Genomic DNA, 234,795 nt, shown 5'->3' with positions numbered 1-234,795 from the left:
AACAATGTGATGTTAGTACAGCAATCTCTCCTGCCGTTCTATTGTGTTCTGACAGGGGGATGGCCCCCCTGCCAGAACACTGCAGTCTGCGCTCTCAGCCGTTGGCTGAGCGTGCTGATTGGGGGCCGGCCGGCAGCCCTTTTTCGGTCATGGGCCTTTTGACAGAAGCCGCCTTCTGTCGGACTGGTTACCATACACACGGGCTGACGTTGTCAGATGGTTTCTATTGAACATTTGGCCCATGTGTACTAGGCTTTATATTTTTCAAAATTTTACAAAAATTATGTAATTTTGAGGAATTCGGGGACCTGCCTAAACTTTTCAATCATCCAAACAAATGGCCACTGCTCCCACCTATAACTGGCCTTTGCAGCAAAGAGCACTGGAAGGGTACACATGTCAAACAAAACCAAAGAAATTTCCAAGCTCAACTTGCCGACCAGCCTGCCACCAACCGAATTATCCTGTCTAACAATATGTGTTAAAAACAGGGGCTTCGTTTGCAAATACATGCGTAAGCTACAGAGCCCCGTCAAGGCACCCCATTCTCTGTAGTCCTAACTCTAAATTTTGAGAGCCTCCACAGTGGAAGCCCATGCATTATAATGGATAGTCAGAGGGCAGGTGAGCCTGGAGGGAGCCCAACTCTCCTTAAATGTACAGGGGCGCACTGTTCACCCAGCACATAGCACTATGGCAGCAAAGGTGTCCAGGGTGTTACCTCACCAGTATTCCAACAGTACAAACAAATGACCACTACCCTCACCTATAACTGGCCTTTGCAACAAGGAGCACTGGAAGGGTGACACATGTCAAACAAAAACAAGAAAATCAATCATCCAGTGAGGCAAGCCTTTATACTACTTAATTTGTCAACTCTAAATTTTATTTATTGTACAGTAAAAACTAGGATTGTGAGCATAATTAATTCCAGAAACTTGTAATGTGTCTGGTGGTGACTCTAAATGGTGTACATTGAAATAACTTCTGATTTACCACATTTTTACCAAAATTATATTTTTTGAGAATTTCGAGGACCTACCTAAACTATCCAGTCAATCTGTATCCTGTATTCTTATACTACATAGTTGTTAGACCTAAAGGAAATTGTACAGGCAGATTGTAACGTGTGGTAACCCTTAAAAAAAAAAAAAAAAAAAAAAACAAGCATTGATTGTAGATTTTACAAAATTGCAACATTTTGGTAAAATTTGGATACTTTGGGTAGATCTTTGAATTCCTCAAATCAATTTGTATCCAAATACGGCAAGCCCTACTGCAATGTTAGATATAAAGGAGATTTTACAGACTGACTGTAACGTGTGTGGTGACCCTAAAAAACAAGCAGTGCAATTACCTCTAGCAGTGTTTTCGTTTGTCCCAACCCTGCAACTGCCACATTTACAGGGCAGCTTGGTGTGTGTATACATGTGATAATAAATGTATGTAAAATAAAAAAGAAATATTACTGTTACATGGATTAAGTGCATTTACAGGATAGATCTTTTTCATGATAGTGGTCCTATAAGTTTTGCTGTCACTCAGCATGACATGGGGGGGACGGCCCTAGACCCTCTGTATAAGATTGGTTCAGGTCCTGTGCTGCATATCTGATGCTCTGAAATTGCATGAGATACAAATTTTAATTGATTGTATTTATTTGTTCAGTACTTTTTTTTTTTTTTTTTTTTTTTTTTAACTTTTCCTGCCTACCTACAAATTGGGATTCTTCTTTAAATATTGTAAAAAAATAAAAATAAAAAAAAAAGAAAGTTGGAAAGTTGCTTTAAAAAAATCAGTTATTGGGTGTATTATAATTATTTCTTTAATAAAAATTGTGTTAAAAAAATAAAACTGCATTGTTCGTTCTTCTTCTTTTTTTTTTTTTTATTTTTTTTTTTTTTCATTCAAAGGAAATATGGAGGTTGCCAATGCTAGTGCCTGCTTCCTAAAATGCTAGTTGCCTGGCTGTTATGCTAATCCTCAAAGGCTTGAGTCACTGACCTGGAAAGAGTATGTAGAGGAGGGGCTTCTGCCTCTTCTCTGATTTGGTAAACTGCAGACTTGTACCAGGTCCACTGAATCAGAAAATGCTGAGGACAACTGGTACAACAGCCGGGCCACTAGCCTTTTCAGAAGCAGGTCCACTCAACCACAAACATACTTTTGCAAGACATAACAGCCAAAAAATTAGCAACTTCCACTGCCAGTCAGAGGTGAACTGTGTACCAAAAAAAGAAACAGGGAATTCAGTTTTGGGTGAACAGTGCTTGCAAACAAGCCTTTTATGCTGCGTACACACGACCAGACTTTCTGGCAGAAAAGGTCCGACGGTCTTCCCAACGGACTTTCGATGGAGTTACGACTGACTTCCAAATGAACAGACTTGCCCACACACAAACAGACTAAAGTCAGTTCGAAAGTCCATTCGTTTTGAACGTGATGACGTACTACGGGACTAGAAAAGGAAGTTCAATAGCCAGTAGCCAATAGCTGCCCTTGCGTCGTATTTGGTCCGTCGGACCAGCATACAGACTAACTGTTTTCCCGATAGGAATTGAGTCCATCAGGGTAGGTATTATTGGTCACTCCACCAGGGTAGGCAAGGAGATAGGCAGACGGCTGGCTGGGACTTGAGCCAAGGCAGAAGAACATGCAAGCGGAGCTGAAGAAATGGTCCCTCCGCTCTGACCAGCATATGATCATCAGAAAGGGGCAATGATAATGGAACAAATACACCCCCCTAAGCTAGTAGGTGTGGTGGAGCGGGGGAGTGTAATTCTGATTTTTTTTTTTTTTTTTTTTTTATTCTGCACTGACTGGCTTTAAAATTTCCCCAACCCCTGTTCAAATCAAATCCGGGGACAGACTTGATCCGGGGACAGTGTCCTCAATCCGGGGATTGTCCCCGGAAACCGGGGATGTCTGATCACCCTATCCCGAGACCCTCCATGGGAAAGTTAGATTAGCTTGTTGAGAGTTCCACTCCTGCTCTGGTCTATAGGAAGGGCAAGGGGCTATATTTTGGACACTGTAGTATCCCAATCAAGAGGGCTTACAGGCTCCATAGTAGACGCAGGAACTGGCTAATCAACTCAACGCCAGGAGACGCATACATTCTAGACAAGTTAGACTTGAAGAATTAACATTATGCCATTTAAATCCAACAATACATCTATAAATACTGTAACTAAAAGAAGACACACACCAACCCATGTACTCAAAATGACAAGCAAGCAAAACCACATCAGCAAAAAAGCTTTAGACAGAAGAGAACATTCAAAACAGAAAAAGTCAGGACTGTAAATTACTATTTCGGAAACCAACACAAAAACCTTCCAGCTATGAAGACACTGTAACCATGATTTTTTTTTTTTTTTTAATTAAGAAGTTTATTTAGCAAGCATAAATAATAAACAGAACACAAAAAAACAGATATGTTCCAACAGAAAAGAATTACATCCATTGGAAACAATAATCATTTCACCAAAAACAAACCAGCAGCACATAAATATAAATATATTGACACACATAAAGGAGACAACATGGTTAAAGAAGTCTACATAATTTCAGTAACCCCTCAGCTCAGGCGTAGCAGTTCTGTCATTATAAGGAACAAGGGGGGTTATTAGGGCCAGTTAACCCAGAATTCTATCAATATTCCAAAAAATTGGGGATAACCCAGGGACTGCTAGCCAGTCTCCCCACAACTTCTCAAATTTTCCAGGACATCCTCTATGTTGAAAAATAGCTCTATTAATATCAACCTTTTGAAAGTCATTTAGATCAAGGTCATCCAGTATGGCTAAAATACAGTAGTTGGAGGGGTGGTAGTGTAAAAGACTTTAACAAAGGTTTACAATATCTTTGCCCAATGCCGGTGGAGCTTAGGGCAACACCATAGCAAATATATGAGATTGCCCTGCGTCATGGTGCATTTTGCACAAAGAAGGGACTGCAGAGCGCATATACAGTATAGCATGAGTGGTGTAAAATGGTCACGTAGAATGATATATAACCTGCGATAACCACTGGGTAGAATTTTGAGAGCAAGTTAACACAGACTCCAAAGCGTTATCCTACTGATCGTCATCTTGATTGCCTATGTCTTGTACCCAATTCTCTCACTGTAACCAAGTTAATTAAAGTGGTTGTAAACCCTTACAAACCACTTTGACCTCCAGGTAAGCCTAGATTAAGGCTTACCTGTAGGTCCAAGAAATATCTCCTAAACCTATATGGTTTAGGAGATATTTACCTGAAGACAGCCACCGCTGTCTACGGCGCATGCACCGCAGACAGCGACGCGCAGGCGCACTGGGTAAGCTGCAGATCGCTGCGATATGCCGCGAGTGTCGGCTCCCGTGAGCATGCGCGGGAGTGACGTCATCGCTGCTCCGGCGAATCACAGCGCCGGAGCAGCGAGACCCACGGAGACCCACCAAGAAGATGGACGCTCGGAACTACAGGGGACAGCGGTGACTTCGCTGGCTCCTGTGTCAGGTAAGTGACACCTAATGGACTACTACCCGATGCATAGTAGTCCATTATGCTTTACCTTTGTAGGGAATCAAAGAGGAAGTAAACCCATCAGGGTTTACTTCCTCTTTAAGGACAACTTTGCCCTACTTTCAGATGGGAACCTCCTGGTGTGGAAACTGGGAGGGCAAAGCAATAGATCGACCACTGCCCTGAGATGGTACCTAGGCGGACCTACCTGTGCATCTGGTTCCCAATGAGAGGGAAGGATTATCCAAGGCGTGTACCAATTTGGTTGGCCAGCTGCACAAATGCAAACATTTTACAATATATCTATAAACTAAAATATTAAAATATTACATTCTTGTTCAATACTTTTTATAAAACAATACATTCATACGCTATTATTAAAATAGTGCTGTTGAGACACAACCTCTGATATTTCATACAATACACTTTGGCTTAACACAATATGGATGGACATAAAGCAGGAAAGTAGAACTTGTTACATAACTGTAGTCTGATTTGTGACAGAGGGGCCAGATTGTCGCTTATGTATTTGTCTCTGCTACAGAAATTACTTAAAGAATAAGTAAAATAAATAAACGCACATCTTTTGCTGGTAAAAAAAAATCTGCATTTTTTTAAAAATTTTATTGGGCACCTGTGTAAAGCATTGCAACTGCGGTCAGCAGATATTGGGTGCAATACAGGGCTCTTGCAGACTGTAAGTGTAAGCTGTCTGCTTGTACCTTGTACGAGCAGACAGTTAAGATGGCCATACACCTTTAGATTATCTGCAGATTTTCTATGGTTAGATGGAAAAAGTGGGAGATTCCTTTATCCACAACGTTTAGAGAACATGGAGAAATCTGTTGCACTTTTTCCATCTAACCATAGAAAATCTGCAGATAATCTATAGATGTATGGCCAGTTTTACACACTGACAAGAAGCATCACCTTGGTAGTTCATTAAAGTGGACCTTCCATTCATTGGAATCCTCCCCCCCTCCGGCGCCACGATCGGCACCTTTCAGGGGGGAGGGGGGTGCAGTTACCTGGATAATCCAGGTAACTGCACCCACTTCCGGGATAGCTCTCTGTGGAAAGGGGCGTAGATCTACGCCCCTTTCCAAAAGTCCCCCGCTGCCTGCTGGGAAACACACAGATCCCAGAGGCAGCGGGTCCATCCTTATTGCGCAGCGCGATTCGCGCATGCGCAGTAGGGAACCGGGAAATGAAGCCGAAAGGCTCCACTTCCTGATTCCCATACCCAAGATGGCGGCGGCAGCACCCGAGTGACGATCGAGAGATCGGCTTCGGGTGCCGACATCGCGGGCGCGCTGGGCGGGTAAGTGTCCTTATTTTAAAAGTCAGCAGCTGCTGTATTTGTAGCTGCTGGCTTTTAAAAAAAAAAACGGCGGACTCTCGCTTTAACCACTTTCAGACCGGACCAATTTGCTGGTCAAAGACCAGACCACTTTTTGCGATTCGGCACTGCGTCGGTTTAACTGACAATTGCGCGGTCATGCGACGTGGCTCCCAAACAAAATTAACGTCCTTTTTTTCCCACAAATAGAGCTTTCTTTTGGTGGTATTTGATCACCCCTGCGGTTTTTATTTTTTGCGCTATAAACAAAAATAGAGCGACAATTTTGAAAAAACGCATTATTTTTTACTTTTTGTTATAATAAATATCCCCCAAAAATATATAAAAAAAATTTTTTTTCCCACAGTTTAGGCCGATACGTATTCTTCTACATATTTTTGGTAAAAAAAATCGCAATAAGCGATTATTGATTGGTTTGAGCAAAAGTTATCGCGTTTACAAAATAGGGATAGTTTTATAGCATTTTTATTAATAATTTTTTATTATTATTTTTTTTACTAGTAATGGTGGCGATCAGCAATTTTTATTGTGACTGCGACATTGTGGGGGACCCATCGGACATTTTTGACTCATTTTTGGGACCATTGTCATTTATACAGTAATCACTGCTATATAAATGCAGTGATTCCTGTGTAAATGACACTGGCAGTGAAGGGGTTAACCAGTGGGTGGCAGTGTAGGAGTTAAGTGTTCCTAGGGGTGTGTTACTAACTGTGGGGGGGTTGGGCTTTCATTTAGTGAACACTGATCTCTGCTCCAATCACATGGAGCAGAGATCAGCGTCACTAGTTGCTAGGCAGAATGGAGAAATGCTGTTTACTCTGCATTTCCTCCATTCGGCCGCTCCGTGAGACGATCGCGGGGATGCCCGCGGCGATCGAGTCCGCGGGTCCCGCGACCGGACTCACAGGGGTCCCGACCAGCGCGGGAGCGCGCCGCCGCCGACGCGCTCCCGATGGCAGGGCGGCATTGAATATTGGACGTACCTGTACTCCAATATGCCTGCCCGTGCCATTCTGTCGACGTACATCGTCGTGCGCTGGTCGGGAAGTGGTTAAGAACTACAAGCTGACAGCTGCAAAGGCTGTTCTTACTTGTAGTTTTCCATGCACAGATCTCTGTCAATTCATGACGCAGCCAGGTGGTGATGGTGTTTAGTCCATCCCTGGTGATGTCACATGCCTCAGCTGGTATGGCATGTAACCCCATAATAGATGGGGATATATATAGGAAAGAAAAAGTCTCCTTTATGTTTTGGAATGATCGATATCCTTTCCATGGGTGAAAGGGCCCTCTAGGTGAAGCCAACTTTCAAATATCAGTGAGTTTGCAATTTAGTAATTATGAAGGCCGTCATAAATTCCTGCTATAATAAATAGATTAGACCTCATGCCCATGGACATTTTTACAGCTGCTTTTATGTGCGTTTTTTGCAGCTTAAAAATGCCTCTCCGTGTTAGCCTATGACCTCATGCCCACCATGGCGTTTTTGAGCTGTAAAAAAAACCCAGGACTAGTGTGTTCTGAGGCTACAGCGCTAGAGCTGTAAAAATGTGAGAGGCCAGCAAAAGGTGTTAAACGCAAATTAACGAGCCTTAACGCTGTGTTAAGCCTCATCCGGAGTTTCTGTCTATTCAAAATCAATGATTCCCTATGGGAGCCCATTAATTTGAATAGAAGTCACACCAGAAGTTGGATCAAGATGATCCGACTTGCGGTGCGACTTGTGTGCCGAGAATCTTGAAGGGGGAACCCTGCCAAAAAGTTAAAAAAATATTCTGCGTGAGGTTCCCTCCCCCAAGATGATACCATACCCTTCGGTCTGGTATGGATCTTAAGGGGAAGCCGAACGCCCAAAAAAATGGCATGGGGGTCCCCCCAAGATCCATACCAGACCCTTATCCAGACCCTTATCCGAGCACGCAGCCCGGCAGGTCAGGAAAGGGGGTGGGGCGAGCGAGCGCCCTCCCCCCTCCTGAACCGTACCAGGCCACATACTCTCAACATGGGGGGTAGGTGCATTGGGGCATGTAATAAGCCTCTCTTCATATACTAGGGATACACTTGATCTTTTGAAGAAGATTGAGGGTATGGTGATCCCTCCCGATGCCCTCCTCATGACTTTAGATGTGGAAGCTCTATATTCCAGCATCCCTCACGAGAAGGGCGTTGGGACGGTACGCACCTTCCTATACGAAGAACCACAGTCTAGATGGAAATACAATGAATTCATTTTAACCCTTCTCAATTTAGTTCTGACACATAACTGGTTTAGTTTCAATGGGTCCCACTACCTCCAGGTGCAGGGTGTCGCTATGGGTAGGTGCTATGCGCCGGCCTATGCGAACCTGTACCGGGGGGTGGGAACGTGACATATTCTCAGATGAATCCCTTTCTGATTTTACTGATCATGTGATGTCATGGATGCGTTACATTGATGACATTTTCATAATCTGGACAGGAACAATTACAATGCTGACTAAATTCATTAAAGTAACTAACATCAATACATATAATTTGAAGTTCACTCTTAACACAGACTCTGAAAAAATTACCTTCTTAGATTTGGAAATCTTTAAGGATAAGAATAACTGCTTGGCCACTAAATTGTTCCGTAAAGAAACTGCAGGGAACACCCTACTCCATGCAGTGAGCGCCCATCCTGCACCTTTAGTGAGGAATATTCCCTATGCACAATATGTCAGACTACACAGAAACTGCACTCACGATAAGGACTTCTATAGGGAAGCTTGCCTTCTTCATACACGATTGCTAGCTAGAGGCTATAGCAAATCCCTATTGCGAAAGGCCTATAACAGAGCCTGTAGAGAACCTAGAAACACTTTATTATATTCTAAGAAAAACCATAGCTGTGAAATAAAAACTGATTTGAGACTCGTTACGCGTTTTTCATCCCAACATGAAGAGGTTCGCAACATCCTTACAAATCACTGGCATATCCTACACCAAGACTCCATAATTAAAAAACATATAGGAGCAAAACCCTGTCTAACATTTAGACGAACCACCTCACTACGGGACTGCCTGGTATCTAGTTTTTATTCGACAAACATACAAGACACAAGGAGATGCAATGGACTATACAAATGTGGGAATTGCGATTTCTGCCCCTGGATTAGACAGGGTGCAGAAATCACACTTCCTAATGGAGAGTTCTTCCATCTAAATTTCAGAGCAGATTGCAAAACGCAGGGTGTAGTATATCTAATGATCTGCACTTGCGGAGCCTTTTATGTCGGAAAGACTATTAGATGTCTATGGCAACGCATCAAAGACCATGTTTATGTATCATCTAATGGAAAAATGCTAACGACGATCAGTAGACATATTGATCTATGCCATGCGTTTGATGCAACCTATGTCACGTTCAGTGTCCTGGAGACTATACCAAAAGACCCACGTGGGGGTAATTGGGACAAGCGCATTTTACAAAGAGAGACTGTATGGATCGAGAGACTTAATGCCACTCAAAATCCAGGCCTGAACGAGACCCAATCACATAAACCATTTCTCTAAATTTTCTTTAAATAACAAAAAACTTTATTTTATTTTTTTTCTCTTTGATCGTTTGCCAGACCTCCTGATACCACTGTGGATATTAGGATATCTAGATACTGTCCTCTAATCTTAAGTAGCTGTATACGGCATCGGGGTTCATTTAAAATATATATAGCGTACATGTGATTCAAATCTATGTTTTAATATTACTATTTTTAAATGTTGTGCCCCCAACTACGGGAATGATGTTGCATTGTGTTTTTGTTTTTTTTTGTTTTTTTTGTGTGTGTTGACTTTTGGACCGATTTGATTGCAGTATGCGGCCACATGAGCGCCACCCATAGTGACCCTGCACCTGGTGTTTTGGGGTCTGTGGGTTGGCGCTGCCCCACGGGGGAAGTCGGTGTGTACCCACTCTCCCTTGGGGTTCGCCTCGGGTTGCTGGACTCGGTCTACCCACCGGCGGGGAGGTGGTTGTGTGGTGTCCCCTTCCTATTCGGCGTGGTTGTTTGGTTAAGGGGCGGGACATGTGATCCGCCCCCTTCCAGCATGCGCGCCGACTGCGAGGACCTTGCACTTCCTGTCCGCTGCATTTTGGCTGACCGGGGCCACCCGAGGGGGCGTGGTCGGGCTGGTGAATGTCACTTCCGCTGATCGCGGAGTGACATCACTACCGGGACGGCTGTGCATAAGTTGGACGCGTGGAGCCGGCGTCCTACCTCCTGACCAGGCGAAATACTATAGGGGTTACAAGGTTCCCCTCCTTACTTGGGACTACCTGGGAGAGGCCGCCTTCAATTCACCTGTTTGAAGAGACTATAGGAATTGGCCATTTAAACTTAAAAGGTGATATAACAACACACTAACTTTTTTCTTTGTTTTCTTACTATGCTGCTATGAACACATGTTGAGCACATTTATATTGTGCACTATTCCCTTTTTTCTTTTTCAATTATCATTTATCAATTATGCCTTGTACACTTCATAATATGCACTAACTAAATGTACTCGTTACTGAATATAAAAAGTCCCAATTAAATGATGGATAATCTGTTGAACCAGTTTTTTGCAATCTCACATTGCTTTACTTATTTTTTAACCACTTAACGACCGCCGCATGCCATTGTACGTCATCACAATGGCATGTACAGGCACAAGCACGTACATGTACGTGCTCGCCTTCCGGCGGGTGGGGGGTCCGATCGGACCCCCTCCCGCTGGATGCGGCGGTCCGTTTCGCTTCAGGAGCGATCTGGGATGAGGGGATGGCCGTTGGTTTCTGGCTCCTGGCGAATGAGAAGTTTCCTCCCACTGTGTATTGTATACACAGGCAGGGAGGAAGTGATGTCATTCTCCTCGGAGCGGTCTTTTTGACCGGACTACGAGGAGAAGACTAAAAGTAAGTGCACCAAACACTACACTGACACTAACTAACACACAGGCACACAAACCCCCCCCCGATCACCCCCCCCGATCGCCCCCCTCCCCCCCCCAGTCACAGTGTCACTGATTGCAGTGATCATTTATTTACTGATCACTGCATTCAGTGTCAGTTGTAAAAGTAAAAACTGTCAGGGCAGTTAGTGTTAGGTCCAGGGTAGCCCCCTACCACCCCCCAATAAAGGTTTAACCCCCTGATTTCCCCTAATTAACCCTTTCACCCCCTTTTGCCAGTGTCACTAAGCGATCATTTTTCTGATCGCTGCATTAGTGTCGCTAGTGTCGCTAGGTAGCTAGTTCTTTTTTTAGGTTCACCGCCAGGTTTTTATAGCGCTAGGTACCCCGATATACTACCAAATAATGGTTTTAACCCCCTGATTGCCCCTAGTTAACCCTTTCACCCCCTTTTGCCAGTGTCACTAAGCGATCATTTTTCTGATCGCTGCATTAGTGTCGCTAGTGTCGCTAGGTAGCTAGTTATTTTTTTAGGTTCACCGCCAGGTTTTTATAGCGCTAGGTACCCCCATATACTACCCAATAATGGTTTTAACCCCCTGATTGCCCCTAGTTAACCCTTTCACCAGCGATCACAGTATAAGTGTCACTGGTGACGCTGGTTAGCCAGTTAGTTATTTAGGTTCCCCGTCAGGTTTTTATATAGCGCCAGGGACCCCCATATACTACCTAATAAAAATTTGAACCCCCTGATTGCCCCTAGTTAACCCTTTCACCAGTGATCACCGTATACGTGTTACGGGTGACTCTGCTTAGTTAGTTTGCTTTTTATAGCATCAGGGCACCCACCATTTATTACCCAATAAAGGTTTAACCCCCTGATCACCCGGCGGGCGATATCAATTAGGTTTTAGGGTCAGGGTCTGCGTCGCCCCAGGCAGCGCTAGGTTAGTGCCAGTACCGCTAACACCCACGCGCAAAGCATACACCTCCCGTAGTGGTATAGAATCTGAACAGATCAATATCTGATCTGATCAGATCTATACTAGCGTCCCCAGCAGTTTAGGGTTCCAAAAAAAACGCATTGTTAGCGGGATCAGCCCAGATACCTGCTAGCACCTGCATTTTGCCCCTCCGCCCAGCCCACCCAAGTGCAGTATCGATCGATCACTGTCACTTACAAAACACTAAACACATAACTACAGCAATCGCAGAGTCAGGCCTGATCCCTGCGATCGCTAACAGTTTTTTTTGGTAGCGTTTTATATTTAAATCCGGAAGGCAGTGCTTGGTTTTCGGGGTCCAGTACGTGGCTAGGCTCCCAAAAAGTCCCCCACATGTGGTATCCCCGTACTCGGGAGAAGCAGCAGAATTTATTTTGGGGTGTAATTTGACTTATGCCCATAGCATGTGTGAGCAATATATCATTTAGTGACAACTTTGTGCAAAAAAAAAAAATTGTAATATTCCTGCTTGTGGCAAAATATAAAATATTTCATGGACTCAACATGCCTCTCAGTAAATAGCTTGGGGTGTCTACTTTCCAAAATGGGGTAATTTGGGGGGGTTTTGTGTTTATTTGGCATTTTATGGCCTTCGAAACTGTGATAGGTAGTGAGGAGTGAAATCCAAAATTTGCACCCTTATGCCGCGTACACACGATCAAACAAGCGGGTGGAAAAGTCCGGCAAACTCAAGTCCGCCGGACAATCCCCCCGTGTGTAGCCTCCAGCATACTTTTTTGACCCGAAAGTACGGCGTACTTAGAAAGTAGTTTTACACTCCAATCTTACCGCCGGACTCGCATTTCGGCGGACAATCCGGCCGTGTGTGTGCCAGTCCGCCGTACTTTTGAAATGAGCGGACTTTTCCCGCCCGGAGAAAAGTCCGCTCATTTCGAGCGGGTCTCCAGGTAGGCGGGGCCAGCGAAGGATACGTTGCTGGCCCCGCCGCCTGGTATGGACTTAAAGGGGAACCCCAACGCTGAAAAAAATCCGCGTGGGGGTCCCCCCAGGTCCACATCAGACCCTTGTCCGAGCACGCTACCCGGCCGGCCAGGAAAGGGGGGGACGAGCGAGCGCCCCCCCTCCTGAGCCGTACCAGGCCGCGTGCCCTCAACATGGGGGTGCCTTGGGGAAGGGGGGGCCGCGCGGCCCCCCCACCCCAAAGCACCTTGTCCCCATGTTGATGAGGACAAGGGCCTCTTTCCGACAACCCTGGCCGTTGGTTGTCGGGGTCTGCGGGCGGGGGGCTTATCGGAATCCAGGAGCCCCCTTTAATAAGGGGGCCCCCGGATACCGGCCCCCCACCCTATGTGAATGAGTATGGGGTACAATGTACCCCTACCCATTCACCTGTAAAATAAAGTACAAAAAAACACAACACACAAGATAAAATAGTTTATTGCACAGCTCCGGGGGTCTTCTCCCGGACTCCTCTGCTATCTTCTTGTAGCTCTTTTACTAGCGGCGGAGCCCGGCTTTCTTCCTCGCCGCCAGCCTCTTCTTCCGACTTTGGGGGTCTTGTCCCCCTCTTCGGTTCTTCTGCCGGGCCACCGCGCCTTCTTCTAGCTCTTTTACAGGCGGTGGCCCGGTCTTCTGTCGCCGCCGCCACCTTCCGTTCTTCTGTTCTTCTGTTCTTCTTCTTCTTCAGATGTTGCCTCGCCGAGTCCTCCGCTCACAATGACAGGGACCGGGCACGCGACGACTTATATAGGGACAAGGGGAGGGGTCTTCGGTTGATGTCACATGGGTTGATGTCACATGGTGACAGTCCCAGCATCCTCCGGGACTGTGACATCGTAAGGGGGCGGGGTCACCATGTGACAACAACCCATGTGACATCAACCGAAGACCCCGCCCCTTGTTCCTATATAAGTCACCGTGTGCCCGGTCCCCATCATTGTGAGCGGAGGACTCGGCGAGGCAACATCTGAAGAAGAAGAAGAAGAAGAACAGAAGAACAGAAGAACGGAAGGCGGCGGCGGCGACAGAAGACCGGGCCACCGCCTGTAAAAGAGCTAGAAGAAGGCGCGGTGGCCCGGCAGAAGAACCGTAGAGGGGGACAAGACCCCCGAAGTCGGAAGAAGAGGCCGGCGGCGAGGAAGAAAGCCGGGCTCCTCCGCTAGTAAAAGAGCTACAAGAAGATAGCGGAGGAGTCCGGCGAGAAGACCCCCCGAAGACGGAAGACCCTCGGAGCTGTGCAATAAACTATTTTATCTTGTGTGTTGTGTTTTTTTTGTACTTTATTTTACAGGTGAATGGGTAGGGGTACATTGTACCCCATACTCATTCACATAGGGTGGGGGGCCTGTATCCGTGGGCCCCCTTATTAAAGGGGGCTCCCGGATTCCGATAAGCCCCCCGCCCGCAGACCCCGACAACCAACGGCCAGGATTGTCGGGAAGAGGCCCTTGTCCTCATCAACATGGGGACAAGGTGCTTTGGGGTGGGGGGGCCGCGCGGCCCCCCTCCCCAAGGCACCCCCCATGTTGAGGGCACGCGGCCTGGTACGGCTCAGGAGGGGGGGGGCGCTCGCTCGTCCCCCCCTTTCCTGGCCGGCCGGGTAGCGTGCTCGGACAAGGGTCTGATGTGGACCTGGGGGGACCCCCATGCCGATTTTTTTCGGCGTTGGGGTTCCCCTTTAAGTCCATACCAGGCGGCGGGGCCAGCGACGTATCCTTCCCGGGCCCCGCCTACCTGGAGACGCGCTCGAAATGAGCGGACTTTCCTCCACGTGTGTGGGCGAGTCCATTCATTTCAAAAGTAGGGCGGATAGTACGGCGGACTTAGTACGCCGTATTAGTCCGCTGAAAAAGTGCCGCGTGTGGGCAAGTAGCCCGTTCGGAAAGTCCGACGGACAGTCTTGCGGGAAGTCCGCCAGACTAAGTACGTCGGACAGACGGCTACGTGTGTACGCGGCTTTAGAAACCCTGAAGGCAGTGATTGGTTTTCGGGGTGCCGTACGCAGCTAGACTCCCAAAAAGTCCCACATATGTGGTATCCCCGTACTCAGGAGAAGCAGCAGAATATATTTTGGGGTGCAATTCCACATATAACTATGGCATGTGTGAGCAATATATCATTTAGTGACAACTTTTTGTAAACTTTTTTTTTTTTTTGTGTCATTATTCAATCACTTGGGACAAAAAAAAATATTCAATGGGCTCAACATGCCCCTCAGCAATTTCCTTGGGGTGTCTACTTTCCAAAATGGGGTCATTTGGGGGGGGTTTTGTGTTATTTTGGCATTTTATGGCCTTCGAAACTGTGATAGGTAGTGAGGAGTGAAATCGAAAATTTGCACCCTTAGAAATCCTGAAGGCAGTGATTGGTTTTCGGGGTGCCGTACACGGCTAGACTCCCAAAAAGTCCCACATATGTGGTATCCCCGTACTCAGGAGAAGCAGAAGAATATATTTTGGGGTGCAATTCCACATATAACTATGGCATGTGTGAGCAATATATCATTTAGTGACAACTTTTTGTGTGTCATTATTCAATCACTTGGGACAAAAAAAAATATTCAATGGGCTCAACATGCCTCTCAGCAATTTCCTTGGGGTGTCTACTTTCCAAAATGGGGTCATTTGGGGGGGGGGGGGGGTTGTACTGCCCTGCCATTTTAGCACCTCAAGAAATGAGATAGGCAGTCATAAATTAAAAGCTGTGTAAATTCCAGAAAATGTACTCTAGTTTGTAGACGCTATAACTTTTGCGCAAAACCAAAAAATATACGCTTATTGACATTTTTTTTTACTAAAGACATGTGGCTGAATACATTTTGCCCTAAATGTATGACTAAAATTGAGTTTATTCGATTTTTCTTATAACAAAAAGTAGAAAATATCTTTTTTTCTCAAAATTTTCGGTCTTTTTCCATTTATATCGCAAAAAAATAAAAATCGCAGAGGCAATCAAATACCACTAAAAGAAAGCTCTATTTGTGGGAAGAAAAGGACGCAAATTTCGTTTGGGTACAACATTGCATGACCGCGCAATTACCAGTTAAAGCAGTGCAGTGCAAAATTGTAAAAAGACCTCTGGTCCTTAGGCTGTTAATTGGTCCGGGGCTGAAGTGGTTAACACATTATATTCCTTTACACAATGTTGAATACATATTCGTCCCCTATATTAAATTAAGATATATTAAATTTTCTTATTTTTACAAACACCCTAAAAAATATTTTATTTGATTTTGTTTATGCGGAATACGGGGCAATATAACCCCCTCCTGTTTTTGGCCGCCTCACACTACAAAGTACCTGAAGCCTTTATGCTAACCGCAGGCTCTTATTTAGATCAAAGTGTGGTGTCGAAGTGAAAATCGTTTTTTATCTACTTGGAAAAATATTTTCCTCGCATTTCTCTTCTCCCTCCTGCATATTTCTCTTGGGGTGCACCCATGAAGAAACGTAAGTAAATCTATTAAAATATTGACACTCTATGCACGAAAATTAAATGTCACACCCATTCCCATATTGCTTCAAGTAATGAGAGTCCTCACAACACATACTCCCCATCCATCCCCTCTTTTTTCTTTTGTCTCCCTCCCCCCTTTTCTTTTTTTTTATTTTTTTTTATTTTATTACACTCATATATTTTTTATTGCTTAATTTAACAGATTGTATAAATATATGTGAAATACTTTATGATTTTGATCTGATTGATATATTTTCTGTATTGTAGAAAATTGTTAAAGCTCCTGAGGAAGCGTTGCCAAAAAAAGCGAAACATGTAGAGCGCCAGAACATATGTGAGATCTAGTTCTGTAACTGATACCCTGTCTAGTGTATTTCCTGTTTTATCTTAGAATATTAATGTACAACTTGTCACCCTTTGGGTATATATAATTAATGGAAATGAATATGGATATTGTCTAGATTGTACTAACATAGACAGGATACAAAGCAGTACTTGATATGTTTTTATTTTCCCTTTTTCCTTTCTTTTAATTTTTAGTTTTTGTTTTATAAATAAATATTTTTGAATATATCTTTTTTCTTATTTTTTTTTTTCATATATATTAAATTTTGCCTAAAAAGTCCAATAGAACCAACACTTTTCCTTGAGGTCTTTTGTGTGAAGGTTTTTTTTTCTCTTCCCCCTTCCCCTTTCCCTTACAATTTTTAATTGAAGCTATGATGAGGACGTGGCAATTGGTTTTTTGACCTTGGAGTGTATCCACAGAAACCACCCTGTGATAGATACACATTTCTATTTAGGGGCCAGATTGTCGCTTATGTATTTGCCTCTGCTACAGAAATTACTTAAAGGATAAGTAAAATAAATTAATGCACATCTTTTGCTGGTAAAAAAAATCTGCATTTCTTTTTTTTAAATTATTGGGCACCTGTGTAAAGCATTGCACCTGCGGTCAGCAGATAGTGGGTGCAATATAGGGCTCTTGCAGACTGTAAGTGTAAGCTGTCTGCTTGTACCTTGTACGAGCAGACAATTAAGCTGGCCATACACCTATAGATTATCTGCAGATTTTCTATGTTTAGATGGAAAAAGTGGGAGATTCCTCCATCCACAAAGTTTAGAGAACATGGAGAAATCTGTTGCACTTTTTCCATCTAACCATAGAAAATCTGCAAATAATCTATAGGTGTATGGCCAGTTTTACACACTGGCAAGAAGCATCAAAGAAGTACCTAGAGTAGCAACAGCGCCCTGGTAGTTCATTAAGAACTACAAGCTGACAGCTGCAAAGGCTGTTCTTACTTGTAGTTTTCCATGCACAGATCTCTGTCAATTTATGACGCAGCCAGGTGGTGTTGGTGTTTAGTCCATCCCTGGTGATGTCACATGCCTCAGCTGGTATGGCATGTAACCCCATAATAGATGGGGATATATATAGGAAAGAAAAAGTCTCCTTTATGTCTTGGAATGATCGATATCCTTTCCATGGGTGAAAGGGCCCTCTAGGTGAAGCCAACTTTTAAATATCAGTGAGTTTGCAATTTAGTAATTATGAAGGCCGTCATAAATTCCTGCTATAATAAATAGATTAGACCTCATGCCCATGGACGTTTTTACAGCTGCTTTTATGAGCGTTTTTTGCAGTTTAAAAATGCCTCTCCGTGTTAGCCTATGACCTCATGCCCACCATGGCGTTTTTGAGCTGTAAAAAAAACCCAGGACTAGTGTGTTCCGAGGCTCCAGCGCTAGAGCTGTAAAAATGTGAGAGGCCAGCAAAAGGTGTTAAATGCAAATTAACGAGCCTAAGTGCTCATGCACACGGACGTTTTAAAAAACTGGCTGCAAAGCTAGCTCCGCCGCCTGGAAAAATCGGCGTTTTTTAGCGTTAAGTAGCGTTTTTAAACAAACACATCTCTTGGCGATAGCACTCAGAAAACAAAGAAAATATGGTGCGCGTTTGTGCGCGTTTTCCCGCGATTCGCGTTTTTACAGCTCTAGCTCCGCGCCAGGGAACGCACTGGTCCTGGGTTTTTTTTACAGCTTAAAAACGCCTATGCCATTTGCAGCTAAAAAACGCCTAGGTGGGCATGAAGCCATAGACTAACATGGACAGGCCTTTTTAAGCTGCAAAAAACGCTCAAAAAAGTGGCTGTAAAAACGTCCGTGTGCATGAGGCCTTAACGCTGTGTTAAGCCTCGTCCGGAGTTTCTGTCTATTCAAAATCAAAAATTCCCTATGGGAGCCCATTGATTTGAATAGAAGTCACACCAGAAGTTGGATCAAGATGATCTGACTTGTGGTGCAACTTGTGTGCCGAGAATCTTGAAGGGGGAACCCTGCCAAAAAGTTAAAAAAATATTCTGCGTGAGGTTCCCTCCCCCAAGACGATACCATACCCTTTGGTCTGGTATGGATCTTAAGGAGAAGCCACACACCAAAAAAAATGGCGTGGGGGTCGCCCCAAGATCCATACCAGACCCTTATCCGAGCACGTAGCCCAGCAGGTCAGGAAAGGGGGTGGGGACGAGCGAGCGCCCTCCCCCCTCCTGAACCGTACCAGGCCACATGCTCTCAACATGGGGGGGTGGGTGCATTGGGGTAGGGGGGCCCTGCACCCCCCACCCCAAAGCACCTTTCCCCATGTTGATGAGGGCAAGGGCCCCTTCCCGACAACCCTGGCCGTTGGTTGTTGGGGTCTGCAGGCGGGGGGCTTATTGGAATCTGGGAGCCCTCTTTAATAAGGGGGCCCCCAGATCCAGGAACCCCACCCTATGTGAATGAGTATGGGGTACATCGTCTGCTGGGGTCTTCTGCTCTTTTGCCCACTCTTTTGCTAGCTCTTGCCCGGTCTTCTCTGTTGTCTTCTTCCCTCTGCTCTTCGTCCGAGGTTACGTAGTTACATAGTTAGTCAGGTTGAAAAAAGACACAAGTCCATCTAGTTCAACCTTAAAAACAATAAATAAATCAAAAATATCGTACAATCCAATATACCCAATTTTATGCCCACAGTTGATCCAGAGGAAGGCAAAAAAAAAAAACAGCAGAGCATGATCCAATTTGCTACAGCAGGGGAAAAAAATTCCTTCCTGATCCCCCAAGAGGCAATCGGATTCTACTTGGATCAACTTTACCTATAAATGTTAGTACCCAGTTATATTCTGTACATTCAGGAAAGTATCCAGGCCTTTCTTGAAGCAATCTACTGAGCAGGCCAGAACCACCTCTGCAGGGAGTCTATTCCACATTTTCACAGCTCTTACTGTGAAGAAACCTTTCCGTATTTGAAGATGAAATCTCTTTTCCTCTAGACGTAAAGAGTGCCCCCGTGTCTTCTGGGTTGACCGTACAGAGAATAACTCAACACCAAGTTCACTATATGGACCCCTTATATATTTGAACATGTTGATCATATCCCCCCTTAATCTCCTCTTCTCAAGAGTGAATAAATTCAGTTCCTCTAATCTTTCCTCATAGCTGAGCTCCTCCATACCTCTTATCAGTTTGGTTGCCCTTCTCTGCACTTTCTCCAGTTCCCCGGTATCCTTTTTGAGAACTGGTGCCCAAAACTGAACTGCATATTCCAGGTGAGGTCTTACTAATGATTTGAACAGGGGCAAAATTATATCTCTCTCTCTCTGGAGTCCACACCTCTCTTAATACAAGAAAGGGCTTTGCTCGCTTTGGAAACAGCAGCTTGGCATTGCATGTTATTATTGAGCTTATGATCTACCAAAACCCCCAGATCCTTCTCCACCACGGATTCCCCTCAGTTGTGCTCCCCCTAGCATGTATGATGCATGCATATTCTTAGCCCCCAAGTGCATAACTTTACATTTATCAACATTAAACCTCATCTGCCACATAGTCACCCAATTAGACAGAGCATTGAGGTCGGCTTGTAAATTGGAGATATCCTGTAAGGACGTTATTTCACTGCATAGCTTGGTGTCATCTGCAAAGACAGAAATGTTACTTTTGATCCCAGACCAATATCATTTATAAAGATAGTAAAAAGTAAGGGTCCCAGCACTGAACCTTGGGGTACACCACTGATAACCTTAGACCATTCAGAGTAAGAATCATTAACCACTACTCTCTGAATTCTGTCTTTTAGCCAGTTTTCTATCCATTTACAAATTGATCTTTCCAAGCCTAGACTTTATCTTACACATGAGCCGTGTGGGGAACTGTATCGAACGCTTTTGCAAAATCCAAGTATACCACTCCACCGCCACCACTCTGTCCAAGGTTTTACTTACCACCTCATGAAAAGAAATCAGGTTTGTCTGACAACTTCTGTCTTTCATGAATCCATGCTGTCTGTTGCTTAAAGTGTTTTTTTCCAGTAAGAATTTGTCTATGTGGTCTTTTATTAATCTCTTCAGTATCTTCCCAGCTATAGAAGTTAAACTAACGGGTCTATAGTTACTTGGTAAAGACTTTGATCCCTTTTTAAATATAGGCACCACATTGGCCCTGCGCCAATCCAGTGGTACTATTCCCGTCATTAACGAGTCCCTAAAAATTAGATACAATGGCTCTGAAATTACAGAGCTCAATTCTTTTAGGATCCGTGGGTGGATGCCATCAGGGCCAGGTGCTTTATCCACCTTTATTCTGTCTAAATATTTCTGGACCATATCGCTTTTGAGCCATTGTGGATCATTAGGGGCTGTGTCACTACCACCCCCATTATGGACATGAGCTCCCCCATGCTCTTTTGTATACACAGAGCTGAAGAAAGTATTTAATACTTGTCCTACTATCTTTTGCAATCTGTTGTTGACACATGCTCTCTCCCGCTGTAATGGCGTGTGCGCGGTGCTCAATGACTTATATTGACACTGGGCGTGGTCACCGGGTGATTTCATCCGGTGACCCTGCCCCTTATGACATCACCATCCCATCATGCCCCAGGCCGTTTTTTTCCTGACGTCTGTACTAGCATTACAGCCAATTTTTTAAAATGTCCATGGGCATGTAGACTAACATTTATACTTGTTTTTTTTGTTTGTCAGCTCTAGTCAGCTCTCAGTCCAAGATATTCTTTGGACCAGGGTGATACATCATCACTATGGGTAATGTTTGATCAGCCAGGATGCCCCTTATGTCTGTAGCACTGACCCCCGAGGGAGCTGCTGGTTTTATTGGGCTTACCGTTACCTTCTTGACCTCGTCTCCGTCTAGGGGTTTCTCATGGTAGATGAACCAAAGGAATGTAGAAACTGACACACTGAATCTCCTTTTGGGTTATTTCTTTGAAAATTTTGCAAAGTCTCTCAATTTAGGGTAGAGGGTTAGGAAGGAAGCTCAGGTACTTTTGGACTGCAAGAATAGAAAGTCTCTTATAGAAGAAATCCAGAGAATTACCTTTTCACAGCTGGATTCTCACAACTCCTGGATAGACCTCCTCTCACTAGGCCTAGCAGCTGGTAGGGTGTTAAGTAAAGCAAAATCTCTGCCACAGACTTAGATGTAGAATACTTGAGAAAAAGTCTCTGCCACAGACTTAGATGTAACTGTAGACAAATTTAAAGAGCTACCATACAGTACCAGTATCTCTCAGCCGGTCTGGCGATACCATATGAGTGTAGATCCATGAAGTGTCCTTCAACTGAGCCTCCAGGCTCCTTCAGAGAAAACAGCATTGTGCGTGGCCTTCTCCTGAAGAGTCCTCCCCTGAATGCTCCTCCAGTTGCTGGTCCTCTCCTTAGCTGAGACAGCACCAGACCACCTTTGAATCATTAGGCCCCAATATCCATTCAGGCCTGTCCCTGCAGTTGCTTCGCCTCGGGCTAGCCAGCCCTGAGACTTGGAATTGCATGGATCCGCACCCCAGGCCAGGAGGGCCATGGGGGCTGGTCAGGAGGACCAGGACCAAACAGACAGAAAATATCTTCTGGACCGGAAACCCCGAAACACGTGATGTCAGTACCTTAAATACCCTCTCCCAGAATGCACAGCAGGATAAACACTACCACTGGGCTGGTTCAGAGAGAAAGAAGGGCATCCAATACACCCAGCCAAACTGCATTCTCATACTTGCCGGCAGTGACAGCCACACCTGCGGCCAAGGAGAAATCAATCCAGCTAGACTGGTACTGAAACCATAATTTAGCAAAATTAGCCCTAAAACCTAACTGTGGTTTCAGGAACATTAATTTTCAAAAACAAATAGCAAGTGCTCGTCGGGAGCCGGCGCTACATGTCTATAATTTAAGGCAGCTGTTCTCAACCAGGGTTCCCCCAGGGTTTCTTTAGATGTGGCTAGGAGTTTCTTGAGCTGTGGATAATTGACCTCCCATGGGATGCTGTGTCACAAATCCAGGTCCAGTGTCAGAAGCATGACTGTAAGGGTGGAAATTTCACCACCACTAGGGATGAGCTTCGAGTTTGAGTCGAACTGATGTTCGACTCGAACATTGCCTGTTCGCCTGTTCAGCGAACAGTGAACAATTTGGGCTGTTCGCAGCAAATTCGAAAAGCCGGAACACCCTATACAAGTCTATGGGAGAAATCTAAAGTGCTAATTTTAAAGGGTAATATGCAGGTTACTGTCCTAAAAAGTGTTTGGGGACCTGGGTCCTGCCCCAGGGGACATGGATCAATGCAAAAAAAAGTTTAAAAAAAAGTTTTTTCAGGAGCAGTGATTTTAATAATGATTAAAGTGAAACAATAAAAGTGTAATATTCCTTTAAATTTCGTAGCTGGGGGGTATCTATAGTATGCCTGTGAAGGGGCGCATGTTTCCCGTGCTTAGAACTGTCCCTGCACAAAGTGTTATTTGTGCAGGAGAAAAAGTCTTTTAAAATCACTTGCGGCTAAATTGTCGGGTCCCGGTAATACAGAGAACACTCAATGAGTGTTCTCTGTATTAGCCGACAATTCATTTATTCATTGATAAAAAATAAAAAAAAAGCGTGGGGGTTCCCCTAAATTCAATTACCAGGCCCTTCAGGTCTGACATGGATATTAAGGGGAACCCCGTGTCAAATTTAAAAAAAAATTGACGTGGGGGTCCCCCTAAATATCCATACCAGACCCTTCAGGTCTGATATGGATATTAAGGGGAACCCCGCATCAAATTAAAAAAAAAATTGACGTGGGGGTCCCCCTAAAAATCCATATCAGACCCTTTATCCGAGCACGCAACCTGGCAGGCCGCAGGAAAAGAGGGGGGACGAGAGAGCGGCCCCCCCTCCCTCCTGAACCGTACCAGGCCACATACCCTCAACATTGGGAGTATGCTCATTATGCCTTTTCCTTTGAAGGTGTTAAAAAATAAATAAAAAATTTGCGGGTTTACTACCGCTTTAAAATACTTTTTTTCCTGCACAAATGACACGTTCTAAGCACCAGAAACAAGCGCCCCTTCAGAGGCATACTATAGATACCCCCCTGCTCCTGAAAAAACTGCCGTTTTTAAAACTTTTTTTTGCATTGATCCATGTCCCCTGGGGCAGGACCCAGGTCCCCAAACACTTTTTAGGACAGTAACTTGCATATTACCCTTTAAAATGAGCACTTTAGATTGTGAACGTTCGAGTCCCATAGACTTTAATAGGGTTCTAAAGTTCACACGAAGTTTAGGTCTGTTCACAGGTTCTGGTGCGAACCGAACAGGGGGGTGTTCGGCTCATCCCTACCCCCCACTATAAGGGGAGCATTCTTCTCACTGACCACCACCAATGTGAGGGGCATTCTCTCAATGACCACTAATTTTAGCAGGGGTTCACTGAGACCTGAAAAGTGTTGCTAATGTTCCTTTGGGCTAAAAAGGTTGAATGAATGAAATACTTGTATAGCGCACAATGCGAACTGAATCGCCTCTAGGTAAAAAGGTTGAAAAAAGATGCACTAATGTATTACTGAGATGTTTTTTACAAACCTGTGATACCAATTATTTGTATAAATTGCTTGTTTATAGACCCTTAGTAAATACAAGTTATTATGCAAGTATATTTAAAACATATGTGGTAACTTTCTTGAATGGCAGGTGATGAACCCGTGTGAGAAACTTCAATCAGAGAACCTCACTGCTGGCAGGTAAAAGTTGAAATATTACCTTCAAAAGCATGTATTGTAACCCAGAATACGTGATTTACACTATATTACCAAAAGTATTGGGACACCTGCCTTTACACGCACATGAATTTTAATTGCATCCCAGTCCTAGTCCATAGGGTTCAGTATTGAGTTGGCCCACCCTTTGCAGCAATAATATCTTCAACTCTTCTGGGAAGGCTGTCCACAAGGTTTAGGAGTGTGTCTATGGGAATGTTTGACCATTCCTCCAGAAGAGCATTTGTGAGGTCAGGCACTGATGTTGGAAAGAAGGCCTGGCTCACAGTCTGCACCCTTATTTATGTCTTTATGTACCTTGCTTTGTACACTGGTGTGCAGTCATGTTACAACAGGAAGGAGCCATCCCCAAACTGTTCCCACAAATTTGGGAGCATGAAATTGTCCAAAATGTCTTTGTATGCTGACGCCTTAAGAGTTCCCTTTACTGGAACTAAGGGGCCAAACCCAACACCTGAAAAACAACCCCACACCATAATCCCCATCTTCTAAATGATTTTGACCTGTGCACAAAGCAAAGTCCATAAAGACATGGATGAGTGAGTTTGGGGTGGAGGAACTTGACTGGCCTGCACAGTCCTGACCTCAACCCGATAGAACAGGGATATGCAATTAGCGGAACTCCAGCTGTTGCAAAACTATAAGTCCCATCATGCCTCTGGGTGTCATGCTTGTGGCTGTCAGAGTCTTGCTGTGCCTCTTGGGACTTGTAGTTCTGCAACAGCTGGAGGTCCGCTAATTGCATATCCCTGCGATAGAACATCTTTGGGATGAATTAGAGTGGAGACTGTGAGCCAGGCCTTCTTGTCCACATCAATGCCTGACCTCACGAATGCCCTTCTGGAAGAATGGTCAAACATTCACATAGACACACTCCTAAACCTTGTGGACGGCCTTCCCAGAAGAGTTGAAGCTGTTATAGCTGCAAAGGGTCAGGCAACTCAATATTGAACCCTACGGACAAAGACTGGGATGCCATTAAAGTTCATGTGAGTGTAAAGGCAGGTGCCCCAATACTTTTGGTAATATAGAGTACATATATATGTACAGTATGTGTGTGTGGCCATGTATCTGCGTATAGGCATACGCACATCATGTCGGGTGATCTGAATTGTGGCCTTGACTGTCAGCAAGGTTTTTCGAAACAATGTCAGAGTGAGTCTGTCCTCATTAACATATAATGCAAGAAGCCCAATGTCTAATCCTTTAACCCTTTGTTCAAGGGTTTAACACAGTGTTCAAATCTAATTACAAATGATAATGAAGATCTGCCTGCACGGTACAGACGGGGTTAATTATGGCAATTAATTCTCCGCAGCCACCTCATAAACTAAGACAAACTAGTGTGATTTTTTTGCTTGCCGAGGGGCACAGAACAGAACATCTATAAAAGGTACGGTGCAATATTTATTTTTATACGTTATGGGACAAGTAAAAAATATAAAGTCGGTCTGATACCTATTTGGCTGCAAAAGTGGAAATATACTTTAAGATAGGGACATGTATGTTACAATTGATCTATGATGGATGGTCCAGTTTTACTGACCATGTAAATCTTAGGACTGGATGAGCAGAAAGACAAATCATTTGGCAGGTAAAACAGCTGCCACATAAGCTGCCATATATGTATTGCATCTGATTTCATCTGTACATTTACTGTAGCTGTTTAGCCTGAAGTTTAATTTTAATACAGTGCCTTGCGAAAGTATTCGCCCCCCCTTGACCTTTTCAACCTTTTGCCACATTTCAGGCTTCAAACATAAAGATATAAAAATTTTATTTTTTGTGAGGAATCACCAACAAGTGGGACACAATTGTGAAGTGGAACGAAATCTATTGGATTTTTGAAACTTTTTTAACTAATAAAAAAATGAAAAGTGGGGCGTGCAAAATGATTCGGCCCCCTTGCGTTAATACTTTGTAGAGCCACCTTTTGCTGCGATTACAGCTGCAAGTCGCTTGGGGTATGTCTCTATCAGTTTTGCACATCGAGAGACTGAAATTCTTGCCCATTCTTCCTTGCAAAACAGCTCGAGCTCAGTGAGGTTGGATGGAGAGCGTTTGTGAACAGCAGTTTTCAGCTCTTTCCACAGATTCTCGATTGGATTCAGGTCTGGACTTTGACTTGGCCATTCTAACACCTGGATACGTTTATTTGTGAACCATTCCTTTGTAGATTTTGCTGTATGTTTGGGATCATTGTCTTGTTGGAAGATAAATCTCCGTCCCAGTTTCAGGTCTTTTGCAGACTCCAACAGGTTTTCATCCAGAATGGTCCTGTATTTGGCTGCATCCATCTTCCCCTCAATTTTAACCATCTTCCCTGTCCCTGCTGAAGAAAAGCAGGCCCAAACCATGATGCTGCCACAACCATGTTTGACAGTGGGGATGGTGTGTTGAGGGTGATGAGCTGTGTTGCTTTTACGCCAAACATATCGTTTTGCATTGTGGGCAAAAAGTTCGATTTTGGTTTCATCTGAGCAGAGCACCTTCTTCCACATGTTTGGTGTGTCTCCCAGGTGGCTTGTGGCAAACTTTAGACGAGACTTTTTATGGATATCTTTGAGAAATGGCTTTCTTCTTGCCACTCTTCCATAAAGGCCAGATTTGTGCAGTGTACGACTGATTGTTGTCCTATGGACAGTCTCTCCCACCTCAGCTGTAGTTCTCTGCAGTTCATCCAGAGTGATCATGGGCCTCTTGGCTGCATCTCTGATCAGTCTTCTCCTTGTCTGAGCTGAAAGTTTAGAGGGGCGGCCAGGTCTTGGTAGATTTGCAGTGGTCTGATACTCCTTCCATTTCAAAATGATCACTTGCACAGTGCTCCTTGGGATGTTTAAAGCTTGGGAAATCTTTTTGTATCCAAATCCGGCTTTAAACTTCTCCACAACAGTATTACGGACCTGCCTGGTGTGTTCCTTGGTCTTCATGATGCTCTCTGCGCTTTCAACAGAGCCCTGAGACTATCACAGAGCAGGTGCATTTATACAGAGACTTGATTACACACAGGTGGATTCTATTTATCACCATCAGTCATTTAGGACAACATTGGATCATTCAGAGATCCTCGCTGAACTTCTGGAGTGAGTTTACTGCACTGAAAGTAAAGGGGCCGAATAATTTTGCACGCACCACTTTTCAGTTGTTTATTTGCTAAAAAAGTTTAAAATATCCAATAGATTTCGTTCCACTTCACAATTGTGTCCCACTTGTTGGTGATTCTTCACAAAAAATAAAAATTTTATATCTTTATGTTTGAAGCCTGAAATGTGGCAAAAGGTTGAAAAGTTCAAGGGGGCCGAATACTTTCACAAGGCACTGTATATGGCTACATTGTCACGGAAGCATTTCTAGTGATCCTCATAGCATGAGCTATGATGAGATGTACTTCATGCTTTACATTCTCCGCATGTTCAGCAACTGGTGGAAATTCCCCCGCACTATATAATCACAAGATGTGAGGCTGTTTTTGTAAAGAGAGAAGATGCAATAAACCAGAATTTCCACGAAGATCACCAGTAAATTTCCATAATACAAGCCTATCTCCTTCTTATAATTTTTTTCCTAAAGCAAACCCATCAAATTTGGGTGGGGGGCGTAAAGGGATATATAACAAGATATTTCTATTTTTTCCTTTTATTAATTCAAAAAATTCATCAAAGATTCCAATGCATTTAAGAGGTCTTAGCCCCTGTACACATGGTCGGATATTCCGATGGACAATGTCCGATAGGACCGTGTTTTCGGGTAATCCGACCGTGTGTGGGCTCCATCGGACTGTTTCTGTCGGAAAATATCCGATGGACCAAGTTTTATAGCTTGGCTATAAAATTTTCCGACAACATGATCCGATCGCGTCAGTTCCGATCATGTGTAGCCTACTCCGACGGACAAGGTGCCACGCATGCTCACATTCAAATTCCGACACGGAAGCGCTCGCTCAGGTAAAACTACCACTCATAATCGATATAGCACATTCGTCATGCTGCTATGTTAATAATTCTTTCATGTAGCGCATTCTCTTTTTCTTTACAATGCTACAAGAATGAAGTTGTTTTGATGCTCATATTCACACACACTTCTCCCAAATGTATTTATTTATTCTTTTTACTCATTTCAGCAATACAATATTTTAATTCGTCACATCTACCCAATTTTTTTATTTTTTTTATTTTGTGGTTGTTTTTTTTAATAAGCATCTCTTTTTTTGACAGTTTGCTCATCTTTGTATTTTTTTGGTGTGTTTTGTGTGTCATCTTATCACAACACCATTATTATCTTTTTAATGTATTTTTTTATTTTTTTGTTTGGTGTTGGTGCCCCTTGTTATTCATTTGACTTTGTATTTTTGAAATGTACCTGCCTACTCACAAATAAACTGTCCTTTTTGAAGTAAAACACATAGGTATTTCTTCAACCAATAAAAAAACTTTATTTAGGTGTCAAACAAATAAACAGGAAGTCAACGCTGGAGAAAATGGTCAATTTGGCGAAGCCTTTGGCCCCCAGGGCAGACATGAACTAATTTGAAAATGCAAAATTGGTGGCCTGAGGAGTACATATGTCAGGGAGAGAAGTCCGGTCCAGAAGTCCAAGAGATCAGGAAGAGCAGATGCCATCTATGTCCCCAGGCTGTGGTCCTACAAGAGGCTGCCTCTTCTGTCAGACCAGACTGAACCCAGGCCATCACTCTCTGGTCTTCCTTGGGCACTTCCCTCCAGGCTTCCTTCCAGGCTGTGGCTCGGCTCCTATAGTTGTGACAGGAAGAGGAGGGCGATGGTGGATCTCCCGGCTGCCAATTGTCACAGCCTCCTCCCGGCTGCCACTTGCCACAGCCTCCTCCCAGCTGAGGCCCTTCTTGTGTATGAAAATGGGACATAGTTTTAGTTTTTTGGTCATCAATCACACAATTTTGTGCTCATGACTGTTGCAAATTGAATGTTCCCAAATAGAACAGACTATCATTCTGAGCCCAATCATTTTTGGTCACTACTGTCTATTGAGATATAAACCACTTTGTTAAATCACAACTTGCTAATCAATAATAACATCTAGTTAACATCATTAAATGTACGACAAGAAATATGTTCAACAATGCTATACCTGTCTCAAGCTGGGCCCTTCCACATGTTGTTGCCTGGAAGGCCCAGGTTGGACATTGGAAGCCTCAGCTGGGGGTGAAGGAAGCCTTGAAGGAAGACGGTAGAGTGGTGGCATGGGTTCCCCCTGGTCTGCAAGAAAATGCAGCCTCTCGTAGTACAACATCCTGGGGACATAAATGGCATCTGGATCTCCTGATCTCAGGGAATCCTGGAACTTCTTGTGCTCCCTGAGATATGTACTTCTCAGGGCACCAATTTTGGCCATCACCAAACCAAGCACTTTCACCAGCGCTGCCTTCCTCTTTCTTCGGTCCTTAGAAAGGGGGTTGTTCATCTGCCACAGGCAGGGCAGCTCCCTGAGCATATCAATGATTAGCTTGAGAAAATGGGGTTCCTTGAAGGGATCCATCTTGTCTGCAAGACACAACACAAGACAAACCCTAATAATAATGCCATGCTAACCTCTCCTAATCTTGTCCCAACATAGGCCTATATAGAAGCAGTATAGGATAGTGATGTACCAAGTTAAAATTGTACCTTCGTTTGAACGATCGGTGTTTCAGTTCCTCTTCCTCTACTCACAAATCGTACGTATGACACACGCGCGTTGCGTTTTATCTACAGTGCGCAAGTGTGAAACTCCACCCGCCCCTGATGTTCTTTCTAGACTATTCCCTGCCCCTTCTCTTTCAGCGCAGTGGGGAGAGCACATGGTGGAGACAACGCAGGTGCGCAATCAAAGTTCCACTAATGAGGAGGAGGGCGAGGAAAGCCCGGAGCCTGAAACGTCCCGATCCTGGAGGAGAAGATTTAAGGCCTCAAATATGTCTTTTGGAGACATGTTGGAGATGGTGGATATATTGAAGAGGAACGACTATGATGGCAAGTCTGGACCTTACCCAAACCCATATATCAGAAAGGCCAAGAATATGGCTAAAGTTGTGAAGAGTCTTCAGAAGAATTTTTGGGTACGACGATCCAAGGATCAACTGAGAAAACGCTGGTCAGACCTGAAACTGAGGGAGCACGTTCAGTACAGAAGGATCAAGCGTGTTCTTCAAAAAAGTAAGAAGAGATATTAACCCGGCTAGAAGAATTTTTGGAGTTTAATAAAGATACTGCAGCAAGAGGGGTGATATGGGATGCATTAAAAGCTTATCTTCGGGGAATCCTTATCCAACAAGTCGCGAAAATTAAGGGGAAGTCAAAGAAATGGGAGAATAGAGTAAGAGAGGAGGTAATGGAAGCCGAAAGAGCATATGTGGAAAGTCCTACCCCAGAGAAACAAAATATATGGTTAGAAAAACAACAGGAATATAAAATGGTGATTATGAGGAAAATGGAGAATAAAAGGCTATTTCAGAGCCAGATTGCTTATGGGGAGGGGGAAAGAGTTGGGAGAATGTTGGCGCACTTGGTAAACACCAATTCCCTGTCCTCCTCTGTCCCTGCGATCAGGACAGAAGAAGGAGAAATTATAACACAGGGCGTAGAGATCATAGATACTTTCAGAACATATTATGAGAAACTGTACAGGTCTCGGGGGGCTGCGAAGGACAGGGAAATGGATATATTTTTTGATAGTATTAAAACTCCGTCCCTCACTGAGGAGGAGAGGGGGGTAATGGAAGCCCAATTAACATTAGAGGAAATTCAATCAGCGGTGGCAGAAATGGCTAACCAGAAATCCCCAGGTCCAGACGGTTTACCAGTAGAAATATACAAACATTATGGGAAAGTAATGCTGCCAGAGCTTCTTAAAGTTTTTAACTGGGCAAAAGAAGAAGGGAAGCTTCCAAAATCAATGACCGAAGCAACGATAGTCGTTTTGCATAAGGAGGGGAAAGACCCATTGGATACGAAATCTTATCGACCTATATCCCTCCTTTGTTCTGACGCTAAAATATTAGCTAAAGTGTTGGCACTCAGACTGAATAAAATTATCTCGAGACTCGTGCATCCCGATCAAACGGGATTTATCCCCGGTAGGTCTACTAGCATGAATGTTAGGAGGCTTTACCTAAATCTACAGTTGCCAATGGAAAATGAGGGTAAAAGAGCAATTATGGCGCTAGATGTGGGTAAAGCCTTCGATAGCCTAGAATGGGGATATATATGGCGAACACTGGGCACATTTGGGTTTCGCCCCAAGTTTATTGCTTGGGTACAAACCCTATATAGTGGTCCTAGTGCGCGAATAAGGATTAATGATGAGTACTCAGATAGGTTTTCTCTGGAGAGGGGAACAAGACAGGGGTGCCCATTGTCACCCCTGATTTTTGCTCTTGCTATGGAGCCATTAGCCATCGCAATACGATCAAATATAAATATGGCAGGCTTCCAGAGAAAGAGGAGGGAGGAGAAAATAGCTCTGTACGCAGACGATATCCTCCTCTTCTTGGGGGACACGGAACAGACCCTTAGACAGGGGATGACTATACTTGCCGATTTTGGTAATCTTACTGGATTGGTTATAAATTGGGAAAAGTCAGCCCTAATGCCAGTAGATTCAATAGTGAATCGAAACATGCTGGCAGCCCCGCAGATAGAAGTGGTTGATCAAATAAAATACTTAGGGATACTTATTAAAAGAGACCCTGAAAAATATATTGGTGATAATATACTCCCACTAATAACTAAATTTAGAACTAAGATTGAAATATGGAAGAAGCTCCCACTATCAGTTGCGGGAAGATGTAATCTGATCAAAATGGTGTGGCTGCCCCAGATGCTGTACCTACTGCATAATTCCCCGGTATGGGTTGATAAAAAGTGGTTTAAGAAAATAGAAGAATTATTTAGAGAACTCATATGGAAAGATCGAGTGTCAAGGATTAGCCTCCAGACCTTACAGTTACCAACTAGGAAAGGAGGAATGGCAGTACCTCATCCACGGAGCTATTTTTTAGCAGCTCAATTACAGCATCTGGGGATAAGTAAAGGTAGGATCGGAGGAACAAATAAGGCATTGATGATAGCAGAGTCCCCTCACAATACAATTATGGAAGCTCTGGAGGCAAACTCATTTCAATATAGGATACCGACGATAAAAATGGTTTTAAAAGTCTGGAAGGCAGTAAAGACAATAAAAGGCCTGGGAGGCCTGACTAAACATACCCCATTATGGAACAATTTAAATTTGCCAGAAATGGAACTGATTGGTAGATATAGACCATGGGAGATAAAGGGGATTGATAAACTGGCCCAATTATACGAAGGAAGTATATTGAAAACATTTAATGCATTGAGGGCGGAGTTTGACATACCAAAGCATTCATTCTATAAATATTTGCAGATCCGACATGCGCTGGATAAACAATTTAATAAACAAGGCCCAGTGTGGAATAACTCCCCTTTTTATGACAGATTGAACGCGCAAGAAAAGGCAGGGGGAACTATAGCAGAAATATACCCATATATAACTGAAGGGAATATAGAAAACCCAGAGAAACTTAAATGTAGAGGGAAATGGGAGGAGGAATTTGGGGTATTTTCAGATGAGCAATGGAGGAAGTTATTAGAGGCAGGACACTCTATCTCAATCTCGCCTGCACAGAAGGTTTCTCACTTGATGCTGTTGCATAGATCATACTATACCCCCAAGAGACTGTTTGGCTTCGGGAAAAGAGAGGATGATAAGTGTCCAAGATGTCAAGATACTGGGGACCTAGCGCACATGTTCTGGAGATGTCCCAGACTATTCCGATACTGGTCAGAAATTATCCACACTCTGAATGAAACGTTTGGAGTGGGAGTAGGGAGAGATCCCAGACTATGTGTGCTGGGATTGGCTGAGGGAATAGGGGGCTCATCCTGTACAACTAAAGCAATACTGAGGTGTATGTTTCAGGCAAGAAAGCTTATAGCACAGAGGTGGCAGGCAGAGAGCCCCCCCCTCGGCAAGAGATTGGACAAGGATAATAACAGAAACAATATGGAAGGAGAGGACAGTGTATATAAAAAGAGGAAACTTGAAGGAATTTGAAAAAATATGGAAGCCTTGGATGGACAGGATAGGATATTCAATGTAGGGGGAGGGAGGTGGAGAGAGAGGGGGACGGAGGGAGGGAACATTTTGTTTGTGTTTTTTTTTCCCCCCTTTTTTTTTTTTTTTTGTTTGTTTTGTTTTTTGCTTTTGCCTGAAGGGAAATAATGCTGTGAAGTCAGATAATTGTTAAAATTATGAAGGATTGACTGTACCCTTGACGATCTAATGGTTTCTTTTTTTTTATATATGTTTAAAATTTTGATATAATATGATATAAAGATTGTATTTATGAAGAAAATAAATAAAGAATACTTTAAATTAAAAAAAAAAAAAAAAAAAGTAAGTAGTTGTGTGTTCATATGATTATAATTGCTTGCATACTGCTCCATGTGCTTTGATTTAATGCTGTACAGTTTAAAATGGCCAATTTAAAGTGCCCAGATCCTCATTGGGGAGATAATGGGGTGCAATCGAGATTTAGAAAATATACAGAAAAACATCAATGATGTTCAACAGAAAATGAAGAACATCATTGATGTTTTGGGGAGAGTCTAAAATACCCCAAACTAGCTAGCATATTTTTTTTTATCAAAAAACTTTTCTATTTTTCAAAAAGCCAAATTTGGAAGATGCACACAGTGTGTCAACATGTACTATCTCCCATCATGGGGGATCAATGTATGTGTTTTGTGTTTAGTGTCTGAGATGAAGGGGTTGCACCCCCAAAACATGTACATTGATCCCCCATGATGGGAGATAGCACATGTTGACACACTGTGTGCATCTTCCAAATTTGGATTTTCCAGAGGTGACACCCCATCTGATGAAGGCAATATCAGCACAATTTGTACATACTCATGTCTGATATTGTCTTCACTTTTCAAAGTTGAACTTTGTAAGTTCCTGTGTTCTGTATGTTATGCTTTGATACATGCCTGTTTACACAAAAACGCCAAGTTCTAAAAATGTTACCCAAAATAATGTTTTCTATACACCAAATATGTTGGTTTGTTTGTGCTTTGAGTAAAAAGTGAAATTATCAACAATGTGTGGCTTCCTTTTTCAATGCGCAAAAGCAGTATTTGGAGTAAAGTTGTTGTTTTCTGTAGCAATGGGTGTTATTTACTAAAGGCAAATCCACTTTGCACTCCAAGTTGTCACATCCGGGTAGGGAGGCCGAGATGCTGAGAGGGCTCCCCTTGCGGCCGAGTGCAGTACAACCCTGAAGGTGACACAGGGATGCAGTGCCCACAGTAGCACAGGTTGCCAGGTAGCAGTAGCCGATGATCAGTCTTGGGGCAACTGTGCAAGGAAGTCCAATGGCAGGGTCAAGGCCAGGCCGAGGGTCAACACGGAAGATCAGTCCAGAGGTCAGAACAACAGGTCCCAAGCTGAGAGCCGGAGAGCGGAGGTCAAGCCAAGCCGAGGTCGGATACTGGGAGCAGACAGGGAGCGTCAGATGTAAGCCAGAGGTCGGAGCCAGGAGAATCAACAGAAGCAGGTCAAACGAGCCGGGTCGGTGAACGGGAGATCAGACAGCAGGAATCACGGGTACAGGTACTCAGGAGAAGCTGACGATAATCCAGCGATGAGGCTCTGTCAGGTGAACGTTTAAATAGGCAGGGTGGCTGGGTTACGTCGTGTGCGCGCCGTAGCGTTCGTACGCCTACGACGTGTAATGGAATGCGCTCGTCCTACACCGCGTACTCGCACTCGATCAGACGCAGCTTGGGACGTTCGTCTCGGAACCATATAGCGCCTTCTTGTTTGCTGACGCGCGTTAACGCGATCGTACCGCGCGAGGTTACGCCTATTTCCCTGACACAAGTGCAGTTTCAGTTTCACTTTTGCAGTGCACTTGTAGTGCATAGTGGATGTGCCTTTAGTAAATAACACCCACAGTGATCCCCAATCACGCCATTTTCATGGCCCCATATATTTCTGCCATGGTGCTGAAAATGAGCAATATTTTTGTCAGTAATGCACTAAGGTGTGTGTAGCAGACCCATAACATAATAAGATTATCTGAAGAAGAGACTGCCACCTCATCTTGCTCAGAACTTGGGTTTGCACTGTTGTTAAAAAAGGACCAACAAAAAAAAACAGGAAAAATACCTATGAGACACCTAAAACAAAGCCAAGCAGTAAATGAAAACAAAGATTATTGGAATTTCAAAGAAAAATGTATTAAAATAATGCCTCTCAGACATTGTCTGGCATATCAATGTCCCCCCTACCCACAAAGTACTCCATGTATTGGTTTCTGACCTCGCGGGCGCTTTGGGGGGGCAAGCCAGGACGAGCAGCTTCAAGGGCCGTGAGGTTCACATTTTCCGGCAAGTCTGCATCTGGGCCAACTGAGACCACATAGTTAGCTGAATGTTTTTTTTCAAAAAATTGCGCAGAATGCAGCAGGCAAGCACAATGTGATTTAGTTTATATTCCGCCATGTGGATTGGCATCAAAAATAGGCGGAACCGGCTGGCCAGTATTCCGAAAGTGTTCTTCACAACTCTTCTGGCTCTGGCCAGCCGGAAATTAAACATCCTCTGATCCGAGGTGAGGGTCCTCATCGGGAAAGGCTGCATCAGATGGTTTGATAGAGCAAACGCCTCATCCGCGACGAAAATGAACGGGAGTCCTTCCAGATTCTCTTCTGGAGGTGGCAAGCCCAGACTGCCACTCTGGAGCTGCCAGTAGAATTCCGTCCGTGCGAACACTCCACCATCCGACATCCGGCCATTTTGCCCCACGTCCACATAAAGGAAGTCATAGGTCGCTGACACCACCGCCCACATCACGATACTATTAAACCCCTTGTAATTATAATAGTACAACCCCGAGTTGGGGGGTGGGACGATGCGGACGTGTTTCCCATCAATTGCACCTCCACAATTGGGAAAGTCCCAATGGCTGGCAAAGTGGGAGGCCACAGTCTGCCATTCTTGTGGCTTTGAAGGAAACTGTGGAGTGAAACAAGAAAAAAAATTAGTAATTTGGCACATCAACATTGCAAGCAGATTAGACACAAACATTTTTGGACAATATCAGTATAACATTTTGGGAAATTAGTATTTAAAGCCTAAAGTATAAGGTCCCCTTATCAGATTCATCATCCCCCCCCCCCTCATCTGATGGGCCCTTGCAAAAAATGAGGGGGGGGATGTTTTGGACAGGTAACCCTCTCCACTTCATTGAGAGCTGAATGCATAAATAATGTGTGATACTTTGGCCAGCCCCTCCTTACTTACACTATTGGCAGCCCACCGGACAGGTAAGAAGTGTCATAATACCAAAAAAAAAGGAACAAATGGAAGCACATTTGGACATTCTGCTATTACCTATCAAGATAATAATAGGAGAAAAAAAACTTGAAACTGTAGCATTTGAAAGTATTGAGGCAGGCCCTTGCACTACATGCTTTGGTGAATTCGTCCATAAATCTGACCATAAAAAAGGTAGGCATAGTGTGTATTGGGTTTGGCAAAGTCAGCAGATAGAGGATTGCTATCAGCTGACCTAGCAGTTGGGGGGGAGGGGGGTTCCTAATGAGTTTGGCCCAACCCAAAAAAATGGCACTCTGCATGAATTTAAGCACACACATAACATTTGTACACATTTTAGGGGGTGTTTAGGGGAAAGCAATACTATGGAGCTGACAAAATACATTGCTAAGTGACTAGACCATAGGTTTATGGGCCCAGAAGAGCATGCTGGGGAAGTTAGTGAAGGCAAATATGCATGAAGGACAAAAAAGAACTTGAAAAGCTTCCAGCATAGGGGCACAGCATATCAATTAGAGCATATTGCAATCATGGTAATTAGGGAATGAGGAAAGAAATCCAATACATTAGCAATCATTAAATACATAGAATGTGATGTTAAAGGAGAAAACTTACCTTCATATAGTCCTTCTGCAGGACCTGAATGATGGCAGAACAGGTCTCTGGAATAATGATCCCCAGAGCCTGGGGGGAGATGCCTGTGGAGAGCTTTAGGTCCTGACGGCTTCTCCCTGTCGCCAAGTAGCGCAACGTGGCGATGAGCCTCTGCTCCGGAGTGATGGCTTGCCGCATGCAGGTATCCTGCCTGGTGATATAAGGGGACAGCAAAGCCAGCAGACGGTGAAAAATGGGGTCCGTCATCCGGAGATAATTCCTGAAATCATCAGGATTATTCTCCCGGATCTCACGGAGCAAAGGCATGTGCGAGAACTGGTCACGCTGTCGCAACCAATTCTTGGTCCACAAACGCCTCCTCTCCCTGTTCATGGACCGGGCTTGTGTCAAAGCTAAAAGCCCAACACCAAGCCCCTGCACAGCACAAACTCTACGATGAGTACGTACACGAAACATGGCTTAAAACGGTCGGCTGGTCAGAACGGACAACAGAAAGCACCGATAAACAGCAATGCCAAGCACAAACTGAAGAGCAGTAACGATCTGAAGCACAAATCAGAAAAGTGCGAATCGTCTCTCACCAAACTTCTACTAACATGCGATAAACACGAGATCAGCAGAAGGAGCCCAAAGGGTGCCGGACATGGTGCTGAACTTCCCTTTTCTAGTCCCGTCGTACGCGGCTTACGCCACCGCGTTCTTGCCAACCGGAAATTCCGACAACTTAGTCCGACCGTGTGTATGCAACACCACTTCCGAACCACTTCCGGACTAAATCCGTCGGAATTTATCCGATGGATTTGGTTGCCGGAATGTCCGACCGTGTGTATGGGGGCTAAGTGTATAACTAAACCAACTATCTAAGAACAGAAAATGTAATATATTGCAGCTTACCAGCCCAAATATGCGGTGGCTTTATTTTTTATGCAACCACCACATCTATGATATGCTGCAATATATATAAAAAATTTTCTTGGGTCTAGATACGCTCTAAAATGCCTCCTCCATCAAAGCTACATTAAAATATAAAAAACTGTTCAAGTCAGCCTTTCTCAACCAGGGTTCCATGAAAACCCAGGGTTCCTACAGAGGTTGCCAGGGATTCCTTAAGCAGGTAAGTAACCACTAACACCAATGATCATTTTAGCTATGTGTAAAGGGTGAGGTTATTCCCAACAACTACAAATGTAAGGAGCATTCTCCCCAGTGACCAGCACACTAATGTACTGTAAACCAAAGATATAATAATCATTATTAGGGGTTCCATGAGCTTGGAAAATGATTTCAAGGGTTTCTCCATGTTAGAAAGGTTAACTTTTACTATTTTGGTCTGTATGGTTTATCCTGCTGGTGGGATTATATCGAAGTTCCAACATTCCATCATGTTCAGAATAGGCTCCATACCAATAATAGAATTTATCATGCTTCTCAATTTATTGAGGAATAGATGTTGGCTGGAATATAAAGCCTGGTATATACTGGTCGAAAATATCGGCCGGTTCAACAGAAACTGGCCTACATTCGGCCCGTGTGTTCACCAGCCTGTCCAAACGTTTGGCTTCTCCAGAATAGGCATGCTGGAAGACCAGCATTCGATCAGCATCCAATCAGTGCTGACGGCCAACCGGTGTGTGTTCTGGCGAGGGGGCGGTCCCCCTGTCAGAATGCAATAGCTCAGTGGGGGATCGCTGTATGAACATTGCATAGTTAGTACAGCGAGCTCCTCGTTTTTTTTTTTTCGTCCAGCCCGCTTGGTTAACTTTTGGTCAATCACCTTGGGGGTTTTGGTCAATCACAGGGTCAGGGGTTTAATATCCAAACTCTAGTGCCTCACCCTGGTTAAAAAAAAGTCCTCAAACCACATGGCTGTCGTGAGCAGGCCCCACACAACTCTTTGTTGGTTTCCAGGTAATTCAATTCTATGGGCACATACAGTTTTATATTTTCACATTGCCCAAAATGTGTATTATCAGAAATGTTTAGTTTCATCTCTCTGTGACTAATATTTTGTATTTCATTTGGGATAAAATATAATTCATCTGATCTAATAGAAATTCAAACATTTATGGACAATATGGAGCCTCAATGGGCACCTACCTCTCCCTCCCTTCTGGGCTGTAGTTGAAAAGTCTAGTGAGGTGACATTTGTTCATCGTTATCTGTAATCAAACCTGTTAGAAATGTATTGGCACCTAGGTGCCAATTCCTTCAAACTCTAGGCTCCAGAGCTGTCCATTCAAATTCTAAATTATGACCATTTGCACTATACACTATATTACTAAAAATATTGGGACGCCTGCCTTTACACGCACAAGAAATTTAATTGCATCCCAGTCCTAGTCCATAGGGTTCAATATTGAGATGGCTCACCCTTTGCAGCTATAACATCTTTTACTCTTCTGGGAAGACTGTCCACAAGGTTTAGGAGTGTGTCAATGGGAATGTTTGACCATTCTTCCAGAAGAGCATTTGTTAGGTCAGGCACTGATGTTGAATAGAAGGCCTGGCTCACAGTCTGCACCCTAATTTATGTCTTTATGGACCTTGCTTTGTGCACTGGTGCTCAGTCATGTTGGAACAGGAAGGGGCCATCCCCAAACTGTTCCCGCAAAGTTGGGAGCATGAAATTGTCCAAAATGTCTTGGTATGCTGGCGCCTTAATGCCGCGTACACACGATCGAATTGTCCGGCGTACTTAGTCCGCAGAAACGCATTTCACCAGACAATCCGATCGTATGTGGGCTTCAGCAGACTTTCTCAGCGTAAAGTCCAGCGGACTTAGAAAGTAGTTTTACAGTCCAATCTTTCCGCCGGACTTGGGTTTCAGTGGACAATACGTTCGTCAGTATGCTAATCTGGCGGACTAAGAATGACGCATGCTCAGAAGCAAGTACGAGAAGGAAGCTATTGGCTACTGGCTATTGAGCTTCCTTTTTTTAGTCCCGTCGTACGTGCTGTATGTCATCGCGCTAGCAAATGCCGGACTTTCTGTGTGTCCGTGTGTGGCCAAGTCCGTTCGGTAGAAAGTCCGCCGGACTATCCGCCGGATAGTTTGCCGGACTAAGTATGCCGGACAATTCGATCATGTGTACGTGGCATTTGAGTTCCCTTTACTGGAACTAAAGGGCCAAGCCCGACCCCTGAAAAACTACCCCACACCATAATCCCCATCTACTAAATGATTTTGACCCGTGCACAAAGCAAGGTCCATAAAGACATGGATGGGTGAGTTTGGGGTGGAGGAACTTGACTGGCCTGCACAGAGTCCTGACCTCAACCCATTAAAACAACTTTTGGATGAATTAGAGTGGAGAATGTGAGCCAGGCCTTCTTGTTCAACATCAGTGCCTGACCTCTCAAATGTGCTTCTGGAAGAATGGTCAAACATTCCCATAGACACACTCCTAAACCTTGTGGACAGCCTTCCCAGAAGAGTTGAAGCTGTTATAGCTGCAAAGGGTGAGGCAACTCAATATTGAACCCTACAGAAAAAAGACTGGGATGCCGTTAAAGTTCACGTGAGTGTAAAGGCAGGCGCCCCAATACTTTTTGTAATATAGAGTACATATATATGTACAGTATGTGTGTGTGGCCATGTATCTGCGTATAGGCATACGCACATCAAGTCGGGTGATCTGAATTGTGGCCTTGACTGTCAGCAAGGTTTTTCAAAACAATGTCAGAGTGAGTCTGTCCTCATTAACATATAATGCAAGAAGCCCAATGTCTAATCCTTTAACCCTTTGTTCAAGGGTTTAACACAGTGTTCAAATCTAGTTACAAATGATAATGAAGATCTGCCTGCACGGTACAGATGGGGTTAATTATGGCAATTAATTCTGTGCAGCCACCTCATAAACTAAGACAAACTAGTAGGATTTTTTTTGCTTGCCGAGGGGCCCAGAACAGAACATCTATAAAAGATACGTTGCAATATTTATTTTTATACGTTATGGGACAAGTAAGAAACATAAAGACGGTCTGATACCTATTTGGCTGCAAAAGTGGAAATATACTTTTTTTTTTTTTTGGTGCCGAAACCTGGGACCGAACCGGAAATATACTTTAAGATAGGGACATGCTCAGGGGCAGACTGACAACTCATGGGGCCCCCGGTCAATAGGAGATTATGGGGCACCCAGGCAATCAGAGATTATGGGGCCACACAGTATACAATCACACAGTATGTACATACATGTACACACAGTATACACAGACATGTTTCTATTGGCTGAGAAGGTACTGGAGAGGTGGGGCAGCTATAACCTCAGGATTTTTAGACCAAAAGGATGTCGGTAAGGGACATTTCAGAGACAGATGTAAAAAAAAAACACCGATTTTTACATACTGTCCCTGGTTTTACTGAGGCTGGCAACCCTAATGGGGCCCTCGGGCAGTGCCCGAGTGGCCCAATGGTCAGTCCGCCCCTGGACATGTTACAAGTGATCTATGATGGATGGTCCAGTTTTACTGACCATGTAAATCTTAGGACTGGATGAGCAGAAAGACAAATCAGGTAAAACAGCTGCCACATAAGCTGCCATATACAGTATGTATTGCATCTGATTTCATCTGTACATTTACTGTAGCTGTTTATCCTGAAGTTTAATTTTGATATTTGGCTACATTGTCACGGAAGCATTTCTAGTGATCCTCATAGCATGAGCTATGATGAGATATACTTCATGCTTTACATTCTCCGCATGTTCAGCAACTGGTGGAAATTCCCCCGCACTATATAATAACAACATGTGAGGCTGTTTTTGTAAAGAGAGAAGATGCAATAAACCAGAATTTCCACGAAGATCACCAGTAAATTTCCATAATACAAGCCTATCTCCTTCTTATCATTGTTTTCCTAAAGCAAACCCATCAAATTTGGGTAAGGGGGGGTAAAGGGATATATAACAAGATATTTCAATTTTTTCCTTTTATTAATTCAAAAAATTCATCAAAGATGCCAGTGCATTTAAAAGGGTCTAAGTGTATAACTAAACCAACTATCTAAGAACAGAAAATGTAATATATTGCAGCTTACCAGCCCAAATATGCGGTGGCTTTATTTTTTATGCAACCACCACATCTATGATATGCTGAAATATATATTACATTTTTTCTTGGGTCTAGATACACTCTAAAATGCCTCCTCCATCAAAGCTACATTAAAATATAAAAAACTGTTTAAGTCAGCCTTTCTCAACCAGGGTTCCATGAAAACCCAGGGTTCCTACAGAGGTTGCCAGGGATTCCTTGAGCAATGGGCAATTCCTGTCTCTCAGGTAAGTAACCACTAACACCAATGATCATTTTAGCTATGTGTAAAGGGTGGGGTTATTCCCAACAACTACAAATGTAAGGGGCGCGTACACACGAGAGGATTGTCCGCCCAACTAAGTCCGTCCGACAATCCGACAGACAGTCCGTCCTACTTTCGAATGAACGGACTTGACCACACACGATGAACAGACAGTCCGTCGAAAGCTTGCGCGGTGACGTGTACAGCACGTACGACGGGACTAGAAATACGACGTCCAATACACTGCAATGCAACCTTCGGCCGTGTAAATCCTTTCTGAGCATGCGCCATACTTGGTCCGTCGAACTAGCCTACTCACGAGCGGACTGTCCGCTGAAACCAAGTTTGGACGGACAATATTACGGAAATTCCGAAAGACTTAGTGAGCCAGACTGTCCGCCGAAAAAGTCCGCTGAAGCCCACACATGAGCGGATTGTCCGCTGAAACACGTTTCAGCGGACCAAGTCCGTCAGACAGTCCGCCCGTGTGTACGCGGCCTAAGGAGCATTCTCCCCAGTGACCAGCACACTAATGTACTGTAAACCAAAGATATAATAATCATTAGTAGGGGTTCCATGAGCTTGGAAAATGATTTCAAGGGTTTCTCCATGTTAGAAAGGTTGTTGAAGGCTGTTCTTGCATCCTCGGAAACCAACCAGCATGCTAGCAGATTGTCACAAGAACCCCAAGGTGCCCTGTCTGGACACAGGTAACAACCATAAAACCACACATAATTTAATATCCCCAGGTGGGCAGTGCATAAAAATATGTAGAAGAATAATAATAGACAAAAGACATACAAAGTTTCAGCTATTTGTTATGAAATGAAAGGACAGAACACACAGAAATAAACTTTTACTATTTTGGACTGTATGGTTTATCCTGCTAGTGGGATTATATCGAAGTTCCAACATTCCATCATGTTCAGAATATGCTCCATACCAATAATAGAATTTATCATGCTTCTCAATTTATTGAGGAATAGATGTTGGCTGGAATATAAAGCCTGGTATATACTGGTCGAAAATATCGGCCGGCTCAACAGAAACTGGCCTACATTCGGCCCGTGTGTTCACCAGCCTGTCCAAACGTTTGGCTTCTCCAGAATAGGCACGCTGGAAGACCAGCATTCGATCGGCATCCAATCAGTGCTGGCGGCCAACCGATGTGTGTTCTGGCGAGGGGGCGGTCCCCCTGTCAGAATGCAATAGCTCAGTGGGTGATCGTTGTACGAACATTGCATAGTTAGTACAGCGAGCTCCTCATTTTATTTTTTTTCATTCAGCCTGCTGGGTTAACATTTGGTCAATCACCTTGGGGGTTTTGGTCAATCACAGGGTCAGGGGTTTAATATCCAAACTCTAGTGCCTCACCCTGGTTAAAAAAAAGTCCTCATACCACATGGCTGTCGTGAGCAGGCCCCACACAACTCTTTGTTGGTTTCCAGGTAATTCAATTCTATGGGCACATACAGTTTTATATTTTCACATTGCCCAAAATGTGTATTATCAGAAATGTTTAGTTTCATCTCTCTGTGACTAATATTTTGTATTTCTTTAGGGATAAAATAGAATTCATCTGATCTAATAGAAAGACGAACATTTATGGACAATATGGAGCCTCAATGGACAGATGCCTCTCCCTCCCTGCTGGGCTGTAGTTGAAAAGTCTAGTGAGGTGACATTTGTTCATCGTCATCTGTAGTCAAACCTGTCAGAAATGTATTGGCACCTAGGTGCCAATTCCTTCAAACTCTAGGCTCCAGAGCTGTCCATTCAAATTCTAAATTATGACCATTTGCCTACTACTCTGACCTCTGAATGAAGAGGATATTGTATCTTTAATACAACTGAATTAATATGAGGTGTGACAATCTAATTCCCGAGATGCCCGCGGCATAGCACTATAGCGGTGAGTCACGTATCCATTTGCACTCAAGCGTGTTCTGACATGTTTTAACTTCCACTCGTCTGGGTTCCAGACCAGTCTTTATGGAGTAGTAGAAGAATTAAAACATCCGTGCATTGTGCTGTTGGTGGAAAATGAGTAACAGGAATCTGGATCAGCTTTGAGTGCAAATTGGCAAAAGTGTGAAAGCGTAGCTCTTTTACAAAAGGCTTATAGTGTACATTCTATGAAGAAACACAGTGTTTTTAAATTGTATAGGTAGTTTAAGCAGGGGTGGCAAACTGTCCATGATGATGTAAGACGTGGGCAACCAAAAACGCAAAGTATGGGAGCAAATGTGGGCAGAGTGCGAACTCTCGTACGCTTATGCTAGTGTGTTTTTTTTTTTATCACAAGGGGATAGTTCACTAGGAGTTCATAGAACATGGTACCACGGTCAACCAACATTGTTACTTGAAAATTCTGAAAAGGTTACAGGAATCTTTTTCGGAGGAAAAGACCGGGACTCTAGCCTGCCAAGTGGTTTCTTTACCACGACAATGCTCCTGCACAAACCTTTTTTTCCCTTTCCCATTCCAGGAATTAAATTGCCACAACTTGTAAGGGCATCTACCTGTTAGACGCCTGACATTAAAAAAAGCCATACTATTACCTCACTTCTAAAGGGACACTAAACTTTAGTTTAAAAAAAATTGCAGAGCCATTAAGTAGTTGATGTGTATAGATATTGGGAGAATAAGGATAATGTTTAGTGTCATTTTAATGCTACGGTGTACTTTGGTGCCTTCTAAATTTCCAGAAGCTTCTTCAATGCTGAGGGCATAATGGTGTTACACCCAGTCACCGCAAAAGTTGTTTTAGAAAACTGTCACATTTAATGCATGGCATTACTGGCCCCAGGCGTAAGTTGTTCTACTGACATAGATATAAAAGGAAGAATCTCAAAAATGTACTCAAAGAAATCTAGCGCTCCCAGTCAAGATAATTATTCATGAACAAAACTTTTTGACTGCGCATACTGAGGTGGATTTGGCAGAAGATGAACCATCATCTGACCACGAAAAAGACAACAGAAAATTAAAATAGTTCTAAAGTCAATATATTCTTCCCTGCATTAACTAGTTTACACCCACACTAAAGCCAAAAGACGGCTACAGCGTGGGCCTTAATTGCTGGAAAGGCATCCATGTACATCCTCCCGTGCATGAGCCTTAATCGCAGAGAGGGCGTCCGTGTAAGTCCTCCCGTGCATAAGCTGCCTGCGCGCTCCCTACGGGGGGCACGTGCGGCACGCTCTGCGATTAGCGAGTCTACGAGACTTAGCTGATCATAGATCGGAGTAAGGGGCCAATCCTGACCCCTTACTACGTTGCGTAAACAGAGCGGGTAATTGGCTTTCTTTTTTCTTCATGCTGACAGCGTGAGAAGAAAAAAAAAAAAACTGATCACCGGCATCTGTCAGAGGGAGATCGGTCCCGAACAAAGAGCCACAGCCACCTTATCTGTGCCCACCAGTGCCACCTGCCAGTGCCCACCAGTGCAAAACAGTGCTGCCTATCAGTGCCCACCAGTGCCATCTATCAATGCCCACCAGTGACACCTATTAGTGCCCATCAGTGCCTCATCATCTGTGCTGCCTATCAGTGTCACCTACCAGTGCTCACCAGTGCCACCTACCAGTGCAAAACAGTGCTGCCTATCAGTGCCCACCAGTGCCATCTATCAATGCCCACCAGTGACACCTATTAGTGCCCATCAGTGCCTCATCATCTGTTCTGCCTATCAGTGTCACCTATCAGTGCCACCTATGAGTGCTACCCATCAGTGCCACCTAATAGTGCCCTTCAGTGCCACCTATCAGTGCCGCCCATCAGTGTCTATCAGTGCCCACCAGTGCCACCTCATCAGTGCCCATCAATGCCGCCTTATCAGTCCAGCCTCATCAGCACGCATCAATGAAGGAGAAAAATTACCAGTTTTTTTTTTCTGCAAATTTTTTGGTCTTTTTTTGTTTGTTTAGCAAAAAATAAAAACCCCAGTAGTGATCAACGCCAATAGAAATATCTATTTGTGTGAAAAAAAATTATAAAAATAAAATTTTGGTACAGCGTTGCATGACTGCCCAATTGTCATTCAAAGTGCGACAACGTTGAAAGCTGAAAATTGGCCTGGGCAGGAAGGGGGTTTAAGTGGCAAGTAGGCAAGTGGTTAAGGTAAAAAAAAAAAAAAAAGAAGAAAAAGAAAAATGGTGTGATGAGAGAGCAAGGGGCATGAATGCCAAGCTTAGAAGCGTGCTGGCACAAGTGCCCACTAGACACACAACTTTCTCAGGGGGCACTAGGAGAAGAGAAGGAGCAGAAAGAGGAAGCTGGGGACCCCAGGAGAGGAGATAAGGGGTCACTCTGTGCAATACCATTGCACAGAGCAGATAAGTAGATCTTCTTTTCTATTTTAGGGACAAAAATACCTTTAAACTGAAATGTTGTTTTACATGTTGCAAAGTTGGATCTCCCATAAGTCACCTATAGGCATTAGTTTTAGCACCTACAAATTATTTGGGGCCTACAAAAGATGGTAAAATGTGTAGTGCTCCCCCCAATGGAGCTGCTGAGAATTGGACAGGTTCTTCCTATCTGGTACAGTGGCTATCATTCACCACAGCTCCATAAAACAGTCTAGGGCAGTGATGGCGAACCTTGGCACACCAGATGTTTTGTAGCTACATTTCCCATGATGCTCAACTACACTGCAGAATGCATAGAGCATCATGGGAAATGTAGTTCCAGAGCATCTGGGGTGCCAAGGTTTGCCATCACTGGTCTAGGGGATATCTTTTTAAGATTTATTGCATGCAGAACTTTAACAGGAGAGGGAATAGGGGGAATGGATGCTCCTACTCCTAGGTCAGTTGGCAAAGGACACTTTTCTTTGTAAAGGGAACCGTGATGTACTTCAGAATAGGCAGGGCTGGACTGGGACAAAAATTTGGCCCTGGACTTCATCATAACCAGCCCACTTTAATTTTTGAGTATCCCCACCAGCAGCCCCCTTCACATCAGAATCCCCATCAGAAGCCCCCTTCACATCAGAGTCACCACCAGAAGCCCCCTTCACATCAGAGTCCCCACCAGAAGCCCCCTTCACATCAGAGTCACCACCAGAAGCCCCCTTCACATCAGAGTCCCCACCAGAAGCCCCCTTCACATCAGAGTCCTCATCAGAAGCCCCCTTCACATCCGAGTCCCCATCAGAAGCCCCCTTCACATCAGAGTCCCCATCAGAAGCCCCCTCTACATCAGAATCCCCATCAGAAGCCCCCTTCACATCAGAGTCCCCATCAGCAGCCCCTTCACATCAGAGTCCCCATCAACAGCCCCCTTCACATCAGAGTCCCCATCAGAAGCCCCCTTAACATCAGAGTCCCCATCAGAAGCCCCCTTAACATCAGAGTCCCCATCAGAAGCCCCTTCACCTCAGAGTCCCCTCCAGAAGCCCCCTTCACATCAGAGTCCCCACCAGCAGCCCCTTCACATCAGAGTCCCCATCAGCAGCCCTCTTCACATCAGTCCCCATCAGCAGTCCTCTTCACATCAGAGCCCCAATCAGAAGCCCCTTCACATCAGAGTCCCCACCAGCAGCCCTCTTCACATCAGAGTCCCCACCAGCAGCCCCTTCACATCAGAGTCCCCTCCAGAAGCCCCTTCACATCAGAGTCCCTTACAGAAGCCCCTTCACATCAGAGTCCCTTACAGAAGCCCCTTGACATCAGAGTCCCCATCAGCAGCCCCCTTCACATCAGAGTCCCCATCAGCAGCCCTCTTCACATCAGTCCCCATCAGCAGTCCTCTTCACATCAGAGTCCCCACCAGAAGCCCCCTTCTCATCAGAGTCCCCTACAGAAGCACCCTTCACACCAGTCCCCATCAGAAGCACCCTTCACACCAGAGTCCCCTCCAGAAGCCCCCTTGACATCAGAGTCCCCATCAGCAGCCCCCTTCACATCAGAGTCCCCATCAGCAGCCCTCTTCACATCAGTCCCCATCAGCAGTCCTCTTCACATCAGAGCCCCAATCAGAAGCCCCTTCACATCAGAGTCCCCACCAGCAGCCCTCTTCACATCAGAGTCCCCACCAGCAGCCCCTTCACATCAGAGTCCCCTCCAGAAGCCCCTTCACATCAGAGTCCCTTACAGAAGCCTCCTTCACATCAGTCCCCACCAGAAGCCCCCTTCACATCAGACTCCCCTACAGAAGCCCCCTTCACACCAGTCCCCAGTCCCGGTATAAATCCAAGGGTGATCGGAGATTCGCTGTCCAAGGGCCTCGGCTATGGAATGCTCTACCAATCAACATCCGCCTGGAAGAAAATCACCTGGCTTTTAGGAAAAAACTCAAGACCTTCCTCTTTTAGCAGATGATCAAAGCTCACCACAGCGCCTAGAGGCGATTCAGTTCGCATTGTGCGCTATACAAGTATTTCATTCATTCATTCATTCAGAAGCCCCTTCACATCAGAGTCCCCACCAGATGTCCCCTTCACATCAGAGTCCCCTCCAGAAGCCCACTTCACATCAGAGTCCCCACCAGAAGCCCCCTTCTCATCAGAGTCCCCTACAGAAGCACCCTTCACACCAGTCCCCATCAGAAGAACCCTTCACACCAGAGTCCCCTCCAGAAGCCCCCTTGACATCAGAGTCCCCATCAGCAGCCCCCTTCACATCAGAGTCCCCTCCGGAAGCCCCCTTCACATCAGAGTCCCCTCCAGAAGCTCCCTTCACATCAGAGTCCCCATCAGAAGCCCCTTCACCTCAGAGTCCCCTCCAGAAGCCCCCTTCACATCAGAGTCCCCACCAGCAGCCCCTTCACATCAGAGTCCCCATCAGCAGCCCTCTTCACATCAGTCCCCATCAGCAGTCCTCTTCACATCAGAGCCCCAATCAGAAGCCCCTTCACATCAGAGTCCCCACCAGCAGCCCTCTTCACATCAGAGTCCCCACCAGCAGCCCCTTCACATCAGAGTCCCCTCCAGAAGCCCCTTCACATCAGAGTCCCTTACAGAAGCCCCTTCACATCAGAGTCCCTTACAGAAGCCCCTTGACATCAGAGTCCCCATCAGCAGCCCCCTTCACATCAGAGTCCCCATCAGCAGCCCTCTTCACATCAGTCCCCATCAGCAGTCCTCTTCACATCAGAGTCCCCACCAGAAGCCCCCTTCTCATCAGAGTCCCCTACAGAAGCACCCTTCACACCAGTCCCCATCAGAAGCACCCTTCACACCAGAGTCCCCTCCAGAAGCCCCCTTGACATCAGAGTCCCCATCAGCAGCCCCCTTCACATCAGAGTCCCCATCAGCAGCCCTCTTCACATCAGTCCCCATCAGCAGTCCTCTTCACATCAGAGCCCCAATCAGAAGCCCCTTCACATCAGAGTCCCCACCAGCAGCCCTCTTCACATCAGAGTCCCCACCAGCAGCCCCTTCACATCAGAGTCCCCTCCAGAAGCCCCTTCACATCAGAGTCCCTTACAGAAGCCTCCTTCACATCAGTCCCCACCAGAAGCCCCCTTCACATCAGACTCCCCTACAGAAGCCCCCTTCACACCAGTCCCCAGTCCCGGTATAAATCCAAGGGTGATCGGAGATTCGCTGTCCAAGGGCCTCGGCTATGGAATGCTCTACCAATCAACATCCGCCTGGAAGAAAATCACCTGGCTTTTAGGAAAAAACTCAAGACCTTCCTCTTTTAGCAGATGATCAAAGCTCGCCACAGCGCCTAGAGGCGATTCAGTTCGCATTGTGCGCTATACAAGTATTTCATTCATTCATTCATTCAGAAGCCCCTTCACATCAGAGTCCCCACCAGATGTCCCCTTCACATCAGAGTCCCCTCCAGAAGCCCACTTCACATCAGAGTCCCCACCAGAAGCCCCCTTCTCATCAGAGTCCCCTACAGAAGCACCCTTCACACCAGTCCCCATCAGAAGAACCCTTCACACCAGAGTCCCCTCCAGAAGCCCCCTTGACATCAGAGTCCCCATCAGCAGCCCCCTTCACATCAGAGTCCCCTCCGGAAGCCCCCTTCACATCAGAGTCCCCTCCAGAAGCTCCCTTCACATCAGAGTCCCCATCAGAAAGCCCCTTCACATCAGAGTCCCCATCAGAAGCCCCCTTCACATCAGAGTCCCCTCCAGAAGCCCCCTTCACATCAGAGTCCCCTCCAGAAGCCCCCTTCACATCAGAGTCCCCTCCAGAAGCCCCCTTCACATCAGAGTCCCCATCAGCAGCCCCCTTCACATCAGAGTCCCCATCAGCAGCCCCTTCACATCAGAGTCCCAATCAGAAGCCCCCTTCCCATCAGAGTCCCCATCAGAAGCCCTCTCCAGAAGCCCCCTTCAAATCAGAGTCCCCATCAGAAGCCCCCTTCACATCAGAGTCCCCTGCAGAAGCCCCCTTCATATCAGAGTCCCCACCAGCAGCCCCCTTCACACCAGAGTCCCCATAAGAAGCCCCCTTCACATGAGAGTCCCCATAAGAAGCCCCTTCACCTCAGAGTCCCCATCAGCAGCCCCCTTCACATCAGTCCCCATCAGCAGCCCCCATTACATCAGAGCCCCAATCAGAAGCCCCCTTCACATCAGAGTCCCCACCAGCAGCCCCCTTCACATCAGAGTCCCCACCAGCAGCCCCCTTCACATCAGAGTCCCCTCCAGAAGCCCCTTTACATCAGAGTCCCCTACAGAAGCCTCCTTCACATCAGTCCCCACCAGCAGCCCCTTTCACATCAGACTCCCCTACAGAAGCCCCTTCACATCAGAGTCCCCACCAAAATCCCCTTTCACATCAGACTCCCCTACAGAAGCCCCTTCACATCAGAGTCCCCTACAGAAGCCCCCTTCACATCAGAGTCCCCTACAGAAGCCCCCTTCACACCAGTCCCCATCAGAAGCCCCCTTCACATCAGAGTCCCCACCAGATGTCCCCTTCACATCAGAGTCCCCTCCAGAAGCCCCCTTCACATCAGAGTCTCCTACAGAAGCCCCCTTCACATCAGTCCCCACCAGAAGCTCCCTTCACATCAGAGTCCCCACCAGCAGCACCTTTCACATCAGACTCCCCTACAAAAGCCCCCTTCACACCAGTCCCCATCAGAAGCCTCCTTCACATCAGTCCCCATCAGAAGTGCCCTTCACATCAGAGTCCCCATCAGAAGCCCCCTTCACATCAGAGTCCCCATCAGAAGCCCCCTTCCCATCAGTCCCAATCAGCATCCCCCTTCACATCAGAGTGTCCTCCCTCTCCTCCCCCTCCCACATGTACTCTCAGTTTTGAAGGCAGCTTTTCTTCCTGTCATGTGATAACAAGTGATAGGGGAGAGAGGAAGGAAATTTGGCCGGCTGTCGATCTCCCTCTGCAGGCTGGAAGGAGCATAAAGCCTAATGCTCTCTCCAGCAAGTGACGGAGCTCCTCCTCCTGACAGGAGTGAAATCGCGATCACTCCCTGTCAGAGAAGAGTGGCTCCAGGACTGCACCTGACCGATCCACTGAGCCATCGGCCCACCGGGAATCTCCCGGTAGTCCCGATGGCCAGTCCCTGCCTGATGTCTGCAGTCTATGACCAACTCCTGTAGCTTGTATGCAGTTTCTGGCCATCTCCTGTAGTATATCTGCAGTCTCTGATCATCTCCTGCAGCATGTCTGCAGTCTCTGACCATCTCCTGTAGCATGTCTGTAGTCTCTGACCATCTCCTGTAGCATGTCTGCAGTCTCTGACCATCTCCTGTAGCATGTCTGCAGTCTCTGACCATCTCCTGTAGCATGTCTGCAGTCTCTGACCATCTCCTGTAGCATGTCTGCAGTCTCTGACCATCTCCTGTAGCATGTCTGCAGTCTCTGACCATCTCCTGTAGCATGTGTCTAGCAGCTTTCTATATTATTACCTTCACTGAATATTATATGCAGCCCTTTATTGATATATGGGGCCTCAAGTGCGGCTCCTGACATCACCAAAGTTGACTACCACTGGTCTAGAACTACACCGCACTTTAGTAAACTGAATGCCAACCAGTTAGGATTTACTGTAGTTCTACTTGAAATCATTCCTGACTAAGCCCTAACACAGCATCATATCAAAAATATGTACCTGAAACATACACTGTGCATCTGGAAAGTATTCACAGAGCTCCACTTTTTTTTTGTTATGTTACAGCCTTATTCCAAAATGGATTTTCTGTGGAGAGAGATGAACCTTCCAGAAGAACAACCATCTCTGCAGCACTCCACCAATCAGGCCTGCATGGTAGAGTGACCAAACAGAAGCCACTCCTCAGTAAAAGGCACGTGACAGCCCACCTGGAGTTTGCCAAAAGGCACCTGAAGGACTCTCAGACCATGAGAAACAAAATTCTTTGGTCTGATGAAACAAAGATTAAACTCTTTGGCATGAATGGCAAGTGTCATGTCTGGAGGAAACCAGGCACCGGTTACCACCTGGCAAATACCATACCTACAGTGAAGCATGGTGGTGGCAGCATCATGCTGTGGGGATGTTTTTCAGAGGCAGGAACTGGGAGACTAGTCAGGATCAAGAGAAAGATGAATGCAGCAATATACAGAGACATCCTTGATGAAAACCTGCTCCAGAGCACTCTGGACCTCAGACTGGAGCAAAGGTTCCTCTTTCAACAGGACAACGACCCTAAGCACTAGACATGTGCATTCGTTTTCGTCCGAATGCATTTTTGTCCGAATTTCAGGTATTTTCGTTTTCGTTTTGACAAACAATAACGAAAGCACAGAACCCGAAAAACGAAAGATCCGACATAAATAAATGCTTTATTTTCGTTTTTGTTGTTACAACAGTTCGATATAGAATAGGAGATTCGACGTGACTCTGACAATAACAATCTGTGTCTATAGAACCTGTGGTCAAATGTGCCTAACCTTACCTCTATTAGTCCAAGATTATATAGAGAAAATATTCGACAGAGAAAAAATATTTGACAGAGAGAAAAGATTCTGCAAGTTACTGTTATTGTTTCACTTTAATCATTATTAAAATCACTGCTCCCGAAAAAACGTCAGTTTTTAAAACTTTTTTTTGCATTGATCCATGTCCCCTGGGGCAGGACCCGGGTCCCCAAACACTTTTTAGGACAGTAACTTGCATATTAGCCTTTAAAATTAGCACTTTAGATTTTGAACGTTGGAGTCCCATAGACTTTAATAGGGTTCTAAAGTTCACACGAAGTATGCTATATACTAGCTTCGTCGAATCTCCTTTATACATTCGACAGACACCATAAGCCTTCAAAGACAGATTCGACCGTAATTCATGTGGATTTTCAGACGAATGCAATTTTTGAAGGAAAAACGAAATAAATAAAAACTAATTTCGTGAGTAACTAAATAAAAAAATTATTCTGACGAAAATGAAATTCCGAAACAAAATATTTTACTCTGCACATGTCTACTAAGCACACAGCCAGGATAGCAAAGGAGTGGCTACAGGACAAATCTGTGAATGTCCTTGAGTGGCCCAGCCAGAGCTCAGACTTGAACCCAATTGAACATCTCTGGAGAGATCTGAAAATGGCTGTGCACCAATGCTCCCTATCCAACCTGATGGAGCTTGAGAGGTCTTGCAAAGAGGAATGGGAGAAACTGCCCAAAAATAGGTGTGCCTATTGCGATTGTAGCATCATGCTCAAAAAGACTTGTGGCTGGAACTGGTGCCAAAGCTGTTTCAACAAAGTTTTGCACAAACGTTCTGAATACTTACTGTATGTACATTTAATTTATTTAGTTTTGTTTAATAAATGTGCAAGGATCTCAACAAACTTCTTTCACATTGCCATTATGGGGTATTGTTTGTAGAATTTTGAACAAAATAATTTAATCAATTTTGGAATAAGGCTGTAACATAACAAAATGTGGAAAAAGTGAAGCGTTGTGAATACTTTCTGGATGCACTGTAAACCAGTTTGCTTGGTATTAGTTTGAAGAATTGATTAATATTTCATCAGCAGAAGAAAACCAGATGTCATACCTGACACAGAACAATCACATATCGATCATTACATGTTCCTTCACATAGTTCAGATGTTCTATCAGGAAATGTGCAGCTATTTGGCCTTTGGGGTTTACTCAAAATCAACCACCAATTTCATCAAGGGACAAAAAAAACACCCAAAAAGGAATGAGTGTATAACCTCTATGGGAATTTAAATTGGGCTGCTGGCATTATATTAATAGATAAGAATTTTTTTTTATATTTAAGTATTATTTATTCAACAAAAGAGAAAAAAAAAAACACTAAAAACAAGTAGCATTACACATAAAAAATTGGATGTATACTAGAAGTACATAACATATATACATAGAACAATGAATGACCAGGTCTATTGCAAGAGATGATCTTTACAAAAAGTAACCCAAGGTTTCGAGGTATATATAAACAGTTGACCTCTTCTTCAGGGGTAATTCATGGTCAAATCAAGTAGATCTGTAGTAATAAAAAAATAAAAAAATCACATTACAAGTTCTCATGTCAGTCACGTACATAGATACCCATAGGCAAAATAAAATTTTAATAACTAATCATGTGTACATTTCAATATAATACTCTGACGCAATCATATTTCACATAGCAACAAATGCATATAAATATATACACATTACTAACCATATGTGTAGATGGTGAACTTCATATAACATCCAACAAGAAGGTTGATCTACGCCAGCTCCACCGAGGTCAGAGGGCCCAAGGGATGAGGAGAAATTCAAATATGTAACCAGGACAGGGAGGTTATTGGGGAGAAGACATACACCCCCCTACCCCATGATCTCGTGTTCCTGTCAATCAATCCGGATTCCCAGCCACCATATGGCGTCACAGAGGCCACCACCACACGGGCCCGCCACGCTCCAATTGGGTGTCCAAACTGGCTAGATGGAAACACACATACAAACATGTATCATATAAGTACCTCCCCAGGCATCCCAGGTATCAAGAAAATCTGTGATTACATACAAACTGAGATGAAAAGACCTACCCTCACTGCTGATGCAAGATATATTAGATCACAGGTGTGAATCCTCTCATAGGGACCAGGCTTGAGAAATCCCTCTACAGGGGCAGGGCTCAATTGTCACCACACTGAAAAAGTGTCCTGTACCCAAAATCTGGGGACATAAAATATAGACAGGCAAATGAATGACTCCATCCTAGTGTCACACATGCCTCTAACAGCTACAGCATATTGTATATATGCCCATGTAGCTTACCAGATAATCTCTGTCTGTCCCAAAACCTGTGATCAGCTGCAGTCAGGAGAGAGCACTTGTGATCAGCCTGTTAAATACAGGCGTCACATGGTGCTCTTGATTAGGCCAATTCAGCCCAGCTGTATCTCCTAGATTGAAGAGCCACTGGAGCTAGGCGTATCCCCGCTAAGTATGGTGCCCCCCAGGGAGGCGCGCCCATGCCATGGCGCCCCGCATACAATTTCATCAAGGGTAGCCGTATTATTGCAGCACTTGCAGCAAAACAATAAAATGCGGCCCAGGAGACGTGTAAAAAAAAAAAAAAAAAACGAATAAATCTAAAGTTTAAACAAAATTAAGCAACATAAGAAAAGCACATGTGGTGACATCACAAAAACCTTACTCCAAATATTCTGAGACTAGCAGTCAGAGGGAGCAGTGCCTTAGATCAGTGGCCATCAACTCCTGTCCTCGGGGCCCACTAACAGGCCAGGTTTGCAAGATAACTGAAATACATCACAGGTGATATCATTGATTGCTCACTGATTGCAGTATTCTAGTCTGCATCTCCCCAAGGTAATACATAAAACCTGGCCTGTTAGTGGGCCCTGAGGACAGGGTTGATGACCACTGCCTTAGATGATCTCACAATACAGAGGCTGTAGCAACAGGATGCCTACCATCTATTTTATTTTGAAGAAATTCAAGACAAAAAGGTAAATCTTTTAGGATTAATTTGTTCCCTATAACGTGTGTAGCGCCACCCCCGAAAGAGGGTTTTGAATGTTAGGTTGTGTACACTGCCTCTGAACCCCAGGAACAGCTTCAGTCCCTCTGGCACACCTGGCAAATAAAATTATTCCAAATAAAACAGTGAGTAGACATAAGCTGTAGTGAACACAAAGGTATTTTTACTGGAGGACTTTCTTTGGCATAAAGCAAAACCATAACAATACAATATCGTAATAGTTACATATAGCCCAGGTAGATCAACTGTGCCTTATTGACTGAAGGAATAAGAGCAAGAAAATTCAACATTGTATTCTGGCTACTCTCAGGGAACTCTTTAAAGGCTAAGTTCACCTTTGTTCGCTTATTTCTTTCTAAATTCCAGCTCCCCTATGTACCAATTTAGCATTAATGTACTTATTTTGCAAAAATAAAACAGCTTTCCATTAATTCTACACAGGCTTACATCATGTTCTTCATAGCTGTTTAAACACTGCTCGATTACTTCTGCCTTACTTCCTGGTCAGACTTTAGGTCATGACACAGGAAGGAGTTGATCAGCTGAGGGTAGATGATGCAGGGTGTGTGCTAATGAGATCATCTGGTCAACTCCTTCCTGTGTCATGACCTAAAGTCTGTGCAAAAAATCCAACATATATGACTGGTGTATATTGTTGCTGTGAAACTGGGTTCAGAAATATGCATATACCATCCTTAAACCCTGGTGTATAAGAAAAAGTCCAATACAGTGACAATGTGCTCCTTCAAATTGTTCTGTGCTTCTTGGAAAACAGTGCCCCATAAGAAACGCACTCACCGCTATTATTCACCCCACAAGGAGGTTGTCATGGTTATGCAATAGAGTTGGTCTGCTTACCTGTTCCCATGTGTTCATCTCTAGAGACCAGCCGACCCTCACCTGACTGCTTTTTTAATCCATCCTCTGGAATGACTCCACCCTAGCTCCTATCAGAGAACTCTATATTAACCTGTGCACTGCAGGCCAACCCTGGATGATCAACCATTGTGTATTCCTTTGTGTGTTAGCTTCCTGTTACCTGCCGTGTGCTATTCTGTTGTTCCGTTACCGACTTTGGCGTGTCTTTGACTATCCCTGTTTGCCTGTGATCCTGACCTTTTGGCGTGTCCCTGACTATTCCTGTCTGCTTGTGGCCCCGACCTTGGCTTTGTCCCTCACCATCCCTATACTCCTGCTGCCTACTGTGGGTGTGAGCTGGGGGACCCTGGGGGTCGCGACCTGGAGCCAGTTGCAGCCAAGTCCATCCTCACCACTCGAGGCTCTGGTGAACACCTGCTGGCTCTTAGGCCGCGTACACACGGGCGGACTGTTCGCCCAACCTTGTTCGGCAAACAGTTTCATCAAACAGTCCGCTCAAAATTTGCATGAGCGGACTTGCCCACACACGAGCGGACTGTTTGACGAACAAGGTTGGGCAAACAGTTCGCTCAACTTTTGAAATGAACGGACTCGCCCACGTAAGGCGGAGGCAAATCCGCCCATTTCGAGCGCGTGTACAGGTAGGCGGGGCCCGCGAAGGAGACGTCGCGGGCTCCGCCGCCTGGAATGGGCTTAAAGGGGAACCCCAACGCCGAAAAAAATCGGCGTGGGGGTTCCCCCCAAGTCCACACCAGACCCTTGTCCGAGCACGCTACCCGGCCGGCCAGGAAAGGGGGGAGAGCGAGCGCGCCCCCCCTCCTGAGCCGTACCAGGCCGCGTGCCCTCAACATGGGGGGTGCCTTGGGGAAGGGGGGGCCGCGCGGCCCCCCCACCCCAAAGCACCTTGTCCCCATGTTGATGAGGACAAGGGCCTCTTCCCGACAACCCTGGCCGTTGGTTGTCGGGGTCTGCGGGCGGGGGGCTTATCGGAATCCGGGAGCCCCCTTTAAGAAGGGGGCCCCCGGATACCGGCCCCCCACCCTATGTGAATGAGTATGGGGTACAATGTACCCCTACCCATTCACCTGTGAACTAAAGTACAATAAAAAACACAACACAGAGAAAAAATATTTTATTGCACAGCTCCGGGGGTCTTCTCGCCGGACTCCTCCGCTATGTGTGTGTAGCTCTTTTGCTAGCGGAGGAGTCCGGCTTTCTTCCTCCCCGCCGCCGGCCTCTTCTCCCGACTTCGGGGGTCTTGTCCCCCTCTTCGGTTCTTCTGCCGGGCCACCGCGCCTGGTCCGGTGGCCCGGTCTTCTGTCGCCGTCTTCCGTTCTTCTGTCGCCGCCTTCGGTTCTTCTGCCGGGCCACCGCGCCTTCTTGTAGCTCTTTTACAGGCGGTGGCCCGGTCTTCTGTCGCCGCTGTCGTCGCCGCCGCCGCCGCCTTCCGTTCTTGTTCTTCTTCTTGTTCTTCTTCTTCTTCTCCTGGAGATGTTGACTCGACGATCTCTCCGGCCGGAATGCCAGGGACACGCTCCGCTGCCACTTATATAGTGACAATGGGGCGGTGTCACATGGTATATGTCACATGGGTTGGTCACATGGGTTGATGTCACATGGGGACTATGACATCGTAAGGGGGCGGGGTCACCATGTGACCAACCCATGTGACATATACCATGTGACACCGCCCCATTGTCACTATATAAGTGACCGCACAGCGCGGCTCTGGCATTCCGGCCGGAGAGATCGTCGAGTCAACATCTCCAGGAGAAGAAGAAGAAGAACAAGAAGAAGAACAAGAACGGAAGGCGGCGGCGGCGGCGACGACAGCGGCGACAGAAGACCGGGCCACCGCCTGTAAAAGAGCTACAAGAAGGCGCGGTGGCCCGGCAGAAGAACCGAAGGCGGCGACAGAAGAACGGAAGACGGCGACAGAAGACCGGGCCACCGGACCAGGCGCGGTGGCCCGGCAGAAGAACCGAAGAGGGGGACAAGACCCCCGAAGTCGGGAGAAGAGGCCGGCGGCGGGGAGGAAGAAAGCCGGACTCCTCCGCTAGCAAAAGAGCTACACACACATAGCGGAGGAGTCCGGCGAGAAGACCCCCGAAGACCCCCGGAGCTGTGCAATAAAATATTTTTTCTCTGTGTTGTGTTTTTTATTGTACTTTAGTTCACAGGTGAATGGGTAGGGGTACATTGTACCCCATACTCATTCACATAGGGTGGGGGGCAGGTATCCAGGGGCCCCCTTCTTAAATGGGGCTCCCGGATTCCGATAAGCCCCCCGCCCGCAGACCCCGACAACCAACGGCCAGGGTTGTCGGGAAGAGGCCCTTGTCCTCATCAACATGGGGACAAGGTGCTTTGGGGTGGGGGGGCCGCGCGGCCCCCCCTTCCCCAAGGCACCCCCCATGTTGAGGGCACGCGGCCTGGTACGGCTCAGGAGGGGGGGCGCGCTCGCTCGCCCCCCTTTCCTGGCCGGCCGGGTAGCGTGCTCGGACAAGGGTCTGGTGTGGACTTGGGGGGAACCCCCACGCCGATTTTTTTCGGCGTTGGGGTTCCCCTTTAAGCCCATTCCAGGCGGCGGAGCCCGCGACGTCTCCTTCGCGGGCCCCGCCTACCTGTACACGCGCTCGAAATGGGCGGACTTTCCGAGCGGGAACAGTCCGCTCATTTCGAAAGTACAGCGGACAAGCCCACACACGGGCGGACTGTTCGCTCAAACACAGTTTCAGCGGACAGTTTTTCGGAATTTCCGAAAGACTTTGTCCGTCCAACTGTCCGCTGAAACTGTCCGCTGAAAGCCCACACACGAGCGGACTGTCCGCCCAAACACTGTTCAGCGGACAAGGTTGGGCGAACAGTCCGCCCGTGTGTACGCGGCCTTAGACTCCGCGCCCCAGGGAATCTTACGCTCTAACCCCGGTGGGACCTGTTTCCCATCCGCAGCAGCCAGCCGTAGGGTCCACAACCTTGCGGTGCACTCCTGATCCCTACGGTGTGCATCTGTCACCTCGCCTCAAGGTGACCTGACAGAGGTATTTCACCTTCACAGTATAATCCACTGTGCAGCCTGTGGAGTGGGAGAAAACTTCATGTCCTGTGTTCTCCAAGTGCCTCCTTGTCTGCAATGTAAGTGGTCTCCTCACTGTTAACCTCTTAGATGTTGCCCACATGTAGAGAGGAAAGAGACTCCATAGTGTGATACCATACAAATATCCAAAAATGTATTAATAATACTGATGGGTACTTACCGTATATGCCGGTGTATAAGACGACCGGGCATATAAGACGACCCCCTAATCTTACTGTTAATCTTACATTTTTTTCTTGTACTTACCGTATAAGACGACCCCCTTCCAAGGCTTCCGACGCTTGATATTCCGTCCTTCTTGCTGGAGCAGGAGCTGGCGCCATATCCTTCTTCCTGCTTTTGCTGGAACCAATCACAGCGAGCGATGTATTCTATTAATGAATACAAAGCCTGCTTGGATTGGCAGAGGCTGTATCATCATCAGCCTGCGCCTCTCTGACTCTCAAAGCCAATCCGAGCAGGCTACAGAGTAGCCTGCTCGGATTGGCAGAGGTTGTTGCTCCAATCCGAGCAGGCTCTGTATTCATTTGAATACATCGCTCGCTGGGATTGGCTCAGCGGTATATACTGTATGTAGCCGAAGCTACATACAGTATTACCGAACCCTCAGCAGGCATCGGAGGGGCTGATCCGGCGTATAAGACGACCCCCGATTTTCGGCCAGTTTTTTTAAGTGTAAAAGGTCGTCTTATACGCCGGCAAATACGGTACATTTAATAAAAATCATTAAAAGCGAAAACAGTATTTAAAAACAGGAAACCAGAGTGATCTGCACTCCACGGATCAAACCGGAAGTGATGCAATGATGAATGCTGTATAGACCCGCCCTACACGTTTCATCAATGGGACATCATCTGGAGCGTCAGATGACGTCCCATTGACACACACCCCTCAAGTATTTAGAGGTTGTAGGTCACCTCTTAATAAGAGCAGCGCCATACCTATCCCCTCCTTTTCACATTTCTTCTAGATTTACCTTAGGGTGAATTTATTGATAGAGGCTGCAGCTCCTCATTTTTCATTTTCACCATAAGCGCAGGGATCAAATTTTTTTCGTTATGACCTAAAGTCTGTCCAGGAAGTAAGGCAGAAGTAATCAAGCAGTGTGTTTAAACAGCTATGAAGAGAGTGAGGTAAGCCTGTGTAGAATTAATGGAAAGCTGTTGATTTTTTTGTAAAAGAAATACATTATTGCTATAGTGGTACATAGAGGGGCTGGGATTTAGAAAATAAAAAGGTGAACAAAAGTAATCTTAGCCTTTAGGGTGAATAACCCTGAAAGCCAGGGCTTTTTTCAGCAGGAACATGGGGCAACGCAGCTCTGGCACCTCCATAACTTAATATATATAATGGCAAAACCTGCTGGGGTGTGCTGGAGGGCCAATTGATGCTGGCTACTGGGGAATCTATTGTTGCTGTAGGGGTTCTATTTTTATGGATGAAGGGGGTCTATTGTTAATGGGGAGGTCTTCTGTTGCTAATGGGGAATTTATTGTTGCTGGGGTAAGTCTTATGTTACAGGTGTTCAATAGTTGCTGAGAGGAATCTACTGTTGAGGGAGGGGTCTAACGTTCCTGGCTGCTGGATGGCCTATTGATGCTTGCTCCTCGGCAATATATTTTTGCGGGAAGGGATACATTTTTGCAGAGGGGTCTATTGCTGCCGGGGAAGGTCTATTGTTGCTGGTGGGGATCTATTGTTGCTGGGGGTGGGTCTTATGTTGCAGGGGGTAAATTGTTACTGAGAGGAATCAACTGTTGTGGAAGGGGTCTAATGTTGCTGGATGCTGGAGGGTCTATTGATGCTTGCTACTGGTGAATCCATTGTTGCTGGAGAATATCTATTTTTTCAGGGGGGTCTATTGTTGCAGGGGAGGTCTGTTGTTGCTGGTGGGGGATGTAATGTAGCTGGGGATGGGTCTTAGGTTGCAGGGTGTCAAGCGTTGCTGAGAGGGATCTACTGTTGAGGGAGGGGTCTAATGTTGCTGGCTGCTGATGGGTCTATTGATGCTGGCTGTTGGGAGTCCATTGTTGCTGGGGTGGATCTAATGTTGCTGAGGTGTCCATTGTTGCTAGATCTATTTTACCTCCCTTCCTGTTAGCGTTAACAAATTCCATACAGAATACTTTAAAGTAGTGGGATCATCTGACTACTGTCAAAATGATACTTGGTTCTGTATTCTCTAAAAGGGGTGGTACTGGGAGGTGGGTAAGGGGTGGAACCAATTAATGGTGCTCAAAAAATGCACGGCCTGGTGCAAACTACCTCTGTCGATTGCCGGGAGAATTAACTTAATTAAAATGATTTGGGCTCCGCAATTACTATATATATTCCATAATTCCCCGGTGTGGATCCCTAGGAGATGGTTTGAAAAAATTGAGTCGCAATTTCGGGAGTTGATTTGGCGGAAAAAAGCAGCTAGGATTAAGTTATCTACCCTCCAGTACAATAAAGAAGAAGGTGGGATGGCGGTCCCGCATCCCAGGACTTACTTTTTAGCATCCCAACTGCAACAGCTAGGGGGGTGGGGTTTGACAGACCTGACCGACCCTATACGTAAACTGTTAGACATTAAGGGGGACAGCGAAACTGCACTTACGAGGTTGGAGGCGGGTTACCCGCACCTAGATTCAAAGGCCCCCACGGTGCAACTGTTGAATACTCTGTGGCCGTATGTCAAAAAGACACTCGGACTACGGGGGTACTTGCCCGACACGCCTATATGGCGCAACAAACAATTCAAAGAACTTCAGAAACTGTCAGGCTTCGGCAACTGGGAAAGGGCGGGTATTAAGTATGTCTCCCAGCTGTATGCAGGTCATATATTTAAGTTGTTTTCTGATATTCAAATAGAATTTGGGGTTCCGCACAACAATTTCTTTAAATACCTACAGCTGCGCCATGCGTTGCAAATACAGGCAAGGTCCACTGTGCTGCGGCCTGCAGATCACGCTATTCTTCAATCCATCCTTATGAAGGAGGACAGGAAGGGCATGATCTCGAGCTGCTACAGTATACTCCTTGCACGAATACAGGACCCTGCTAAGCTGCCATGTAGACAGGGGTGGGAGGCAGATCTTGGCCCCATTGACGGGGAAAAATGGGAATTGTGTCTAGCAGCGACCCCTTTGGTCTCACTGTCAGCGTCCCACAAATTGTCACAATTATACCTGTTACATAGGGCCTATAGGACACCCAAGAGACTCCACTCATGGGGCATCAGAGATTCCCCCCTGTGCCCAAAGTGTGAGACAGACCATGGTGATCTTCTTCATATGCTGTGGAAGTGCCCCAAGCTTTTTAGATTCTGGAAGGAGGTTACAGTTATGATTTCTACAGTATATAGTGTGACCATCCCAATGGATCCAGCCGTCTGTCTGCTGGGTGCCCTGGAAGATGATACGCTGACTTCACACACACGCACCGCAGTCCTCAGATTGCTCTATGAGGCACGTAAACTGATTGCTCAACTGTGGATTACCCCAAGGGTGCCTACCAGGGGGCAATGGGTGGACAGTGTGAGCAACTTATTAATTAAAGAAAAATTAACATACCAGCATAGGAAAGTCCCGCAAAAATTTTATTTAATGTGGCAAGCATGGCTGGAGGTTCCGGGGTTGGTCCCCTACCAACTTATCAAAGATAGACTGATTCTGGGATAGACACTCGGAGCACGATTGCCCATAGGCTGCTGATAGGGACAGAGAGTGAGCCGTACGAAAACAAGGCATTTCTGCTATTGGAGGAGGGAACGTTGGAATACCACTTTATTATGCTGTTCTTATCTAGAATGTGTACACAGGAAACTAAAAGTACTGCAAAGGGTTACTTTGAATGTAATGTTGTTTTTGACATATTAGTTGCTATGGTTTTTTTTCTATCTAAGATACATGATATTGGAATTGTTGCACAGTGGATAGCCTGGTGTATAAGGAATGACGGGGAGAGTCAGTGGACAGAATAATGGTACGTTGTAATAAGAACCTGGGAATAACGAGGGTATGTACCGAAAGGGATTAAATGCACAAATGCAAGGGAATGGGTTGTGAAATCATTCTTTTTGGGACTTGATTATTCTCTCACTGCATCTTACGTTGTTGTAATCAATGTTTTGCTTTTGTTTCCTTATGTCTTTTTCTGCACTGTCTGGTGAATAATTTGTACTGTGCAACAAGCAAAATAAAAGTTATTTTCTGATTTAAAAAAAAAAAATTAATGGTGCTCGGAGGTGGTGCATCTAGCTGTCTTCACCCTGCAGATCTCCTGGACATGCTCACTGGCTCCTGCTGTCCTCACACCTGCTCCCTTGCCTCCAGGAAGGATTGTTCCATGTGTTGTAGAGGGTCCTTCCAGCACCTGTGCCCCATATCTGAGTTCACCCCCTCCCCCCAGACTAGGGGGCTACTCTCAAGGGTCTCCAACAGCCTCTTTAGCACTCCATCTCCAGCATCTACCAGAACTCTCCTGCCCCTGCTGGCATGACCCAGAGTATTTATGAGGTGGCCCACCCCCTGCTGCCAACCCATCTGCTGGGGATTGGTCAGGGCCCTCATGAATACTCCAGGTAGCTCCTCCTAACCTTCCTCCAATTCTTCTGGAAATTTCTCCAAAGTTCCTGAAATAGGGGGAGGTATCAGAGATGCTGCCTGTGAGTCATACAAGCCTCCCTAAACCTATTTACACTACCTAGCACTCTACACTAGAGGATGCTACACATAGCAAATCTTAACATCTTGAGACCAGGTCCACTTTAATGCATGAAAAAAGGGCATGCACTACTTTTCTTAATGAACCACACAGCACAGACGGTTCATCAGTGGCATTTTGCCATGCGTTACAACAATGCCCAACACTGCATTATACACAGTTCAAGGTGATGCATTGTGGTTCCCTTCCTTAGTAATTGAAGCTGTAATTAAAGTTTAGGTATGGCAGTCTTTGGGATCTGCATGGAAGCTGGAAATCAGCTTCTAGGTCCTGTGCCAAGCATCTGCTCTGCTCCATTCTGAATACTTGGCATGGGCACCATTCAGGGAACACTTTGCATCATCTCAATGAATGCAAAGTGTTCTCTGGTTGGACAAGGTGGAGAGATGTGGAGGTGACATCTACATTTTGTCCAATCAGAGCACACTTTGCATTAATTGGGGAAATAAAAAGTGTTCCATGGCAGCAACGTGTGGGTTAGCCCTGCCTCCATAACTACCCTATAGGACACCTCTACCATAAATCTTTGCTCCGGACTATAGGCCATGTTCCTTTTTTGTCCTCCTCCATAGAACCAAGTCGATGGTTCTCCTACCTGAAGATTCCTCTGTGATCAGAATCGGCCAAGCGACCAGGTGTCACGTCCCTCTGATAAGTCTTGACTGTTAAGCAGGGTATGGAGCGTATAAGAAGAGTAGCGCTGAAGAAGCTAGACACCTGGCCATGGGAGGCAAGCACGCACGGGCCAGATTGCCTAGCTATCAGCAGGGTGGTCCTCTCGGTCCAAGCGATCGTATGGCTGAGTGGTGAGACAAACGACACCTTCTCATGGCAGCAGTGTTCGTTTTTATAGATTGTTTTGTCCTATCTTCCTACTGGTGTCATTTTACCTGGAGCATGGTGGCTGGTTCCTTCTGTGCTCCAGCCGCTGCTCTCTCACTCTCTTCTGGGTCCCGGTGTATGCTTTATGCATGCGTGGACCCAGAATGAAAACGAGGCCTGGATCGCGCATGCATGTTAGCGTCTCATTCCTAGCGCTAGTGCTGACGTCACGTGGCGCCACTTTTAAATTCCTGGGGAAGCCAGCAGAGCCTCTGGAATGTTTGTGGGCTTATGCGACGACTTCCCCAGGTCTCTGGCTTGGTTTTCCCAGGTAAGGATCGGTTCTGGGAGGGATAGGATGTCCTCTGTCTGCAGCCTGACTGTTCCTCTCCCAATGCAGTGACCTACATTGGGCGTCATGGATACCTCACTGTCCCCTAGTGGCCAGCCCTCTCTTAGCAGGTATAAATTAAAGATTATCCCTATGTTTGCTTGTTGGGGGGAGGAGAGTGGGGTACAGGGCACCAGTCTCAAGTACAGTATATACTTTCTTCTCTCTTTCTGTCTTCTCTCCTCTTTTCCACAGCCCTTCTAGGTCTAATGAACAGCACGGTTTCACAGAAGAAGCGGTTCATCAAAATCACACCGCTGGCACTCCGCTTCCAGGTCCAGGCACCACAGCTCCAGGCTCTGATTCCAGACAACACAGTACAGACCCTCCTCACCCCCCTAATTTTACCCCAGCAAGGGGAGAGGAAAATCATGTTGGGGGTGTAGGGCCCTGGTCTCTGGTGGCAAATCCCTCTGTGACCACTGTTAGTGAAATGGATCGTGAAGGAATCCCTGCAGGAAAAGGAGCTTCATCAGCCTTGTGACCCCCCTGCTGGAGCCACTATACCCTCCAACAGAAGAAGGTCAACTCCATGATGCATGGGAATCTTCCCAGCCAAGCCGTCCATCCTTTCCTCCCTCGGACAGCGAGTTGGAAACAGAGGATCTTGGGATGGGCTTTGAGTATGTCCTGGTTCCCTCTTTGGTAAGAGCAGTGAGGGAAGCCCTGAATTGGGAAGATACTGTAACTTCTCCTCCACAGCAGAGGACATTTTTCAAGCAGCTCAATAAGGAGCGTCAATATTTTCCCTTTCTCACTGAATTGGGCGACGTCATCTCTGATGAGTGGGGCAAAATGGACAAGAAGAGTTCCATGCAATCTAAAATCCTAAAATTGTATCCCTTCAGGTAGGAAGTGGTTAAGCATCTCGAGTCAGCTCTCTTGGTAGAAGCAGCACTGATGAGGCTGGTCAGATATGTTCTGTGCTGGGATCAATCCTATTTAATTTGTTTATAACGACCTGGAGGATGGGGTAAACTGTTCAATCTCTGTATTTGCGGACAATACTAAGCTAAGCAGGGCAATAACTTCTCCGCAGGATGTGGAAACCTTGCAAAAAGATCTGAACAAATTAATGGGGTGGGCAACTACATGACAAATGAGGTTCAATGTAGAAAAATGTAAAATAATGCATTTGGGTGCAAAAATATGAATGCAATCTATACACTGGGGGGAGAACACCTCTGGGGGAATCTAGGATGGAAAAGGACCCGGGGGTCCTAGTAGATGATAGGCTCAGCAATGGCATGCAATGCTGCTTCAAACAAAGCAAACAGAATATTGGCATGTATTAAAAAGAGGATCAACTCCAGAGATAAAACGAGAATTCTCCCACTCTACAAGACTCTGGTCCGGCCGCACCTGGAGTATGCTGTCCTGTTCTGGGCACTAGTCCTCAGGAAGGATGTACTGGAAACGGAGCAAGTACAAAGAAGGGCAACAAAGCTAATAAAGGGTCTGGAGGATATTAGTTATGAGGAAAGGTTGCGAGCACTGAACTTATTCTCTCTGGAGAAGACGCTTGAGGGGGGATATGATTTCAATATACAAATACCATACTGGTGACCCCACAATAGGGATAAAACTAGGGATAAAACTTTTTTGCAGAAGGGAGTTTAACAAGACTGGTGGCCATTCATTAAAATTAGAAGACAAGAGGTTTAACCTTAAACTACGTAGAAGGTTCTTTACTGTAAGAGCAGCAAGGATGTGAAATTCCCTTCCACAGGCGGTGGTCTCAGGGGGGGCATTGATAGTTTCAAGAAACTATTATATAAGCACCTGAAGGACCGCAACATACAGGGATATACAATGTAATACTGACATATAATCACAACACATAGGTTGGACTTGATGGACTTGTGTCTTTTTTCAACCTCGACTACTATGTAAATATGTAACTATATATGACCCTTCCTCTGGAAGACATGGCCTCCTTTAAAGACCCTTTGGAGAGGCGGATCGATTCTGATCTGAAGCGGATCTACCTGACAGCAGGCATGGCCTGCAAACTGGTCCTAGCTGTAGCCACAGTATCTAAAGCCTTGGAAATCTGGTCAGACAGACAGCGTTGCCAAGAGCCTCAGAAGCAACTCCAGTGAGGTGGCCAGAAGTTCACCTACCCAGGAAGTCAGGCTGGCATCCCCTTTCCTGGGGAAGACTTCCATTGATGTCATCCGTCTGGTTATGCTGGCGGCTGTTTCAGCCCCTCGCACCTTATGGCTCCGTCCATGGTTGGCAGATCCAGCTTCCAAACAGGTTTGGTGCCGAATTCCCTTTGAGGGTACTTCCCTTTTTGGCAACAAACTCTATAGCGTCATAACCCAGGCCACGGGTGGCAAGTCTGGATTCCAACAGAGCCAGAGATGCTCCTTTCCAAGGAGACAGAATACCGATTGAGCCAGAGAAGCACGCAGCTACAGGCCTTGCTGGGAGTCTAAAAGGTCCTGGAAAGCTACGCAGTCTTCATTCAAGAAACCTGCGAAGGGCAGTTCTTCTGGCAACTAGGAATCTACAAAGTCTTTTTGATATTGGACCCGCTCAGGCATGCCAGGTGGGAACTTGTCTTCTCCAATTTCGGCATGTCTGGGCAGCTTCAATCCAGGACTTATGGAGCGTCAAAATGGTCTCCTCAGTCACACCTGGTTCTTCAGCAGCACCCCCAGGTTCAGATTCATCCCTATGTCTCTTGCTCATGCAGAAGAAAAAAAGCAGATCCCTTTTAGCCTACGTAAACTCTTTATTGGAGCAAGGCGCAGCTATTCCTGTTCCAGTTGGCAAACAAGGCCAGGGCATGTATTCTCCTCTGTTCATGGTACAGAAAAAGAACGGCACGTAGAGACTGATTATAGATTTGACCCATCTCAACCGCTTTATCAAAAAATAAAAATTCAAAATGAAGTCTTTATACACGATCCAGCAGTCGGTCCAACCAGGGGCTTGGTTAGTGTCGATTGATCTAAAAGACGCAGATTCCATGTTCCGGTGGCAGCGGATTTCCAACAATTCCTTTGTTTCGCAGTTGGCCAGCGGCACTTACAATTCACCTGTCTCCCCCTCAGTCTAACAACATCACTTCGTGTCTTCTCCAAAGTCTTGTTAGCTGTTGTGGCTCAGCTCTAAGTCAAAAGGGTTCATCTTCACCGCTACCTAGACAACCTCCTTCTCTTGGCTCAAGACAAAGGTCAACTTCTAGAACACAGAAGCCTGGTTATCGCCACCCTTCAAGAGTTCGGGTGGTTTCTGGATCTAGAAAAGAGTCGCCTGGAACCCTCACAGTCCCTCGTGTTTCTCGGAGCCCACTACGACACGGTGAAAGTGTCGAAGTACACTTCTCTTTCTTCCTGAGGAGAAGATTGTAGTGGACCGAGACAGAATTCGCTCATCCCTTGCTTCCTCTCATCTCTCTGCCCTCCAGTGCCTGAAGGTGCTTGGTACCCTGGTGTCCACAATTCCTATGGTGAAGTGGGACAGTGGCGGACATGAACCTTCCAGAAAGGTTTCCTTCAACAATGGAGGTCTGACAACTAGAGTCAGTGCATCCACCTTACTCCGTCTATGAGAGTATTCCTCCTTTGGTGGCTCCAGTGGGAAAATCTTCCACCATTCCTGGTAAGGGGCCACCTTACCAGGAATGGTGGACTCCTATCATGGGAGTCAAACTCACCTTGTGATAAAAAACGGCTTCAGATGTTCATACCAACAGCCAGTCTGTTACACAGACACCTCCATGCAGGGATCACTCGTATGGTGTAGCCTTTGAGCGGTTGTTCACCTCCGATCAGTTGCTCTAATCCCTCCGTACGGATAATTGAATGTTGCCACTCCGTAAGCATTCAACTCAAGAAGTTCATTAGGTAGAAAATGCAATGTTGAAACAAAAAGAGGAGAACTGCATAGTGCAGTAAGCAAATGGCGCTTTATTCCAAAAAATTCCTTAAAGCACAGCAAAAGCACAGCAAACGAAAATAAATTTATAAAATCTTAAAAACAGCTGCTAATGTTCAGGTAGCCTGCTGATATGTGGTGATGTCTAAGGACCTTAGATGCCACCACATATCAGCAGGCTACCTGAACATTAGCAGCTGTTTTTAAGATTTTATAAATTTGTTTTCGTTTGCTGTGCTTTTAGGAATTTTTTGGAATAAAGCACCATTTGCTTACTGCACTATGAAGTTATCTTCTCTTTCTTTCAACATTGCATTTTCTACCTAATGAACTTCTTTGAGTTGAATGCTCACAGAGTGGCAACATTCAATTATCCGTACAGAGGGATTAAAGCAGCTGATCAGAGGTGGACAACCAGATACCCGCCAGGCTACATCCTACGAGTGATCCATGCATGGAGGTGTCTGTGTAACAGACTGGCTGTTGGTATGAACATCTGAAGCCGTTTTTTATCTCAAGGTGAGTTTGATTCCCATGATAGGAGTCCACCATTCCTGGTAAGGTGGCCCCTTACCGGGAATGGTGGAAGATTTTCCCGCTGGAGCCACCAAAGGAGGAATACTATCATAGACGGAGTAAGGTGGATGCACTGACTCTAGTTGTCAGACCTCCATTGTTGGAGGAACCCTTTCTGGAAGGTTCGTGATCTCTGCATGGAGGTGTCTGTGTCATAGACTGGCTGTCGTTATGAAAATCTGAAGTTGTTTTTTCTCTCTTGGCACAAGGCGAGTTTGACTCTCATGATAGGAGTTCACCATTCCTGTTAAGGGGCCATCCGACTGTCTATATCACTCTCTCTCTTGAACGGGGTATAACATTGGAAGTGTTGAAACTGATCTATGGTCAAATGCATGATATCTGATATGTATAGATTATTCCACATAAGCAGGCTGTCTGACAAGTGAATAGTGCTGCACTCTGGAGACTGCTACACCTTTGCTAATTGTCAGAATTGCAACAGCACCTTTGGATGTTTTTTTGTCCTCTTAATGATTTTTGTTTCTAAACACTGTTAAAACACAGTTTTTGCGGGACTATATATACACATTTTTTCTTTTTACTTTATTTTTTAAAAAGAACATTTCACTATTTGTTTTTTTTTGTGTGTTTACCCCCCCCCCCTTTTTTTTTAGTTTTATGTTTGGAGATAAATATAAAGGGTCACGTTTTTAATTACATTTAGAATTAGTTGTTACACTGATTTTTAGTCAGTGTTCAGTCACTTGATTATTCACTTGCAATTAGCACATCTCTTTTGTTTTATATGTACTGTTTATGAATTAAGTGTTAATTATTTTAGATTGCTGCACAATTGTTGGTACACTCATATTAGGTCTGAGTACATACTATCACATTATATTTATTAAATACTCACTATTTTTTTTTTGAGCACATCACAGCTATATCACCTGAAATTCATCAGGTGATTGGGTGAGCGCAGAATTTTTACCTTGTCACAATTTACTGATAGACTCCATGGGCGCAGGAGTCCCCTCCCAATGCTTGGAGTAGGCTAGCTACGGAACACGGCCTATAGTCTGGACTTCGGAGCAAAGATTTATGGGAGAAGTGTCCTCTAGGGTAGTTATGGAGTCAGGGCTAACCCACACATTGCTGCCATGGAGTCAATCAGGAGAGAAATTACGGTAAGTATCTGATTAGAAATTTTCAGTTTTTGTGCCTCCACATTTTTTGGAAAGGGTCTGCGACTATTTTAAACAAAAAACTGTGCTTTTTTGGTTCAATATACTTTAATGGGGAAGCTGCAGAAAAGCATTTATTATTATTATTATTATTATTATTAACGATTTATATAGCGCCAACAGTTTACGCAGTGCTTTACAATGTATAGGGGGGACAACACAATTACAGTACAATACAAAAGGTACAGGAGGGCCCTGCTCATAGAGCTTACATTCTAAAGGGAGGGGGTGGTGGTACAAAAGGTAATTGCTGCAGAGAATGATTTGATGGGGGTGGCTCGGGGACAGTTAGGTGGTTGTGGGATAGGCTTCCCTGAATAAATGAGTTTTCAGGGAACTCTTAAAGGTGGTGTTTTTAGGGTGTTTTTACCATGATTTGCATTTTTTAATCACTTCAGCCCTGAACCTCTTTTTTACATTTGTTGTTTACAAGTTAAAATCATTTTTTTGCTGGAAAATTACTTAGAACCCCCCCAAACATTACATATTTTTTTTCTCTAACACCCTAGAGAATAAAATGGCGGTTGTTGCAATACTTTGTCACACAGTATTTGCGCAGCGGTCTTACAAGCGCACTTCTTTTGGAAAAAATACACTTTTTTTGAATGAAAAAAACAACAGTAAAGTTAGCAAAAAAATTATTTAATATTGAGAAAGATAACGTTACGCCGAGTAAATTGATACCCAACATGTCACGCTTCAAAATTGCACCCACTCGTGGAATGGCGAAAAACTTTTACCCTTAAAAGTCTCCATAGGCAATGTTTAAAAATATCTACAGGCTACCAGTTTTAAGTTACAGAGGACTAGGGCTAGAATTATTGTTCTCTCTGATCGCAGCGATACTTCACATGTGTAATTTTTCACATGTTTAAAGTTTTCATAAGCGGGAGCTACTCACATATTCATTTGCTTCTGCGCGCAAGCTCGTCAGGAAAATGTTTTTTTTCCTATTATTATTTTACTTTTAATTTTTATTTTTTTTGACACAGTTTAAAAAAAAAAAAAAGAATGTGTGCCACTTTTATTCCTATTACAAGGAATGTAAACATCCCTTGTAATAGAAAAAAAGCATGACAGGATCTCTTAAATATGAAATCTGGGATCAAAAAGACCTCACATCTCATATTTACACAAAAATGCAATAAAAAATTAAATAAAAATAATTGAAAAAATAAAAAATAAATGTCTCCTTTAAAAACTATGTTCGGAAGTGACATTTAATATAAAATGGAAAAGTGTAGAACATAAAATAATATATAAACATTAAAGTCCATCAATAATAAAAAATTTAAAAGATGATATGAGTTCCCCAGCTTTTTTTATACCATAAATTTGTTACCTGGATGTCTGCGCAATGAGAGTTTTTATTTTTTACATATTGATTTGAATGCCGGAGCTATCCGTTGAAGGGGCTCATGGGTTCCTTTGACTATTGGGAGAGGATTAGTCTAAAGTATCATCCAGAACCTGATGAAGTGGATAGAACAGTCACCACCAGCACCCAAAACTACTGACCCTTACCATCAGTGTGTAGGGTGCACACAATATAGTATAGTTAATGGCCCAAACGATCACTCTGCACTGATCGATCCACTCCACCAATACTTTAGACTAATCCTCTCCCAATAGTCAAAGGAACCCAAGAGCCACTTCAACGGATATCCAGCATCCACATCAATATGTAAAAAATAAAAACTCTCATTGCGCAGACATCCAGGTAACTAATTTATGGTATAAAAAAAAGCTGGTAAACTCACATATTTAAAAGGACCACCAAGCATATGGAAATGATCCGGCGTTTCCAACCGACAAAATGACCACCATGTCTCTGGTCAGAGTCCCACGTCACACATCCTTGGCTCCACCCGACGTTTCGACATACTAATGCGTCATCAGGGGTGTGGTTAGGGCATGTGAAACTCTTATATATAGGGGATGGATCAACTTAGCCCTTGTACACACAGTCAGAGAATCCGTCGGAATGTGTCCTATCGGACCGTGTTGTCGGATAATCCGACTGTGTGTGGTATACATCGGACTGATTCCGTCGGAATATCCGTCCGACCCAATTTTCCAACATGTTGGAAATATCTCCCGACCAACTGGTTCGATCGGACATACTCCGATCATGTGTAGAGAATTTTGATCGGACCAAGTGCCACGCATGCTCAGATCAAATTCCTACATCAAAGCTATTGGCTACTAGCCTGAACGTAGTCCCATCGTAACGAAATTACGTCATCACGTTCTGAATGATCGGATTTTTCGACAACTTGGTCCGACCGTGTGTATGCAACAGTTTTGGACAAGATCCGACGGACAAAATCTGACAGACAAAATCCGATGGATTTGGTTGTCGAAATCTCCGACCGTGTGTACAGGGGCTTAGATGTCGGAAATTAGATGCGCTCCATGGACCGGAAGTACCTTGTATTCCGGAAACAGCAAAAAACACAACATAACTCCAGTCACCAGAAAAGACTACCTTATATTAAAAATAACAAATACAGGTAAAATAAGAACATCGCTAAAAAGCGATTAATGAGCAAAAAAAGACAATATCAGTTTTATACTGAAAAAACAGGATGTAGAACGGACCTGAGAAATGGTGACATCTTGTGGTGAAAATACAACATTACGTCAACAGAAAATACAGAAAAAATAAATACAGAGAAAATAGAGAATTTAATAGAAGCATGTCCCTATACAAAAGGGAGCATACAATAACAAATATCTGTCAGATACTTCTCTAGTTGGTAACAGGATGAAATACAAAAATATAATAAAATTCAACCATTATTAATAAGAGTTGATATCCCATTCAACATCCAAAAGGAGTGAATGTTTGGGCTTGATAGATCCAGCTAGTTTCCAATCTAGAGACCCCCCTAATAGGGTTGCCACCTTTTCTTCAAGCCAAACCCGAACATTTTAGTGGTGCACAGCCCTGCGCTTGCTCAACCCATTCACCTGAATTGGGCTGCGCTATAACCGTGTGCAATGCACATGGCTACAGCACAATGGCAAGGGTTTTTAGGGATTTAAAACAGGTGATGAGGAGGCAACATAACTCTTCTTCACCACCTGTCAAATACCTTCAAAACACGATCCGCTATGGATCACTCTTCAGAGTGTTTTACGACTCCGTTTACACATGTGGTTGGGGGTAAAATTTAGAGGTTAAGCTGTGTTTTAACTGCTATCAACCATTTTCCTTAAGCTGAAAAGGCAGCAGAGGGGGATGTATACCTGCCACAGCCAAAATGTTTTGCATCAAAGTGCGGCAAAACATGTCTGCACTGTTGGGATCAGTGAGCAGTATTGCTTGCCAAATGTGGACCATTCAAGTGAATTAGGGGTTCCCGCTTCCATGTGCAATGCATTAAATTGCGGGGCGATGCTGTGGGGTTTAAACAGGTGGCGAGGAGGTGATATAACGCCTCCTCCCTGCCTGCCAAATGCCATCTGAAGAACAATGCAAATGTGGATTGCTCTTCAGAGGGCACCACATATGCAAATGAGCCATCAGGCTGTTCAGCCATTCCAGTATATTCTGTGGAATCAGCTGGCGGACAGGGAAAGCAACAGGACTGTTTAACCCCTGGGCTCAAGCACTTACCTTCTATTTCTCTACACTGTTCCATGTTTATCAGGCACCAGCGGTCTAATGCTTGTGAAGCGGTTCAGACACCCCAAATCAAAGCCCAAACACACATGGGTGTATGAGTTTATATATAGCAGAGTGACATGAAGCGGGGAAGGCAGAGTGACATGAAGCGGGGAAGGCAGAGTGACATGAAGCGGGGAAGGCAGAGTGACATGGAGGGGGGCAGGCAGAGTGACATGGAGGGGGGCAGGCAGAGGGACAGGCAGAGTGACATGGAGAGGGCAGGCAGAGTGACATGGTGAGGGCAGGCAGAGTGACATGGAGAGGGCAGGTAGAGTGACATGGAGGGGGGCAGGTAGAGTGACATGGAGGGGGGCAGGTAGAGTGACATGGAGGGGGCAGGTAGAGTGACATGGAGAGGGCAGGTAGAGTGACATGGAGAGGGCAGGCAGAGTGACATGGAGAGGGACAGGCAGAGTGACATGGAGAGGGGCAGGTAGAGTTACATGGAGAGGGGCAGGCAGAGTGACGTGGAGAGGGCAGGCAGAGTGACGTGGAGGGGGACAGGCAGAGTGACATGGAGAGGGCAGGCAGAGTGACATGGAGAGGGCAGGCAGAGTGACAGGGAGGGGGACAGGCAGAGTGACATGGAGAGGGACAGGTAGAGTGACATGGAGAGGGACAGGCAGAGTGACATGGAGAGGGCAGGTAGAGTGACATGGAGAGGGACAGGCAGAGTGACATGGAGGGGGACAGGCAGAGTGACATGGAGGGGGACAGGCAGAGTGACATGGAGAGGGCAGGTAGAGTGACATGGAGAGGGACAGGCAGAGTGACATGGAGAGGGCAGGTAGAGTGACATGGAGAGGGCAGGTAGAGTGACATGGAGAGGGACAGGCAGAGTGACATGGAGAGGGACAGGCAGAGTGACATGGAGAGGGACAGGCAGAGTGACATGGAGAGGGACAGGCAGAGTGACATGGAGAGGGACAGGCAGAGTGACATGGAGAGGGCAGGCAGAGTGACATGGAGAGGGCAGGCAGAGTGACATGGAGAGGGCAGGTAGAGTGACATGGAGAGGGCAGGTAGAGTGACATGGAGAGGGCAGGTAGAGTGACATGGAGAGGGACAGGCAGAGTGACATGGAGGGGGCAGGCAGAGTGACATGGAGAGGGCAGGTAGAGTGACAGGGAGGGGGACAGGCAGAGTGGCATGGAGAGGGCAGGTAGAGTGACATGGAGAGGGACAGGCAGAGTGACATGGAGAGGGCAGGTAGAGTGACATGGAGAGGGCAGGCAGAGTGACATAGAGAGGGACAGGCAGAGTGACATGGAGAGGGCAGGTAGAGTGACATGGAGAGGGAAAGGCAGAGTGACATGGAGAGGGACAGGCAGAGTGACATGGAGGGGGACAGGCAGAGTGACATGGAGGGGGCAGGCAGAGTGACATGGAGAGGGCAGGTAGAGTGACATGGAGAGGGCAGGCAGAGTGACATGAAGAGGGACAGGCAGAGTGACATGGAGAGGGCAGGTAGAGTGACATGGAGAGGGACAGGCAGAGTGACATGGAGAGGGACAGGCAGAGTGACATGGAGAGGGCAGGTAGAGTGACATGGAGAGGGACAGGCAGAGTGACATGGAGAGGGCAGGTAGAGTGACATGGAGAGGGACAGGCAGAGTGACATGGAGGGGGACAGGCAGAGTGACATGGAGGGGGACGGGCAGAGTGACATGGAGAGGGCAGGTAGAGTGACATGGAGAGGGACAGGCAGAGTGACATGGAGAGGGCAGGTAGAGTGACATGGAGAGGGCAGGTAGAGTGACATGGAGAGGGACAGGCAGAGTGACATGGAGAGGGCAGGTAGAGTGACATGGAGAGGGACAGGCAGAGTGACATGGAGAGGGAAAGGCAGAGTGACATGGAGAGGGACAGGCAGAGTGACATGGAGAGGGCAGGCAGAGTGACATGGAGAGGGCAGGCAGAGTGACATGGAGAGGGCAGGTAGAGTGACATGGAGAGGGCAGGTAGAGTGACATGGAGAGGGCAGGTAGAGTGACATGGAGAGGGACAGGCAGAGTGACATGGAGGGGGTAGGCAGAGTGACATGGAGAGGGCAGGTAGAGTGACAGGGAGGGGGACAGGCAGAGTGGCATGGAGAGGGCAGGTAGAGTGACATGGAGAGGGACAGGGAGAGTGACATGGAGAGGGCAGGCAGAGTGACATAGAGAGGGCAGGTAGAGTGACATGGAGAGGGCAGGTAGAGTGACATGGAGAGGGCAGGTAGAGTGACATGGAGAGGGACAGGCAGAGTGACATGGAGAGGGCAGGTAGAGTGACATGGAGAGGGCAGGTAGAGTGACATGGAGAGGGACAGGCAGAGTGACATGGAAAGGGACAGGCAGAGTGACATGGAGAGGGCAGGTAGAGTGACATGGAGAGGGACAGGCAGAGTGACATGGAGAGGGACAGGCAGAGTGACATGGAGAGGGCAGGTAGAGTGACATGGAGAGGGACAGGCAGAGTGACATGGAGAGGGCAGGTAGAGTGACATGGAGAGGGACAGGCAGAGTGACATGGAGGGGGACAGGCAGAGTGACATGGAGGGGGACAGGCAGAGTGACATGGAGAGGGCAGGTAGAGTGACATGGAGAGGGACAGGCAGAGTGACATGGAGAGGGCAGGTAGAGTGACATGGAGAGGGCAGGTAGAGTGACATGGAGAGGGACAGGCAGAGTGACATGGAGAGGGCAGGTAGAGTGACATGGAGAGGGACAGGCAGAGTGACATGGAGAGGGCAGGTAGAGTGACATTGAGAGGGACAGGCAGAGTGACATGGAGAGGGACAGGCAGAGTGACATGGAGAGGGACAGGCAGAGTGACATGGAGAGGGCAGGTAGAGTGACATGGAGAGGGCAGGTAGAGTGACATGGAGAGGGACAGGCAGAGTGACATGAAGAGGGCAGGTAGAGTGACATGGAGAGGGCAGGTAGAGTGACATGGAGAGGGACAGGTAGAGTGACATGGAGAGGGACAGGCAGAGTGACATGGAGAGGGCAGGTAGAGTGACATGGAGAGGGACAGGCAGAGTGACATGGAGGGGGACAGGCAGAGTGACATGGAGGGGGACAGGCAGAGTGACATGGAGAGGGCAGGTAGAGTGACATGGAGAGGGACAGGCAGAGTGACATGGAGAGGGCAGGTAGAGTGACATGGAGAGGGCAGGTAGAGTGACATGGAGAGGGACAGGCAGAGTGACATGGAGAGGGCAGGTAGAGTGACATGGAGAGGGACAGGCAGAGTGACATGGAGAGGGACAGGCAGAGTGACATGGAGAGGGACAGGCAGAGTGACATGGAGAGGGCAGGCAGAGTGACATGGAGAGGGCAGGCAGAGTGACATGGAGAGGGCAGGTAGAGTGACATGGAGAGGGCAGGTAGAGTGACATGGAGAGGGCAGGTAGAGTGACATGGAGAGGGAAAGGCAGAGTGACATGGAGGGGGCAGGCAGAGTGACATGGAGAGGGCAGGTAGAGTGACAGGGAGGGGGACAGGCAGAGTGGCATGGAGAGGGCAGGTAGAGTGACATGGAGAGGGACAGGCAGAGTGACATGGAGAGGGCAGGTAGAGTGACATGGAGAGGGCAGGCAGAGTGACATAGAGAGGGACAGGCAGAGTGACATGGAGAGGGCAGGTAGAGTGACATGGAGAGGGACAGGCAGAGTGACATGGAGAGGGACAGGCAGAGTGACATGGAGAGGGCAGGCAGAGTGACATGGAGGGGGCAGGCAGAGTGACATGGAGAGGGCAGGTAGAGTGACATGGAGAGGGCAGGCAGAGTGACATGAAGAGGGACAGGCAGAGTGACATGGAGAGGGCAGGTAGAGTGACATGGAGAGGGACAGGCAGAGTGACATGGAGAGGGACAGGCAGAGTGACATGGAGAGGGCAGGTAGAGTGACATGGAGAGGGACAGGCAGAGTGACATGGAGAGGGCAGGTAGAGTGACATGGAGAGGGACAGGCAGAGTGACATGGAGGGGGACAGGCAGAGTGACATGGAGGGGGACAGGCAGAGTGACATGGAGAGGGCAGGTAGAGTGACATGGAGAGGGACAGGCAGAGTGACATGGAGAGGGCAGGTAGAGTGACATGGAGAGGGCAGGTAGAGTGACATGGAGAGGGACAGGCAGAGTGACATGGAGAGGGCAGGTAGAGTGACATGGAGAGGGACAGGCAGAGTGACATGGAGAGGGAAAGGCAGAGTGACATGGAGAGGGACAGGCAGAGTGACATGGAGAGGGCAGGCAGAGTGACATGGAGAGGGCAGGCAGAGTGACATGGAGAGGGCAGGTAGAGTGACATGGAGAGGGCAGGTAGAGTGACATGGAGAGGGCAGGTAGAGTGACATGGAGAGGGACAGGCAGAGTGACATGGAGGGGGCAGGCAGAGTGACATGGAGAGGGCAGGTAGAGTGACAGGGAGGGGGACAGGCAGAGTGGCATGGAGAGGGCAGGTAGAGTGACATGGAGAGGGACAGGGAGAGTGACATGGAGAGGGCAGGTAGAGTGACATGGAGAGGGCAGGCAGAGTGACATAGAGAGGGCAGGTAGAGTGACATGGAGAGGGCAGGTAGAGTGACATGGAGAGGGCAGGTAGAGTGACATGGAGAGGGCAGGTAGAGTGACATGGAGAGGGACAGGCAGAGTGACATGGAGAGGGCAGGTAGAGTGACATGGAGAGGGCAGGTAGAGTGACATGGAGAGGGACAGGCAGAGTGACATGGAGAGGGACAGGCAGAGTGACATGGAGAGGGCAGGTAGAGTGACATGGAGAGGGACAGGCAGAGTGACATGGAGAGGGCAGGTAGAGTGACATGGAGAGGGACAGGCAGAGTGACATGGAGGGGGACAGGCAGAGTGACATGGAGGGGGACAGGCAGAGTGACATGAAGAGGGCAGGTAGAGTGACATGGAGAGGGACAGGCAGAGTGACATGGAGAGGGACAGGCAGAGTGACATGGAGAGGGACAGGCAGAGTGACATGGAGAGGGCAGGTAGAGTGACATGGAGAGGGCAGGTAGAGTGACATGGAGAGGGACAGGCAGAGTGACATGAAGAGGGCAGGTAGAGTGACATGGAGAGGGCAGGTAGAGTGACATGGAGAGGGACAGGCAGAGTGACATGGAGAGGGACAGGCAGAGTGACATGGAGAGGGCAGGTAGAGTGACATGGAGAGGGACAGGCAGAGTGACATGGAGAGGGCAGGTAGAGTGACATGGAGAGGGACAGGCAGAGTGACATGGAGGGGGACAGGCAGAGTGACATGGAGGGGGACAGGCAGAGTGACATGGAGAGGGCAGGTAGAGTGACATGGAGAGGGACAGGCAGAGTGACATGGAGAGGGCAGGTAGAGTGACATGGAGAGGGCAGGTAGAGTGACATGGAGAGGGACAGGCAGAGTGACATGGAGAGGGCAGGTAGAGTGACATGGAGAGGGACAGGCAGAGTGACATGGAGAGGGCAGGTAGAGTGACATGGAGAGGGACAGGCAGAGTGACATGGAGAGGGACAGGCAGAGTGACATGGAGAGGGACAGGCAGAGTGACATGGAGAGGGCAGGTAGAGTGACATGGAGAGGGCAGGCAGAGTGACATGGAGAGGGCAGGCAGAGTGACATGGAGAGGGCAGGTAGAGTGACATGGAGAGGGCAGATAGAGTGACATGGAGAGGGAAAGGCAGAGTGACATGGAGGGGGCAGGCAGAGTGACATGGAGAGGGCAGGTAGAGTGACAGGGAGGGGGACAGGCAGAGTGGCATGGAGAGGGCAGGTAGAGTGACATGGAGAGGGACAGGCAGAGTGACATGGAGAGGGCAGGTAGAGTGACATGGAGAGGGCAGACAGAGTGACATAGAGAGGGACAGGCAGAGTGACATGGAGAGGGCAGGTAGAGTGACATGGAGAGGGACAGGCAGAGTGACATGGAGAGGGACAGGCAGAGTGACATGGAGAGGGCAGGCAGAGTGACATGGAGGGGGCAGGCAGAGTGACATGGAGAGGGCAGGTAGAGTGACATGGAGAGGGCAGGCAGAGTGACATGAAGAAGGACAGGCAGAGTGACATGGAGAGGGCAGGTAGAGTGACATGGAGAGGGACAGGCAGAGTGACATGGAGAGGGACAGGCAGAGTGACATGGAGAGGGCAGGTAGAGTGACATGGAGAGGGACAGGCAGAGTGACATGGAGAGGGCAGGTAGAGTGACATGGAGAGGGACAGGCAGAGTGACATGGAGGGGGACAGGCAGAGTGACATGGAGGGGGACAGGCAGAGTGACATGGAGAGGGCAGGTAGAGTGACATGGAGAGGGACAGGCAGAGTGACATGGAGAGGGCAGGTAGAGTGACATGGAGAGGGCAGGTAGAGTGACATGGAGAGGGACAGGCAGAGTGACATGGAGAGGGCAGGTAGAGTGACATGGAGAGGGACAGGCAGAGTGACATGGAGAGGGAAAGGCAGAGTGACATGGAGAGGGACAGGCAGAGTGACATGGAGAGGGCAGGCAGAGTGACATGGAGAGGGCAGGCAGAGTGACATGGAGAGGGCAGGTAGAGTGACATGGAGAGGGCAGGTAGAGTGACATGGAGAGGGCAGGTAGAGTGACATGGAGAGGGACAGGCAGAGTGACATGGAGGGGGCAGGCAGAGTGACATGGAGAGGGCAGGTAGAGTGACAGGGAGGGGGACAGGCAGAGTGGCATGGAGAGGGCAGGTAGAGTGACATGGAGAGGGACAGGGAGAGTGACATGGAGAGGGCAGGTAGAGTGACATGGAGAGGGCAGGCAGAGTGACATAGAGAGGGCAGGTAGAGTGACATGGAGAGGGCAGGTAGAGTGACATGGAGAGGGCAGGTAGAGTGACATGGAGAGGGCAGGTAGAGTGACATGGAGAGGGACAGGCAGAGTGACATGGAGAGGGCAGGTAGAGTGACATGGAGAGGGCAGGTAGAGTGACATGGAGAGGGACAGGCAGAGTGACATGGAGAGGGACAGGCAGAGTGACATGGAGAGGGCAGGTAGAGTGACATGGAGAGGGACAGGCAGAGTGACATGGAGAGGGCAGGTAGAGTGACATGGAGAGGGACAGGCAGAGTGACATGGAGGGGGACAGGCAGAGTGACATGGAGGGGGACAGGCAGAGTGACATGAAGAGGGCAGGTAGAGTGACATGGAGAGGGACAGGCAGAGTGACATGGAGAGGGACAGGCAGAGTGACATGGAGAGGGACAGGCAGAGTGACATGGAGAGGGCAGGTAGAGTGACATGGAGAGGGCAGGTAGAGTGACATGGAGAGGGACAGGCAGAGTGACATGAAGAGGGCAGGTAGAGTGACATGGAGAGGGCAGGTAGAGTGACATGGAGAGGGACAGGCAGAGTGACATGGAGAGGGACAGGCAGAGTGACATGGAGAGGGCAGGTAGAGTGACATGGAGAGGGACAGGCAGAGTGACATGGAGAGGGCAGGTAGAGTGACATGGAGAGGGACAGGCAGAGTGACATGGAGGGGGACAGGCAGAGTGACATGGAGGGGGACAGGCAGAGTGACATGGAGAGGGCAGGTAGAGTGACATGGAGAGGGACAGGCAGAGTGACATGGAGAGGGCAGGTAGAGTGACATGGAGAGGGCAGGTAGAGTGACATGGAGAGGGACAGGCAGAGTGACATGGAGAGGGCAGGTAGAGTGACATGGAGAGGGACAGGCAGAGTGACATGGAGAGGGCAGGTAGAGTGACATGGAGAGGGACAGGCAGAGTGACATGGAGAGGGACAGGCAGAGTGACATGGAGAGGGACAGGCAGAGTGACATGGAGAGGGCAGGTAGAGTGACATGGAGAGGGCAGGCAGAGTGACATGGAGAGGGCAGGCAGAGTGACATGGAGAGGGCAGGTAGAGTGACATGGAGAGGGCAGATAGAGTGACATGGAGAGGCCAGGTAGAGTGACATGGAGAGGGACAGGCAGAGTGACATGGAGGGGGCAGGCAGAGTGACATGGAGAGGGCAGGTAGAGTGACAGGGAGGGGGACAGGCAGAGTGGCATGGAGAGGGCAGGTAGAGTGACATGGAGAGGGACAGGCAGAGTGACATGGAGAGGGCAGGTAGAGTGACATGGAGAGGGCAGGCAGAGTGACATAGAGAGGGCAGGTAGAGTGACATGGAGAGGGCAGGTAGAGTGACCTGGAGAGGGCAGGTAGAGTGACCTGGAGAGGGCAGGTAGAGTGACATGGAGAGGGACAGGCAGAGTGACATGGAGGGGGACAGGCAGAGTGACATGGAGGGGGACAGGCAGAGTGACATGGAGAGGGCAGGTAGAGTGACATGGAGAGGGACAGGCAGAGTGACATGGAGAGGGCAGGTAGAGTGACATGGAGAGGGCAGGTAGAGTGACATGGAGAGGGACAGGCAGAGTGACATGGAGAGGGCAGGTAGAGTGACATGGAGAGGGACAGGCAGAGTGACATGGAGAGGGAAAGGCAGAGTGACATGGAGAGGGACAGGCAGAGTGACATGGAGAGGGCAGGCAGAGTGACATGGAGAGGGCAGGCAGAGTGACATGGAGAGGGCAGGTAGAGTGACATGGAGAGGGCAGGTAGAGTGACATGGAGAGGGCAGGTAGAGTGACATGGAGAGGGACAGGCAGAGTGACATGGAGGGGGTAGGCAGAGTGACATGGAGAGGGCAGGTAGAGTGACAGGGAGGGGGACAGGCAGAGTGGCATGGAGAGGGCAGGTAGAGTGACATGGAGAGGGACAGGCAGAGTGACATGGAGAGGGACAGGCAGAGTGACATGGAGAGGGCAGGTAGAGTGACATGGAGAGGGACAGGCAGAGTGACATGGAGAGGGACAGGCAGAGTGACATGGAGAGGGCAGGTAGAGTGACATGGAGAGGGACAGGCAGAGTGACATGGAGAGGGCAGGTAGAGTGACATGGAGAGGGACAGGCAGAGTGACATGGAGGGGGACAGGCAGAGTGACATGGAGGGGGACAGGCAGAGTGACATGGAGAGGGCAGGTAGAGTGACATGGAGAGGGACAGGCAGAGTGACATGGAGAGGGCAGGTAGAGTGACATGGAGAGGGCAGGTAGAGTGACATGGAGAGGGACAGGCAGAGTGACATGGAGAGGGCAGGTAGAGTGACATGGAGAGGGACAGGCAGAGTGACATGGAGAGGGCAGGTAGAGTGACATTGAGAGGGACAGGCAGAGTGACATGGAGAGGGACAGGCAGAGTGACATGGAGAGGGACAGGCAGAGTGACATGGAGAGGGCAGGTAGAGTGACATGGAGAGGGCAGGTAGAGTGACATGGAGAGGGACAGGCAGAGTGACATGAAGAGGGCAGGTAGAGTGACATGGAGAGGGCAGGTAGAGTGACATGGAGAGGGACAGGTAGAGTGACATGGAGAGGGGCAGGTAGAGTGACATGGAGAGGGCAGGTAGAGTGACATGGAGGGGGACAGGCAGAGTGACATGGAGGGGGACAGGCAGAGTGACATGGAGGGGGACAGGCAGAGTGACATGGAGAGGGCAGGTAGAGTGACATGGAGAGGGACAGGCAGAGTGACATGGAGAGGGCAGGTAGAGTGACATGGAGAGGGCAGGTAGAGTGACATGGAGAGGGACAGGCAGAGTGACATGGAGAGGGCAGGTAGAGTGACATGGAGAGGGACAGGCAGAGTGACATGGAGAGGGACAGGCAGAGTGACATGGAGAGGGACAGGCAGAGTGACATGGAGAGGGCAGGCAGAGTGACATGGAGAGGGCAGGCAGAGTGACATGGAGAGGGCAGGTAGAGTGACATGGAGAGGGCAGGTAGAGTGACATGGAGAGGGCAGGTAGAGTGACATGGAGAGGGAAAGGCAGAGTGACATGGAGGGGGCAGGCAGAGTGACATGGAGAGGGCAGGTAGAGTGACAGGGAGGGGGACAGGCAGAGTGGCATGGAGAGGGCAGGTAGAGTGACATGGAGAGGGACAGGCAGAGTGACATGGAGAGGGCAGGTAGAGTGACATGGAGAGGGCAGGCAGAGTGACATAGAGAGGGACAGGCAGAGTGACATGGAGAGGGCAGGTAGAGTGACATGGAGAGGGACAGGCAGAGTGACATGGAGAGGGACAGGCAGAGTGACATGGAGGGGGACAGGCAGAGTGACATGGAGGGGGCAGGCAGAGTGACATGGAGAGGGCAGGTAGAGTGACATGGAGAGGGCAGGCAGAGTGACATGAAGAGGGACAGGCAGAGTGACATGGAGAGGGCAGGTAGAGTGACATGGAGAGGGACAGGCAGAGTGACATGGAGAGGGACAGGCAGAGTGACATGGAGAGGGCAGGTAGAGTGACATGGAGAGGGACAGGCAGAGTGACATGGAGGGGGACAGGCAGAGTGACATGGAGGGGGACAGGCAGAGTGACATGGAGAGGGCAGGTAGAGTGACATGGAGAGGGACAGGCAGAGTGACATGGAGGGGGACAGGCAGAGTGACATGGAGGGGGACAGGCAGAGTGACATGGAGAGGGCAGGTAGAGTGACATGGAGAGGGACAGGCAGAGTGACATGGAGAGGGCAGGTAGAGTGACATGGAGAGGGCAGGTAGAGTGACATGGAGAGGGACAGGCAGAGTGACATGGAGAGGGCAGGTAGAGTGACATGGAGAGGGACAGGCAGAGTGACATGGAGAGGGAAAGGCAGAGTGACATGGAGAGGGACAGGCAGAGTGACATGGAGAGGGCAGGCAGAGTGACATGGAGAGGGCAGGCAGAGTGACATGGAGAGGGCAGGTAGAGTGACATGGAGAGGGCAGGTAGAGTGACATGGAGAGGGACAGGCAGAGTGACATGGAGAGGGACAGGCAGAGTGACATGGAGAGGGCAGGTAGAGTGACATGGAGAGGGACAGGCAGAGTGACATGGAGAGGGACAGGCAGAGTGACATGGAGAGGGCAGGTAGAGTGACATGGAGAGGGACAGGCAGAGTGACATGGAGAGGGCAGGTAGAGTGACATGGAGAGGGACAGGCAGAGTGACATGGAGGGGGACAGGCAGAGTGACATGGAGGGGGACAGGCAGAGTGACATGGAGAGGGCAGGTAGAGTGACATGGAGAGGGACAGGCAGAGTGACATGGAGAGGGCAGGTAGAGTGACATGGAGAGGGCAGGTAGAGTGACATGGAGAGGGACAGGCAGAGTGACATGGAGAGGGCAGGTAGAGTGACATGGAGAGGGACAGGCAGAGTGACATGGAGAGGGCAGGTAGAGTGACATTGAGAGGGACAGGCAGAGTGACATGGAGAGGGACAGGCAGAGTGACATGGAGAGGGACAGGCAGAGTGACATGGAGAGGGCAGGTAGAGTGACATGGAGAGGGCAGGTAGAGTGACATGGAGAGGGACAGGCAGAGTGACATGAAGAGGGCAGGTAGAGTGACATGGAGAGGGCAGGTAGAGTGACATGGAGAGGGACAGGTAGAGTGACATGGAGAGGGGCAGGTAGAGTGACATGGAGAGGGCAGGTAGAGTGACATGGAGGGGGACAGGCAGAGTGACATGGAGGGGGACAGGCAGAGTGACATGGAGGGGGACAGGCAGAGTGACATGGAGAGGGCAGGTAGAGTGACATGGAGAGGGACAGGCAGAGTGACATGGAGAGGGCAGGTAGAGTGACATGGAGAGGGCAGGTAGAGTGACATGGAGAGGGACAGGCAGAGTGACATGGAGAGGGCAGGTAGAGTGACATGGAGAGGGACAGGCAGAGTGACATGGAGAGGGACAGGCAGAGTGACATGGAGAGGGACAGGCAGAGTGACATGGAGAGGGCAGGCAGAGTGACATGGAGAGGGCAGGCAGAGTGACATGGAGAGGGCAGGTAGAGTGACATGGAGAGGGCAGGTAGAGTGACATGGAGAGGGCAGGTAGAGTGACATGGAGAGGGAAAGGCAGAGTGACATGGAGGGGGCAGGCAGAGTGACATGGAGAGGGCAGGTAGAGTGACAGGGAGGGGGACAGGCAGAGTGGCATGGAGAGGGCAGGTAGAGTGACATGGAGAGGGACAGGCAGAGTGACATGGAGAGGGCAGGTAGAGTGACATGGAGAGGGCAGGCAGAGTGACATAGAGAGGGACAGGCAGAGTGACATGGAGAGGGCAGGTAGAGTGACATGGAGAGGGACAGGCAGAGTGACATGGAGAGGGACAGGCAGAGTGACATGGAGGGGGACAGGCAGAGTGACATGGAGGGGGCAGGCAGAGTGACATGGAGAGGGCAGGTAGAGTGACATGGAGAGGGCAGGCAGAGTGACATGAAGAGGGACAGGCAGAGTGACATGGAGAGGGCAGGTAGAGTGACATGGAGAGGGACAGGCAGAGTGACATGGAGAGGGACAGGCAGAGTGACATGGAGAGGGCAGGTAGAGTGACATGGAGAGGGACAGGCAGAGTGACATGGAGGGGGACAGGCAGAGTGACATGGAGGGGGACAGGCAGAGTGACATGGAGAGGGCAGGTAGAGTGACATGGAGAGGGACAGGCAGAGTGACATGGAGGGGGACAGGCAGAGTGACATGGAGGGGGACAGGCAGAGTGACATGGAGAGGGCAGGTAGAGTGACATGGAGAGGGACAGGCAGAGTGACATGGAGAGGGCAGGTAGAGTGACATGGAGAGGGCAGGTAGAGTGACATGGAGAGGGACAGGCAGAGTGACATGGAGAGGGCAGGTAGAGTGACATGGAGAGGGACAGGCAGAGTGACATGGAGAGGGAAAGGCAGAGTGACATGGAGAGGGACAGGCAGAGTGACATGGAGAGGGCAGGCAGAGTGACATGGAGAGGGCAGGCAGAGTGACATGGAGAGGGCAGGTAGAGTGACATGGAGAGGGCAGGTAGAGTGACATGGAGAGGGCAGGTAGAGTGACATGGAGAGGGACAGGCAGAGTGACATGGAGGGGGTAGGCAGAGTGACATGGAGAGGGCAGGTAGAGTGACAGGGAGGGGGACAGGCAGAGTGGCATGGAGAGGGCAGGTAGAGTGACATGGAGAGGGACAGGGAGAGTGACATGGAGAGGGCAGGTAGAGTGACATGGAGAGGGCAGGCAGAGTGACATAGAGAGGGCAGGTAGAGTGACATGGAGAGGGCAGGTAGAGTGACATGGAGAGGGCAGGTAGAGTGACATGGAGAGGGACAGGCAGAGTGACATGGAGAGGGCAGGTAGAGTGACATGGAGAGGGCAGGTAGAGTAACATGGAGAGGGACAGGCAGAGTGACATGGAGAGGGACAGGCAGAGTGACATGGAGAGGGCAGGTAGAGTGACATGGAGAGGGACAGGCAGAGTGACATGGAGAGGGCAGGTAGAGTGACATGGAGAGGGACAGGCAGAGTGACATGGAGGGGGACAGGCAGAGTGACATGGAGGGGGACAGGCAGAGTGACATGGAGAGGGACAGGCAGAGTGACATGGAGAGGGCAGGTAGAGTGACATGGAGAGGGCAGGTAGAGTAACATGGAGAGGGACAGGCAGAGTGACATGGAGAGGGACAGGCAGAGTGACATGGAGAGGGCAGGTAGAGTGACATGGAGAGGGACAGGCAGAGTGACATGGAGAGGGCAGGCAGAGTGACATGGAGGGGGCAGGCAGAGTGACATGGAGAGGGCAGGTAGAGTGACATGGAGAGGGCAGGCAGAGTGACATGAAGAGGGACAGGCAGAGTGACATGGAGAGGGCAGGTAGAGTGACATGGAGAGGGACAGGCAGAGTGACATGGAGAGGGACAGGCAGAGTGACATGGAGAGGGCAGGTAGAGTGACATGGAGAGGGACAGGCAGAGTGACATGGAGAGGGCAGGTAGAGTGACATGGAGAGGGACAGGCAGAGTGACATGGAGGGGGACAGGCAGAGTGACATGGAGGGGGACAGGCAGAGTGACATGGAGAGGGCAGGTAGAGTGACATGGAGAGGGACAGGCAGAGTGACATGGAGAGGGCAGGTAGAGTGACATGGAGAGGGCAGGTAGAGTGACATGGAGAGGGACAGGCAGAGTGACATGGAGAGGGCAGGTAGAGTGACATGGAGAGGGACAGGCAGAGTGACATGGAGAGGGAAAGGCAGAGTGACATGGAGAGGGACAGGCAGAGTGACATGGAGAGGGCAGGCAGAGTGACATGGAGAGGGCAGGCAGAGTGACATGGAGAGGGCAGGTAGAGTGACATGGAGAGGGCAGGTAGAGTGACATGGAGAGGGCAGGTAGAGTGACATGGAGAGGGACAGGCAGAGTGACATGGAGGGGGCAGGCAGAGTGACATGGAGAGGGCAGGTAGAGTGACAGGGAGGGGGACAGGCAGAGTGGCATGGAGAGGGCAGGTAGAGTGACATGGAGAGGGACAGGGAGAGTGACATGGAGAGGGCAGGTAGAGTGACATGGAGAGGGCAGGCAGAGTGACATAGAGAGGGCAGGTAGAGTGACATGGAGAGGGCAGGTAGAGTGACATGGAGAGGGCAGGTAGAGTGACATGGAGAGGGACAGGCAGAGTGACATGGAGAGGGCAGGTAGAGTGACATGGAGAGGGCAGGTAGAGTGACATGGAGAGGGACAGGCAGAGTGACATGGAGAGGGACAGGCAGAGTGACATGGAGAGGGCAGGTAGAGTGACATGGAGAGGGACAGGCAGAGTGACATGGAGAGGGCAGGTAGAGTGACATGGAGAGGGACAGGCAGAGTGACATGGAGGGGGACAGGCAGAGTGACATGGAGGGGGACAGGCAGAGTGACATGAAGAGGGCAGGTAGAGTGACATGGAGAGGGACAGGCAGAGTGACATGGAGAGGGACAGGCAGAGTGACATGGAGAGGGACAGGCAGAGTGACATGGAGAGGGCAGGTAGAGTGACATGGAGAGGGCAGGTAGAGTGACATGGAGAGGGACAGGCAGAGTGACATGAAGAGGGCAGGTAGAGTGACATGGAGAGGGCAGGTAGAGTGACATGGAGAGGGACAGGCAGAGTGACATGGAGAGGGACAGGCAGAGTGACATGGAGAGGGCAGGTAGAGTGACATGGAGAGGGACAGGCAGAGTGACATGGAGAGGGCAGGTAGAGTGACATGGAGAGGGACAGGCAGAGTGACATGGAGGGGGACAGGCAGAGTGACATGGAGGGGGACAGGCAGAGTGACATGGAGAGGGCAGGTAGAGTGACATGGAGAGGGACAGGCAGAGTGACATGGAGAGGGCAGGTAGAGTGACATGGAGAGGGCAGGTAGAGTGACATGGAGAGGGACAGGCAGAGTGACATGGAGAGGGCAGGTAGAGTGACATGGAGAGGGACAGGCAGAGTGACATGGAGAGGGCAGGTAGAGTGACATGGAGAGGGCAGGCAGAGTGACATGGAGAGGGCAGGCAGAGTGACATGGAGAGGGCAGGTAGAGTGACATGGAGAGGGCAGATAGAGTGACATGGAGAGGCCAGGTAGAGTGACATGGAGAGGGACAGGCAGAGTGACATGGAGGGGGCAGGCAGAGTGACATGGAGAGGGCAGGTAGAGTGACAGGGAGGGGGACAGGCAGAGTGGCATGGAGAGGGCAGGTAGAGTGACATGGAGAGGGACAGGCAGAGTGACATGGAGAGGGCAGGTAGAGTGACATGGAGAGGGCAGGCAGAGTGACATAGAGAGGGCAGGTAGAGTGACATGGAGAGGGCAGGTAGAGTGACCTGGAGAGGGCAGGTAGAGTGACCTGGAGAGGGCAGGTAGAGTGACATGGAGAGGGACAGGCAGAGTGACATGGAGGGGGACAGGCAGAGTGACATGGAGGGGGACAGGCAGAGTGACATGGAGAGGGCAGGTAGAGTGACATGGAGAGGGACAGGCAGAGTGACATGGAGAGGGCAGGTAGAGTGACATGGAGAGGGCAGGTAGAGTGACATGGAGAGGGACAGGCAGAGTGACATGGAGAGGGCAGGTAGAGTGACATGGAGAGGGACAGGCAGAGTGACATGGAGAGGGAAAGGCAGAGTGACATGGAGAGGGACAGGCAGAGTGACATGGAGAGGGCAGGCAGAGTGACATGGAGAGGGCAGGCAGAGTGACATGGAGAGGGCAGGTAGAGTGACATGGAGAGGGCAGGTAGAGTGACATGGAGAGGGCAGGTAGAGTGACATGGAGAGGGACAGGCAGAGTGACATGGAGGGGGTAGGCAGAGTGACATGGAGAGGGCAGGTAGAGTGACAGGGAGGGGGACAGGCAGAGTGGCATGGAGAGGGCAGGTAGAGTGACATGGAGAGGGACAGGGAGAGTGACATGGAGAGGGCAGGTAGAGTGACATGGAGAGGGCAGGCAGAGTGACATAGAGAGGGCAGGTAGAGTGACATGGAGAGGGCAGGTAGAGTGACATGGAGAGGGCAGGTAGAGTGACATGGAGAGGGACAGGCAGAGTGACATGGAGAGGGCAGGTAGAGTGACATGGAGAGGGCAGGTAGAGTGACATGGAGAGGGCAGGTAGAGTGACATGGAGAGGGACAGGCAGAGTGACATGGAGAGGGACAGGCAGAGTGACATGGAGAGGGCAGGTAGAGTGACATGGAGAGGGACAGGCAGAGTGACATGGAGAGGGACAGGCAGAGTGACATGGAGAGGGCAGGTAGAGTGACATGGAGAGGGACAGGCAGAGTGACATGGAGAGGGCAGGTAGAGTGACATGGAGAGGGACAGGCAGAGTGACATGGAGGGGGACAGGCAGAGTGACATGGAGGGGGACAGGCAGAGTGACATGGAGAGGGCAGGTAGAGTGACATGGAGAGGGACAGGCAGAGTGACATGGAGAGGGCAGGTAGAGTGACATGGAGAGGGCAGGTAGAGTGACATGGAGAGGGACAGGCAGAGTGACATGGAGAGGGCAGGTAGAGTGACATGGAGAGGGACAGGCAGAGTGACATGGAGAGGGCAGGTAGAGTGACATTGAGAGGGACAGGCAGAGTGACATGGAGAGGGACAGGCAGAGTGACATGGAGAGGGACAGGCAGAGTGACATGGAGAGGGCAGGTAGAGTGACATGGAGAGGGCAGGTAGAGTGACATGGAGAGGGACAGGCAGAGTGACATGAAGAGGGCAGGTAGAGTGACATGGAGAGGGCAGGTAGAGTGACATGGAGAGGGACAGGTAGAGTGACATGGAGAGGGGCAGGTAGAGTGACATGGAGAGGGCAGGTAGAGTGACATGGAGGGGGACAGGCAGAGTGACATGGAGGGGGACAGGCAGAGTGACATGGAGGGGGACAGGCAGAGTGACATGGAGAGGGCAGGTAGAGTGACATGGAGAGGGACAGGCAGAGTGACATGGAGAGGGCAGGTAGAGTGACATGGAGAGGGCAGGTAGAGTGACATGGAGAGGGACAGGCAGAGTGACATGGAGAGGGCAGGTAGAGTGACATGGAGAGGGACAGGCAGAGTGACATGGAGAGGGACAGGCAGAGTGACATGGAGAGGGACAGGCAGAGTGACATGGAGAGGGCAGGCAGAGTGACATGGAGAGGGCAGGCAGAGTGACATGGAGAGGGCAGGTAGAGTGACATGGAGAGGGCAGGTAGAGTGACATGGAGAGGGCAGGTAGAGTGACATGGAGAGGGAAAGGCAGAGTGACATGGAGGGGGCAGGCAGAGTGACATGGAGAGGGCAGGTAGAGTGACAGGGAGGGGGACAGGCAGAGTGGCATGGAGAGGGCAGGTAGAGTGACATGGAGAGGGACAGGCAGAGTGACATGGAGAGGGCAGGTAGAGTGACATGGAGAGGGCAGGCAGAGTGACATAGAGAGGGACAGGCAGAGTGACATGGAGAGGGCAGGTAGAGTGACATGGAGAGGGACAGGCAGAGTGACATGGAGAGGGACAGGCAGAGTGACATGGAGGGGGACAGGCAGAGTGACATGGAGGGGGCAGGCAGAGTGACATGGAGAGGGCAGGTAGAGTGACATGGAGAGGGCAGGCAGAGTGACATGAAGAGGGACAGGCAGAGTGACATGGAGAGGGCAGGTAGAGTGACATGGAGAGGGACAGGCAGAGTGACATGGAGAGGGACAGGCAGAGTGACATGGAGAGGGCAGGTAGAGTGACATGGAGAGGGACAGGCAGAGTGACATGGAGAGGGCAGGTAGAGTGACATGGAGAGGGACAGGCAGAGTGACATGGAGGGGGACAGGCAGAGTGACATGGAGGGGGACAGGCAGAGTGACATGGAGAGGGCAGGTAGAGTGACATGGAGAGGGACAGGCAGAGTGACATGGAGAGGGCAGGTAGAGTGACATGGAGAGGGCAGGTAGAGTGACATGGAGAGGGACAGGCAGAGTGACATGGAGAGGGCAGGTAGAGTGACATGGAGAGGGACAGGCAGAGTGACATGGAGAGGGAAAGGCAGAGTGACATGGAGAGGGACAGGCAGAGTGACATGGAGAGGGCAGGCAGAGTGACATGGAGAGGGCAGGCAGAGTGACATGGAGAGGGCAGGTAGAGTGACATGGAGAGGGCAGGTAGAGTGACATGGAGAGGGCAGGTAGAGTGACATGGAGAGGGACAGGCAGAGTGACATGGAGGGGGTAGGCAGAGTGACATGGAGAGGGCAGGTAGAGTGACAGGGAGGGGGACAGGCAGAGTGGCATGGAGAGGGCAGGTAGAGTGACATGGAGAGGGACAGGGAGAGTGACATGGAGAGGGCAGGTAGAGTGACATGGAGAGGGCAGGCAGAGTGACATAGAGAGGGCAGGTAGAGTGACATGGAGAGGGCAGGTAGAGTGACATGGAGAGGGCAGGTAGAGTGACATGGAGAGGGACAGGCAGAGTGACATGGAGAGGGCAGGTAGAGTGACATGGAGAGGGCAGGTAGAGTAACATGGAGAGGGACAGGCAGAGTGACATGGAGAGGGACAGGCAGAGTGACATGGAGAGGGCAGGTAGAGTGACATGGAGAGGGACAGGCAGAGTGACATGGAGAGGGCAGGTAGAGTGACATGGAGAGGGACAGGCAGAGTGACATGGAGGGGGACAGGCAGAGTGACATGGAGGGGGACAGGCAGAGTGACATGAAGAGGGCAGGTAGAGTGACATGGAGAGGGACAGGCAGAGTGACATGGAGAGGGCAGGTAGAGTGACATGGAGAGGGCAGGTAGAGTGACATGGAGAGGGACAGGCAGAGTGACATGGAGAGGGCAGGTAGAGTGACATGGAGAGGGACAGGCAGAGTGACATGGAGAGGGCAGGTAGAGTGACATGGAGAGGGACAGGCAGAGTGACATGGAGAGGGACAGGCAGAGTGACATGGAGAGGGACAGGCAGAGTGACATGGAGAGGGCAGGTAGAGTGACATGGAGAGGGCAGGTAGAGTGACATGGAGAGGGACAGGCAGAGTGACATGAAGAGGGCAGGTAGAGTGACATGGAGAGGGCAGGTAGAGTGACATGGAGAGGGACAGGCAGAGTGACATGGAGAGGGACAGGCAGAGTGACATGGAGAGGGCAGGTAGAGTGACATGGAGAGGGACAGGCAGAGTGACATGGAGAGGGCAGGTAGAGTGACATGGAGAGGGACAGGCAGAGTGACATGGAGGGGGACAGGCAGAGTGACATGGAGGGGGACAGGCAGAGTGACATGGAGAGGGCAGGTAGAGTGACATGGAGAGGGACAGGCAGAGTGACATGGAGAGGGCAGGTAGAGTGACATGGAGAGGGCAGGTAGAGTGACATGGAGAGGGACAGGCAGAGTGACATGGAGAGGGCAGGTAGAGTGACATGGAGAGGGACAGGCAGAGTGACATGGAGAGGGCAGGTAGAGTGACATGGAGAGGGACAGGCAGAGTGACATGGAGAGGGACAGGCAGAGTGACATGGAGAGGGACAGGCAGAGTGACATGGAGAGGGCAGGTAGAGTGACATGGAGAGGGCAGGCAGAGTGACATGGAGAGGGCAGGCAGAGTGACATGGAGAGGGCAGGTAGAGTGACATGGAGAGGGCAGATAGAGTGACATGGAGAGGCCAGGTAGAGTGACATGGAGAGGGACAGGCAGAGTGACATGGAGGGGGCAGGCAGAGTGACATGGAGAGGGCAGGTAGAGTGACAGGGAGGGGGACAGGCAGAGTGGCATGGAGAGGGCAGGTAGAGTGACATGGAGAGGGACAGGCAGAGTGACATGGAGAGGGCAGGTAGAGTGACATGGAGAGGGCAGGCAGAGTGACATGGAGAGGGCAGGTAGAGTGACCTGGAGAGGGCAGGTAGAGTGACCTGGAGAGGGCAGGTAGAGTGACATGGAGAGGGCAGGCAGAGTGACATGGAGAGGGCAGGTAGAGTGACATGGAGAGGGCAGGTAGAGTGACATGGAGAGGGCAGGCAGAGTGACATGGAGAGGGCAGGCAGAGTGACATGGAGAGGGCAGGCAGAGTGACATGGAGAGGGACAGGCAGAATGACATGGAGAGGGACAGGCAGAGTGACATGGAGAGGGAAGGTAGAGTGACAGGGAGGGGGACAGGCAGAGTGGCATGGAGAGGGCAGGTAGAGTGACATGGAGAGGGACGGTAGAGTGACATGGAGAGGGTAGAGTGACATGGAGAGGGCAGGTAGAGTGACATGGAGAGGGGCAGGCAGAGTGACAGGGAGGGGGACAGGCAGAGTGACAGGGAGGGGGGTAGGCAGAAAGACATGGAGAGGGGAAGGCAGAGTGACAGGGAGGGGGACAGGCAGAGGGACAGGGAGGGGGACAGGCAGAGTGACATGGTGAGGGCAGGTAGACATGGAGAGGGCAGGTAGAGTGACATGGAGAGGGCAGGCAGAGTGACATGGAGGGGGACAGGCAGAGTGACATGGAGGGGGCAGGCAGAGTGACATGGAGAGGGCAGGTAGAGTGACATGGAGAGGGCAGGTAGAGTGACATGGAGAGGGACAGGCAGAGTGACATGGAGAGGGACAGGCAGAGTGACATGGAGAGGGCAGGTAGAGTGACATGGAGAGGGCAGGCAGAGTGACATGGAGAGGGCAGGCAGAGTGACATGGAGAGGGCAGGTAGAGTGACATGGAGAGGGCAGGTAGAGTGACATGGAGAGGGCAGGTAGAGTGACATGGAGAGGGCAGGTAGCGTGACATGGAGCGGGACAGGCAGAGTGACATGGAGAGGGACAGGTAGAGTGACATGGAGAGGGACAGGTAGAGTGACATGGGAGGGGGACAGGCAGAGTGACATGGGAGGGGGACAGGCAGAGTGACAGGGAGGGGGACAGGCAGGGTGGCATGGAGAGGGACAGGCAGAGTGACATGGAGAGGGCAGGTAGAGTGACATGGAGAGGGGCAGGCAGAGTGACAGGGAGGGGGACAGGCAGAGTGACAGGGAGGGGGGTAGGCAGAAAGACATGGAGAGGGCAGGTAGAGTGACATGGAGAGGGACGGTAGAGTGACATGGAGAGGGACGGTAGAGTGACATGGAGAGGGTAGAGTGACATGGAGAGGGCAGGTAGAGTGACATGGAGAGGGCAGGTAGAGTGACATGGAGAGGGCAGGTAGAGTGACATGGAGAGGGGCAGGCAAAGTGACAGGGAGAAGGACAGGCAGAGTGACATGGTGAGGGAAGGTAGACATGGAGAGGGCAGGTAGAGTGACATGGAGAGGGCAGGTAGAGTGACATGGAGAGGGACAGGCAGAGTGACATGGAGAGGGACAGGCAGAGTGATATGGAGAGGGACAGGCAGAGTGACATGGAGAGGGACAGGCCGAGTGACATGGAGAGGGCAGGTAGAGTGACATGGAGAGGGCAGGCAGAGTGACATGGAGAGGGCAGGTAGAGTGACATGGAGAGGGCAGGTAGAGTCACATGGAGAGGGCAGGCAGAGTCACATGGAGAGGGACAGGCAGAGTGACATGGAGAGGGACAGGCAGAGTGACATGGAGAGGGACAGGCAGAGTGACATGGAGAGGGCAGGTAGAGTGACATGGAGAGGGCAGGTAGAGTGACATGGAGAGGGCAGGTAGTGTGACATGGAGCGGGACAGGCAGAGTGACATGGAGAGGGACAGGTAGAGTGACATGGGAGGGGGACAGGCAAAGTGACATGGGAGGGGGACAGGCAGAGTGACATGGAGAGGGCAGCTAGAGTGACAGGGAGGGGGACAGGCAGAGTGACATGGAGAGGGCAGGTAGAGTGACACGGAGAGGGGCAGGCAGAGTGACAGGGAGGGGGACAGGCAGAGTGACATGGAGGGGGGTAGGCAGAAAGACATGGAGAGGGGAAGGCAGAGTGACAGGGAGGGGGACAGGCAGAGTGACATGGAGAGGGACAGGTAGAGTGACATGGAGAGGGCAGGTAGAGTGACATGGAGAGGGCAGGTAGAGTCACATGGAGAGGGACAGGCAGAGTGACATGGAGAGGGACAGGTAGAGTGACATGGAGAGGGACAGGCAGAGTGACAAGGAGGGGGCAGGTAGAGTGACATGGAGAGGGCAGGTAGCGTGACATTGAGCGGGACAGGCAGAGTGACATGGAGAGGGACAGGTAGAGTGACATGGGAGGGGGACAGGCAGAGTGACATGGGAGGGGGACAGGCAGAGTGACATGGAGAGGGCAGGTAGAGTGACAGGGAGGGGGACAGGCACAGTGACATGGGAGGGGGACAGGCAGAGTGACATGGAGAGGGCAGGTAGAGTGACAGGGAGGGGGACAGGCAGGGTGGCATGGAGAGGGACAGGTAGAGTGACATGGAGAGGGCAGGTAGAGTGACATGGAGAGGGCAGGTAGAGTGACATGGAGAGGGGCAGGCAGAGTGACAGGGAGGGGGGACAGGCAGAGTGACATGGAGGGGGGTAGGCAGAAAGACATGGAGAGGGGAAGGCAGAGTGACAGGGAGGGGGACAGGCAGAGTGACAGGGAGGGGGACAGGCAGAGTGACAGGGAGGGGGACAGGGAGGGGGACAGGCAGAGTGACATGGTGAGGGCAGGTAGACATGGAGAGGGCAGGTAGAGTGACATGGAGAGGGCAGGTAGAGTGACATGGAGAGGGACAGGCAGAGTGACATGGAGAGGGCAGGTAGAGTGACATGGAGAGGGCAGGCAGAGTGACATGGAGAGGGCAGGTAGAGTGACATGGAGAGGGCGGGTAGAGTGACATGGAGAGGGCAGGTAGAGTGACATGGAGAGGGCAGGTAGAGTCACATGGAGAGGGACAGGCAGAGTGACATGGAGAGGGACAGGTAGAGTGACATGGAGAGGGACAGGCAGAGTGACAAGGAGGGGGCAGGTAGAGTGACATGGAGAGGGCAGGTAGCGTGACATTGAGCGGGACAGGCAGAGTGACATGGAGAGGGACAGGTAGAGTGACATGGGAGGGGGACAGGCAGAGTGACATGGGAGGGGGACAGGCAGAGTGACATGGAGAGGGCAGGTAGAGTGACAGGGAGGGGGACAGGCACAGTGACATGGGAGAGGGACAGGCAGAGTGACATGGAGAGGGCAGGTAGAGTGACAGGGAGGGGGACAGGCAGGGTGGCATGGAGAGGGACAGGTAGAGTGACATGGAGAGGGCAGGTAGAGTGACATGGAGAGGGGCAGGCAGAGTGACAGGGAGGAGGCAGGCAGAGTGACAGGGAGGGGGCAGGTAGAGTGACAGGGAGGGGGACAGGCACAGTGACATGGGAGGGGGACAGGCAGAGTGACATGGAGAGGGACAGGTAGAGTGACATGGAGAGGGCAGGTAGAGTGACATGGAGAGGGGCAGGCAGAGTGACAGGGAGGGGGACAGGCAGAGTGACAGGGAGGGGGGTAGGCAGAAAGACATGGAGAGGGGAAGGCAGAGTGACAGGGAGGGGGACAGGCAGAGTGACAGGGAGGGGGACAGGCAGAGTGACATGGTGAGGGCAGGTAGACATGGAGAGGGCAGGTAGAGTGACATGGAGAGGGCAGGTAGAGTGACATGGAGAGGGAATGGCAGAGTGACATGGAGAGGGCAGGTAGAGTGAAATGGAGAGGGCAGGCAGAGTGACATGGAGAGAGCAGGCAGAGTGACATGGAGAGGGCAGGCAGAGTGACATGGAGAGGGCAGGCAGAGTGACATGGAGAGGGCAGGTAGAGTGACATGGAGAGGGCAGGTAGAGTGACATGGAGAGCGCAGGTAGAGTGACATGGAGAGGGACAGGTAGAGTGACATGGAGAGGGACAGGTAGAGTGACATGGGAGGGGGACAGGCAGAGTGACATGGGAGAGGGCAGGTAGAGTGACAGGGAGGGGGACAGGCAGGGTGGCATGGAGAGGGACAGGTAGAGTGACATGGAGAGGGCAGGTAGAGTGACATGGAGAGGGGCAGGCAGAGTGACAGGGAGGAGGCAGGCAGAGTGACAGGGAGGGGGCAGGTAGAGTGACAGGGAGGGGGACAGGCACAGTGACATGGGAGGGGGACAGGCAGAGTGACAGGGAGGGGGACAGGCAGAGTGACAGGGAGGGGGGTAGGCAGAAAGACATGGAGAGGGCAGGTAGAGTGACATGGAGAGGGCAGGCAGAGTGACATGGAGAGGGCAGGTAGAGTGACATGGAGAGGGCAGGCAGAGTGACATGGAGAGGGCAGGTAGAGTGACATGGAGAGGGCAGGCAGAGTGACATGGAGAGGGCAGGCAGAGTGACATGGAGAGGGCAGGTAGAGTGACATGGAGATTGACAGGTAGAGTGACATGGAGAGGGACAGGTAGAGTGACATGGGAGGGGGACAGGCAGGGTGGCATGGAGAGGGACAGGTAGAGTGACATGGAGAGGGGCAGGCAGAGTGACAGGGAGGGGGACAGGCAGAGTGACAGGGAGGGGGGTAGGCAGAAAGACATGGAGAGGGGACAGGCAGAGTGACAGGGAGGGGGGTAGGCAGAGTGACATGGAGGACATGTGGAGGGAACACACTATTCTCGCTCATATACAGGACACCAGCCCTGACTCCCGATCATCACAGCACAGAGGTGATAGCAAAGAATCCTAATGCCCCGTACACACGAGCGGACTTTTCAACATCCAAAGTCCGAAGGACCGAGTCCGTCAGACTATCCGATCGTGTGTGGGCTGCAACGGACTTTTGATTCGCCAAAGTCTGACGGACTTTAGAAATGAAGCATGCTTCAAATTTTCCCGACGGAACTCCGCCGGACCCGGTCCCCTTCGAAAACTCCGCTCGTGTGTATGCTACTCCGACGGACTAAAACCGACGCTAGGGCAGCTATTGGCTACTGGCTATGAACTTCCTTATTCGAGTCCAGTCGTACGTCATCACGTTCGAATCCGTCGGACTTTAGTGTGATTGTGTGTGGCCAAGTCCGTTCGGCCGAAAAAGTCTGTCAGAACTCCGTCGGAATTCCAGCAGAACTCCGACGGAACTCCTTTGGAAGTCTGTCGGACTTAAGTCCGCTCGTGTGTACGGGGCATTAGAATTCCCCCCTCTCCCCCCTCCCTCCTCAGATCAGTGTATTTCTTACCCAGCCAAGTAGTGTGGATGCACGGTCTTTTCCCGGTCAGCTGTTTGTGTGATAAACTACATATTGTAAATACTGATCGGCAGCTCATATCCCCGATCCAGCGCGCTGTCCTCCAATTCTGCACTGACACCCAAACACTGAGGCCGCGTACACACGCGGGGACTGTTCGCCCAACTTTGTCCGTCAAACAGTTTCAGCAAACAGTCCGCTCAAAATTAGCATGGACGGACTTGCCCACACACGACGAACGAACAGTTTGCTGAAACCGTGCGCGATGACGTGAACGGCACGTACGACGGGACGGAAAATACAACGTCCTATACACTGCATTATATCTTTCGGCGTGTAAATCCTTTCTGAGCATGCGCGGAACTTAGTTTGACGAACAAGCCTACACACGAGGGGACTGTTCGCTGAAACAAAGTTTCAGCGGACAGTTTTACGGAATTTCCGAAAAACCTTGTTCAGCGGACTGTTCGCTGAAACTGTCCGCTGAAAGCCCACACACGAGCGGACTGTCCGCCGAAACACTGTTCAGCGGACAAAGTTGGGCGAACAGTCCCCGCGTGTGTACGCGGCCTGACAGGGCACTGCTGGCCGGACTCTTCCTTCTATAGCGGTCTCCTCCTCTGTAAAGTTGTCCAGGGTTTGAGTGTCCTCAGTGTCTGCCGGCCGGACACCTCTTCTGACCTGTGCATTCCCTGACAAAGGCATGTGAGCTGCGGTTCCCGGCAATTACCTTCCCCGGCGGATACTATACAAGTGGGGTCCAGACTGACTAAATTGTCCAAACAGCTGTAGTAGCATAATAACCTGTAGTAATGCTCCTGCCCAGCCCCAGCTGAACAGTTGAAGCTCTGAGCCACAGTGCGGTCTGGATCATGTGTCCGGGTTCCAGGCGGCAGGAGCCCCGGACACGTGATTCAAAATTACTCTAAACCCGTACTGTCCGGGTGAATCCCGGAAAGGTGGCAACCCTACCCCCTAACCATGTTACTCCCCCTCCAATGGCCAGAAAATGTATCAATAACTAGAAAGCTGGTGCCTTCAGGGTTACATTTGTGTTTCAAAGCATAATGTTTGGAGAGGCTATGCTTGAGAAATCCCCTCTTAATATTAGCAACATGTTCATTCAACCTTGTCTGTAACATGCATTTGGTGCGCCCTATGTATTAAAGACCATAGGGGCATCGTACGATGTACACAACATACCTGGTAGTGATAAAAGATTTTATGGAAAATATTTCCTGAGTCGAGGTGGACTGAAAGGACTCAGTTCTCTTATTCTTATTGGTGTTCAGTTTACAGAAGGGACATTTCCTACAAGGAAAATACCCTCCCCCCATGTTTTGAAAAAAATGTGTTGTTTGGGGGTCCACTACATTAGGGGCCAACTGTAATTTCAAGGGAGGAACCCATCTATATACCACATGGGGCATATCAGGTAGGTTCAACCCTAGGACCCTATCCCCTTTTAGAACCCTCCAATGTCTTTGTATAATTTTCTTAATATCATAATGCTCATTAGAGTAAGTGGTGACAAGTGAGTATTTAAAACTTTCATCCACCCTTTTAGGTTTAGGTACAAATAGGTCCTCCTATTTTTGTCCAGAGCCAATCTGAAAGCTCTTTCCAGAAACCTTTCTCTAAGCCCATGTACACACGATCAGAGATTGCGACGGAATGTGTCAGATCGGAGCGTTTTGTCGGATATTCCGACTGTGTGTGGTCTGAATCGGACTGTTTCCGTCAGACCAAATTTTCAAGTTTTTCAGACAAAATGCTCCGATCGGACATACTTCGATCATGTGTAGAGAATTCTGATCGGACAAAGTGCCACGCATGCTCAGATCAAATTCCTAGACCAAAGCTATTGGCTACTAGCCTGAACGTAGTCCTGTCATAACAAAATAATGTCATCACGTTCTGAACGATCGGATTTTCCGACAACTTCGTCTGACCGTGTGTATACAACAGTTTCGGACAAAATCCGACGGACAAAATCCGACGGATTTGGTTGTCGGAATCTCCGACCATGTGTACAAGGGCTAAGTATTGAAGATTCCCACACAAAATCTTCCTGATGTGTGCAGTTTCTCCTCAGCCTCAAAAACGCATGCCATTCCCGGAAATAGTGGGGTTATGGCAGCTAGCTGCTGCCATAACCCCGGTATTTAACATCAAAGACATAAGGGTACAGAGATTTGCATGAAGTGGTTAATCTACCCAACAAATTTGGGCAATAAAATTGTGGTAAAAAATAAAACAAAAAGCACTGCAGAAATACTCAAAAGCAAACTGCATAGGTGTGAATAGAGCCTTAAAGTGTTACTAAACCCAGGGCCCTGCATTCACTATATCTGGTTTCCTACAGTACACATAAATGCAATTATTTTAGTAAATATAAACAGCGAAATACCTTTTTTTCCCATCAGCAGTATATAGCAGTCTTGTGTCTTCTATCAGTGTCCGGTTAAAGCTCGTAGGAGTTTTTGTTCTCCTCTGACTGTCTGGCTGCATGACCCATGACCCTCTGTCTGGACATTGCTAATTGGCCCTGTGCTAAAAAAAAAACTGTCTAGCAATACAGACCAAACTGAGCATGTGCAGAGTGCCCCCAAAGCTCTGTACTATCAGAAGATGGATTGGGGACAGTGGAAGAAGGGAGTATCAGAGAAGACAGGATCAAACAGCCTTTTTTATACAATGCAGAGGATTAACCCCTTAGGCTCCACAGTGCGTATGACAAGCATTCTTTACTGCAGACACCGACTTATTTTACTGTTGTGAGTTTAGTAACACTTTAAAGCAGAACTTCACCCAAAAGGGTAAGTTCCGCTTGTTTGCATCCTTCACATTTGGCACTTTTTTTGGGGGGGGGGGGGGGTACCTGGTTTTGACAAGTACCCACTCACACACTTGAGGTCAAATGCACCGTGGCGATCTGAGCCGGAAGTCCGGCCTCTGCTCCTTGTCTCGCCGTCTTCTGGAACACATCACAGATCCCAGAAGACTACGGACCATTCACAAGGTGCAATGTGGCTGAGAAGCCACAAGGCTTAACTTCCTGTTTTCCCTACTTGAGGTGCCATCGCTTGTTTCGTCAGATATGGCGACCCGTCAGAATCTGTCAGTTTAGCAAACCTGTGAAATTAGCAGGCTATCCTCTATTTTTTTAAATTCAACAAAACAGCATCATGGAGTTCTAAATCTTGTATTTCACAATATAAGCAGAGTTTACTAGTAAAAATAAGTGTGAAATGCAAGACTGCGGTGGGTGTAACAAGGTGTCCGCTTGCTGCCTTCTTACTGTATCCTTACCGTGGATGAGTGCGGGGTGTAGCAAGATGGCGGCAACGGAACGTCACTCCCTTTAAAAATTCTGACTGGTCGCCATATCTGACGAAACACCTGCACATAAAGCCAATTGAAGAATTGGCTTGGGTGAGGACATCCCTGGACAAGTAAGTGTTCTTATATTAAAAGTCAGCAGCTACATTATTTGTAGCTGCTGACTTTTAATTTTTTGGGGGGGGGCTGAAGCTTTAAGCTTTAAGGATGCTTATTTTGAACAGTACTCCAGCACAACTACCCTGTTTCCCCAAAAATAAGACCTAGCGTGATTGTCTGTGATGGCTGCAATATAAGCTCTACCCCCCCCCCCCCCCCAAATAAGCCCTAGCTAAAGTCCTTGTAGGTCTTATTTTCAGGGTAAGGCTTATTTTTGGGGGGAAACAGGGTAGGGCTTATTTGGGGGGGGGGGTAGGGCTTATATTGCAGCCATCACCAACAATCCTGCTATGTCTTATTTTCGGGGAAACAGGGTAGGCAGCCCAGTATAACCTAATTGTTGCTTAAGAAGAATTTGCCCATGGTTAGATGACCCCCCCTGGTAGGGAAACAATAGAAAATAGGCAGCTGTGACCATAAATCTTCAGTTTGCATACAGGCCGCCGCACCACAACAATGCATGACCCCGGACCACACCGTTACTCATAGACCCACCATTTCAGGGTGCTTGCCAGAGGTCAGAATAGCTTGCCAAGTGTCAGTATGAGGAAACCAAAGTCCTTGTGTCTACGGGCTTCAGGATGAAAAAACAGACACCGTTCCTTTCAACTTTTTTTTTTTGCACACTAGAAAAAGTTTCCCATAAGGAAAAGAAAATTCCCATGTTGACGGCCATAAAACCCATGAAGAAAGGAGTCAAGTGAGCTAACAGACAACATTTCAAAGTTTAAAAGTCCGGTGCCCAAACTCTCCAAACAAAGCAATCTATTTTTGTTGGCTGCATGTTTTCCGTTACTCGCTGACATGCTTCTGGAAAGGTCACCAGCACAGAGCTGGCTCAATATGTGGAAAAAATGAAGTTCATAACATTTATAAAAGATCTTGTACTGATGTGTCTAGACAGTTTGAAGTCAGAAAACCTCTGCTTTGTTTTAATCTCATGCCGCATCTAGAGTCACCATAAAGTACTAGGATTTAACAAACTTAATTGCAGTTTACTACCTTCCAGTCTAAATACATTACAAACAATGTTCTTTTTTTTTTTTTCTATCCTTGCTGAAATTTTTCAAAATTAGAGTAAAACCTGAAGTTATTTCCAAAATGAGAGTCAAAGAACAGAGCTCTGTAGCCAGGAATAATGTAAACTATAGGACTCTGCAGACATCCAAAAAGGACCTAAAATATCCCATTATATGTACGTAGGCAGTTGCAGTCTGTTTTCTCCACTGCAGGTGGAGCTAAACAGAAGCACCACTGCAGAGGGAGAGGAAGTCAGGAGGAACATGGTTCCTCTATGGTTTCCTGATTCACTGGGGCAGAGATCCAATTGGATGTTGGCCCCCTATGTGACTCTGATGACCATCTTAGGTGTGGTAGCGTAAATTTAAGACCCTGGTTTCTGGGTTTGGTGCTCATTCGCGCGTGGGTAGTGTATGGAAAGGCCACCTATCTGTCAGTGACAGTATTAGTGGCAGGGAAAAGGTTTTAGATGAGTAGGGAAAGCTTAGGGCTTCGCACTTTCCTTGGACACCTTCCTGCTTGGGCTCGGAATGGCCAGGTTGCATTTTGCTCCTGCAGACAGACACTGTCAGTTCAGCTGAAACCTGATCAGCTACATGCTGTTGGCATCCATGAGTGTTCTTGGTTAGGCCTCCTTAGGCACTGATGAGGCTGCACTGATGGGCACTGATAGGGGGCACAGATAGGCGGCACTGATTGGTGACACTGATGAGGAGGCACTGATTGGCAGCACTGGTGGGCACTGTTGGGAGTGCCCTGATTATCAGTGTGGATGTCCCTTTAACACAAACCGGTTACCGGCTCTCCTCTCCTCATGCTGTCAGCGCGAGGAAAGGAATGCTGACAACTGCTTGTGTTTATATTGTGATCTTCAGCTATAGCGCAGGCAGTAACTGGTTAATATAACTGTTACAATTAATATTTTTTTAGGAAATATAATACATAGTAAACAGATTAATATCATAACAGGAATTACATTTTTACATAGTTATATTGGTCCAGCTTGGACCTGTGGGGTACCCGTGGAAGATGAAAATCTCTGTAGCAGGCACTGCAGTGATCTCCACTAGTTTCCAGGTCCCACGCTGAGCAGCTGCCCTGCTCCAGGAGGTTGCTTGCTTGGCATGAAAATGCGCACGTTTTTTAGAGTGAGTGTGACGGACTGGGGTTTATATGGTCACAAAACAGACACCCCAAAGCAAAGTACATATTCATTTTTTTTATTTTATTTCTAAATATGTCCCTTCTATTCTATTAATAACCAGTAGATGGCAGAGAAGGTACACAAACAGAGTCTATATAAGGCCACACACCATGTGACTGGAAATTAAACTACTTCCAGCCATAAAGTCAGTGGTCATATCTCATGCTGTTTGTGTGATTCTTTGCAGGTATGTACTCTAAATTGTTCCTAATCTGTATTAACCTGTGATAGAAAGATTCCTAAACATCTTGAGCAGATGCAGAAAAAGTCTCAGCAGTAGGGTTGCCACCTGTCCAGGATTCACCCGGACAGTTCGGGTTTGGAATCATGCATTCGGGTTTCAAACTGCCTGAAACCCGGACGCATAATTCAGACTGGACTATGGCTTCCCAGCAGGGTTGCTGGCTGCAGTTTTTGAAGCCGAGAGTGTCTATTACACTTTTTCACACTGCCCTAAGCCAACACTAACAACCCCCCCCCCCCCCCCCCACACACACATAGACGGGAGAGGAGAGAGGGCTCGATCCACTCCTCTTTCTCCCGCCTCTACCCCTCTGTGTCTGCCCACACTCCAATACCTGGGCTGTGCCTCAGAAAAGGAAAGTGGGTGTCGGAAATTTGAAGTCTAGCAGCCTTAGATACATATGGATGAGAGGTGCTGACTGCCAAAGAGTGAGGGAGCTCACCATCCATCCTCGTCTGTGATTAACGTCTCCCCCCTTCTCTCTCCTGCCTCTGAATGAGTACACAAAAAAAAAATCAGGATTCTCAGAGCAGCCCTTACATCAGAGTGCCCCTTTACACTATAAGCCACCCTTACAGCAGAGTCCTCTCCGTATTACAGAGTTCTCAGTGTTCCCCCTTAAATCAGGGTTTCAAGAACATCACTTATGCCAGAGTCCCCAGAGTTCTCCCTTACATTAGAGTCTGCAGAGTCCCCTCTTACAGTGTAAGATAACTCTGAAAGTGGATTCAGATGTAAAAGGGGAACTATGTGGACTCTGATGTAAACGGGGACTCTGGTGATTAACTTCATATGCTTAGAAATGTTACTTAATTGCAAAATATATGTATAGTTTATACTATTAAAAAAAAAAAAATGTGTGCCGCTAAAGCAGTGTTTCTCAAATCCAGTCCTCAGGGCCCCCCAACAGGTCATGTTTTCAGGATTTCCCTCAGATGAAACGGCTGTGGTAATTGCTAAGGCAGTGAAACTGATCAAATCACCTGTGAAAAATAATGGAAAACCTGAAAACATGACCTGTTGGGGGGCCCTGAGGACTGGATTTGAGAAACACTGCGCTAAAGTGTTCGGGTTTGACTTGAAGAAAAGGTGGCAACCCTACTCAGCAGATTTTATGCTATAGTTTTGCTGTAATTAGAAGTTTAGAACAGTATGTGTGAGAAACAAGTGAAAAGTGCATAAAAACATGAAAATACTACATTAGTCAGAACAAATGTCTATTATAAGCACTAAACCGTTCTAAATAGGTATATTTAAACCTGATTTATTGAAAATGGCATAGATTTATAACGCACATGGTTTCTGTTATTAATATAGAAAAAACCTATTGTATGTAAAGCTTATGCATTGCGTCATACAGACATGCAATGTTCACCATCTAGTGGTTAAAAAAGAGTACTACCATGATAATATTTGTATTAAAGCAATGCATTGCCAGTATGATTATTGCACACTTAAAGTGTACCAGAGAGATAAAGATAATTATCTATAACACTGAATAACAGGGATATATATATGTTATTAAAATATAGTAATGTTCATTGTTGTAACTACGTTTTAAAATACTTTAGTTAAAATCGGTATTATATATATTGTTAATGGTTATAAACATGTGACTATAAAAATGTAAAAGATGTATTGTTATGTAAAAATTAAACTACTTCCAGCCATAAAGTCAGTGGTCATATCTCATGCTGTTTGTGTGATTCTTTGCAGTCCACGCCAAGCTGATCACCTTATCTTATCGCATCTACAATCATCGGCTCTCTTAATTCACATTTTGAGGATGGTAACATGAGCAGGCACATAAGTGTGTCTTATTGCAGAAGAGGCATAGCATGTCTTTTCTGCAATAAAGAGCTACCACAATTTACAATTTTAGGTTTAGTTTCAATTTAAAAGGTTCAGATTAAAAAAACATTTTTAATGTAATAATTATTTAGCTGCAATTCTAAAGTTTAAGTAGGGGTAGATAACCTTGCCACTTGTACTGTTGTGGAACTATAAGTCCCATGAGGCATGATGAGATTTGTAGTTTCACCCTTGTTTAAGATATTCTAATTATAAGAACAATTGATGGATTTAATTATATTTTAAGAACACGTAAATTATAAAATCTTATAATATAATGAAATCCATCAGTTCTTATAATATAATTAACTCAATGCAGGATAGAATGTTGTGCAAATTTGGTTTCAAACAAAGTCCCCGTTGGATCATCCCATTGGCAATATATTTTTAGACCAATTAAATTTCATTAAATTCTTGCTTCCACCAAAGTCATTTTAATTCATTTCAGGCAGTCAAAGGTGTTAATATAGAGTTGTGAGAACTGTTACGCTGCAGAAGCATTTTTTGGGGACTTTTTGACAGCAGTTCAGACGGAACGAATCCATTGGACAAGTCGATCGTGTGTGGGCTTCATCTGACCTTTTCTGTAGAAAAATCTGATGGACTATAGAAATAGAACATGTTTCAAATCTTTCCGCCGGGACCAGTTCCTATTGAGAAAACCCCTCAGGTATGCAGGTCCAACGGACCAACAACGACGCTAGGGCAGCTATTGGCTACTGGCTATAGAACTTCCTTTTTCTAGTCCCGTCGTATGTCATCTTGTTAAACTATCAGACTTTGGTGTGATCGTGTGTAGGCAAGTCTGTTTCAGGGGAACTCCGTCAAAAAGTCGTCAAAGTCCGTCAGAGTTCATTCCGATGGAAAGTCCGGTCCTGTGTAACACACACAGCATAACATCTTACCCTTCTGATCAATAATAATATGTAAAGCTTGAGTGCTCAACCACTCAAAGAGTGAAGGCCATTTAGGTAATTTGGTAACCAGTCACAAGCCACAGTGAATTATGGGGTTTTACCACCACCCCCCCCCCCCAAACCGCACATGTAAATGAGCCCTTACTGTCCTGAACCCCCTATAAAGGCTGCTTTGACACTGATGAACTGCCGTTTATCTGCACCACGGGTGCAGTGCTATCAAGTATCTGGTGAAAACTGGAATGCTGTAGAGGCCTCTCTTGCACCTCCCGCCCAACACTCCTGGAGTTGGAGTGTAAAGGCAAGGAGTGGCACAAATGCAATAGTAGCTAGCTGGTGATATCCACTCTGTAGGTGGATAGAGCTGATAGTTGTAGCCCTCGGAAAAGCCTGCAGGAGTAGCTTGGCATCAGAGCGGGGGACAGAAGCAGAATCATGAGACGGGCAGCAGTCAACGGCAACTGTGCCGCGAGGCAGCGAATCAGTAAGCAAAGCAAGTACAGGAGATAGGCCTGTTGGAAAAGCAATAGCAAGTTATATAAACTGAAATACAATGCCCCTTTTCTGATTTTTATTTTTTGCATATTTGTCACACTTAAATGACTCAAATCAAACAAATTGTATTATTATACAAAGATAACCTGAGTAAATACTGTACAAAATGCAGTTTAAATGATGGTTTCATTTATTTAGGCAAAAAAGCTGTCCAAACCTGCCTGGCTTTATGTGAAAAAGTAATTGCTTCCTAAACCTAATAACTTGTTGTGCCACCCTTGGCGGCAACAACTGCAATCAAGCGTTTGCGATAACTAGCAATGAGTCTTACACATTGCTGTGGAGCAATTTTGGTCCACTCTTCTTTGCAGAATTGTCTTAATTCAGCCACATTGGAGGGTTTTCCAGCATGAGCGGCCTGTGTAAGGTCATGATACAGTATCTCAATTGGATTTAAAGGGATTAGAATGTAAATTTTATTTTTTATTTTTTAAATAACAAACATGTTATACTTACCTCCACTGTGCAGCTCATTTTGCACAGAGTGGCCCTGAACCTGCTCTTCTGGGGTCCCTCGGCGGCTGTCTCTGCTTCCTCCCGCAGGTGCTTCTCACGTTTACGTGAGCTCCCTCACATGGTGAGAAGCACCTGCAGGTGCGCTCCCGTGATACAGCCGGCGGCTATAGCCGCTCGCTGTATCCTACGGCCACGCCCCCGGCGCTCCGCATCAGTGGATGTGATTAACAGCAGCGCGAGCCAATGGCTGTGCTGCTTTCCATCCATCCACTCCAGCCAATCAGCGGCCAGGCTGAGCGGTGAAGAGGACGGCGGGGACGAGCGTGGGATTTTCGAGGGGTCGGGTAAGTAAAACGGGGGGGGGGGCTGGGGGCACAGGCAGTGTCAGATGTTTTTTCACCTTAATGCATAGAATGCATTAAGGTGAAAAAACATTTACCTTTACAACCCCTTTAAGTCTGGGCTTTGACTAGGCCACTCCAAAACCTAAATTTTGCTGTGTGTGAAACATTTGGAGGTGGACTTGCTGTTGTTCTTCGGATCATTGTCCTGCTGCATAACCCAAGTGCACTTGAGCTGGAGGTCACGAGCTGATGGCCGGACATTCTCCTTTAGGATTTTCTGGTAGAACTCAGAATTCATGGTTCCATCAATTATGGTAAGTCATCCAGGTCCTAAAGCTGCAAAGCAGCCCCAGACCATCAAGCTACCACCACCATGTCTGACTGTTGGTATGATGTTTTTATTATGAAATGCTATATTAGTTTTATGCCAGATGTAACACACACCTTCTAAAAAGTTAAATTTTTGTCTCATCAGTCCACAGAATATTTGCCTAAAAGTCTTGGGGATAATCAAGATTTTTTTTGGTAAATGTGAGATGAGCCTGTGTGTTCTTTTTGGTCAGCAGTGTCACTGGCCTTGGAAATCTCCCACGGACGCCATTTTTGCCCAGTCTCTTTCTTATTGTTGAATTATGTACACTGATCTTACCTGAGGCAAGTGAGGCCTGCAGTTCTTTAGATGTTGTTCTGTTTTTTTTTTTATGACCTCCTGGATGAGTCCTTGTCATGCTTTTGGAGTAATTTTTGTAGGCCACTCCTGGGAAGTTTCCCCACTGTTCCAAGTTATCTCCATTTGTGGATAATGGCTCTCCCCGTGGTTCACTGGAGTTCCAAAGCTTTAGAAATGGCTTTGAAACCCTTCCTATTCTGATACATGTACATTACTTTGTTTCTAATCTGTTCTTGATTTTTTTTTTTTTTTATTAGATTGTGGCATGATGTGTGGCATGATGTGTGGCTTTTTGTGATCGGTTAGCATGCTTCACTTTGTCAGACAGCTTCAATTTATGTGATTTCTTGATTCAAGAGGTCTGGCAGTAAGCAGGCCTGTGTGTGGCAAGTGAAATTTAACTCAGCTTTCCAAAAAAATTGTGGTTAATCACAGTACATTCATGAGTCAGCATGGGAGGGGGCAATTACTTTTTCACATAGGGCCAGGCGAAACAAACACATTTGTCAGTGCACATGTCTACTGAGCTGCACCCACGGATTAGCGTGAAAGCAGCCTAATCATTATTAACCCTTTTATAGGTGATAACATGCCCATTTAAAAAGCTATTATGCCCAGTGTATGCAGTGTTCAAAGGAGTTGTAAAGGTAAATATTTTTTCACCTTAATGCATTCTACGCATTAAGGTGAAAAAACATCTCACAGTGCCAGCGTCCCCAGTCCCCCCGTTTTACTTACCTGACCCCTCGAAAGTCCCGCGCTCGCCCTTGACGTCCTCTTTGCCGCTCAGCCTGGCAGCTGATTGGCTAGAGTGGATGGATTGAAAGCAGCGCAGCCATTGGCTCATGCTGCTGTCAATCACATCCAAGGACACGGCGCGCCAGGGGCGGGGCCAAGTGATATAGCCGCCAGCTGTATCACGGGAGCGCACCCGCAAGTGCTTCTCACCATGCGAGTGAGCTCGCATGAACGTGAGAAGTACTTGCGGGAGGAAGCAGATACAGCTGCTGAGGGACCCCAGAAGACCAGGTTCGGGGCCACTCTGTGCAAAACGAGCTGCACAGTGGAGGTAAGTATAACATGTTTGTTATTTAAAAAAAAAAAAAAAAACTTTACAACTCCTTTAACACACTGCTCTGCAGGCTGCTAGAAAGGAGGAGTGTCCTTGCTATCACTGCCTGGGACAGAAGCTAATGGTAAAGTGGATGCATTGACTTATGTGGCTTCTGCTCCCTCTGCATCTGCCTGCTTCCTCTGCTGCCGGCGCCAGCTCACTGCACTCTGATGCTCTGGGATGGTGGGTCGGCAAGTCCAGATCACTATCAATGGGTTGCCAACCCTAGCATGCACTTCCCTGGTTTGAGGTCATGGGTCACATGTGGCCCACCGTTTTTGCACCCCTGATGTAAAGTGTTGATGGTAATTTGATTTTAGAGAAGAAAAGGGCCACTGAGGGCTCAAAAAAAGAAAAAAATATTTTTCACTTGTTGATACTGATATAGTATATATAAATGCTGTTGTAACAAGGTATGCAGAATACCATCTCTGAATGCACAACACATTGAACCTTGAAGCAGATGGGCTATAGCAGCAGAAGACCACACCGGGTGCCACTCCTGTCAGCTAAGAACAGGAAACGGAGGCTACAATTCACACAAACTCAATTTTGGACAATAGAAGATTGGAAAACCCCAACGTTGCCTGGTCTGATAATTCTTGATTTCAGGTGCGACATTTAGATGGTAGACCCCTTTCACACTGAGGCACTTTACAGGTGCTATAGCGCTAAAAATAGCCCTTGCAAATCGCTTCTCATTTCACTCCAATGTGAAAGTCCGAGGGCTTTCACATTGGAGCAGTGCGCTGGCAGGACGCAAAAAAAAAGTCTTGCAAGCAGCATCTTTGAGGCGCTGTAGGAGTGGTGTATACACCGCCTCTAAAGTACCCCTGCCCATTGAAATCAATGGGCAGTGCCGCTGAAGCAGTGCTTTTAACCCTTTTTCGGCCGTAGCGGGAGTTAAAAGTGCTCCGCAAAAACGATGGTAAAGTGCCGATAAAAATATCGGTGCTTTACCGCCGATGCCCGGCGCTGCTCAGTATGCAAGTGCCCGTAGGGTCAGAATTTGGTGTAAAAAAAATAAAAGCATGGTTCCATCCTGCCTTGTATCAACGGTTCAGGCTGGGGGTGGTGGTGTAATGGTGGGGGGGATATTTTCTTGGCACACTTTGGGCCCCTTCGTACCAATTGAGGATCGTTTAAACACCACGGCCAACCTGAGCAATGTTGCTGACCATGTCCATCCCTTTATGACTGTAGTGTACCCAAGGCCGCTGTTACAAATCATGGGGCCCCGTACAGGTTACGTGACGAGGCCCCCTTCAACCATGCCCTTGACCACACGCCCCTAACTCTGGCTCAAAACAAAATGCAGGTTTTTTGCCGTTTACACATGCGTGCGGGGCCAACATGTGCGTTCGCAATTGCGCATAAGCACAAAGAAGCTGGAGCAGTTTACATTTCTTTTTAATTTTATTTTGTTAAAAAATTACATTGTATCTTTAATTTATTTTTTTACCTTTCTTTTTTTTTTGCTTTTACAAGGGATGAATAACATCCCTCATTATAGCAGGGCCATGACAGGTCCAATATTGGTTTGATCGCATGCTTGTTCAATGGCTTGTTTCCTCCCTCTGGCGTCTCACAGTGGGAGGAACGACATCCATCCCTCTCACTGTGTCCCAGGAACCGAATGCTACGGCTTGCATCTTAAAGGTAATGCGAGGACCCCCTTCCACTGCCAGTAAAAGTAATCCAGGGGCTTTTTGGGCACTAGGATTACTTTTACGTTGTGCAGAATCACTGGGGCTATAAAATGATATGTCGGTCATTGCTACAGTGATGACAGAGAGATATCACCCTTCCAATCCAGCGAGGTACTGGTATGTCGCTGGACAGAAAGTGGTTAAAGGGGTATGTTTTGGGGGGGTAAAATGTAGCTCCACTGCACATGTTTACTGCTCCCCCAACTGAAGTGTAAAGTCGTGGCTCATCAGCATTATAATCATCACAGACAGCACAGTAAGCAGGGGCTCTATCATGGCTGTTTGCTGACTTTGTCAAATTATGGCTGCACTGTATATAACAGGCTATAACACAGCACAGCCATAACAAGGTCAGCAGCCTTGAGCCACAGAGCCGTGCTGCCTGTGAAGACCATTGTAATGCTAATGATAACCTGCTGTGTTAGAAGTTATATTATAAAAAAGAACACAGTGAGGATTCTATGCTTTATTCTTCACTCACTGTGTCCATTGCAGCCACGCTCTCCTTCCTGTTCCGTCAGCCTCCTCGCATCTCAGCACCTGAGAATGCCCGGTGGAGAATCAAAGTATCACTCCACCGGCTGGGACTAATTGAGTAGCGGTGGGAATTATATACATCCGCTCCCTAAAATGAAGAAATAGTCCTTCCTCTGTGCGCACCTGGGCCCCTCTGTTGACCTGATGGGGCCCAGGAAAATGGTATAAACCTGCTCCATAAAACAAGTAGCAGCGGGGGAGAAGTTTACCAAGCTCAATAAAAAAAAAAAAAAAATGAAATGCAGCAATGAGCTGTAATGCTGGCCGGGCCCCTCTATGCAGCTGATAGAGCCGGGCCCGGTACAACAGGGCCGGTTGTACTACCCTATCTTCTAATGGCTCCTTCTAGCAGGATGATGCACCATGTCACAAAGCTGCAATCATCTCACCACTGGACAATGAGGTCCCTGTACTCCAATGGCCTCCACAGTTACCGCATCTCATCCAATAGAGCACCTTTGGGACGTGGTGGAATGGGAGAGTCGTACCATGGGATGTGCCACCGACAAATCTGCAGCAACTGCATGATACCATCATGTCACTATGGAGCAAAATCTCTGAGGAACGTTTCCAACAATCTATGCCACGAAGAATGAAGGCAAAAGGGGGTCCAACTCAATACTAGCAAGGTGTACCAAATAAAGTTGCCGGTGAGAGTGTGCGTGTGTGCATATTATATACACATATATATATATATATATATATTGATTTGCACAAGTGCAAAGTGGAATATTAAAAAATATTATTTGTCAGGTTTGGAGCCCATGATCATAATAATAATTTAATAAGGAACTGGAGCATTACCAACATTTTAGACTTGTATACCAGAATTGTGCCACAGCCGTCCACTGTCAACTTTGAAGCCATTTCAATATTCGTTTTAAAAGACTCGCCCCCTGCCACTTGCCAGCTGTAGTTACTGATGTTGGTGTGTACCCTCCAACAGTTTTTCATTGCCATATGGATATAGATAGCCAGCTCTTGGGCATAAAGCAACATGTTTTGTCAAAACAAACTTCTTGTTGAGATTACCTGGAATTACAATTTTAGGTGCCCGTATTAAAACAGGAATCTGTTTTGTCTATATAAACCTCTATCTTGTTCTCCAAGTAGTGGTGCTTTTAGTGCTGCTTTTGAAAATAAACTGAATTTCAACGAAATGTTTTAATATGGCCGACAGATCCCGTTTCCGGTTTATAGAAAATAACATTGGTGCGCTGGGTTAAAAAGTTGGGAAACGTGATTGCTATTGACATTTCCACTGTTTGTGTTCATTTCAAGCTTCAGCTTCCCCTCAAAGCCTTTGATAACAATATTTGTCACCTCGCCAAATTAAAAATCAGAATGGCGCATTTGATATTTATGGTGGGAAAGTGTGATTAGGCTCCCCTGAGTTTTAATTGAAAGCGCAGGTCATTTCCAGCCAGTTCCACATCCAAAAGGTCAACAGTATTAAATCTCGATAAAAAAAAAAAATATCTACCTTAGTGGTTAAAGCGATTTGTAAAAGATCATTTTTTTTAGTTTTTTTTAATAACAAACATGTCATACTTACCTCCACTGTGCAGCTCGTTTTGCACAGAGCCCGAACCTCGTCTTCTGGGGTCCCCCGGTGCCTCTCCTAGCTCCTCCCTGCATCAGATAACCCCCTAGGAGAAGCACTCTCCCGAGGGGGTTACCTTGCGGGCGCGCTCCTGAGTCCAGCATTTGCATCCACAGACAGGAATGCTGGACTTGGCCCCGCCCCCGTGCGCCCGCATCATTGGATTTGATTGACAGCAGCGGGAGCCAATGGCTGCGCTGCTATCAATTTATCCAATCAAGAGCCGCGGGACCCCGTGGAGAGAGGGACAGCGCGTCCCCACCAAGAAAATGAAGGGGCTCAGGTAAGTAAAGGGGGGGGGCGGTGGGTGAAAAAAAAAAACACAAGGGTTTACAAGCCCTTTACGTTGACCTAAAAGCCCAACTCCAGTTTGTTTGTTTTTTTGTTTTTATATTATTCAATTGCTCAGTGTGCAAAACTTTTTTTAAAAATACAGGTTTTTGCAGCAAAACTTAACTTCGCTCAGAGTTCCCCTCACTGAGCTCTGGAGTGTGTGATTTCAGTTTTCTGCCCCCATTTTTCTGATTGCTCAGACAAGCTTTATAAATTCTTGACTTTGTACGGATGAAGAAAAGAGAATACTGCAGGTAAAGAGGTACAACTTACAGTATCTCACTTTTGTGAAAAAAATATTCTGAAACCTACCAGTCTCTTATACGTCTATCGGTATGTCAACTGGGGTGGTCCTACGCAGGCGCTCATCTCCCCCCTGTTATATATCCCCCCAAGAGGTATAGCGTGAGGGCCGCTAGGAGAGCCACCCACGTGTGGAAAACTCTTCCATAACATTTTAGTTTTCGGGGTGTGCAGCTTTTTTCATCTCTCTCCGATGTCTCTTTCCCATATTGTATTCCATATTTGGGTGGCTAATCACCCCTTCCCCAATATACGCTGTATGTTCTTCTGCCATTTTCCCAACTCTTGCGACTGCCAATTTTTTGATTTTCGATATTAACAATTTTTCAAGGTTGCCTAATGAGCAAGCCTCAAGTTGATTTGAGGCACCCATTTCCCTTTGGGGGATCAGATTGAGATCCAATCTTTTTTCCCCCTCCATGCATTAGAAGAAATCTAATTTAGACTCCTGTATTGCATGATGTCCAAATATCCTACGTGGTATTTGTTGTAAATACATTTTAATTGGAGTTTTTATGCAGGAAGTGGGATAATGGAACCAGTACACAGCTCCCATTCAAAATAAAAACTAATAAATACAAACAGTCTTTTTCTTGGGACATTTATGTCCTAATTAATTTAATCATTGGATGTCCAATTGTGACCATTTATGATATCATGCTACTGATTTGGGACCATTGTAAATCTATGTGGGTTTTGGCCAAGCCCACCCAACCCCTGCCATTCCCCATTTGGGTTCTAGTCGGCGGCTGAGTGGTTGCTCTCGACCGCTGAAGTGAGCTTCACCTTGCTGGTGGCATCCCTTGTTCATCTCCGGACTGTCTGTGACGTAGTGCGCATGCGTGAGTCTCTCTCTGATGTGTCTTTCCCATATTTAATTCCTGTCACTGACCTCCAACATTAGGGTACTATTCCCTACCACTGACCAAAATAGTGGGGCACTATTCTTCCCACTGACACCAATGAGGGGACACTATTCCTCCCACAGACACCAACGGCAGGGCCCTATTCTTCCCACTGACACCAATAATGGGACACTATTCTTTCCACTGATAACAGCAATGGGGCAATATCCCTCCCACTAATACCAATTAGGACCATTTTTAAGGCAGGGCAAAAGGGTAAGCTGCCCTGGGCCCCATCATTGTTGTGGGGCCCAAAGCAGCTGCCTTATAGTTGACAATTATCCCTGTTTAAATTCCCTTGTCCCTTTTAGTTTTAGCCTCGTGCTGTGTCCCAATATCTCAGTGTGAAGTTATGTCACTAATGCTGCTCAGGTCTGTCCTATTGTACAGATGACTCACCTGCAGACCCTGTGTATACATGTAAAGAACCTGCATTAATATGTAAATAGAGGTGACATTGATATGTAAATAGCCGTGGACAGGCGGCATTTATATCTAAATAGAGGCAGTATTTATATGTATATCCTGTCTCCCTGAGGTCGTATTCACCATCACTTCTGCTGAATGCTGCTCACTGGGGAGTTAAAGGGGCATGCTAGAAAGTCTTGCCTACAACTGTGGTCATTAAGCCTAACATCAGCCTGTTCTGCAAAGATAAGAAAATTGGAGGTGGAACCCTTCTTCAAAATAACATGGTGCCACAGCACCCTGAATTTTGGAGCATGTGAATACGCACATCTCAGCAGATGCGTGTTGGTGTCATTAACAATTAATAGCACTGCTGTGAATCTGCAAAAGGGGAGCTTGTTTCTTTGGTGTCAGGAAAGTGATTTTGCATGCGTTCCCAACACACAAAGGTGAACGCAGGCTAAATGTTACATTGGTGGTCAGTGTAAATCTTGTCATTACATTGGGGCTTGGTGTACAATCCTTTCATTTACACTAGTGGTCAGTGTGAAGGTCCCCCTTACATTGGTGATCAGTGTAAATCCCTCTTTACATTGGTGGTTACTGTGAATGCTCCTATTACATTAGTGGTCAGTGTAAATTCCCATTACATTAGTGGTCAGTGTAGAAACCCCTCTTTATATTGGTAATCGGTAAAAAATATATCCAAACTTGCATTTGTGGTCAGTTTCAAATCCTCCTTTACATTGGTGGTCCATGTAGAAGTCCCCTTTAAATTGGTGCTGAGTGTAAATCCCCCTTTATTGGTTGTTGATGTAAAATCCCCTGTTCAATTGGTTGTCAGTGTAATTTCTTCTTCACATTGGTGATCAGTGTACATTTTCCTTCACATTGGTGGCAAGTGCAGATATGCCCTTACGCTGGTGGTCAGTGTAAATCCCCCCTAACATTGGTGGTCATGGAGGTCATTGTATATTCCTCTTTACACTGGTGGTTGGTGTAAATGATCCTATTAAATTGGTGTCAGTGTAGAAATCCCTCTTTATATTGGTGAGTGGCGTAAAATCCCCCGTTACATGTTAGTCAGTCCAAATTCTCCCTCACATTGGTGGTCCGTGTAAATCCCCCCTCAAATTGGTGGTCATTGCAAATTCCCCATTACATTGGTGGACAGTGTAGAATTCCCTACTACTGTACTTGCCAAAGATTTCCAGCTCTACATGATTCAGAATTTGCCACAGTGTATTGCCACGCCCCCACCACTGATCCCTTCAACCCCCAAGCATTGCCACTGATCACACCCCCCTCCTCAAGCATTGCCACTGATCCCAGGAGTCCTAGGATCCCTAGGAGTTTTCTGTATATAGATGGATCCCCTCACCTCCTCAGTTCATGATGTGCAGTGAGGAGATAATGTGCTATAACCTTTGGTAACCAATCAGTGAGCAGTAATTATGTGCAATAACCTCATGCAACCAATCATTGAGCAGTAAGGATATGCAGTAACCTCTAGCAACCAATTAGTGAGCAGTAATAATGTGCAGTAACTCTAGCAACAAATTGGTGAGTGGTGAAGATGTCCAGTAACCTCTAGCAACCAATCAGTGAACAGTAATGATGTGCAGTAATCTCTAGCAACCAATCAACAAGCAGAAGTCATGTGCTGTAACCTCTAGCAAATAATCAGTGAGCTACAATGTGTGCTGTAACCTCTAGCAGCCAGTCAGTGAGCCATAAAGATGCACTGTAACCTTTGGCAACCAATCACAATCGCTGCCTGATCTGATTCAGTAAACTGATTTTGAGTCTTGCTGCTATTTATTGTACGTCTCAGAGCAGGTGCAGAGCGAAAATTGCATGGAGGGGCCCAAGAAAATGTTTGCCCAGGATCCACTCAATATTAAAGATGGCCCTGATAGCAATGATGGGGCATTATTTACGCCGAGGCATTTTCTATTCCCACTGGCCACAGTCAAGCCCTCTCCAAGTCTGAAGGGTTGTTCAGAAAGTTTGGAGACCCCTGGTTTAAAGTAAACGCCCAATCCACAAAAAATGATATTTTAGTTGCAGGTGGAATTTATTAGATGCTTCAACTGTGAGATGTTCTTACCATAATTCCCACCTCTGATCCCATTCATCTGGAAGTTTTGGGTGATCCTGCCTATCTTTGTGTGTTGCGGCTCCTCCTGATGCATTCTCCATAACAAAATACATCAAAAAAGCTACAATGAGCCACAGCAGGAGATGTTGGCACAACTTTTATCTGTGTGTTTTATTTTAATGTCAGTATCCCTGTAAACTCTTGTGAAAACAAAACTCTGAGCGGAAAGCTGATTCTCCAAATGTGTACAGAACATGATGACCTTTCAAAAAATTAGGCCGGTGACATTTCCAGATTATATTGTCACAGATCTGCCCATTTGATGGATGGTGGAACCAAAGAAAAAAAACGGCTAAAAAGTCTATGTACTGTGAGGGGTTAGCTCGGCAGCGGGTGTGTGTGACCCCCTGGATGGGTTCACAACACAAAGTCAGGCACAGCAGACAGCGGTGTAGGTTCAAAAAACAAAAGATCCGGTTTATTTATGCTCCATGCAGTGATACATATAACAGCCAAACAAAATAAAACAAGAAAATAAATCCTGGTCAGCTTGACCTCTAACTACACACATAGACTCCCTGTCTAACAACTGGGTACAGCCTTGTGCTGTACCAGTCCCTGCCTTTGTTGTAAAGGTTTTGCCACACAGGCGTTAACTCACCGCACAGTACAGGTGACACACTCCCCAGTCTATACAACACAAAACTGGTTCCAGGATGGAGCATCTCCCTATGCATGCTGGGGTTTTTTGTAGAGGCCTTAATGAGCCCACTTGCTTCAGCTGGGCTCATTAACTCTTCCCCTCTAATTGTAAAAGTCTGCATAAAGCCTGAATCTAGGACACACATATTTACCATCCTGGATACAACCAGGTGACTTTACCTGCCTGCTGGCACATACCCCCCCCCCTCTTGTTTCAACCTTGGGGTTGTAACACCAGCAGTCAGACACGCATGTATCCAAGACAAAGCATCCACATTCCCCATTTTAACACCAGGGCGATGCTTAACTGTAAAGTTAAATTCCTGTAGGGCTAGGAACCACCTATTTACTCTTCTATTGGTCTCCTTGTTCTGAGCCATCCACTTTAAAGGAGCGTGATCAGTCACCAGGTCAAAGTGCCTACCTAGCAGATAGTACCGAAGGGAATCTAGAGCCCACTTCACTGCTAAACATTCCTTCTCAATCGTGGAGTAATTTACCTCATGGGACTTTAACTTCCTGCTGAGGTAAATGACTGGGTGCTCTTCCCCGTTCCAGACCTGGGATAACACTGCTCCTAACCCAACGTCTGATGCATCAGTTTGTACAACAAAGTCCTTAGAGAAGTCTGGTGAGTACAACACTGGCTGGCTACATAAGGCTGTTTTTAAGGACAAATGCTTCCTCAGCCTCTGGGGACCATTTAACCATAACCGACTCTTTCCCTTTTGTCAGGTTGGTGAGGGGCACAGCCTGAGAAGCAAAATGGGGAATGAATCGTCGATAATAACCAGCGATTCCCAGAAAGGCTCGTACCTGTTTCTTGCTGTTGGGACGTGGCCAACTCTGTATGGCCTCGACTTTATTGACTTGGGGTTTTATCACCCCCCTCCCAATAGTGTACCCAAGATATTTGGCCTCCTCCTGTCCAATGGTACACTTCTTTGGATTGGCCGTAAACCCAGCTTCCCGGATAGAGTCTAGGACTGCTTGTACTTTTGGCAAATGTGAGACCCAGTCTGTGCTATGGATAATCACATCATCCAGGTAAGCTGCAGCATATTTCTGATGGGGCCTCAGAATCTTATCCATTTTCCGCTGGAATGTTGCCGGTGCATTCTGTAACCCAAACGGCATTCTCTTATATTGGAATGCCCCATCTGGGGTTACAAACGCAGTTTTCTCCTTGGCCGACTCGGCCAGGGGAATTTGCCAATACCCTTTGGTGAGATCAAGAGTTGTCATATATCGGGCTGTTCCCAGCCGGTCAATCAACTCATCTATACGTGGCATGGGGTAGGTGTCAAATTTTGTAACTTTATTTAATTGTCTAAAATCGTTACAAAACCGCCAGCTCCCATCAGGTTTGGGCACTAGTACGATAGGACTGGACCAGTCACTCTGGGACTCCTCTATCACACCCAATTCCAACATCCTTTGAACCTCCCCACGTATTGCCTCCCGTCGGGCCTCTGGTATTCTATAAGGTTTTAGTTTTACCCTTTCTCCTGGCGGGGTGATAATGTCATGCTCTACGCCAGATGTTTGTCCCGGAAGCTCAGAGAAAATCTCTTTGTTACGAAGTACAAACTCTTTAACCTCCTGTTGTTGGGGTTTCGATAAGGTGTCTGCTATTCCAACCTCAGGAACTAAGCAATCAGGCTGTACTTGTGACAAAGTCTCTGCGACTAGGGGTTCCCTATCCCTCCAGGCTTTCAGCAGATTGACGTGATAGATCTGCTCCGGCTTTCGCCTTCCTGGCTGTCTAACCCTGTAGTTCACCTCACTAATTTTTTCAATTACTTCATATGGACCTTGCCATTTGGCCAGAAATTTGCTTTCAACCGTAGGGACTAGCACCAAGACCCTATCCCCCGGGGAAAAAGTACGGGTCTTGGCCCCACGGTTGTACACTCTCTGCTGTGCTAACTGCGCTTGGGTTAAATGTTCCTTTACAATTGGCATTACCTGTGCAATTCTATCTTGCATCAGGGCGACATGCTCAATCACACTCCTGTGAGGAGAACTCTCATTTTCCCAAGTTTCCTTGGCGATATCCAGCAGCCCTCTTGGGTGTCTCCCATAGAGCAACTCGAAGGGTGAGAAACCCGTAGAGGATTGGGGTACCTCCCTAATGGCAAACATCAGATAGGGTATTAGACAATCCCAATTCTTTCCATCTCTATCCACCACCTTCTTTAACATTTGTTTTAGGGTTTTGTTGAATCTTTCAACCAACCCATCTGTTTGGGGGTGATACACAGATGTACGCAATTGCTTCACTTTGTACAACTTGCATAATTCTTTCATAACCCGGGACATAAAGGGTGTACCTTGGTCCGTAAGCAGTTCCTTACAAATACCCACGCGGCTAAAAACAAGAGATAGCTCTTTGGCTATGGTTTTGGCCGAGGTATTTCGGAGAGGAATTGCTTCCGGATAACGGGTGGCATAGTCCAAAATAACCAAAATGTACTGATGCCCCCTAGCAGACTTCATTATCGGACCTACCAAATCCATTGCGATCCTCTCAAAGGGGACCTCAATGATAGGAAGAGGTACCAGTGGGTTACGGAAATGTGGCATAGGTGCCGACTTCTGACACACAGGGCAGGAGGAACAATACTTTTCTATTTCCTTCATGACCTCAGGCCAATAGAATCTCTGCAGTACCCTCTCTCTGGTTTTCTCTGTCCCCAGATGACCTCCCAGAATGTGTCCATGAGCCAATTCTAACACCAACTTCCTGTAAGGTTTGGGCACTACAAGTTGCTCAATGGTTTCTTCTGCCCTTTGAGCCACTCGATATAGCAGGTCCCTTTCCATAGTGAAGTAAGGATAAGGGCAAGTCTTATCTGGGTTCACTAACTCGCCATCTATTTTCACCACATTTTCCCGTGCCTTTATTAGGGTGGGGTCTTTTAACTGTTCTGTGGCAAAATTTTCCCTGTGAACCTCAAGATCCGAAAACTCCACAGACGGCAGGTTTTCATCTGAGGATGTTGGCTCCTCCCCAGTTTCTCGAGTTTCCCCCGCCAATACCGACAAGGGAAATTCAGGAGAGTCCTCACCACTCCCAGAGGAATTCTGGTCATTTTCCTGGTTTATAGGGGCACCAGTGGGGGGCTCAGGACAATCCCAGAGTTCCCAGAATTTTGGAAAATCCCTTCCCACAATAGCATCATGTGGTAAGTGAGACACTAACCCCACCTGATGAGAGAGGTTACCTTTGGGGGTCTCAAAAAACACTGAAGTTACAGGATACTCTCGGGTGTCCCCATGCACACAAATAACAGCCACCCTGTTCTTCCCAGAGACCTCTGTAGTAACTAATTCAGCTTTTATCAATGTTACCAGGCTACCTGAATCTAGCAACACATCAACATGTCTACCATTAATACACATTTTACATAAATGTTTCTCAGGTCCCCGAATGGCAGTGCATGCAACTGTCGCAAACAGCGACTGACGTCTCTCCCTTATAAAGTCACATTGCATAGGCTCATCCACAACTGGGCAATTGGCTGCAATATGTCCCTCTTGCCGGCAGCGGTAGCAAATAATCTTTTTCGCTGCCTCTTGCAGCATGGGCTTCCTGGGCTGCTCCCGCCAGACCTTAGGTAGAACTCCCACCCTCTCACTCTCTCCACCCTCACCCCTTGGAGTCATCTTACCCGCCACTGGGGATGATCTGGTCTTAGGGGGGAAAGTCCGTGAGTCCCTGGAGGAGGTGGTCAGGTTCTCTGTAGCCAAGTACCTCTCAACCAGATCCACAAGTTTATTTGCATTTTCTGGGTCTCCATGGCTTACTCATTTTTGGATGGCAGTAGGAAGAGCTCTCAGGAAACGATCCATAACCACACGTTCCACAATGTTTGGTGCAGTCAAAGTCTCTGGCTGCAGCCACTTCCTGCTCAGGTGAATGAGATCATACATTTGAGACCTGGGAGGTTTTCCAACCTGAAAAGTCCAGTTATGCACATGCTGAGCCCGGACGGCCAGGGTGACACCCAGCCGTGCCAATATTTCTGCTTTTAGCACCACATAGTCTTTTGCTTGGTCAGGCTCTAGGTCATAATAAGCTTTCTGCGATTCCCCAGTTAACAGAGGGGCCACCAGTCCAGCCCATTGCTCCTTAGGCCACTTTTCCCTTTCAGCAGTCCTTTCAAATGTGGTCAAAAACACCTCCGGATCATCCTCTCCAGTCATTTTTGTCAGTAAACGGCTCACACCAAAGGATGCGGTATTATTGTAACCACTTGCTTCATTGGTCTGCGGACGTTGCTGTATTAATGTCTCTATTTTCTGTTGAAAATTCTGCTCTTGCTTCTGCAACAGGTCTATGAAGCGGGCTTCAGATCGCTGCTGGGCTTGTTGCTGAGCTTCCAAACTCTGCTGGTGAGCCTTCTGCTGATTTTCCAAACTCTGCTGCAAAGTTGCATTTGTCTGCTGCTGGGCTGCAAGGCTCTGTTGTTGAGCTGCAAGGCTCTTTTGTAAACCTGCATTTGTTTGCTGCTGATTTGCATTTGCTTGTTGCTGGTTTGCATTTGCTAGAGCCAGCTGTCTCAGTATCTCCTCCATGCTGGCCTTAAAAAAAAATAAAAAAATGCCAAAATTCTCCACCAACTGTGAGGGGTTAGCTCGGCAGCGGGTGTGTGTGACCCCCTGGATGGGTTCACAACACAAAGTCAGGCACAGCAGACAGCGGTGTAGGTTCAAAAAACAAAAGATCCGGTTTATTTATGCTCCATGCAGTGATACATATAACAGCCAAACAAAATAAAACAAGAAAATAAATCCTGGTCAGCTTGACCTCTAACTACACACATAGACTCCCTGTCTAACAACTGGGTACAGCCTTGTGCTGTACCAGTCCCTGCCTTTGTTGTAAAGGTTTTGCCACACAGGCGTTAACTCACCGCACAGTACAGGTGACACACTCCCCAGTCTATACAACACAAAACTGGTTCCAGGATGGAGCATCTCCCTATGCATGCTGGGGTTTTTTGTAGAGGCCTTAATGAGCCCACTTGCTTCAGCTGGGCTCATTAACTCTTCCCCTCTAATTGTAAAAGTCTGCATAAAGCCTGAATCTAGGACACACATATTTACCATCCTGGATACAACCAGGTGACTTTACCTGCCTGCTGCCACAACTGTTAAAGAAAATGTTCATGGTGTTGATGTGACATCATCTGTGGAATATAGTCTATGAACCTTTTTTTTTTTAATTGTAGGGGTTGTTGAATATTGTTGTTCACCCGTCACCCTGCCCAGCCCGGCATTCATCTCTCAGGCACTCAGACATATAGACATGGGTGGCACAGTGGTGTAGTGGGTAGCACTCTTACCTAGCAGTAAGACAGGTCGCTGGTTTGAATCCCAACCACGACACTACCTGCATGGAGTTTGCATGTTCTCCCTGTGCCTGCGTGGGTACTCTGGTTTATTCCCACAATCCAAATACATGCAGGTAGGTTAATTGGCTTCTATCCAAAATTGGGCCTAGTATATGAATGGGGACCTTGGATTGTGGGCTCCTTGAGGGTAGGGACCAATGTGAGTGTGCAATGTACAGGGATAGGGACAATTGTAGACACTCAGGATGGACTGGTGTCTTTATTCAACCTTACTAACTATGAAACAGTCCATAAGCTTTGTTTTTTGTTTTTTTATTGAGGGGATTGCACTTGGATGGGAATGGGAAGTTATGTGATGCCCAGAAAGATTCAGTGTAGCTTGCTTGGAACTTCTATATACACTCTTGTATATACGCTCCAGTCTTCTCTCCTGCACAACTCTTGCTTAAGACCTCTTTCCCTTGCTCCTGCAGCACTTCACTTGCTGCAGATTCCCAGACCAGCTAGCACCACATGGTTGGGCCTGACACTAACTCAGCCAGGCCTCAGTGAATTGACTTTTGCAGGCAGGGACCCCGGCCCCCTATAATTAGGGGTGCAATGGATCGTCACCGATCCGTGATCCGAACGGGTCAACCTGTTCGGATCGGCACACTACGCGATCCGTGGAGCACTCCGCTGCCTCGGCATTAGGAAAGGCTGCAGCTTCGGCCTAGCTCTGGAGAGGCGGCCATCTTGGTACACCCAACGGCCGTTTACCATGTGATCGCTCCGTCAAATGATGGAGCAATCACTTGTAAACAAACCAGCGTCATGTCATGATGCCAGTTCCTCTCTCCCCTCTGTGTACTGATCTGTACAGTGAAGGGGAGAGATCGGCTGGTAGCAGCGCTGTGGGCTGGATCTGTAGTGCCCACAGCGCTGCTCTGTGACAATTGCAGTCACATCCATCCATGCTCAGCCATCCCTCCATACTCCATAAAAGGGTGCTACATTGGTTTATTTAATAATTTAATTTAGGCTTTATATTTTAATTGCAATACAATTTACAACAGTATAGAGTGTGCATATCTCTTACAATGCAATGGTTCCCAAGAATTCTGCCTTGCCCTCCTTCTACCTTATAATAACCAGCTAATTACATAGTATTTGTCTTATGTCCCCCATTCTCTTTGAACATTCAAAAAAATTCTCTAGAGTTTGTGTACATCTGATATTTACTATACAATTTATTGGTGTAGCACCCTTTTAGGTAGGATGATCGGTAAATTTAGTTCTTTTTAGCTCCTCTGTAAACTTTGGAGCAGCTATTCATTTCTTTGGGCCGTTTTTAATCTCACAGGCTGCAGGTTTGATTGCTTCCCCCTGTATTCTGGAGGCCTCCAGAACAGAGAGGGCTGTAACTGAGAGAGGCTCAGTGCCAGGATAGGGTCTGGTTACACAAGACAGTGTCATCGGATGCTGGGACCCTTTTAGGTAAAGCCCCCTCGGCAGTGATGTCATGGGTGAGGCAGAACCCATATATAAGCCAGGTGGGGAGAAGCCTTAGTGCAGATGGGGCATGGGAGCCAAATACCCCACACCTATGCAAATGCAGTCAGCACAACCAAGGACCTGCTTGGGGCAGAAATCCCAGGAGAGATATACAGAATTCAGTAGGAAAAGCTGCAACAATCCTGTCTCTGGAACAACTAAAAAGGAGAGTCGTGAGCTGGATGCCCAAAGCCTAATGGGCAATTTAGAGCCCTCTGAGTGCGTACTAATGACTCTGGGATCAGGAGAGTAACTGCAAGGAGCATACCTTGCTATGGAGTGGGACGTAGGAGGAGAAACTGTTAGAAAGCGATGGCTGCTTAAAGGGCTGTGTATGCTTTCCCATGTGACTACTGCGGACCGTCCACTAAATGTGATTAATTATGTAAGGCCAAGTGACTCTGGAATGCAATGCAACTGTTATGTCATTTTCTGAGTGCTACCAGTAAAGTGCAGAGATCCTATTCATGTGTGGACATTTCTTATTTTGGATCTAAAGGCCAGCGGGCAGGAATGTCCTGTGGAGACCTTAGGCATGGAGTGGGCACAATATGGCGGAGGATTCGGCTCCAGCAAGTTGGACAGCGTTCTATAAAAAGGACAGGAGCAGGGTAGGGACTTATATAGTTAGAAGTTCATTTGTTATTATTGTAATGTTCGGGGGACCAGGTAGACCGCAGGACACAGGCTTTTCATACAACAAACGGTTTATTAACTTAAATAGCTTTACAGCAGCCAAAAACAAAAGGAAAAAGATTTGTAGTCTCACCGACTTGCAAAGTCCAGAACAGCTGTCCTTATCAGAAACAGAGCTTGGTCTTGATGGCAGGTAGCTTCCCCTGCCAGGAGCCTTACAAACAGGACACTGCTGTCCACTTCATTTGCTGCAACCCAAAACAAACGCCAAACACCATCCACCATGTGTTCTCCACTCCTCCACACCCATCTACAACTTCCTGTCTTGCCTTTTAAAGACACTTCCTCTAACAGGTGGGTTAATCAATTTTCATTCCCTAAAGAGAGCACAACCCAAACAGAGGGGAAATATAGCGTCCTTCCAGGACCCAGCCACGGCGTCCATTACATATCCCCCCCCTGTGCCCCAACGCGGAGGCAACAGTGGAGCTCAAACAATGGACTCGGGAGAGGGCATCTGCGTTTTGATGCAGTCTCCCGGGCCTATGCTCCACTACAAACTTAAATTCCTGGAGTGCCAGGAACCACCGGGTAACCCTGGCATTAGTCCCTTTTCCCTGTCTCAGCCATGTTAAAGGGGCATGGTCAGAAATCAACCTAAACTTCCTCCCCAAAAGGTAATATCTGAGGGATTCCAGAGCCCACTTAATGGCCAGACACTCTCGTTCAATTATGGCATAGTTTTTCTCCGCTGGTGTTAACTTCCTGCTGAGGAAGACTATCGGGTGTTCCTCGCCATGAATAACCTGTGACAACACCGCTCCCAATCCTACATCGGAAGCATCAGTCTGGACAATAAATTCTTTTGAAAAATTGGGTGCTACAAGGACAGGGTGTTGGCACAGCGCCGACTTGAGCTCCAAAAAAGCCTTCTCAGCGTCTGCATTCCACTCCACCATGACCGATTTCCGACCCTTAGTCAGATCGGTCAACGGAGCCGCCAACGTGGCAAAGTTGGGTACAAACCTCCTGTAGTATCCCACCATGCCCAGGAATGCACGTACCTGCTTTTTTGTGAGGGGGCGGGGCCAATTCTGTATAGCCTCTATCTTGTTGACCTGAGGTTTCACTACCCCTCTACCCACGATATAACCCAGGTATTTCACCTCCTCCATTCCCAAAGCACATTTTTCAGGGTTTATTGTAAACCCCTCCTTCCAAAGAGAGTCCAGCACTGCCTGCACTTTGGGCAAATGTGATTCCCAGTCTTTGCTAAAAATGACTATATCGTCCAAGTATACTGAGGCATACTTCCGGTGAGGTCGTAAAATCCTATCCATTGCTCTCTGGAAAGTGGCTGGAGCAGTTTGCAATCCAAAAGGCATCCTTTTGTACTGAAAACTCCCCTCTGGGTTAGAAAAAGCAGTTTTCTCTCTAGCAGCCTTAGTCAACGGTATTTGCCAATACCCCTTGGTAAGGTCTAACGTAGTGATATACCTGGCTGGACCTAGTCTCTCGATAAGCTCATCTACCCGGGGCATAGGGTAGGCATCAAACCGGGAAACTTCATTAAGTTTCCGGAAATCATTGCAGAATCGCAGAGTCCCGTTGGGCTTCGGTACCAACACAATCGGGCTCGACCACTCACTCTGCGATTCCTCAATAATCCCTAGGTCTAACATCTTTTTTACTTCCTCTGAAACGGCCTTCCTTTGAGCCTCTGGAATGCGGTAGGGCCGGACAAAAACTTTGACTCCTGGTTCTGTGACAATATCATGCTCTACGACACTAGTGAGCCCGGGCAAGTCTGAAAATTTTTCTTTATTTCTCTGCAAGAACTCCTTTGCCTGCTGACTTTGGGTTTTAGACAGGGTATTTGCTATTTGGACACTCTCCACCCCAACCCGAGGCTCAAGTTTTGTACTAGCCAGGGAGGTCGCTGGTTCCCTGTCTGTCCAGGGCTTTAACAAGTTTACATGATATATCTGGAAGGGTTTCCTCTTGCCTGGTTGGTGGACTCTATAATTTACCTCTCCCATTTTTTCTACAACCTCGAAAGGGCCTTGCCATCTGGCCAAGAATTTACTTTCCACAGTGGGAATCAACACTGCTACTCGATCCCCCACTTGAAAGTTCCTAATTTTGGCTGCCCTATTATAGACCTGTCGTTGAGCCTCCTGGGCTTTTTGTAAGTGTTCCTTAACTAGCGGCATCACAGTTCGGATCCTCTCCTAGATTTGAGAGACATATTCAAGAACACTTTTATGCTGGATTGGTTCACTTTCCCATTCTTCTTTAACAAAGTCCAGTAGTCCGCGAGGTCTCCGCCCATATACCAATTCAAAGGGCGAAAACCCAGTGGAGGCCTGGGGCACTTCTCGGATAGCGAACAGGAGAGCTGGTAACAGGCAGTCCCAGTCTTTCCCATCCCTTTGTACCACTCTCTTGAGCATAGACTTAAGGGTCTTATTAAAACGTTCTACCAATCCATCTGTTTGGGGATGGTAGACCGATGTGCGCAGCTGTTTAATCCGGAACAGTTTGCATACATCAGCCATAACCTTCGACATAAACGGGGTGCCCTGGTCTGTGAGTATTTCCTTGGGAAAACCTGTCCGTGTAAACAACTGGAATAACTCTCGTGCAATAGCCTTAGAGGAGGTATTCCGCAGGGGTAGCGCCTCAGGATATCGAGTGGCATAGTCAAGGATCACTAGTATGTAAGAATGACCTCGAGCCGACTTTACCAAGGGACCCACTATATCCATGGCTATCCTCTCGAATGGGACCTCAATTATGGGTAGAGGGACCAACGGGCTCCGGAAATGGGTCGCCGGAGCGGTCAACTGACAGGTGGGACAAGAGGTACAGTATCTCCTTACCTCTGCTTTCAAGCCTGGCCAGTAAAACCGGTCGGCGATCCGTGCCTCCGTCTTTTCAACTCCCAGGTGTCCCCCTAACACATCATCATGGGCCAGGTCCAGGACCTTGCGTCTATATTGTTGGGGTACCAATAATTGTTCTACCACATTTTCTCTCACTTTAGTAACCCGATAAAGCAATTCATTACGTATTGAAAAATGTGGCCACCGCTCATTAGCACCTGGCTCTTGGGGCTCCCCATTTATTACTACAACCTGTTCCCGTGCCCTGGCCAAAGTGGGGTCCTGCATCTGGGCAGTACCAAATGCCCCCTGGGGAACACCCAAATCTGGCAAGTCAGGAGTAGAGGCCATTTCCTCATCATCTTCCCCCAGCATTACCTGAAGCGGGGAAGGTTCCCCCCCCTCAGTGTTCAGGTAGGTCTGAGAACCCCACATATTGACATCTTTAACAGAATCAGCACTATTTTCATCATTATTAACCAAAGTCTTGGCGTTTTTATCAACTGAGTCCATATTATGAACATGTGGCATCTCAGGGTTATTACCCTCTACAACAGGAACAGAGGGACTAGTTTCTTCCCAGTCTCTGGACCTTTCAGATAGTTCTCCTTGTCTCCAAAGTTTTGCAAATAATGGACAGTCTCGTCCTATGATAACGTCATGTACCAAGTTCTTTACCACCCCCACCTCTTGAGTACCAGTGCCACATGCTGTGGAGATGGACACCGAGATGAGAGGGTACTCTCTAGTGTCCCCATGAATGCACACAACCCGCAAAATTTTGCTTACCGGACCGATCTTCCCAATTACTCTAGGGTGAACCAGGGTTACCATGCTTCCAGAGTCCAGCAAGGCCCATGCAGGGTGGTGGTTCACTTGGACTTCACACTCAAAATTCCTCTCTCCAAGGTCAAGATGTGTTGTACACGATTTATGGGCATAAAAAGACCCCCTCCGAAGAACCCCGCATTCCATGGGTTCTTCCTGCAATGGGCAGTGGGCCCGGGTATGGTCCCAGGCATGACATCGCCAACATTGTACATCCCCTCCTCTCCGATCAGGAACAGGTCGCTGAGGGGGTAACGGGTGTGACTCTTGGCCTTCCGGGGTGTTGGTTCCAGGGCTCCTGGGGACATCCGTTCGAAGGGCGGCAGTTGATCGGAAGGGCCGTGGCAGACTGGGCCCTTGACGCTTGGTGGGGCCAAGCAGATCCTCCACCACCGTATATCGTTCCACCATCTCAACAAGGCCGTTCGCGGTTTTGGGGTCGCCATGACTGACCCACCGTTGAACGTCATCTGGCAGTGACCTTAAGTACCGGTCCAGCATGATCCGCTCCACAATTTGGGGGCCAGACAACACTTCGGGCTGCAGCCATTTTTTTACTAGTTGCACCAGGTCATGCATTTGAGATCGCGGTGGCCGGTTTGAACGATACTTCCATTGGTGCACTCGTTGGGCCCGAACGGCCGTAGTCACCCCCAACCGAGCCAGTATTTCTGCCTTTAGTTTTTGATAATTTTTAGCATCTTCTGGTGGTAGGTCAAAATAGGCTTTTTGAGGATCTCCGGTGAGGAAAGGAGCAATTAAGCCGGCCCACTGGTCCTGGGGCCACCCTTCTCTCTCTGCCGTCCTCTCAAATGTTGCCAGAAACGCCTCTACGTCATCACTCGGGGACAACTTCTGCAAGAAATGGCTTGCCCTTATGGTCACCTGGTTGCCAGGGGCAACGGCCACTTGTTCACGGCCCTGAGAAAGCTGCTGCACTGCTTCTTTTAAGGCCGCCATCTGATCCTGCATAACCCCTTGTTGGGTCGCTTGCTGGGCTGCTAACTGGGCCACCAACAGGCGAGTATTTTCTTGCTGCAAAGCCAGTGCCTCGTTGTGCTGCGTTGCTAAGCGCTGATTAGCTTCCTCATGGCGGGTCTGCGCTTGTATATTCGCCAAGGACAGCTGTTTAATTAGCTCCTCCATGGTTTCAGCTTTCCGCAGTTGTGCAGCTTTAACCCAGGACATAAATTCACTGTACTGTCCCTTTAAATGTCAGTTCAAATCCACAAAAAAAAAAAAAAAAAAATAGCAAGAAAAAATGCCTGTTACTTTGTCCTGCCCGCATTCGAGCACCACTTGTAATGTTCGGGGGACCAGGTAGACCGCAGGACACAGGCTTTTCATACAACAAACGGTTTATTAACTTAAATAGCTTTACAGCAGCCAAAAACAAAAGGAAAAAGATTTGTAGTCTCACCGACTTGCAAAGTCCAGAACAGCTGTCCTTATCAGAAACAGAGCTTGGTCTTGATGGCAGGTAGCTTCCCCTGCCAGGAGCCTTACAAACAGGACACTGCTGTCCACTTCATTTGCTGCAACCCAAAACAAACGCCAAACACCATCCACCATGTGTTCTCCACTCCTCCACACCCATCTACAACTTCCTGTCTTGCCTTTTAAAGACACTTCCTCTAACAGGTGGGTTAATCAATTTTCATTCCCTAAAGAGAGCACAACCCAAACAGAGGGGAAATATAGCGTCCTTCCAGGACCCAGCCACGGCGTCCATTACATTATGTACCTATACTCCAAATTCTGTCTGCTCCAATTTTGATGAACTCGCCTCAAACTCCTTATTTTATTACTCCAAGAATTTCGTTGTGCCCTATATAACTATTGAGATCACACAAGAGATTGTTTTGGAACATTTTCTATTTTTTTTTTTTTTTTAAGTCATACCTTATTTTCTCTTAGGCCGCGTACACACGCGGGGACTGTTCGCTCAACTTTGTCCGTCAAACAGTTTCAGCGGACAGTCCGCTCAAAATTAGCATGGACGGACTTGCCCACACACGACGAACGAACAGTCCACTGAAACCGTGCGCGATGACGTGAACGGCACGTACGACGGGACTAGAAAACGACGTCCTATACACTGCAATGCAAACTTCGGCGTGTAAATCCTTTCTGAGCATGCGCGGAACTTAGTTTGACGAACAAGCCTACACACGAGGGGACTGTTCGCTGAAACAAAGTTTCAGCGGACAGTTTTTCGGAATTTCCGAAAAACTTTGTTCAGCAGACTGTCCGCTGAAACTGTCCGCTGAAAGCCCACACACGAGCGGACTGTCCGCCGAAACACTGTTCAGCGGACAAAGTTGAGCGAACAGTCCCCGCGTGTGTACGCGGCCTTACTCTTCCGGTCACAGGAAGAGTGCTAAATGTGACAAAGCTGAATCTCCTTTCTCTGAGTTATATGTATTATGCTTGCTAAGAAGTGTGAGATTCCTGCTGCTATGTGACCTGGGGACGCCAACAATAACACAGTCACTTACAGTTAACCATCCTTCAGTCTCGCACACATAAAAAAAATATTTTAAATTTAATTTTTGACTGGTTAAAAGAAATGTTTGAGTTCTCATCAGAACAGGTGTAGCGCTACCCCTGGAGTAGCTTGATAGCAGGGTTCTCCACTGGTGACCCACCCTGGCCAAACCTTACCCACTGACATACCAGGTAACAGAAGGTGGCTTTAATGAACAGACAATAGCCCTGCAGAAAGGGGTTGGTTGGACAGATACACAGAAAGAAAATCAGCATCAACAAATTCCAGTGTGACCGTGCTAACAGTAACAATATCCTGTCTAAAAGTAAAACCAACCTAGAACACTAGACAATAGGGTACACGGCATAAAGTCTGCTGCCGTTGGGGTCTTTAATAGCCCGTTGCGGCACTCTTACAGAAAGGAAATATTTGTATTCCAATGAGAAAGGAAACCAAGATGATCCTAAACAAGGGTACGGAAGGTGTTAGCAAAGCACGTGGCCAGTAAGCACAAATTGGTAGCGAACAGGCCTCTCTCCACGCCAATGTCCCGATGGCAGTCCTCCCAGGCGTAGTCTATTCCAAGCTGGTCACTCCCCTACACAAGATGGTAAAAGAATACATTTAGGCTGCAACAACTGGGTGAGATCTGATGAAAGGCAGTCCACTGTTCTGGGCCTCCCTTTATGGCCTGCATTCTGCTTTAAATCATCTTCTGGTGGAACTGCTCTATCTTGCTGTTCCTCTGAAGATCTTTGCTGGCAGTCTCTAGGAGGATCCACACACTATGTAAATGAGTCATTCCACTGACCACCAGTGTAAGGGGGGCTTTTCCTAATGACCACCTGTGTGAGGGGGGGCCTTCATCACCAATGTTAATGGGACATTCCACTGACCACCAATGTAATGGGGGCTCTTGGCCAAAGAAGACCCATGTAATTATGTAAGTGGGTCATTCTACTGACTACCAGTGTAAAGGGGGTCCTTCTCCAATAAAGACCAACATATGTGGGTCATTCCACTGACCAACACTGTAACAGGGGCACTTCTCCAAGGACGGCCAATGTAAGTGGGTCATTCTGCTGACCACCAGTGTATAGGGTGCCCTTCTCCACTGATGATCAATGTAAGTGGGTAATTCCACTGACCATCTGTGTAGGAGGCCCTTCACCAATGACCTCCAGTGTAAGGGGGGCCCTTTCGCTTTGACCACCAAAGTGAGTGGTTCATTCCACTGACCACCAGTGTAAATAGGGCCCTTCTACAATGACCACCAATGCAAGTGGGTCATTCCACTGACCACCAGTGTAAGCGGGCCCTTCTACAATGACCATAAATGTAAGCGAGTCATTCCACTGACCTCATGTGTAAGAAGTCCCTTTACCAATGACCACCAATGCAAATGGTTCATTCCAATGGCCACCAGTTTAGGGGGGCCCTTCTTCAATGATCACAATTGTAAGGGGGCCCTTCTCCAATGCCCACTAATGTAAGTGGGTCATTCCACTATTCACCAGTGTAAGGGGTCCTTCACCACTGACCACCAATGTAAGTGGGTCATTCCATTGACCACCAGTGTAAGGGGAACTCTTTTCCAATTATGCCCCATATAAGTGGTCCATTCCACTGATCACCAGTCTAAAGGGGCCCTTCACCACTGACCACCAATGTACCCGGGTCATTCCACTGACCATCAGTGTAAGAGGACCCTTCTTCAATGACCACCAATGTAAGGGGGTCATTCCACTGGTAACCAGAAAAAGATCAAGTCACCAGCCTTGCTGTACTATCTGACAGTATACCACTGAAGAGGCTTTTTTAACTTTTTTTTATATTTTATTGTACAATACTTTGTTATTTTTCTATAATATCACAACCAAATTTTCCATCTTTTTAACTTTTATTTTGTCAACATGAAACTATTTCAGAGTTATTTTTACAAGCTGGCAGTACAAGTCATTGTGTCACAGGAATCACTAACAGAATTATCTCTGATCTCAGTTTGTGTCGGTCCTCACTGGTAGTGTGCACCAAAATGGTCATTTTACCGAAAACCATGCACAGAAACCAACTTTCTTTTCTACCTCCCAAATGTCCTCCTATATGTCATCAGCAAGAATATTTCAGAGCCTTAAAGTTTTTTTTAATCTCTTTAATAAATAAAAGCCATGTGACATATATTATGAAATATTTAAAAGATTACTAAAAAAACACCCACACAAATATGGATATTAACTATTTTTATCCTCTTTCACAAATCTTCTAACAAGTCCAATAGACTTTTGTCACGTTTTACCAATATAGGAGGAGACTTCTCCCAAATTTTCTTTGTTAAGCATAAGATCAATACATGTAATATACAAAAATATATACATATTTACAATAAAGCCCCACACACACTATCAGATATTTTGATGAGTTTTTCCTTCAGATCTACCAGAAACCATGTAGTAGAAGGGCCTGCCTGATTGCATACACATTGAAACTCCTAAGGTTTGACCTCATATTATATGGTTTTGGTAAATCTGAAGAAAAAACTCAGCAGAAAATCTGGTAGTGTGTATGGGGCTTAAGAGGAAAAAAATGTATAGCAAATTCTGCTCTCAAACAAAGCATGACTTTAAAGCAAATGCAAAATTCTATTCATGAACATGTTATTAGTGGGGAAAATAATCTTAATACGACTCACACGACTACACCAAACAAACCTGTGAGATCAAGAAACAAACCCCCTCCCATTCTTCAAAAAAACTGCTGAAAGGGAGTGAAAGAAACAGTATAAGAAAAGAGCTCCTCATCCAGAGATTGACAGTTCACCAAAGGCAGGTCTGATATTCCTCCACACCCTTATCCAAACCGCCCAAGGTTCCCCACCTTTCTCAAGGCCACAAATCTTCCCAACCTCACCCAGAATATCCCCACAAAAGAATCACAGCGGATTGCCTCATGGAGGAAGGGAGTGAACCTTCTTCTAGACAGCTGTTACAAACCTCTGCTAAAGCGGGAGCCAGAATATACTTAAAACATTTGTAAAATTCAGCTGTAAGCAGCAGACATCTTGTTACACCCAGCTTGAACTATATGGGCTGGGTGTAACAAGATGTCCGCTGCTGGCTTACTACAGCCGAGTGCAGGGTGTACCAAGATGGGAACCAGGATGTTCAGCCACCAATGGCTCTCTGTTGTCTCTCTCTCTGATGTCTCTTTCTCTGATGTCTCTCTCTCTCTGATTGTTCTCTCTGATATTTCTTTCTCTCTCATATTTCTTTCTCTCTCTCTTCCTCTCTCTCTCTATCTGATGTCTCTCTCTCTCTCTGATTGTTCTCTTTTGTATGTCTTTCTCTCTCTCTCTGTGATGTCTCTCTCTCTGATGTCTCTCTCTCTCTCTCTGATGTGTCTCTCTCTCTCTGATGTGTCTCTCTCTCTCTGATGTGTCTCTTTTTCTGATGTCTCTCTCTCTCTGATTGTTCTCTCTGATATTTCTTTCTCTCTCTCACCCTATCTGATGTCTCTCTCTCTCTCTGATTGTTCTCTCTTGTATGTCTTTCTCTCTCTCTCTGTGATGTCTCTCTCTCTCTCTCTCTGATGTCTCTCTCTGTTGTCTCTCTCTCTCTCTCTGATGTCTCTCTCTGTTGTCTCTCTCTCTCTCTCTGATGTCTCTCTCTGTTGTCTCTCTCTCTCTCTCTGATGTCTCTCTCTGTTGTCTCTCTCTCTCTCTCTGATGTCTCTCTCTCTCTCTCTGATGTCTCTCTCTCTCTGATGTCTCTCTCTCTCTGATGTCTCTCTCTCTCTCTGATGTCTCTCTCTCTGATGTCTCTCTCTCTCTCTGATGTCTCTCTCTCTCTCTGATGTCTCTCTCTCTCTCTGATGTCTCTCTCTCTGTCGCTCTCTCTGATGTCTATCTCTGATGTCTATCTCTGATGTCTCTCTCTCTCTCTCTGATGTCTCTCTCTCTGATGTCTCTCTCTCTCTCTCTCTCTCTGTGATGTCTCTCTCTCTCTGTGATGTCTCTCTCTCTCTCTCTGGTGTCGCTCTCTCTCTGATGTCGCTCTCTCTCTGATGTCGCTCTCTCTGTGATGTCTCTCTCTCTCTGATGTCTCTCTCTCTCTCTGTGATGTCTCTCTCTCTCTCTGATGTCTTTCTCTCTCTCTGATGTCGCTCTCTCTCTGATGTCTCTCTCTCTCTCTGATGTCTCTCTCTCTCTCTGATGTCTCTCTCTCTCTCTCTGATGTCTCTCTCTCTCTGATAGCGCTCTCTCTGTGATGTCTCTCTCTCATGTCGCTCTCATGTCTCATGTCGCTCTCTCTCTGATGTCTCTTTCTCTCTGTGATGTCACTCTCTCTCTGTGATGTCACTCTCTCTCTGTGATGTCACTCTCTCTCTCTGATGTCTCTCTCTCTTATGTCTCTCTCTGATGTCTCTATGTCTCTCTCTCTCTGTCTCTCTCTCTGTGTGATGTCTCTCTCTCTGTGTGATGTCTCTCTCTCTCTCTCTCTGATGTATCTCTCTCTCTGTGTGATGTCTCTCTCTCTCTGATGTCACTCTCTCTGTGTGATGTCTCTCTCTCTCTGATGTCTCTCTCTCTCTCTGTGATGTCTCTCTCTCTCTGATGTCTCTCTCTCTCTCTCTGATGTCTCTCTCTCTCTCTGTGATGTCTCTCTCTCTCTGATGTCTCTCTCTCTCTCTCTGATGTCTCTCTCTCTCTCTCTGATGTCTCTCTCTCTCTCTGTGATGTCTCTCTCTCTCTGATGTCTCTCTCTCTCTCTCTGATGTCTCTCTCTCTGTGATGTCTCTCTCTCTCTGATGTCTCTCTCTCTCTCTGATGTCTCTCTCTCTGTGTGATGTCTCTCTCTCTGTGACGTCTCTCTCTCTCTCTCTGATGTCTCTCTCTCTGTGTGATGTCTCTCTCTGTCTCTCTCTCTCTCTGATGTCTTTCTCTGATGTCTCAGGTACAGGGCAGCAGAACACATGCCCCTTCACACACGCCCCCCTTTTAATGTGTCTCATTACAAAGGCTGACTTTGCCCGCCCTCTCCATCCACGCGCTGACTCCGCCCGCCGCCCAGGTATCGGATAAGGCATCGGATAAGGCATCGGGAGCATTTGTACTCAGTATCGGTCCCGATACCGATACTAGTACATAGTTGCCAACATTGTAAAAAAAATACATTCGGGACACTTTTTTGGCAGTAGGCGGAGTTGTGTTATAATTAGGGGGCGGGGCATGCGCGTATAGGTGTGGCATAGAAAAGGGTGAAAATGCACTGCGTGCCGCGGCAAAATATGGGCGTGGTTTACGTAAAATAGCGGGCGTGGCTTACATGGCGGCGTGGCTCAAAGGGGTGTGGTTAGAGTCTGAGATGAATGAAATCATTCAACTCACCATAATGCAGAATCAGTGGGAGCCATGAGCCCCTCCTTACATCTGGTGTCCCCATCAGTCCTCCTAACATCTGATGCCCCTCTGACATCCAGACTGCGCCCTCTGACATCCAGACTGCGCCCTCTGACATGCACAGACTGGCCCCCGACATCCCCGACATCCAGACTGGCCCCCGACACATCCTCCTGCCACGCGGAAAGACTTTGAACTACGGCGCCGCAGCATCCCTTTTGAAGACCAGCTTCTGGTCTTCTTTAAAATGGCAATGTCTCCGCCGGCCGCGGACCCCTAACGGCCGTGTCGAAAAACGGGGACAAACCGAATTTCCCGGGACAAAATTAAATCGAGACAAATGTCCTAATCCCGGGAATGTCTCGGGAAATTCGGGACAGTTGGTAACTATGCTAGTATTGGTATCGGGACAACCCTACTTTAAATGCTCTACTTTTGTCTTTCAACTTTTCCAACAATAAAGTTTGCTTCTTTACTTTTTCCTCCAATTCATGTAACTCAGGTTTCATGGCTGTACGGTTTTTATTCCAGGCCTGGCAGTATTTGGCTCTGAAGTTTTTATGTTCAGCCTTTAAAACGTTCTCAGCTCTTCCGATCACCCTAAAACAATTGATAATCTTCTGACTAAAGATATCCACGTCCTCACCAGGGCCTGGACCCACAGTCAGGTCCTCAACCTCCTCCTTACAAGGCCCGTGTCATCAGGGGGGTCCCTCCCCGGGCCTCCCCCGGGATCAGGCATTGTTCTTGGGCCAAGCTAGCAGGCAAGGCCCAGGCTTGAAAAATCAGGTTCTCAGAGAGAGCTCCTTCACTGTGTCCTCCTCTTTCTCCCACTGACCACCAATGTAAGAGAGCCCTCCTCAACTGACCACCAATGTAAGAGAGCCCTCCTCCACTGACCACTAATGTAACAGAGCCCTTCTCCACTGACCACCAATTTAAGGTGACACTTTACCCATTGACCACCAATGAGACCACCCCAATGGCCACCAATGTAAGAGAGCCCTCCTCCACTGACCACCAATATAACAGAGCCCTTCTCCACTGACCACCAATGTAAAAAAGAGCCCTCCTCCACTGAATACCAATGTAAGGTGACACTTTGCCCATTGACCACCAATGGGACCGCTCCACTGACTCAAGGGAGAACCTTCTCCCTCTGACCACCAATGTAAGGCATCACTTTTCTCAGCAAACCACCAATGTATAGGGACCTTTTTTCCACTGACTACCAATGTAAGGGATGCTGGTCCGAACTGACAATCTATGTAATGGGGCACTTCTCCCACTGACCACATATTCAGGTGATCATTTCTCCCACTGACCACATATTCAAGTGATCACTTCTCCCGCTGACCACATATTCAAGTGATCACTTCTCCCTCTGACCACCACTATAAGGGGGCACTTCTCCCACTGACCACCACTATAAGGGGGCACTTCTCCCACTGACCACCACTATAAGGGGGCACTTCTCCCACTGACCACCACTATAAGGGGCACTTCTCCCACTGACCACCACTATAAGGGGGCACTTCTCCCACTGACCACCACTATAAGGGGCACTTCTCCCACTGACCACCACTATAAGGGGGGGTTTCTCCCACTGACCACCACTATAAGGGGGCACTTCTCCCACTGACCACCACTATAAGGGGGCACTTCTCCCACTGACCACCACTATAAGGGGGCACTTCTCACACTGACCACCACTATAAGGGGGGACTTCTCCCACTGACCACCACTATAAGCGGGCACTTCTCCCACTGACCACCACTATAAGGGGGCACTTCTCCCACTGACCACCACTATAAGGGGGCACTTCTCCCACTGACCACCACTATAAGGGGGCACTTCTCCCACTGACCACCACTATAAGGGGGCACTTCTCCCACTGACCACCACTATAAGGGGGCACTTCTCCCACTGACCACCACTATAAGGGGGGACTTCTCCCACTGACCACCACTATAAGGGGGGACTTCTCCCACTGACCACCTCTATAAGGGGGCACTTCTCCCACTGACCACCACTATAAGGGGGGACTTCTCCCACTGACTACCACTATAAGGGGGCACTTCTCCCACTGACCACCACTATAAGGGGGGACTTCTCCCACTGACCACCACTATAAGGGGGGACTTCTCCCACTGACCACCACTATAAGGGGGGACTTCTCCTACTGACCACCACTATAAGGGGGCACTTCTCCCACTGACCACCACTATAAGGGGGCACTTCTCCCACTGACTACCACTATAAGGGGGCACTTCTCCCACTGACTACCACTATAAGGGGGCACTTCTCCCACTGACTACCACTATAAGGGGGGGTTCTCCCACTGACCACCACTATAAGGGATCTCTTATAAGAAAGGCATTCCACTGACCACTAATGAAAGGGGACACTACCTTGACTGACAATCAGTGGTTTCTGACCATGACATAGGGATTTGCATGCAAACTGTCAAACTTTTATGGCAAAATAAGACTTCTGATGAACACTGAAACCTTCCACACTGACTTAACGCCTCCCACTTAATAGTGTAATTGTCAGGTGCAATAAACTATTTAAAAAATAATAATTAATAAGTAAAAACAGTAAGTCAAATGTTCAAAAAGTTTTTGTTTACGTTTGCACATTTTTTCAGCCTAAAATAAAAAAAAAGAGATAATGGTGGCAACAGAGTGACAAGGGAGAGCATGGAGGCCGCAGCACTGGAGGAGGGCACACTCTGGAGGTGCGCCACAATGTGCAAGCACGTTGCACATTATGGCAAGAGCGTTGGTGGCCCAAATTAAAGCAGAACAAAACTCGGGGAATACCTCCAATCCAATAATCTGTCGTCTTTGAGGTTCTTCACCGATGTCAACTTCTTTCAGGTGGTCGGACATCAATCAGCAGGGGAGAATGTAGCACTCGTGCAAGTTCATTCACCACAACGCCAAGGCACCATGCCAATAATTCTTCCTGAGTTGTACATTTGAAAGAAGACTGAGAGCAGGCGGGTAACTGGGCCAGTTTTCGCAGGTCTCCAGGTGTAGACAATCCAGGCTGAAGTGGGAATGTGTACCTGTCAAAACCAGGTACCCTCTCCCCTCCCCAAAAAAAAAGTGTCCAAAAGTTGAAAAGGAGAGGGAGGGCAGGCAAGGCAAAAAAAATAAAAAAATCCAACTTCCCTTTAGAGATGAAGTTCCACTTTAACCAACGTTCCACATACAAAACTTGTACCAAAAGATGTCCTCAACAGGGACACTACTCATTTTGGAAAGAAATCAGAGACACTTGAGGGACCGGACTTTTAGACATATAAAGATAAATGTTCTACACTTTTTCAATGGACACAAAGATGGAGGAAATTGATTTGAAACCGCTTTAGTGAATTTGTCCTTCACCCCCCCTGAGTGCAGCCTAGTTGATATATTAGCAATCCATTCCCTTGATCCAGCAAGCTTTCCTCCAACAAGGTCCCAGCCGGCTCCTCTTCATACTGCACATGCATACTGTGGCCAAATTGATTCCTATGGGTAAGTCGTGTACAATGGCGACCTCCAGAGGTCCCTCTAAGCACCCATAGGGATGAAAGGAGCCGTAGGGTGCATGTGCAATATGAAGAATTGTTGTTTGGGTCCATATTGAAGCACCGCTCAATGGATTGGCATTGAAAGTACATTTTATCCCAGGTGGGGTGCACTTAGAGGGATAGGAGGATTTTTTTAAAGGACATTGTAACTAATGCTGATGCTGTCCTTTATTATAAAGCAAAAAATCCAGTTGTATTTGGATGGGGGAGAGCCAGTCATGGTTACATAGGTTACATAATAAGTGAGGTTGAAAAAAGACACAAGTCCATCAAGTCCAACCTATGTGTGTGATTATATGTCAGTATTACATTGTATATCCCTGTATTCAGGTGCTTATCTAATAGTTTCTTGAAATTATCGATGCCCCCGCCCGCTGAGACCACCACCTGTGTAAGGCTTCCTATATTTAGAAAACTAGTGATCCTGACACATCAGGTACAAACAAAGCAAATCATTTGTGTAGGATTATCTCTTTAATCACTTCAATACAGGGCACTTTTACCTCCTTCATGCCCAGGCCAATTTTCAGCGCTGTCACACTGAGTAAAAAATTGCGTTATGCAACACTTACCTACTGTATATGACATTTTTATTATTGATTGAGCCAGATAGAGCTTTCTTTTGGTGGTATTTAATCATCACTGGGTTTTTTATTTCTTGCTAAACAAACAAATAAACTGAGAATTTGGCACAAAAAATAAGGTTTTTCTTAGTTTCTGTCATTAAAGTTTGCAAATAAGTAATTTTTCTTCTTCGCTGATGGGCACTTATGAAGCTGCACTGATGAGCACTGATGAGGCTGCACTAATAAGCACTGATGATTCTGCACTGATGAGCACTTATGAGGCTGCACTGATGAGTACTGATGATTCTGCACTGATGAGCACTTATGAGGCTGCACTGATGAGCACTTATGAGGCTGCACTGATGAGCACTGATGATTCTGCACTGATGAGCACTTATGAGGCTGCACTGATGAGTACTGATGATTCTGCACTGATGAGCACTTATGAGGCTGCACTGATGAGCACTGATGAGCACTTATGAGGCTGCACTGATGAGCACTGATGATTCTGCACTGATGAGCACTTATGAGGCTGCACTGATGAGCACTTATGAGGCGGCACTGATGGGCACGGATAATCTGCACTGATGAGGCTACATTAATGTGCACTGATAACCTGCACTTATAAGGCTGCACTGATTACCATTGCAAACAATGTACTGTCAGAATTGCAAAGAACACAGCAGTCACAGAGCATGCCCGATGCGCACCCCAGGGGGCGATCGGCAGGCGTGGTTCTGGGAGGATGTCCATGACGCCCCCCCCCCCCCCGCCCATAACTAGAGAGCCACGCTGTAGCCATCTTTCGCCTACAGCGTGGATGGGAAGGGGTTAAAGCAGTATTAAAACCAAAAGCAAACATTTACTATTTTGTAGCTTACCAATTCTTAGATGTGATGGCCGCTTTAGTTTTCTTTTCTTTTTTTGGGGGGCTTTCTTTCCTCTTTTTCACCTTGTGATTGGACCAGTAAGTCTGTTGTTTTTCAACAGAACATACTGTCCTGCAGATGTAGCAGTTAGAGGGTTGAGACAAACCATTTAACATTGACAGGGGTGCTTACAATGATCCGCTTTTATTTATAAATATAAAACCTTTATCCCAAAATTTAAAGAAACTGCTGTAAAGGATTATTAAGTGTGAGCTGAAATTTTGCTTCAAGAGGAACTGCAGTGTGCTCACATAATTTGTAATAAAAACATCTTTGCCATTCTGAAGCTTCCCTCCAACCACTTTGCATATTATTTTATATATACTGTAATTCTGTACTTGCCAAATATGCTGCAGAAATCTCCCTCCCCTGAGTCTGGCTGCAGCCATTTTAACTGTGGGCAGTGGAAGCTGCTGCCTGTTCACTTCCTGGATTTACACAGAGGCACACCTCCAGCTCTGCAGCTCTCATTGGCCCTCTTATGACTCATCTCCACCCTCCCCCCCACCCCCCCTTCCTGGCAAACTCTCACGAGAGTGACAGAGAGAGCTGTGCGTGATGTCATCATCCTAGGCTAATGACCAGACAAGAAACAGGAAGTGGATTGTATAAGGGATTTATGGTCAGAAAAAAAAAAAAACGTTTTACTATCCAAAGTAAAACAACAACAAGGGCAGAAGATTTAATAGATGGAAAGATGAAAAAAATGACTTAAGTTCCACTTTCAATTTATGTATTTAAATGTTTAACACTCCCCTCCCCCCAGACTGACAAGGCTGCTGTCCATATGTGCCTCCTGTGCTCCTTCATGCAGAGTGGGGGGGGGCGCTCTAATACAGGAGGTGTGTTACTGGCCAGATCCCCAGGTGAAAACAGAGGAACTAAAAGGAATGCAGCCACAAGATCTAATGATTGGTAAGCTTTAATATACAGTGCCTTGCGAAAGTATTCGGCCCCCTTGAACTTTTCAACCTTTTGCCACATTTCAGGCTTCAAACATAAAGATATAACATTTTAATTTTTTGTGAAGAATGACCAACAAGTGGGACACAATTGTGAAGTGGAACGAAATCTATTGGATATTTTAAACTTTTTTAGCAAATAAAAAACTGAAAAGTGGTGCGTGCAAAATTATTCGGCCCCTTTACTTTCAGTGCAGCAAACTCACTCCAGAAGTTCAGCGAGGATCTCTGAATGATCCAATGTTGTCCTAAATGACTGATGGTGATAAATAGAATCCACCTGTGTGTAATCAAGTCTCTGTATAAATGCACCTGCTCTGTGATAGTCTCAGGGTTCTGTTGAAAGCGCAGAGAGCATCATGAAGACCAAGAAACACACCAGGCAGGTCCGTAATACTGTTGTGGAGAAGTTTAAAGCCGGATTTGGATACAAAAAGATTTCCCAAGCTTTAAACATCCCAAGGAGCACTGTGCAAGTGATCATTTTGAAATGGAAGGAGTATCAGACCACTGCAAATCTACCAAGACCTGGCCGCCCCTCTAAACTTTCAGCTCAGACAAGGAGAAGACTGATCAGAGATGCAGCCAAGAGGCCCATGATCACTCTGGATGAACTGCAGAGAACTACAGCTGAGGTGGGAGAGTCTGTCCATAGGACAACAATCAGTCATACACTGCACAAATCTGGCCTTTATGGAAGAGTGGCAAGAAGAAAGCACTTTCTCAAAGATATCCATAAAAAGTCTCGTCTAAAGTTTGCCACAAGCCACCTGGGAGACACACCAAACATGTGGAAGAAGGTGCTCTGGTCAGATGAAACCAAAATCCAACTTTTTGCCCACAATGCAAAACGATATGTTTGGCGTAAAAGCAACACAGCTCATCACCCTCAACACACCATCCCCACTGTCAAACATGGTGGGGGCAGCATCATGGTTTGGGCCTGCTTTTCTTCAGCAGGGACAGGGAAGATGGTTAAAATTGAGGGGAAGATGGATGCAGCCAAATACAGGACCATTCTGGATGAAAACCTGTTGGAGTCTGCAAAAGACCTGAAACTGGGACGGAGATTTATCTTCCAACAAGACAATGATCCCAAACATACAGCAAAATCTACAAAGGAATGGTTCACAAATAAACGTATCCAGGTGTTAGAATGGCCAAGTCAAAGTCCAGACCTGAATCCAATCGAGAATCTGTGGAAAGAGCTGAAAACTGCTGTTCACAAACGCTCTCCATCCAACCTCACTGAGCTCGAGCTGTTTTGCAAGGAAGAATGGGCAAGAATTTCAGTCTCTTGATGTGCAAAACTGATAGAGACATACCCCAAGCGACTTGCAGCTGTAATCGCAGCAAAAGGTGGCTCTACAAAGTATTAACGCAAGGGGGCCGAATAATTTTGCACGCCCCACTTTTCATTTTTTTATTAGTTAAAAAAGTTTCAAAAATCCAATAGATTTCGTTCCACTTCACAATTGTGTTGGTGATTCTTCACAAAAAATTAAAATTTTATATCTTTATGTTTGAAGCCTGAAATGTGGCAAAAGGTTGAAAAGTTCAAGGGGGCCGAATACTTTCACAAGGCACTGTATATAACAATTTTTAATTTTGGGTATAAAATCTGCTTTAACCGCTTAAAGATGTACGTTGGCACAATGGCACAGGCAGGCAAATGGGCGTACAGGTACGTCCCTTTAAATTTGCCGCCTTTCCAGTGTTCTTTGGCGGCCGCGATTACGGTGTGGAGAGGAATAACGGGGAGATGTCTATGTAAACAAGGCATTGCCCCATTCTGCCTTGTGACATGACAGAGATCACTTCTCCCTGTGATCGGGATCAGTGATCTCTGTCATGTTGTAGTGAGCCCACCCCCCCCCCCCCCACAGTTAGAATCACTCCCTAGGACACACTTAACCCCTTCATTGCCCCCTAGTGTTTAACTCCTTCCCTGTCAGTGTCATTTACACAGTAATCAGTGCATTTTTATAGCACTGATGCGCTGTATAAATGTCAATGGTCCCAAAATGGTGTCAAAAGTGTCCGACGTGTCCACCATAATGTCGCAGTCATGATAAAAAAAAAAAAAAACGCAGATCGCAGCCATTACTAATAAACATTTTTTTATAATAAAATGAATTAATAAATAATACATTAATAATTAAATTAAATTAATTAATAATAAAAATACCATAAATCTATCCCCTATTTTGTAGACGCTATAACTTTTGCGCAAACCAATCAATATATGCTTATTGCAATTTTTATTTTTTTTACCAAAAATTTGTAGAATAATACATATCGGCCTAAACTGATGAAAACATTCGTTTTTTTATATATTTTTTGTGGGATATTTATTATAGCAGGAAATAAACAAAATGCTTTTTTTTTTTTCAAAATTGTCGCTCTTTTTGTGTTTATAGCGCAAATCATAAAAAACGCAGAAGTGATCAAATACCACCAAAAGAAAGCTCTATTTGTGGAGAAAAAAGGATGTCAATTTTGTTTGGGTACAACGTCGCACGACCGCGCAATTGTCAGTTAAAGCGACGCCGTGCCGAATCGCAAAAAGTGCTCTGGGGGGTAAAATCTTCCGGGGCTGAAGTGGTTAAGGTTCAAATGTAAGAGAACCGCGAGATTCCGGCCAGCCTGTTCTCAGGCTTTCAGTGTCTGTTTTGTAGCAAAATCAGAGGATCTTATCTGCGGTCTTTACGCCGAGCTCCCTAATGATCCCGTCATTTCTTGTTATGTCAACAAAGTCGGGAACATGCGGCAGATTTCGTGCCAAGAGAGATAAGAGGAGACCATCACATACTGATCTCATGGGCCTCCCGATCCTTCATCTCACTACAGGTTAATTATTTCCTCCGTATAACTCATCTCATTTATGAAAAAATAAGACTGGGCTGTTTTCTTTAGCAGCCATAAGAAGAGAATGTAATAAAAAGCCTACATTTAGATTAAAAAAAAGGGGGGGTTGTCTACATAAATGGGCATTTGTGTCAGAATCGCATAGAAGGAACTAAGAAGTATCTCCGTTCTGTTTCAAATAGCGCTTTAGGCATCGGCACACCTCCTCAGATCTGTCCGGACATTGTGGTCACTTGCTGACTTGCCACCATCCACAGGCAGCTTAAAGCCTGGTACACACAATCAGATTTTGTGACGGGAATTGTGTGATGAACGGCTGTTGGTGGAAAATCTGACCATTTGTACGCTCCATTGGACAATTGTTGGCTTTTCCGCGGACAAATGTGCGTTGTCTGATTTTCCGAGCTTGTGTACACAAGTCCGTCGGACAAAAATCCAAAGTACAAACACGCATGCTCGGAAGCAAGGACGAGCCAGAAGCGGTCGGTCTTGTAAACTAGCGATCGTAATAGAGAAATAATATTCGTGACACTGCAAATTATGCAATCTGGAAATGCAGCGCACAATTCTCTTCTTCTTTAACCACTTCCCGACCAGCGCACGACAATGTACGTCGCCAGAATGGCACGGGCAGGCATATTGGCGTACAGGTACATCCAATATTTAATGCCGCCCTGCCAACGGGAGCGCGCCGGCGGCGGCGCGCTCCCGCGCTGGCCGGGACCCCCGTGAGTCCGGTCGCGGGACCCGCGGACTCGATCGCCGCGGGCATCCCCGCGATCGTCTCACGTAGCGGCCGAATGGAGGAAATGCTGTGTAAACAGCATTTTTCCATTCTGCCTAGCAACTAGTGACGCTGATCTCTGCTCCATGTGATTGGAGCAGAGATCAGTGTTCACTAAATGAAAGCCCAACCCCCCCACAGTTAGTAACACACCCCTAGGAACACTTAACCCCTACACTGCCACCCACTGGTTAACCCCTTCACTGCCAGTGTCATTTACACAGGAATCACTGCATTTATATAGCAGTGATTACTGTAGAAATGACAATGGTCCCAAAAATGTGTCAAAAATGTCCGATGGGTCCCCCACAATGCCGCAGTCACAATAAAAATCGCTGATCGCCGCCAATACTAGTAAAAAAAAATAATAATAAAAAATTATTAATAAAAATGCTATAAAACTATCCCTATTTTGTAAACGCTATAACTTTTGCGCAAACCAATCAATCGCTTATTGCGATTTTTTTTACCAAAAATATGTAGAAGAATACGTATCGGCCTAAACTGAGGGAAAAAAAAGTTTTTTTATATATTTTTGGGGGATATTTATTATAACAAAAAGTAAAAAATAATGCGTTTTTTTAAAAATTGTCGCTCTATTTTTGTTTATAGCGCAAAAAATAAAAACCGCAGGGGTGATCAAATACCTCCAAAAGAAAGCTCCATTTGTGGGAAAAAAAGGTCGTCAATCTTGTTTGGGAGCCACGTCGCATGACCGCGCAATTGTCAGTTAAAGCGACGCAGTGCCGAATCGCAAAAAATGGTCTGGTTTTGACCAGCAAAATGGTCCGGTCTGCAAGTGGTTAATGGAGTAATAATGAAGCTGCTTTGCTGGTGATACTGATGGAGTTATTGTAAACTAATTTTCAAAGGCTTTTTTTTATTACTAGTGATATCAAGAATAATATTATTATGCTTTTTATTATTATTATTATTTTTTTTGGTGCAAGTTACCACAACACCATTATCCTGTAGTTTTTAAGATCAAAGATACAACTATGTTGGTGCCCCTCGTCAATATTATATATTTTTTTTTTTATGTAACTGTCTACTACCAAACTGTCATTTGAAGTAAAACACACCGCAAAGTATTATTCTACTCTATTCATTTATTGTGCATTAAAAAAAGAAAACAAATAAAATTAGACATGCTATCTGCCAATAGAACTTAAAGGGGTTGTAAAGGTAAATGTTTTTTCACCTTAATGCATTCTATGCATTAAGGTGAATAAACATCTCACACTGCCTGCGCCCCCAGCCCCCCCGTTTTACTTACGTGACCCCTCGAAAATCTCCTGCGCTCGCCCCACCGTCCTCTTCGCCGCTCAGCCTGGCCGCTGATTGGCTGGAGTGGATGGATTGAAAGCAGCCAATAGGAATGGGGGGAAAATCTATCCAAAGGAAAGGGAGAGCTGTCAGGTGTCGCCAGTGGAAGTTTTCTCCCATATTCCTGTCCGGGGACAACTGTAAATGTTGGATTTTCCATCACTTTCTATACTGTGACACATAGAGCGGAACTAATGTCTCCAATAGGGGGCACAGACCGCTTTAATCCCTGGCAGTGTTTCTAAACCTTCCACACTGTAAACCAAAACGTAAAAAAAAAAAAGACCATGGACATACACATAAAAGTGACAACTATTTTGTTGCCAAGTGTCATCGCTAAGAATGAGCCCACGGTTCAGTCTAAAACTTTTTCCAGTTCAGATACCACTTCTATATATGACAGCTTCAATGGTTCCTAAGGAAGCAGAAGGTCCTTGCAGCCCGCTGTGTCCCTAACAACCAGCAAAGGAGCTGGGAAAGCAGTGACATCATCGCCCATATATGGTCACTGCCCATGTGTGCCTTTGTTTTTCTGAAGTCAGAAAGGAAATGTCATTTTTGGCCATTTCTAATTGGACAGATTTCGCCCCTATTGTATTCAGTGGGGTTCAGGTTCGGCATTTGAACTTCTTTGAAGAACCTAATCCAGGGCAGTTCAGCTCATCCCTAGTCATCGCACATATACAGTATATTGTTGAAGCACTACCCCCCGCAGGAGCCACTGGTAAATTGTGCCTATTTCCCCCACTGGCAGCATACATAGCCAGGCAAATGGCATTTTCACCATACTTTCTCTGGCTCAAAGATCAGTCTATAGGTCTCTTTTAGGGTTCTTATTAGAACAGTAACTTGGATAGGGCTGGGGAGAATGGGATACCCCTCAAGTGTAGAACTTGAGGACTGCTTGGCTTCTGGCTGCTGTGTACTGCACAACCTCTGGCTGCGCTGTACGCTTCTGGCTGTCTTGTGCAACTCCTGGCTGTACTGGGGACTCTTCTAAGCATTATTGCACACTCCTGGTTGTTTTGCACAATTCTTGGCTGCACTGCACTGGCTTGGAGAGGGGATAGACCACCCCGCAGTCACTTCTCTGTACAGCAGGATCAGTTGCTCACTTAGTCCCAGAACAGTTGGGCTTCCTCCCACTAACCTCCTTCTATGCTCAGGCTCCTCTGACTTTCTCTATGTCTCTGTCTGCCCCAGGGGCAGATCCACTGCACAGGGGGTCACTTTCTGAAGGACTGGACCCAGCTTCCTGGCTACCAGGACTCCGAATTTCTTTATGGGCACCCCCTCCACCTTCTGGGCACACCTCCCATTATTATTTAGGCTGCCTGTCATGCTCTCCCTCCCGCTATACTTCTAGAAGTCTATAGAAGACAGGGGAGAGTGTAACGGCACCCGCAGCTGATTGAAAAGGCAGTGTGTTCTGAACATGGAAAACAACCATGGAACATGCCTTTCCCGCACTGTTCTGGTATGGACTGGCATGAAATTATGATTTTCAGTGAAGGTCTGGTCTTCACAAGAAGGGGTTAACAGTGGGCAGTGCAGTCTGGAGCCAGGATGATAGGCTGGAGAAAGGAGGGAGAGGGGGCGGGAATAGCAGGGGACTGCCTTACCATCCTAGGCCATGGGGCTGTGTGTTTCTATTGATGCACACAGTGTAGGGGGGGGGGGCATAAGAGTCTAGTCCCTGCATACAAGGCTGGCTCCATAAGGCCCTGCAAGAGAAAAGGGCCACCCTGAAACAGGAAACCTGGAGCAACGAGCATGACACCGGCTTAACCTCTTCCCAACTTTAGGACATCCATGGTCTTCCTTAGGTTGAAGTGGTTATTCCGGGATGATGCCGCAGCTACGGGCACCATCCCAGTATTTTTTTTTGTAAAAGCCATCCTAGCGACTCATTAACCACTGGATGGCTTTTACAGGCAGTGGGAGAAAACACCACCCTCTCGCTGAACATTGGCGCCACTCCAGGCTCTCCTGTGTGATCGGAGCGCCTGGGATCCACCAGGTCACCACAGAGTTGGCAGTGGATCAGATGGTCCCCGGCCATCTCTATGCTCCTGGGAGGCAGGAAGTGGAGTCATGACATCACTTCCGGTTTTCCCAGATGTAAACACTGTCATTTTTTTATGGAAAGCAGAGATCAATGTTTGTGGTGCGTGTGGTTTTTACTTTTCAGTTTTTTTTTGTTTTTTCTCATGATTTCCAGGGTAGAGGAGAGATTTGGGGTCCTTTAGACCTCAGATCTCTCCATAAAGAGGACCTGTCATCCTTATTTCTATTACAAGGGATGTTTACATTTCCTGTCATAGGAATAAAAGTGGTAAAAAATGTTTTTTTATAGAGACAGTGTAAAAAAAAAAATTAAGTAAAATAAGTAATATAAAAAAAAAAACTTTAGGGCACCCCCTTCTCCTTGTGCTCGCATGCAGAAGTGAACACATACGTAGGCCACGCCCGAATGCGTAAACGGTGTTCACACCCCACTTGTGAGGTATCATCGCAAACGTTATAGCAACGTTACAGAACGTTATAGCAATAATTATAGTGCTAGACCTCTTCTGTAACTAAGATTTTTAAAGCGTTGCCTTTGGGGATTTTTAAGTACAGTAGTTTGGCACCATTTCACGAGCGTGCGCAATTTTAAAGCGTAACCTGTTAGGTATCTATTTACCTGGAGTTACAATTTTTTTTTATATTTTAAACAAAAAAAAAATCGGTTATATATTGTGTTTTTTTTATATAAATAAAATATATGGAAAATTGCTGCGCAAATACCGTGTGACATTAAAACTTGCAACACTCGCCGTTTTATTCTCTAGGGCCTTTGCTATAAAAAAATTAAAAAATAAAAATAATGTTTGGGGGTTCTGAGTAATTTTCTAGCAAAAAAAAAAAAATTTTTACATGTGGGAGAGAATTGCTAGAATTTCCTGGTAGAGAAGTAGCTAAACGAGAACATAGGCGAGCATTAAAGATAAAGAACTTACTACTAAGCAAGTAAGTACTTCAAACTAACGGTGTAATATTACTATTTTTGCATTAATTAATTGTCAGTATAGCTTACTCCCAAAGGGAAATCAAGCCTAAAGGGACGCAGACCCTGCTACTTTTCTCAGAGCCTTGCCGGCGCAGCAGCTGATTGATAATTATAAAACCACTCCCATTAAATTCACTTTCCACATGGACACAGACAAACAGCTATTTCTTCAGAATAACAAAAGATAGGAATCTGCAACAGCTTGTTAAATCCCGCAATGTACATAGATCACCCAGAGGGGAATGTTTTGTTTTTTTTCTTAAGAAAAGTGGAGTCTCTTTAACCTCTAGAGCTGTCAGCGCAAGGAGAAAAAATAGTCGATTACCGGCTTTGTTGTGATCACATGATCAGCTGTCATTGGCTGACAGCTGATCATGTGGTAAGGGGTCGGGATCTCATAGACTCGCTGATCACAGAGCACACTCATGCCCCTCAGGGGGCGCGCAGCCTGCTCGTGCACGGGACGACGTCAATAGACCTGCTTTGCCGGGACGACGCCTGCACGCCCCCTGAGGGGCGCGTGTGGCGCGCTCTGTGATCAGCGAGTCTATGAGATCCCGACCCCTTACCACATGATCAGCTGTCAGCCAATGACAGCTGATCATGTGATAACAACAAAGCCGGTAATCGGCTATTTTTCCTCCTCGCGCTGAGAAAAAAAAAAGCCGGCGGCCGTGAGAGGGACTTCAGTCCCGATCACAGCCAGCTCGTCAGTGCCCACCTGTCCCCTGCCAGTGCCACCTAAATATGGAAAAAAGTGCCACCCATCAGTGCCACCCATTAGTGCCCATAGTGCCACCCATCAGTGCCCATAGTGCCACCCATCAGTGCCCACAGTGCCACCTATCAGTGCCCACAATCTGCCTCAATAACAGTGCTGCACCTCAGTGCCACATATCCGTGCCCATCAGTGTCATCTACCATTGTCCATCAGTGGCGCCCATCAGTGCCACCTATAAGAGCCACCTATCAGTGCCACCTATCAGTGCCCATCAGTCCCATCTATCAGTGGTGCCTATCAGTGCCCATCCATGCCACCCATCCATGCCACCCATCAGTGCCACCCATCAGTGCCATCTTTTCTGTGCCCATCTTTGCCCATCAGTGCCGCCTTATCTGTGCCCATCAGTACTGCCTTATCTGTGCCTATTGGTGCCACCTTATCTGTGCCTATTAGTGCCGCCTTAACTGTGCCTATTAGTGCCGCCTTAACTGTGCCCATCAGTGCAGCCTATCAGTGCCCACCAGTGCAGCCTCATCAGCGCATTTCAATGAAGGAGAAAAATGACCTGTTTGCAAAATTTTATAACAAACTATGAAACATGATTTTTTATTTATTTATTTTTTTGCATCTTTTTTTGTTTGTTTAGCAAAAAATAAAACTCCGAGCTGTAATTAAATACCACCAAAAGAAAGCTCTATTTGTGGGGAAAAAATTATACAAAATTTCATTTGGGTACAGTGTTGTATGGCCGCGCAATTGTCATTCAAAGTGCATCAGCGCTGAAAGCTGAAAATTGGTCTGGGACTGAGGGGGGTTTAAGTGCCCGGTAAGCAAGTGGTTAAGTAGAGGGATGTGTGGATTATTTTTGGAGAGTAAAGATACCGGTATTGTTTAATGTTAATGTTTAGGTAAAAAATCCAAACAATGGCAGATGTCCGCCTCTTCAGTATTTTCTTTTAACATTTTTTTTTATCTTTTTCCAGCCAATTTAACCCTGATAATATATCGCTCCAGCGGCATCACTAGGGGGTGACTTTTGGGGCTATAGCCCTGAATCTGGGGCCCATAGCCCCAAGTCTCTGCAGGGGTCCCAAAGGGGAGGGGAAGCTCTCTGGGGACCCTGATTTAAGGGGGGGCTCTCTGGGGACCCTGATTTAAGGGGGGGCTCTCTGGGGACCCTGATGTAAGTGGGGGGCTCTCTGGGGACCCTGATGTAAGTGGGGGGCTCTCTGGGGACTCTGATCTAAGTGGGGGGCTCTCTGGGGACCCCTATTTAAGGGGGGCTCTCTGGGACCCTGATTTAAAGGGGGGCTTTCTGGGGACCCTGATTTAAGGGGGGCTCTCTGGGGACCCTGATTTAAGGGGGAGGCTCTCTGGGAACCGTGATGTAAGTGGGGGGCTCTCTGGGAACTGTGATGTAAGTGGGGGGCTCTCTGGGGACCCTGATGTAAGCGGGGGCTCTCTGGGGATATATATACACACACATATATTATATAAATGTACATGCACGCCCAAGCATGTGACTTTCTTTACTACGCTGCTATGGGCTCTAGCCCCAGATCTTTTGTAGATCTAGCAATGCTCCTGTATAGCTCCAAGATTGTGAGCAGAATTCTGAGTATAAAACTCTTCCTCTGCACTGTAGATGTAGATTGTGGCTTCTGAGATCCTCTTCTTGCTGCTCTTCTCTGTAGATGTGAGTCACATCATGTGACTGCGGTTATGGTGATTGTCTGATGATGGACACCCTGGCTGCAGCAAATTCTTGCTTAGCTGAAGTCATTTCAACTTATCTTGGACTGAAAAATGTCTCCCTCTTGTGGCAAAATAAGACTATTACACCTCTGTTTTATAGCCTGAATGAAACCGTATTATTGTTTTGGCTGCTCAATGACCAGAGCATTTTTTTGCGATACGGTACTTGCGACGCTTTAACTGACAATTGCGTGGTCGTGCGACGTTGTACCCAAACAAAGTTGATGTTTTTCCTGACAAATAGAGCTTTCTTTTGGTGGTATTTGATCACCTCTGCGGATTTTATATTGTGCACTATAAACAAAAAAAAAAAGAGAGACAATTTTGTAAAAAAAAAAAAATATTTTGTACTTTTTGCTATAATAAATATTCCCAATTTTTTTTTTTTTAAAAGCAATTTTTTTTCTCAGTTTAGGCCAATATGTATTTTTGTACATATTTTTGGTAATAAAAAAAAATCACAATAAGAGTATATTGGTTTTGTACAAAAGTTATAACATCTACAAAATAGGCGATACAACGTGTTACGACGTTGTACCTAAATAAAATTGACGTCCTTCTTTTCCCACAAATAGAGCTTTCTTTTGGTGGTATTTGATCACCTCTGTGGTTTTAATTTTTTGTGCTATAAATAAAAAAAGAGCGACAATTTTGAAAAAAAAGCATTATTTTTTACTTTTTGCTATTAAATATCCCCCAAAAATATATGAAAAAACAAGTTTTTCCCTCAATTTAGGCCGATACTTATTCTTCTACATATTTTTGTTTAAAAAAAAAAAAAATCGCAATAAGCGATTATTGAGGTTTGCGCAAAAGTTATAGCGTTTACAAAATAGGGGATAGTTTATGGCATTTTTATTAATATTTTTTTTTGTTTTTAAATGGTGGCGATCAGTGATTTTTATTGTGACTGCGACATTATGGCGGACACATCGGACATTTTTGACACATTTTTGGGACCATTGTCATTTATACAGCAATCAGTGCTAAACAAATGCACTGATTCCTGTGTAAATGACATTGGCAGTGAAGGGATTAACCACTAGGTGGCAGTGTAGGGGTTAAGTGTGTCCTAGGGGCGTGTCGTTAACTGTGGGGGGCGTGGCTGTGTTTTACACATCACTGATCTCTGCTCCAATCACAGGGAGCAGAGATCAGTGACACTGTTGCTAGGCAGAATGGGGAGATGCTTGTTTACTTTAGCATCTCTCCGTTCTTCCTCTCCGTGAGGCGATCGCGGGTATCCCAACAGCGATCGAGTCCACGGGACCCATGACCCGACTCACGGAGCTTCCCACGGGCGCACCCGCCGCCTCTTAAAGGGCAATGTACAAGGTCTGTGATTCTGCCTGTACGTGCCCTTCTGCCGACGTGTATCGGCGCGAGGTGGTCGGGAAGGGGTTAACTGACAATTTGCGCGGTCTTACAACGATGTACCTAAATAAAATTGACGTCCTTTTTTCCCCACAAATAGAGCTTTCTTATGGTGGTATTTGATCACCTCTGCGTTTATTCATTTTTGAGCTATAAACAAAAAAAAAAAACAACAGTTTTGAAAAAAATATATATATATTTTTTTACTTTCTGCTATAAAACATATCCGATAAAAAAGTCAAAAATTGAATTTCTTCATCAATTTAGGCCAATATGTATTCTGCTCCATATTTTTGGTAAAAAAAATCCCAATAAGTGTTGATTGTTTTGCACAAACAGTACAGCGTCTAAACTATGTGATATTTTAATGGAATTTTTATTTATTCATTTTTTTTTTATTTTTTTTACTAGTAATGGTGGTGATCAGCAATTTTTAGCGGGACTGTGACATTGCGACGGAAAAATCTGACACCTGACACTTTTTGGGGACCAGTGACGCTATTGCAGTGATCAGTGCTAAAAAATGTACATTGTTATTATACTAATGTCACTGGCAGGGAAGGGGTTAACATCAGGGGGCGATCAAGGGGTTAAATATGTTCCCTGTCTGTGCTTTCTAACTGTGTGTGGTGGGGGGGGGGGGGTGCTTTCACAAAAGGAAAACCGAGATCCGAGCTTCTGCTTAGCAGAAACACAAGATCTCCATTTTCCTCTCTGGCAGAACGGCGATCTGCCTTGTTTACTGCCTCTCCTCAGAACAATAGCAGGTGGCTGGTGGACATCGCATCAGCCGGACCTGCTGATTGGCTCCTGCTGTGTCCAATCACAGCGGGAGTGGGGCTCCGGCGGCGTGTGCGCGGACCCTGGAGCCGAAGAAATAAAAATCATGTACAGGTACGAGATTTTGCGCTTATGGGCCGCCCTGCCGCAGTAAATGTTTGTGGGGCGGTCCTTAAGCGGTTAATACAGTGATTAGTGCTAATACTATACACCAGTGTTTCTCAATTCCAGTCCTCAAGGCGCCCCAACAGGTCAGGTTTTCAGGCTGTCCATTATTTGGCACAGGTGATTTGAGCAGTTTCACTGCCTCAGTAATTACCACAGGCGTTTCATTGTAGGGAAATCCTGAAAACATGACCTGTTGGGGAACCTTAAGGACTGGAGTTGACAAACACTGCTATACACTGTCACTGTACTAATGACACTGGCTGGAAAGGGGTTAACATCTAGGGAGATCAAGGGGTTAAATGTGTGTGTAATATGTGTAATGTGTGCTGCTTTTTACTAAAGATCTCTGTTTCTTATCCCTTTGCAGGGATGAGAAACTGCCAGATCACTCCCTGTGTACAGAGCCCTGCACTGTGAGTGCACACAGCTCATCAGCATATCCTGGCCATGGATCATTGGCTGGGACTTGCTGACGGGCTCCCGCTCCAGGCACCCTAAACCCAGAAGTAGGCACTGATGTCTGGCTACACCTACAGAGGCTGCTCGCCTGCAGTATCTTACTGGCGGGTGGGAAGTGGTTAAAGCTGCTATAATATACACTATATTGTCAAAAGTATTGGGACACCTTCCTTTACACGCACATGAACTTCAATGGCATCCCAGCATGCCAAGCCATTTTGGACAATTTCATGCCACCTTTGTGGAAACAGTTTGGTGATGGCCCCTTCCTGTTCCAACATGACTGCGCACTAGTGCACAAAGCAAGATCCATAAAAACATGGATGAGCGAATTTGGGGTGGAGAAACTTGACTGGCCTGCACAGAGTCCTGACGTCAATCCGATATAACACCTTTGGGAAGTATTAGAGTGGAGACTGAAAGCCAGGCCTTCTCGTCCAACATCAGTGCCTGATCTCACAGATGCACTTCTGGAAGAATGGTCAAACATTCCCATAGACACACTCCTAAACCTTGTGGACAGCCTTCCCAGAAGAGTTGAAGCTGTTATAGCTGCAAAGGGGTGGGCCAACTCAATATTGAACACTATGGACTAATACTGGGATGCTATTAAAGTTCATGTGCGTGTAAAGGCAGATGTCCCAATACTTTTGACAATATCAGGTTTTTTGTATACTTATATTGGGCCAACTGAGCGACCTCTGTGGAAGCTGTAAATCACTATAGCTTGGACTTTTACAGTGATAGCCGTGGTCTTCTGGGTGCCCTGCTGAGCAGCTGCCCTTGTGCATAGTAACCACAGGGCGGGGGGTGGGCCCTCTTGGCACATCGACTATTTAGAGCAATGATTCTCAACCAGGGTTCCTCCAGAGGTTGCTAGGGGTTCCTTCAGCATTGGGCAATTTCTGCCTCTCAGATAAGTTCCCACCGACACCATTGATCTTTTTAGCTATCTGTAAGGAGGTAATTCTTCCCAATGACCACAAGTGTAAGGACCATTCTTCCCACTGACCATCACACTATTATATCATGAGTTGTAGATTTCTCATTTTTAGCAGGGGTTCCCCGAGACCAGAGAACTATTTCTAGGGTTCCTCTGTGTTGAAAAGGTTGAGAAAGGCTGATATAGAGAATGCTTTTTATTAGGGGCGGACTGACCATTCGGGCACTCAGGCACTGCCCAAGGGCCCCATGCCTCTAAGGGGCCCCATCAGGGTTGCCAGCCTCAATAAAACCAGGGACAGTATGTAAAAAAACATTTTTTTTTAAATCCCAAGATTATAGCTGCCCCACCTCTCCAGTACCTTTTCAGTGTGTGTATGTGTATACTGTGTGTGTATACTGTATGTGTGTGTGTGTATACTGTGTGGCCCCATAATCTTTTGCATCTGTGCCCTATAATCTCCTATTGCCTGGGGGCCCCATAATCTCCTATTGGCCAGGGGCCCCATAATCTCCTATTGGCCGGGGGCCCCATAATCTCCTATTGGCCGGGGGCCCCATAATCTCCTATTGCCCAGGGGCCCCATAATCTTCTATTGCCCGGGGCCCATGAGTTGTCAGTCTGCCCCTGCTTTGTATTTTTCTCAATGGATACAAAGAGTTCTCTGATTGGATGAGGTGGAGAAGAGGGACTGTGATGTCACAATTTTAACCTCATCCAACCACAGAACGCTTTCCATTTATTGGTCCATGCTTGGTCCACTAAAACACTCCAAAGTCTCCGCCTAGAAACCAATCAGCTTCCAGGTATTACCCCTGTTCACACTGAATCCGACTTTGAAATCATAAACAAGAACACACACATAAACCGCACTTGTGATTAAATGAAATACAATATAAAATTAATCTGCACCACCAATGTGAGATATTATCACAGAAAAAGGAATTTCAACAAATAATCTGTGTTGTGCTAAATGAAAACGGAAAATTTATATCAAATACTTACCGTAATTTTCCTTTCCTGATGGACTCCATGGCAGCCTACGTATGGGTTAACCCCGTCTCTCCTACCTCATAGGACCCCACTCCCATAAATCTTTGCTTCTAGTCAGAGACCACGTTCCGTAACTTAGCCTACTCCAGCAATGGGAGGGAACTCCTGCTGCCATGGAGTCCATCAGGAAAGGAAAATTACGGTAAGTATTTGATATAAATTTTCCGTTTTCCTGACAGACTCCATGGCAGCCTACGTATGGGAAATGACTAGCCATACACACCCAGGTGGGCAATTGCTGGTTAAAGAAAAGAAGGTTTAATTGGCACCATCAACAGATAAGACATTCAAACCAAAATTAACCGAAGACAAGGAAGCCGGTTCTACACAATAGTGTGTCATAAAAGTATTAATCGACGACCATGAGGCCGCTTTACAGATCACTTCCGGGGGAAACATGACGGGAAGCTGCCCACGATGTAGAAACGCTCCTGGTAGAATGAGCAGTAACCGCTTCTGGGGGAGCCAGACCCTTAGCCTTATACGCCCTTTGGATGGCTTGGACAATCCAAGATGCTATAGTTCTTGAAGAAGCACGTAAACCTCTATTCTTCCCATAAAAGTAGATGAATAAGTGGTCAGAATTCCGGAAAGGAGCTGTGGCTTCTAGGTATTGCTTTAAGACTTCTCCAACATCTAGAGGATGAATATTGGAGTCTTCATCTGCCTGGAAAATTGGAAGGACAATTCCCTGATTTTCGTGAAAAACGGTTGTTACTTTCGGATTTGAACCTAACATAGGAATCAGGACTGCCCGATCTGGGAAAAAGGTGAGAAATGGCTCCTTGCAGCCTAGGGAACTAATCTCAGAGACCCTTTTGGCTGATGTTATGGCCACAAGAAAAGCAGTCTTAAGAGAGAGATCCTTAATAGATGCTTGTCCCATATGCATTTCTGAGAAAAAATCCAAGACAAAAGGAAGATCCCATTTTGGAAACCTTGGCTTTCTCTGAGGTCTGAGTCTTCTTGCCCCCTTGAAGAACTGCCTAGTGAGAGGATGCTTGGCCCATGAGATACCTGAAAATGCAGAGATCGCAGAGACCTGAACCCGCAAGGAACTTACAGATAGGGACAAGTCTAGACCCTTTTGTAGAAAACCAATAACATCCCGTATCTTCGGATCTCTACATGAGCCGTTGGATGTAGACACATAGTCCGCAAATTTTGCCCAAATCCTCTGATAAACTTTGTTGGTACCTGGTCTTCTGGCATTTAGTAGAGTAGAAATGGCTGTGTCAGGACAGCCTAATGCCTCCAGCCTTTCCCTTTCAAAAACCAAGCCATCAGATGGAGCTGAGATGGGCAAGGGTGATAGATTGTTCCCTGTGACAAGAGGTCGGGCCTGAGAGGGAGCGGAACTGGATCCTGGTAGCTGAGTTGTAATAAGAGAGGGAACCAAGGTCTGTTGGGCCAGTATGGAACAACCGCTACTACTTCGACTTCTTCCCATCTGAGCCTGGACAGAAATCGGAGAATGACTGGAACCGGGGGAAAGGCATAAGCCTTGTGGAACCTCCACTGGTCCGTCAGTGCATCCACTCCGAAGGCCTGAGGACAACGACACCTCGTGTAATACTTCTCCAGCTTGAAGTTGCACGGGGAGGCAAACAGGTCCACCTCTGGTAGAACTCCCAGAGACAGAACCCAGTTGAACACCTCGATGTGGAGAGACCACTCGTTGTTGTCCAGGGAAAACCTTGATAGAATGTCCGCCTGGACATTTTGAATTCCCGGAAGATAGACTGCCGTTAGATTCAACAGATTTGACTGGGCCCAAGCCATGATTGGCTTTACTTCCCTCAGCAAGGAAAGACTGCGGGTGCCCCCTTGTCTTTTGATGTAAGAAACAGCCGTCGTATTGTCTATCCTTAGAAGGACTGAGGATCCTGATGTCAGGTGGAGAAAAGCCTGTAAAGCACGGAAGGCGGCCCGGAGTTCCAGCACATCTGAGACTACCTTCTGGGATGGGAAGTCCCACATGCCTTGGGCTACTTCCGACAAGCATAGAGCACCCCAACCTCTGCTGCTGGCATCCGTTGTCACCGTTACCCAGGAGACCGGGGCTATTGAATGGCAATTCAGAAGGTTCCTCTGCTGTAACCACCAAGGAAGACTCTCCCTCATTGAAGGGGTTATCCGAACCAGATGATCTCGGGAGTTCGGATCCCACTGTTGGAGAAAGCTCTTCCGAAAGGGTCGCATTTTCCATTGCGCCCATTTCACCATTGGAGCTGTGGCCACCATGGTACCTATTATCATTAGACACTGAGAGGCCCTGAGAAGGGGAGATGACATTGCAAGATAGATTCTGTCGCGAATCACCGAAATCTTCTCTAGAGGTAAGGAGATTGTACTCTTTACTGTGTTGAATCGGGCTCCAAGAAACGTTAAGGACTGAGTTGGGATTAGATGACTTTTCTCCTTGTTCAATAGCCACCCGAATTCCGTCAGGGTAGAAATGACCTGATCTCGATGTGACAAGAGATGGTCCCTGTTTTGAGAGAGTAAGAGCAGATCGTCCAAGTAATGGTGCAAACGAATCCCTTTGACCCGGATTAGAGCCACGATAGCCAGTAAGAGCTTGGAAAACACTTGAGGCGATGTTGTAAGCCCGAATGGGAGACATGTAAACTGAAGGTGTGTTTGACCCACTGCAAAGCGGAGATACTTCTGAAACTCCCTTTGCGATAGGAACATGAAAGTAAGCGGCTTTCAGGTCTATGGAAATAAGCCAATCGCCTGGTTGGATCGTCTGGCGTATTGTTAGCAATGTCTCCATCTTGAACCTTTCTTTCTTTATAAATGTGTTCAGGTGTGTCAGATCGATGACCGGCCTCCAGGAACCACTCTTTTTGAGGACCATGAAAAGGAGGGAGTAAATCCCTTTGAACCTTTCCTCGGTTGGAACCCGAATGGCGGCTCCTTGGGCCAACAGGGATTCTGTATAAGACAGGAGAATTTGTCTCTTTTCCTCTGAGTGTGGCAGAACTGTCGGAACAAACCGGTGTATGGGCGGGCTGCTGAAGACCCAGGAATGGCCAGCTGACACTGTTTTGATTGTCCAATAGTCTTTGACTGAGGCTGCCCAGACGTGCTGGAAAAGGAGTAACCGGGCCCCAACCCGCTCCGCCTGGACAGGCTCTATATCAAAAAGACTTGGAAGGCTCCCATCCGCCAGATGTAGCTGACTTTGAGGACTTCTGGCCAGAGGGCTGATTTCTCCTCCAATTTTTTCTAAATTCGTGACCAGGCCTGTAGCCACGGGCATCTCTAGCGCGTTCTGGATCTGACCTATATTGAGATCTCCTCTGACCCAGGAGACGGCGATCCTGGGGTAAGAACCCCCGACTTACCACCTGTAGCGCGTATAATGGCAGAATCCAATTTGTTCCCAAAAAGGGAAGATCCCTCAAAGGGAATTCTGCACCATGCCTGTTTGGAGGTAGGATCAGCAACCCAGGGGTGAAGCCATAGGGCACGTTTTGCCTTAAAGGAAAGCATAACACGTGCTACAAGGCGAATAATATCAAGGGACGCCTCCCCCAGGAAGACCGAAGCGAGTCTCAGCTCATGTATTGGTGATCTCCTGACCAACTCTTCGGACATACTGCCCAGGGTTGCACCAATTTCATCCGTCCAGGCCTCCATAGCTTTTGATAACGCTGCCAGGGCTAAGGCTGGTTTACAAGCCATACCTGCTGTTATATAAATACATTTCAAGACCGTATCAATCTTTCTTTCTAGGCCATCCCTGAAGGACACAGTATCTTCCAGAGGAAGTGGAACATGTCTCACTAGCCTCATCAAGGCTGCATCAATGAAAGGGGCCAACTCTAAATGTTTCACCTCATTGCTCTTAAATGGGTACATTTTTGACATTTTTGAAATCAAGGAGTTTTTCCTCTCAACTTTACTCCACTCGTCCATGATAATTTCGCCAAGTTCACCCAAGAAGGGGAAGTTTGGGCGCTCCTTTTTGAGATGTTTAAAGTATTTCCTCTGTTTGGAGGGAGCTTCTATAGGATCTTCCCATCTCAATGTCTCCTTGACCGCCCTGACCAACTGCGGAACTAAGGAAAAGTCAAAACCGGCACCAGGTTCCAAACCTTCAGTCTCACTGTCGGAAGAACCGGAAAATGAGGGACTATGACGAGAGGGACCAGGAGCCTCTGTATCCGAAACATCAGTGGCTAGAGCCGTACCGGAAGGAGGGATAAACGGTTGATCAGAATCTGCTTTATTCAGTGATTCCTGAACTACTCTCCTGACCAGAGCTTCCACTTTCTGGTCCCCAGCTCCTCTTTCCTTCATGGCTCTTCCATAACATAGCTCACAGAGGGATTTACCCTCTGGGACCTGAGCATTACATCCCCAGCAGGCTCTACTCTCTGAGCGGCTGGCATGGCGGTGAGCATGGAGACCAGACTCAGACTTAGACCTTTCTTTACGGTGTCTGGATGGTGACCTAATATGTCTAGAACTTGACGTGGAATGGTGATGTTGTGAATCTTTATGTGCTGATAACTGAGGTTCAGACCTGGAAGGGCTGGAAAGAAAAAACATGCAAGACAAAGTCACCCTGATCCTATACAGGCAGAATGAAAAGAAAAAAAGATTCATTCCTACCTGCGGCATAAGGGTTGGCCACTGGGAGGCAGCGATACGTCCATAGCAGCAGACTCAAACAGCTAGGTAGTAAAAAACAAATACAGTGTTTGCAGAGTATAATAAAACAGCGTAGACCCAACAGACCATGAGAAAAAGGGAGACATACCTTGAGAAAACAGAGAGCAGACACCGGGATCACAGCCTGAGCTCAAAGCATCCCAATCAAATAGCTGTCTCTGACAGCTATTTGAATCTGCCGGCGAGTGATGACGTCATCGCGCCCACAGCGTACTTGCGCCGAGACTGACGCCGCCGTACAATGCCCGCGCGCATGCGCGGCCGCCGCCATCTTGCCCCAACCGCGCCTGCGCAAAGCAAGCCTGGATCTCAATCGAGACTCGGCAGCTGCGCAGATCGAAGCAGGAAGCAGCGAGATGGAACGCAGGAGCATCCCAGCGCCATAACCAGGAAGACTACAGACAGAAAACGGTACAAACACACAAAAACTGCTGCCATAGATAAAATGTGTATACATTACCAATCCCGCACAACACCTGATCCGACCTGGTACTGGGAGCTTGAAGTACTCATAGTGCACCCGGGGCATCATAAATGGGGGGGCCTCCCGCTAATAGCAAGGACGTTTGGCCAAATTGCCACTTGCCAGCCAATGGCTGGTTAGTAAGCTCTTCATGGCATCGCATCAAATCGCCCGTGCCCACCCTGCTAATAGCTGGGAAATTGGGCTCCAGAAAGAACCGCCATCCTGAAATTCGTGCACAAACCAGCCGGTCTGGATCCAACTTCATAAGGTAAAACCTTGGTCCTAGGAGGAGGACAAAAAAGGAACGTGGTCTCTGACTAGAAGCAAATGTTACTGGCCTCAAAATGTGAATTAAGAGAGCCGATGATTGTAGACGCGATGAGATAAGGTGATCAGCTTGGCGTGGACTGCAAAGAATCACACAAACAGCATGAGATATGACCACTGACTTTATGGCTGGAAGTAGTTTAATTTTTACATAACAATACATCTTTTACATTTTTATAGTCACATGTTTATAACCATTAACAATATATATAATACCGATTTTAACTAAAGTATTTTAAAACGTAGTTATAACAATGAACATTACTATATTTTATAACATATATATCCCTGTTATTCAGTGTTATAGATAATTATCCTTATCTCTCTGGTACACTTTAAGTGTGCAATAATCATACTGGCAATGCATTGCTTTAATACAAATATTTTCATGGTAGTACTCTTTTTTAACCACTAGATGGTGCACATTGCATTTCTGTATGATGCAATACATAAGCTTTACATACAATAGGTTTTTTTCTATATTAAATAACAGAAAACATGTGCTTCTATAAATCTATGCAATTTCCAATAAATCAGGTTTAAATATACCTATTTAGAACGGTTTAGTGTTTATCATAGACATTTGTTCTGACTAATGCAGTATTTTCATGTTCTTATGCACTTTTCACTTGTTTCTGACACATGCTGTTCTAAACTTCTAATTACAGCAAAACTATAGCATAAAATCTGCTGAGACTTTTTCTGCATCTGCTCAAGATGTTTAGGAATCTTTCTATCACAGGTTAATACAGATTAGGAACAATTTAGAGTACATACCTGCAAAGAATCACACAAACAGCATGAGATATGACCACTGACTTTATGGCTGGAAGTAGTTTAATTTCCAGTCACATGGTGTGTGGCCTTATATAGACTCTGTTTGTGTACCTTCTCTGCCATCTACTGGTTATTAATAGAATAGAAGGGACATGTTTAGAAATATAAAAAAAAATGAATATGTACTTTGCTTTGGGGTGTCTGTTTTGTGACCATATAAACCCCAGTCCGTCACACTCTCCCCTCCTTCAGTTAATGGCTCCCGACATTTAACTCAATTGGTATCTGAACACTATTTAGTGATTTAAGTAACCCAAATAGGTACTTGTTGCCACCAAGGAGCTACTTTAACTACCTGGCATGTCATGGGAGTAGCTAGCATTGTAGGAGTTTGTATGGTGTGAATCTGACTTGGTATGTATCTTGGCTGACCTAGTGTGTCATATGTAAAGATCTCTTTAGGCTTAGCTTGTCTGGTAGATCTTCTGACAGGAGTTGAGTCTTCTCCATCAACATCATTTTCCATTTGCATATCTTGGTTCACAGGTAAGTCTTGACTTAATGAGGGTAATTCTGCAGTGTCTAGTCCCACCATGTCTGTAGCCCAGATTTGGTCGCCAACTACTGTTCCATCATTTTGTTCTTGTTCAAGATTGGGTGTGGTAGTTGTAGGATAGAACTCTTCAGCAGAAACTCTTAATGGGATTTTCTGTACGTTTTGAGAGTTTGGTTGAGACACAACACAATCATGACTTTCTGTAGTCTCTGGTATATAAGGATAATACCATCTTTCTTCATCTGAACATTCCTCCTCCTGGTCCACATCCATTCTGGTATCCTTTCTGTTACTTGATTGCCTTTGTTTCATCTGTACTCTTGGAATGTGTCCTTCAATTGGTAGGTCATTTACTGGTAGTAAAAGATTTCTGTGCAGTACTCGAATAGTCTTTTTACCACTTTCAGGCTGAATTTTGTACACAGGCCCATCTTTGATTCTTTCTACCACTTTGTGTACTGAGTCTTCCCAGTATGAACGAAGTTTACCAGGTCCTCCTCTTTCAGAGAGATTTCGTACTAAGACCCGATCACCCGGTTGAAGAGGTGCTCCTTTTATCTTTTTGTCATAGTACTTCTTCCCTTTAGCAGATGATTTTTTGCTATTCTCGGATGCGATTTTGTAAGCTTCTTGCATTCTAGATGCCCATTTCTGAGTAAATGTTGGTTGACTTTCTGATTCCTTTTCCAAATTTAGGTTAAGCATTAGGTCAATTGGCAAACGAGGAGATCTTCCATACAATAGAAAGAATGGCGAGTATCCTGTGGCTTCATGCCTGGTGCAATTGTATGCATGAACCATATGTGGAAGATGTTCTTTACAATCTGACTTTTTCTCTTCCTCTAAGGTGCGAAGCATCTGTAACAAAGTACGGTTCAGTCTCTCCACTGGGTTACCCTGTGGATGGTATGGAGTAGTTCTTGAATGAGAAATCCCTGCCAATCGTTGCAATGTCTGAAATAAGTTGTTTTCAAATTCTCTTCCTTGGTCATGGTGGAGTTTCTCTGGATAGCCAAAACGTGGTATGAAATCTTGAAAGATCTTTTCTGCCGCCGTTTTTCCAGATTTGTTCTTAGTTGGATACGCTTGTGCAAAACGTGTGAAATGGTCAACTATTACAAGTATATACTCATATCCTCCTTTGCTTTTCTCCAAGTGAAGATAATCAATGGATACTAACTCCAAAGGTGAACTGGTAGTAATCGAACCCATAGGTGCTCTTTCGGTGATATTTGGACGCTTTTGTTTGATGCAGCTGCACTTCTTCAGCACATATTAATAAATGTCTCTTTGCATAAATGGCCAGTAAAATCGTTCACGTGCTAGGTGGGTTACCTTCTCAGTACCAATGTGACCCATGTCATCATGAAGATTTCTTAAGACCAATGGTTTTAACTTTTCTGGTAGAACTAGCTGTTTTCGGGTTCCAGAGTGTCGGTAGAGGATTCCTTCATCGACTCTGAGTTTATTCCATTCATGTATCAAACGTCTTGTTTTGCTGGTCATACTCTCCTTTTCTTTGTGGTTTGGAATCCAGTCGTTCTTCTTAAGCCAGACCACTTCTCTAATGTTGGTATCGTCTTGTTGTAATGCTCTGATATTCTCCTGAGTCATTGGGCAGATTGTCTGTTCTTTCAGCAATTCTTCGGCCACATCACTTTCTGAGTGAAGAGTCAATGAAGCCACCCATAATGCCTCTTCTTCGTCAACAGCTTTGCTCCCTTGCCACATAGCTGACACAACCTCAGATGGTACAAGCTCTGTGTACTCACTCAGATTCTTCGTGAGTTCCACCGGAAATCGTGACAGTGTATCTGCGTCTGCATTCTGTTTACCTGGCCTGTACTTGATATCGAAGTGGAAATCAGCCAACTCGCCAACCCAGCGATGACCCACAGCATTCAGTCTGGCAGTACTCAATACATATGTCAATGGGTTGTTGTCTATGTAAACGGTGAATGTTGGAGCGTAGTACAAGTAATCTCTGAATTTGTCACAGACTGCCCACTTGAGAGCTAAAAACTCAGGTTTACCAGAGTGAAGATGGTAATTGCGCTCTGCTGGAGTCAATGTTCTGGAGCCAAACCCAATAACACGAAGTTTTTCTCCTTGTCGTTGGTATAGTACAGCACCTAGGCCTTCATTGGAAGCATCAGTGTGTAAGACGAAGGGTAAGTCAAAATCAGGGTATGCTAGAATTGGTGGATTGGTTAGCATGTCCACCAGTCTGGATACTACAGCTTGATGTTTGGGTGTCCATTGAATCAGTGTTTTAGATGGCACTTGTGCTTTGTTCCCGTTTTTCTTTGTAGATTCCCTCTGATTGTTTTTGGGGATGGATGTAGCAGATTCTTTCTCAGTGTTCTGCAAAAGTTCATACAGTGGTTTAGCAAGTCGAGAGAAATCTTGAATGAAGGACCTGTAGTAGCTCAGGAATCCTAACAAAGATCTGACTCCTCCCACTGTTTTTGGTTCTTTCCTTTTCAAATGTAATACCGCTTCAAGATCTTTTGGGTCAATTTTTATGCGTTCTTCTGACACCATTCGTCCAAGGTATCGAATCTGTCGTTTAAAGAGTTCACACTTCTTCAGTCTAAGTTTGATACCATGCTCACGCATTCGACTAAGCACTTGCCTAATATCATTGACATGCTCCTGAAAAGTTTTGGAGTAGCAAAGTACGTCATCCAAGTATGGAGAACAACATTTGTCTCTGATGCCCTCTAATACATTCTCCATGCATCTCTGAAAAGCTGCTGGGGCATTCGTTAATCCAAATGGAATACGGTTCCACTCCAGGAGTCCCCAGGGGGTGCTGAAAGCTGTCAGATGTCTGGAGTCTTCATGCACAAAGCCTTGATGATACGCACTACCCTGGTCCAGGATTGAGAACCACGTAAATCCTCCTAAGCTATCCAGCAGATCTTGTATTCTGGGTAGTGGATGTCTATCTGGGATAGTCTTTCGGTTTAACTCCCTAAAGTCAACACATAGTCGTAGGCTACTGTCCTTCTTTCGAACACAAACAACTGGTGATGAGTATGCGGAAGAAGATTTTGTTACCCAACCTAGGTCAAGAAGGTTTTGGATATATTCTTTCACTTCTTTGTATAGGGGTTTCGGTATCGAATTGTAGCATTTCTGGACAGGAGTTTCATCTTTCAGATTTATCCTCAGTTTCAGGTTAGGGATGCATCCTATGTCTCCCTCATCTTGAGCAAAGACATCTGATTCATCATATAACATTTGTCTCGCTATCTCCTGTTCTTCTTCTGAGAGATCTTCCAAATTGACAGGTGGGTGCCACTTAACAGATTTGTTAGTGGGTAGCTGATTTCCAGTGTCCACTTGATTCAACTGGTTTACATGAAACACCCTTTTCTTCTGGTCAATTCCCTTTCCATCGTCTTTGTTTGGAGACAATGGTAGAATCTCAGCTGCTGGAGAAATGGTACCCAATACTGTTCTGGGTGGAAGGTAGATGTCATGTTGAGCACGGTTCAGTATAGGTATCTTCACCAGTTTAGAGAACCCATTTGGCACATCTACCACTGAAGGAAATAGTTCAAGTCCTTCCTCAATTGGATATTCGGGAAGTGGTTCAAATGGCATGATTCCTCCTTTCGGCCACGCTCTTATTCTGCATTTGACTTCACAGAGCTTGCCTCCTTTAATCTAGAGTCCCTTCTTCCCCACTTTGACCATACGACTATCGAATATTTCTCCTGGGTCAGTTGCTTGACTGACAGCATTGACAATGTTATTCGCTACACTCTGTCTTACATTCATAGCTTCACTCAGCAAGATAGTCAGGTTTTGGGTGCCGTTTGGTTGGTCACGGTTTTCTCTGATCAATTCTTCGATAACATTAAACCCAAGAATTGGATTGTCATTACAGCAGTCACTCACCAGCATTGGCACATAAATGGCTGAGTTTCTATGTCCACTACTTTCGAATTCCAGGCAGACTTCAATCCACCCGATGAATGGAATGATAGAACCATTTGCAGCTGTAATGGATAAGTTGTCATCACAAAGTAAATCTTGTATGTGCCTAATGGAGACGCTGGGTAGAAACTTTTCTAACCATGCCTTCCCGACAATGCTGACCTGAGCTCCTGTATCCATCAACATGTCAACCGATACACCATTCATCCGACATGACAGTAGGCATTTTCCTCCAATTAATTGTGCTACGTGTTGTTTGGAGAATCCATTCTCTTTTGAGAGTGTTCTAGTTGACCGGTGGGTGAATACCCTGTTTACCTTAACATGGGACAGATCATCTGAGGTAGTCACTGGTTGTCCCTTTCCCAGTGACCGTCTGTCGTTTCCCGACTGCCTTCTTTTCTTCAAGCAATCAACCGCTCTGTGTCCTGTCCAACCACAGTAGAAACAATGGTAGCAGTTCTGACTTTCTCGTTTAATGCAATCATCACACCTGGGCTTGCAGTGAGTTGTATCTGGAACTTGAACATTGGTTAGTGGCTTAGTCATTTGGTTTCCAACAATAGGAGTTAGCTTCATCATCTTTTCCAGGTTCTTTGTGAGAGCAGAGACCTGTGTTGTTAGTTCTCTTAATGCAGTGTGATTTGCTTTAACATCTCCCTCAACTCTCTGTTGCAAGGTGTCTTTTTCGCTATTCCCTGGTGTCTGGGATGAATGAACAGTAAGAGGTTTATGTTTAGGAGCACTGTTTAAGCGTCTCTGCCTTTCTGTTTCCTCATCAACTGATCTGGTGACTTGCTCTAAGATAAAGTCATCCGTTACTGTCAAATCAGACACGTAAGGCTTGATATCTCGTCTAACATTAGAATTTTTCTCATTTAGTCCCTGATACAGTGTATGAAGGAATATGCCTTGCACCAGTTGTTTGTCATAGTTAAGCTCTTGCCTATCATGTTGTGATGTAGACAGAACTTTTTGTTTTAACCCCACTAGCCTGTAAACAAATTGTTGTGCTGTTTCTCTTTCTTGCTGGGTAGCATTGCTAAGGTCCTGAAATAACTCATTACCACTTCGTTCTCTCATATGTGACTTCAAAAACCTTTTCAATTCAGCAACAGTAAGATCATCTTTGTCAGTCAACATATCTTTAAAATTACCAGGTTTGATTATTCTCAACACTGTGCGTATAATTTCAGATTCAGGGAATTTTTCTGTTAGACCCTCGTCAATTTGTCTGCACACGCTACTGTAACTCATGTCAGAACCATGATCTGAAATTACACCACCATGCATTTTAAATTCTCTACGTGGCAATAAAGCAACAACATCAGTTAATCTCACCACCTCCGATACCTGTTCAGTCCTTGCAGTCCCACTACTTATTTTTTTTGCAGCGGTTGCAATGTCCACAGTTTGTGTACTTTCCTTGTTAAGTTTTAGTTCATTGATCTTGTCTTGGATGATGAGTAGGTAAGACATACCTTGATCTTCCAACTTTTCCAGCTGATCACTTCTCAAGTAGTCTTCAATAAATTCAACAAGTTCCATTTCGTTGGTACCAGTCACTGATGGAACGTCCACGTCTCTTTCATCTTCCAGCGTAATAGCGAGGCTATGCAGCTGTTCTTCATTAAGCAGATGAATTTGTTTCTGGATATCCCACATCAGCGCACGATGAGGAGACGCCATCTCTGTTGCAATCTGAAGACTTGCACTCACAAGGCAGACGACACTCACGACTCTCCTTGTAGCTCTGTAGCAGGTTCACGCTTGTCTCGCGCTTCCTTCTCACTGGTAACACAACGAATCCCGGACGAGCCCCCAAAATGTTACTGGCCTCAAAATGTGAATTAAGAGAGCCGATGATTGTAGACGCGATGAGATAAGGTGATCAGCTTGGCGTGGACTGCAAAGAATCACACAAACAGCATGAGATATGACCACTGACTTTATGGCTGGAAGTAGTTTAATTTTTACATAACAATACATCTTTTACATTTTTATAGTCACATGTTTATAACTATTAACAATATATATAATACCGATTTTAACTAAAGTATTTTAAAACGTAGTTATAACAATGAACATTACTATATTTTATAACATATATATCCCTGTTATTCAGTGTTATAGATAATTATCTTTATCTCTCTGGTACACTTTAAGTGTGCAATAATCATACTGGCAATGCATTGCTTTAATACAAATATTTTCATGGTAGTACTCTTTTTTAACCACTAGATGGTGCACATTGCATGTCTGTATGATGCAATACATAAGCTTTACATACAATAGGTTTTTTTCTATATTAAATAACAGAAAACATGTGCTTCTATAAATCTTTGCAATTTCCAATAAATCAGGTTTAAATATATCTATTTAGAAAGGTTTAGTGTTTATCATAGACATTTGTTCTGACTAATGCAGTATTTTCATGTTCTTATGCACTTTTCACTTGTTTCTGACACATGCTGTTCTAAACTTCTAATTACAGCAAAACTATAGCATAAAATCTGCTGAGACTTTTTCTGCATCTGCTCAAGATGTTTAGGAATCTTTCTATCACAGGTTAATACAGATTAGGAACAATTTAGAGTACATACCTGCAAAGAATCACACAAACAGCATGAGATATGACCACTGACTTTATGGCTGGAAGTAGTTTAATTTCCAGTCACATGGTGTGTGGCCTTATATAGACTCTGTTTGTGTACCTTCTCTGCCATCTACTGGTTATTAATAGAATAGAAGGGACATGTTTAGAAATATAAAAAAAAATGAATATGTACTTTGCTTTGGGGTGTCTGTTTTGTGACCATATAAACCCCAGTCCGTCACACAAAGATTTATGGGAGTGGGGTCCTATGAGGTAGGAGAGGCGGGGTTAACCCATACGTAGGCTGCCATGGAGTCTGTCAGGAAAAATACATTTAGGGGAGTCCAAGAATCAGTTCCCTGATACTAGTAAAAGAGTTTGCTTTTTCACTTAACCACTTCCGGACTCCAATATACGTCCTGTCTTCGAAGGGGGATATCTTTGTTATGGCAGCAGCTAGCTACCATAACCCCGGTATCCTCTGCTTTGGCGGGCGGTCCAGTTTCCGATAATAGTGGTCTCTGCGGTGGATTCGCCGCGAGATCACTTTTATCCCCGCCGCACTCTGGTGCCGAAGCCGTCGGTAGCGGCGGAGGCGATCAGATCTTCACCCTGGCTGGGTATGGAGACGAGTGAGTGGAAAGATGTCCCCCACCCATCTCCATACCATTGCAGGGTGGAAGCAACGTCAAAACACGTCACTTCCGCCCATAGCTCTTAAAGGGCCATTGTTAAAAAAAAAAAAAATTTAAATGACAAACTCTTTTTCTTTTCTTTTTTATTGAATTTTTGTGTAAATAGGAGATCTGAGATCTATTTGACCCCAGATCTCATACTTAAGAGGTCCTGTCATGCTTTTTTTTTCTATTACAAGGGATGTTTATATTCCTTGTAATACCAATACCATGACACCATTAAAAAAAAGAAAAAAAACTGTAGAAATTTTAAATAAAAGGTAAAATAAGAAAAAAAAACAAAGTTTTTTAAACGTCCCGCCAAGCTCACGTGCAGAAGCAAACGCATACGTGACTAGCTCCCACATATTAAACGCTCTTCAAATTGCCACGATCGGTAGAGTGAGAGCAATAATTCTAGCCCCAGACCTCCTCTGTAACTCAAAACATGCAACCTGTAGAATTTTTTAAACGTCACCTATGGAGATTTTTAAGGGTTAAAGTTTGTCACCATTCCACGAGCGGGCGCAATTTTGAAGCGTGGCATGTTGCTTATCAATTTACTCGGCGCAACATTCACAATATAAAAAAAAAATTGGGCTAATTTTACTGTTGTCTTTTTTTTTAATCCAAAAAAGTGTATTTAAAAAAAAAAAAGTGTGTTTGTAAGACCGCTGCGCAAATACGGTATGACAGAATGTATTGCAAAAAAAATAATAATAATGTTTTTAATTTGTAGACAAATCTCAGAAAGAGGCCCCATCCTTCAGTGGTTAAAATCGCAACATCCTTAACTACTTAAGCACCGGACCAATTTGCAGCCAAAGGACCAGGCCCCTTTTTGCGATTCGGCACTGCGTCGCTTTAACTGACAATTGCGCGGTTGTGCGACGTGGCTCCCAAACAAAATTGGCATCCTTTTTTCCCGACAAATAGAGCTTTTTTTGGTGGTATTTGATCACCTCTGTGGTTTTTATTTTTTGCGCTATAAACAAAAATAAAGCGACAATTTTGAAAAAAATGCAATATTTTTTACTTTTTGCTATAATAAATATCCCCAAAAAAATATATAAAAAATATTTTTTTTTTCCTCAGTTTAGGCCGATACGTATTCTTCTACATATTTTTGGTAAAAAAAAAAAAATCTCAATTATTGATTGGTTTGCGAAAAAGTTATAGCGTTTACAAAATAGGGGATAGTTTTATAGCATTTTTATTAATATTTTTTTTTACTAGTAATAGTAGCGATCAGCGATTTTTATTGTGACTGCGACATTATGGCGGACACATCGGACATTTTTGACACATTTTTGGGACCATTGTCATTTATACAGCAATCAGTGCTATTTAATTGCAGTGATTCCTGTGTAAATGACACTGGCAGTGAAGGAGTTAAAGCAGTAGTAAACCCTACTATATGTTTTAAACAAAGACCATATTTCTAATTAGCGAGACAATTTAAATCTATTTATCTAGACGGTTTTATCTAAAATGTTCTTCTTACTTTATATTCCGAGTTGTTTCAATATCGTTTTTCTAGCACTAACTCAGCGCCATCTTTGTTGTGGGTCTTCCTTGTTTTCTCCTATTATCATTTCTGCCCACAGTTCGCGCTGCGCTCTGTAATCCCGCGTGTGGGCATTACGGGCACAATATCCAAGCCTCATTTTAGTTTCCTCTGTTAGAAAAAAAAGATGAGCAATGATCGCAGGATGTCGGGGCTGACGTCTACAACAGGAAATCACGCAGCCCCGACATAAACAAGAATCTTTCTGGCCGGGGCTCGGGCTGCCGGATTTCTGAGCTATTACTGCGCATGCGCGTTGATGTCACTACTCGCAAATACAGCGATAGTACAGGAAGGAAGCAGGTAGGAAAAAAATTATTACTGCAAATCGATTGGGGATGATTGGAGGAAAATATTACTAGAAAGGTAAATTTTTGAGTATACAATCACTTTAACCACTAGGGGGCAGTGTAGGTGTTATGTATGATGTTATGTGTTTTTTTATTGTAGGGGGGCGTGGCCTGGCATGTGACATCACTGATCGTTTTTCCCTATAACAGGGTACAGACGATCGGTGACAGGCTCAGTAGGAAGCACGGGGAGAGGTTTGTTCACACAGACCTCTGCTCGTTCTTCAGCTCTGTGATCCTACAGCCACGGTCACGGAGCTCAGGACCGGGTAAAAAGCAAGGTACAGGTACGTGCTTGTGCCCAGCCCTGCCATTCTGCCATGTACATCAGCGTGAGGAGGTCCTTAAGTTGTTAAAATCGCAGAAATTTCAAAGCTTCAGGTCGGTGCGATTTCAGGGGCGACTTGCTTGATATTGGTGCAGCTTCATGCACAGATGGCTATGCTAGTTGGACCTGAAATCACAAAAAAAGTGCAGGAACCGTTTTTTGTTTTTTGTTTTCAAATCAATGCAGCACCATTGCTGACAATAGGAAGTGAATTGTCATGTGATTTATCGCACCGGTGTGAACCAGGGCTTATTGTCAAAACTTAATTGCGCATAAGCTGAAGTTAGAAGCTGATTGGTTACCATGCACCAGATTCTGAGTGCTCCAGGTTTAGTAGCCCCCCCCCCACCCCCCCCCCCCTAGTGATTTATTCATATAATGTGAGTTTCTGAATCTAGTCACTTTAACCACTTAAGGAACGGGAAAGATTTTACCCCCTTAATGACCAGGCTATTTTTTGCGATTCGGCACTGCGTCGCTTTAACTGACTATTGCGCGGTCCTGCGATGCTGTACCCAAACAAAACTGACGGCCTTTTTCCCAACACAAATAGAGTTTTCTTTTGGTGGTATTTGATCACCTCTGCTATTTTTATTTTTTGCGCTATAAACAAAAGAAGAGCGACAATTTTGAAAAGAAAAACAATATTATTTTACTTTTTGCTATAATAAATATCCCCCAAAGAAATGTAAAAAAACGAATTTCTTCATCAGTTCAGGCCGATATGTATTCTTCTACATATTTTTGGTTAAAAAAATTTTTTTTTTAAATCGCAATAAGCGTATATTGATTGGTTTGCGCAAAAGTTATAGCTTCTACAAAATCGGGTATAGATTTATGGCATTTTTATTATTTTTTTTTTTTTACTAGTAATGGCGGCCATCAGAGATTTTCAGCGAGGCTGCGACATTGCGGCGGAATAGATCGGACACTGGTTTGAGACCAGTGACGTTTATACAGCCATCAGAGCTAAAAAAAATAGCCACTGATTATTGTATAATTGTCACTGGCAGGGAAGGGGCTAACACTAGGGGGGCGATCAAGGGGTTAAGTGTTCCCTAGGGAGGTGTTTCTAAATGTGGGGCGAGGGGACTGACTGGTGGAGGAGAGAGATCGCTGTTCCTGATCACTAGGAACAGACGATCACTCTGTACTCCCCTGTCAGAACGGGGATCTGTTTGTTTACATTGACAGATCCACATTCTGGCTCTCTGTGGAGTGATTGCGGGTGGCCAGCGGACATAGAGTTACATTAGACGCGCTGGTTGGCTCCCCCCCATGAATGAGCGCGCACGCATGCTCACAAATTGCGTGTGCGCCCCCAACGTACGATGACGGCGATACGCGCAGGGGAGCCAACTTGGCGCAGTGCAATGATAACTACTTAATTTCTTCCTTATTTTTCTGCAGCCATAGATAAATGCATAGCGTCTCACTATTAATCATCATGACGAGAACGACGTGACTAAGATGGAAAAATCCTGAAAATAGCAGCTCTGAGAGTCACAGGGTGTCCACTACAGAGGCACTTCCCGATTTTCTTTAACTTCAGTTAGTTATAGCAAAGCTATTGAGTCCGGACAGACAGACGGACAGCCTGGAATCCGGAGATGAGGACACTTCTATTGCTGCCCGTGTTCTTCGCCATCCCTCTAAGTGGTGGTAAGTCTCTCTGGGTGCCATGCCCTTTTACATTTAAAAAATAAAATCGTCATTGGTAAAATGATGAGCTTAACCGCTTCAGCCCCGGAAGATTTTACCCCCTTCCTGACCAGAGCACTTTTTGCGATTCGGCACTGCGCCTCTTTAACTGACAATTGCGCGGTCGTGCGACGTGGCACACAAACAAAATTGACGTCCTTTTTTCCCCACAAATAGAGATTTCTTTTGGTGGTATTTGATCACCTCTGCGGTTTTTATTTTTTTGTGCTAAAAACAAAAAAAGACCGACAATTTTAAAAAAATATATATTTTTTTTACTTTTTGCTATAATAAATATCCCTAAACATATATATAAAAAACAATTTTTTTCCTCAGTTTAGGCCGATATGTATTCTTCCACATATTTTTGGTAAACAAAAATCAAAAAAAAAAATTGCAATAAGCGTATATTGATCGGTTTGCGCAAAAGTTATGGCGTCTACAAAATAGGGGATAGTTTTATGGCATTATTATTATTAATTTTTTTTTATTAGTAATGGCAGCGATCTGTGATTTTTATCATGACTGCGACATTGTGGCGGACACATTGGACATTTTTTTACACTATTTTGGGACCATTGTCATTTATACAGCGATCAGTGCTATAAAACTGCACTGATTACTGTGTAAATGACACTGGCATGGGAAGGGGTTAAACACTAGGGGGTCGATGAAGGGGTTAAGCGTGTCCTAGGGAGTGATTCTAACTGTGGGGGGGGGGGGGGGTCAACTCACATGACAGCGATTAATGCTCTCGATGACAGGGAGCAGTGATCTCTGTCATGTCACAAGACAGAATGGGTGAAATGCTTTGTTTACATTGGCACTTCCCCGTTCTGCAGCTCCGTGACATGATCGCGGGGTGACCCACGGGAACGGTCACCCTGTACGCGGTGGGTGTGCGTGCACTAGCCCTGCCAATTATAGAACGCCTATGAGGGACCCCAGAAGAGGAGGATCGGGGGCCACTCTGGGCAAAACCATAGAGGAGGTAAGTATGATGTGTTTTTTTTGTTTTTTTAAACAAAGCTTTACATATTATTTAAAGCGGAGGTCCACCCTAAAATGGACCTTCCACTCATCGGAATCCTCCCCCCCTCCGGCGCCACAATTGGCACCTTTCAGGGGGGGATAGCTCTCTGCGGAAAGGGGCGTAGATTACGCCCCTTTCCGCAAGTGCCCGCCCCCTTCCGCAAGTGCCCCGCTGCCTCTGGGATCTGTGTGTTTCCGTCCTTATTGCGCAGTGCGACTCGCGCATGCGCAGTAGGGAACTGGGAAATGAAGCCGAAAGGCTCCATTTCCTGATTCCCATACCCAAGATGGCGGCGGCAGCACCCGGGTGACGATCTAGAGATCGGCTTCGGGTGCCGACATCGCGGGCGCGCTGGACAGGTAAGTGTCACTATTTTAACCACTTCAGATCCGCGCTATTGCCAAATGACGGCATTAGCGCGGACCTACATTTCCAGGACTACGTCTATTGACGTCGTCCTGGTTACGAGCGGCCTGCGCGCCCCCTGAGGGGCGCGCGCGGCGCGCTCTGTGATCGGCGAGTCCGTGAGACTCGCCTGATCACCGATCCGTGTAAGGGGTCGATCCCGACCCCTTATCACGTGATCAGCTGTCAGCCAATGACAGCTGATCATGTGATAGAACGGAGCCGGTAATCGGCTATTATTCCTCCTCGCGCTGACAGCGCGAGGAGAGAAAAAAAAAGCCGATCACCGGCGGCCGTGATCGGGACATCAGTCCCGATCACGGCCATCAATACAAGGGACCACCTGCCACCTGCCTGTGCCCACCTGCCTCCCGCAGTGCCATCCTGAAGTAAAATAAAAGAAAAAGTAAGTGCCCCCCGTCAGTGCCCCCTGTCAGTGCCCATAGTGCCCACAGTGCCACCCACAGTGCCACCCCACAGTGCCACCCCACAGTGCCACCCACAGTGCCACCCAATCTGCCTCAAAGGTGCTGCACCCCAGTGCCGCCCATCAGTGCCCAGCAGTGCCGCCCATCAGTGCCCAGCAGTGCCGCCCATCAGTGCCCAGCAGTGCCACCTATCAGAGCCACCTATCAGTGCCACCTATCAGTGCCCATCAGTCCCATCTATCTGTGGTACCTATCAGTGCCCATCCGTGCCACCCATCCGTGCCACTTATCCGTGCCACCCATCCGTGCCATCTTATCTGTGCCCATCTTTGCCCATCAGTGCCACCTTATCTGTGCCCATCGGTGCCGCCTTATCTGTGCCTATTAGTGCCGCCTTAACTATGCCTATCAGTGCCCACCAGTGCAGCCCATCAGTGCCCACCAATGCAGCCCATCAGTGCCCACCAATGCAGCCCATCAGTGCCCACCAATGCAGCCTATCAGTGCCGCCTAATCAGCGCACTTCAATGAAGGAGAAAAATGACCCGTTTGCAAAATTTTATAACAAACTATTAAAACATGATTTTTTTTTTTTTTTTTTTTGCATCTTTTTTTGTTTGTTTAGCAAAAAATAAAACTCCGAGCTGTAACTAAATACCACCAAAAGAAAGCTCTATTTGTGGGAAAAAAATGATAAAAATTTCATTTGGGTACAGTGTTGTATGCCCGCGCAATTGTCACTCAAAGTGCATCAGCGCTGAAAGCTGAAAATTGGTCTGGGACTGAGGGGGGTTTAAGTGCCCAGTAAGCAAGTGGTTAAAAGTCAGCAGCTGCAGTATTTGTAGCTGCTGGCTTTTAAAAAAAAAAAAAAAACGCGGAGTCCCGGGGGACTCCCGCTTTAAGAGGTTTGTCTCATCCATGTAAACTGATACATTCTGCTAAACAGCTTGAGCCTCTTTTTTTTTTTTTCTGCTTCACCAGTGAAAATATAAGAATGAAAGCCTAAAAAAGAAAACAAGTACAGCCATCACAAGAACTGGAAAGCTGCAATATATTCGAGGTTGCACATGCAAAATCAATTTTTAATAATAATAATAAACTTACGTTTTTAAAGCTCCTCAAAGCATTTTGCAAAGAAAACGCAAGAAATACACAGGATAACATAAAGGAAAAAAAGGGACAATTATGTGAAACGTTGTTTAGAGAAAAACATTTTTAGATTTGATTTGACTGAGAAGATAAATCTCTGATGTTCTTTGGAAGTGAAATCCAGAATTTTGGGGCATACCGGGAGAATGCCCCGTCTCCCATCGAGCGTCGGTGAGTAGGGAGGACACACAGGAGACCAGAATTTGAGGAGAGGAGGTTACGGGGGGGGGGGGGGGGGGGGGGGGTCAATTGGAAAAAAGTTCAGAGAGATAATGGAGTGTCACGGAGAGCCTTATAGGTGAGCAAGAGGATCCTAAAGACAATGCAAAACCTGAGAGGTAGTATCGTTCTCAACTGTCCCTGATTTCGAGGGACTGTCCCTGATTTCAAGCAATGTCCCTCATTCCTCCTCATTTCTCCCTCATTTTGGTGTCCTTAAGTTGTCTGGTGGGAAGGAGAATGTAGACTGTCATAGCTCCCAACTGTCCCAAGCGATTTGGAGGGACTGTCCCTGATTTGGAGAAATGTCCCTCTGTCCCTCTTTCCTCCTCATTTGTCCCTCATTTTGGTCTGATCTATATAGTTGTGTATAAAATGCACTTTATATCTTTCAAAAAGTGTTTCCCAGTGCCAACCCTTTAATCCAAATTCTAAATTGCTGCATTTGTAAATTTTTAAAGCCAATATAAAGGAATAATATAGACATATAGTATAAATCAACCCTTATCCTTCATGACATTACACCATATTGACAGCCCTAAAATAAAATAAAAAAAAAATATTTTACAATCCAATGTGTATAAAAAGTATATAAAAATAGAAAAAAGAGATGACAGTTTCTCAAGGAATAGAATGCACCCAAAAAGTTTTTTGAAAGTCCAAACACAGGTGTTTAAATGTCATCCATTGTAGTATTCCCAAGGTGATGAAAAAGATAGTCCATCTCCCAGTGAAAGACACCAGTGCGTAGCAACTTCACACTACGTGACACCCCTTATGGTAAAGCACTTACCAGAACTTAAAGGGTTACAGGCACATCACAAAATATATTGGTTGCTCAGATTCCTCGTAATAATGCTTCCAATCAAACCAAATGCCAATACAATTGTCAGCACGAATAGTTTAAACTCGCCCTTTCTTTGGTTCAATAGTACTCCATTCAGCATAGATTCACATGTAGGAAAAATAAAAATATTCCATAGTGCAAACCATTTTATTTATTCAAAATTCTCATGCGCTTAATAAAAACATACATACACAATGTACAATTCATCAGGTCATTAATCATACGCAGAGCGATCAGGTTTGTCTCACCGCAGTCCTGAGATGCAAAGCTAGTAATCGTTCTCAGCGTCCACGGCGGATCCCGGGTAAAATTTCAAACCTTCTCCCTTGCGATGACGTACGGCTGCTTAGTCACGCCCATACGCGTTTCGTCGCTACGTCTTCGTCTGTGGGCGTGACCAAGCAGCGCAGCTCATACGTATATGTACAAGAACGGCGGCGCGCTGATAGGGGGACATGGCTCAAAGACACTCCTCCATCCAACCTCTCAGTTGATCAGCACCGCCTACCTTCGATGATACAACTCATATGTTTATGTATAGGACCGGCGGTACGCTGATAGGGGGACAAGATACAGAGGCAATCCTCCTCTCAACTTCCCAACTAATCAGCGCCGCCTCACCTCAATAGTAAACTCTCAAAATCCGGGCATGACAGGCTACGCTGTTACCAAGCCACCAAGAATCACAGCGCACTGACCCGCGTCAGATAACATGATCATCAGTGTCCTGCTGGAGCGTTCAGTATAAACAAAAGACAGATCCTAAGACCATCCATTGTAGGGCAGTCAAGTATTTATGATACCCATTATCATTCCCGCTCATATAAAGGAATAGTAGTGGTAAAAAATGCTCTTGTGGATTTAATTAACCTTTTTTTTTGGGGTTAATTCTCCTTTAAGGGGTTGTGGCGTGTCCTATACCTACATATGTTTTCTAGTAGGTGCCCCTCATTCCCATCTCAAAATGTTGGGAGATATGCAGATAGCCAGTGCAAGGACTCCAGGATAGGGGTAATACGGTCACTTGTACCAGACCTGGTGAGGATTGTGGCTGCAGAATTTAGAACATATTTAATTCAATCAATAGTGGATTTAGGTACACCAGCGAGTAGAGCATTGCTGTAGGCAAGTCAGGAGAACACAAATGTATGGATCAGCTTTTCAGCTACATTGTATGATAGGATAGCATGTTTCTCAAGTGGGGGAAAAAAGATGTTCTGACAACATTTTGTACATGTGGGTCAAAGGTTAAACTAGCATCAAATATCACCCCTAGATTTTTCAGTTTAGGGTGAACCTCACATAGAGTGCCATTTATAGATAAGCTATTAGGACTGGCCTTACGTATGTAGCATCAGTTGTGAATAGCTATTCTCTGGATGCAGTCAAAGTAAGCAAGTTCTTCAATATTGACTTTGACCCCAATGCCACATACACACAACCAGACTTTTTGACAACAAAGGTCCGTCGGAACGAGTGCGTCGGACAATTCGATTGTGTGTGGGCTCCATCGGACCTTTCCTTACCAAAAATCCAGCGGACTTTAGAAATAGAACATGTTTTACATTTTCCCGCCAGAACTCCGCCAGACCGAGAAATCCATTTGCGTGTATGCTAATCCGACAGACAAAAGCAGACACTATGGCAGCTATTGGCTACTGGCTATGAACTTCCTTATTCTAGTCCGGTCGTACGTCATCACGTTCCAATCCGTTGGACTTTGGTGTGATTGTGTGTGGCCAAGACCGTTCATTGGGAAAGTCAGTCGGAACTCTGCCGATAGTCTGTCGGAAAGACCTAGTCCGAAAAGTCCGGTCGTGTGTACGCAGCATAAGAGTACCTGAACTTCCTTTCCAACCCTCTGATCCCACTTTAAGAGACTGGTCATTGTCTACGTTTTTGCAAATAAAATCCATTTAAGTGGATCTGTTGTCAGTCCCTCGAGTTACTGGGCCATCTACCACGGGACACCCCCTAGACGTGAAGTGAGAAGAAAAGAAGGTAACGGTAAGCCCAATCTAACCAGCAGCTCCTTCGGGGGTTAGTGCTACACGTAATTAAAGGGGGGGGGGGGTGACAATAAGAATGACTTCAATCTTGTCACTCTTAACCACTTGCCGACCAGCTGCCGCAGTCGTACTGCGGCAGAATGGGACGGCTGGGCGAAACAACGTTATGTTATGTCGCTTCGCACTGTGGCCACTAGGAGCACACACGCCTGCTGCTCACCCCCAACATGAGTGCCCGCCGGTCATGATCACCGCCAGGCTCCGGCGATCACTGCTGACACACTGAGAAGCGGGATTTGTGTGTGTAAACAGTTTCCGGTTCTCTGAGGGGAGAAGAGACAGATCTTTGGCGGCTCCTCCTGCATCAGATAACCCCCTAGGAGAAGCGCTCTCCCAGGAAGGGTTATCTTGTGGGCTCACTCTCGAGTCCAGCATTTGCGTCCATAGTCATGAATGCTGGACTCCCCGGTGTCATTGGATTTGATTGACAGCAGCGGGAGCCAATGACTGCGCTGCTATCAATCTATCCAATCAAGAGCCGGGACCCCGTGGAGAGAGGGACATCGTGTTCTCACCAAGGGAAATATGGGGCTCAGGTAAGTTAAACGGGGGGCTGGGGAGCCGGTCACTGCCAGTTGTTTTTTCACCTTGATGCATAGGGTGCAATAAGGTGAAAAAACACGAGGGTTTACAACCCCTTTAACTGATTGATGCTGCTAGATTGGTGCCCATAGCATGTTCTCCTCCATGATCCAGCAACCTAAGGTCCTGACATCATCAAGACCAGTGCAGGATGTGATGACACTGAGGGAAAGGCCACTGCTGGAGCATGGGAGAGCAACATCTGCCGGGGAAGAAGAGGATTGGGTAAGTAAAAGTGTTTCCCCTCTCCCATAGGTTAAATAGGCAATTAACTCTTGCAGTGTGGGTGCAGCCCTACTGCCAGGAATCATTTTAATTTTTCCCAAAGTTGGTGTCTGTGTATATGTGCCCTTGACCCACCAATACCAGCCCCTCCAGGCACCCCCTGCCATTCCTTCTTTCATCTTTTCTGGCACCAAATACCCACTGCTTAACCACTTCACACCTGCGCTATAGCCAGGGCCAGCGCTACCACTAAGCAAACTAGGGCACTGGTGATACTACTCCCTCTCTCCCTCACTATAGTGTCAGAGTCGCTGGCGCAGCAGAAGCGGAGGACTGTTTCCATTATGGAAGAAAGGGAAAAGAAACATTCCCTGTGCCACTGCACACCCCTGATCATCATAGTGCCACTGCCAGTGAGTGTGACCTGTCTTTGTACCACCACGCGTGGTCACGTCGTCACTGTCTCTGATGTTCCACATTGTCTTTCTGCCCAATGCCCATACTCTGCATGATCCCCCCCCCCACCACGGAGGCCGCTCTCTCCCTCTTGCCCATACACCGGACGATTCCTCCACTGTTAAAGCCACCACCACCCCCCCTCCCATCATGGAGACTCAGACTGCTCTCCCATCTGACCTGGCCTGTTCTGAACTATGGCAAACGTCAGTGGAGAGTTACTGGCGGCGCTCCGGGGTTTGGTGACAGGTGAAGCCTGCCTGGACTCCCGGAGGCGGGCATAGATTAAATTTGTTAGTTCCTCGCAGTGGCAGCAGCAGGGTCAGTGGTGAGACCGCATTTATGGGTGGAGTCAGGGCTGGAGCCAAGTGAGGGGACAGTTTCCCCAAGGGTGTCAAAAAATCCTTGCACCAGCCCTGGCTATAGTCGGAAGACAGCTACAGCACGGGCTTACTTTGCCGGGAGGACATACATGGACGTCCTCCTGTGATCGTGCTGCTCCTCCTCCTATCAGTGCAGTCCCAACAGTGCCCACCAGTGCTGCCAATCAGTGCCTCATCATCAGTGTCACCTATCAATGCAGCCTCATGAACGCACATCAGTGAAGGAGAAAAATTGCCCGTTTGCACAATGTTATAACAAATTATGAAAATGTATTTATCTTTTTCAAAATTTTCTGTATTTTTTGGTTTGTTTAGCAAACAATAAAAAAACCCAGTGGTGATTAAATACCACCAAAAGAAAGCTCTATTTGTGGGAAAAAAATTATAAAAATTTCATATGGGTACAGTGTTGTATGACCGCGCAATTGTCATTCAGTGTGACAGCGCTGAAAGATGAAAATTGGCCTTAGCAGGAAAGAGGTAAAAGTGTCCAGTAGGCAAGCGGTTAAGAGTATGGGGCAATATGTGGCCTCCTTCCCTGAAGCTTAAGCCTAGGGGACAGTAGCTAGGTCCCAGCACTTTCACATTATGGAGGAGGTGGCGTCACTGGTCCCTCTAGGCTCTGGTACCAGCTGACACTGGGGCGAAGGCAGTGGCTTGCTGGACAGGTGTTGCATTGATGTGTGGACTGGAGGACCTTTACATCTAGTAATGCCGCGTACACACGAGCGGATTGTATGGCGTACTTAGTTCGTCATACAATCCGACGGACAATCCGTCGTAGTTTCCACTGAACGGACTTGACCACACGCGGATGCACAAACAGTCCGTCGAAAGCTTGCGCGATGACATGTACAGCACGTACGACGGGACTAGAAATAGGAAGTCCAAGACACAGCAAAGCACCCTTCCGCCGTGTAAATCCTTTCTGGGCATGCGCCATTCTTAGTCCGTCGAACTAGCATACTGACGACCGTATTGTCCGCTGAAACCAAAGTACGACGGACAGAATTTCAGGAAAAACCGAAATTCTTAGTACTCCGGACTGCACGCTGAAAAAGTCCGCTGAAGCCCACACACGAGCAGATTGTCCGCTGAAATGTGTTTCGAAGGACTAAGTACGCCATACAATCCGCTCGTGTGTACACGGCATAAGACCAATAGTATGGCAAAAGAGGATCTATCCCACAAAGTTAGCTGAGCAAATATGGAAGCTCTCTCCTTCCTTTTACTACACATGTGTGTTATTTACTATGTCTTACAGGAGTAATTGGAAACTCTTGGTCTCTTCAAGTATCTAGAGACGTCAGCGGTGAGATCGGTAAAGCTGCCTCCTTGCCATGTTTGTTTTCTCACCCTCACAAAAGCCATCCTGGTGGGCTAACTGTCATCTGGCGAGTCAGACAACCATACAACGGAACTGTGGTCTTCAGGTGTTCCAGCGACCACATTAAGGAGCCGTGTAAAACCACCGTGAACTACATGAACAAAATCCGGCTAATCGGAAACCCAAGAAACAACAATATCTCCATCAGCATAGGGAACCTGACTTGGGAGGACAGTAATAGGTATTATTGTCGGGTTGAACTGTCTAGTGATCGACATGACAAATATGAGACCAAATCTGGGACTTGGCTGCATGTATCTGGTAAGATCTGTGCTTCTTTTATATCTAAGCTGGCCACATGCACACTTAGCCCTTGTACACACGGTCGGAGATTCCGTCGGAATGTTTCCTATCGGAGCATTTTGTCGGATATTCCGACTGTGTGTGGTCTGCATCGGACTGTTTCTGTCGGAATATCCGTCAGACCAACTTTTCCAACTTGCCAGAAATATTTTCCGACAACATGCTCCGATCGGACATACTCCGATCATGTGTAGCCTACTCCGACGGACAAGGTGCCATGCATGCTCAGATCAAATTCCTAGACTAAAGCTATTGGCTACTAGCCTGAACGTAGTCCCGTCCTAACGAAATAACGTCATCACGTTATGCACAATCGGATTTTCCGACAACTTAGTCCGACCGTGTGTATGCAACATCACTTCTGGACCTCTTCCGGAATTAATCCATCGGAATAACTCCAACGGATTTGGTTGTCGGAATCTCCGACCGTGTGTACAAGGGCTAAGATCTGACTATACTGTCTCCTTCAGAACTACCAACAAAGTAGTGCAAGGCCCTGCTTGACTAGATACAAATTGAATAACTTCTATTACATTGCTTTGATAAATCTAGAGGAGATTGTTCCAAGGTTTCCTGTATACCCCTCAGACAGAAATATAAGTGAGAACTAGGCAGATGGTAATAATAAATTCTGCATATCTTCTCAGCCCCTCCCAGGATCGTTAACATCTCAGTGGGATTTGACCACAGGCGGGGATACCATGCAGTCTGTATTGCGGAAGGAGAACCTGCCCCCTCTTTGCTCTGGATCGACCCTCAGAACCATCAGGACATACAGCCAAGTAGCTCCACCTTGAAGCATCACATGAGCACAGAGCTCCATTACCTGCACCAGGATGGGAAGTATACCTGTGTGGCCACCAACAGTCATGGCAGAACGGAGGGCTCGGTGTTCTTCTTCAAGTTCAGGCCACAGCCCACCAGTTTTCCATACGTGACGCTGTGGGCTGCCCTGGGAGCCAAACTTCTGATGCTGTTACTGATGTTTGCCGCAGCTAGCTACTACAGCAAAGGTAGGCAGCTATGTCTTGTTAAAGTGGACCTTACAGTGGGATTACAATGTGGCTTAAGCAGCATGGCAGGATCTGGGAGGCGCCATCCCTGGGAAAGTTTGACCCCCCCCCCATTCCTCGGCCGCCGGGCCAGTTAGAAAGCGCAGCTCAGTAGGGAACCGACTGTGAAGCCGAAAGGCTTCATAGCCGGTTACCCATACCGTGAATGGAGGCGGAAGCACCTGAGAGCAGATCTGAAAATCGGCTGCTGTGCCGACATCGTGGGAACCTTGGACAGGCAAGTGTCTTAATATTAAAAGTCAGCAGGTACGGTATTTGTAGCTGCTGACTTAATTTTTTCATGGGGGGGCCAGAACTCTGCTTTAATTATCCTTTCACCTGTACCTACAGTGAAATGTTACCATTGTAGCAGAACGCATGGAGTCCTTTAACCACTTCGGCCCTGGAAGATTTGGCTGCTCAATGACCAGGCCATTTTTTGCGATACGGCACTGTGTCGCTTTAACTGACAATTGCGTGGTCGTGCGACGTTGTACCCAAACAAAATTGACGTCTTTTTTTCCCCACAAATAGAGCTTTCTTTTGGTGGTATTTGATCGCCTCTGCGGTTTTTATTTTTTGCACTATAAACAAAAAAAGAGTGACAATTTTGAAAAAAACTGAATATTTTCTACTTTTTGCTGTAATAAATAGCCCCGTTTAAAAAAAAAAAAACAAGCTAATTTTTTTCTCAGTTTAGGCCACTATGTATTCTTCTACATATTTTTGGTAATAAAAATCGCAAAAAGTGTATATTGATTGGTTTGCGCAAACAAAAATTATAGCATCTACAATATAGGGGATATAGAAAATCAGCACAAATGTGATCAGCTTAATAAAGTGCTGAGTAGGAATAAATAAATATTCCGCTATAAATCTATAATAGTGTCACAATAACATGTAAAGATGGGACTACTAATTTAATTAAATAAATAAACAAATAATCCCAAATAATATGTGAACACTATACTGTGTAAAAACCAACAATCCTGTGAAAAAAATATACAATTCAAAAAATTATATATATATATTTATTTGTGCAAAAGTGCAATCCAGTGCAAGAACAATCCTGTGCAAAAAGCAATATTGTGCAAACAGCAATTCTGTGCAAAAATTCCATATAATAAATATATATTATAATTAAATCAATCTGGTGACAGATACTGAATGACTATATAGAAGCAAAATCATAAAGTAATGGTCAAAAAGTTTATGTGATAATAATCATGACCAAGTAGTCCTTAAAAACAAGGATGGAACAAAAAGTGCATTTAATTATCTTATTATTTAACATAGGGGATAGATTTATGGCATTTTTATTATTATTTTTTTTTTACTAGTAATGGCGGCGATCTGTGATTTTTATTGAGACTGCAACATTATGACGAAAACATCAGACACATTTTTGGGTCGATTGACAATTATACGGCGATCAGTGCAAAAAAAATGCACTGATTACTGTATAAATGTCACTGGTAAGGAAGAGGTTCACACTAGGGAGCAATCGATAGGTTAACTGTGTTCCTTATGTGTGTGTTCTAACTGTGGGGGATGGGAATGACTATAGGAGATGACAGATCATGGTTTCCAGCTTGTAGGATCTCACAATCTGCCTCTCCTCACCTCACAGAACTGGGATGTGTGTGTTTACACACACACACGTCTCTGTTCTGCCTCTCGTGCCCACGATCGCACGTGGCCAGCAGTAATTGCGACCGCTGGTCACGGGCATCGGCACCCCTGCTGTGCAGCAGGTGCGTGCCTGCTATCCCGCTTAAAGGGACCGACGTATAGCTATGACGGTTCGCGGGATCGTGCCGACCTGCTGAACTATAATGACGGCGGCTGGTCGGCAAGTGGTTAAAGTAGAACTATGTCCCCTGCCCCCCATTAAAAATAATTATGTGCTGTAGCACTTAATTATAAGCTCAGCTGCACTTTTCTCTTGGTCCCTCAGCAAAGCCCCACCAATATCTTTTGATCCAGCCACTGAAGTCCACCTAGGGCAGCTTCCTGTGGTGGGAAGGAAATGATGATGCCCTGCTCTTGAATTCAAAGCAGAGCCCCCACTTTCATGTAGGGCTGTGCCCACTTGTACTATATTGGGAGGAGAATATGTAGGAAAGGGTGTAGCGGTCAGCATTGGCACTGTTGATTCTTAAACCAATAGCTTGTCCATCATCACCAGGCCACGCCTAGTCCTGCCCACGGCTTTCTGGATTGGCAGCACTGCCTCTGCTAATGAAACCCTCCCACTGGGAGCTGCAGTGCCTGGGAGGGGAGCATGTGAGACACAAATGGAGGATTTGGCTCAGCCAGGGAAGGTAAAGGAAGATTTAAACTAAATTCAACTGAGCTTTAACCAGTTCCAGTCCAGCCTATGGTAAGATGATGCCGGCGGGAACCTCTCGTCGATATGGGGTGGATTTTGTAGGTATAAATATCTTGGACTGTCTACTTTGCAAAAAGGGGTAATTTGGGGGTGTTTGTATTGTCCTGACATTTTTGGGCCTCAAGAAATTAGATCTACCATAGTTTGTGAGCTCTATAACTTTCCTACAGACTAAATAACATATTGATTTGGGTTATTTTCACCAAAGAAATGTAGCAGAATACACTTCAGCCTAAATTCATGAAGAAAGATTATTTGCAAAATTTTATAACCAAAACAAAAAGTGTTTTTTTTCCCATCTTTTTTTGCTTATTTAGCAAAAAATAAAAATCCCAGCGGTGATTAAATGCCACCAAAAGTAAGCTCTATTTGTGTGAACAAAAGGATGAAAAATGTATTTGGGTACAGAGTTGTGTGACCGCGCAATTGTCATTCAAAATGTGACCGCTGAAAATTGGACAGGTGGGGGGGGGCTAAAGTGCCCGGTATTGAAGTGGTTAACTACTTTACGTTGAGACAAAAAACAAACCTTGCTTTTAATTGCAATTCTTTAAATCAAACATCAGTCTTGTCCAGCAGATAACTGATTCACAAATTGGTGTTCTTCTTGTATAATGATATTTGTTTTTCTTTTGTTGCCATACAGACTCAACAAAATCTATAGCCGACACTTTTCGGTAAGTAGCAGCTTTTTATGTTGATACTAAATTGTTGTAGAAATGGGGTCAATTAAAGTAAAATTCCAAGTTAATATACGTTTTTCATATTACTTTTCTCAGGATGCACAGGTCCACTTTAACTGTAACACATTATAACTGATCTGAACGTGTTAGCAGAGGACAAAGGACTACTTGCCCATATTGCCTGTGATATTCCTACAACTGATCTTTCCTCCATTATTCTTTTACCATGCCTTGTTCTGCACTCTGTCTCCATGTGGAAGTGGCCATCTTGGTTAAAGGAGCAAGGCTTTGCTTCCCCCGTATCAGAGCTGTCCTCTTATGACTGGAGGGGTAACGATAAGGAAGTAGCAGGAGAGATTAAGGAAGCCTCCGATCCATACAATGGATGCAACAGAAGTAGGGAGATCCTGGCACTGTGGGTCCTTAGCTACAGCTTCTCCTGCAGTAAGGAGAACAAAAATATTGACATCACCAGATCCCACTCCAAATCTAGTAAGAGTAGTGGTCAGAGGCATCCATGAAGCTGTAGGGATAGGAAGTGCACGGTTATTTTTCAGGAGGAATTTAAGATCTTAAGTCTTATAGACTACAACTAATGCCGTGTACACACGACTGGACTTTTCGACAGACTAGGTCCGACGGTCTTTCCGATGGACTTTCGGCAAAGTTCCGATGGACTTTCCGAATGAACGGACTTGGCCACACACAATCACACCAAAGGCCGACGGATTTGAACATGATGACATACGACCAGACTAGTATAAAGAAGTTCATAGCCAGTAGCCAATAGCTGCCCTAGTGTCGGTTTTTGTCCGCCGGACTAGCATACACACAAAGTGATTTCTCTATAGGAACTGGGTACGGCAGAGTTCCGGCCGAAAAATTTGAAACATGTTCTATTTCTAAATAGCTTTGCCGGCAGTTTTAACCCTTTTTTGCCCGCTAGCGGGGGTTAAAGCCACTGCGCTAGCGCCTGCAGACCGCCGCTAAAACTATGGTAAAGTGCCATTAAAAATAGCGGCGATTTACCGCTGACGCCCGCACCGCCCCAGTGCCCCCCTTCGAGGTTAAAAGTGCCCTGCCCACATAGCTAGCAGTGCTTCACCGCTGACGTGGCTCACGCCCCCAGTGTGAAAGGGCCCTAATAAATTACTGGCATGGCACAATATACACAGTGTCACTTAAAAACCTCTAACTTTTAGAATTCTCAACAGTCCTTGAAGTTTAGTCCAGTGGCATTGCCTCTGCTAGGGTGATATCAGACGTGAGAATTTTATTAGTCTCCTCTTACTCTATGATCAGACTTCTGCAGGAGGGTTGATCTGTGTCAGATATTTGTGAACACAGCCAAGAAATGAATAGGCACCAGAATTGACATAACCGTATGTATGTCTCTGTTTTAGAAGGGCGCAGGATTCAAACTATGAAAACTACACTCAGAGAAGTCCCTAAAGAACAATCTGCAGCATCTGAGGAGCGAGCTTGCTGAAGAACTCGTCTGTTACCATTTCTTTTCTTCTTGGCTGATAACTGGCTATAATAACACAGTTCCAGATTTGTCGCTTGGCCAGATTTGTCCCTAGAAATGGTCTATCTTTGAATGTAACTTCACAATAAACTTGGAAATACTGGTTTTGGGAATGTTACACGCAGTTCTGTCTATTTTTCTTATTATGTAAACCAGGGAATGTGATGAAGGTGCATCTCTAGCCAAAACCTTGTTTTCAATAGAGAAGGGGCCAGGTCTTGTTGGGGTGTTACATAAAGTAACATAGTTAAGCTGGTTAAAAAAGAAAAAAAAGGACACAAGTCTATCCACTTCAACAGTTTTGTTTCATCGAGAGCAGAGGCTGTGTCCTGTTGGGGCTTTTGTATCAGCAAGAGCAGGGACCGTGTCCCGTTGGGGCTTTAGTATCAGCGAGAGCAGGGGCCGTGTCCCGTTGGGGCTTTTGTATCAGCGAGAGCAGGGGCCGTGTCCCGTTGGGGCTTTAGTATCAGCGAAAGCAGGGGCCGTGTCCCGTTGGGGCTTTAGTATCAGCGAAAGCAGGGGCCGTGTCCCGTTGGGGCTTTAGTATCAGCGAGAGCAGGGGCCGTGTCCTGTTGGGGCTTTAGTATCAGCGAGAGCAGGGGCCGTGTCCCGTTGGGGCTTTAGTATCAGCGAGAGCAGGGGCCGTGTCCCGTTGGGGCTTTAGTATCAGCGAGAGCAGGGGCCGTGTCCCGTTGGGGCTTTTGTATCAGTGAGAGCCGGGGGCGTGTCCCGTTGGGGCTTTTGTATCAGCGAAAGCAGGGGCCGTGTCCCGTTGGAGCTTTAGTATCAGCGAGAGCAGGGGCCGTGTCCCGTTGGAGCTTTAGTATCAGCGAGAGCAGGGGCCGTGTCCCGTTGGGGCTTTAGTATCAGCGAGAGCAGGGGCCGTGTCCCGTTGGGGCTTTTGATTCAGCGAGAACAGGGGACATGTCCCGTTGGGGCTTTAGTATGAGTGAGAGCAGGGGCCGTGTCCCGTTGGGGCTTTTGTATCAGCGAGAGCAGTGGCCATGTCCCGTTGGGGCTTTTGTATCAGTGAGAGCAGGGGCCGTGGCCCGTTGGGGCTTTTGTATCACTGAGAGCAGGGGCCGTGTCCCGTTGGGGCTTTAGTATCAGCGAGAGCAGGGGCCGTGTCCCGTTGGGGCTTTTGTATCAACAAAAGCAGGGGGCGTGTCCCGTTGGGGCTTTTGTATCAACAAAAGCAGGGGGCGTGTCCCGTTGGGGCTTTTGTATCAACGAAAGCAGGGGGCATGTCCCGTTGGGGCTTTAGTATCAGCGAAAGCAGGGGCCGTGTCCCGTTGGGGCTTTAGTATCAGCGAGAGCAGGGGCCGTGTCCTGTTGGGGCTTTAGTATCAGCGAGAGCAGGGGCCGTGTCCCCTTGGGGCTTTAGTATCAGCGAGAGCAGGGGCCGTGTCCCGTTGGGGCTTTTGTATCAGTGAGAGCCGGGGGCATGTCCCGTTGGGGCTTTTGTATCAGCGAAAGCAGGGGCCGTGTCCCGTTGGGGCTTTAGTATCAGCGAGAGCAGGGGCCGTGTCCCGTTGGAGCTTTAGTATCAGCGAGAGCAGGGGCCGTGTCCCGTTGGGGCTTTAGTATCAGCGAGAGCAGGGGCCGTGTCCCGTTGGGGCTTTTGATTCAGCGAGAGCAGTGGCCATGTCCCGTTGGGGCTTTTGTATCAGTGAGAGCAGGGGCCGTGGCCCGTTGGGGCTTTTGTATCACTGAGAGCAGGGGCCGTGTCCCGTTGGGGCTTTAGTATCAGCGAGAGCAGGGGCCGTGTCCCGTTGGGGCTTTTGTATCAACAAAAGCAGGGGGCGTGTCTCCCGTTGGGGCTTTTGTATCAACAAAAGCAGGGGGCGTGTCCCGTTGGGGCTTTTGTATCAACGAAAGCAGGGGGCATGTCCCGTTGGGGCTTGGGTTTCAGTGAGAGCAGGGGCTGTGTCCTGTTGGAGGTGGTGTTTTGGCTAGAGCAGGGGCCGGCTCCCATTGGGTTTTTTTTTTTTTCTTTCAGCCAGAACAGGGGCCGTGTCTTGTTGGGGTTTTCCTTTCAGCCAGAGCAGAGGCCATGTCCCTTTGGGGTTTTTCTTTCAGATTGGCTTTGTGTCTAATGTCTGTAAAATTATATCATTTGTGATTAAAAAGCAAATTTATAAAAAAAAAAAATAGGGACATGCATAAGATTATATATATATATTTTTTTTTTTAGGTTTATCACAAAATACACAATAATGGCTACTAGACACAACTGAGCAGCTTAATGAATGCTCACCAACATGTCTACATTAATCACAGAAGGTAAAGGGCACCTGTCACCTACACAAGTCACGGAGGCCTTGTTGTGCAGTGAACCAATGTTCATGAGAATGCGGCCTATCCATTTAAGAAACAGTGCTATTGCTGAGGCACTGATTTTAGGTGATAAGAACTCTTAAAAATAATAAAATAAATAACACACATAGAACTGCTATACATGGTTTTTGACAACCAGTCTACTCAAAAGTGATAGATTTTAGCTTCAGGTGGAGGTTGGCACATTAAGGTCAGGATCTCCAGAGGCAAAATCTCTCCCAAGTCCCCAACTCCATCTATAGTATAAGGAAGTCTCACCTACCCTGTTATATATACTCAATCTGATTAACATTATGGCACCCGCAGTAAGCATGCTGAGACTCCTCCCATTTAATGGAGGGGAGAGGGCAGAAGACCAATGGGGAGATGATGCTGCAGGATTCTTATGTACATCCAGCCGGTGAGTAATTCGATTCACAATCCCAAAAGGTATATGTAGGCATCACTGGCTGCCTGCTACCGACATATATATATATATATATATATATATATATATATATATATATATATATATATATATATATATATATATATATATAATATAATATAATAAATATTTATATATTTATTTATATATTTAATTTTTTTTGTCTTATAAAAATTTTAAAAGGTGTAGCGCCGACTCCTGAAGAGCATGCGCTAAACTGCAGTTTGGTTTGGGTTGAATTGCACTTCTGGGTACAAAGAGTTGATGAGCAGAGCCAGCAGTGTGTTTCCGTCCTGAAGGCAGTGACCTGGGTACCGGATGAACTGCACGGCCTGGGAGATCTGGTCCTGGTACTCTGCATACTGCTTGCTCGAGGTCAGAGACTCAATGGCACCTAAAGTAGGGTGTCCAGATGTCCCCGGATTGAGGACACTGTTCCCAGACCAAGTTTGTTTTTGTCCCCGGATTTGACTTCAACAGGAGCTGGGGCAATTTTCAAAGACAGTCAGTGCAGAATAAAAAAAAAAAAAATCTGAATTACACACCCCCGCTCCTACTAGCTTAGGGGGTGTATTTTTTCCATTATATGTCTCCCTTTCTGATGATGATGTGCTGGTCGGATCGGATTGGACTATTTCTTTAGTTTCCGGCACATGCCCATTCAGCTCCACTCACATGTTTTCCTGCCTTGACTCAAATCCCGGCCACCCGCCTGCCTGCTTATCTCCTTGCCTTCTCCAGCAGAGTCATTTTCCTCCGCTCCCCACCCAGTAGTAGCCGGGGGTCAGAGAGTGAGACCTGAGAGGCTGTGAGGCAGGTGGCGCAGGCGACGATGGGCAGAGAGAGGCAGCTGAGCTCAGCTGATGATGTCCAGCCGCAGGAATAGAGGGGAAGCAGATCCAATCGTGGGGCTGCCAGTGCCTTCAAGGCTTCAACACAGGTGTGCTTTGGGGGTGTCTGTGAATAGACTGCATTGCACTGTGTCTGTCTCTCTGGCATAATGGATGGTATCAGAACTCACAGGCAGCGAGGGGCACTTATTGGAAAGAAGTTCACAAAATCAGCACCCAGCAGCCATGTTATGTGACACACTGTGACAGAGCCAGCCGGAGCCATGATAGAGTGCCCGCTGCTTTCGAGTTATCATAAATCTGATGATCTTAACCAGTTTCCGATCGCCTGATAGCAGATTTACTGCTACAGGGCGGTCGCGCTGCGCAGGATCACTTATATACGTGATCCTGCATTTCTGGGTATCAGAGCAAAGCAGGTACAGGGATCCATGTCTTCACTTAGTAAAAGCACCTGCCCCACAGTGAGAAAATACTTGCTAGGCACACATTTAACCCATTGATTGCCCTAGATGTGATACCCTTCCCAGCCAGTGTCATTAGTACAGTGACAGTGCATATTTTTAGCACTGATCACTGTATTAGTGTCACTGGTTCCCACAAAGTGTCAAAAGTGTCACTAATGCCGCGTACACACGAGTGGAATGTCCCACAGAAAAAAAGTCTTTTCATTCAATATTCCGATCGTGTGTGTGCCTCATCTGACTTTTTTTTTTTTCGAAAATTCTGACGGACCTAGAAATAGAACATGTTTTAAATATTTCCGATGGAACCGATTCCTATCTGGAAAACCGCTCATCTGTATGCTGTTCTGACAGACCAAAAACAACGCATGCTTTGAAGCAAGTACGAGACGGAAGCTACTGGCTACTGAACTTCCTTTTTCTAGTCCCGTCGTACGTGTTGTACATCACTGTGTTCTAGACGGTCGGACTTTGGTGTGATCGTGTGTGCAAGACAGTTTCAGAGGAACTCAGTCGGAAAAAACTTCCAAATTTATTCCGACCGGAAAACCGGTCGTGTGTACGTGGCATTAGTGTCCGATTTGTCCACTGCAATATCGCAGTCCCGCTATGAGTCACTGATTGTTGCCATTACTAGTAAAAAAATATATATATATATATATATATATATATATATATATATATATATATATATATATATATATATATATATGTCCCGGATTTAATTTAAAAAATCTGGTCACCTTAACCTAAAGCCTATAAAATAAGTCATTATTTATAAGTACAACAAAACAAAATGATAGGACATTGGCTTCAGTGTATAAAGCATAGCAGGCACACCTCAAAGCTATTGAAGCAAAGAAAATAATATCTATACAATATGGCCACACGTTTGTGGACACCTGACCATCACACCCACCTATATTGGCCAAAGTTATGTGGACAACCCTCAAAAGGACAGAGTTCCGGGATTTCCAGTGATGAGTAATGTTAGACCCTTTGTACACGAGTCATAATTCACTGATGTTTACTCAGGAATTTGTGACGCCTGTGTGTACTGAGTAATGTTGAAGTGATTGTAAAGTCTTGTTTAAAAAAAAATAAAAAATCCTGTTATACTTACTTGCTCTGTGAGTTAGTTTTGCATAGAGCAGCCTGGATTCTCCTCTTCTCAGGTCCCTCTTCGGTGCTCCTCGCCCTTCCCTCCTGTTGAGTGCCCCCACAGCAAGCAGCTTCATATGGGGGCACAGAGCCAAGCTGCAGCTCCCTGTACCCATTCGGACACGGAGCTGTCATTCGGCCCTGCGCCCTCTCTCCCCTGATTGGCTAACTGACTTTGACAGCTGCGGGAGCCAATAGTGCCGCTGCTGTGTCTCAGCCAATCAGGAGGGAGAATCCTGGACGGTCGAGGGATTCCTGGACATCGCTGGAGAGAGATGGGGCTCAGGTAAGTACTAGGGAGGCTGCTACACACAGAAGGCTTTTTATCTTAATGCATAGAATGCATTAAGATGAGAAACTTTCTGGCTTTACAACCCCTTTGAGTATAGGCGAGTAAAGGTGAGCAATTGTATAGACAAGTAAAATTCTGCTAGTGTTGTAATATATGCACTTATAGTCACATAAACATTAAGGCCCCTTTCACACGGGCAATCCGATCAGGCTTGCTTGTCAGTTTTGCAGGCGAACCTAATCGGACCCTCCAGTCTCTTCTATGGAGCTCTGGATGTCAGTGGACACGTTTGCTGGCACCAGCTGCCATCTGATCCGATCCTGTCTGCCAAAAACAGCCGGATGGGAGACCTATTCCATCTGGTGGATCAGATCGCATGGCATTGGATGGAAAGCGACGGTCCATTTCCATCCGATTGCCCCATAGACAAGAGCAGGCTGTGTCTGTGTCCGCTCTGCATAGTGAACACGGACCTGTCAGCCGCCTGCTCAGCAAGGATCAGCAGAGAGATCCCCACTAAGCAAGCAGATCCCGCATCACGGAGGCACTCGTGCATATTAGCATAAATATTAATGCTTTTCCCCTAGGAATGTATTGTGCACCCAAATGAACATATACATGCAAAACAAACGCCTGAATTTATGTCCAAAAAAGCAGATTCTCAGACACCAGTACCGTGTGCAAGAGGCCTAAACATGCAAGTAAATGACTGCACTCAAAAAAGGTCACATTTTTAATTTACTGCTCTGTACTCAACTATGTGGGGAGAGGGGGAGGGAGAGGACAAGGGAGAGAGAGAGAGACCTCTGTACAAAGGAACAGAGCTGAGGCTGTCAATCACAGGCTATGTGCTGGAGATCCTGTCATCTTTTTCCTCTTGGTGTCTGGATAACCTGTCAGAAGTGACTCATGCAGGTAACAGGGGAACAAACCAGCAGACAGAAATTACACTTAGTGCTCTGCATTGAGACAAGTACACACTTGCACACTATAGAGGGATATGCTTTGTTCCTGCCTCATGGCTGATGTTTACAACCACTTTTAAAATGGAGGAGTACAGCCAAAGCTCGTTTGGCTGTACTTTTCGCGTGGATCACAGGAGTGCAGTTTGTTCTGCACTCCTGTGACCCATTTTCAGCAGACAGTGGGCTGAAGTCCACTGTCAGCTGACGTCACTGAGCCTGTTAAGGCTGGGGCAAGATCACGACACTATGGTTGGGATCCGCCCACAACCATGGACCAGCACCCGGCTGGCTTAGCCTCCGAGAGTCTGAGCCAGCTGCTCTGGAGGGAGGTTGGAGCAGTCAGTGGTGACTGACAGTCACCAGTTCTCTGCTCACGGTGCTCTGAGAACCAACTGATCAGTGGTGTTTGATCGCTCAGTTCTCAATGTCAAAGTCAAAAATGTTAAAGAATTTGCTTACTTTGACTGCATCCAGAGAATAGCCATTCGCAGCTGGATGAACACTCAGGTTGGACAGTCCCTCTCTCACAAGGCCTAGCAGCCAATAAGGTGCTTGCGCAGGAACAAAGTCTCTATCACCGATGTTGTTGCAGAACACGTAGGAAACTAAGCTGTAGAACACTTGTAGGATACCTGGATCTTTCAACCAGCTTGGCGATATCCACAAGTCCTGATTCTCTGAATTACTTCAGCCCTTCCAGGCTCTTGTTAAGAAAACCAAACTCACACGTGGTGTTCTTCTAAAGAGTCCTCCCCTAGAATGCTTGAAGTATACTGGGTCTCTCCCGAACCGGAGACACCCAGCCACCTCAAAATCCTCCTTTAGTTTCCCTGCCTTGGGCTAGCCAGCCCAGAGGCATCAAAGTCGGGTGAATCCGCACCCCAGGCCATAGCCTTCCCGGGGGCTGGTCAGGAGGACCAGGACCAAGTACTCAACACTTCATACTGGACTGGAACCCCGAACCACATGACGTCCATGTCTTAAATACCTTCTCCCAGAGGGCACAGAGAAAGGGCTACTCCCACTGACCTGGCTCCGAAAGAGAGTAAATGAAACGCCTGACCAGACCATAGTTCCACACCTGCCACCAGAGACAGCGCCCCCTTGTGGCCAGGCTGAACATTTCACAGCCCAGTCAGACAGACACAGAAGTCTAATTTAGACAAATAGACCCAAACCATACTGTAGTCTGGGTAAAGTTTTAACTTTGAAAAACATAGCGCTCTTCAGAAGCCCGCCGCTACATCAGTGTTAGAGCCGGCGATGGGCAGATGCAGGGGACAGATGCAGGATCCACCTAGGCAAGTATGATTTTGAAAAAACAACCTAAACTTCTCTTTTAAATGTAAGTAAAAAGAAAAAAACATTATTAAACTTAGGCTTTAATGCTAATAAGTTATGAATAGGATGTCAAAAACTCATGTGGGGGTAGTGACATGTCCACAAACATCTAGTCATATACTGTGAGCAATGAGCCCAAATAAGCGGGCAAGGCAAGGAATCAGACTTCACTGGCCTTAGAATCTCTTCAGGTCACATGGCTCAGATTTGGATAGAGTAGGGGAACTTTAAAGAGGAAGTAAACCCTGATGGGTTTACTTCCTCTTTTTTTCCCTGCAAAGGTAAAGCATAATGGACTACTATGCATCGCATAGTAGCTCATTATGTGTCACTTACCTGACACAGGAGCCAGCGAAGTCGCCGCTGATCCCTGTAGTCTGCCGCATCCATGTTGCTGATGGCGTCTCGCAGCTCCGACGAATCACAGCGGCGAAGCATGCGCACGGGAGTCGCGTCTCGCAGCTCCGCCGCTGCCACTCGGCGAAGCTACGATGACGTCACTCCCGCGCATGCGCATGCGCACGGGAGTCGACAAATTAGGCAAATCCATTCATGGATTTGCCGCATTTAGTGTGCCTGCGCGCCGCTGTCTACGGCGCATGCGCCGTAGACAGCGGTGCCCATTTTCGGGCAAATATCTCCTAAACCATATAGGTTTAGGAGATATTGCTTGGACCTACAGGTAAGCCTTAATCTAGGCTTACCTGTAGGTCCAAGTTGTTTGGAAGGGTTTACTTCCTCTTTAATATTTCTGTTTCTAGATATGTCTGACCACATTGGGGAGGCTTTTTGCTTACACCCGGTCTCTGCGACGCTGGCACTGTGCTGGGGCAACAGGCACAGCGTATACACTGGAAAACACCATCATCATATTAGGATATGGACTGCAGTCTGTTTTCAACCAAAGCCCCCAAGAAGTGAGAGCTGTAATTCTCCAAAACACATTGGCTCTCTTTTATGTCATACACTTATAAACTGATCATTGTTCTTCAACTATCTGCAGTTTACAGGACTTTCTATTTACACACATGTAGCACAGGCTTAGTATTGACTCTGTAATATATGCAGAATATTGCTCTCTGAAACATTGCACTGCATTATCTGGCTAAGCTGATTGGGTCCTGCTGTAGCTAAGAATGAAGCCCACCCCTAACAACAAAAACAATGAAAGACAGGATTGGATAGCTACTCAGGAGAGCTGTGATTGGGGGAGAGGGAGGAGGACACAGGAGGAGAGACAGACTGGCATGGTGGCAGGCACACAGAAGAAAGGATCCCATGTGTTTATCTCTTGAACACTGGCAGAGCCTGTGACTCTCCTAAGGAAGGTGCACACTTGAGAGGGGAGTTTGCAGTGTGTTATTCTGCATGATTACTGAAGATGTGCTAACAGTGCAGAGAAATCTAGAGACCAGTTTCAGTGCTGCAGCAATCATCATTATCCTGTTTGGAGGTTTCTGTGGCCTGTGTTGCTCACATCACCATCCAGTCAACTGAGACAGCAATCAATCTACCAATTGCTGGAAGGAAGATATATCAAGTGCATCTAATGGTGAGAGATCTTCTGCCATCCTTGTGTATGTGGATCTAGCTGCTAGCTCCTATTTACTGTTAATGCAGCTTTATCTGAAGGTGGATCTCCACATCTGTTAATCTTTGTGACACTTTGTGAAGATACTCCTGATGAGTTTACTTCCTCTTTTTTCCCCTGCAAAGGTAAAGCATAATGGACTACTATGCATCGCATAGTAGCCCATTATGTGTCACTTACCTGACACAGGAGCCAGCGAAGTCGCGCTGTCCCCTGTAGTCCGCCGCATCCATCTTGCTGGTGGCGTCTCGCAGCTCCGCCGCTGTCATTCGGCGAAGCCGCGATGACGTCACTCCCGCGAATGCGCACGGGAGTCGACAAATGCGGCAGCTCCATTTTTGGAACTGCCGCGTTCAGTGCGCCTGCGCGCCGCTGTCTACGGCGCATGCGCCGTAGACAGCGGTGCCCGTTTTCGGGCAAATATCTCCTAAACCATATAGGTTTAGGAGATATTGCTTGGACCTACAGGTAAGCCTTAATCTAGGCTTACCTGTAGGTCAAAGTGGTTTGTAAGGATTTACAACCACTTTAATATTTGTATTCTGTTAATCAGTTTATCTCTTTTCAGGGTTTTTTTTTGCTAGTTCTAATAAAGCCCAGCTAAAAGTTTAAACAGTGTTTTGGTGTTACTGAGATCCTGGGGAGGGTGAGCCATCACTGGTGTGGGACAGAAGACCCGTATATTACAGTGGCCCTTGCGGGGGTGGCGCTACACACACTACTCCTCACTCACCTCCACAACCTTCACAGGTTTTTCATTTTTGTCTGTGACCCCACTGGAGAAACTTCCCCTTACTTCCTGTTCCTGTTATACACATACAATGAAAGTAGGGAGCAATTATCACCAGAACAGGAAGGAACAGATACCAATAATAACATTGTGTGACAGACCCAGCCGGGACAGGGTTTTTCAGAAGGGACTGCAGGGTAGCCTCTTGCCTATTGACTATGGGCCCTTCTGATGGGAGGGGGCTCTGTTCTTTGGAAAATGAGTGCCTGGGGGACCCTTGGAGTGTTTTTTTCTTCGGATTCAGGTCCACGTCTCCCGGAAAACACACAGACTCTGGGGACCCAGGACTTGGATACAGATTTGGGGCCTCTGCGCCCAGATCAGCAATCTGCTTCCTTCCCCTCCTAGACTCAGAATAGATGTTAACATAATCAGCTCAAAACAAACTGATGCTGGGGTCTCCTGCTATAATCTGTTTATTAAGGTGTCTTTCTCTCATTGTATATTTCCCTATTGTGTGCCTCCTAGGTGTGAATCCCCATTGTTAATTGAGTCACCTATCGTTTCTGTCTGTCTGATAGTATTGTGTGCACTTCACCTTGTTACCGAACCATTGTGAGATGTTTATGTTTACTGTTCATTAGATGTACTGTTATGCCACGTACACACGATCAGACTATCCGGCAAAGAAGAGAAGAGAAGGCGGCGACAGAAGACCGGGCCACCGCTAGTAAAAGAGCTGGAATAAGAAAGCGGAGGCCCGGCAAGAAGAAGCAAAGAGGGGGACAAGACCCCGGAAGAGGAGGACAAGACCCCCGAAGTCAGAAGAAGACCCCCAGACGGCGGCGGCGACTAAGAAGAAAGCCGGGCTCCTCCGCTAGTAAAAGAGCTAGCAGAAGATAGAGGAGGAGTCCGGCGAGAAGACCCCCCCAAGACGGAAGACCACTGGAGCTGTCCAATAAATTATTTTAAAAACATGTGTTGTTGTTGTGTTTTTTCTTTACACTTTTTTTCACCAGGTGAATGGGTAGGGGTACATGGTAACACAATACTCATTCACATAGGGTGGGAGGCTCGCTCATCCCCTTCCCTTTTCCTTACCGGCCGGGCTGCGGATAAGGGTCTGATATGGACTTCGGGGGGGACCCCCACGCGTTTTTTAAGTCCATACCAGGTGACGGGGCCAGCGAGGTGTCAATCTCGCCAATGGAGGCGGCGACATTGACCTTCTTTGCTAGTCCTGTCTACCTGGAGCCACGTTCAAAATTAACAGAGTTTTCTGTGTGTGTGGGCAAGTCTGTTCATTTCAAAAGTCCGGGGGCTCCTGCCATAGTCTGGCAGTGTGTCCGCCAGACCTAGGCTGGTCGTGTGTGGGCAGGTCCGCTCATTCGGAAAGTCCGGCGGACCTCCGCTGCAAAGTCCGGTGGTTTGTCCGTCGGACTAAGTCCATCGGATAGTCCGATCGTGTGTACGCGGCATCAGATGTACTGAAGATGTTACTGTGTACATTTTGCATTGCTTAGGGTAATGTGATCAAGCTCTTACCTGATTTTGTGTGGTATACATTCTGTGGGATTTTAAAATAAAGTATTTTCCAGGTTGCATCTACGCTAGTGACGTCTAGTTCTTGGGTGCAATATTCAGCTATAATACCTGGTTCCTGGTTCTAGAGTGGAGGAAGCTGTATCTTGAAGGAGGCACCCAGGCTGGGTGCCAGGCGGTCCGTTACATATTTTTTAAAGCGTTAAAGCAGAACTTCATCCAAGAGGAATGTATTTTTATTGGGGGGGGTGATGGGCATTTACCTGATTTTGTTTACAGGGTCAAAAAATATGTCCTTGCTGGTGAGATTTCCTATGACTGACTGCCACGACCACCTTCTTCTTAAAGCGGGAGTCCACCGGGACTCCGCGTTTTTTTTTTTTTAAAAGCCAGCAGCTACAAATACTGCAGCTGCTGACTTTTAAAATAGTGACACTTACCTGTCCAGCGCGCCCGCGATGTCGGCACCCGAAGCCGATCGCTAGGTCGTCTGTCGGGTCCTGCCGCCGCCATCTTGGGTATGGGAATCAGGAAATGGAGCCTTTCGGCTTCATTTCCCGGTTCCCTACTGCGCATGCGCGAGCCGCGCGGCGCAATCCGGACGGTCCCCGCTGCCTCTGGGAACTGTGTGTTTCCCAGCAGGCAGCGGGGCACTTGCGCAAAGGGGCGGGCAGTTGCGGAAAGGGGCGTAATCTACGCCCCTTTCCGCAGACAGCTATCCCGGAAGTGGGTGCAGTTACCTGGATTATCCAGGTAACTGCACCCCCCTCCCCCCTGAAAGGTGCCAATTGTGGCGCCGGAGGGGGGGGGATTCCGATGAGCGGAGGTCCATTTTAGGGTGGACCTCCGCTTTAAAAATCAATTAAAAAGACTCCAACCAAATTGGCCCTACAAGATGTGTATGAGCGTGGCTTAAACATTACCTTGTAGATCATTTGGGGCAACTGCGTTCATGTGCATAGTGCTTTTTGCAAAGTGTTGACTTCACAGGTATAAAAAAATAAAAAATCTGATCTGCTTGACCCACTCAGCAATATGCAGAAAAAATATTTTAGCAAACAGTGCTTGTAGGACAGTGGTAGAGAGATAGAAGTGTAAGGTCCTCAGGGGCGGGCCGATGTAAATGATTCTGTGTACTAAGTAAGACACTGCTCAATATTCTCGAGCTACAGCAATATTGTCATCAAACAGTCATTGAGAAATTTTGAAGATCTGAATCCATATTTTTTCCCTTAAAGAGGAGGTCCAGCCTCCCCACACCAAAAAATTAAAAGTCAGCAGCTACAAATACTGTAGCTGCTGACTTTAACCAGTTCCCGACCAGCGCACGCCGATGTATGTCTGAATGGCACGGGCAGGCATATTGGCGTACAGGTACGTCCAATCTTTAATGCCGTCCTGCCATCGCAAGCACGCCGCCGGCGGCGAGCTCGCATGCTGGTCGGGACCCCCGTGAGTCCGCTCACGGGTCCCGTGGACTCAATCACCGCGGGCTTACCCGCGATCGTCTCACGGGGCGGCTGAATGGAGAGATGCCGTTGTAAACAGTATCTCCCCGTTCTGCCTAGCAACAAGTGATGCTGATCTCTGCTCCAGGTAATTGGAGCAGAGATCAGTGTTCACTAAATGAAAGCCCAGCCCCCAACAGTTAGTAACACACCCCTAGAAACACTTATCCTCTACACTGCCACCCCCTGGTTAACCCCTTCACTGCCAGTGTCATTTACACAGGAATCACTGCATTTGTATAGCAAAAATGTGTATGACCCAAAAATGTGTCAAAAAAGTCAGATGTGTCCGCCATAATGTCGCAGTCACAATAAAAATCGCTGATCGTCGCCATTACTAGTAAAAAAAAAAAATTATTAAAAAAATGCCATAAAACTATCCCCTATTTTGTAAACGCTATAACTTTTGTGCAAACCAATCAATAATCACTTATTGCTATTTTTTTTACCAAAAATATGTAGAAGAATACGTATCGGCCTAAACTGAGGAAAAAAAACGTTTTTTTATATATCTTGGGGGATATTTATTATAACAAAAAGTAAAAAATAATGCGTTTTTTTTCAAAATTGTCGCTCTATTTTTGTTTATAGCGCAAAAAATAAAAACCACAGGGGTGATCAAATACCACAAAAAGAAAGCTCTATTTGTGGGGAAAAAAGGACGTCAATTTTGTTTGGGAGCCTCGTCGCACGACCGCGCAATTGTCAGTTAAAGCGACGCAGTGCCGAATCGCAAAAAGTGATCTGGTCTTTGGCCAGCAAAATGGTCCGGGGCTGAAGTGCTTAAATATTAGGACACTTACCTGTTCAGAGATCCCACAATGTTGGCACCCCAGCCGCTTTTCCAATCGGCTCTCGGGTTTTGCTGCCACCATTCATGGTAAGGGAAACCGAAAGGCTTCACTGCCGGTTCCCTACTGCACATGCGCAAAGTGCACTGTGCTAACTGGCTGGCGGTGGAGGAAGGAGGCCGGACTTCCGGCAGACCTGGTCGCATCTCATTGAAGCCGTGTCTTCCGGAAGTGGGGACAGTTAAATTGTCAAAAACAGGTACCCATTCCCCGCTTCCCCTCTGAAAGGTGCCAAATGTGGCACCGGAGAGGGGAGCAAACAAACAGAGCTTCCACTTTTGCGTGGAACTCTGCTTTAACTTGATTTGCTTACCTGTTGAGCTTTTGGTGACATGTAAAGGCCAGATCCCGCCCTAAAGCGCACTTGGTTTTCGGCAGGAATCTGAGCTAAAATTAAGGCAGCCAAGCTACGAGCTATAATCCGAAATCTGAAAACAAACAGGACATATGAGACACCGAGCGTAAATATTTGAACAGGAATTCACTCACTTTGCTGTACTAGGTCAGAACTGTGCATCACTCCTGGAGCATTCCTTAAAGCAAATCTGAACTCAAGAAGGGAACATTTTTCTACATTATAGGGAACATTTAAAAGCGTTGAATTTTGCCCAATCAGTACCATAAAAAAACAGTATTATTGTACTCACCGTAAAATACTTTTCTTGTAGTCCAGTGAGCTACACAGAAAGAATTAAAGTAGAAGTCCAGTGAAAGTCTAAGCATAAAATTGCTCCCCCTCCACTCTTAAACTTATGCAGACTACCCTATAAAGGAAAGATGTGTATAGTTAATCTTATCCTCTCCAGTCACATGATCTCCCCGGTGGCTGGCTTCAGTTTAGAGGAGAGAACGACGACAACAGCTGCAGAGCCTAGGCAGCGACATCACCCATTGGCTTACTATGGAGCGTCTGTTGTCCGCTGTCCCTCCTCTCCTCTCAAGCTGGCGCTGGGACCTGATCACGTGACTGGACTGGAGCGCCCTTAGCCCTTGTACACATGGTCGGAGATTCCGACGGAATGTGTCCTATCGGACCGTTTTGTCGGATAATCCGACTATGTGTGGTATGCATCGGACTGTTTCCGTCGGAATATCCGTCGGACCCAATTTTCCAACTTGTGGACAAACTCCGATCATGTGTAGAGAATTTTGATCGGACAAAGTGCCACGCATGTTTAGATCAAATTCCTACACCAAAGCTATTGGCTACTAGCGTGAACGTAGTCCCGTCGTAACGAAATAACGTCATCACGTTCTGAACGATCGGATTGTCCGACAACTTGGTGTATGCAACAGTTTCGGACACAATCTGTCGGACAAAATCCGTCGGACAAAATCCAACGGATTTGGTTGGCAGAATGTCCGACCGTGTGTACAGGGGCTTAGATTGTGTAAATATAAACATCTTTTATTTACAGGGTAGTTAGTACAGGCCTTAGAATGGGGGTGGGAGTAGGTTTAAGCTTAGTTAGATTTTGACTGCATTTCTACTTTAAACCTTCAGGTTATACTGTTGTGATGTCCAAAAGTAGTTTGAAAGGTGGGCAACACAAACAATTGCTAACAAGCTCACAATTAGCAAGAAGAACTGGGGACAATATGAAATTAAAAGCAGCCCGATGGACCTTTCGCCAAAAGCTGGAAACATATGAGGCAGAAGTGCCAACCTGGTAGAATGTAAAAAATGCGTCAACAAAAGACCAGATGGCAGGCTTGAAAATCTGGGAAACAGAGGCCTGATGCCAAAAAGCCCAAGATGTGCTCTCTGCCCATTGCCAAGGAAAGGGGGGACCTAATACTTTATTTGAAAAGCCTGAACAATGGTCTGTCTAAGGCACCTAGAGATGGTGGTGCAAGAAGTCAGGGTGCCCTTCCACAGGCATGTATACATGCAGCTGCAGGGCAGAAAATGACTTGCCTTGAGAAGCTACCAGAAGATGAGAAGAAAGGACTCCCCTTACCACAAAGCAAGACTCCTGAGCCACCCAATCCAAGGATAACCAGAAACAGGACTGATTTGTTCCATGATGACAAAATAGCTTGCTGCAGGGGTCTAGTGTGAATTTGGGCAAAATAAAATACCTTGAAGGACAGTACCATCAGCCCCACTACCCTCAAGCAAAAGCAGTTGGGCAGCTCCTGGATTGAAGGATTTTAAACCCTCATGAAGAGTTCTAATCCCTGAGGAAGGGTTTCTTCTAAGGAAGGAAGACATTGGCCTGAGAGATGTGCAGGACCAGACACAGATACTCCAAGTCATAAGTCAGTTCCATTGATGATTTCTGAAGGTTTAGGATTCACTTGAAGCTCTGTATCAGTCATAGATACAGTACACTGTCCTTCAGAGCCCTCACCTGCTGTTTCCTCAACAGGAGGTCATCCAAGTACCAAGTGGAGAAACTCAGAGTGCAATGGGGTCAACACTGCAGCCAGCACCAAAAGTGCAGAAAAAAAGTCAAATGGCAGGGCCACAAACTGGTAGTGCAGTGGCCCTACAGCAGGACACAGAAAGTACTAGTGAGCTGGACAGATGGGCACAGATGAGCATCTTTTATGTTCACAGAAACCAGAAAGTCTTATTATTGAAGGAAGCAATTACAGAGCTGGTTGTTTCTCTGGAACTTGGAGGCCTATAGTAAACATCTGATGCCTTGAGGTCCAAGATGGGGTGCCATCTGATTATGGACCAGTGGAAGGTTTGGACTAAAATGATCAAAACCCTTCTGGTGGAAGGGACCAGGCTTATGACACCTTTATCCAGAAATCCTGATAGGGCTTAACGGATATCTGTAAGTCTGTGAGCAGACTATTTCAGCACCAAGGCCCTCCAAGCTCAACTCCCTGTCCACTTATAAAGTGAGAGCTGAGACAAGAAAACGAGGGGCAGGGAAAGAAACTTTAGTTTGTAGCCTGGTCCCCTCTTACAACAAGGCATCCGAAATGCAAGCTGTCCGAACCGCCGCAAAGGTCAAAAGATCTTGCCCTACTCTGGAAAGCTTATCTGAGTACTTGGCAGACCTGGAAATGGCAGACTTTGTGGGTGGGTGGGGAGTCAACTTTGGAGAGCCATGGCACTGAAATAGAGGCAGTGGGAAAACAAAAAGTATGATTTTTGAAGTTCAGAGAGGGAGTCCGTCTTTAGGGTTCTTTCACCCAGGAAGATGAAGGCGTTTGCCACCAGTAGCATCCTTGTTGAAAGTATTTGCAGTATAGCTCAGCAGATTAAATGCTTCTTACAAGTTCATTAATTCACGACTGGACTACGCAAACTCGCTTTACATAGGATTACCACAATATCAACTTGCGCGATTACAACTGATCCAAAACACGGCGGCAAGGCTGATAACAGGAAAAAAACCCTGGGAATCCATTTCTCCTTCACTGAGGAGCTTACATTGGCTAACCGTAAAAAATCGGATCACGTTCAAGACCCTTTGCCTCACCCACAAATGCGTGCATAGAGAAGCTCCGCAATACCTAATGGAGAAAATAAATCATTACACACCAAACCGCAGTCTTCGATCAGCCAACAAAAACCTCCTCCTCGTGTCCAAAGCCCGGTATAAATCCAAGGGGGATCGGAGATTCGCTGTCCAAGGGCCTCGGCTATGGAATGCTCTACCAATCAACATCCGCCTGGAAGAAAATCACCTGGCTTTTAGGAAAAAACTCAAGACCTTCCTCTTTTAGCAGATGATCAAAGCTTGCCACAGCGCCTAGAGGCGATTCAGTTCGCATTGTGCGCTATATAAGTATTTCATTCATTCACTCATTCATTCACAAGTTCTGCAGTCCAGCACTACAACCAAATCTTACACATATACAGTGACAGAAGACTAATGTGAGAAAGAAGTCAGAAGGCTAGGAGGTTATCACAGCAGAAATGTAATACCACCGTCATTGGCTCAACTTTTTTAAACAAGCAGAAAATCAAGAAGCAGCAGTTAACCACTTTCTGGATTTTGACCAGTCAGACAAGGTTCGACAAACTAAAATCGCAGCAAGAATCGGGTGTGAGGCAGGACCCGCCAATAAGAAAAAGTGGGTGAAATGAATAGCAGCTTTAGCCAATAGCAGTTTTTGCGCCAAAGCTGAAAACAGAACAGTTAGATGCAACAGGATGTTCCTTTAGATTCAGGGTGGTGCAAAACACATTATTAAGAGCTGCAACAGCAATAGACTGGCTCCTCAGGACTGGGAGCTCATCAGACAGTGCAGAACATGGCATAGCTAGTCATTAATGGGGAAAAAATAAAAAATAAAAATAAATCACACAGAGGGCATAGTGTCTGCCCTACATGGTCCCTTTAATTTAATCACAACTGCAAAGGTCCTTATTGCAATACAAGTTGTGTACGCACAGGACCTACCCTGCCAGAGCATGTGTCTGATGTAAGGGATTCGAGCAATGATCGTACTGGCCACATAACCAAGGGTTTATACATGTAATTGGCTTTAAACAAATCTATAAGTTTTAAAGTGGTTCTAAAGCCAAAACGCATTTTATAGATTTCTGCCAACCCCCAACCCCCCCCCCCCAACCCTTACTTGAGTGCTCAATTGACCCAGTGCTGTGCACGGCTGCATCTCTTCTCCACCCTCTCTTCCTCTTCACACATGGACTTAGCCAGCAGTAAGAGCCATTGGCTGTTGCAACTGTTAAATGCTGTGAGAAGGAGTTTAGATGCTTGGGGGCAAGCCACACACAGCAAGGGAGTGAGCATGCACCGTGTGCCCCTATAGAATGCAGCTTGCTATTTAGCCACATGAAGAGGAAGAGCCAAGATCGTTGGCAGAGGGCCACAGAAAAGGGCATTCGGGGGCGCTCTGTGGTTTTGCACAGAGCAGTCCACAACCTCCTCTTCTGGGGTCCCCCAGGTTAGTATAACATCTTTATTATTTACATTTTTTTATTGCTTTTAATAACACTTTTAAAGTGTCTGTATTGTTACTTCATATTCTCCTTACGGATGTGTGCACCAACCTCATACAACACATTTTCCTTTTTAGAATTGACTTATTTGTAGATGAAGAAAGAAAAAGGAGTCAATGTAATACAAGCAGGCACCAAGTGATCTTATTTCTAATTCTGCATACACACGACCGGACTTTTTGACAGCAAAGGTCAGACGGAACGAGTCCGTCGGACAATTTGATCGTGTGTGGGCTCCATCGGACCTTTGCTTGCCAAAAATCCGGCGGACTTTAGAAATAGAACATGTTTTAAATTTTTCCACCGGAACTCCACCAGACCGAGAAATCCGTTCGTGTGTATGCTAGTCCGACGGACAAAAACCGACGCTAGGGCAGCTATTGGCTATAAACTTCCTTATTCTAGTCCGGTCGTACTTCATCACATTCTAATCCGTCGGACTTTGGTGTGATTGTGTGTGGCCAAGTCCGTTCATTCGGAAAGTCCGCCGAAAGTCCGTCGGAAAGACCGTCGGACCTAGTCCCTCTAAAAGTCCGGTCGTGTATATGCAGCATTATTGTTTACAGCAGCCCTATGGTGCAATTATGTTCTAGGAAAGCATTTTTTTTTTTTAGGGTGACTTTTACCTTGCAGACAGCGGCGATTTCCTCCCAAGTCCAATGGCCCCCAGAATCCCAGACGTCATCCTCTCCTCGCCCAAAAAGCACAGTCTGGTCTGAAAGGACAGTAATATTCTTATAATTGTATCAGTTACTGTGCTGTCATTCTGCTCCACCTGGATCAAGGATAGCTGGAGAGTTTTGTGGAACCACAGAAAGCAGAAATAACAGAATTAGACTAAATGGTTTAAAGCAGAACTTTTTTTTTTTTTTTATGCAAACACAATCAAACTAATCTGAAGTAGTATATGCATGCATAGTTGCAAATCTGTGTTAACTTTTACATTATTTATATTTTTTTGGTATCCATATGCCATATTGTACAATCTGTTCCATTACCTTTCCTATTAATTGAAGGCGATAAAGGAGTTGCTGCTGTCTGAGAAAAGTGATGCCATTATTCCCTCACAAGGAAGTTCTATGTAGGAACTATTTTCTTTGCTAAGAACTAGGCATGTAATAGGGTGAATTCATACCCATCCCTATTCTAATTATATCATGCTCTTTTATCAGCCGCTTGTTACTTGTTTTATTAAATGCTGCTGTCAAGCAAGCAAAATGTCAGAGCACAGATCAGGACTGGAAGGAGACACATTGGAGTCGATTTACTAAAGGCAAATAGACTGTGCGCTTTGCAAATTGCAGTTGAACTCTGCAAGAGCAATTGCTTTCAGAGCTTAGAAAATTAGCAGAAGCTCTGCTGACTACCATCATCCAATCATGTGCAAGCAAACTGCTGTTTTATTTTTATTTTACTTGCACATTATTGGATGATGGAAGTCAGCAGAGCTTCTGCTCATTTACTAAGCTCTGGAGCAACTGCACTTGAAGAGTGCAACTGCACTTTGCAAAGTGCACAGCCTATCTGCCTTTAGTAAATCAACCCCATTGTTTTGTGCAGCGATGGTCTCTGTCCGTTATGCAACATAGGAGGATAATGACACGCTTGGAGGGAAGTGTGGAAAGCCTATGGGCCCTCAGCTTCTATCAGCAAAAAAAATTTATTCTTTTGAGGAAAAAAAAAATCAAAATAAGAAAAACAGGACTACTATGTGGTGGTGTTGACACAATATACATAGACAGACTCTTACCTTGGCTGCACTTGCTCCAGCCACTTGGAGAGTCTCACCAGCACCCTCAGCTCATTGGCCAAGGCTTGTTCTCGATTTAAGCACTGTAGGACATAGACGTGGAGAGTCAGGTAGCTTCCGAGAGTCAGGCATTCCTGTAGAAACTCCTCAGTGGTGAGCTCTGGCACTTGCAGTGATGCCAGTATCGGACCCCAGCCTGGGTTCTGGTTATGAAGCGTGTCTACAAGAAGGAAAAAAATGGAAGCACCTACATGTGTCTGTTTGCCAAAATTCAAACAAATATATTTTTAAAGCAGCTACAGCAACTGGAAATTATAAACACACAGCCTAAAGGGCAGTGCGCCCAAACATTATTTCTAGATGAAAGCCTAGTACACACTAGAAGTTTATTTTCGTTCAACCCAGAGGGCTGAAAAAAATAACTGAAGAGCCTGGGAGGAGCTGCTGTACTAAAAATCCAATGTTAGTATTGAGATCCCCCCGCTGAGCTATTGTGTTCCAACAGGGGAGGCAGGGGATGCCCCCTGCCCCCCCCAGCTAGAACACACCATTGGCTGCCAAACATGTGGGCCAGTTCCTATTGAACCAGTCAATACTGCCTGATATTCGGCCTGTGTGTACGGGGCTTAAGGCTGGGGGCTACTAAATCTGAACCCAAATATCGTATTTATCGGCGTATAACACGCACCCCAAGTTTAGGAGGGAATTTTGAGGAAAAAACTTTTAGGAGGGAAATTTAAGGAAAAAAAACTTACATTTAAATGGCCATCAATGCAGCCTTATCAGTGTCCATCTGAAGCCTTGTCAGCGTCATTTGCAGCCTTGTCATGCAGCCTGTCCTCATTGCAGCCTTGTCATGCAGCCTGTCCTCATTGCAGCCTTGTCCTGCAGCCTGTCCTCATTGCAGCCTTGTCCTGCAGCCTGTCCTCATTGCAGCCTTGTCCTGCAGCCTGTCCTCATTGCAGCCTTGTCCTGCAGCCTGTCCTCATTGCAGCCTTGTCCTGCAGCCTGTCCTCATTGCAGCCTTGTCATGCAGCCTGTCCTCATTGGAGCCTTGTCATGCAGCCTGTCCTCATTGCAGCCTTGTCCTGCAGCCTGTCCTCATTGCAGCCTTGTCATGCAGCCTGTCCTCATTGCAGCCTTGTCATGCAGCCTGTCCTCATTGCAGCCTTGTCATGCAGCCTGTCCTCATTGCAGCCTTGTCATGCAGCCTGTCCTCATTGAAGCCTTGTCATGCAGCCTGTCCTCATTGCAGCCTTGTCCTGCAGCCTGTCCTCATTGCAGCCTTGTCATGCAGCCAGAGAGGACCGGAGCGAAAATGGAGCTGGGAGGAATGTAGAGGAGGGCCGGGCATGACAGTGTGTCAAGTGACACACTAAGGGGTGGGGATTAGAGCAGGTAGGCGGAGAAACGAAGGGGAGCGGCCATATAAAAAGGGGGCGGAGCTACGAACGGACAGTCGGAAGGGAGAACGCGCGAGGAGGCAGTTTTTTCACTGCTCCTCGTTTTTTCAGCGTGAAGATGGCGGACGCGGCGGCGTTGCTGGAGCAGCTCAGAGCGGCGGCGGCATCCCGGGGACCCGACTGGTTACAGCGGCAGGTCGCAGCGGTGCTGGCGGAAGTGGGCGGACGGCAGGACGATGGCGGACGGACTGGAGAGGACGGCGCGGCAGGATCTCGAGGCCGCCATCAAGGTACTCTCCCGGGGCTATAGCGGGGCCTTCCCGGGGGGCCAGGAGTCCGAGGGGGGATCACTCGGTGCCGCCAGCAAAAAGGAGCCAACCAGCTTTCCCGGCGGGGCCTGGTCGGCCTGCACGCCGCGGCCCCGTGACGGGGGGCGGGGCCACGGGCCTACATGGCGCCGCTTCCCCGGGGGTGAGGAGGAGAAGATCCCCGACCTTATCGTCCCCGGTGGCTCTGCACGAGCCAAGGGGAAGGAGCAGCCACACAGCCAGGAGCCTTGCTGGGGATGGAGACTTGTGGGTGGAGCGGGGGGACCGGGACTGTGCATTGGTGTCGCCCCCGGCAGCTCTGCACGAGCTGAGGGGGAGGGGTGGGAGGTCTGTATGGGACTTTGCTTGGAAGGGGAGGAAGCCGGGTTCGGTGGTAGCTGGACCAGTCACCCCTGCAGCTCTGCACGAGCCGAGGGGAGTCTGTGGCAGGATATCACGCAGCGTGCAGAAGAGGAAGAAGCCGGCGGCCACCGGGAGGACCGCGCTGGGCACCCCGGCGGCTTCGCACGAGCCGCGGGGGGGGTCACCAGCGAAGCGTCAGCTCCAGCCTCTGTGGATCTTGCTTGTGGGTCTCTGGACGGTGCAGTGGGTGGGCGGACGCCACCCTGTGCAAGGGGACAGGACTTCCGCGGCAGGAGTGGTGCCAGGGCCGGCTCACCTGCGTACTCGGCGGAAGGACAGCGCCGTCGCTTGGCCGGCGCGGCGCCGGCGGAAGATCGGGCCGGGGCGCGGAGGTGGCCGGCGTCCAGGAGCCCCTCCCCGGAAGGGCTGCCGCCCCTCAAGAGTCAAGATGATGCGAGTCGGTCTGAGGGCGAATTGTCGGATGACGTGGAGGAGCAAGCGGCGGGGGAGGTCAGCGCAGCGGCTGTTGGAGCGGCGCCCAGTCAGCCCGGTAAGTCCCATGAAAATGTTGATTTTGCCAATGTGTTGCGGGGTTTGTTGGGGGCTGCTGTGCGGGGGGGAGGCGGTGCCTCCCGCTACGCTGTTGGCGGGTCCTGTCCAACCGCGGGTGGGGAGTGGGGCTGCAGTACCGGGTGCCGGGGGTCCGTTACTGGCGTTGCTGGAGGGCCTGCGGGCTTTGGTGGGCCAGTTCGAGGGTGGTCAGGGGGCCGCGCCGACTGAGGTCCCCCCGGGCGGGTCCGCGGTTGGCGTGGTGCCAGCCGCCGGCGGTGTGCAGGGGCCCTGCGGAGACGCAGCCGGTCCAGGCAGCGGTGCAGGCAGCGGAGAAGGCGAGTACGGCGTCAGGGTCCACGGAGACTGCTGGGAGAGCCGACATCGTGCGGATCGCCGATGCGGCGCACTGCGAGGTGTATGTGTGCTTCGAGGGACCGTTAGGAGCCCACTTAAAGCAGGACGTCCGGGACAAAATTTGGAAAGGGGAGTATGTGGAGATTTTCTCCTTGCTGCCTCTTGAGAAGTTTAATCTGGTCAGGGTGAAACCGGACGATACGAAGAAGGAGGACGAAGAAAAAAGGCGTTACCGCCTGATTCCGAGGACGTTTGCCAATTGGCTACAAGCCTTTGCTATTTTTGCCAGTGTAGTCGGTGAAAAGAACCCCGAACACTGTTCGGCGTTATTTTGTTACATGGACGCCATTGGGGAGGCGTATCGTGTTTACGGGGGCTCTGCATGGCTGCGCTATGACGAGCAGTTTCGGCAGCGCAGGGCGGTACGCCCGGCCTTGCGCTGGGATCATAAGGATATTAGCCTCTGGATGCGGCTAATGGCGTCGGCTAGGACCCCGCCTCAGTCCTTTCAAGGGGGGGCCGGGGGTAGCAACTCCTCGGGATCGCCGGCCGGAAAAAAGTGGGGAGTGTGCTGGCAGTTCAACGAGGGCTCTTGCAAGTTCGGCGGTGGCTGCAGATTTAAGCACGAATGTTCGGGATGCGGGGGGGGCACATGCCCTCGCTAAGTGCTTCAAGAAAGGTAAGCGTGCCGGTGAGCCTGCGTACAAGAGGGACGACTCCGGTGATGCGGGAAAAGATACCCGGATAGAGCGGCGGCGAGGTTGATCAACGCTGGATTTCAGGACGGTTTTAGGATCCCGTGTACATTGACTGTGATTCCCCCGATTGCGAGTAATTTGAAGTCGGCTATGCAACACCCGACGGTGGTCTCTGAGAAGCTGGCGAAGGAGGTGGCGTTGGGGAGGATGGCTGGGCCGTTCGCTCAGGTTCCTTTCGACGATTTGGTGGTGTCCCCGCTGGGGGTGGTTCCCAAGAAGGAGCCAAACAAGTTTAGATTGATACACCACTTGTTGTTCCCAAAAGGGGGTTCGGTGAACGATTTCATCGACCCCGAGGCCTGCACGGTTTCTTACACCTCGTTCGACGCGGCGGTACGATGGGTTTGCCGTTATGGCCAGGGGGCGCTAATGGCTAAGGCCGACGTGGAGTCGGCGTTTCGGCTGTTGCCGGTGCACCCCGATAGTTTTCATTTGCTGGGTTGTTGTTGGCAGGGATGCTTTTACGTAGATAGGTGTTTGCCCATGGGCTGTTCGGTTTCTTGTGCTGTGTTTGAAGCATTTAGTTCTTTTTTGGAGTGGGTTGTGCGGGACGTGGCTGGCTTGGATTCCATCATCCATTACTTGGATGATTTTCTCTGCGTGGGCCCTCCGTCGTCCAATGTGTGTGCGATTTTGTTGTCCACGTTGCAACACATTGCAGTGAAGTTTGGTGTGCCGTTGGCTGCCGACAAAACGGAGGGCCCGCAGACGGAGCTGAGTTTCCTGGGCATTGTGATCGACTCCGTGGCTATGGAGTGCAGGTTGCCAGAAGGGAAGCTCAGGGATTTGCAGGCGGAGATTAGGGCGGTTCATGGTTGTAAGAAGGTTCAGTTACGTGCTTTGCAGTCTCTGCTGGGCAAGTCGAACTTTGCTTGCCGTATCATTCCCATGGGGAGGGTTTTCTGTCGGCGGCTGTCGGCCGCTACGGCGGGTGTGAGGGCTTCTACGCACTTTATTCGGCTGAATAGGGAGCATAGGGAGGACCTCCGGATTTGGTGTTTGTTCCTTTCCGAGTACAACGGCAGGTCAGTGTGGATGTCGAGCCCGGTGAGCAACTTCGACGTGGAATTGGTTACTGACGCCGCGGGATCTACGGGATACGGAGCGTTTTTTCAAGGAAGTTGGAGTGCTGCGCCGTGGCCTCAATCGTGGGTGGAGGCAGGTTTCTTAGGGAATTTGGTGCTGCTGGAACTGTTTCCGGTGGTGCTGGCTTTGGAATTGTGGGGGCAGGCGTGCCGGAACCTGAAACTGCGTTTGAATTGCGACAACATGGGTGTAGTGCAGGTTATCAATAACATGTCGGCGTCTTCGCCGCCTGTCATACGTTTGATGCGACAGTTGGTGTTGCGCTGCTTGCAATTGAATGTTTTTCTCTATGCTGTACATATTCCGGGAGTGGATAACACCCTAGCTGATTCTTTGTCTCGCTTCCAGTGGGACAAGTTCAGGGCCCTGGCGCCGGAGGCGGACCTGGAGGGAGTGCCGTGCCCGGATTGGATCTGGGAATTGGCGTTGGAATTGTCGCACGGTGGATACAACGATCAGTGAGTATGTCCACGTGGTCGGCGTACCAGAAGGTATGGCAGGAGTGGTCAGAGTTCATTGTGGAGTCTGAGGGTCGTGGGGGCGGGACAGATTTTTCGGCTGCTGGTTCTGTACTTTGTGTCCAGGAATATGGAGGCGGGGAAGTCCGCTTCGGCGATTGACAAGAAGATGGCGGGCATAGCGTTTTGGTTTAAGCTGCGGGGTATGTCGGATTTGACTAAGGATTTTTGGGTGCGGCAAGCCCTGAAGGGGTACAGGAAGGGGAACAGGAGGCAGGATGGGAGGCGGCCTATTACGTTTGCGAATTTGTTGGTGTTGGGGGAGCAACTGGAGTCGGTGTGTTCATCGATTTATGAGGTTGTTTTGTTTTTGGCCGCTTTTTCGTTGGCCTTTTTTGGGGCATTTCGCATTAGCGAATTGGTGAGCCCTTCTCAGCGGATGGTGGGCGGATTGGGTAACCAGGATGTCGAGGTGTTTGAGGATAAGGTGTCGGTGCGGCTGCGGAGGTCGAAAACCGATCAAAAGGGAGTGGGAGTGCAGTTGGGTTTGTACGCTATCCCGGGGTGTGCGGTATGCCCTGTGCGGACGGTGGGGAAGTTTGCACGGGTAAGACCAGCGGGAGAGGGGCCTTTCTTGGTACATGAGGACGGGTCGCACCTGTCGAAGTTCCAGTTTGTGGCAGTGCTGCGAAAATGTTTGGGGAGGATGGGCATGGACAGTTCCGCATACGCCTCACACTCCTTCCGCATTGGGGCGGCCACTGAGGCTGCCAGGTGCGGGTTGGATGAGGCGGCGGTGCGCAGGTTGGGTAGATGGGAATCTAAGCGATTCCGCTCTTACATTCGGCCTCAGTTGGTTTGTGAATAAAAAAAAAAAAAAAAAAAAGGAATGTTGAACAATGTTTACGAGTACCGGGGTTTTTTGGTGTGTGTTGGTGCTGTTTAGGATACGGGGATGCTATTGGTTCGCTGACGGTTGGGTTATGTTTTGTCTTTTTCAGATGGAGGGACTCCACGCCTCATCTGGATCCTGGGGCATTCCTATGTTTGTTGGGGTGCCCAGAGGGGGGACGCACGACCAGGTGGGAGACAGTTGGGTATCTCTAGGAGGGAGGCGGTGCTACGGTGGCTGGGCAAGCCGGGTATGTTGTGGGGCGGGGTGGTCCCGGAATTTGAGCGTTATGCGAGGATGGACAGGCCACCGGATGTATTGGTGATCCATGCAGGGGGCAATGACCTGGGAGTGCGGACTGTCAGGGACCTGATAGCGGACATCAAGTCTGATCTAGTGTACTTACACGCAGCCTTCCCAGATACATTGATACTCTGGTCAGACATGGTGGCGCGGACTGCTTGGCGCATGGCTCGGTCGGTGTACAGGCTGAATAAGGTGCGAATTCGGGTGAATAAAGTGGTCAGGCGTTTTCTGGCTTGGGATGGGGGGTTGGTGATTCGCCATAAGGAGTTGGAGATTAATGTGGGTCTCTAGTTACGGAAGGATGGGGTCCACCTCACTGATGTGGGTATCGAACTTTGGTCTCTGGGGCTGCAGGAGGGTATTAGGGCGGCCCTGCGGGTGTGGAGGTGCCATCATGGGTGAGGTTTCACCCCTTCAGGCTGTGGCGGTATTTATTGTTGGTCAGTGACGGTAGCATAAAAAGAGGTGGTTAAGTAGGTGGGGGGCTCATCGGGAGATGGCCCCTCCGGTGTGTACATCAAATTTTTGATGTTAATGGTGTTTGTTGCACTGCGGGAAAAAGTGGTTGTCTCCGAGCGGCACAGCTGGAGGCCGGTAAGGTGGTGGTAAAGGTCCCGCAGTGCCCCCTGGTGTGTATACAGATATGTATACTTGGAAAAAGTAGCTCCGTCACTGACCAACAGAAATTTGGGTAAAACATGTTGTTTATCGTATGTTGTTTATCATATGTGGTTTCCACATGTTGTGGAATATGTTTAGGATATTAAAATTAAAATTTGGAGTTTTATTTGTTTTGTTTTAATAAAGGCTGTTGTGGCCATTTTACTCCAAAAGAATGGTGTGGTCTCTTAATGGTAAGGGTTTAAGGGTCAGGAATCGGAGTAGAAGGGTCGGTTACAACAGAGTGAGTCATATCTGGGCTACACTAGTCATGTCCTCATTGCAGCCTTGTCATGCAGCCTGTCCTCATTGCAGCCTTGTCATGCAGCCTGTCCTCATTGCAGCCTTGTCCTGCAGCCTGTCCTCATTGCAGCCTTGTCCTGCAGCCTGTCCTCATTGCAGCCTTGTCATGCAGCCTGTCCTCATTGCAGCCTTGTCATGCAGCCTGTCCTCATTGCAGCCTTGTCATGCAGCCTGTCCTCATTGCAGCCTTGTCATGCAGCCTGTCCTCATTGCAGCCTTGTCCGTCATTGATGTCAGCTAATGTTTTTAAAAATGGCGCCACTTAGATGTCCTGTGTATCTCTGCGGCGCCCGGAAGTTCTTGGCGGCTTTCGGCCGCTCTCGGACCTTCTCGGCGTCTTTCAGCCGCTCTGGGCGCCTTTCGGCCACTCTCTGCCGTTCTCAGCGGTTTTCGGGCGCCGACAAGGGCCGAAGGCGGCCGAACGCCGGGAGAAGGGCCGAAAGCCGCCGAGAAGGTCTGAGAGCAGCCGAAAGTCGCCGAGGCGGCCGAAGGTCCAAAAATCATGCGGAAATAGCGGAGGATCCGCGTATGACACGCACCTGCGATTTTCCCCTGATTTTAAGGGGAAAAAAGTGCGTGTTATACACCGATAAATACGGTAATTGTCTTTGATATTCCAACACGATCTACCTGCCATAATGTCTAACGTTTCTCCTGTCATCCTGAGAGTTTTGGATGACCACATTTATTTGTTCCAGCTCCTCCTGCTGTATTCTGCACTTCATAAAACAAATATAGCAGGGAAAGTGGAAACTCCTCATAATGGGCACAGCAGGTGTGCAGACCCAGAAACCCAGTGCAGGGATCTAACCAAGAGGGTCCCTGAAAGATAAAAAAACAAAAAAAACAAAAAAAAACTGAGGTTTAATACTCTACCATCTTAGTCAAGCAGAGAAGGTTAGAACCAGAAGTCCACCAGCTGGAAAGCTCCCTGTAAGCAGCTGGCCACCAAAGCCACCTGCAAGAGCACCCTGGCTAATGATGGAGGAGTCAAGAAGGCCAACCTCTACAGGCTTGGCACTGTGGCCCTCCAAGTTATACGATGCTACCAGGAATCCACCGAGTTGCTCATACGAAAGCTGCACTTCCAGGGCTGACTACAAGACTGACCTGTTTTTCCAGAGCTCTGCTGTTATGGCTCTGCAAGAGGCCTCAGATGCTTATCTCGTAGGACCCTTGGCATGTATGGTGCAGCGGTTGGTGTCCTCAAAGAGGTTAAAATATATAGGGACAATAAGATTACCATTGGTTTAAAGAGTTTGCTTGAGAAGAAGGATCTGGCCAATCGACCAGCTGATAAGAGAGGAAGAATTGATGTTTGGAACAAAATAGACTACTGTATATGGGGGAAATTAATAAAAACTTGGGAGAGAGGGAAACCTATACCATTCCCCTGAAGGAAATCACGGTTAGATACAAACAGAAGCTTAAAGACCTAGTTGACAAAGGACATAACATTGGAGTATTAAATAAGAAGGAGATGGAATTTTGGTCCCCATAGCCCCCAAATTGCCTATTATTTATTTCCTCCCATAAATCCATAAGGATTTGAATAATCCCCTGGAAGACCTATAATTAGTGGGATTGGTTCCCACTTGAGTAGGGCTGGTGACAGTGGCGGAACTACCGCCATAGCGACCCACGCGGTCGCTATGGGGCCCGCAGTCCGGTATGGGGCCCGAAGCCTAGGCAAACCGCTGCCGAATGGGGCCCGCTGCCGAGCGGTGCGGGGCTCGGCAATGCATTAGCAAGCTTCTGTCCTGCCCAGAACACCGGCGTCAGCCCCCTCCCAGCGTCGTGACGTCACTCGGCCGGAGGCTCGATGGGCAGAGCGTCAGTGCTGAGCTACTGCAGCCTGCATACACGAGGAACCAGACTCACCCTCACTTGCACAATTTGCATTGCAGACCATTCATTGCAATCACAGAGGTACTGTAAAAGCTAAATTAAGCTGATGCAATGATGGAACATTTTGAACTGTCTGTGAGTTTGACTGATTTTTATAATATGCAGCATGGCGGGGGGGAGGGGGGAGGGGGGTAAATGTCCTGCACTGGTCACTGTAATTGTATTCATGTCCTGCACTCAGTGGCGGAACTACCGCCATAGCGACCCACGCGGTCGCTATGGGGCCCGCAGTCCGGTATGGGGCCCGAAGCCTAGGCAAACCGCTGCCGAATGGGGCCCGCTGCCGAGCGGTGCGGGGCTCGGCAATGCATTAGCAAGCTTCTGTCCTGCCCAGAACACCGACGTCAGCCCCCTGCCAGCGTCGTGACGTCACTCGGCCGGAGGCTCGATGGGCGGAGCGTCAGTGCTGAGCTACTGCAGCCTGCATACACGAGGAACCAGGCAGCACCGCCGAGGAGGAACCAGACTCACCCTCACTTGCACAATTTGCATTGCAGACCATTCATTGCAATCACAGAGGTACTGTAAAAGCTAAATTAAGCTGATGCAATGATGGGGCCAGACTGCAGTCTAAACATTTTGAACTGTCTGTGAGTTTGACTGATTTTTATAATATGCAGCATGGCGGGGGGGAGGGGGAGGGGGGGTAAATGTCCTGCACTGGTCACTGTAATTGTATTCATGTCCTGCACTGGTCACTTTCACTGATGAATGATTTTACTGGTCACTTTTGAATGATTTTACTGGTCACGGTCACTGATGAATGATTTTACTGGTCACGGTCGAATGATTTTACTGGTCACGGTCGAATGATTTTACTGGTCACGGTCACTGATGAATGATTTTACTGGTCACGGTCACTGATGAATGATTTTACTGGTCACAGTCACTGATGAATGAATTTACTGGTCACGGTCGAATGATTTTACTGGTCACGGTCAAATGATTTTACTGGTCACGGTCACTGATGAATGATTTTACTGGTCACGGTCACTGATGAATGAATTTACTGGTCACGGTCACTGATGAATGAATTTACTGGTCGTGGTCGAATGATTTTACTGGTCACGGTCACTGATGAATGATTTTACTGGTCACGGTCACTGATGAATGATTTCACTGGTCGCGGTCACTGATGAATGATTTCACTGGTCGCGGTCACTGATGAATGATTTCACTGGTCGCGTTCACTGATGAATGATTTTACTGGTCGCGTTCACTGATGAATGATTTTACTGGTCACGGTCACTGATGAATGATTTTACTGGTCACGGTCACTGATGAATGATTTTACTGGTCACGGTCACTAATAAATGAATTTACTGGTCACGGTCACTGATGAATGAATTTACTGGTCACGGTCACTGATGAATGATTTTACTGGTCACGGTCACTGATAAATGAATTTACTGGTCACGGTCACTGATGAATGAATTTACTGGTCACGATCACTGATGAATGATTTTACTGGTCACGGTCGAATGATTTTACTGCTCACGGTCACTAATAAATGAATTTTCTGGTCACGGTCACTGATGAATGATTTTACTGGTCACGGTCACTGATGAATGAATTTACTGGTCACGGTCACTGATGAATGAATTTACTGGTCACGGTCACTGATGAATGATTTCACTGGTTGCGGTCACTAATGAATGATTTTATTGGTCACGGTCACTGATGAATGAATTTACTGGTCACGGTCGAATGATTTTACTGGTCACGGTCACTGATGAATGATTTTACTGGTCGCGGTCACTGATGAATGATTTTACTGGTCGCGGTCACTGATGAATGAATTTACTGGTCACGGTCACTGATGAATGAATTTACTGGTCACGGTCACTGATGAATGAATTTACTGGTCACTGATGAATGATTTTACTGGTCACGGTCGAATGATGAATGAATTTACTGGTCACTGATGAATGATTTTACTGGTCGCGGTCACTGATGAATGATTTTACTGGTCACTGTGGAATGATTTTACTGGTCACGGTCACTGATGAATGATTTTACTGGTCACTGTGGAATGATTTTACTGGTCACGGTCACTGATGAATGATTTTACTGGTCACTGTGGAATGATTTTACTGGTCACGGTCACTGATGAATGATTTTACTGGTCACTGTGGAATGATTTTACTGGTCACTGTGGAATGATTTTACTGGTCACTGTGGAATGATTTTACTGGTCACTGTGGAATGATTTTACTGGTCACGGTCACTGATGAATAAATTTACTGGTCACGGGCACTGATGAATTAATGTACTGCCACTGCTGATCATGGTCACTGATGGTGATGATTGTGAACTGTGACTGTCTGAGTTTTAGAATATGCAGCATGGCGGGGGGGAATGTCCTGCACTGATCACAGTAACTGCTGTATTAATGGACTGCCACAGGTCACGGTCACTGATGAATGAATTTTATTAGCAGTGTTTTTGTTTTGTTGTTAAAGCGTTGTTCCAGCCGTAAAAACGTTTTTTTAAAAGCCAGCAGCTACAAACACTGTAGCTGCTGACTTATAATAAGGACACTTACCTGTCCAGGGTGCCCGCGATGTAGGCTGATCCTTCCCTCCTATTGCGTGCTGGTGCTGCCATCCTCACTAAGAGAATTAGGCAGTGGAGCCTTGTGGCTTCACTGCCTGTTTCCTACTGTACATGCGTGACTCCCCTGGCGATTTCTGAATGGGCAGCTGTCTTTTGTGACACACACGGGTCCCAGAAGACACTGTGTCCAAATTTCCCAGAAATAAATGTGAGGAGGAGAAGACCGAAGATCACCGTGGAATAAGAAGTTTCTGGTGAGTAAAACATGTATTTATTTATTTTTTTCATTTATTTTTGTTGCATTTGTATGTATTTTTTCAGGGTGGACCTCCACTTTAACTATATAATTGAGGAGTAAGGGTCTTTCCTTGTACTGTATTTTTCAGTTTCAACCATAATGTCCAGTTACCATCATCAAAGTGGTGCTCACAAGCGTAAAAAGAAAAGGGAAGACACCTACCAAACCAAGGAAACTTCCAAAAATCACACATTTTTTTAACCAGTTGCCGACCGCCGCACGCCGATGTACGTCGGTACAATGGCACGGGCAGGCATAAGGACATACATGTACGTCCCTTGCCTCCCGCGGGTCGGGGGCCCGATCGGGCCCCCGCCCGGTGCCTGCGGCGGTCGGTATTCGTACGGGAGCGATCCCGGACGAGGGGACGGCCATTCATTCATGGCCACCCCCTCGCGATCGCTCCCGACGAATAGAAATCCCCGGTGACATCACTTCCTCTCCTGTAATGTAAACACAGGAGAGGAAGTGATGTATTCTCTCCTCCGTGTCGGTATTTTTCGTTCCGACACGGAGGAGAGCGGATCAGTAAGTTGCACCAACACTCACACACACAGTAGAACATGCCAGGCACACTCACACCCCCCCTTTACCCCCCGATCACCCCCCCAATTACCCCTGCCCCCCAGTCACAGTGACACCAATGTCATTTTTTTTTTTTTTTTTTGCATTGGTGTCATTTGTGACTGTAATAACTGTTAGGGCAGTTAGAGTTAGCCCCCTTTAGTTCTAATGTACCCCCCTAACCCCCCCAATAAAGGTTTAACCCCGTGATCACCCCCCGTCGCCAGTGTCACTAAGGCTGGGTTCACATTGCAGCGGTTTATGAGAACGAATGTGATTCGCACCGCACTGCAGTGCAAATCACATCCGATCTCTGTGCGATTCGAGTTCAGCCATTCGCCGCACCCGCCGCACCCGCCGCACCCGCCGCAAATTCGCACGGGACCCTTTTTTTGGCCCGCAGCAGAATCGGATCGCATGGGTGTTCACACCATGCGATCCGAGTTTGCAGATCGCACTGCGATATGCGAACTGATCTGGGGGTGTCAGTAACATTTCACTGACACTCCCAGCAGTTCGCATAGGGCAGTGTGAACTGCCGCCGGGAGGCATGCGATGCGGGAACCCGCCGCGGATTCGCGGCGTTTCCGCATCGCTCCAGTGTGAACCCAGCCTAATAAGCGATCATTTTTCTGATCGCCGTATTAGTGTCACAGGTGACGCTAGTTAGGCAGGTAGGTATTTAGGTTCGCCGCAGCTTTTTATAGCGCCAGGGACCCCCATATACTACCGCATAAAGCCCCCTGATTGCCCCCTAGTTAACCCTTTCACCAGTGATCACCATATAACTGTTACAGGTGACGCTGGTTGGTTAGTTATTTTTTTATAGTTTCAGGGCACCCGCCATTTATTACCTAATAAAGGTTTAACCCCCTGATCACCCGGCGGGTGTCATTTGTGACTAATAACTGTTAGGGCAGTTAGGGTTAGCCCCCTTTAGTTCTAAGGTACCCCCCTAACCCCCCCAATAAAGGTTTAACCCCGTGATCACCCCCCGTCGCCAGTGTCACTAAGGCTGGGTTCACATTGCAGCGGTTTATGAGAACGGATGTGATTCGCACCGCACTGCAGTGCAAATCACATCCGATCTCTGTGCGATTCGAGTTCAGCCATTCGCCGCACCCGCCGCACCCGCCGCAAATTCGCACGGGACCCTTTTTTTGGCCCGCAGCAGAATCGGATCGCATGGGTGTTCACACCATGCGATCCGAGTTTGCAGATCGCACTGCGATATGCGAACTGATCTGGGGGTGTCAGTAACATTTCACTGACACTCCCAGCAGTTCGCATAGGGCAGTGTGAACTGCCGCCGGGAGGCATGCGATGCGGGAACCCGCCGCGCATTCGTGGCGTTCCCGCATCGCTCCAGTGTGAACCCAGCCTAATAAGCGATCGTTTTTCTGATCGCCGTATTAGTGTCACAGGTGACGCTAGTTAGGCAGGTAGGTATTTAGGTTCGCTGCAGCTTTTTATAGCGCCAGGGACCCCCATATACTACCGCATAAAGCCCCCTAATTGCCCCCTAGTTAACCCTTTCACCAGTGATCACCATATAACTGTTACAGGTGACGCTGGTTGGTTAGTTATTTTTTTATAGTTTCAGGGCACCCGCCATTTATTACCTAGTCTCACTAGTGTACCCCTAAATTTAGGGGTGTCTACTTTCCAAAATGGGGTCATTTGGGGGGGGTTTGTGCCATCTTGGCATTTTATGGCCTTCAAAACTGTAACGCCCTTAGAAAGCCTGAAGGCGGTGCTTGGTTTTCGGGGCCCCGTACGCGGCTAGGCTCCCAAAAAGTCCCACATATGTGGTATCCCCATACTCAGGAGAAGCAGCAGAATTTATTTTGGGGTGTCATTTCACATATGCCCATGGCATGCGTGAGCAATATATCATTTAGTGACAACTTTGTGAAAAAAAAAAAAAAAAAAAAAAAGTTTGTAATTTTCCCGCAACTTGTGGCAAAATATAAAATATTCCATGGACTCAACATGCCTCTCAGCAAATAGCTTGGGGTGTCTACTTTCTAAAATGGGGTCATTTGTGGGGGTTTTGTGCCATCTTGGCATTTTATGGCCTTCAAAACTGTAATAGGTAGTGAGGAGTGAAATCAAAAAATTACGCCCTTAGAAAGCCTGAAGGCGGTGCTTGGTTTTCGGGGCCCCGTACGCGGCTAGGCTCCCAAAAAGTCCCACATATGTGGTATCCCCGTACTCAGGAGAAGCAGCAGAATTTATTTTGGGGTGTCATTTCACATATGCCCATGGCATGCATGAGCAATATATAATTTAGTGACAACTTTGTGTAAAAAAAAAAAAAAATTTTTTTTTTTGTCATTATTCAATCGCTTGAGGCAAAAAAATAAAATATTCAATGGGCTCAACATGCCTCTTATCAATTTCCTTAGGGGGTCTACTTTCCAAAATGGGGTCATTTGGGGGGGTTTTGTACTGCCCTGCCATTTTAGCACCTCAAGAAATGAGATAGGCAGTCGTAAACTAAAAGCTGCGTAAATTCCAGAAAACGTACCTTAGTTTGTAGATGTGACAACTTTTGCGCAAACCAATAAATATACAATTATTGACTTTTTTTTTACCAAAGACATGTGGCTGAATACATTTTGGCCTAAATGTATGACTAAAATTGAGTTTATTGGATTTTTCTAATAACAAAAAGTAGAAAATATCATTTTTTTTCAAAATTTGCGGTCTTTTTACGTTTATATCGCAAAAAATAAAAATCGCAGAGGCAATCAAATACCATCAAAAGAAAGCTCTATTTGTGGGAAGAAAAGGACGCAAATTTTGTTTGGGTACAACATTGCATGACCGCGCAATTACCAGTTAAAGCAGCGCAGTGCCAAAGTGTAAAAAGACCTCTGGTCATTTACCAGCAAAATGGTCCGGTCTGAAAGTGGTTAATGTGCCCAATGTTGGTCAGAGCTCTGCAGCAGACCATGATGCAGAAAAAGTTGCTGAGGCAAGCCCAGAAAGCCTTGACCCCACAATTAATGACATGCCAGTACAGGAGCAATTTCTACCTGGCCAGTTTCCCCTAAATGAACCGAGTACAAGCCAAGAGTTAGGTGGTGTTGTTCAGGAAAATATTGAAAAAGATTATCCTGAAACTGAGCCATTTGCAGCAGCCGATGTTCACTTGACTGGTAGTGACATAGCTGTGCTAACCGACATTGCATCTACAAAATATATCACAGACAGGGCAAACTTTCCAATTACAATTACAGATGCACATGTGAAGAGATTTATAATCACTAATGGTCCTTGCAGACCTACAGGGCCCTTTAAGAGAGACAATGATGAAGAACAGAGGTGTTTTTCAGTAAAATATTATGAAAAAACAACAAAAACAGGACTTAAACTACCCATTACCTGGCTCTGTTATTCTCCTAAATTGAATGTTGCATACTGTGAACCATGCTGGTTGTTTGGTGACCGTAGAAAGCTAGGCTCTGAACCAGCATGGGCAAAGGGGATACAAAAATGGAAAGGCTTGTCAACAAAAATACAGGTTCATGAAACATCTCAAACTCATATAGATTCTTGCATAATATATGATCAGTGGCGTAAAAAGGGAACAATTGATGAGGAAAACGAACAACAATTAAGAAAAGAAAAAAACTTTTGGAGAGATGTTTTAAATAGAATTGTGAATGTCACCTTGACTATGGCTATGAATAACATGGCCTTCCGTGGCCACAGAGAAAAAATAGGAGAAGTCAACAGTGGAAACTTCCTGGCAATAATTGAGCTTCTAGCTGAGTATGATCCCATATTAAAGCAATTGCTACAGTTACCACAGGGAAAAGTCAAATACCTTAGTCCAAAAATTCAAAATGAAGTCATAGATATTTTGTCAAAGCAAGTTCTGAATGACATTTTGTCTGAAGTGCAAAATGCATAGTTTTACTCATTGATTATAGATACTACTCAAGATATCTCTAAATGTGATCAAATGAGCCAGGTTCTCCGATATGTTTCTATTGAAAGAGATCCAAATACGAGAGCAAAACAAATTAACATACATGAGGCATTTCTTGGATTTAATGCTATTCATGACCAAAGTGCTGCAGGTATAGAAAAATAAATACTTGCATTTATTGATGATAAAGGAATTTCTTTGGATAAGTGCCGTGGTCAGGGCTATGATGGCGCTGCCACAATGAGTGGAATCTATTCTGGTGTGCAGACTCGAATTTTGCAGAGAGAGGAAAATGCACTTTATGTTCATTGTGCAGCACACAATCTTAATTTGGTCCTCCAAGATGCTGTGGCAGAGATTACAGAGGTCTCAAACTTCATGGGTGTGGTTCAACATTTACACAATTTTTTTGGGGACAGTGGAAAGCGGTGGGAGATCCTGTCTTCATTTACCAGCGAATCCTCTGTTACACTGAAGAAATTGTGTCCCACACGCTGGTCATCTCGCTATGAGTCGCTGCTTGCCTTGCGTTTTCGTTTTGTAGATGTGCTTAAAGCGCTATCAAAAATAAAATTGGAGTCCTTCCAATCTATATTTCTAATTGTTCTACAAACCAAAATATTCTCAAGCATAAATTCTCTATCTAAACTCCTCCAGTCAGAGAGCATGGACTTGTCCAAAGCTTCTCATTTAATTAAGACAGCCTTGGATGAGCTATCCAATTTCAGAAACAGTTTTGGGGAAGCCAGAAATAATGTTGTATTGCTTGCACAAAAATGGAATATTACCCCCAGATTTGAAGCAAAACGAATTCGCACTGTCAGAAAGCATTTTGATGAATTGTGTGTTGATGAGAGGTTAGAGGACCTTGAAGAACGTTTCAAAATCAACGTTTTCTATAGGTGCTTAGACATAATAGTAAACCAGTTGTCAAACAGGTTCCAGGGACTTAATCGGGTTGTTCAGCGCTTTGAAATTATTCAACCTGCAGTTCTAGCATCAGCATCGGATGATGATTTGTTTAAAGCTGCCTCAAACCTGCAACAAAAGTATAAAAAAGACCTCTCATCAACTTTTGCTGGTCAGCTTCTAAGTTTTAGATCAGCACTTAAAGAGGACATTCAGAAATTGTCCTCTGTGAAGGATCTTGCTCGTTTGCTCATAGTTGAGAATAGCGCTCTTTCATCAAATCTGCCTGATGTGTGCATAGCGCTGCTTTTATTCCTAACACTACCTGTGACAGTGGCCTCAGCAGAAAGATCCTTCTCAAAACTAAAACTTATAAAGAATTATCTCAGAAGCACTATGTCTAAGCAAAGACTATCTGGGCTTGCTATCCTAAGCATTGAAAATTCTAGAGCAAAACGGCTGGACCTAAACCACATTGTGGACACTTTTGCAGAATTGAAGGCACGCAGACGTGTTTTCTAAGTTGTGGTGTTTTGGGAGTATACAAGTTGGAAGAGTTTTCAAAGTTCATGTTTGGTTCTGTTGCCAGCTATAGCCTTTCTTATTTGGGTTAAACCATGGGGTCTATTTATAACCTATTCGCAGAACCATTCACCCTCTAAAAATGTCAAAACATTTCTTTTTGCCACTTGGCACAAAAAGATACGTTCTTTGTTTTTTGGTATTTCAGGTCAAACTTATGGAATGTAATATTGTATTTTGACTATTAGATGAAGCTGAGGAGCATGGGAAATATGTTATAAATAGAACCCTTTGGTTCCAGTTTGGCAAATAATAAAGTGGAACTTTAGGCAAATATTTGAATAAATGCATGGTAGAATTGGCAGCTTATGTTTGAGTGAGCAGACCTAGAAGGGGGCAAAGGTAAAATGGTGCACACCTGACTGGCTTTCTAAGATCACTTTGATGTGTAAAACAGAAAACTGGCTGAACTGAATTATAAGTATTTGGTAAATATTTTGTCTGAATTCTTATATTTTTGTCAGCTTTGTACTTTGTTGTGTTGGCTAGAGTTCCACTTTACTTGTTTAACTAGCCTCAGTTGTTGAATTGGCTGGTTAACCAATACATTTCTTTTTACATAGCTGTCCACAGCTGCCCCACGTGCCCTCTTTGAGCATTGTAAATCAGGCAAAATTTCATCCTATGTGAATCAAATTTTTTTTTTAATCCAGCG

General features: G+C 46.9%; 1 protein-coding gene across 2 annotated transcripts; it reads left to right on the top strand.

Moving 5' to 3' along the window:
* Positions 1-10,071: 10,071 nt before the first annotated feature.
* Positions 10,072-195,315, top strand: SIGLEC15 (sialic acid binding Ig like lectin 15). Of its 2 annotated transcripts, XM_077463074.1 has the most exons (7): positions 10,072-10,234; positions 16,471-16,537; positions 24,203-24,252; positions 189,117-189,500; positions 190,190-190,555; positions 193,633-193,663; positions 195,073-195,315. In XM_077463074.1, exons 4-7 carry the CDS (start codon positions 189,335-189,337, stop codon positions 195,119-195,121), a joined length of 612 nt encoding a protein of 203 aa, XP_077319200.1. In that variant the 5' UTR covers positions 10,072-10,234; positions 16,471-16,537; positions 24,203-24,252; positions 189,117-189,334; the 3' UTR covers positions 195,122-195,315. The 2 variants fall into 2 exon arrangements, with proteins under 2 accessions (XP_077319200.1, XP_077319201.1); XM_077463075.1 differs by lacking the exon at positions 16,471-16,537.
* The last annotated feature ends 39,480 nt before the right edge of the window (positions 195,316-234,795 follow it).

Source organism: Lithobates pipiens, unplaced genomic scaffold, assembly GCF_037356315.1.
Source record: "Lithobates pipiens isolate NorthernLeopardFrog02 unplaced genomic scaffold, aLitPip1_a1.2 Scaffold_3, whole genome shotgun sequence".
Classification (NCBI taxonomy): domain Eukaryota; kingdom Metazoa; phylum Chordata; class Amphibia; order Anura; family Ranidae; genus Lithobates; species Lithobates pipiens.
The sequence above is the reverse complement of the archived record's forward strand: the minus strand, read 5'-3'. Positions and strand labels throughout refer to the sequence as shown.

Excerpts from the sequence above, each read along its gene's own strand:
- SIGLEC15 (XM_077463075.1), top strand. The coding sequence starts at position 189,335 with ATGAACAAAATCCGGCTAATCGGAAACCCAAGAAACAACAATATCTCC. Across the intron at positions 189,501-190,189 it reads GACTTGGCTGCATGTATCTG|CCCCTCCCAGGATCGTTAAC; the intron begins GTAAGATCTGTG and ends ATATCTTCTCAG. Across the intron at positions 193,664-195,072 it reads TCTATAGCCGACACTTTTCG|AAGGGCGCAGGATTCAAACT; the intron begins GTAAGTAGCAGC and ends TCTCTGTTTTAG.